Here is a 288,358-nt window from a genome sequence, read left to right on the forward strand (position 1 = left end):
GTTCCTGTTTGCATCCCCACCACCAGTCCCATGCTGGAAGCTGGGGATGCAAGGATATATAAGACAAGTACTTACTATAGAATTCCATTCACGTGAAACTCTACAACAGGCAAACCTAATCTATTGTGACAGCATTATCTGTGGCTGTCCTGGACCTACTCTATTCTCATGCCTATTGAATAGACGAGAATGTTGAAGCAGGACAGAGGGGTTAAATAGCTTGTCCAAGGTCACACAGCCATGAAGTAGAAAAACAGAGATTTGAGTTTTAGATGTGTCAGCTCCAGGACCCACACTCCTATCAACTCTACTCTGCCTATGACAGAATCTAGTCTTTCTCCATAGAATACAGTATGAGCATTAAATGGACTTTTTCAATTTGTCCTGAACATTCTAAATAATCACACGATAAAAAGGTTTCCACATCACTAACGTCTCCAGAAACAGATTTGGAGACGTACATGAAGCAAAATTCTGGGCGTGAATGTTTTCGCAGATTCAGGCTCCAAAGAACAGAAAAGCAGAAAAAACAAACAATGGTGTTTTTAAACAATGAATGTTGTTTTCCTCTAACCATAAGGGAGTTTTAAAACTTGACAAATCCATTCAGCTTTCAAAGCATTCCATATTCCCCACCCACAAGCAAATGCCAGAAGGTGCCAGTTTGAGCCAACTCTGAGCTCAGGAGTGATTTTCTAAATAATGGATCAGATTTCTTAAATATCCATACTCCACAGATAAATACTTACCACTGTCCTAATTGGTCTGATGAAAACTGCTTAGCCATTTATCAAGCTATTAATTCAAAAAGAACATTTCAGCAAGAGAGGAGATAGCGAGGCGCAAATGCAGCAACAGCAAATGATAGGATATTACTTCTTTGAAAAGACTGAACATTCTTAAGGTCTTTGAAATTTTAGAGCTACATTGTGCATGGGCTCAATTTTAATGTTTTTTTTTTAACATTTATTTTTGAGAGAGAGAGAGAGAGAGAAAGAGAGTGTGAGCGGGGGGAGGAGCAGAGAGAGAGGGAGACACAGAATCCAAAACAGGTTACAGGCTCTGAGCCGTCAGCACAGAGCCCCAACACTGGGCTCGAACTCATGAACCGTGAGATTATGACCTGAGCCAAAGTCGGGTGCTTAACTGACTGAGCCACCCAGGTGCCCCAGCATAGGTTCAATTTTAACGAAGGTCTTTCTGGGGAGGAAAAATGTTTCTGATTATATAAAGAGCAGTTTCCTTAATTTGCAGGGACAGATTCTTTTGGAGAAGACAAAGAAAATCAATCATATTTAATATACTCATATTTATTTAGCTAACGTTTTTTGGGAAGCATGCCCTGTGCCTGATACCATGCTATGCATTGAGATACAAAAATGAAAAGATAGGTTTTGTTCTCTAGCCTAGCCATGGAAACAGAGAAGCAAAGGAATAGTGTAATAGATCCAACAAAAGAGAATGCATTAGCAAGTGAGAAGCGAGGTTAGAGTTGAATAGAAAGTGTGCGGCAAAGATTTTGGATTTGATTTTGTAAATGATGCTGAGTTATTAAACAGAAATGACCATGAGATTGTACAAGGATCATGCTGTTGTCAGTGTGAAGAGTGGGTTGAGATGGGGAGACATTCAAGGCAGGATGAGTTCCACTTTTTTCTAGTTTACTAGATTTTGATAAATGTTTACACCTATGTAACCATCACCCCAATCAAGATACCAAACATTTTCATCACTCCCAAGAGATCCCTTGGGCCCTTTGCAGTAAATACTATCCATTCTTGGCCCATGTCACAACAGATTAGTTTTGTCTGTTGAGGTTTACAGTTATACAATAAGTACTCTCAGGCTGGGACTAGGGAGGTCCTAAGATGCAAACTGGAACAGACATTCACTCTCAGTTTCATGGTAGCATAGCCCCTACAACGCACCCTGTACCATGCTCTTTTGTATGTTTATGCTCAGTGTACTGTTTTTGAGATTTTGTTACGTATTTCAGTTCGTTCCTTTTTATTCCAGTGTATTTATTCCATGTTATAAATATATTATAATTTGTTTATCCATTTCTACATTGATGGTCATCTAGGCTGTTTCCATTTTGGTACTTTTATGAATATAGCTTCTATGAACAGTTGTGTGCAAATATTTCTGTGGACGTTTTTTCATTTCTCTTGGGGAAATATTTAGGAGTGAAATTGCTGGCTTATATGGCAATATGTATTGAACTTCACAAGACTGCTCAAAAATAGTCAAAAGTGGCTTTAATACTTTGTATGAGAATTTCAGTTGCTCCACAGCCTAATAATTATCAACCTTTAACTATGTTAGTTTTAATTTTCATTCCGTGACAATATTTGGCATGATTTTAGGTAATGATTGGCCATTTATGTATTAATGTGAAATACATGCTTGAATCTTTTGGGCATTAAAAACATTGGGTTGTCTTCTTAATATTGACAAGTAGTTTTGTTATATATGAAAAGTAGTTTTCATAATTTCAGAATTATGTTCTGGCTACAAGATCTATGTCAAATATGTGCATTGTATAGATCTTCTCCAGCATAGCTTGTCTGAGTTCCACTATTCATAAAAATCATTCCACAACATTCTGATACCTCCCTTTTTGCTTTCCAATCCATTTCCCCTTGTCCCCCAAACACACACAATTTAGAGATCATCTAATCTTGTATTACAAGTGCTAGTTTCCAAGTAGTAATTCCGTTGTGGTCAAAGAACAAACTTTGTATGACTTGAATCCTTTTAACTTATTGAGATTTGTTTAATGGCCCAGAATATGGTCTATCTTGGTGTTCCATGTGCTCCTGAAAATAATGTATAATCTACTGTTGTTGAGTACAGCTGTGTTCTATAAATGTCACATCAAGTTAGTTGATAGTCTTATTCAAGTCTTTATATCCTGATTTGGATATAGATTTTCTTCTTTAAAGTCTTTCATTAAAATGGAGTCTATGCACAATCTAGTTCTAAAATTTGTCTTCTTGTTCCATCAAACATTGTGAGTCTTTAAATCTCTAGCTATAATTATAGATTTGTTTACTTCTCCTTACAGTTCTTGCTTTGTGTATTTTGAAGCTGTTACTAGGTAAACAAGCACTAAGGGTTATTATGTCCTCTTGCTGAACTGACTCCTTTAGTATTACAAAATATTCTTTCTGGTAATATTCTTTGCTCTAAAATATGCTTTTGTGATACTAATTACAGTCACTCCTGCTTTCTTTTTATTAGTATTGGTATAGTGTATCTTTTTAAATCTTTTTATTTTTAATCTGTCCTTTATTTTTAAGATGTGTCTTGTTGGGGGGCACTTGGGTGGCTCAGTCAGTTGAGTGTCTGACTTCGGCTCAGGTCATGATCTTGGTCTGTGGGTTCAAGCCCCACATCAGGCTCTGTGCTGACAGCTTGGAGCCTGCTGCAGGTTCTGTCCCCCTCTCTTTCTGACCCTCCCCCACTCATGCTGTCTCTTTCTTTCTCAGAAATTAATAAACATTAAAAAAAAACATGGGTCTTGTTAGCATACAGTTGGATCTTGTTTTTTTTTTAATCCAATTTGACACTTTCTACCTTTTAACTTAGAATATTTACACTTAAATCTCTTTAAAAGATAATTAAGTAAAAAATTAACAATAAAGCATTGAGCTTATAGCATATGTAGAACTAAAATCTGAGGCCACAATAGCACCAAAGGTGGGAAGGGACAAATGGAATTATACTACTGAAAAGTTCTTAAACTATATGTTGGGTAGTACATTACTTGAATATAGACTGAGAAGTTAAAAATGTATGGAGGGAGGAGCCAAGATGGCAGAACAGCATGGAAGTTTTTTTGTGTGTCTCGTGTCCATGAAATAAAGCCAGACCAACACTAAATCATCCTGTACACCTAGAAAACTGGTTGGAGGATTAACACAACAATCTGCACAACCTGAACCACAGAATTCATCAGGTACGTGGCACAGAGAGGTGAACTCAGGGAGCAAGAAGGTGCGGGAAGGGAGGTGTTTTTGCAAGCGGAGAGAGGATGGAGACTGGGGGTGGGGGGAGAATACGGGAAAAGCACCCCTCCCCAAAAGCAGCTGCAGAGAAAGTGGAAAATTGGAAACAGCCGCAGGGACTGAACTAAAAAGGGAGAAAGGAAGGAGAAGGTTTAAATTCCATTAAGACTATAAACAGGGGAAGCACAGAGTCTCAAACTCTGCAGCCCAATACCTGGAGGTGCTCTGGTGGGAAGGGTGAATCCCCAGGAGCAGAGTGGGGTCCAAGAGGTTCTTGGTCCACACCAGGATAAGTGGTTCCACTGCTGGAAGGACATTTGGTAGAGGCTGTGAGGCCATGTGGTCCCAGCAGACCCCAGAGAACAACCAGATTCGCTGGTGCTGGAACAAGGTCGTTAAGGGTGAAGCCTGGTGCCAGATGTGTGTTGTGATTTTCCATAATCCCTGAAATGATGCTCCTACACTATCTTGCGAACTTTTTCTGGGGAGGGCTGGCAGCTGGCCGGTCTCTGGGCATCGGCAGCAGCATGGTCCTGCAAACGTTCCTGGATGTGGCCAGCACTCAGCCATTGCTTGGTGAGATCCTCCACAAAGGGGCGAAACGGGTCAAAGCTGCAGTCCCTCAGAAGTAATGTACCGGGAAAAACAGCCGCATCTGAGACAAAACTCGGGGGGGAGGTGCTGCATGGGGCTTGGTCATGGACTGTGTAAAAGTGGGGAGTGGATGGAAGCTGAAGACAAAGGACAGGTGTGCATTTGCTGACTGGGGAGAACAGAGTTCTGATACTAGAGACTGGGTAGCTGGGTGACACCACTTTCACCACTTCCACTTATGTGTATACCCACCTACAAGTGCCACAAAAATCCACCCCAGTAAGCTAAGCAGCGCCATCCAGTGGAGAACGGAGTCGTTACACTAAGCCCTGCCCAAATGGGCCAGCCTCACTCTTCAAGAATACAAGTCTCACAGCCTGCTTAGTTTCTGGACTATAAAGTGCTTCATGGTTTGACTTCTAGGGGAAAACGAAGTAATTTCAGTCGTATTTCAGTCTGTTAGCCAGTCCATCTATTCAATTTTCTTTCTTTTTTCTTTTTTGTTTTGTTTTTTTCTTGAATACAGAAAGAGGAAAAAGTCATTTTTATTTTCAATTTTTATTAAGAATATTTTTTCTTTTTTTCTACTATATTTTTTACTTTTGTGTAAATTTTTTCAAATTCTATTTTACTTCCATAATTTCATTTTAGTCTACTTCAGTGTATTCATTTTTTCAAATTTTTAAACGATTTCTTTTTTTCTTTTCCCTTTTTCTCTCATCTGTCAAGCCACTTTCAACACCCAGACCAAAACACACCTAGGATATAGCATCATTTATTCGATTATCTTTTGTGTGTATGTTTGTTTTTAATTTTTTAATTTTAATATTTACAAAATTTTAATTTTATTTAATTTTAATTTTTTTACCTCATTAATTCTTTTTCTCCCTTCAAAATGACAAAACAAAGGAATTCACCTGAAAGGAAAGAGCAGGAAGAAACAATAGCCAGGGACTTACCAACACAGATAGAAGCATGATGTCTGAACCAGAATTTAGAATTATGATAATAAGAATACTAGGTAGAGTTGAAAATAGGTTAGAATCCCTTTCTGCAGAGATAAAAGAAGTAAAAAATAGAAAAATTAAAAATGTAACTGAGCTGCAATCTTGGATGGATGCAGCAGCGGCAAGGGTGGATGAGGCAGAACAGCAAATCAGTGATATAGAGGACAAACTTATAGAGAATAATGAAGCAGAAAAAAAGAGGGAGATTAAGGCAAAAGAGCATGATTTAAGAAGAAATCAGTGACTCATTAAAAAGGAACAACATCAGAATCACAGGGGTCCCAGAAGAGGAAGAGAGAGAAATAGGGATAGAAAGGTTATGTGAGCAAATCAAGCAGAAAACTTTCCTAACCTGGGGAGAGACACAGACATCAAAATCCAGGAAGCACAGTGGACTCCCATTAGATTCAAGAAAAACCGAGCATCAACAAGGCATATTATAGTCAAATTCACAAAATACACAGGCAAGGAGAGAATCATGAAAGCAGCAAGGGAAAAAAAGTCCTTAACCTACACAGGAAGACAGATAGGTTTGCAGCAGACCTATTCACAGAAACTTGGCAGGTCAGAAAGGAGTGGCAGGATATATTCAATGTGCTGAATCAGAAAAATATGCAGCCAAGAATTTTTATCCAGCAAGGCTGTCATTCAAAATAGGAAAAATAAAAAGTTTCCCAGACAAACAAAAATTAAAGGAGTTTGTGACCATGAAACCAGCCCTGCAAGAAATTTTAAGGGGGACTTTCTGAGGGGAGAAAAGATGAAAATATATGGATAAAAATAAATAAATACCAAAAGCAACAAAGATTAGAAAGGATCAGAGAACACCACCCAAAACTCCAACTCTATAAGCATCATAATGGCATTAAATTCATATCTTTCAGTACTCACTCTAAACGTCAATGGACTCAATGCTCCAATCAAAAGACATAGGGTAGGAGAATGGATAAGAAAACAAGATCCATCTATATGCTGTTTACAAGAGACCCACTTTAGACCTAAAGACACTTTCAGATTGAAAATAAGGGGATGGAGAACATCTATCATGCTAATGGTCAACAAAAGAAAGCGGGAGTAGCCATACTTATATCAGACAATCTAGACTTTAAAATAAAGACTGTATCAAGGGATGCAGATGGGCATTATATCATAATCAAGGGATCTATCTACCAAGAAGACCTAACAATTATAAACATTTATGTGCCAAATGTGGTAGCACCCAAATACATAAATCAATTAATCACAAACATAAAGAAACTCATCGATAGTAATACCATAATAGTAGGAGACTTCAACACCCCACTCACAACAATGGACAGATCATCTAATCAAAAAATCAACAAGGAAACAATGGCTTTGAATGACACACTGGACCTGATGGACTTAACAGATATATTCAGAACATTTCATCGTAAATTAGCAGATTACACATTCTTCTCCAGTACACATGGAACGTTCTCCAGAATAGACCATATACCGGGACACAAATTAATCCTAAGTAAGTACAAAAAGATCGAGATCATACCGTGTATATTTTCAGACCACAACACTATGAAACTCGAAATCAACCACAAGAAAAAATTTGGAAAGGTAACAAATACTTGGAGACTGAAGAACATCCTACTAAAGAATGAATGGGCTAACCAAGAAGTTAAAGAGGAAATTAAAAAGTATAGGGAAGTCAATGAAAATGGTAACACCACAACCCAAAACCTCTGGGACGCAGCAAAGGCAATCATAAGAGGAAAGTATATAGCAATCCAAGCCTTCCTAAAGAAGGAAGAAAGATCTCAGATACACAACCTAACCTTATGCCTTAGGGAGCTGGGAAAGAACAGCAAATAAAACCCAAAACCAGCAAAAGACAGGAAATAATAAAGAGTAGAGCAGAAATTAAGGCTGTCAAAACCAAAAAAACAGTAGATCAATGAAATCAGGAGCTGGTTCTTTGAAAGAATTAACCAAATTGATAAACCAGTAGCCAGTTTGATGAAAAAGAAAAAGGAAAGGACCCAAATAAATAAAATCAAGAATGAAAGAGGAGAGATCACAACCAACACAGCAGAAATAAGAACAATAATAAGAGAATATTATGAGCAATTATATGCCAATAAAATGAGCAATCTGTAAGAAATGGACAAATTCCTAGAAACATATATACTACCAAAACTGAAACAGGAAGAAATAGAAAATTTGAACAGGCCCATAACCAGTAAGGAAATTGAATTAGTAATCAAAAATCCGCCAAAAAACAAGACTCAGGGCCAGATGGCTTTCCAGGGGAATTCTACCAAACATTTAAGGAAAAGTTAACACCTCTTCTCTTGAAGGTGTTCCAAAAAATAGAAATGGAAGGAAAACTTCCAGACTCTTTCTATGAAGTCAGCATTACCTTAATTCCAAAACCAGACAGAGAACCCACTAAGAAGGAGAACTATAGACCAATTTCCCTGATGAACATGGATACAAAAATCCTCAACAGGATATTAGCCAACAGGATACAACAATACATTAAAAAAATCATTCACCACGACCAAATGGGATTTATACCTGGGATGCAGGGATGGTTCAATATCCACAAAACAATTAACGTGATTCATCTCATCAATAAAAGAAAGGATAAGAACCATATGGTCCTTTCAATAGATGTAGAGAAAGCATTTGACAAAATATAACATCCTTTCCTGATAAAAACCCTCAAGAAAGTAGGGATAGAAGGAGCATACTTAGAGATCATAAAAGCCATATATGAATGACCCAACTCTAATATCATCCTCAATGGGGAAAAACTGAGAGCTTTCCCCCAATGTCAGGAACAACACAGGGATGTCTACTCTTGCCACTGTTATTCAACATAGTATTGGAAGTCTTAGCCTCTGCAATCAGACAACACAAAGAAATAAAAGGCATCCAAATCGGCCAGGAGGAGGTCAAACTTTCACTCTTTGCAGATGACATGATACTCTCTATCTAAAACCCAAAAGATTCCACCAAAAAACTGCTAGAATTGATTCATGAATTCAGCAAAGTTGCAGGATATAAAATCAATGCACAGAAATTGGTTGCATTCCTATACGCCAACAATGAAGTGACAGAAAGAGAAATCACAGATTCAATCCCATTTACAGTTGCACAAAAAAAAAAAAAAAACATAAAATACCTAGGAATAAATCTAACCAAAGAGGTGAAAAATCTATACACTGAAAACTATAGAAAGCTTATGAAAGAAATTGAAGAAGACACAAAGAAATGGAAAAAGATTCCATGCTCCTGGATAGGAAGAACAAATATTGTTAAAATGTCGATACTACCCAAAGCAATCTACATACTCAATGCAATCCCTATCAAAATAACACTAGCATTCCCCACAGAGGTAGAACAAATAATCCTAAAATTTGTATGGAACCAGAAAAGACCCCGAATAGCCAAAGCGATCTTGAAAAAGAAAACCAAAGCAGGAGGCATCACAATCACAGACTTCAAGCTACACTACAAAGCTGTAATCATCAAGACAGTATGGTACTGGCACAAGTACAGACACTCAGATCAATGGAACAGAATAGAGAACCCAGAATTGGACCCACAAATGTACGGCCAACTAATCTTTGACAAAGCAGGAAAGAATATCCAATGGAATAAAGACAGTCTCCTCAGCAAGTGGTGCTGGGAAAACTGGACAGCGACATGCAGAAGAATGAACTTGGACCACTTTCTTACAACATACACAAAAATAAACTCAAAATGGTTGAAAGACCTCAATGTAAGACAGGAAGCCATCAAAATCCTCGAGGAGAAGGCAGGCAAAAACGTCTCTGATCTTGGCTGCAGCAATTTCTTACTCAACACGTCTCCGGAGGCAAGGGAAACAAAAGCAAAAATGAACTACTGGGACCTCATCAAAATAAAAAGCTTTTGCACAGCAAAGGTAACAATCAGCAAAACTAAAAGGCAACCAACAGAATGGGAGACGATATTTGTAAATGACATTATCAGATAAAGGGTTAGTATCCAAAATCTATAAAGAACTTATCAAACTCAACACCCAAAAAACAAATAATCCACTGAAGAAATGGGCAAAAGACATGAATAGACACTTCTCCAAAGACATCCAGATGGTCAACTGACACATGAGAAAATGCTCAACATCACTCATCAGGGAAATACAAATCAAAACCACAATGAGATACCACCTTACACCTGTCAGAATGGCTAACATCAACAACTCAGGCAACAAAAGATGCTGGCAAGGATGTGGGAAAAGAGGATCTCTTTTGCATTGATGTGGGAATGCAAGCTGGTGCAGCCACTCTGGAAAACAGTATGGAGCTTCCTCAAAAAACTAAAAATAGAGAACTACCCTATGACCCAGCAATTGCACTACTAAGTATTTATCCAAGGGATATTGGTGTGCTGTTTCGAAGGGACACATGCACCCCCATGTTTATAGCAGCACTATCAACAATAGCCAAAGTATGGAAAGAGCCCAAATGTCCATCTATGGATGAATGGATAAAGAAGATATGGTATATATATATATACAATGGAGTATTACTCGGCAATCAAAAAGAATGACATCTTGCCATTTGCAACTATGTGGATGGAACTGGAGGGTATTATGCTAAGTGAAATTAGTCAGAGAAAGAGAAAAACCCTATGACTTCACTCACATGAGGAGTTTAAGAGACAAAACAGATGAACATAAGGGAAGGGAAACAAAAATAATATAAAAACAGGGAGGGGACAAAACATAAGAGACTCATAAATACAGAATACAAACTGAGGGTTACTAGAGGGGTTGTGGGAGGGGGATGGGCTAAATGGGTAAAGGGCACTAAGGAATCTACTCCTGAAATCATTGTTGTACTATATGCTAATTTGGATGTAAATTTTAAATAATAAAAAAAAATAAAAAAAAGAAGTTAAAAATGTATGTATAGTATAGTATAGACCTTTATATTCATCCATATATATGTGTATATATAGGTTAGTATACTACACTAGCAATCACTTAAAAGCAGAGTTACAATAAGCCAAGAAGAGATAAAAAGGAATCATAAAAAATAACACAAAACAGAAAAAAAAAGACAAAGAACAAATGGATCAAAATTAAAAAAATAAACAAAGATGATAGATTTAACCTAAACTATATCAAAATCATGTTAAATGTAAATGTTCTAAAACATGATTAATTAGGTAATTAAAAGGTAGAGATTTTCAGATTAGATAAGAAAGCACTGGAGCTCTGGTCAGGTAGTGACCTAAGCACCTTAGATAATCTCATTAAATCCTCTTGCAACAATCATGAGGTATCAATCATGCCTTCAATTTCAAATATTTTTAAAAAATGATCCTCAGAGAAGTTATGTAACTTCGCCAAGCAACCCAGCAGGTAATCACTGTTGGGCACTGCGGAGGGCTGGGACGCCCATAGTACTTGCTTCCTTTCCTTCCCTTCCCTTCAATGCAGAGGAACTGCATTAGGTGCTGTGCTGCATGGCAATATGTACTGTTTAGGATGAAATCCAACTTAACTAGCTGATGACCATGGGCTGCATATATTTCTTTAAGATATGCTTCCTCATTTGTAAAGTAGAAATAATAATAGCTACCTTAGAGTGTTGTGACGATACACTGAGAAAGTCCAGTGGGCAGTGTGTATTAACTGGGGGTGGTCCTGGTACTTTAGGCCATCCCCTGCAGATCACAGGAGAAACATCAATTGAACAATTCCACTTCAAAACCAAAACAGTGCTTGCTAAGAGTAACCATCACTACCCTCCTGCTCAACCTGCAGCATTACAGAAATAGAGCATAGGAGTTACTGTCTCATTTTTACTTTACAGCATTATATGAACTTGACGATTTTTCTTTGAGAATCTTAGCGTGCAATGAATCAGCCTTCTTTTAAAGGAAACTTCCAATTCAACTATTATGTTTATCAAATCCTTTTTTTTCCTTCCCCCCCCCCCCCCCGGGAGTAAAACTGTCAATCTCACTTTTTATCCAGATTACAAAATTTAGATTCCTTGTGTTTTCATTTTGGACACCTAGAAGAAATAACTTCATCTTAGAAAAGGATTAGAAAAATTACTCAAGCATTACCTTACATTTGAAATATTAATACATGACTTTAAAAATCAAAATGCAATCCTGGGAGTTAAGCAGAAAGTTAAAAAAGTAATAAAAACAACATAAGATTCCAGCATTATATAGAACCTTCAAATTCATTTTCTTTCAAAAGAGACAACAATTAAAAAAACAATTTAGATACAACACAGACTGTCAGCTAAACAGGAAACCAATCAGTCTTCATTGTCATAATACTGCTTTTCTGAACAAATAAATGTTGGACACAAAATTTCAAAGACAGTTTATTCAAAATTCTCCACCTAGGAGAAAAGATATATAACAATGTTTACACATGCTTTAATAACTTACTTCACTGTACAACTTGCATTCCATGTAACAGTACAATAAACCAGCAAAAGAAAATAATCGGTCAGCACTCTTTAATAATCAATCACATAAGAAGCACTGAGTAAGGGGTACAATAAGGTGGTATCTGTAAATTCTTTCATGAGTGCACCACAGAGCACCAGTCATCTCATTCGGTTTGTGTCTAAAAATCAAGATGTCTACACCCTTCTTATTAGTGATGTGAAAGGTAATTAGGACCTTTCAGAACATAACATGTTAGTTTTGGTTCCATTTGGTGAGCAATGGCAGAGGGGCTCTGTCACTTTTATCCCTTTCTTATAAATACTTTTCCCTTTTGTGTAACTTCCACAGTTTTAAATAAAAATAATTTTTATGCTTGTATATACTATTATGTCAAAACGGTTCTAGCAAAGAATTATATTAATCAGTTTACAGCTAGCACAATGGTCCAAAGACATTAAGGAAACAAAAGAAATTGACCACTTAGTTCTGCCAAAGTAGCACCTAGTAAAATAGCACATCAATAAAGTTTCTCCTGTTTTCCTCACATGATGCAGAGGCAAATAGACCTGGCAATAACCTCAAAAGTAAGGGCAGAAATTTGAGAAGGAAAAGGACAAGATATTGTTCTCTGTTCCTGTAAAAGGATCTTACTAGTTAGTATATTCTCCATTGCATTTCATAATCTTGGAGTTACAACTGTCAAATGAGGGTAAGACTATGCAGGAGGAAAACAAGATAAAAATGACTGACTAGTGTAATCTGAACTTCTTCCAAGTAATTATATTTTCCAAGAAAAAAAAAAGGCACAGGAGGTACACATTTCAATTTGGCTCAAAAATAATAAAAATTAATTTAAATAGTTTGCAATAACTACTAAAACATAAAATCCAATTTCCTCTATTGTCTTTGACAGAGCTCCACACACACACACACACACACACACACACACACACACACACACAGAAACACACAAATACCCTGACTGGTTTGCCATAATCCGGACTACACATACTGTGTGATGTTTCTACACAGACTGAACCCTAAGGACTACCCAGTCTACAAAGGAGGATCTAATAATTAATTTGAATTAAACATCTGCTTGATCAATACATTCTTTCTAATACTTAACCTATGTTCCAACTAAGTTCCTTTTGTGGAACTGAAATGATTCAGATGCTCTAATTTTCAGCTGATTATAAAAGTATTACAGTAATCTTACATACCAAGGAATACCAAGAGATGAAAAGTCAACTAATATTATATCTGTGAAAAGTAACTCAGATTTCACTTTGATACATGTAAACCATGAATTGTAAGTTTCAAAAACAGTAGTTGTGGTCAAGTTCATATCTTATTATTATATCTTTAAAAGAAAGCAGGAACATTTACTCTAACTGTAAACATAAGTCTGTATCTCAAGACAGCACACCTAGGAAAAGATGCATCCATTGTAACAATGCACCGGACGTCCCCTGACAGACTTGTGACAAGTGTAGTGTAACTAACTTTAACTGCATTGCCAAGTAGGAGTCTGGGACATGACCCAAGGGAATGATGTTTCCCACACCACTGAGCTACTTCAGCAGCAATCATCATGGTGACAAAATATATTTAATAAGTTACACATTTAAAAAGTCATTAGAACATCTCGTTCTTGTACACTAGTATAGAAAGGTCTTCCAAAGATAAATGAGTGGAGGCCTGGTTTAATTTTCTCAGCTAGAGCCATTATTATGTTAAGGTCGCCCTCTGCTGTTAAATCAAGGTCTATCTTCAGGTTCCGAAGAGACTTAAAGGGCTTTTTCCCCTTCTGCCTATAAATAATGAAGAAAAATCCTTTTTACATATAAATACATAAATACATAAAAATATATAGAAAACATCCAAAAGGAACAAAACAAAGCACAATACACAAAGGTTTTTATTCCATATAGCTTTACTTACGTATCATCTTCTATATACTTTATTAGTGTCAAGGCTTTTCTGTGAAGGACGAGTAGAAACTGTGCCAGGAAAGTACTCCTGAGAGATAAACCAGGCTTCAAATGAAAGACCTACAGGAAAATCAAACATTTTAATAAATAATTTGCTCCAAATCTTCTTATACAGCATATTTCTATCACAGTGTTGACAATGTCTGGCAGCTAACACACATTAGAGCAGCTTTCCACAACCATTCCTACTGATGCCCCTAACAGACAGGAAGTACTGAATTTAGAGGCGATCATGTTTTTCTGAAGTTTTCTATTTTATCTTTGAAAATGGACTCTAATTTTGCATTCTACCTCAAATATATATCCCTATTTACTTTATTAAGAATCATGATGTAATTTGCATCCTGATGTGTACTTGACTTTTTCTGCCCATATCTCCAAATAAAATCCAAGCTCTCAGAAGTTGAGCCACGCTTATAGGCTAGGGTTTTGAGGTCTTCTCTCTCTCTACTCTTGGGGTGTTGAGGGTACATGTGTAATGATAGAATGATTTTATTCAGCTTGAGAAGCATGGAATTCATTGCATGGTTGTGAATTATCTCTGAACTTTGCAATATGTCACAGACCACACAGATCTGGTTCCAAAATTTTGAGTTAACTTAAGGACCTCATTATTTCAAAGCTACTTCTATGACCCTGTTCCTGGCCTGATCCCCAGAATGATATTATGACACAGCTCTGTTATATTAAGAAATAAGTCCCATGTAATCTATAATTTTCTTCAAATGTTAATTAAGCAGATTATTTTTGAAAAGAATAAGACAATAAAGATGTTATTATTTCAGTAGAAGTATACAAGTTTTAAAGATATTTTGGCCCAATTAAGGCAAATAAAAACCATTCTCCCCTCCCCAAAAGAAAACACCTGGAGTTATGTGTTAGTGGTTGGAATTAAAACATTTATTATTTTAACTGGGGAATACTGCATCTTTAATTGTTAATATACAGCCCATGGCCATTAACAATTCAAAAGAAAAATCACGTAGACACTTTGGAAAGACATGAGACACTACGAAAAGATAGTAACTTAATTCTATGATGATATATATAGAGAGAGCGAGAGAGAGCGCATGCGCACAGGCAATGTAGTATGTATTAAAAAAGATAATATGTCATACTATTCATTTTGACAATCTTAGGTTTAACATTTACCTGATCCAGGAAGGCTTTTACTAGAGTGTCTCTGTGTAAGACATCTTGAAAAATATTCCTACAAAGAAAACAGTCCAAATGTTGAAATGTCTATACAACGCTACTTTCCCAAATCCCTCACTCCAGTCAAATTAATTCTTAGAAATGGAATATTACATATAAACATATCTATAAAAATTAGATGTATATATCTGGAGATATAGAATACATATTCATTTTAACTCAAGGATACACTTGCATATTACTGGAGTTTGTCAAGACAGTATGTAATTATTTTTCTCTTAAAGATATAAGCAGTCCCAAGGGCATGTAAGTACCTATCAATCTATTTTTGTACCCTCACCTTATAAAAAAAATTTGAGAGCCTCAGAGAATTAATAAATATGATTACTAATTCCTGCCATGTCAAAAAAATAAAAGCAACAAAAATAAACACATATTACTACCATCAAAACCCAAAATAAAATAAAAGGTTAACCTTATAATAACTTGTAATAAGCTGTTCAGGAAGAAAAAGGTAAAAGGGTGAACACTAAGAAACATTCAAATGGGATTAATGAACATCTTGACCACTGAGTTGCATCAACAAACCTATCATCAGGCAAGTAACAAGAACGAATTACTTAGGAAAGTATAAGCTACTTGGTAATGATCGGAGTAAGAAACTAAGACGTTAACTCACACTTGAGATAATGTGCACACTTCAGATAGTGTATATCTAACATACCATAAGGTAAGCAATTTTTAACTGAAAATAGTAGGGATCATCATCGAACTGACAAGACTGGCAAAGAGGTGTGTATGCATAAATAAATAGGAAAGTACCTAAAATTTCCTAGTTAAGGAGATGGGTATACCAAATTACAGAAGAAGGAAATTCAGAAGGAAAAAAAATTCAGCCTTTCGTGATCACTGGCTGTCCAACTGGTGTCCAATTTGGTAGTAACAGTACCCCTTTTCTGGCTTTGGAGAGAGAATAAGGCTAAATTATTTAAGTCCAGTGTTCTGAATATACTGTTTCACTGATTGTCTCAGTAATAAGTAAATCAGATGAAGCAAGTGTTAAAAAAGAATATTTCTAGTGACTGATTTTTCATGTAGTGGCAGTGAGTGTAACTATTTTTAAGAGTGTATTTTTTTTTAATTTTTTTTTTTAATGTTTATTTATTTTTGAGACAGAGAGAGACAGAGCATGAACAGGGGAGGGTCAGAGAGAGGGAGACACAGAATCTGAAACAGGCTCCAGGCTCTGAGCTGTCAGCACAAAGCCCGACGCAGGGCTCGAACTCACGGACCACGAGATCATGACCCGAGCCGAAGTCGGCTGCTTAACCGACTGAGCCACCCAGGCGCCCCAAGAGTGTAACTATTTTTAATAGGGGCGCCTGGGTGGCTCAGTCGGTTGAGCTCCAACTTCGGCTCAGGTCATGATCTCATGGTCTGAGTTCGAGACCCGCGTCGGGCTTGTGCCGACAGCTCGGAGCTTGTCTCAAAAAAATAAATAAACGTTGAAAAAAAAAAGAGTTAAAATTAAAAATATCTTAAAATTAAATAATATTGTTTAAAGGAAACTAAAAAATACAGTATATGTAACATATAAAAGTTAATACACAATCTAATGGTAGAAAATATCATTTTGGGCCCATTTGATGCTCAGAAAATTTACTTAGAGTTGTAAACAAATTTTAAAAATTCATGACATTATGGTTTTTTATTTTATCACCAACAAAAATAAGACTAGATGGCTAATCAACATCTGTCAAATCAGTGAAGCATTCAAACATAACTGGCTAAAATGAGTAAGAAATGTTAAAAGCATACATACACTTTCTCTAAAAAAATAAAAATAAAAATATAGGTGGTAAATCCATCCTAAAGTTCACTAAATTCCCCAAAAAGGATATCTGAAGAAACAAAAAAAACAAACAAACAAACAAAAAAAAAAAACAAAGCAGAAAAAATATTAAACACTTTAGTTAAGAAGAAAATGCTTGAAAGCACAGATTAATTTTGAGAATTACTACACATGTACCAAAATTACCAATACTTGAAAACATAGTCATCACCTGGAATTCCGATTTTGACCAATTCATTTTCTTTCTTTTTTCTTTTGAAAGTTTATTTTATTTATTTTGAAAGAGACAGAGTAAATGAGCAGAGCTGGGGCACAAAGAGAGGGAGAGAGAGAATCCCAAGCAGGCTCTGTGCTGTCAGTGCAGAGCCGGATGTGGGGTTCCATCTCACAAACCGTGAGATCATGACCCGGGTCAAAACCAAAAGTTGGACGCTTGACGGATGGAGTCACCCACGTGCCCCTTGACCAATTCATTTTCTAAACCAATTCTCTTAAAACTTTCTAAGGAACCAACAAGATCGGTGCATGCACAGCTGAGAAAAGATGGGTCCTAATGATGCCATCTTTTAGAGACACGTGAGGCTGGGGATCCCTTGGACATGGGTGTTCCTTTTCTCTGCTTTTGGTCACCATCTTCTGTGTCACTACTGGTGCTCCACATGTCCCCTGTCTCAGCTCAAAATCTTTCTTAGAAACACAGGACAGAGTTGCATGCTCCAATTTTACTGCTGCTTTGTACACTCAGAACTGGATTATCACAGTTAACATACATTGAGCATATTATATATGCCAGGTACTTTACACTGATTAAAGAGAACCATTATACTATACTCCATTTCTTTTCCTGATGTAGAACTTAAGTATTTTCTTGGGGTTTATAATACAAATTTATAATTTTTTGTCCTCTCATTAGGTCCACTTTCAACATTTTATCACTACTTTTCCTCTTTTTTTATTTAGTGATCACACTTTATGGTAAAAAATGAGTAACACAATATGAAATGCAAATAAAAGAATGCTCTGTAAATGTATTTTTGTAGTTCTACTGTATTTTATATTCACATATCAAGAAAAAAAGACTTAGAATTATTTCTTTAGTTAAGTTAAAATGCCTTCTAATGAGTCTTATACACTAGACTAATAAGCAATGCCAAGGGTTGGGGCTATCTGGTTGGTCACTATTTTTTTTAAATATTTATTATGAGAGAGAAAGAGAGAGTGTGAGCAGGATGAAGCAGAGAGAGAGAATCCCAAGTAGGCTCTGTGCTGTCAGTGCATAACGCAACAGGGCTCAATCCCATGAACTGTGAGATCATGACCTGAGCCAAAATCAAGAATCGGATGCTTAACTGACTGAGCCACAAAGGTGCCCCCAGTTGGTCACTACCAACCTTAGCACCTATTACGGTGCCTAGGGCCTCAATATATATTTGTTAAATAAATACTTAAATATTTACTTAAAAAATTTTTTTGTTTATTTTTGAGAGAGACAGACTATGAGAGGGGGAGGGGCAGAGAGAGAGGGAGGCACAGAATCTGAAGCAGGCTCCAGGCTCCGAGCTGTCAGCACAGATCATGACCTGAGCTGTCAGCACAGATCATGACCCGGCACTTAACCCACTGAGCCACCCAGGTGCCCCTTAAATATTTACTTTTAAGGACTAATCTAATCTCTCTATGCAAAACATAATTACATTAAGAAAAACAGACATTTAAGAAAAAAGGCATGACTAACCAAATTTTTCTTCAAGCATAATTCTCTTAGTAATAGTTCATTCCTTTCAAATACACACTTGATTTTACTCATAAAAGATACAACTGCACAATACCGTTTAACAATAACATTATTACGTACAAATCAGGAGTGAAGCTTTCATCTGTATAGATGATTGTATCCTGAGCCATGTCTTCTTCTGAAGTGGCTCTCCAGAATGCTGTCAGCTCAGATCTCATGTACCTGCGCTGATTGTAAATATGCTCGTGACATGGTGGCATCTGCTTGACAGTGTTGACGTCCACATCTATGTGTGTGGTGGGATAGGGAGCATACATGACTTGCCGGAATGGGAGCACAAAGCTTCCGGTTGAATCCTGTCATAATGAAAAGAAAATTCATTGTCTTATATGTCAAAAGACACGAAGAATTATTTTTTAACCAGAAAAACTGGCTTTAACAGATCCCTTGTATACAGTTTTAGTGATATGTGCACTAAAGCACTGGCTGAAATAGTGAACACTAGAAAACAAGTAAGCATCCAAAAAGAGAACTGATTAAACAAAAAATGGCTTATTATTTAGCTACTAAAAATGAATCTGCAGAACAACTGAAGTTATCAATTGGTGTTGATACAGAAAGATATTCATAACGTATTATGGAAAGAGGAGGTTAAAATATGCAGGGATAGGGACAGGGAACTATATAAAGATACATACAGAGGAAAAAAAGACCAGAAAGATAGATGCCAAATATTAACGGTGGTTATACATTGGATTATGTGAGTATGGGTAACTTTTTATTTTCTTCTTGATTATCCCTTATGTTCTTTTAAATCTCAATGAATCTATAATTTTTGTAAGTAAAAAAATGTACTTCTTTCCAAGTATTGTCAGTTGGGTAGTCAACTGCCATGTAACAAATATCTGTGTATGAAACACTGGTATATGTTATGAATACAATATAGAGGCTACTTTCAATTTTTCACTCTTATAATGCTATAATAAACACTTTCATAAGTAAATCTTTCTTCTTATATAACTGCTTCCCTAAGATTTCCAGAAATATAGATAGTAAGCTAAGTCTTTGAACATTTTTATTTTTTATTTTAGAGAGCAAGAGAGAGGGAGAGTGCCTGCACACGTGCATGCACTTGAGTGGGGGAGGGGGGAGAGGGAGGAGGAGAGAGAGAGAGACAGAGAGAGAATCTTAAGCAGGATCCATGCTCAGTGTGGAACTGGATGCAGGGCTTAATCCCACAACCCTCAGATCATGATCTGAGCTGAAATCAAGAGTCAGACACTCAACTGACTAAGCCATCCAGGCACCCCAATTTTTGAACATCTTTAAGGCTCTTGACAAAGAATGTTAAAATATTTCTGAAAGGCTTAACAATTTATACTTATATGGAAAACTCTTAACAAATATTTTTCATTAGATTATAGTTTCAAGTTTTCCTCTATGCATCTGGTATAGGTCCCTTTTAGAGATAAAATTACATAACTAAATGAGAGGGTACTGAGAAAATAAAAGTACTAAGTACCTTATCATGCTTTTGATAAAAAGAAGTTCTAATTTTCAGACTTGTAAAATTCAAATCGGAAATAGTTACATCCCTTAAGTAGTTTCTGTATTATTCTGAGCTCAAAGCATGCACACTGTTAAAAATGCAAAAGCTGAATATAATTTTTATTTGCCACAACTTTTAATATGTTTTGTTTCATTTTGCTATGCATAGATCCTCAAGAAAGCATTCGCTATGAGAATCACATAACCATTAGGAAATCTACCTTCTCCCATCTTTTGACTGTAATTGAAACATCAATGATAGTTTCAATAAAATGAATAAACTGTCTTCCCTGTAATTATTGAAAACAATTTCTAATTTACATTTATCTGCCTTGCTCCTTGAAAAGCAGATTCAAGCAGTCAGAGAAAGACAAGTACCATATGATTTCACCCATCTGAGGAATTTAAGAAACAAAACAAATGAACAAAAACTATAGAGAACAAACTTATGGTTATTAGAAGGGGATGGGAGGATGGGTAAAATAGGTGATGGGGATTAAGAGTACACCTATCACGATGAACACTGAATGTACAGAATTACTGGAACACTGTATTATACACCTGAAACGAATATAACGCTGTATGTTAACCATACTGGAATTAAAAAGAAAAAGAAAATAAATAAAAGAAAAGTGTAAAATAATTTAAAGCTACCTACATGTGAAAATATTTGAATATATTGTTCAAATCCTATACACAATTTTGAAGACAGGAAGCAGCTTTAAATTTTTTTTCAATAAATGAATACAGTACATAAAAAATGCTAACACAAAAATTCAAATCCTTTTCAGAAAAAAAAGTAACTATTTTAGATGTGCAATCTGATTCAACCACATATATATTTTTTAATGTTTTATTTATTTTTGAGAGAGAGAAGGAGCGCAAGCGGGGAAGGAGCAGAGAGAGAGGGAGACACAGAATCCGAAGCAGCCTCCAGGCTCTGAGCTGTCAGCACAGAGCCCGACGCGCGGGGCTCGAATGCACGAACCACGAGAACAGGACCTGAGCTGAAGTCAGATGCTTATCCGACTGAGCCACCCAGGCGCCCCAGATTCAACCACATATTAAAAAACAAATAATCCTGGAGCCAGACAGGCAGCTATAGGAAACCAAACAGACACACACACAAAAAGATACTCTAAGCTGTTTCACTCATACTAATTATAAATCTGTAAGATATATACTCTGTGCTCAGACTTGTGCATAACAGTCAGCTCCTTGGCATACAAACATGAGATGCACCACATGCTAATATTCACAGTGTATTTATACAGAATGTCAAAAATGATTTTAAAAAATTGCTTTCACATGTGACAAATGGAAACTATACCTTTAGCAGGCCTTGTACAAAGAGCCCTGACTCGTATTTAAATGATGATTCTGCTTCACATAATCTGGAACATTTTCTCTCTGCTGGAGTCAGAAAAAGGCATAATGTTCTCACTATCTGAAAAAGAAAATATTTTAGCATTAAAATAGGAAATTAAAAGGCCACTGGTCTGCTTATGAAAGAAATCTGAAAAGAAACTTCAACCATATTGTCGATAAAATACATCCTGAGAAAAAAGTTTTCCTTAGTCACCTAGAGTAGTCCATGGGACATAACAGTTGTTGCCTAAAATAGGAATTCTGTGGTCAAGTAAGTTTGGCAAATGGTGGTAAATGTATGGTATCTCAAAACCTTTAGCATTGGAATATATATTGACTTTCCAGGTGATTGATATAATATGCATACTTTATCCAACTCTTTGACCATGGAACTTTTATATTTCAGTAAGAACTAATGACTTAATATAATTATTAATTCTATTTCCACCCAGCAGCAAGTATTTTTCAAATGAAAATAAACAATTTTGGATAAGAAAACTAAATGCAGTTGAATTAGGCAGAATTATGGCTTCGGTTGAACAGTTCGACATATGAAATCTCATTATAATGAATATCAGGAGTGTCCAAATCCTTCAACAGAATGAGAATTAATTCTATCAAATTTGATTTAAAATAAGCAAGCCTTTGGTTGGGGTTTAGAAATCTAGGATTCTAACAGGATTTGATCTATAGCTCTATTAGGAAAAGTAAAAAGCCATGTAAGTATGTTGGAATTCAGACTATATTCAGAGTTTTTAGATTAAAGTACTAGCTTTCAATATAGAGTGATGGCATCCGTTTTCTCAAATTAAAAAGATAAAAGAGAAGTGATCATGCCAGAAGAGGATGTGGAATGAAAAAAATGTTTTAAAATACACAGGGCCCCAACCACAGAGCCTCTCTCCTTCCAGAAAGCTACTGGGAAGTCCTTCTGTGACCCTGAAGGGTCTGGGTGACACAGAGGGAAAGTTACCTTCTTGGGGTAACAGATGTAATAATAAATCACTAGACCAGCATAACAACAGAGATGCATTAACCTTTCACAAATGGATGTATGGAAATATATAATTTTGGTAAATTAAGGGTCATGCAAGCATACAGGGTAGGTAACTTGAGAAAAAAATTACAAATATATTTGTCAAGGAAATAATTATTGCTAACATATTTCCTATATAAAACATAAAAAGAGAAGTCAGGTTTGCTTAAACTGATAGATATGTGCAATTTCTCTCTTTCTAGTTAACAGTCAGTGAAGCAAAGTACAAAATCCCTTAGTTTAGTGCCTAACGCTTGGAAAAGTAAGTTAACTTCATTAATTCTTTAGTAACTCATAGAGCACTGAAGGAAGTGGTCACAGACGTTACTGAGTAAAACATAACTTCCACTGACCACTGAACAGTGATAGGTCCCTAAAAGAAACAGATTTAGGAGGAAAATAATATAAGAAATCAAAATGAATAATTAGATAACATTTCTTTGGAATTAGTATCACAAGTACATGGTTATCTTCATACTTAAGTGACATCAGAAAATAGAAGACAAATTTTTTTTAAAAATACCTTATTTTAATGAAATTCTCAAAACCATTTATACAATACTGTGAACTGTATCATATTTATGAATATTATTAATGAATTATCAACATGAAACTGATAAATGATTTCCTATTTAAGCAGTTTACTTCGACTTACTTCTGCACAGGGTGTCACAGTAATTTTGCTTGACTACAACCTAACTTTTAAATCACAATCCATGATATGTTAGCAGTATTAAGAAGTGAGATTATTTGCTGGATTATAAGATAAATTACCTTATTTACTTTTTCTGCACTGCTACCTACTACGACTGAACAGCCACAGGTCTGCAGGTGTGAGCTAATGGCACTGCAAGGTGGAGAAAAAAGATGAAAAACACTGGCTGTAAAGCAATTTCACAAACTAAACAAAAAAAGGGCATGCGAACTTCAAGTAACAGACTAGCTTTACATGATGAATGACAAACTGTAAGTAAAATGCCACCTTTTATTTCCACGGTACTTTACCTTTTTTCCACAGGCCTTTCACACAGATCCTCCCATTTGAACTTAAAACCCAGTTAGTAAAATATCACCATTTTATATTGAAAGAAATTGAGGTGTTGAGAGGTTAAGTGATTTACTTAAAGTCAAATGGGATTAAAAACAAGGATATGAATGGCTGACAGTGAGTGGAAGGGGTACTAAAGTCCTTCTGATTCATACTACGTAAAGCTTCCAGGTTCAAAACACTCACACCTCTGAGTTTCCATCATGAACCTAAAGGAAAAGACTATGGACATAAAAGCAAATACTTTATCCTGTCACTTCTCATCAAAAACAAAACTTCACGATAATCTGCAATCATAAAGAATCATTGAGGTAGAAGATGAGATTCTAAGTGCAGAGAGTGCACTTATTAGAGGGATAAATGTTGGCTGATATTACTGTCATTAACAGTCATTAACATTTTCCTTAGAAGAGACAGAAGTAGAAAATGTTAGCTATTAGCTGTTACGTGCTTATACGTTCCGGGTGCTGTTTTAAGGGCTTGGTATGATTTATCTCACTCAATTCTTACAACAATCCTATTAAGTAGGTACTACTATTATTCCCATTTTACAGATGAGGAGATGGGGGCACAGAGGCTTCAGGTATCTTGCCCCAGTTTACACACAGCAATAACCCAGGAAGTCTGGTTTTAGAGCCCACACTCTTAAGTACTAAAATCTACTGTAAGATGGAAAGGATAAGTAAAAATAACAAATAATTTTCTTTTCTAGGCCTAAATAACTTAAGTGCATCCACAATGCAATTCAATTTGTAAGGGTTCTGTGATACTGTGATTTTAAGAAATACGCATTTGTTTTTTATCCACATTTCCTGGCTCACAGCTCCCATAACACTTAGAATTTCCTAAGTGCAGGAAAAGATAAAGATGCCTTTTGTTATGTTAATGGAGCGACTTTTGGAAAACATCTAAGGATGGGGGCTGATTGCCAATGGAGCCAACCACTAAAGATTAGAACTTTCAGTCCCTCCCGCTGACTTCTGGGTAGGGGAGAGGGGATGGAAGTTATCACCAACGGCCAATGATTTGATCAACCATGCCTATGTAACAAAGCCTCCATGAAAACCCAAAAGGAAGGGATTTGGAGAGCTTCTGGGTTGGTGAACACGTGGAGATCTGGGGAGAGATGTGTGCTCAGAGATGGTATGGAAGCTCTTCACCCTTTCCCCAAACCTTATCCTATGCATTTCTTCCATATAGATGTTCATCTGTATGTTATATTCTATCCTTTACAATAAACCAGTAATCCAGTAAATAAAATGTTTCTCTGAGTTCTGTGAGCTGCTCCAGTAAATTAATGGAACACAAGGAGGGAGTCATAGGATCTAAAGCCAGTTGGTGAGAAGAACAGGTAACATCCTGGACTTGTTACTGATGTCTGAAGTCCAAGGATGGGTGGTTGGGATCTCTAATATCTAGCCAGTCAGAAGCACAGGTGAAAACTTGGGCTTGTGACTAGTGTCTGGAGGGTAGGTGGGACACAGTCTTGTGGGATTGAAACCTTAATATGGGGAATCTGACATTATCTCTAGGCAGAAAGTGCCAGAAATGAATTAAATCGTAGGACCCTCTTGGTATCTAAAGCATTGTTTGTTGGTGTGAGGAACCCCACCAACATTAGAAATGGGTCTAAGAACCCCTTTTGTTCTTAGTTTCAGATTTAATGAGAAGTAAAACAAGAAACCAGAACCAACAAGATTTTCTGTCTGGGCACTATGGAAACTTGGCTTCTTTCAGTATTAAAAAGAGTAACATCAAATATATCACAGACATGTAACAAATGAAAAAATAACACAAAGCTAAGTAATAGTTCAAATATGAAACAATGTTCCTAGAATAGTTTGGGTAGCTATTCTATTACTTTCTTCCTTCCAAATCATGTCATTGGTGAGCATAAGATTTCTATGTGCTTTATCCACCTTTTATGAAGGAAACAAAATTCTTACTTGAGAAGGAAGCCTTCATGACAACTGTCACCAATGTCATCATCATTGAGAACTGTATCAGCTATCTAAAATGTACCACAAAAAAAAGAAGTTATTCTGATTATAATACAGCAGTGAAATAACACTCTCAAGTCTCGGTTCAACAGAACACATTGCCCTCATTTCTAAGCATCAAGAATCCTAATAAAGCCATCTCTGTGCTTCTATAAACTTTCAGGAGAACAAATGTGAAAACTTGTCAGGCAGGTTAAACAACAATTTTTATGAGAACAACTTCCTATTCTTTGCTGTCAGAATCAGGAGACGAATCTTAATGATACAGAAAGAAACCGGAACAGTTTCCTAAAGATTTCTCTATGTACTCTTACCGTGTGATTCAAAATGTCAACATGTGATTAAGAAACTAGATTATGGAATATAAGTAAACTTGTGTTTATCACCACTGACTTGTACACTGCTTTGTTACCAAAAGTACTGCATTAAATACTGACTGCTTCTTTAAGGTCTGGAATTCTCCTACTTCTAAACTAAATAGGTGTAATTCTGTCACAACTGTCACTGACCAAAAAAGCCTCTTTTTGGCCATAAAACTCAGTATTTTATGTGTGTGTTATTAAAGTGGTTAATACTTCATAGGAATAACATGTATGACAAAAAATGCACATTAGTAAAATTAGAATGCTACTAATATACATAATAGTAATAGAACTCAAGGGAATTGATAAGAAGTGGTACCATTGTTCTTATTTAATAATACAAGTCATGGCTTACATCTATTTCTTCAGGAACACTGTGTGATTTCATAGATGAAAGCAGCTCCATTACAGGAATTACTTCGCCAGTAAGCATTGGAATAATACTCTGACCCTGTACAAAAAAAGCAAAATGAAGCAGAAAAAAAAAAAAAAATTACACAATGAAGGTATCCCCTGCTTTTCCAAAGTTCGAGTTACACCACTTTGCTTTTATCAAAGACCTTCATTAGTACCTGTTTTCAGTAACCAAAAGGAATCCAAAGAGGATTTTTGCTTTCACCAAAAAAAAGGTGAAAAGCTAAAAGGGGTTGAGCACCTGTTTTGCAATGAACCCCTCTAAGAGGCAGCACATAGCCTGAGCGCAGGAGAGGCCCTGCCAAGCTCCTTCCCCAGGAACTATCCCAGGCATCTCAGCATCAAGCCGCCTTAGCTGTGGATGGTGGTGAGCATCTGTGCTTTGTCTCGATTTATTTTGTGCATTCCTTAGCAGGGTGTGTTCTAAGGTATCTGAGATGTGTAAGACGGGTTATGTTTTGGGTCTGGGAATGCTCAAGAACTTTTCCATGTAAATTAATGGTAATTGCTTCCTCACTTTATGGCCATTTCAGTGTATGAAATGTTCTATAGGAACACTCTACTTTTGGATAGCAGGGAAAACCTGTATAGGACCAACAGGACAATAAAATATTAAGAACCGAAACCAAGAATGACACCCTTTGATAGAAACACTCAACAGCTTGTTAGAACACAGCCCCAAACATGTCTACTATTTCAAAGCATTTCTAAAAGATGTACGTACTATTTTAAAACTGATTTTCATCACTCACCATCGGGAAAATGCAAATCACAGTTACTGAGATATCACCTCATACCTGTTAGGATGGCCAATATAAAACAAAAACAAAAAGAAAACCCAGAAAATAACAAGTATTGGTGACGATATGGAGAAATTGGATCCCTGTGCACTGTTGGAAGAAATATAAAATGGTGCAGCGACTATCCAAAACACTCTGGCGGTTCTTCAAAAAATTAAAAATAGAACTAGCATATAATCTAGAAATCCTACTTCTGTATATTTATCCAAAAGAATTGGAGACAGGCTCTCAAAGAGATATTTGTACTTCCGTGTTCAATGCAGCATTATTCATAATACCCAAGGTATGGAAACAACCTAAATGTCCATCTATGGGAGCACGCATGAAGAAAATTTGGTGTATACATACAACGGACCTTAAAAAGAAGGAAATGCTGTCATACGCAACATGGATAAATCTTGAGGACACTATGCTAAATGAAATATGCCAGTCACAGAAGGACAAATAGTGCATTATTCCATTTATATGAGGTATCTAAGTAGTCAAACCCACAGAAATCAAAAGAAGAACGGTGGTTGCTAGAGGCTGGAGGGAAGGAAAAATGGAAGGTTACTGTTCAATGGGTATATGGTTTCAGTCATACAAGATGAAGAAGCTGTAGAGATCTGCTGTATGATAATGTACATGTAGTTAGCAATATTACACAATACACTTCAAGTTTTGTTGAGGATAAATTTCATGTTAAGTGTCCTTTTCCGCAATTTATTTGTTTAAACTTTTTTTAATGTTTATTTATTTTTGAGAGAGAGACAGAGACAGAGACAGAACATGAGCAGGGGAGGGTCAGATAGAGAGGAAGACAGAGAATCCAAAGCAGGCTCCAGGCTCTGAGCTGTCGGCACAGAGCCCAACGTGGGGCTCAAATGCACAGACCAAGAAATCATGACCTGAGCCAAAGTCGGATGCTTAACTGACTGAGTCACCCAGGCACCCACCCCCCCCACTTTTTTTTAAACTTTTTTTTTTAAGGTTTATTTATTTTTGAGAGAGAGACAGAGCATTAGCAGGGGAGGGTCCTTTACCACAATTTAAAAAATAAAAGTAGTTTATAAGAAATTGATAAATTAATAAAAGATTTGCTTGATAGGAAAAAATAAATAAACTCATTTTCATTCTTCTGGGAATGACTTTCTTTAGTCAGAGTGGAATCATTGGCTTATCATTTACTGTTACATGCTATAATTAAATTGCCATGCCAAATTTAGAAAGGATTTCCTTTGATATTTATTTGAGATATAAAAATTCTTGTTAATTAAAGGTCATTGATGCATTTTATATTTAAAAATGAGGAAAAACTTGGAGCCTGGGTGGCTCAGTTGGTTAAGCATCTGACTTCGGCTCAGGTCATGATCTCACAGTTTGTGGATTTGAGCCCCGCGTCGGGCTCTGTGCTGACATCTCAGAGCCTGGATCCTGTTTCAGATTCTGTGTCTCCCTCTCTATCTCTGCCCCTCCCCTGCTCATGCTCTGTCTCTGTCTCAAAAATAAATAAATATTAAAAAAAATGAGGAAAAACAAGCACAAAAAGGCTTAGAAATATAGCAAATACCTCAACACTCAACGTCTACATTCACAATAAGGTTTAGTATTCAAATGCAAACTGGAATCATCACATATATGTTAACAATCAATAAAACAGACAAGTTTCCTTTAGAATTCAAGATAAAATTTGAATTATGTATCAAAAATGCAATTTTGAAATCTGTAGTTTCTAGAGTGAAATTCCAAGTTCAATATAGAACATCACAAACGCAGAGTGTCTCAAATGGATGATCTCTCATTTATTCATTACCATCACCCCTGCCCCCAAATTTCTGGACCATCCTGAATATGTAAACTTTTAGAAAGGTAGATAAATTGTCACATGTCCGTTAAATTTTAGCTAAATATGTTTTCAAAACACATAAATAAGATCAATCTAACAGCTTTTTCCTCACTCACATCTCATGAAACTATCTTACTCAAACTTTTCAAATGTGTCTTTAAATCTCAGTCATTCCAAGAGTCATTTTTTGAGTGACTATACCCAGTTTTTCAGAAACTTGGGCTTTAAGTGTGATGCTGTCTGTGGGAACTTTATGCTAAGTCCTAAGCCTCCTTGCAAGATATAGGTTTTATTTAAAAAAAAAAAAAAAGAATTCATCCTGTAGTAGCCTCCAAACATAACCACTCACTGTTTCTGTTTTTTAAAAGAATTTTTAAAATTCTTGTTTACAATTACAATCAACACAGGCAATTCAACAAGAATAATGACAAGCTATAAAGGGATTTCCTCATAAAGTGATTTTTATCAGATGATAGCTGTAAGTATCCAAAACTTGCACTGAATGAAGTCAGTGATTGATTCCAGACTCATGTGTCATCCCCAAATAGTATTTATTTGTTCAAAATAAAGTCATTTTAAGCACATGATGGGAGATTCACAGGGATTCAGTTATCAAGCAGCTTCTTTTCAGAAAGGAAAACTGTAGGAAAATACTTTCCCTTCGGTGTAGGCATATATATAGTGCCATAAACCGTATCTCAGATATTTATCCTAAGTGAATGGATATCTTCATCAAAGCTTAACAAAAAAAATTCTACGAGCCTGAACACAGAAGAGACTCTAAAGTAAATCCCTCAAGTTTCTTTTCCTCCTTTGACTTCTCTAACTTGAACTTCTCAGCAGAAGAATGTTTCCCCTTTAAAAACCTTCTGTTGGTCCAAATACACAGAAGGGACACAATAACATTTTCAAGAAGAGCCCTTAAGAGAGAAATAAAACTGGGGCACCTGGGTGACTTGGTTGACTTCAACTCAGATCCGACTTGGATCTCAGCTCAGGTCATGATCTTGGTGCATGGGATCAAGCCCCCCATAGGGCTCTGTGCTGACACTGTGGAGCCTGCTTGGGATTCTTTCTCTCTCCATCTCTGCCCCTCCCCTACTTGTGTTTGCATGTAACAAAAGTGCAAATAAATAAACAAATTTATAAACAAATAAACTTAAAAAAAAAAAGAAACAAAACTTAAAAATTAACAGTGGTAAATTTCTTAAGTATAGGTTTCTAGTTTGAAAAAAAAATCCCAGGAAAAGTAGAATTTTACTGGGTCCTAAATATCTTTATCTTGAGGAAACCCTACTAACTACTCCATAACTAGCAGGTACATCTACAGGTTGGTAAAAGTCCCCCCAGTACTTGGCACCCTGCTCATTACCAGTAAGTAAAGGCCAGGCTTTTCTGGGTAAACGGAAACATCTTCTAAGTGTCAGATCTTTCCCCAGGATTACCTCTCCTCTGGCCTGGGAAGCTATTTACAAAAGTACAGACATAACAATTTTGTAAAGTAGGTCATTCTACAGGGTTTTGTATTTTCCTGGTTTAAGTCCCTACATATTCAAATTTTTAGAAAAGTTACTGTTCAAAGTACTATTATGTCTTAGGTATGCTAAGGAAAACCACAGTAAGGACAACCCAGCCACAGACTGGAGTTCAAACAGAAGGAACACTGAGGGTAGCCAGCCAGCAGCAATGGGAGTAAAAGCAAAGAACCCTTTCTCCATTAGAGATTCCCCTTCAGAACATCTCTGCCCTGCACTAAAATGGTTTGCATTTAATTTCCATAAGGGAAAGCGTACCCTCGCAATCAAATATCTCAAATACTGGTGCCTGTGCCCTAAGGACATTAAAAGCCATGGGATAAACATGGCATGCTTCCCTAGAGACTTATTACCAGAAGAAGGTGAGGAATATCACTGGCAGACTGTAATATTAAATAGATATAAAATATAAACTGCATGACTTTTAAAAATACAATGTGAGGGGCGCCTGGGTGGCGCAGTCGGTTAAGCGTCCGACATCAGCCAGGTCACGATCTCGCGGTCCGTGAGTTCGAGCCCCGCGTCGGGCTCTGGGCTGATGGCTCGGAGCCTGGAGCCTGTTTCCGATTCTGTGTCTCCCTCTCTCTCTGCCCCTCCCCCGTTCATGCTCTGTCTCTCTCTGTCCCAAAAATAAATAAAAAACGTTGAAAAAAAAATTTTTTAAAAATACAATGTGAGACTTCAAATAAATATTATGCTTAGAACTGTGCCTGTACCCCCAGATATCTTAGGAGTATACTCACTTCCCTCCTGTTATAACTTCTGTGGAAATGTCTGAGAAGCAACGCCTTAAAGAAAATCTCATATAAAACTTAAAATTTTTAGTATGAACAAGTTATTCAAAACTTACTCTATACAAACAGAAAAAAGGTAGCAAAATTGCTATTATTCTCCACTTATTTAACTCTTCAGATCTAAGATACGGAAATTTTCATTTAGTTTATTCCATATATTTCCACAAAGGCTCTGTTCATTTTCAGATTCACTCTGTCAAAATAGTATGGCTTCAAGGCCTTAAGAAAAGTAGCCCTCAGGGGTGCCTGGGTGGCTCAGTCAGTTAAGTGTCTGACTTCAGCTTAGGTCATGATCCTGTGGTTCATGAGTTCAAGGCTGCATCTATGCTGACAGCTCAAAGCCTGGAGCCTGCTTCGGATTCTGGGTCTCCCACTCTCTCTGCCCCTCCTCTGCTCACATTCTCTCTCTTTCTCAAAAATTTATAAACATTGAAAAAAAAATTAAAAAAAAAGAAAAAAGAAAAGTAGCCCTCAGCCTTATATAGATATATGTCATGAGGTTGTACTTTTTGATAGCAAGCATTCTGTATCTTACCTGATCTTCCATTCTTTCTGTGCCTTCTAAGACTATTTTCTGGACATTTTCTTGCCTTTCCTAAGCAAGAGAAAATTTATTAAAGTTAAAATTAAAAAAAACATCTTGATACTTGTTTAGTTTTCACTATACAGTTAAATGGTAGACATGCTGTTGTGTAATTTAGTTCATGGAAAAAAAACTTTCCACATTAGGGCAGGAAAAAAACGGAGGGGGCAGGAAATTAATCCAACAAATTCCTTCTCTTATAAACAATACAAAATAAAATAAAAACACCCTTTTTTCTGTAGTTAAAAAAAGATAAGTTGTCAGAAAACAGTCAATGTAACATCTGCATAGTTTCACAAAGGAAACTAATGATTTGTACTTTTCAAATTAAATAAGATCAAGTTGAATCTGGGGCTTCCTGATTTTAAATGATTTTCATAAACATTTAAAATAAGAAAACATGTATGCAAACATAGTAAAACACTATTCTTTTGAAAGACGCTATTTCTCTTCACTATTTGGTAAAAGCCTTGGAAGATTAATAATGCTTTAACAGACTTCCACATTAGTATCAAAACCGTAGAGCAGAAGAGAGTTAAACTTGTTCTTCGGATCTGCCAAAAATACACGAAAATATAAATACCACTAAATATTAAACTGCAGGATTTAGGGGATGACAGTAATTTCCTCTGGCTCAATCTGCAAAATTAAAAGGAGCATCTCCTAGAAACCATTTCGTCCAATCTCATTTTACAAATTTCAGAACTTGGTAAAGTTAAAGAGACCAAAGGCTACATGGCGGGCTGCTTATGAAACACTTGTTTTGAACTGCTTGTACCTACACACAGTACTAAGTGAAAAACAGGGTCATGCAACGCAAAAAGAAAAAAAGGTTTTATGGTTAAAGGTTCCCAAGACAAACCCATACTCTAAAACTTATTACAATATTCTTAATTTCTCTGTTTTAGCTTTTTACTTAAAACAGAGAGCTATCATCCCCTGCCTTTAAGGGTTATTATGAAGATCACTGACATCAGACTACTAGACCTATCTATCTAACAGGGCAGATGCAGGGGCACCTGGGTGGCTCAGTGAGTTAAGCATCGGACTTCAGCTCATGTTATGATCTCATGGCTTGTGGGTTCAAGCCCCGAGTCGAGCTCTGTGCTGATGGCTCAGAGCCTTGAGCCTGCTTTAGATTCTGTATCTCCATCTCTCTCTGCCCCTCCTCTGTTCATGCTCTGTCTTTTTCTCTCTCTCAAAAATAAACAAACATTAAAAAAATATTTAATAGGGCAGATGCAAATAATAGCTACTGCTTGAAATTAATTGCATAGAATTTCTAAAAATTAGATATAAATGTATCAGAAGATAAACATTCAATGGCTAGATTAGCATGATTAATACGCTCAAAAATCACTCACCTTGTGCATCCATATCCTTCCTTTTCTGATAATATGTGTTAGTCTATCAACACACACTCTGTGAAGCGGGAGGTAGAAGCTAAGTTCGGTCTGTGGAAGTATAATTGATAGACCATATGTGCTCCTATCTCCATTCCAATTTCCATCAAAGATCAATGAAACAATAATGACTCCTTTTTCAGAAAGGACAAAAAACTTCACATCTATAGCCCCACTCTCTGCGTTTCGGAGGATTTCTCCATTTAAGGTGTGGTTGGCAAGAAAAGTTATTTCTCCATCGCTGAGAAGTAGCTGTTCTGTCTTAGGAGCCCAAATGTGTCTTACTCTAGGACCAAGAATATTGTCCCAGTAAGCAAAGGTAGCTGCTAATAGAGGTGATTCACCACTTAGAGCAATCTCTGTCTTGGCAACAGCTGGAGATGGTGGTGGACAGAGATTCGACATCACTGCATCCCAACTATCACATTATCCAAATGCTCCAGGGATATCTAAACAATGACATACAAAATCAATAATTAGGTTCAGCAATTTTAAAGTCATAGCTCAGAAACTCAAATGATAAATGATAAAAATGCCTATGTGGTTTTCTCCTCTTCAGTCAAAAAGGATTTGAAAACATGTCCCACCAGCTAGCATGGCAAGTGCACATTAAATGCTTGTGAATATGATAACCTTGATACATAGGAAATTGTCACCTATATTCAGAGAATATACTTAGATATCCAAAATAATAATGACCTAAAAAAAAGGGCCTTTGAACATTAATATGAAATACTATACACTACAGCTCATGGAATAGACTCTCACTGTTCCTAAATATCTAGTCTATGTGCAATTCTATTATCACTGGATATTTGCTCCTTAAACCACAGCAACCAAAGAGGAACAAATTGGGCAGGGGAGGGTTCTGCTACAGACCACCACATTTGTGGGTTGAACCATGTCTGCCACAAAATATATGTTCAAGTCCTACCCCTCTGTATTTGTGAGTGTGACCTTATTTGAAAATAAGTGTAATCAAATTAAGATGGGGTCATATTGGATGAGGGTGGATCCTAGTCCAATGATTGGTGTCCTTAGAGAGAAAGATTTAGAGACACACAGACAAAGAGGAAATGGGGTTGTGTAAAGACAGATGTAGGAATTGGAGTGATATGGCTACAAGCCAAGGAAAGCCAAACATGGCTGGTAACTGCTATGAGCTAAGGGGCAAGGAAGGATACTTCCCTACAGCCTTCAGAGGAGCATGTCCCTACAGACACCTTATTTTGGGCTTCCAGCTTCCAAAACTGTGAGAATAAACTGTTGTTGTTTTATATTACCCAGTTTGTGGTACTTTGTTATGGCAGTCTTAGAAACAAGTAAAGACACCTGTCAATAAAAACATCCTAAAGCTGTTGGAGGTGGGGGCGGGGGGGGGGGGGGGGGGACAGGGAAGAAGGGAGGAAGGAAAGCAAACAAGAAACAAAAACACAACAATCTGGGACCATAACAAAAATGAGCAAAAAGTCCTGTTATTCTCAACAAGTTCTCAGGGTACTAAAGCCCAATTCAGTGTTTAACATGACACTGAAACATCAAGAGGAAGATAAATACATTTAATATGCTACTTAAATTTAAGGAAGCAGCGTAGCATTGCACTGAGTTCATTACAAAGAGAGTTCTATGCTAAATGGCTAAAATAAAAAAAAAAAACAAACTTTAGTTATTTAGAACATGTAAAGAGCACAGTGACTGGATGGGATACTGGCCAAGCCTTTCAAACCACTGAGATAATACACACAGAGACAAAAGCAAACTGCCCAAGGTCACAGAGTCAGGCAAGAATCGAGGTCTCATACATTTTAACCCACTGAAATATAACACTCTTAAGGCATATACTCTATGTGATATTAGTGTAAAATGAATAATTCTTTGCCTAATATTAAAACTGAGGGGCACCTGGCTGGCTCAGTTGGTGGAGCATGTGACTTTTGATCTTGAGGTTGTGGGTCTGAATCCCAGGTAAAGAAATTACTTAAAAACAAAATCTTTTTTTTTTTTTAACATTTATTTCTTATTGAGAGACAGAGAGACACAGAGCGTGAGCAGGGGAGTGGTAGAGAGAGGGGGAGGCACAGAATGCGAAGTAGGCTCCAGGCTCTGAGCTGTCAGCACAGAGACCGATGTGGGGCTCGAACTCACGATCTGTGAGATCATAACCTGAGCCGACGGTCAGTTGCCCAACCAACTGGGCCACCCAGGCGCCCCTAAAAACAAAATCTTTAAAAACAATTGAATGCATATATTTAAAGACCCAAAATGAAAAGAACCATAAGAAACCATTTAAACCAAAAGAACCATTTAACCAAGTCTAAAATTGTGGAATGTGTTCATCATAATGATAAAGGATAGCAATTAATAGGTTAGTTATGATATACCTATCTTTGATTGCAGGACTGCTTTGGGAGGTACATTTGATCTGTAACTACAATTCATTTACTTAAAGAATTTTATCTGCATCTTGTCAAGAGTTCAGACACTGTTGAAAAGCAGTAGCTTCTATTTTTAGAGTATTAGACGAGCATTTTTATCATGCATGTCAAGGATAGGTATACGGATCTTTGCAAAAACACTTTATTGTATGCATGTGTAGAAATGATTTAACAAATAGGCAGTTTATGTATGTATCTTTTAGTTCCGTAATTCATTTAGGCAATGTTTACTTTTTAATGTGTCATATCAACTTAATAGTCTCAAAAGACTATACTGGACATACACTGTCTAGTTTATTTACAATATCTACTGTTTTGGATACAATTTCAACAGTTTACAATGACAGAATACAGGAATGTAATTTGAATTAAAACTGTAATGATGTTATTTGTCATCATTAGTAACAACAAACTGGAGGCCAAGGAGATGGATTAACACATAGCCACAAAATTGTATTGTAACATTTTTCTTTTGTTCTTCTGTTTTGAATAAAAAAGGTGAATATTTGGGGCATGTGAACCCCGGGCTCAGTCCGTTAAGCATCTGACTTCGGCTCAGGTCATGATCTCACATTTCGTGGGTTTGAGCCCCACATTGGGCTCTGTGCTGACAGCTCAGAGCCTGGAGCCTGCTTCAGATTCTGTGTCTTCCCCCCTCCTCTCTCTGCTCCTCCCCCTCTTACACTCTCCCCAAAATAAATAAACGTTAAAAAAAATTTTTTTTAAAAAGATGAATTATCATAAGAACAAACCTTTACCTCAAACATTTCATCATTACGTTGAAAATAGAAGCATTTCCTAAAACCTAACTGAGCCCTAGAGCAAAATCTGGTTGGATTATGGGGATGGGGAGATTTTTACCAGATTGTGAAAATTCAACTATCGCAGACGATTAATTACATTTAGTCTCACTGCTAGTCTCATTAGAAAGAAAAGAAAGGACAAGGTCCATGCTGAATTGTTTAGCTTAAAATCCTGTCAAAATTAATAATTTTGAGAAATGAAATGTTACAGAGAAGAAAAGTTAGGAGAGCTGTAAAAATACTTTTACTAACACTTAAAGTCATCATCCTTGGTAAGGAAAATCCATATATATAAAGGTGGCTGCAAAAAATCAGGCCAAAACCAATAGTCTTTTATCTATATATCTATATGTAGTTGGCTACTCCAGAAGGTAATCAAGCAATAGCCATAAGAGTCTTTTGAGGGAAGCCAGGATCCAAATTGGGTGACACGGTGGCTTGCCACTCCTGTAAACAAAGAATAGGGTTCATGAGGATGTACCAATATAGTTACTGAAAATCATCCAACATATGCAGGCATATTCTGGCAGAGTAGTAGGTTTGAAGCTTTGCTTTTTCTTAAACTTTTGCTAAAAATCAGCCGTCTCTTCTCTCACTGGTATTTACAAAGTTGGCTGGCCCACTGCTGTTGTAAATCAGAATTGTGCCATCATAAGGCTCACATTTCTTGTGACCATGCTTTCAGTTTATTTTCTCCCAGACCGAAAAGAAGCAGGATCTTTAACCAGCCCACTTCCTAAAACAGATGATGCTCAGGCCAGCTTTAATGACAGAGAACTGTTTGTTAACACCAGACTGTGGGCAACACTTTCTAAATTTTTATCAGGCGAGACTCGGAAATGAAGTTTAGGATATCACTATCAGGCTATCTCTGACAGATCCAAGTTTCTCACATAATAGGAAGCCTAACCCACACAGCTCCTTAGAACTACTTAATTACCATAGGGCCCTAGGGCAGGCTTGAAAGACAGGAGTCTTCATTGTTTTTTTTTGTTTTTTTTTTTTAACTTCTTTCCCTCCCAAAGCAAATTTTGGACTGCTAACAGAGCCAAATAAAGAGACTATTTTATCAACTTTATAAAGAGGGAAAAAAAAAAATCTTTAGCTCCAATGCACTGTTTCCTGGAGCAGGTTAGTGCTGGCTTAGTGCACCATCAGCAACGTTGTCTAGAATTTCTCTCATTTTTGTTTTGGATGTATAAAAAGCAGACATCACCAGGTGATTTTCCAACTAATTGAGGGCTTTCGCAAAGCAGCAGGGTTTGGGGAAGGTGCTGGCCAAAGGTATCTGCATCACATAACACCATCGTATTCCAAGTATTCTGACTCTGTATTATTAAGCTTTCATATAATATACTCTAGCTTCTGTGAGATTTCTTCCCATTATGTTAAAAGTTTCCTTAAGCCTGAGAAAGATGGTATCAGTATTTTTCAAGTTAAAAGTACAAATTAAAAGTAATGCCATACGTGTTGTGTCCCCTTGCTTTGCATCACAGGTGAGGGATGGGAACAGTCGGAATCGAAAATTATCCACTGGCCACAACCAGGCTGTTACTTTGCTAGAGCCCAGCTAGCAATCTCCAGTGTTTCTCAAAGGGCCATCTCTCTTGGGCAAGTTCATGACCTCCCTCTGCTGAATACAGAAGACTGGTAAGTTCACGGGGTGACTCAGACCCCGTGTGGGCACAGTAGTCATGTAATCAGGGCACTTCTTTCTGCAAAAGATACCATCAGCCAAGTGATGCTCAAGTCAAAGGTCACTTCCTTTAAGTAAGTCTGTGTAACCTCGGAGCTGTGAAGCAAGTCATGACCCGTCATGACCCATACAGTGGGAGCATAGCCCAGTCTAGAATCGCTCCCCAAATTTACAAGGCATCAGCAATCTCTAGAAACTTCGATTCGAATTGGGTAGGGTATATATAACCCGGGCCACCATCCCACCCCGCAGTTATCTCCTCTCGAACCCCCACTCGGGGTTCACCGCGCACCACCCGCCCCTGGCCTTCCCCAGGACCAGGCCTCTCAGTGCCGGAGGCGCCTTTCCCTCGAACCCGCGGTGCAGGTGGTGCGGCGGGCCCCTCTGGGTCTCACATAGGATTCCGGAAAGGGGCCGGCTCGGGAGCTGCGGGCGGGAAAGCCGGCTAGAGGCCCGGTCTGCAGCCCTGGTCTCCCTGCCGCCGCTGCCGGGAAGGCGGGGGCCCGGATGGAGGCAACTCCACTAGTCACCAGCTGGAAAACCTGATGCCTGGTTTCGGAAGGGAGGACCAACCTAGCCCGGAGGATAGGTGCCGCCGCGACCGCCCCCGCGCGGTCCCAGGACCCCGACCCCAAACAATCGCCGGCCTGCCGGCTTCTCACTCACCCACTCGCCACCACCAGCGACTCAGCCGCCGCGGGCGCAGGGACCGCAACCGCAGCCCGGCCTCCGCCCCGCCCCGCCCCCGGCCCCGCCCCAGGGCCCGGCCCCTCGCTCGCGTTCCGGCCCCGAAAACCCCTTCACGCCGCAGTTGTTTCCCGCCTGGTGCTCCTCTGAGTAGATTTTACGCAATCTTTCGCTCGTCATCTTCAGCGAATATTGTGAAAGTCAGCGGAGGGGAGAAAGGATGAGGAAAACAAAAGCACACACCTCCGAAGCACACACCTCCTGATCTCTCTGGACCCCGCCCCCGAAGGGAAGAAACCGGGCAGCGGGGACGGTTGACGCTTCAAACGCCATCTTTTACGTGGGCGGAAAAAGTCGCTGCTTAATTTCGTTTTCCTCGTGGGACACCGTAGGTGCGTCTTGAAGTTTTCGATTTGCATTTACGTGAAGGCGGGAGGCATGTGGAAGAGGGCGGGCTCCATTTGTTCCATACCTTTGTTCGATGACGCGTTCGGTGAAAATGGGGGGTAAGGTGTTAGCCGAGATAGTTTCCTCATTAGTGAGGAAAGCTGCTTAGACCCGAGAAAGCAGAGTTGGTAGTTGTGAATGGTTTGTGCTTTGACAGGTAGTGGGCGCTCAATAAGTGTGTTGAATTAATGGATTTATTTTCTCCTTATGACACTATTAAGTGTGCTGTAACTTCACTTCAAGTCTGATTAGGTAATTTCCTTTTTCCGCAAAACCTAGTCACCACAGTTTTGTCTTCCTTACGTACAAGCATTTTCTTAAGCTTGATTTTCACACTTTTAAACGTCATTTTTGCTAGTTGCGCAACGTGGAGAAGTTGGGGTTTTTTAGCCTTCGATAATGTACTTCATTCTATTTGATGTGCCGTATGATTTGTTTCTAAACCTCTAGTTGATTAGCCTTTGGTATGCAGGTGTATATATCCATGGTACAGAGGAACAGCACTTAACATTTTTCATCTTTAAAAAGCATACAGCACAGAGGCGCCTGGGGTGGCCCAGTCGGTTGAGCGTCCGACTTGGGCTGAGGTTATGATCTCACGGCCTGTGAGTTTGAGCCCCACGTCGGACTCTGTGCTGACAGCTCAGAGCCTGGAGCCTGCTTTGGATTCTGTGCCCCACTCGTGCTCGCGCTCTCTCTCTCTCTCTCTCTCTGTCAAAAATAAATAAATATTAAAAAAAATTTTTAAAAGCATACAGCACATCTGTATCATTGAGGAAGAAAAGAAGGAATAAATACACAAATGACTCCCTCAAACTTAACACCCTTTGCAGAATTAGATCCCTTACCCAGTCAGTGCTGTATGCTTATATCATAGCACCAAATAAGTACCATTCATTTAGTTCCTATTGTGTGTTCGGTACTGTGCTCCTTAGTCAATGTCTTTCAGTGGATTAGAGCAAAAAACTCAAGAGGGAGAAGGTAGTTGTGACTTAGTACTGTGATCCACAGTACTTGTATGGTGTAAAATTTTACATTGGAAGGTGTAAAATAGGAGGACAGATATCCTAGCGTCCATCCCTTCTTCAGGGAACCAAAGAGAAAATGATACTAAATACATAGTAATGTGATCCATATTAGCAGAACCAAAGGATGGCTTGGGAATCTGGCTTTAACCCTTATTTCCTCCAGACTCTGTCAATCAGCCCAAATAAACCACCCCAAATAACTCAGCCATCTAGTGAAAATACGTTTTGTTATTGAAATGTTTCTTCAAGTAAGAGACTTAGTCCTCCATTTCCAATTCGACTAATATTCCAAGATCCTGTTTAGAAATTTTGAGCTATCCTCCTATCCACGTGTAATTAATTAGCAATCATACAAAAAGGCTCAACTAGGAGAGCAGTGAAGCAGATGGTTAAGAGGTTGGGCTCGAGAATCAGATCTGGTATAAATTCTGTCTTTGCCTTTGATCAGTTGTGAGACTGGGCAGCATGTAACTTCTCCCTCTCTCTCTTTCTTTTGTTTGTTTGTTTTTTGAGGTATGTACCTTCTCTTACCTCAGTTTCCTTAGCTACAAAATGGCAAGCAGAATAATTTCTCACCAGGTTGTTGTGAGGCTCACCTGAGATCAAGTAAGCTAAGAATTTAGAATAGCACATTCAAACAAGGGTGGCTTCAATTTTGGTTTTAGTAATCATGCAAGGATAACAGAAGAAATAAGAAATGACTTGTAAATCTCTTAAACTGTGTACATATTTATAATTCCAATAAATAGAGTATCAGAACCCAGGGAATATTATTGGTACATAACAAATGTCAGTTATTGGCAGGAAGCCTCCCCATCCTCTCTTTACTAATGTATTTCAGAAATGTCTTATGTGCTGCTTTGGAGCCGGAGCTGAGGATTTGTTGATTACCTCCCATTTACCAGGATTACAGCAAATTAGATTTAACTGTGACTGGCATGGGAACTATCTGATGTCGACATGGATGAGGAATATTGCTATATAAACCACAGTGAGTTTAATTTCTTTTAAGTAATGAGATTTTATGTGGTTGCCTTATTCATTGCAGACTTATCAATATGTACTTTATGGTGCATTGCCTTTTGGTTGCAATATAAATGAGCCAGCACCCAGCCGAGGTACTTCCAGTTACGATCTATTAAGTTAGTTCTGTGATCTAGTGTGGTATAAATGGTTTAGAAAGCTCTAATGGGTCCACAACGGCTCTAATGATGCACATTGTAGGCAGCACCCGTGTGAGAGAACATTAGGATCCCATGTGTATTTTCATGTCCTTCTGGGATTCACCATTGTATAAATGATAAACTTCTCATTGAGAAGAATCACATCCTCCACGAGGTACTAACCTCTGTTCCTTCCATGCTGGTGCTCTGCACCTCACAAGCAACAGTTGTGAAAGATCTAAGGCCCAAAATAGAGTCCCCAGGGAGAAGAAATTCCTAGTAATTGCAGCATCATAGAACCCATAACAAGAAAGAGAACAAGTTGGAAGACAAGCCTACTGATTTCTTAAATCTTAGATAAGGTGCCCCCGGGTGGCTCAGTTGATTAAGCATCTGACTCTTGCTCAGGTCATGATCTCACAGTTGGTGGGTTTGAGCCCCATGTAGGGTTCTGTGCCCACAGCTCAGAGCCTGGAGCCTGCTTCAGATTCTGTGTCTCCCTCTCTGCCCCCCCCCCCCCACTTGCACTTTCTCTCTCAAAAATAAACATTTAAAAAAATCTTAGACAAGATCATTAGCCAATTTCTTGTAGAGGAAGACAGATTTTGAAGTTATATCTTGGTAAGTTGGTCATAATTTGACAGAATTTAGATGCAGTGGATAGTGCAGGGGGATAGTTTTGGTGCTGTCCTGTAATGCCTGAGTCACAGTGGAGTAGTGGCAGATAAGTGGCAGTGACTCTCTCTATAGCCACACCCTTCCCAGGCCCATTTCAGAATGTCTCCCTGAGTCCATCTGCCTGTTGGAACCCCCACTTGCAGCTCTCAGCATTTTTTTCATTTATGCTTGTACTTCACTACGCTTACTCATATGTTGCTTTTAAGTAAGTTCTTTAGTTGTTTCATGTGTGGCTTCTGCCTCTCAACTTTGTCACAGGCTATATGACCCAGGCCCATAGGTGGGCTTACAATTTCATCTTATGACTCCTTTGTTTTTGGTACATATCAGATATAAATGCCAGCTGGCTAACTGAAACTTGATTCCTACTACTTAGAATTGTTATCCTTAGGCCAGGCTCCTGTCAGGCAAGGGCTTCTTTTGAAAATGGCCTTTGTCCTTATTCAAGGGCCAGAGTGATAGTGTTTCAGGTTCAGGATCACTTTGATTTGAAGTGGGTGAGGAGCTCATGTCGTTTTTTTGTTCTTAATTTTTTTTAACATTTACTCATTTTTTGAGAGAGAGAGAGAGACACAGAGCATGAGTAGGGGAGGAACAGAGACAAAATCTGAAGCAGGCTCCAGGCTCTGAGCTGTCAGCACAGAGCCCGATGCATGTCTCAGACCCACGAACCACAAGATCATGACCTGAGTCAAAGTCAGATGCTTAACCTACAGAGCCACCCAGGCGCTCCAGAGTTCATGTCTTTTTTGTCATCAATGTCATCTTTCCTACCTCCTTTCCCACACAATTTTGTTAGCACAAAAAAGAAACAAAACAATAACTGTCCTTGGGAGCAATCTCAGGTCACTTAGTTTTAAAATGTTTTGACATCTTTTTTTTTTTTTTTAATTGAAGTCCAGTTGGCATACAATGCTATATTAGTTTTAGGAGTACAACATAGTGATTGGACAATTGTATGTATTACTCATTGCTGACCACGATAAATGCAGTCACCATCTGTCGCTTTACAGAGTTATTACAATATTGTTGACCATGTTCCCTCCACTGTACTTTTCATCTCCGTGACTTATTTGTTTTATAAGTGGAAATTTGTACCTCTTAATCAGACATCTGTGAAGTTTTAACATCTACCCTTTTTCTTCTTCAAAATTTTCTTGACAAACTTGACCCTTTGTTTTCCATATGACTGTAATGACTGGCCCCTAACCTTCCACAAATAACCTTTGTGAGGTTTTCATTGGAGTTGCACTGAACTTATAGGTCAATTTATTGTCCTTACATTTATAAGCATGGCGTATCGCTCTACTTACAACTCCTCATATATTCTTTAATGAGGTTATATAAGTTTCATGGAAAAGATGCTTCACATATTTTTTGACATTTTCCCCAAGTTATATTTTGTGTTGCTATTAAAATTTTTTCTTCTGGAAATGACATTTTACTTTTTTATTTACTTTTTTTTTAGAGAGAGAGTGAGCGAGTGGGGGAAGAGGAGAGGGAGAGACAGAGAGAGAGAGAGAGAAAGAGATGCCCAGCACAGAGCCCAATCTTGCCACTGTGAGATCATGGCCTGAGCCAAAATCAAGAGTTGGATACTTAACTGACTGAGCCACCCAGGTGCCCCTGAAAATGACATTTTAAATACTTTGTTGCTAGTGTTTAGTATCACTAGTTTTGGATGTTCATTTTGTGTTTGGCAGTTTTGCTAACTGTTCTTATTGGGTGTAAATATTTGAAAACAACAAACCAAAGAAATAAACTCAAAACAAAAAGGTATCAGTCATTTCACTCTCATGCACAACTTTCAGTTGCTCCCTATTTCCCATAGTGTTCAGGGTCCTTAGCATGACTAAAGGCTCTCCACAGTCTGTCTCTAGCTGAATTTTCAAGGCCTCATTCTTACTGCCCTTTCTACTAGTTGCTTGCAGATCCATGAGCATTTACAGCTTTGTGACCACTCACATAATACACTGGCCTGGAATGCCCTTACTGCTCCAGTTCATTCTGTGTGTGTGTGTGAGAGGAAATTGCAGCCACATGTTGCCTCCTCCAGGAAGTCTCCTTGGATTTCCTTGGTTGGAATCAATGTGACATTCAGTTATGCACCCTCAACCTCCACTCCTCTTGCTATTAATATTAAAATCAAACTCTTTGTATTTACATTTTACAATTTTAGGGCAAATAATGATCATATAATATTGAAATTAGACACTATTTGCACATTTATCATGATGAGTACTGAGTAATGTATAGAATTGTTGAATCACTATATTGCACAACTGAAACTGAAACGTAACACTGTATGTTAACTACAGTGAAATTAAAATAAAAAAGTTAACAGTAAAGAAATTAGAAACCATTAAAGATAGTGGCAAAAACACAATATACTGTTTAAAGGCATCATCAGCTTTGAAGTCAGGCTAGCCTAGGTTTGAATCCTGGCTTAGCTACTTTGTATCTTTGGGCAAGTCACTTAACATCTTTGAGCCTCAATTTCCTCCCCTTGAAAACTGGGATTGCTTTGAAGATTAAATGAGATAATACACATAAAATGTTTACCCTGCAACCTGCCCCATGGTAATTGCTCATTAGGGTTAGCCACTATTATCCCATGGTAGATGCTCAGTTGGTGTTTCTAGAATAAATCTAAGCCTGATCCCTAGTTTATAGATGAAGAGATTGAGAAGGCAAGAACAAGAAGGCCTTTCTCAAGGTCATACCTTTAGTTTGGGGCAGATCTATAACTAACAATGTAAAATGAATATAATCTATGTTCTCACCAGATTGAAATCTTCCTGAGGGCGGGGACCTTTTCTTATTCACCTTTGTCTTCCCCTTGTTTCTAGGCATAGTGCCTTGATTGTATTAGATTCTCAGTAAATATTGAGTGCAATTTAAGAAAGTTCCCATCAGAATCAAGAATAAATTAAGAAAATTCTTTTAATCTATACATAGATTTGACTTTGCAGAATTTTGCTAAGCTCCAAATATGGCACAAGATCAAGGGATCCTGATAAGGAAAAGCTTAATTTGAACATTATTGTGTTTGTAGGTGACAAAAATAACAGACCACTTTAGCGTCAAGATTTCTAGATAAACATTTCATGAACTTCCAAAGGAAGAGGTTAAGAAATTCAGACATTATTTTTAACCTACAGTTTTATCCATGGCACTAATTATGAGTTTAAATGTGATTATGCAAGATAAAAAATACTGCCTTTATAGAAGCAATGGAATTTGATGAGTTGTTAATCATGAAGGTTAATTAGTTCCCTTTGTGAGAGCAAGGAACGGAGTCACAGGTAGTGAGTCTGTTTTCAAAAACGGAAGAAGGGATGGATTAGTATGTCATTATTTTTCATCTGAAAATACATAGAGAGATATTCATCTTTTTAGTAGCTTGCCTGGGAAATTAAAGAATGTCTTTTCTGTCAAAATTAAGATTTTGCAATTTTTCACATACATTATAAACCTGTAGACACGTGTAATTTAGTATAGAACAGTAAGCTAGATGGATAGATGAGAGGTAAGTTATTACTATCAAATCATAGTGTTAGTTCTCTCAAAATTAATATCCTCTTCAGAAACGACTCCTTATTTGCTTGCCAGTATCCCACGTGCAGGGGTATAAACGAGAAATAGTGCTGGAACATTGATGATCACATCTCAAGACTATCACTTGCTTTTACCAAATAGTGCTTCAGGAAAGAATGAAAATACTGCATGGGAAATGACATAAAGATCTCATTCTAAAGCACTTTTTTCACCAATGAACTATAAGTTATAAGTCAGGAGATGTGCGCTTTTTTTTCCTTCTTTTCTGAACACAGGGGGAAAAAGAAAAGAAAAACGAATGGTCTCTTTGATGAGTAGCAAATACCTAATGCCCTTCTGGTGTTGCTGCACCATGATCCAATTATCTCCCACATTTCTTAACAGTGTTTACAAACTGTTTGTGCATTTAAGTTGAATTAAATGGATGACAAATCCAAATGAAGAAAAAAAAGAAAGAACAAAATAAAGTTGAAGTCCTGATCATTTTCATGCCTAAATATTGTCATTGTGGAAAAAAAAAAAACACCGTAAAAAGTAGAGTTCAAATTCCTACTCGCTCTAGGGCAGGCAGCCTGTGTACTGTCCAGCTCTGTGTGCCAAGTGCTTGTTAAAATTAATTATCATTCAGCAGCTTTCTCTCTCTAAGTAGAACTCCCAGAAAATATGCTTGGAGTAGAGAAATGCAAATTGGGTTATGAGGTAATTTTGTACTCTAGGGACAGATTTTATTTTATTTTTTTCATTTCATATTACTTCATGTCGGAAAAGGTTCATTATTATTTATATAGCAGAACAAGCCCCGAAGCCAATCCATTTCCAACCTCCTTGTCACTTTCTGCATTCCAAACACCACTAAATTCCCAAATGAGTAGGCTAATTCTTTCCTTAGAGAGCCATAAAACTTGCTTGGGGTATTACTAACTTAGCTGATAGCACTTTATTCAAAATAAGTCTTCTTCTCCAGGAATGTGTTCAAAGACCTCATTTCTATGTGGCCGTTACCTTGGTGGAAGAGAAGGTGGCTTGTCTGTTGATTATCACTTCTGAATTGTTTCCTTGAGTACCTTGGACCTAAACTAACGGGGGACTACTGAAATATTTGGGAGTGTGTGCTCGGAAGACATTTATTTTACTTATTTTACATGTTTAAGATACACTTCTGAAAACATTATTTTTCAAGTGAATTTGGTCAACTAGATGACTAGTACATTCAAAATACCCTATTTTGCAATTAATCAAAATATTGTTACCTAATTAACTTAAATGCATACCTGATACAGGTTTGTTTAGAACCATACAGGAACAACAGCAACAAGACATTATTATTATTATTTTTTTAATTAAAAAAATTTTTTTGAACATTTATTTATTTTTGAGAGACAGAGACAGAGTACAAGCAGGAGAGGGGCAGAGAGAGAGAGGGAGACACAGAATCCGAAGCACGCTTCAGGCTCTGAGCTGTCAGCACAGACAGGGTCTTGAACCCACGAACAGTGAAATCATGACCTGAGCTAAAGTCAGATGCTTAACCGACTGAGCCACCCAGGTTCCCCTTTTAAAAATTCTTTAATGTTTAGTTATTATTAGAGAGAGGGACAGCATGCAAGTAGGGGATGGCAGAGAGACACAGACTCTGAACCAAGTTTCAGGTTCTGAGCTGTCAGCACAGAACCCCATGCGGGGCTTGGACTCACGAACCATGAGATTATGACCTGAGCTAAAGTCGGATGCTTAACCGACTGAGCCACCCAGGTGCCCCTACAACAAGACATTATTTACTGCCCTTCCCTATGCCACCTCAATACGCTGACTCCAGGCTAATGTAAGAGGGGTGATTCTTCTGGCGTGCCTAGTTTAACTCCTGTGAGATGAATCTGTCTTGTCTGTAGGGTTCTGGGGCTAGCAGTGGAACCAGCCGGTTGAAGAAAGGAGAGTTTTTCCATCTCAGCATAAGAACTTCCTGACAGAGTTGCATCAAGATGACATTGGTAGAGAGTTCCTCCCCTGGGAGGCATTCAGGGGTGAGCTAAGCTGTGCCAAAGAGGCCATTCAGGTAACAGATTGACAGTATGATCCTGAGAGTCTTGACAAATGACTCCTTCAAGATGGCATTCCCTCTTTTAATTGCTGCAGCTTGAAGAGTATTTACAAAGTAAAACCACTTTGTAGGTGTAGGACAGGAATGGAAACTTAAGATTCCTCTCTTGATTCTGGCCAACCCATTCAGAGACAATGTCTGTGAAAGCTGTCAAGGAGAAAAGCTTCCCTGAGATGATGGAAACTTTTAAATTGGAAAGGAGTAAAATGAAGAAGTGAGGTTTTTAAAATTGTGACTTGCAATCCAACTCTCATTTCCGTGTACTAATTTCGTTTTGAGGAAGGACTAACATGACCAGGAAAAGCTAATTTTGCAATGTTACTCACTTTTTTGAGAACTGAGTGGAAATGATGGGGCATGTGCTTCCTATCTCCTTGCTCCTCTCTCACCTGCTTCAGGAAAATCAACATAATCAGAACGGTTCTGAAAAAAAAATTTTCTACTGAAGAACTTTTGTGAGAAAGATTTAATTTATATGATACACAAGGCCCACTTCAAGTTTTTCTTCCTCTGAAGCCTTTCTGGACCAGTTCGGCCACTGGGACTTTTCCCTCTTCTGGTCTAGAACATTTTTCCTTTGGTATTTGTTTAGCACTGTTCCGTACTGTTGATAGTTATCCTTATATATGTTTTGTGTCACCTCAGATGATATCCATGGTAGGCCCTGAGGAAAAGCAGTACAAAGTCAAGGATGGGACCTTTACTCGCATGTAATTTATAAACCATGAGTTCTCTTCCTCCCCAACCTCCCATGAGTGTGTCATGTCTAGCACATAGATGCTTACAAATATTCATGCTAGCTGGTTTGAAAGTGTGACTATAGTGCCACTCACCAGGCTTTCTATGTAGCAGGTAATCAGTCAATAAATCAAGATTAATCTTATGAATAGATAACATATTCACATGTTAAAAAATCCAAATGATGTTAAAATTAATACACTGGCAAATCTTGCTCCACCCTAGTCCTTATCTGCTCTGTTCCTCCTGCCCTTTGTAGGAAACCACTTTCTTCTATTCACTTTTTTGTGTTCATCTGTTATCTCATTATGAAAATGCAGGAAAATATACATATGTATCCATATCACCTTCCTTTCTTAGACAAAATTCTCATACTCTGTGGCCAGTTTTGTATTTTTTCATTCAACCATCTGTTTTTCTTCCATGTCAGTATACAGAGGTCTTCCTCATGTAAGAGCTGCAGAATGTTCCATTCTGTGGCTGAATGATAGTTATATAACCAGTCACCTTTAGATGGCTGTATGAATTGCTTCCAGGTCATGCTTTTACAATTTTACTACAAAGTGAATAATGTACATGATTTTCTAAGTGCACAGGTATATCCTTAAGATAAATCCCCAGAAGTAGGGTTGCTAGAATAAATGCAATTAAATTTTTAAATAGATTCCCAATTTTCCCTCTGTAGGTGTTGTATTATTTCACTCCCCCTGATAGTGAATGAAGAGTCCCTATTTCCCACAAATTCGCCAGTCAGATGTTTAACTGAGCTTGGATATTTGAGGATGTGATAGGTAAAATATTGTAACTTGGTGTGCTATATTGTTGCTTTGTTTTTATTTGCATTGCCTTTTATTGTGATTACAACTGAAATCTTTTAATATGTTTCCCCAGGATCATTTGTATTTCCTTGTTCCCCCTGATTTATATTTTGCCCAGTTTTTTCTACTGGATTATTGGTCTGTGGGGTTTTTTTTTTTTATTTCTAGCAATTTATTACAACTATGGAGATTAGCCCTTTGGAGAATGAGTTGCAATTAATTTTCTAGTATTATATTTGTCTTTTGATTTTGCCACATGGTTTTTGTTTTTGTTTTTGCTTTGGTATTTTTTTTGTAGTTGTTTGGTTGATCTTTTTTTGTTTTATGACACCTTCATTGTGAGTCATAGTTGGAAAGGCCTTCTCTACTCTAAGTTTATAAAAAATTCTCCATATTTCTTGTAGTTCTTTCTTGTTTCATTATAAGTGTTTGATCCATTTGGAGTTTATCCTGGTGTATGTGTGAACTGGGGATCCAGCTGCCATCTTTTTTTTCCCTAGAAAGTTATCTAGTAGTAATCCATTGAAGGGGAGCAGGTATTGCCACCCCCAAATCCACCACTTTCATATGAGGATTATCTTGAACTGAAGTCCATCAAGACTGAGCAGACTTAAGAAAAACCTTTACTTCTCCCTTAACTACCTAAAAGAATTTAGATAGGGGGTCTGGCCTAGAAAGAGCTATTACCAGAGATAGCTTTTTATCTGAATGACCTCTCGAGATGGCAAGGCAAACATCAGTTACCAAACACCTGCCCTTCTTGCTGTTCTGTGAATACCCTTCTCCCTTTCAAAGTCCCAGGCCCCTACCTGATTTCCCAGCTTAGGATGGCATATAAGCCTCCTCAACGGCCTGACTTGCCCTTGGGTCTCATATCTTTGTGGCTCCAGTACATATGAAATTAAATTTGTTTTTCCCCTGGTAATCTGTCCTATGTCAATTTAATTATTAGGTCAGCCACAGAACCTAGAGGGAAGAAAGGAAATTTTTTCCATCGCGATACTGTAAATATGGATTAATTGTAAATGGCTGTGATTCACGTTAATAGCCAAACCAGTAGATTGATTTCACTAATTTAGAGAAACAACTGATCAAATCAGCCACAACAGGAACAAACCAATGAACACGCACAAAAGCAACAAAAACCAAATTAACAGATTCTTTGCATTTATCCTTAACCTTTATTTGATCTTCATGAAATGGTGTCAAAAAAGTTGTGTTAAACCTTGGTCATGATATGATATGCCTGACACTGTGCTACATGCTTCAGCTAGGTTACCACTAATGTGGTCAGTCCGTGTCAGGTGGCTTTTATTAACCTCATTATACCTGTGAGACATCAAGCCTCAGAGAAGTAAAGCAATTTGCTCAGGGCCCATTCCTAAAGAGTGTTGGAGCAGAGTTTTGATTCAGGTGTAAGATTATAAAGTCAGAGGTCTTCATAGTTTCTGAAGACAGTGAACTACATTGTCTGAGATCTATGTAAGGGAAATAAGGACACTTGGGAGAAAAATGATGGATTTGTTAGACACTTATAAAACCACATCAGCCCTGCTTTTGCTTACCAACGCCGTTGCGTTCATGTAGTTCAACTGCAAAACCAAAAATGCCGATATACAGAGTGCACCGTAGTCTCTTATAAAAATTACTTACCTTATGCAGAAAAGTAAAGAGCGAAAGCATTTAAGCTTGTCACACATCTTTCTGGCTTTCTGAGTTTTAGGTCAGATTACTGGACCATGAAGCCTTCATTAAAAACCGAAGATCTTTTCTATACAAAAGTGAAATAATTTTTCCACCCCTGGGAGTGGGTCATCCAAGTCACACATGGACTTGAGGATGAATATGCAAAAGTAAAGTGTTTATGATCAGATAACTTGCTAGTTTCTTGCCATAAAAAGGGCTCAAACACTCAGCTTTGTGTCTCAGCGTCAGTGTTTGATTCGATTTTTTTCTTTGATAGTTTAATTGTTCAGGTATTTCCATAATGCATAAAGCCAATCTTAACCTAAACCTAAAATAAAAATGCATATTTTCAACATCATCTGTTAATCACTGAAGTTTCTGAGGCCCACCCATTGGGATCTGGTAGGGGCATGTGTGGCAATGAACACACAGGCAGGAGGATCCCAGGGCTAGGTATTGAATCTATGATAAGTTGTCTATGACAGTGTTGCCCAGGAGGTGAAGCCGTAACTGGAAAGACTGAGGTCTTAGCCAGGCTAAATGGGAGGGGCATCCAGTGAGCGATCTGACCAAGTAGGCAAGGGAACAAAAATAGGACCTTGAATGTGCGGTACAGACACTGCTCATCAAGAAGCAGGCAGATTGTTTCAAATGTTTTAGAAAGTTAAGTCTAAGGAAAGTTCACTCTGGTAAGTGTCTAGTCTGTAGGTGTGGGGACAGTCACTTCTTCTCAAAGTTACCTTTTGTGTTTGTGTGCCTTTAACATTTACATTAGTGGTATTTTGCAACTTGCTGTTTTCCAGGCAACATTGTGTTTTTGAGATGTATCAGGATGATACTACATATCGGTTGGGGGTAAGTAGAAGGAAAGTAAAAGTAGAGAAATAATGCTTGACCCAGATGCACACCAACTTTGGAAGGTGGAAGGGATAGGGATACAGACAGTGGGAGAAGAGCTCCAAGTCTGGGTAGGTGGTTGTATTATTATCTAATTGAAATATTTTATATCTCTTTTAATTTTTATTTGTGGTAAAATACTCATAACAAAATTTACCACTGTTAAGTGTACAATTCAGTATCATTGAGTATATTCATATTGCTGTGCAACCAATCTCCAGAATCTTTTCATCTTGTGCAACTGAAACTCTGTACACATCAAACCACAGCTCCCCACTTGCCATTCTTCCCAGCCCTAACAACCATCATTCTACCTTCTGTTTCTATTAATTACTCTAGATACCTCATGTAAGTGGAATCATACCGTATTTGTCTTTTTATGACTGGCTTATTTCATTTACACTTAGTCACTTCTCAAGGTTCATGTATGTTGTAGCATGTAGAATTTGTTTCCTTTTGAAGGCTGAATAGTACTCCATTGTATGTGTAAACCATACATTGTTTATCCATTCATTCATTGATGGACATTGTGCTGCCTCCTCCTTTGGGCTGTTGTGAACAATGCTGCTGTGAACATGGCTTAAAGATCTCTTTGAGACCTTGTTTTCAATTCTCCTGGGTATATCCCCCGAAAATTGCTGGATCATATGGTAATTCTATTTTCAAATTTTTTTTATTTTTGTATTCTGCTGTGTCTGCATCATTGTACATTCCCACCAATAGTGGACAAGGGTTCCAGTTTCTCTGTATTTTTGCCAATGCTTGTTATTTTCTGGGTTTTTTTTTTTTTTTTTTGGATAGTAGCTATTCTGATGTATGTAAAGTGATATCTCATTGTTTGCATTTGTATTTACCTGCTGCTTCTGTATCTTTTTGAAAAGGTTTTATGCTGTGAACTAGGGTAAGGGAGATGAGTGGGACTCAGGCAGTGTTGAGGAGGGGATGGGAAAGGCATGGGCCCAGTCAAGCAGGGAGAGAGGAGAGATACAGGCTTAACCTTTCCAGGTACCTAGCAGATGCAGAAGTTTCTATGAGTGATAAGGACCAGAATGAGCTGAGTGAACAGAGAAACAGGGAAGAGCCTGCAGGTGTTGCCTGAGATAAGTGAGTAAGAACGATGCAGATGCCGAAAGCACCTAATTCCTGATAATTAATTATTTTTTTCAGTAAAACTGAGTTGAAAGACATTACTTGGTAACTGCCAGTAATAGCTAGGCTCCTTTCACCAGCCAGAAAACAGTTATCATCTACTCTTGGGTATTTGAATTGATCAGACTTGCATAATGATTCATCCAGTGAAATAGTTTAGACATAAAAAAGTGCAAGCGTGCACTCACACCCTGTCCATCAGAGGCATCCATGCACAAGGAGAGCGGGGGCGGTGACTTGTCCCTGGTACACCCTGTCTCTTGGGTTCCTCTGGGAAGATATTCTACCACTTGCCACCCAGAGAAACACTAAATGCCTGCAAGTTACCAAAGGATGAGTATTTTTCATTCAGAAGGGAATTGTGTGCTTCTTGACGAGCAGCGTCTCTAGGTGCGTATTTGGGTTAGTTTTCTAGGGATGCCATAACAAAGTACCACAACCTGGATGACTTAAAGTATCAGAACGCTATTTCCTCATAGTTCTGGAGGGCAGAAGCCCAGAATGCAGGGCTCTATTCCCTCCGAAGGCTCAAGGGGAGAGGCCTTTCTTGTCTTTCCCAGCTTCAGGTGGCTGGGTGCATTCCTTGCCTTCCTTGGCTTCCTTGGCTCCCGGCCATGTCACTACAACCTCTGCCACACCAGTCTCACCTTTCCTTCTCTTCTTCTGTCTCTTATAAGGACATTTGTCGTTGAATTTAGGGTCCACTTCCATAATCCAGGATAATCTCCTCTCAAGATCCTTAATTACATCTGCAAAGACCCTTTTTTCAAATAGAGTGACTTTCGTAGCTTCTAGAGATTTGGACATGGATGCACCTTTTGCGGGGGCATTATTCAACAGGAGTGCAAAACCTTCAGGGGAAATTCCAACCCTTTCCCTCTAACATGAGTCAGGCTGGGAGTGGGAAGAGACACTGGGCCCTCAATGTCTTTGCTCTGTAACAGACACCACCCAAAGTCAGTGATGGAGCCAGCAAATTTGGCATGTGAATCAATTTAATGTCCCATACATATTGTTGGTGGTTAGAATAGACACATGTTTTTGGTGCTCCCAGTTTTGGTTCCCAGGGACATAAGACCTCTTGTGCTCCATCCTTTTGTCATTACCCCTGTCCAGAGCCGCACCCATTCATGGAATCATTCCTGTTTTGTGCTGGGGGCAGGAAGAGTTAGTACTTACTGAGCCACTCTCAGTCTTCAGTAACCTGGGTAACCTGAGATAGAGGAATCTAGCATCCACACCCCAAAACGATCCTGTTGGAACCTGCTTATTGAAAGAAGTCATTTTCACTTGTGAGTGTCTCCTGAACAGTGCAATTCCAGGACCAGTTATGTGTGTTAGAACAGCAAGTGTACAATTTTACAGAAATGATTTCACTTCAATAGAAACATCTTTATACCAACACAAGATCAATATTTCTGATTTCCATGCTTAGTGTTACTCTTTGAGATTTACCAGAAATTGTTATTTCTATAGAGATATATTTTATTCTGATAATGCTAGGGAACAGATAATGACTTGGGAGAACATCAAGATTAATGTCCTTAGTGTCAACATTTACACTGTAGTCAATGTAATATTAAAGCCCCTAGTTCAGTTTACCTGAAGGCAGAATAAATCCTCTCCCCCTTTTTTTTGGTCAACAAATAATATATTATAGGAAATCCTGTATCTGTTGCATTTATTTTGTAAACTTCTTTTTCATTTGAAGAATATGGCACATATATGGAAGAAGGCACAGCTCAGTGAATTATCAAAAGGAAACACACCTGTGTAATCACCATCCAGGTCAAGAAAAAGTACATTGCCAGTCTCCCTGTGCCTAGAAGAAATCTTCAGGCCCCTTCTCTATCACAATCCCCTCCCTTCCCACCAAAAGTAGCCTTTGTTTTGACTGTTTTTTTTTTTGACAGTTTTTTGCCTACATTGAAATTTTATGTTGCATATATTCTGTAAGCTTTTTTTTTTTTTTTATAAAAGCATCTGGAAAGCATTCCTTTAATGATATCCCATCTCAGAGGCAGAATAATTTTTTCTTTGTAGGTATCTCTTTGTCGGGAAGATAAATAGCTAACCCCATACATCATTATCATAAAAACTTATTTGTAGTTTACATGAGAAGCCAGGATGAAGAGTAACACATGACCTTGTGATCTAACACATGAACACAAATGGAATTATTAAAAATAAAGATAAATGAGTACTGGAAATTTTAATTTGTGAATTATGTGGTTCTCCTTGCTCTAGACTTTCTTGATAGTAAGGTGACTCTAACCTTTGGGACATAGTGGCATTCTTTTGATTATGTAATTTTTTCTTTCTTTCTACCAGCTTGGTCTCTTGTTCAAATGCATTTTCCCTAACAACGTGTTTTAGTGTTTAATGGTTTAAAAAAGAAATGACTTCAAAGCCAATAATATGTAGAGAGGCTTATATTTGTCTATAATTTGTTTAGACATACTTCTAAAATTATGACTGAGCCTAATTCCCACTAACACATTATATTTACTCAATGCCAAGGGGAAAATGAAGTGGGAGATGTGATGAGGAAGGAAAAAGAAAGACCACACTGAATGTATAGTCACTCAGGTGTAAGGTATAATCTAATTTCAGAAATGTTGAAATGTGGGGGGGAATTAGAATTGAGGAGTCATATTAGTGCTATTTGCTGATATCAGTGGATGATATTGGCCAGAGGTGGTTTGATGTTAAGAGTTTTCTCTCAAAATAAACAAAATGGAAAAAAAATTAGGAAGTCACTATGGAAATTTATATTGACAAACATCAGCTGTTACTGGAGTTATGAATGGGTTACCCTTTGGAGGTAATGAGGACATTTGTACATCATGTTATCTCAGGAGTTCTACAGAAACTCTACTTGTCCTCAAAACATTTGCCCTATTGTCGGCACTTCCTTCCTGACACTTTAAGAAATCACCTTTGGGGGTCAGTCTTTGAGTACTGTTTATGTAAGATGTCTGGAGAAGGAAACTAGCTCCTGGGTTCCTCCCCTTGCTTTCCCTTCATTCACTTGCATGGCTTAATTATATATGTTAGCTAATTGTCACTATTAAAAGCACAGATCCTGACCTTAAGGGAATAAAGTGCAAAATAGATACCTCTTAATTTCCTGATGGCAGCTTCAGTTTACTGAGAATAGAAACTCCTTCCCAGGCTGTGAGTGCTTGATTAACATAGGAGTTTCCCAAGAGTGTAGAAGAGGAAGCCCAGTAGGCCAGCAAGCTATTTGTTCACCCCGTGTATCCAGGTTTGAGTACTCTTTTGTGTGAGCTTTAAGGAGTGATCAGTAAAAATCACTATTTCAAGCCATTTTACTTTGACTTCCTAGTAAATGGATGTATTAACATAGTGCCTTTTGCCATATCCTTGTAAATATCTGAGATAACTTTCTTATATTTTTCTTTAAATCAGCATTGGTTTTTGAAATGTAATTCATTTTATTTTGTTATTTAATTTTTTAAAAAATTTACTTACTAATTTTGAGATAGAGCATGAGCAGAGTAGGGGTAGAGAGAGGGGAGAGGGAGAATTCCAAGCAGGCTCTGCACTGTCAGTGCTGAGCCCGGTGCAGGACTCGAACTCACGAACTGTGAGATCATGACCTGAGACAAAATCAAGAGTCACACACTTAACTGACTGAGCCACCCAGGTGCCCCATAAATATAACGTATTTTAAAGGAAGATTTTATATCACTTCTATAAATAGACATCTACTATCACTTCCTATATATAAAAGATAAATGTTACATAAGTTCATAACTCTAAAACCACTTCCCACTTTGTGAAATGGCTTAGAATAGTAAATTTGGGACTTGGGATCAGAGGATCAGAGTTCTCATCTCAGCTCTGCTACTTATGAGTGCTCTGGTTTGGGGAAGGTCCCTTCTCCAAGTCCCAGTCTCCTCCACAGAAAGGAGGGGTTGGTGGGAATGATAATAATGCCCCCTGAAAAGAGTTATCATGGGGATTAGAAATGACACTTAGAATACCTGGCATGTTTTAAGTGTGGGGACTCAGAAGTTGACAATTTTTTTTTTAATAATTATGTCTTTGGTATTAGTATATCAACTTATCTTTGCTCTGCTCTGAAGCTTTGCCTGCCTGCCTTTCTCCAAGTGACATGGGATAAATCAAGTTGCAAAGGAAAATGGTGTTTCCTTTCACTTTTAAGCCTAAAGTCCAAACAGTATGGTAAATGGAGTTCACCTCAAGTGCAAATGCCCATTTATCAGTAGTTCGTGCCTGGATCCCTTTATTGACAAGGGTTGTGATAGCAGTGCTGTGATTGAGTAATGCTGGCTGTATGCCCTAAACATGGGAGGGCAGAAGACTGGTACTCCCTATTTGACAACATTAACTCCTGCCTCCTTTTTGCCAAGTCTTCTTAGCTTTCCAGAATCTGCATTTTGCAAGGTGTCCCCAGTTCAGCATGGACTTCTTCAGAAGAGAGCTTCAAAGTCACTTCAAGGACATTATACTTATTTTCCTTCCTGAAATAGTCTAAAATGATGGCCCTCTCAGGCCCTTCTGATTCTGTCACGTCTTTCTCACTCCCCTAGAATAGCCCACCTTTCAGTCCAACTAATTCTTCTTGTTTAGAGAGAAAAAGAGCTGTCTGTGCCATTGGGGCTGTTCTATCACTTTCCTCGCTCTCTTATATATCATAAAGGATTAGCAGGTACACACCCCAAGAAGATTGGGAGAAGGTGAAATGTGTGCAGCCTGTGCTCTGGTTAGCGATCAGGTCCCCATAGCAGCTCGCCGGATGCTTATTTGTCCAGCTCTGCAAATAGTTTTGGCAATGGGAAGTGCTACCAATGTGACATCGTGGAAAATCCTGGTACATAAAAGACTTTATGACACTTCCCTTTTTTCCAGCTCACACTCTGGAGTGAACCAGTAAACAAATCATTAAAACAGGAGGAAAATTATTCTTCTGGGGTTTAAGGCTCTGTCCTAGTAAGAAAAGAACACTGTAGAAAGAAACATGATAAACAATACTTAGGAGAACTTAACTTTTAAATGACATTTTGAAGCCAACAGATTCTAAATGCTGACATCAACATTTTTAATATTTGTCCATTACTGTTTAATACAATAGGTTAAGTGTTGCTTCGGGGAGCTCGGAATTGTTCACTTCCAAGGAGTGAGAAGGATGCTCATTATTTCTCTTATTACCTGTCCTTAGAATTTGTATTGCTCTTATCGTCCACAGACTGCTCCTTGGTAATTTTTATTACTAACAAACCCATAACCTGATGGGCTTCTCTGGAAATAGAGGGTATTGTGAAGGCACTCAGGATATAGATATGGTGCTGATGGGATCAATTAAAATGAATCGTAGCCCAGGGAAAGGTGTTTTGTGGAGCATCACAATGTGACAAAGATGAGTTTAAAAATAATCGTGTATTTTATGACCACATTTCACAATCTTGTTCACCCAGATAGTTGTGACAGTCACATTCTGGACCAACATAAAGAGTGAGATAGGGGAAGACAGACTGGCAAACATTATGATTTAAAGGGAATTGATGTTTATCGATGAGCACTTCATCATTTCCAAGGGCTTTCAGGAAAAGACAGCTTCTTTTATAGACAATGAAAGAAGGGACTGTTAATTCAGGTGCATCATCTGAAAGTGTTTCCAGGCCTCCTATTTACTTTCCATTCTCTTATTGCCCTCCCTGTTAGAGATACAGCACCTGTGTGTGATAGCCTTTGAAAATCTCTCTCTCTCTTTCTCTCTCACTTACACACACACACACACACACACACACACACCACCAAACTTTGAAGGGCAAGGTTAATTGGACATGTGAGAATGTGTTGTTATTTCATATTGAATCGGGTGGCTGAGCTTTTGTGGTATTAGTTTTGTGTTATTATTTGGGGATCTGAATTTAATAATGATATAAGAACCTTCTAATAGGATGAGAGTTTAAATAACTCCCTGCTAGAGTTTTGTTTTTTAATTTCAGCTTTCATCCAAAAATTCCCTTACTCAAACCCTTTCAAGGGGTGCCTTACTTCTGAGGTACTCTAAGCCTCTGGCTGGCCTTAAAGACTCCGTCTCTTTGCCCTCCCTCTATCTTGTTCTTCTTCCATCCTCATCAGGGTGTTCTCTGTAATCCCCACCCCTGCCCCCAAACTGGGTCTTCTCTCTCTGTTCTTTTCTTACCTTCTCTTTTATCCCATCACCCATTTCCCAGATCTGACACACCTTTTATTCCCTCTGCTCTCTCCAAGTTCAGCAAAACCTATTCAAGGGCCATTTCTTCTAGGGGACCCAGATTATTCCCTTCTCTACTAAGCTCTCATTCCTTTGAAATACAGTTTTTTAAGCCATGCTCTCTAACAAACAAAATACAGGCATATATGTAATTTTACATTTTCTAGAAACAGGTAAAATGAATTTTAATGATATATTTTATTTCATCTGTTATTTTAAAAATATTTTCATTTCTACATGGAATCATGTTGAGATTATTCATGAGATGTTGTTATTTCATTCTAAGCTTCAGAAATCTGGTTTATATTTTATACTTACAGCATATCCCAATTTGGATTAACCACATTTCAAGTGCTCAATGTGGCATATGACTACTGAATCTGTACCACATTCCCCAGCTCTCAAATATGTACTTTTGTGTTTCTTATCTTTTTACCTGGACCTAATTGCAAACAACTCTTTGAAGTTGGAGCCCATGTTGATACTTCTGTTTTCACACTTCATTCCTGAGTGTATAGTAAGCTGTAAGTAATTGTCTATTGATGGATTGGTAATATTCTTATCTGTGACCCCTGTTTAAGTAACTAAAATAATATTTACTTAAGCACACTTATTCCCACTACAGCTTCCTTATGCTTGGAATTTCCCTTTTCTTCTCCATACTTACGTTATGATTCAGCTACCATATTACCTCTGTTTTGTCCGATTTGAACCTTTTGGGATATGTTGGATGGGATTATAAGAAATAGATGTACATTATTTGCAGTTCTGTTGCACTAGAGAGCAGCATTTTCACATAATACTCATCATTCGTACAACTCGGGCAAAATAGGATTTATAGCTGAAATCAATAGGATAATTGCTTCCATTGTTCTTTTTTACTTTCTTAACAGAGACTGGACAAAGACTCACAAGAGTCTGCGGATCACAAGACCCACCTGTGAAGCAGAGGCTCTCTGGTTTGATTGCATTATGGAAAAGACACAGTTTTACAAGCTGAAACCAAATCACGAGGATAGAGATAGCTTGCAAAATTGCAGGGAGGGAAAGTGGTGGGGTAGGGAAGGAGACCCTAGAGAGAATGGGGACAAACAGACAACGTGAAGTAGAGGATAAGATGAGGAGGCTTCCAAACTGTGTCAAGGGCACCAAAATGGGGGGGAAGCAGGAGGGAATGCAAATTGTCAACTATTCCACAATTTAATGAACAGTGTACTAATATGTGTACTATTTCTACTCTGTCACCAACTTAATTCAAGGCCAAGGTCTCAGAGACAGAATGCTGGAATATAATTCTAGAACTGTGCCAATAAACAATAAATCAAAGTCCATAGTTTTTCTCATCACGTAAAATTGTCATATTAAAGTTACAAACATTCTCTCCATACAGTCTAATGTTTAATGCATTCTATAGTCTTTATTAAGAATCTGTCAGTTGGTCCCTAAATGACCCATTTATTTAATTTTAAAATATTGTTTCTGTTTCTTGTTGGTATTATCAATCTCAGTTCCCTGTTAACTTTCTCCCCATATGATAGCAAATATGTCCCCTACTGAACAAAATTACTTCACTTAGCTTAATTTTACATTTAAAAAATTTCCACATTTTAAAAGTTTGGTACCTTCACATGTTAGTAGAATTTTGACAACAGGATATTAATATCACAGCTGGCTCAATGAAAGCAAAGGTACAAGTCAGGACCCACATTGCTTCGAATGAGGAGCTTGGGAGTTCACCATAGCCAAAGTGTGAAAATTCTGTTAAGATTTTGCTGCTGATCTGTTTTCTCTCAGGACCTATGCTTGCTTCCCATGCCCCAGCCAACTCCCTAATCCTGAGCACAGGCCTAGATGTCTTTATCCTGACTTCTGAAGGGCCTGGGAAACACCTCTGTCTCAATACCCCTATCCCAAACCAGTAGCTAGCCAATGGCTGGCTTTCTAAAATAAAGGCAGTGTACATATTTTGTCAGTGGAAATGGAAATGTCCACAAGTAGAAGATTTTGCTTTTTAATAATTTGTGTGGGGCGCCTGGGTGGCTCAGTCGGTTAAGCGGCCGACTTCGGCTCAGGTCACAATCTCGCGGTCCGTGAGTTCGAGCCCCGCGTCGGGCTCTGTGCTGACAGCTCAGAGCCTGGAGCCCGTTTCGGATTCTGTGTCTCCCTCTCTCTGACCCTCCCCCATTCATGCTCTGTCTCTCTCTGTCTCAAAAATAAATAAACATTAAAAAAAAAATAATTTGTAGTGTTCAGTAAAGTTTAGTCTTTAGACTGGGCCAGTCCATGATACTTATTTTCTCCTGTGTTATATTTGCTTTGATTTTATATTTTGAAATGTAATTTTAAGTATCTTGAAGCCAATAATAAAAAAAATTAGGACTTGTACTTTGTATATCTTTGATTTTTAAATTTTATTTTCTCATAATTTGTTTCTATTGCATTTTATGAACGTATTAGCTTCAGTGGGCCCCTTTTCATAGATAGTTGAGCAACACCAATGTTATTATTTAGTGTATAAAGTAGTGAAGGAATCCGCTCCCTCCCCCCGACCTGATAGAGTGGATTTTGATAGGAGATAGGAGAAAGGAAACACAGAGCTCTAGACACCTGTAGAATAAAAGAAAAAGAAAAATTGTTTCAGTGTAAATCATTGTTGCCTTCATTATTTTGCCAGAGTTAGCCCCTGCATCTGTTAACAAATCTACTACAAGCTTGTATTGAATGTAGAATGTATTCTGTGGTAAAGCCATTGTCCTTGGTGCTGAAAGACATGGTGTATGTCCTTATTTTCCTCTTGTAAAGCTGTAGTCTAGGCTTTCCAAACTTGGCTGCTGTACCTCAGAATCACATGGGATTCTCTATATGACAAGTATAGATTTCTGGGCTCCATCTGAAAACCTACTGATTCAATATGTCTGTGTGTGGTATCTCTGAAGCTGTATTTTAGAAGGTTTGGGATGATTTTGATGTTTGGTTTGTGTTGGGTAGACTACTTTAGGCCTTGGTCACCTTGTGAAATGAATTAAAGTGGAATTAGCAAGCATTAGAATATGAAAAATGTCATAAATTCAATAAGCATTTATTTAGTACTCTACCTGGTGGATACAAGCAAGTTGTTCTAGTCAGGATAATTAATGCTAGACACTATAACCAGAACATTGACATCTCATGGCTCATAAAATAGAACTTCAGTTTTTGCTCTCATAGAATGCAGTGCAGATAGATGTTCTTGGTCAGGCTGTTCTCCTTGTGAGCTCTTTTCAAAAACAGTGAATCAGAAATCTGGGCTCTTTTAACTTGGCACCCAACCATCCTTACCACATTCCTTCTAGACATTACCTGTCTAGAAGTACTCACAGCACTTTGATTAGATGAAAGAGGGAAGGTAAATTAGATCTTTCTGAGTATCCAGGAAGGAAAAGAAATGTTTTGTTGAATACACAGTATTATCTCTGCCACAGAAGTGTATAGTTTCTGTTAATGTTTTAAGCAGTTTTATTTCTTCCAAGGTAGTAGGAACCAAGACTTCTAAAGAGACAAAGTTTAAGCAAATACAAGCTTATTTCAGTAGATTCTGTGAAGAAATTTACAAAGGGTGTTCTGCCCTTAATTTGCTATTCCAAGGAGTAATTGTAATAGAGACCATTTGATTTTTTGTGGCATAAACCCTATCATCAATACCTCTAACAATAGAGGTAATAATAAGACCCTGCTTTCTATAGGGTCTCCAAATGCTTCTGTGGCCATTCCACATTCTATATATTTTGAGGTCAAGTTCTCTTCTGATCTACCTTATATTGTCTTTAATAGAGAAAGATTTCTTAAAATACAAAAGACAGAGATCTTGTTAGAGAAATCAGAGAATCTGTCTAAAATCTGACTAAAATATAATGATATAAAAACAAAAATCTCCAAAATCGAACTCACGAATTTTGCAGTATCTTTGGGAAATAAGTCATCACTCATACTTGAAATATTAAGAGTGTAGTATTATATATGATGAAATAGTAGTATAAAAGATGGAATAACTTAGGATCCAGGATAACATAGAAGAGACAGAGATCTGTCTGGCTTGAAGAATCTTTGAAGATTTTATGATGCCTCGTGACAAAGCAGGAGTAAGCTAAATCTTAAATCTGAGCAAAAGTAATGTATAAAGAGCTTTTCTAGATGATATCTCACATTATCTTTCCCAATCTTCTCAAATATCCATCCTTTCTCATTACTGTTATATTTTTATCTCCCCAAACAGTCTTCAAGAAAGTTTGGCTGGGGGATGTTAGGAATCTTTGTCTTTATATTATATTTGATGATATATAGTACTGCCAGTATATTCACTTGGATTTGAATATCTACAACTATTCTAGTTTTCCAGGTGTTCCATATTGAATTTTGAGGCCCAGGAATCAAACAGTAGGAAGAACCAGTGTGCCTTGGTGGCTCAGTTGGTTGAGTGTCCAACTCTCGATTTCAGCTCAGGTCATGATCCCAGGGTTGTGGAACCAAGCCACGCATCAGGCTCCATGCTCAGTGTGGAGCCTGCTTGAGATTCTCTCTCTCTCTCTCTCTCTCTCTCTCTCTCTCTCTCTCTCTCTTCTCTCTCTCTTTCTCTGTATCCCTCTCTCCCCCTTTTTCCCCCACCCCTCTCTCTCCCTCTTCCCCTCTCTGCTGCTTATATGGGCTCTCTCCCTCTCTTTCTCTTTCAAAAATGGAAAAAAAAATAGGAAGAAGGGAGAGGACAGAACCAGAGAGTTTTATTTGATAGAATGCCCTTGTATTGGGTATAAATATTAGTTTTCTGTAAAGCTTCTTTAATATGAATTTTCCCTAGACTTATATTAATTCTCACAAATATGCTCTCATTTTTGTCCTTAATTATTCCTGTGAATTGTTACTTACTTTTGGACCCAAAATCTGAAGGCTTCTTGCTGAGTCCGTTTGCTTCCAGACATGATGAAGTCCAGTAGATTTGCCCCTGCCAAAGCCATTGTCGTTTTACAGATTTTGACTGCTAATTGATTCCTTATTTGAGCAGACACCAGGTAATTGGCTATTTTGGTAAGGTTCTTTCAGTAAACATTTTTCCATTAATACTCTTATCCAGCACCAGATGGTTCTGATCTTTTAGTGGCACTTTTAGTGGTACTTCTTCCATCAGTTGATCAAGGCTGGCCTCTGGTCACTGCATACATGAGAACGCTTGAAGGAAGGTTGACCTTCTAGACATAATAATAATGGGCTTTGCATGAATTCACTTTTCCAGGGTGGTTGATTGATATCTAAGTCTTAAGAGCTGGAACACACAATCCAGTCCTGTCCAATACAAAGAAGTGAAAGCTCAGTGAAATTAGGTGATCTCAACAGTCATTTAACTAGTTAAAAACAGGATCTATAAAAGTTAGGTGAAGATAAAACCAAATGGTCTCTAAATACAAACTTCTTATTGGGTTAACTTAAAATTGTTTCCTCTTATTCGGATTATGTGCTGACTAATTTCCCTTCTGAATAATGACCTTTTTAAGTAAACAGTAAAACAGATTCGCTAGGAAAAGGAGGAGCTAAGGGAAGCAATATGAGGTAAAGTGTAAAATCTGTCATTTCTGTGAAGCTTGAAATATGGACAAATGAAAGGCAAGAGAGGCAGGAGGAGTTGAAGTCTGACCTATTCATCAACTTTAATGCCCTAGATTGTTGGAGACCTCACAAGGAAATAAAAAAAAGAGATGGTTTTGAAATTGTTCCTCCATGGACACTTGTCTATACAAGGTTGCAGTTTCATTGAGAGCTCTTCGTAAACTTGGGAGCATTTCAGTTATAAATATATTCAGATGATATTTGAAATTCCTCAACAAGGTGCAATTTATCTTTCAAAATAATAGCCCTTTCTGCAACGCACATGCTGCACATACAATTACTAAGTATTTGAATTTTAACAGTTTTTAGAACTGCTTTCTGCCCTTGAATTGGGTTTTGGTTAAAAGGGTCTGCATGTGTCTCCTCTAATAGCAAAGCAGAGGATGAGCGTACACCAAGGATTCATTATTTTGCCACTGAACAATTGTAAAGATAGTATTTATGAAGCTCCTGGGAACGTGTGTTAAGAACAAAACAAGTTACTCAAAGATGTCTGGGTTTTGTAAGAAGCATACCTTGACTTTGGAAGTGGACTGTCAAGGTTGTTGTATGGACCCAAGAAGCCAAAGGAGGCTTGAAGAATTGTATTTTCCATCACTTGCTTTCATGCAGGACTTCAGCTAACCTTTCCTAGAAAAATAAGGCACTGATTTTTAATGACATCCAGGAGGGCATATCATAATCGTATTGAGGAATGGCTTTGTGCATGGACAATAAGTAGGTCTGCATATCAGTGTTACCGCATTTGAAAAAGCATTACTTAAGGTGTTGAAAAACCTCAAGGATTAAAAAATGCCTATGCTTGGCAGTGGCTGTGAGGTGGCAGTTTGGTTTTCAGGATTTCCATGGTTTATGTGCCAAGAAGCAAAACGGACACACACTGTAAATTGTGCACAGTGATACACACATGCATGCTTATTATTTTTTATTAATAAAAATTATGAAACTACAACTTTCTACACAGGCCTCCATAATTAACCAGAGTTTTATTATATCAAATAATGTGCTAAGTAACTTCATAAGAGTTGTAACATCTTAGAAAATTCAATAATCTGGGGGAACCTGGGGGGCACCTGGGGGCACCTGGGTCTGACTTTGGCTGGGGTCATGATCTCATGGTTTGTGAGTTTGAGCCCAGCATCAGGCTCTCTCCTGTCAGCACATGCTTCGGATCATCTGTCCCCCTCTTTCTCTGCCTCTCCCCTGCTCATTCTCTGTCACTCTCTCAAAATAAATAAATGAAAACTTAAAAAAATTATATATAAAAAGAAAATCCAGTAATCTCATTCATCTGTTTATTTAATAAATATTTATTGAGTATTATTATGTGAAAAGTGTTATCTTAGGTGCTTTAAAGTTTATATTCATTCACACACAAAAAGGTCCTAACAAATTTTGACGGCCAGAAGGAGACACAACACAAATCAAGGAAATGTATAATAGAGAAGGATCCTTTGCTGCCGAAGCTATTAAAGACCTTGAACTGGGCCTTAGAGGTCACATGTTCTCCTGGTAAGTACATTCATTGTCTCAATAAATATTTATTCAGTGACCGTGCTCTAGGCACTGTGTTGGTAATGAGTATACAGTGGTGAAGACAGATTTAATTCAGTTCTCTTCAAACTAACAATCTGATGGAGAGCTAGGCATGAAATGATAATCACCAAGTAAAGCTAAAATAAAATGATCTCAGGAAGGCTCAGCTGACTCTGAGGGTGAGAACCTCACTTACTGTTGCCATTAGAGCAGGGCTGAATCAACTGTTTGCTATGAAGGATGGCAACGATGTAGGTCTTTGTGAAATAAATTTACTTGGAAAATGATACCTTACGAAAACTTAGTAAGCACCAGCTTTCTGCCAAAAGTTGCTAGTTAGACTCTTGCACTGCAGAAAAGAGGGAGGAAAATCCTTCAAGATTCACCTTTACCGTTACTGCACTTGGATCATTTTACTATGAGAACCTATCCTTTGTTTGACATTGTGGCTGATTATATAAGTAAGTCTGGAAAACATTCAATAACTCGGTTGCTCTAGTTTATGATGCCGTGCATTATTGACCTCTTTCATGAATAATAGGACGTGAAAGTCTATGTCATTACCTATAGTATCTCATTCAGTCCCATTATCTATAGCATCTCATTCTTACTATAGAATCATTTCCTACTCCCGGATACTAATTTATAGATGCACAGCAATGAAATTGTATTTAAAAATAACCATCAAAGCCAGGAGCATTACAGTTAAATACCTAACCTCTCAGCATACCTGAGGCTCTTCCCTTTCAAGATGCTTCATTAGAGTATCTTTATTATTCCCAATTACACTGTGCTCAGCGTTTATGTAGTAGTTCTTGATCCAAGTAGTGTGCAGCACAAGTTTATCTCATAAAAGAATTTGAGAATATTCCCTCCATAAACTTATATAGTTAACTCTGTATTGCCTATATTTATGAGTGATGGTATAGTGTAAGTCAAATTCAGAGATAATACATAGAATCGTAGCTCTGAATTGGTGATTCTCAGACTCTGTATTAGCCTTGGAAACCAATCATTAATGTTGTGCAGTGGGCTGATGAAAATAGAGCTTCTGTTGTTAAAACGAGGGCTGGAAGGCGGAGACGACTCTTATCTAGGCTGCAAGGCTCCCCAAGGAGTTTCAGGGCTTCTCAGAGCAGTCCTGAAGCTTCCAGCTCAGCCCAGCAGTCCTCCTAGCATGAGGTCTTCTTCCTGGCGGGCTGTGAAACAATCATTTTATAAGAAAATAATACAAAACTCTGTAGATTTTAATTTTCCCTGTGTGTCATTGAAAGCGACTTCATCATGATCGATTTTTGTGTTGTAGACACAAAAATTTGGTACTGTCTTCATTATTTTTGTCTTGCTCTTCTTACAATTTAATTTAATTTTTTAAAGCACTGAGTTCTTTCTCTGCTGAAAAGTAGAAGCTCAAATTATAGGTGGGTCTTTGATCTTTATGTTTACCTAAATGGGCCACATGGAAAAAAAAGTTTGGAATTTTTTCTCATAAAAATACTTTCAATACTTTCAATTTCTACCCTGTCCAGGCTTGGCAACAGGTAGACAAATGAGCATGTTTTTATTCTAATATTTTGTTTCCTCTTGCCGTCTTCTGATGGAGGTGTGAAAAGCCAAAATGTGGACAGCTGGAAGGGAAAGTAGAAATAGCAAAGAGCTGCATTAATGGAACTAGCAATATGTGAAAGGGCTTCAAGGTGCTCAGAACACAGATAATGCGTAGCTCTTCATGTGCAGATTCCAAAGCATTAGATGTCACTGCTCAGTCCCTGCCTATCTTGGAGCCTGTTGTCCTACCCTTCCCATAGCCTTAAGGCTCCTGTACAGGATCAGCCTTACCCCATTGTAGGAAGCCATCCCAAATGCCACCAGGAGGGACGTAAGTAGCTGTCTCACATTCTGATGTCTGCATTACATTACTCTTCACATTCTTATCCCATTTTGCCACTGAAATGTGAGGCTTCTCGGTGCCTAGTTGACATAGGCCTCCTAGAACTCTGCTACTCAGAGCATGGTTCAGGGACCAATAGTGTCAGCATCATCTGTGATCTTGTTGGGAAATGTAGAATCTAACATCCTGCCTCAGACCCACTGAACCCAAATCTGCATTTTGACCAGACTCCCATGTGACTCATCTACCTACTGATGTTTGAGAAGCATTGGTAGAGAACCCAGTTCCTGCTCTTTCCCCCCTAGTGACCTTGAACCCCTCCCTGGGGAACACATCTCCCTGATGAAGGTCGCCAGTCCACCTGCTTATCTGTCTTGTCAGTACTGCCTGCTCCCAGATTGGCCATCACTGTATTGGGCTTAGCTCTTTCAGTACTTTGTTATCGTTCTCTCAGGTGGCCCAAAGCTGGTGTTGCCTTCAGTTGTCTGCCTTGATCATTTTCAGGAACTATGTACGTAGCCAACTGGAATGTCTTCCAGTACCTGTACCACCATCCACCCAGTGCCTGCCCACCCAGTCTACTGCTCCTGATGTTAACTAGTCCATACTCTCACCCAAGAAACATTTTCAAGCCAGTTACTAGTGTGAAGAATTCCTTTTAAATGATTTTTTGAAATTCTCCAATGATTGATTATCACCTATTATCCTATAAAGGACTAGACAAAGTTTCAGAGTTCTTTTTTTAATGTGTTTCTCAGGGAATGAAAATGAAACATACGTGTGTCTACAGTTTGGCTTTAAGGACCTTAAAGTAACAGGTATGATTAAGATGTGCATAATTAGAGAGTAAAGCAACATTATGATAAAAATTAAAATATCTATAAGATGAAAGATACCAAAAACAAAGATAAAAAGACAAGCATTTTGTCTGGGAGAAAATATTTGCCACACATATAAAAGACAAATGATTAACATTCTGAATAAATATAGAGCTCGTATAAATGAAAAGGAAAAAAAAAAAACCTAACAGTATAAAACGAAGGGATATGAACAGTCAATTCACAGAAGAAAAGCCAGTGATCCATAAAACAAAAGAATGTTCAACTTCACTAGAAATTGGGAAAATGCAGATTAAAACAACAATGTAATAGTATCTTGCATCCCTCAGATTGGCATTAATTAAAAGTATTGGCTATAACCAGTGAGGGTAATAAAGCAGTGAAATAGACACGTTCTTACACTGTTGATATGGATGTAAACCATTACAGATTTTTGGTAGATCATTAAGATGTAACTGTACTTCTCAAAATAAAAATATTAAAACTCTTTGATCTCTTGGCCATTGCCTTTCTGGAAGCCCGTACTAAGGAAGTGTACACGTTGCACAAAGATGCACAAAGATATATGTGTGTTAATTGTAGTATAGTTTTTAATTATGAAAAGTTAGGGAAAAAATCTAAATGCTTATAAATAGGAAAATAAGTAGAATAAATTATGACCCATGCATATTTTAGAATATTCTACAATTTTATAAAGAATGGATTATATGTATATATAGAGAAAGGAAAGTGTACTAGAGGTTATAGACAAGTTCTTCCCTGGGCCTCATTTTATATAAATGTGTGTGTGTATGAGTGTGTACGTATATATATATGTATGTGTACACACACACACACACACACACACATATATATATCTCAGACATGTAACTTGGTTGAAAAAGTAGGTCATAGAAGAATATTTATAGTGCAGTTCCATTTATGTTGCAAAAATCACATCTGTCTTTCTGTATATACATGCATGCACATATGTAAAAACATTGAAAAAGAGCTAGAACATTTATCAAACTAAAATAATGAATTATTTTCATGAGGAAACAGAAGTTGGCCAGGGAAGGATGAAGAGGAACCTTAATAATTTATTCTATTATCTTTATGTTGTTTAAATCTTTACAGTGAGAATATGTATAATAATTGTGCAATAAGAAAACCAATGAAGAGAGAAAAATATCCACACCAGACAGATGATAGTAAGGAGTGTGATTATGGTATGTTCAGGGTAATAATTGCTGTGGAAGATACAGACAGGTTTTTCCTTGAGGCACATATTCCTCATCTGAAAGTTCCTCAGGGTGGAGAGATGGGAGAGGGGGTGAAATACATTTATTTTCTAAGATTTTTCCAGCTCAAAATTCCATGTCTTTACAGCTGCTTCCAAAGTGTTTTCCAAAGTGGTTGTGCCGTTTTGTATTTCTACTATCACTATATGAGAATTTCAGTTGCTTTTCATCCCTGTCAGTACTTGTTATGGTCAGGGTTTTTTCCCCTTAAATTTAGGCTTTCTAATATGTGTAAAGTGGTATTTCCTTGTGATTTTAATATGCATTTTCCCTAATGACTAATGATTTTAAACATCTTTTTTTTTGTGCTTATTTGCAATCTGAAATGAATCAGTGACCTAAAATCAAAACCTAAAACTATAAATCTTCTAGAAGAAAATGTATAAACTAATCTTTTTGATTAGTGTACTTAGCCTGAAGTAAGCAAAGATTTCTTAGGACAAAAATAAATCCCACAAACCTATGAAAGAAAAAAAAAACTCTTATAAATTGGGCTTCATAAAAATTACAAACTGGTCTTTGAAAGACACTATCAAGAACATGAAAAGATAGAGGCGCCTGGGTGGCTCAGTTGGTTGAGCATCCGACTTCAGCTCAGGTCATGATCTCAGTTTGTGAATTCAAGCCCTGCATTGGGCTCTGTGCTGACAGCTCGGAGCCTGGAGCCTGCTTTGGATTCTGTGTCTCCCTCTCTCTCTGCCCCTAACCCACTCGCATTCTGTCTCTGTCTCTCTCAAAAATAATAAACATTAAAAAAATTAAAGAAGATGAAAAGATAAACCACAGACTGAGAGAAGATGTTTGCAAAATATCTGATATTTGCATATCTGATAAAGGTTTTGTATCCAGAATATATAAAAAGCTTTTATAACTCAACAAAAAGAAAACAAGTCAATAGCAAATGATCTAGAGATGTGAACAGGCACTTCTGCTGCTTCTTTTAATGAAGCCTAGAATAAAAGATGAACTATCCTTCTCTGAGCATTGATTGAGTTAATAGCTGGTGATTAGAGTCCTATCCAGATGTAGTTATTTTTGCTGTAATAAATGTTCTTTTATGATTCTTACCTGGAATTTTTAATAACAAGTGATTAACCTTAGAATGGCCCATTTTCCACTACAAGTGAATAATTAACTGATTTTGTACACACACACACACACACACACACACACACACACACACACACACGGAGATTAGATACATAGATATATAGATACATAGACTTTTTAAAAGTAAGTTTCATGCCTAGTGTGGAGTCCAATGCAGCATGCAGCCCAGCTCCAACCCTGAGATCAAGACCTGAGCTGATATCAAGAGTGGAATGCTTAACTGACTGAGCCACCCAGGAGCCCCCATAACACTTATATTTTAAAGTGTAACTAACTAAACACATCCTACAAAAAGTGAGGTAGCTTTGTCATTTACTCCTTGAGAAGGAATTAGCAAACATTCTGTGGACAAGGATAATTAGATAAAAGTCTCCTCTTCTCTTGGCTTAGTTTTCCACTTCCCCATGTTTAATAAGGTGGGAAATTTACACTATAAACCCATCACTTCTCCCTTTGTTTTGGAGCAGGGGATGGTACAATCTAAAAATGGCAAACACACACACACACACCACACACACCACACACACAAAAACAAAACAAAACAAAACCACCCCAGAAACAAAAAACACCCCCAAAATGGCATTACCATTCACTGGTCGAACACCTACATGGAATCACGTAGAATATTCTAGAAGAACTTTTGACAGGTGATATTTCTTAACAGAACAGCATTGATTAGCTGTGGCTTCTCTTTGGCTCTTCAGTTTGTTCTCCATTCCCTGTGTCCACCCTTCCAAGAGCAGAGTTATCTCCAACACCTTCTTGCTTGCATCCTCTCTGCTACCCCTGCCAGCTCATTTTTCATCTATTTGCTCCCTTCTCTAAGTTTTGTCCTTCTTTGAGTCCAGTTCTGATGCTGGAGAGGGTGTGGAGGAGAGGAGAGGGCTGGCCTTAGGGTGAAGCTGACCTACCTCCAATATTTTCAGATTCCCAGCAGGAGTGCACATGGATAGTCTCACATAGTCTCTGATGTGGATTGAAAGTCTTCCTTTAGTTAAGAATGTGAAGTTGGAATTTTGACCTTTTCATGTTATGGATTTGATAAGAATAATTCTATTGCCTGTTGGTATAGTTTCGATCAGTAATTAAATATCCATTATATAAGAATTTGTAATGTGTGTCATACTCAAGAGATGTCTATTCACTCCCATTGTTTTCAATTGTTAAAAATTTAAGCAGGCTGTCTCTTTAAAGTTTACAATAATTTTTTATTTCACTTTTCTTTTTTGAGCTTCATGTTCATATATTCTATTGCTATTACAATCTTGACTTGTGCTCATTCTCAATTATTTTGGTAGGTAGAATAATTGCCCCCTAAAGATCTCCATGTCTAAACCTTGGATCCTTTTGCCATGCATAGGACATTGCTGATGTGATTACGGTTAAGGATGTAGTATCCAGGTGGGTTCATCTAATCCTATGAGTCCTTAAGGGGAATCTTCCCCAGCTGCAGTCAGAGAGGAAGATAAAGCCATAGAACAACAGTCAGTAAGATAGGAGGTGAGGAATTAACTTGCGGTTGCTGGTTTTGAAGATGGAGGAAGGAAGCCATGGGCCAAGGAATGTGGGTAGACTCTAGAAGCTGGAAAAGGCAAGGAATGGATTCTTCCCTGGAGCCTCCAGAAAGGAATGCAGTTCTTGAACTTAGCTGTGTTGGACATCTGGCCTATGGAATGGCAAGATAATAAATTTATATTGTTTTAAGCCACTGAGCTGTGGTAATTTGTTACAGTAACAATGGAAAGCTAATACTAAAGGATCAAACCATCAAATGCAATTACATTTAATGTGCATAAAATTTAGACATTTTCATCTAAAAATTAAATATAAAAATTTTAAGCTAAAATAATTTTTCATGTAGCCTTTCCAAAAACCTCATATACTTATTAAATGTTGGATGACAAACTTATCCAACATAATTAAAAGAAAACGTACAAATCATAATAAATCTAATCATTTAAAATAAAATTATTTAAATAAAGTTTTGAATTATTTTAGTTTAGTATTTATATATTTAATAAAGTCTTAAGTATTTTCATGATGATAAAGTTTTTGGGCTTTTCATGTTCAATGTCCATCTAATTGCCAATACTTCAATCACATTACGCCTAAGCCTACATATACACAAATTTATGAAACACTCAGTATTGTAAAGGTTCTTAAACCACCATGTTTCATTTTCAAAAGCTGATCTAATTCATAAATACCTCCAGACCTATGAATCGGAACGTGAAGAGAAGAAAACAGGTTCGTGGTACTCCTGGGGAAACTGTATTTCATTATTCAGGAACCTATTGTATTTGGATTATCCGAGAGGAAGGATTTGACAAGTTAATTAGTCTTTTTTCTTATTTGAGCACTTCTGCCACTCAGACGCTCCCTACCTAAGTCAGTATTTGTCTCTGATTTCAACAACCCACAAACCTTCACAGAATTCGGGTACATTTGCCTTTTGATCTGAAGTCATAGGGTTAAGATATGTGAGAAGCATTTCTTGGGGGCCTCGAATGGTGAGTCATGGAAGCAGGTGTTTGTGGTTGTGGATCCTGCTATGCTGGTGCTGAGCATTGGATCTCCAGTGACAGAGCCACCTGTGTGTTCCCTGGAGAATTTGTTTAAGTCTGTGATATGCCAGGTGCTCTAAAGCACAAGGCGCATAAGAGTGGCGCCTCGTTCCTGGGCTTCAGGGAAGTATTGAAATATCTAACACATGCACTCAGACCTTTTAGACCATGAGGTGTAATCTCCAGCTTATTGTGCTAACAGAGTGTTTTCTTCAGGGTTGAGTTATATGACAAATGGCTCCCATTTAATTGTTTTAATACTGGAGATGCCAGGCTCCAGAAAGAGGGAGGGGAAATATTTAAGAAAACCCATTCTTTCATTCCAGTAAGTATGGCTCCCTTTACTGATCATCTCCAGTATTCCATGGCTGGGGCTTGGCCCTGTTGGATCCAAATTCTTATGATCGAATTTTGTTTCTCACCAGACTTTGCATCATATTCTGTTCCCCTCCCTTCCCAATATCTTTCTCCTGCCCACATGCTCTCCTGTGGCTGCACATTGGGCATTTGCAGGGGTCTGTGTCTCTACTGCCCTGGCTTAGGTCTCCCCGGGACTTCTCCCTGAGCCCTGACTGCCCTCACCCTTTGTCAGCTGGTTCTCACTTTTATTGAGTTGAAAAGGACTCAAAGACCTTTGAGATCTAAGTTTTCATTCTAGAATTCTTTCCCAGTGGTGGGATGAAAGTGGATGTTAAATATTTCTGTAGCAGAAGAGAAAGTGTTGTCCCTACGCGAGAGTCCACCTGAGAGTGTTAGTGTAAATGGGCCAAGCCAGGTGTGATCACTAACCCTTACCCCTTGAAGACCAGCGAGCCTCTTACCAATCACTCATTATGAAGTCCTACTTTATTATCCAGCATTTATTTCAACAGGACTTGGTGACATAAAAATAAAATATGAGGATTGCTCAAATATTGTAGAATAGAGAGCAGTGTGGCTGGAGCTCAGCCATTAGCAAGCATCACTAATTTTAAATGCCCTCTTGCTGCTACCTGTCTGGGCACTAAATTTGCATACTCTGGCCACATGTCCCTTTTGCACAGTAAAAGGGACGTTTTATGCCTTGGAGAATGTTTCTGGGAACATCAGTGTAAGTAAGCAAAGTAAACCCTTTCTCTAGACTACCTCCAGGTTATCTCTCTCAGGAGAGCCCTACAGAAGCCAAGGCTTGCCTTCCTTGAAACTCCAGAGCTGGGCAGCAAGCTGACCTTGAACTTTCTACTGTCCCCTCTGTGTAGGATTTAGGAAAGGCAGGCATGGTACGGTCTTCAAATATTTGAGGAGCACCACAAAGTTCCTCTTAGTAACTACTAAAGTTCCCAAGCAGTAACTGGAAATCTCGTAAGATAAATGGTAACAGACTTTTTTTTTTTTTTTAAGGAAAAGGAACCAGTGAATGAAAACTTCCCCCTTTTTTATTTAACAAATGAGTTTAAAAAATCAGAGGTCTGCAATTTCTCATTTTTTTCTGTTCCTTTTCCTTTTTTGCAGCCTTATTAATATAACCATAGCCTAGAATTCTAAGATTGTTTTTTAAAAAATGGAGTTAAAACATGTTAAACTAGGGTAAGTGAATGGGATCTCCCAAGCACAGGCTTTGCCAAGCCTAGTCTCCTTGACTCTTCAACAGCTGAGGCCATTTGATTCATATCTGTGGACTCAGTCCTGAGTCCTGTTCCCAGTTTTCTAAGAGTAATCGTATTGAAGTATTGAGTATTGAATACACATATACACATTTTTTTTTTTTAAATAAGTCTAGAGCAATGGTCCTCAACGCTAGCTGTGTAGGAACAACAGGTAAGGAACTTCTACAACATATCAGTGCTTAAGCTCACTACTACACCAATTAAGACAGACTTTTTGTGGGTAGAGAATCTTTTTATTTTTTATTTATTTAGACAGAGCACAAATGGGGAAGTGGGACAAGGGGAGAGAGAGAAAGAGAGAGGAAGAATCTTTTTTTTAAAATTTTTTTAAACGTTTATTTATTTTTGAGACAGAGCATGAGTCAGGGAGGGTCAGAGAGAGAGGGAGACACAGAATCTGAAACAGGCTCCAGGCTCTGCACTGTCAGCACAGAGCCCAACGCGGGGCTCGAACTCACGGACCATGGAGATCATGACCTGAACCGAAGTCGTATGCTTAACTGACTGAGCCACCCAGGCGCCCCTTGAGAGAGGAAGAATCTTAAGCAGGCTCCATGCTCAGTGTGGAGCCTTACACAGGGATGGATCCCATGACCCTGGGATCATGACTTGAGCCAAAATCAAGGGTCAGATGCTCAACTGTTCAACTGACTGAACCACCCAGGTGTCCCCTGGGGAATCTTTTTAAAAGACCCCAGGTTCTTCTAATTTTCCACCAGGGTTAAATACCATTCTTCTAGAGTATTGGCTCCCTACTAGGGGTGATTTTTGCCTTCCAGGGAACATTTGTCCATGTCTAGAGACCTTTTTGGTTGCCACAGCAGGGATGGTGCTACTGGCATCTAGTGAGGCCTGGACTGACTGCTGAGCTCCTGTGATACCTAGGACAGTCTCCACAGCGAAGAGTCACCTGGCTCACAATGTCCGAAGTGCCAAGGTTTAGAAACTCTGATCTAGGCGGACCCCAAGGCTCTGTGTCAAGTTCCTCTCCAGCTGATGCTGTTGAGATTCTAGTAGCATATTTCAGGTGTGATATCTGGATTCTTGCCCAATTCACAAAGCCTCCATTCCTACAACTCCCTATCCCAAACCTTAATGTTTATTAGAAGAATGAAAGATCTTCAGAAGGCTGTCTGCCTTCTTGCTCGCCTGGACAGCTGAAGAATGATTGCTCCCAATGTCCATTACTGTGCTCTGCTCTGTGCAAATGGTACCATCTTTCAGACTTCATACTGCTAACTGTTTTCCTCTTTGCAAGAGTTTTTAATATTGGAGTTTTCATTCTAGCGTTTTGGTTTTTTTCTTTCTGTGGTTACATGAGTAATTAATGGCAGAAAAAAACCACAAAAAACCTCAGGGGCATTTATAGATAAGGGGTCATCCAGGATTCAGGGAAGAATTGGCCAGCATTTGCAAAAAAAATTCTTCTGCAACATGATTGTCAATAATGAGAATGCATGCTAGCAGGAAATTTGTAAGTAAGACAAGCAGGCCTTTGCCCCAGGAGACCTTTTATGAGCAGACTACTTCTAGAATCAGAATATGTCTGATTGAGAGAAGATTCAGCAATGGCAAGAATGAATGAATAGAGATAGATGGGCAAACATGAACCCAGAAAGACATATAAACTTCAGTGTTCTACCTTTTCCTGGGAGGGTCTAGCCCTCTGTCATGGTGAAGGCAGCAGAGCGAGCCATCAAAGCAGTGGAACTTTAAATTGCTCCGAACTCCTTATTTAGGCCCTAGAAAAGTCAAAATCTACCCTTTCTTACTTCTGGGTCCCTGATGTGGAGCTGGGTTCCCAGATTTAGAAAATACAAATACAGGGCCCTGGTTAGATTTGAATATCAGATAAACAACAAGTATTTTTTAGTATAAGTATGTCCCAAATATTGTATGGGATGTATTTATGCTGTACAAAACTTTGTTGCCTATCTGAAATTCAGATTTAATTTGGTATCCTGTCTTTTACCTGGCAACTCTCACCTGGAGTTTCCTTCCAAGCAGAGACAATGAGGAGTAGACCAGTTAGGATAACATGGAGCTGCAAGGCCAGGACTTACTACCTACCACTGACTTAAACAAAGTTGGTAGAAGAAACAGTGGTGGGTGGTACCCAGAAGCTCTCCCATATGCTCATGCCCAATGTACTCCTTTTATGATCTTAATATCCTTTCTCCTTATGACCTCATTCTTTGCAGCTTACACACCTCCCAAATATTTCTATGCAGACAGTCCTCATTTTCTTTTCTTTTTTTTTTTTATAAAAAAATTTTTAATGTTTATTTCTTTTTTTTTTTAATTTTTTTTTTCAACGTTTATTTATTTTTGGGACAGAGAGAGACAGAGCATGAACGGGGGAGGGGCAGAGAGAGAGGGAGACACAGAATCGGAAACAGGCTCCAGGCTCCAAGCCATCAGCCCAGAGCCTGACGCGGGGCCCGAACTCACGGACCGTGAGATCGTGACCTGGCTGAAGTCGGACGCTTAACCGACTGCGCCACCCAGGCGCCCCTAATGTTTATTTCTTTTTGAGAGAGAGAGAGAGAGTCAGTGAGTGAGCAGGGGAGGGGCAGAGAGAGCCGGATACACAGAACCGGAAGCAGGCTCCAGGCTCTGAGCTGTCAGCACAGAGCCTGATGCGGGGCTTGAACTCATGAACCATGAGATCATGACCTGAGCTGAAGTTGGACGCTTAACTGACTCAGCTACCCAGGTGCCCCCAGACAGCCCTCATTTTCTGAATGCAAAGTTAACCAGACCTAGAATGGCTGTCCTCTGATTACTATTTCCTTCATTCATATGAAGTTTTTCCTTCTTCATTGTAATGTGATTTCCATAAGACAGGGAACCGTTTCCAGTGTAACTGCAAATGGAATATGTGCAGAAGAGTTTGACAAAGATTTTTAACTCCACGTAGTTAAGACTCCTGTGTCGTTGGCCACACTTTGTCTGGTAGTCAAAAGAATGCAGATAATTCTGTAGTCCTATTTTCTCTCTTTGTTGTTGTTTTTTTTCTCTTCCCATTGTGTTTGACTTGTCCTCAAGTTTTACATCTCTTTAATTTGTTAATTTTATGATGCCTTTTCTCTTCCTGTTTCATGGATCTGCTTTTTATCCAGGACTTTCTATTCAACAAATAATAGTTAATGGACACATAAAACAGGCATGACGAACGTGCTGCAGAATGCATCACTCACTGTCAAGGCGGTGGCATTCTCCAGGATAAAGAAAGGTAAAGTTTAAAGAGCCCTTATAATTTAAGGGTTTTGGTTTTGCCTAACTTGTGCAACCCTAGTGTTCCTGCAGAAGTAGTAGTTTATTTTTCTGAGATAGGAACTTCAACTGCAAGTACTGTGAGGCTTGTGGGCAAAAGTCTGTAACTGGAGAGTAAGCCTCGCTGACTGTTTAGCATCTGATCTGTGTTCATTCATTCATCAGATTGTATTCTAATCCTGGAGATTCAGAAAGTAATAAACCTTGCCCTCATCAAGGAGACAGATAATAAACAAGTAAATAAAAAAATAAATAATTTAATCTCAGGTAGTGGTAAGTACCATAAAGAAAAATTAAGTGGAATGAGGGATAAATACACATTAGGATGGAAAGGAGGGTGTATTTTTATTATGATGGTCAGAGAAGAGTTCCCTAAGGAGGTGGTGGCATTTGACAAAAACAAGACTGATGGGAGGGAGTAAGCCATGTCACTATCTGGGGGAACCTAGACAGGAGGAACAGAAAATGCAAAAGCTTGAGTTCAAAAGTAGCCAGAGGCTGTAACTGAAGGGTAATGATCATGGAGAGTGGTGGGAGGTAAGTCAGAGAGATAAGTGGGGGCCAGATCACAGGGGAAGCTGGTAGTCCACAGAAAAGAATGCCCAGGGCAGCTATTGGACATTTTAAGCAGGGGCAAGACAGGATCTGAACGAAAATTTAATAAATCACTTTTTTTTTTAATTTTTTTTTAACATTTATTCATTTTTGAGACAGAGAGAGACAGAGCATGAATGGGGGAAGGTCAGAGAGAGAGAGAGGGAGACACAGAATGTGAAACAGGCTCCAGGCTCCGAGCCGTCAGCACAGAGCCCGACGCGGGGCTCGAACTCACGGACCGCGAGATCGTGACCTGAGCCGAAGTCGGACGCCCAACCGACTGAGCCACCCAGGCGCCCCTAATAAATCACTTTGATTACGATGTAGAGAATTGACTGGGGGAGGGAGAGTTGTAAAGCAAGAGTGATGAGGGAGACCAGTTAGGAGTATTGAAGTAGAACAGGCAGAAGAAGATGTTGGCTTAGGTAATAATAGTGGAGGTGGTGATAATTACTTAGAGCATATGGCAAATGATGTGATTCGTGGCAGGAAATAGAGGAATCAAAGATGATGTTTAGGCTTTTGACCCAGGCAACTGGGAAAATAGAGATGTCATTTCTTGAGATGAAGAAGACTACATAGAAACAGTTTTTGTTGTTGTCTTTGAAATATTTAAAAAAATGTTTTTAATGTTTATTTATTGTTGAGAGACAGAGAGAGACAGAGCATGAGCACGGGAGGGGAAGTGAGAGGGAGAGACAGAATCTAAAGCAGGATCCAGGCTCTGAGCTGTCAGCACAGGGCCCAGTGCAGAGCTTGAACTCACAAACTGTGAGATCATGACCTGAGCTGAAGTCGGACACTCAACCAACTGAGCCACCCAGGCGCCCCATGTTTGAAATATTTTTTTGTAAATATATTTACAAAATACCCATGAATGTAGTACAAGTAACTTTTTTTCCTGAACTATTTGTAAGTTGCCCACTTACAAATAGTTCAGGAACTTTTTCTTTTGTTCTTACAACTAGATGCCCCACCACTGTTGAATATGCTAGTCGTCTGTACTTCTGTATGCAAAGCATTTACTGACTATTCAATCTGTTTATATTCAAAGTATTTATTAGGGTTTAGTTTCTATTCTTACTAACAAGGATAGTCTCCTGTACAACTGTAAAACACCAAGCTGAGGAAGCTAACGTTGATTTTCTTCTACCATCTAATTCTCAGACCACGTTCATGTTTTCCAGTTGTTCCAACAATGTCTAAAAATATCCAGTTCAGGGGTGCCTGGGTGGCTCTGTCGGTTATGTGCCCGACTTAAGCTCAGGTCATGATCTCACAGTTGGTGAGTTCAAGCTCTGCACTGGGCTCTGTGCTGACAGCTCAGAGCCTGAAGCCTGCTTCGGATTCTGCATCTCCCTCTCTCTGCTCCTCCCCCACTCATGCTCTGTCTCTCTCTCTCTCTCCTTCAAAAATAAAAAACAAACGCATTAATTTTTTTTTTTTAAATATCCAGTGCAGAGTCATGCAGCGCTTGGTTGTCCTATTTCTTTTGTCTTGTTTAGTCTGGAAGAGTTTCTCAGTCTTTCATTAGCTTTTTTTTTTACGTTTATTTTTGAGAGAGAGAGACACACAGAGTGTGAGTGGGGGAGGGGCAGAGAGAGAGAGGGAGACACAGAATCTGAAGCAGGGTCCACCCTCTGAGCTGTCAGCACAGAGCCCGACGTAGGGCTCGAACCCACGAACCGTGAGATCATGACCTGAACTGAAGTCAGATGCTTAACCAACAGAACCACCCAGGCGCCCCTTTCATCAGTTTTAATGACTGTTTTAGTTTTCTGTGTTGCATAAGAAATATCACAGGTTTAGCAGCTTGAAGCAACATATGTTTATTATCTCAGTTTTTGGAGGTCAGGAGTCTAGACATGGCTAGGTTGGATCCTCTGCCTCCTGGTCCTGTCAGGCTGTAATCCACATGTCAGCCAGTGCTATGGTCCCATTAGAGGTTTGACTGGGGAAATATCTGCTTCTTAACTCCCTCACATTGTTGGCAGAATTAATTTCCTTGCTGCTGCAGCATCAAGGCTTCAGTTTATTGCTGGAGATCACCCTGAGCTCTTGCAGTTCCTTGCCACGTGGTTTTCTCCAGGGTGACCACTTACTCCATGCTGGCTTTCTTCTTCCAGGACAGTGAAGTTACCAGCACCTCTGCTAGCAAGATGGTCTTATACATATTTTAATGCAGTTGGGGAAGTGACACCCCATCACCTTTGCTATATCCCATTGGTTCTGCCCAAACTCAAGGGCATAAACACCAAGGGACAGTTGGTGTTCAGTTTAAAGTCTGTCTGCCACAATGACTTTGATGCTTTCAGAGATAACTGTATAGAAGTTCCTCAATTAGTGTTTGATAGCTCTTCATGATTAGAATAAGCAAGTTAAAAAAATCTTCTTACTGAATATTACAGGTATGATTTTGAATTATTCTCATTGTATTGTATCTGGTGGCTCATAATTTCAGTTTGCCCCATTACTTATGTTAACTTTGATTATTTGAATTCAGTGATGTCTACTAGGGCTTCTCCACTGTAAAGTTGCTTTTTCCTTTTATAAAGTATAAGTGTTTGGTGTAGAGGTACTTTAAGACCATATAAATGGCCCATTCCTCATTGTCCTTTTAATAAGTCACTCAATCATTTATTCAGAATGGATTTACAATTTCCTATTTAATTCAATGGGTTATAGCCCATTACTATAATTACTTTGATCCTTAAGTTATTCCAGATTTTTCCTTCAGAAGTCCCTTCAAAATGCCTTCTGTGTTCTTTTGACATATCTCTATCATTCTTTGAGCACTTCCTTTCAGGAGCAATAAAGTACTCTAGGCTCATGTACTTTCCTTGCCCCGGTGCTGAAATCACTCATTACTTCATGGAGCCCTGGACAAGCCAAGATCTGGAGGTTAGTTAATCTCATTGGTATTGGGGTCTTGATCTGAGGCCCTCTTAGTGGCCAGAGTTAGGGAATATTTGTCTATTTGTCTGTCTATCCTCACATTTACATCTGTAATTCCCTATCTCTATTAAAAGTAATGAGTTCACACCAGTACTTCTAATTTCAGTCCAAAGTCTATTCTGTTGTTTTCCCTATCCATATTTGTAATTCCCTTCTCTGACGGTGAGAAAGCTGGCTGTCATTAGCTTTATTATATTATTTGATCAGTTGCTCTGTATATGACCCATCTTCCATTGCTGCTGCAGTATCCCGTGAGGATACCCTTCTTACCCAAGACTCTGACATCCCTAGCTGGGCTGCCATTATCCTGCAACACACCTTCCTCCCCCCAGCCAAGAGTGCCCTTGTCAACTCCCCTATGCTTCAACAATCAATCTGAGCCACACCCCTGTGCCAGTCTTCCTCCTGTTGCTTAGGCTCTGACACCTCAAATCATGAGTTTGTTTGTTTTTTTAATCATCTTTTATCCTTACTAATTGTTGAAATTCTCTAACACAAAGTGACAGATATTATGTGTTTGTGTGAAAACGGCCACCAGTTATATCAAATAATAAGGATTAGCTACATTTATTTGTTGATTAATGGCATAAATAAGATGAATGAAGCCAGAAAACTCATGTTAGACAACTATCCCATGACTTGAGTGAGTAATGCATTCCATGGAGCAGATTTAGTTCTTGATGTCATGATGCTAATCACTCTTGAAAGTCTCTAGAGAAGAGGGGCGCTTTGGTGTCTCAGTCGGTTAAGCATCCGACTTCAGCTCAGGTCATGATCTTGTGGTTCGTGTGTTTGAGCCCCACGTCGGGCTCTGCGCTGACAGCTCAGAGCCTGGAGCCTGCTTTGGATTCTGTGTCTCTCTCTCTCTCTGCTCTGTCTCTCTGTCTCAAAAATAAATAAAACATTAAAAAAAGAAAATATCTAGAGAAGAAAACAAAAATTACACAAGATAACAGGAGTCCCTTCCTTATAGCAACTGCCTTCCAGAAAGAAAGGATGCAGGAAACAATACATTGTCATAAAGTTTATGGATTAAATTCTGTGTGAAATGGTAATATACTTTTTACTAGAAAACACTGAAGCTCTTTAAGAAAATTAGTAATTGGGGATCTTCAAGTATCTGGAAATGTGAGGAGTGTGATACTTAATGGTGTTGAATCCTGCAGAACTCCTTGTGGGTTATAAAACCAATTTCTTCAAGAGACACTGCTGCTGAATGCCTTTTTACCAAATAGCCTTGGGGGAAAACAGATTTGAGATTCAAGGTGCATCATTTGTTGAAAAGTACAAAAGAAAGCAAAAATAAAGTTAGGAAACAAGACAAATTTTATTGTTAGCCATTTTATGATTTCACTAATCTTTTGCTGTAGCCATGTTTCAAAGGCAGAAATGTAAGTCAAACTCTGCATTTGATCGGATTACAAAGCCAGGTGTCAATTTAAGACTTGGTTTTGGAAAGGAATTTTAGCTGTTACAAGATCACTTTTCTGTTTTTCTCCAATATTTCGAACTTGCGCAAACTATACTTTTGAAATCAGAATCCTTACCCCTTCTTATGAAAAACAAACAGACAAAAACAATTGCAGAACCTGGACGGCCTTGGAGTATTAGTTCCAGGATGCATCTGGTATTATGCCCTTGATCTACCTCCTGTAACTTTGGGACAAGACTACAGGATCAGCCACAGCTGAGGAAATGAAATTAGTGAGACCAACAGTTCTAACATTGTGTGTCAGCATCACTTGGGAACTTAGAAATGTCCATTCTGTAGACTCACTGCAGACTTATAGAATCAGGAACTTGGGGTGTCAGCAGTTATGCTTTATCAAGTTTTATAAGGTTGGAGAACTCCTGAGTTTGATTAAGCTACTATTGGCAAATATTGGATTCAGTGAATTATCTTTTTTATTCCTTCCTCATTTGCTCATCAGGACATGAATGGTTTCTCTAGCTCCTGGCCCGATCAGGGCTACTACGTTCTGAAAACATAATTTTTCTTGTGTATTGAAAAAAAATACTTTTTACAGGTTATTCTCTTCTTAGACATGGCCTATATGCTACTTAAATATTAGCGTGTGGTAGCTACTCGGTAAATACAAGTTCCTTTCTCTTGTCCCTCAGGTATTTGCTTGCTATTCATTACTGAAAGGGATGGAGATAAGATGCTGGCATCCCTAAATCATCTAATGATAAATTCAGTGAGTACATTGTTAATTATTCTTTATGCAGACTGTACTTCTAAATTTTAACATACTGAATATGATAATTCTAAGAGCAAAGTGAATTAAACATAACATATTCTTTATCTTCCTGTTAAACAGACCATCTATGTTTACATCAATAGAGTGATTAAAAAATATCTTGTGGCACCTAGGTGGCTTAGTCGGTTGAGCATCCAACTTTGGCTCACATCATGATTTCATGGTTCATGAGTTTGAGACCTGCATTGGGCTCTCTGCTGACAGTGTAGAGCCCACTTTGGAGTCTCTGTTTCCCTCTCTTTCTTCCCCTCCACCTCTCTCTCATATATATATATATATATATATATATATATATATATATATGTAATTTTTTCCTGCCGTTTTATTATTTTTCCCTTAAAAGCAAAAATTAAATACCCAGTGTCCTCATCATCATTTAAAAATTTCAAAACTTATACTTCTTTTGTGAGAAATACCCCTGTGAAGTCTGTGGATATCTAAAGCATAGCCTTCATGGTCTCTATTGTTTTAGGGTCTGAATCCTCAGATGACCCCCATTTCAGCAAAATGTCAATAATACTGATTTGGTTGCATTCTCTTTACTAAGGAAGAACCTCCAGGGTACAGGGACCTCCACAATCCCATATTTCACCTGTCTTGGCCAATTTAAATAGTACCAGTGTTTATCTCAGATTACCTAGCAATGGTTCTCAGGCCCAGATCTGTGCAAAAATCTTCTCATGATCTTGTTAAGAAAATTCAGAATCTGTTCACCTCTCTAGTTTGTTGACGTAGTATTTGAGGAGTGGAATACAGAGGAAGAATGTGTATTGTCAACAAGCATCCCAGTGTTCTTAGGTCTTCAGGGGACCACACACACTGAAAAAAACAAACTAGGTTTGTCCCTTGATTGTGTTCATGTGTATAAGAGTCAGTGTAGCAAGGCTTGTCATTAGTGCAGATGCCCTTGTTCCTACCATCATTCAGACAACAACCCGTGTGGTATTGGGTGGAGGAGTTAAGACAATCATGTGGATGGATGGCACATTTCCAGGGCCAGGTTCCTTAAACTGGTTTTGGAACACCATGAAGGAAGGAGGTAATGTCAGGAGCTCACGTTGTGAGATTCTTAGTGCAGTGAGCCCCACAGAGCTCAGTGACAAAGCATGTCTTGTCCTCTGCATTCTGGCTGCCTTTAATTGGAAACTCTGGGAGTGCCCAGAGACATCCTTTGTGTGAGCAGTGCTGTTCTTAGGATGGCTAACGTGGGTACTGAGATTTTCTTAGCTGACTGTGGAAAGGTGATATGGGTAATCGGACTGGATCAGGACCAGGAGGAGAGTCTGAGCTCTGAGTGGGGACTGTCCCTATTTGGAGAATATTTGAAGGACTTCCTAGGAGACTCTTAAAGATAATAATGGGACAGCCCGAGGGGAAGGTTAAGTTCTTCTAATTATACCAGCTAGGCCTATTAAAGCTGGAGATATTTGGGCCTCATATTCTATGAACACAGGTATTTCTTTTTTATCTATTTTAGGAGATGTCATTGTACTAGACATTGTTAGACATTCACTTAGGACAATTAAAAATTGTCAGGTACTGTATAAAGTGTGGGTGATGTTATTTCACTGCAAGAGGATTTACCACACCTGGATTCTTGAGGAGGTGCATCAGTGACTTACATTTTAACCACTAGTCCCGGGTGACTTCAACCAATCGGAAGCCTCTAGTGTCATGGCTGCAGGTGGCACACAGGAGCTCTTTACACCAGTCACCAAAATTCAATAATTAAGCTCTGTCCTGAAGCATTTGATTAACATTATAGATCAATTGAGACAATGAATTACCTGGAAGTAATGACAAATAATATATTCAAAATATAGAAAAAAAAATCCTTGTGCTATGAGAGATCATAAGAAGAGCAGAAAATTTGTAAGTCTCCAAGTTTTGACTTTGGAAGAATGCAACTTATTTGATACACATCTTCCTCCTCCCTGCCCCCCACCCCAGCCTTTTTCACTAGAGACACCTTGGATCATTTTGTTTTAGTGGCTTCACTAATGGATTAGGTGGCATGGAGGGGTGTGGTTGGGCATCTATAGATGCCTGTTACCCTTAAGTGATAACCATACCAATTTATTATAGTCATTGAACCATTACAGTTTTCTTGAAGGTTTCCTAGAGGCCAAGAAAAGATTCCCGTGGTGGATTATGGCTTTGCTTCTACTGTTATGTATATCAGTGATTTATGTCTGATAGAGAGAATGGGCTAATATGGCCCCCAGGACATTCTTTACTTTTAAAAAATGACTCTTTGGCTTTCAAAGTAGGGATAACTACACTAAGCACCAAGGGAGGCCCAGTCATAAACAAAAAAATATATTCTAAATTATATGTACACATACAAAATGCTTAGTAGTTTCAGTTAGGGGAGAAAAATGGAAGTTGTACCTTTTATTCTGTCTCCTCAAAGTCTCTCAGACTTTTATCACTCTTACTCAAAAACTGTATAATTAAGAATGATCAACCTTTTTAAAATTTTTTTTTAACATTTATTTATTATTGAGAGACAGAGAGACAAAGAGCGTGAGCAGGGGAGGGGTAGAGAGAGGGGGAGACACAGAATCCAAAGTAGGCTCCAGGCTCCAAGCTGTCAGCACAGAGCCCGATGTGGGGCTCGAACTCTAACTGTGAGATCATGACCTGAGCCGAAGTCGGACGCTCAACCGACTGAGCCACCCAGGTGCCCCAAACCTTTTCTTTTATAAAGATGAAAATAGTAAATGTTTTTCTGCTACAGCTATGCCATAAGAACATATTGAATAACTAGATTCCATTAAATGGTGACTAAGTGAATTTAGGTAGCTGTATGAAGAATCTCTGTTGAAGTATGTTAAATAAAAAATAGTTTGAGCATTTGTATATATAATGGCTTCACATAAGGTCACTTATGTTTCGGTAAAGGTTGGGGATGGGGTCCAGCTTTATGGTAAAGTTTTTGTTTTAAAATCAGCATTATTGGGGCGCCTGGGTGGCGCAGTCGGTTAAGCGTCCGACTTCAGCCAGGTCACGATCTTGCGGTCCGTGAGTTCGAGCCCCGCGTCAGGCTCTGGGCTGATGGCTCAGAGCCTGGAGCCTGTTTCCGATTCTGTGTCTCCCTCTCTCTCTGCCCCTCCCCCGTTCATGCTCTGTCTCTCTCTGTCCCAAAAATAAATAAACGTTGAAAAAAAAAATTAAAAAAAAAAATAAAATCAGCATTATTGCTGTCTAATTAATATGCAGTAAAATGCACTCATTTAAAAAGTGTTCAGTTCAGGGACACCCCAGTGGCTCAGTCGGTTGAACATTCAACTCTTGATTTCGGCTCAGATCATGATCTCGCGGCTCACAAGACGGAGCCCTGCCTCAGGCTCCGCGCTGAGAGTGCAGAGCCTGCCTGGGTGTCTCTCTCACCCTCTCTCTTTGCCCCTCCCCTGCTCCCCCCTCTCTCAAAATAAAAATAAATGAATGAATAAAAAGTGTTCAGTTCAGTGATCTTTTGCAAATGTATATGAGTGTGTGACCACCACCATCATCAAGACCTTCCCATTTTCCCAAGGAGCTACCTCATGCTTCTTTGTAGTCTACACCCTCCTACCACCACCATCTCTGGCCTCAAACACTGGTCTGCTTTCTGTTACTATAGCTTAGTTTTGCTTTCTGGAGAATTTCATATAAGTTGAATCATACAGTATATATGCTTTTGTGTCTAATTTCTTTCTTTCACCGTAATATTATTGGTATTCATCTGTTGTTGCATAAATCATAACTTCATTTCTACTTCTGAGTATTATCCATTGTGTCGATATCCACAATTTGTTTTTGTATTCTGTTACTGATGGACTTTGGCACTGTTTCCATTTTGGAGCTATTATGAATAACGCTTTCATGAAGATTCTTGTACAAGTCTTTGTATGGGCCTGCGTTTTTATTTCTTTGGGATAAACGTGTAGAAGTGGAATTGCTGGTTAAAGATTTTTCTTTTAAAATTTCTTTGTTGTATTTGTTTTAAAGCGCTTGTTTGTTTGGTGATTTGTTCTGTTTTCGCCTCAAATAAATACCTCCCCATTTGTAAAACAACCATTTGATCAAAGTTCTTCTGGTAGAAAGGAGCCATTGTCTCATTTTCTTTTTATCTGGTTGATTTTTAAATTGTTAGACTCTGGCAGTAGTCCAGATTCACTGCCGTTTCTTTTGTAGTGTTGCCTATATTTCTGGAAACTGGAAACTTGTCTCAGTTTATAAAGGGATAAGAGGAAATACTCTCTCTGGTAACATTTAGCAAAAAAAGAACTGGAGACAGAAGGACAATTAAGAGTCAGGATCATCAGCATATGAATTGGGTGGAAAGACACAGTTAGGCTAAAGGAGTCAGATGGACAGAGAGGAAGGAGGCTTAAAATTTCTTGAATAAACACCAAAGTATAAATGCTGAGCACAGAACAAGCTTCGAAACCAACCATCTTCAAGACTTTCCAACTTTTAAAAGACAAACATGTCACTTATTCTGAGTTCTTTAAAAACGTTCAGAGGTAAAAACGTTTAGGTATGTAGTACTTTCTCATGAAGAGAAAGCAGACATGGGTGTTTGTTTTTTAATAGTGCAGTATGTTGGGTGTTAGGTCAGAGAATCCTTTCATATCAGGATGCTCAGAAATTGTTCCCTTTTCTACCAAACACATTTTTGTTTTCTTTGCTTCTCTTAAATCCAGATATAAGCTAGTTGATCTGCCACCGTATCTTGAAAAAACATCCTTTAAATGTGGTGTTTTAATCAGTTTGTTGTCTCAAAAAGAACAGTTATTCAAATCAGTTCAAGTTAAAAAGAGGTACATGGAGATGATAGAAGGCTACATCACTAAATTGAGGTAAGAAATATGGCCAAGCTTCATGGGAACTGAACCAGGAGATAGAAAGCCAGTGGGAACTCAGGAGTTCTCTGTCTCTGATTTTGCCTCTCTGGATCTCGCGCTGTTTTTATTTCTCCTTTGTCCTGTCTCTGCAGTACAGTATGTTTTTTCCACTCTGTCATTCCCTGCAAGTCTCCTTCATTCTCTTCTCTCCTGGATAATTTAACCTGCTGATTCATAGCCTCTGCTTCTTACTAACATGGCTTTCCTTGACACCTACTCTGATCTCATCCCTCCATGACCTTTCAGCTTTTCTCGACCACAATCTGTATGAATAGGAGTTTAAATTCTCCAGAGAGGTAGAATCTAACTGGTAACAGGCCAGTAGGTTTACAGGCCTAGAGAAAGCTGTCCATTTTTTGTCCAGTACTAGTGTCACAGTGTTCTTTGGCCATCAAGCTCTTCCCCTTTAAATAGGGACCACGAGTGAGGCAGTTGAAGGGAGATTTGGGCAAAGCAGGCACATTGAATGAGATGTCCACTGTGAGTGGACTTGTACTTACTGGAAGTGCTAGAAAACCTGTCCTATTAGGCAGCAATCATGTAATGCTGAGTCCAGCAGATGGACAGGCAGGCAGGCCAGGAGACCAGAGCTATCACACTAGGCAGTCAGACTTCAAACTTCTCCGGCATTTTCAAAGAACGTTCTTTCCTCGAGTCTAATTAAAATTGGTTAGATTGCCAATGCCTGCTAACTGACTTGACTTAAAATGACTACTATTAATGAGCATTGGATGAAACATAAAGAATAAGCAAAGAAGTGAGTCAATTTAAGGGGTAGTGTCTCACGAAGTGCAATAATAATAAAGAAAATATCTGAATTTGGCTGTGTCTGCTGAGCTGCCCTCATCGTCTCCGACAGTTTAGGATCCAAGCCGTGGAGCTGAAACCTGTATTTGTACTAGTGTAATGTTTCATAATACGTGAATTTAATGGAAGCCAGCTATCATCTTTGAGTTACTTTGTCTTTAACTCATCAGGGTGTAAATGGGTTTCAAGGTAATTTTTAATCTATATGTAAATTAGCAATTTCTGTAACAGCCATAGTATGAATTTGAGTGTGTGCAGAAAAGAAGGATTGGATGCAAACAATATTTTGAAAATAATGTCAAGAAAGAGGCTATACAAGTGATACATGACATTCAGTGAATTTGAATATAGGTTATATTAGGACACTTTCAATGAAATTATTGTCATTGAAAATTTTCTGAGGCTGATAATACATGAAGTAATATGTAGAACAGAGAATGAAAATAAGATTTTATTGTTGGGTTAAACTGTGTTAAAGGTCACACAGTTTTTCATTAGATATCTTCCATTTTTATGGAATCTTCCTGATTTTATGTGAAAGTTGATTGTATTCTTACGGAATTTGTTTTTTACTAAGATAGTAAAGTGACTTAAAGTTGGAGTGATTAAAACTCTTCTTTTGTTTTCTGATACAAAATAATATGCTTTATCTACTATTTAAATCTATGTTTATAAGTAAATATGCTTTCTTGTATTTGTATCTGTCGTGTAACATGCTAAAAATTACAAAAACCCTAATTTTTCCTAATTTTAGTCAGAATGAAAGCTGCATAAATATTTTATATCCTAAATCATCTAATTAATTATTTCTTTTTAAAGGAAGAGTGTAGCACAGGGTAATGTTCTGAAGGATATTAATAAAAATACAAGCATTCAAAGTTCATTCTAAAGTTCGGGGAGTATTAGCCTCCAAAGAGCAGTTGTCAATTACATGGAAAGAATAGAAAGCATGAAAAGATACAGAATGGGTTATTATGGCTACCATTTTCTAGTCTCTAATAGTTAAAAGAAGGGTGGGAGATTGTACTGGAGGTGGTATCTGTACCAAAATTAAGTGGTAACTTCAAAACAAAACATGGGCCACACCACTTCAACTCTGTTAGTTGCAACTGGCTTTAATTCAGTTTGCTCTGGATTTATTTCCATTTGTTGATGAGTTGAATCATTGTCATTAGGATTGATCTCAACCTAAAATAGAAATCATTGCCTTTCTGGGGCACCTGGGTGACTCAGTTGGTTAAGTGTCTGACTCTCGATCTTGGCTCAGGTCATGATCTCACGGTTTGTGAGTTCGAGCCCCACATCAGACTCTGTGCTGATAACACAGAGCCTACTTAGAATTCTCTCTCCCTCTCTTTCTGACCCTATCTGACTTGTGCTCACTCTCTCTCTCATAATAAATAAATAAATAAATAAATAAATAAATAAATAAATAAACATAAAAAAATTTTTAAATGCAAATCACTGCCTTTCAGGTCAATGTTAAATCCCCTAAGTAATAAAGAACTTCTATACTTAACCAAGTTACCATTTTGATTGGTCAGGGATGTTAAGTACCCTGGTTCTTTAAATATTAACTCAAAGAATTTTTAAAATTCTGACTTTATTTGTATTTATATAACCCCCTGGAGTTTAACTACTGTTCTGGATAGTTCTCACTGTGAAGTGACTCTCATGCAATTGTATTCTTGCTGGGAAATGATTTTATTGCATAAGAAAATGAATGAGCAGAGACCAGTGAGCTGTGTCTGCTGATGGACTCTAATTTGCCAACTGTGATGTCAAAGCAGATTTGAGATTTGTGACAACAGTTTGTGATTGCACTGCACTGCAATTCTGTGGCAGCAATGAACCATGCCATGCACAATCTCATTCCACGTTTTGCACTTATATAAGTTTAGTTTACATAGTCCTATGTGGAAAACTTTCAGGGGCACAGGGAAGATTGGTTGGGATTATTGTGTTGGTACTACATGTTTCATTATAGTACTGATGGCATTGAAATCTATTTCTCCATTGTCCAGAAGGAATGGTTGTGTCCCATTCTATCAAAGAACCGATAGAAAGGGAATATTCACATTGTATTAGAGGCTACGTAATATCTGGCACAAATCATAGCTTTTGTTATTACTAAACCTACCAATCTAGGTTTTCTGCTAGCATTGCCTTAAAAATAAGACCCATGTGTTTTCTGCTAACTTGTACGCTACTTTTAAGTACTCTGTCTTTCATAGCTCAAAACAGTTTGGTGTGAACCAAGTGGATTTGGTTGCTTTCTGAAGAAAGAGGCACTTCTGCATAGGGTTCTCCTCACACTCATAAAATTTCAAAGACAGCCTGGTGGTTTTGGCATCCACATTCTTTTTTTTTTTTTCCTCAAAATTTTATTTAAATTCTAGTTAATTAACATATGGTGTAATACTGGTTTCAGGTGTAGAATTTTGTGATTCATCACTTACGTACAATACCCAGTGCTCTTTGCAACAAGTGCCCTCCTAAATACTCATCGCCATTTAGCCCATCCCCCATTCTGTTATAGAGTATTTGTGAGCCAGGTCTCCTAGGAAAAAATCATGCTGATGGTAGGCAGAATTTTGATTCCCATAAACTTTGCCTCCTGATGGCATGCTGTGGTTATGTTACATGGCAAAAGGGACTTTGGAGATATAATTGCAGTAAAGACTTTGACATAGGGAGGTTAGGAGTGCCTGGATGGCTCTGTCGGTTGGGTGTCCAAATTCGGCTCAGGTCATGATCTCACGGTTCCTGAGTTTGAGCCCCATGTCGGGCTCTGTGCCAACAGCTCAGAGCCTGGAGCCTGCTTCGGATTCTGCATCTCCCTCTCTCTTTGCCCCTCCCCCATTCTCTCTCTCAAAAATAAATAAACATTTAAAAAAAAATTATTAACACAGGGAGGTTATCCAATCTGGAGGTACCAAACAGAGCATGAGAAAGAGTATGGGCAGCTGTTAGGAGCAATAACCATCTCCCCACATGTCCCAGACGTATCCAGCAAAGTGGGAGCCTCAGTCCTACCACTGCAAGGAACTGAATTTGGTCAACAATCTAAATGAGCTTGGGAGCAGATTCTTCCCCAGCACCTTGAGCAAGGAATGCAGCCCTATCAAAACTTTGATTTTGGTATTGTGAGACCCTAAGGAGAGGACCCAGCCCAACCCAAATAGACTTTTGACCTTTAGAGACTGTGAGATAATACAGTAGTATTGTTTTAAGCCACTAAGTTTGTGATGATTTGTTAGAGCCTCAACAGGAAACAAATAATGTTCATTCTTGAGATATCCTAAGATGTAGTTCAGGTATTTCCACTGGTCAGATTCTGTCTACTTCCCTGGGCTTCTATTCCTCACCATTTAAATTCTCCTAACTCCTGGCCCATCCAATGACTCCTATAGCATCCTATAACATATTATGACATCTTTTAGCATCCTGTAACTTTGATAATAAATATAAGATCCCTATAACATCCTGTAATAACCTATACCTTCTATGATATACACAAAATGAGTCTACAAAGGTAGGGAACATGGCTGGGGAAGTTACTCATCTGATCCAAGTAACCTATTTCTCTGGAAGATGACTGAATTATATCAGTATGTTTTAAAAATACACTATCTCCTTCACACCTTCATACTTTCTGCTGACAGTCTCTTCCCTCCAAGCAATTGATTTTTAGTAGTCTGAAATTTAGATTTAGTAGACTGAGATTTATCATATGAGACTGTAATGTTAGGCTACTTTAAGGTTGTCATTAACAAACTCCAGCACTACTTGCTCAATAGAGAATTGCCTCTCCTTGGTCCACATTAGCTCAGAGAGCAAATTAACTCATTTGTTTACTCAGAAATTTGCTCCTGGAGTTAGATGGGAAGGATATGAGTTTATCGCTGAGTTAACTATGGCTGTGAGAGCCCTTTCCATTAATTGCTGGCTATTGCAAGAAGCATGTGATGTCCATTATTTCTATTTCCTTTGCCAATTTGTGGAAACACCTGGAGGTTTAATGAGTGAATGTGCCTTTGCATCCTGAAATAAATAAGCAAGACAGCCAATTAAGGATACATGCATATAAATCAGAATTATTTTTCCACATTTGTGCTTGTGAAAAAAAAAAGACTTAAATGGCATTTGTAAAATTTCCCCCCAAATTGTGTTGGGAGTGTTGGGAGTGTTGGGAGGTTCACTAGAATTAGAAATGGCTACCCATTTCCTCAGCTTTGGAGTCACAGAGCTGTGTGTGAATCCCAATTCCATCACTTACTGGTGTGTGATATTTATTGAGTTACCTAGCCTCTTTAGCCTCTTTGCCATGGCAATAGTGACTTATCTCTTTAATCTGTAAAGTATGTGGCACAGTTCTACCAAATACCATTAATGGTGGTGATTTTACCAAGACAGTCCATGGTCAACACCTTTTCTTTGATAGTTCTCCACACATAGCACATTCTATGTAAAACATTAAGTGAATAAGAATCTCAGATCACTTCTCCCCCAAGTATGGTTAAAGGTTTTCTGTATGTCTCTAAAACAATCAGAATAATGAAATGGGCAAGAGAGAGGGAGCATGGGGAAGGAAAATGAGATGAGGGCTAGATGTATATGGAAGCTATCCTATATAGGCTCTTGGAACAAGTAATGTAGAAATGTCACTGACAGTTGTCCCCTAGAGCCAAATCATTTTGAGAATTCTTTAAATATAATTTTAAAATGTTTTGGTTTTCAGGCACTATCAATGATGTGCTAATATCCTGTCTTTCAAGTCAAATCTCAGACTTGAATCTGAAGTTATTTCTTGAGCATCTGAGAATAGAAATTGAACTTCCATATGCTGTGTTTCTGATGGTAGCAGGGCATGTCAAGACAGGTCTGAACATAAGGAGAATCTGAGGATCTCAGAGAGAGAGCTATCTTCTTAAATAGAGTACTAATATTTTTCCTTTGCTAGAAACTTAAACTGCAGAAAAACACTCCGTTACAACCTACCTTCATTGTCTGCTTAGATAGATATCTGTCCTGCCAGAGGCAATTTGGAAACACGTTCTTTATCTCAGTAGAGGACATTATGCTGATCACTTTAGGTAAAAAGTTTCATTGTCTTCCAAACAATAGTTTGTCAGGAAAAAAAAGCATATTTTCTTTTAAAAATAACTTAAAATACGAATAATCTTAGGTGAGTTTGTCTTAGCTGGAAGAGAAGACATGTTAAACTGTTTGCAACAAATAAAATACTTTTTTTTTTAATAGAAGGAATGGAAGCTCACCATCTCAAAAGTACTGAATTTAGACTCAAAAGTCATAAAAACCCAGAGTTCACCCTAAGTCCCCTCACTCCAAACACTCATGTCTAAGTTTTGCACCTCCCTCGTCTTTCCTTTCTGTTTGATCTTCTCTTCTGCGCACACTTGTGGTCTTACCTCCATTTCCTCTTGCCCTAGACCTTGCAAGCCTTCTAAAATCCCTTTTTCCATTGTTGCCTCCACCCCCCATTCATCTCTACAGTTCTGTTGATATGATCTATCTGAAACAAATTCCATCAGGTTGCTCCCTTACTTGAAAATGCACTGGCTTCCATTGCTTAGAGAATGAAGTTAGAACTTCTTTCTTTGCCACGCCAGGGATCTGGTCTTTGGCCATTTCTATTTTTTCAGTCCTACTATTGAGTGCCCCCCCTCACTCCATGCCAGAAGTAGCTTGCTATTTCCAGCATCTACCAGGCTGTTTAATTCTCTGTATCTTTGCTCAACCTGCTTTGATGATCCCCCACCCCCCATTTTCCTTATAAATATTCATCTTCTAGGCTGAGCTCAATGCCAACTCTCTGTCTCTCTCTGCCTAACCCACATAGAACTGATTTCTTCCCTCTTCAAGTATCCTCTATATTTTGTGGAGACTTCTGGACATAGAGACTGTAATATTTTATTGCATTTGTTCACAAGGCCATTTCCCACTTCCAGACTTAATCTAAATGAGATTAAAACTATACCTTATCTAGCCAGTAGTAATGTGCATGTAGCATGCAGTGGACACCCATCTGGAGAGAAGAAAGGAATGGAAAGTCCTGGGATGGAACCATATGCATGCTAAGAATTCAGACAAGACACGTAATTTCTCTGAGCTTAGTTTTACTCACCTGTAAAATAACCATAGTATTGCCAGCTCTTTCCATTGTGTTTGGAAGAAAACCATTAGAAAAAGCCTCTAAGCACCAGCCCTAGATGCCACATACTCTTTGCTTTCCTCTGGGACTTCATTTCAGGCCTCTATCCCTCTTGTTCCCTGTTTTCCAGAGGAATTTACCTTCTGGTAGTTTACAGAATGTGCCAAACTGTTTTCTCACCCTTCCCAGCCCTCCCTTGCACATGCTGATTCCTCTGAATGAGAGGCACCCCCCTCCCCCGCCAAACTTTGCAGGGCTGCCTGCTTCTCATCAAACATCACCTTCTCAGAGATGCCTTGACTAATCTCTCTGACGTAGGTCTCTCCATGTTATGCCTGGGTATTTTTTTATAGTATTCTTTGTTTTTTTTTTTTTTTTAGATAACTCCATAGTTTATACTTCTTTTAAGTATATGTTTAGGTTTTTTTTTGTTTGTTTTGGTTTTTTTGCTTGAATTCCTCACTGTAATGTCAACTCCAGGAGAGTGGGCAAAGATGACATTGTTCCTGGTGACTGTTTCATTCCTAGGGCCTGACACATAGCAAGCACTTAATAAATATTTGTTGATGATATATGAACTAATCTCTAAGGTTGATTTTGAAGACCAGGTACAGTTGGTGAGTGAAGTTTATAAACCAAGAGCACTATACAAATAATGTGAAGCATAGTTACTATCATAACCGGAACAAGCACAGAGAAACAGGGAAAATATGTGCCAACTTCCATTTTCTCAGGAAATGAATATACAGCTGGACAACAAGTAATTATTCATTTCCAAGGGTGAAATCTCAGTCTGAGTGACTAGTCCAGCAAGAGAGAGAGGACTTTTTCATGCCTAGAGGAGGTATTATTTCTTAACATGTTTTCTGCCATAAGCTGACTAGAGTCCTGGGGCTAGAGAAAGTATGCTCATACTTTTGGTGAAGGAGGAAGGTGGTGTGGGCTCTGGGACTCAGGGTCCAGCCAGAGGAAATGTCTCCCCATGTATGGCTCTTTCATATAGATCTACTTGATCTGTTTTTAGTGTGAAAAGACTTCAGTCTGGGCAATTAGTTAAAATAGGGTATATCTCAGTTAGGCAGGTAAAACACCAGCCAGTGCAGGATTGGTAAATAGATGACCAGAAAAGAAGAGATGGGCCATGGTTTTCTCCATGGTTTTCCCAGAAACATACCTTTTCTTTATCTGATTTCCCCTCTCTATACCCATTGCCTATCTGTAGAAAGGGGATAATAATATTTACTTGATAGGGCTATTGTGAGAGATGAATCAGATATGTAAAGAGTTTGGAATGTTCTAGCATGTAGTAAGCTCTTAAAAAGTGCTATTTTTATTGTCAACATCCCATCATTTCTTATAAACATGAATCAGGACTCAATTTTTCCCACCTACGGAGAGTAGGAATAACACAGTAGGTTCTCAGATGTCACCTAACTGCCAAACACATTAGCCCCAGAATATAACCAGGGACCAGGGACCCTAAAAAAGGGTGCTCCTATTTATCAGGTCAAAACCATCTTTCTCTGGTCTTTCTCCCTCATGGCTGTTGTATCAGAAGCAGGAAGATGATACATTTTTGGATTATTTTCCCTAAGGCTCAGAGAGCTCTAATGATAATGAACTCACTATTTCATAGGACATAGAAGTATAGTTTAATAAATCATAATATTCTTCTGATTAGATTATTTTATCAGTTTAAAGTTATTTTTAATTTTTAATTTTATGCTTCAGAAAAGTTGTAAAAATAGTACTGATATTTCTTATGTACTTTTCACCCAGCTTCCTCTACAGTTAGTCTTATTATCACAGTACGATGGTCAAAATGGAGAATGTAACCTTCGCACAATAATATTAACCCAAGTACAAATTTTATTTTGATATTAGCAGGTTCTCCACTAATGTCCTTTTTCTGTTCTAGGATTCTGTCTCAGGTCTCACTGCATTTGGTTGTCATGTCTGCTTGGTTTCCTCCACTCTACAACTGTTTTTCTCTTTCCCTGTCTTTCATGAACTTGATACTTCTGAAAAGTTCTGGTCAGCTGTTATTGTGAAGACTTAACCCTCAATTTGGTTTTATCTGGTGTTTTTCCCTTGACTAGATTGAGGGTATGCATTACCAAGAAGAATAACACAGTGATGAGCCCTTCTCAGAGCCAGATGTCTTATCACTGGTGGTGTGAACTTTGGTTACTTGGTTCAGGTGGCAGCTGCCAGGTGTCTCAAGTGTTATTATTTTCCCCTTTGTAATCAATCGATATCTTGGGCAGAGATACTTTATACTATGAAAATGACTTGTTTCTTCTCCAACTTTCATCCACCATTTTAGCATTCATCTGTGGATCTTGCCTGCAACAAGTTGTAGTGTTTTAAGAGTGATTTTCTATTCCCTCATTTCCCACGCCCTCACATTTATTAATTAGAATTCATTTGAAGAGAGAGCTATCTTTTTTCCATTTACTTATTTATTCAATTAGTTATATCAGTATAGATGCATGTGTATTAACTTGCTTTATTCTATGAGATATAATACGATGCTATCATTTTTTGTTTGTTTGTTTTTGTTGCTCACGTTGTTCTACTTTTGGTCATCATAAGCTCTTTCAGGTTGGCTCCTGTGGCCTTTCCACATCCTCCCATCCTTATTTTTTTTAAGTTTATGTATGTATGTATGTATGTATGAATGTATGTGATCTCTACACCCAATGTGGGGCTTGAATTCATGACCCTGAGATCAAGAATCGCATGCTCTACTGACTGAGCCAGCTAGGTGCTCCTCTCCCATCCTTTTTTTGAGCATTTCTTTACTTTTTAGAATTTTAAGATGCTCCAGACTCATCTTGTATTTTCCTAGCCTCAGGCTTGGAATTAACCACTTCTTCCAAGAAACCCTTTGGTTCTTTTTTTTTTTTTTTTTTGGAGAATGGCTTTTAGAAACTAAGATCTGAGCAGTAGGTGTGTTCATTGCTGCTAGGGTGTCATTGTTCTTCCTTCTTTCCTTATTTGTGACTTCTTTCCTGAGCATGAGAAACTTGGTCCTTGTTATCTACAATATATTTACTTACTTTGTTTAACCCCTAGTAAAAGAGAAAGTGGTTCCAGAATTGCTGTCCCAGTCTCCAGAGAAACAAATTTGCTGTGAACTCATAGTTCACACAATTTTTTTAAATTCATAATATAATTCTGTGCTAAATCATACTCCCTACGTGCATGGTGATCATTATGATTTTTGGCTTCTGTTGTTTCCAAGAGAAGAAAACCTTTGCAAGAAGTACTCTCATACACAAACTAGAAGGTGCTTTACCTACTTCATTCCATTTCCTAAAAACTTCAAAAAATATTATTTGTATCTAGTAGGTATTGTTTGCAAGTTAAGATCCAAAACCTTGCATTTAATGCATAGTTTATTTATATTTCCATGCTTCACTGTTTGGATAAGTATATAGTTCTAATTAAAAAGTAAGAGATGACACATAATTTCCTTATTTTTTTTTTTAAGTCAGGAACAGTAATATTGTTCCCGGAATATGAAGATACAAGTCTGCTCTGGGGTCATGACAGCTGTACTTGAGATTCAGGTGCTCACATGAACAGACTAAGTAAGTAACAGTTCTTACAGAATGATATGTGAATGAAGGCAATCCCCATTTGTGGCATGTGCATGTATGAATGCATGCACACGTATGTACAGGCACACACAGGTGCATGTACACGTATATGTGGGTACACATATAGTCCAGGCTGAGGGCTCATTTTCCAAATCAGTTTTCTCATCTAGTGAATGGAAGAAATATGTTCTTGATATTTGCTTTCTATTTTAACCCTTTGGAATTCTCTTTTGCAGTTGTGTTCAAAAACAGCTTACACATTACTCAAGATGATAAGTTACTTTACCTTATAGTCACATCTTATATGATGATACTATTGATATTATCCAGTTTGATCTTTTTATTTATCACTCTTGGCTCTGAATAACTTTTGGCTATTTCAAATATGCTTCTTAAGGGTAAAAAATGTTCAGCCCTTAAAGAATGAAATTTTGAAGATGTTAAGAATGTGTCCCAAGGATGATAGTGACCCCAAAGAGGACTCCCCCCAGCCTAGACTGCTTCTCTCCTCTAACACAAGATGTGAAGAAATTGTAGGATTGTTAAAATAACTAGTCATCTCAAAAAGGTGCAGAATACTTAATATCCTTGATAACATTTTTGTGAGTTGATTAAAAATCCTGTACTCTTGGGGCACCTGGGTGGCTCAGTTGGTTGAACATCCGACTCTAGATTGCAGCCCAGGTCGTGATCCCAGGGTCATGGGATCGAGCCCTGTATCAGGCTCCTCACTGAGCAAGGAGTCTGCTCAAGATTCTACCCCACCCCCACTCTCTCTAAAATAATAATAATAATAAAGATCCCATACTCTTGTTTCAGTTTCACGTTTAGAGAAATGGGAGTCCCAAAAGAATAAAAGCATATACCTCTAACAGCAAGCCAGTGACATACCATTCTGTATTACCAACGAGTCTGTCACTCCTTTGCTCCTTCCATCCCTGATCCACAATCCCTCAAAGACTTGATGACAAGGCAACGATAGGAGGTTGTGATTCGGTGGGATGCATACTAGACTGGAATCAGAAGACATGGTTAGGCATCCAGGTGTCAATCAGATGAGGCAGTAGCTTTGAAATCATTTGAATGATACCAAGCACCCACAGGTTGATTGTGAATCTGAAATTGAGAAGCTAAAGCTTCAAAAGTCAAGGCTTACTATATTTTATATGAACTATTTAATAATGGGATAAAAAATATGCTAAAAGAGGTCAGGCTTTTAATAACCCAATATAGTGGATCTCTTAATTCTTAATAAAAAAGTATAAAAAGATGAAATAATCTAGCCTGTAATCATTCTGCCAAGTCATGAGGTGTAAGCAGGTAATTTTAGAATGTTCTATAACTGTACTTTAAACCACAGATTGCATTAGAAGTCAGGGTAGTAATTTTTCAGGTCTCCTACGGCAGGATTTATTTTCTTAATATAGAAATGTTCAATTCATCATGCAAGACTTTTTATATAGGTTAGACCTCTTCTCCATGCCCTCAAATTTCTTTACTTCCATCTACCCATGCTTGTCCACAGCATATATACACTGTACTTATGTGTGCATGTTCACTTACACACACACACACACACACACACACACACACACACACACTCCTCAGTACAGGCAAATTAAAGCTAAGTGGGCATAATTGGCCACCTCTTGCCTTATAATTTAGATTTCAGAAAAAAAAAACACCTCTCTCCTGTTTTTCTCCTTTTGAGCAAACTATGGAGAAATGTATTAGCATCCTTACATTTCTTGGCCTCATGCACTCCCTTTCTTCCCTTGCATGTGAACCTCATGGTCTTGCCAAGGTTTTCTAATATTGGCATGTCAAATGTAGATTACAAGCCTCCACAGGCTGGGTTCACACTGGCCTCTTGGCTTTTTACAGAACCTTACATAGCCTTGTCGCTAGCTTGATGTTAAAGCAAATAATGCTAGCATCCTTAGTAAGGCCTTTGCACTGAACACCATGGAAATTCGACCACAATAAACATGCTGAGAATAAAATCAGGCCCTGCTGTAATTATTAGGTCAGAGGCAGGTAAGTGCAATTATTTCTTTACTGAACAAAGGCAGGTGGGGAGTAACTGGTTCTGCAATGAGAGGGCAAGGTGTGCGAGGGCTGGGGATGTTCAATCTGTAAGCCCACATGCGTTCAACACCCACATAGTGCTTCCTATATATTTTTCCTCTCTATGCTATTCTTTTTCTTTGTTTTTAAAAGCAGTTCTAAATTGCATAGCATTTTTTTTCCCCTTCTCACACTTCTTTCTGTGCTTACAGGCAAGGACAGTAAATTAAGCATATCTAAGGATTTAATGCTCAGAATCACCTTGGATAATTGGCTTAAGGGGTTGAAGCACGCTTTTCCCTGTGTCTCCTTGTCTTAATGCTACTTCTCCTCCGAGGGTACATCTGTCAATAATTGATGGAGCTTTCTTGGGTAAATGAGCTGTTGCTTGGGACATTATAAATCATATTTGGAATCAAGTTTGTTTTCAAGCTGCTTTTAAAGTCTCAGTGCTGTGCTAACTGAATAGAAAATGCTAAATGTTTGCGGGAGTAGTACAAGCCCTCGAGTGTTAAAGGCACGAGCTGGATTTAAGAGAACAAATGGAATTTATACCCTCTAAGGGAACCAGAACACATCTATTTTATCAGAAAAATGTGGAGATTTGGCAAGGTACTTCTAGAAGGACACTGCCTGAGTACCTGCTGTGTGCTGGGCACTGCGATCTGTGAGTCACTTTGGGTACGTGAGTTAATCCTCAAAAGACTCACCTGGCAGGTATTTCAAGGACTCTTCTAGAGATGAAGCAACAGAGGCTCAGGAAGGTTGATTACCTCCTCAGTGCATGCAGGGAGCATGTGGTGGACTTGTAATTGGAATCAGTCAGACTGTGAAGTCCTTGCTGTCCTCACTCCATGCTCTGTGACATGGTCTTCAGTCTTTGTTTGGTAGTATCCTGGTGTTTTTCATGTGTTTGGTGTTGAAACAGGCCAATGGCCCCTGTCACCAAACCTCTTGCAAGTCTCCCAGCTGTTCCAACCAGTGCCTTTTATCTTCACTTTTATCTGTTTGGTATTAGAGGGCTTCGGCATGAAATTTTGATAAAAAGGTCCTTCTGGTAGAAGAAATTTGAAAACTACAGCTGCATGAGAACAGTAAAAGTCTATCTCATACAGTGAAGACATTAGTATAGGTAAGAGCATGTCTGATAGGTAAGAAGTTGGGCAATATTTTGCTCCCCTCTCTGCCTCAACCTACACATCCAGACAACATCCTAGAACATCCCTACTGTAAGCCTGGCTTCAGGATGAGAGCTAAGCTCAGACTCAAGAGTCCTGGGTTTTCATCTTGCTCAGTCTGCTGTGTGCTGTGATTTTCCCGTCTGTTTCCACATCTATGGCTAGAGACAATACTCCTTGTTCCACCAACCTCAGAGCCTCGTTGTGATGATTGAAGGTGAAGGAAGACTGATAGCTAGAATGTAAGGTATTGTTACTATTGCATTTTTTGTTTTTTAGTTATCCATCTGTATCTTTAGTTAAGCTTTCAAAGGCAGTATGCTAAAAGTTGAGGGTGTTTTAGCATGAGACAGATGGAGATGTAAAAGGGATACAATTTTTTAAAAGCTCATTCAGAACAATTATTTTAGAGACAATGGTTTATTAAGTTCATAATATCTGCCTTTGAGTTTAGTTATTTGCAATTTTGGCTGCTGTTAATTTTCAGACTTTCTAGTGAAAAGATACGATAATGAATCACTTTGCTTTTTTTCTCTTTCCGAACTGTCAGGGCAAGTAGACACTAGATTTGAAGGATGAGATGGCTGGTATGAGACCCAAATTACTATCTGACTCATGCTGATTGAGATAAGGAGGAGCTGTTTCCTGAAAGTCTCTGTCTTTCATTCTTTCTTCCTCCCCCCCCCTCCTTTTCTTCCCTACTTTCCAGCAAACCCTTATTAGATACCAACTGTCTGCATATGTGAATAGAGTATAGTCTCTGTTCCAAAGATACTCAGGCCAACATCTAAATAAATACACACTTCACTGTGATCAGATACCAAGTCTGCCTTCCCCTTACAGGACACCATTGCAAACACTGCTGGGAGCCCTGAGGCCCAGATGCCCTGTGGGCTTGGGGAGGTCTGACAAGGTCTCTTGGTGAGTGGTTAGCTATTAACAGCATGGATGATTTCATCTCCACATTTCTTTGGCTTCTTTGTTTCTAGCCTACTTGAAACCTGATTATTCTCTTGGCTTTGTAATACACAAGGATGCTCCTCTGCTAGAATCCTGGGAACTTTATATATTTTATGCTCTCTTTCTTGGTTATCTTAGCTACCCCTGGTTTTGACCTAAGATCTGAAATGTGTAGTACTTCCATGATTCTCCTTCTTCCCCTTTTCCCTTCCAAGACACTCCTTCTCTCCCTTGTCTCCTGCTTTTATCTCTTTCTCCTTCTTTCCTTCTACCACCCCTTGCTTTGGGAGATTAGAGGTAAGAAAGTTAGATTAGTTATGGGAGACCTGAGGAGAATGTATGGAGACAATTGCGAAGAAAACAGAACTGAGAACCAGTAGTTTAATATTTTAATCTTTTTTTCCACTCTTCACTGAATCCTCTTCAGATTTTCTGGAACTTTCTTGAATTTGATTTTCAGTTATTTTGGCTCAGCAAAGGAGGAAATAGTTTCTAAGTAGTGCCTGTGGGGGCAAGCTTTTCTTTTTACAGACAAGACTCCAATTGATAGTGCTGGGCTATGCAATTAATGTCACTTGGCACAACTGAACCTATTTCTTAAGGATTCTGTGTTTTGAAGGCATTCAGTGTCTGCCATTTTAGGACAGTGGCTCCAACAGGCACTTCTCCCTGTAGCAGAGGCCAGATTTGGAGTGCACGAAGATGGAAAGGTTTGTTTGCTATGCATTAAGATGAGAATTAAATTACAGAGAAGGAGCCTCTTCTCTGTCCAGCCACATACCTAACTATGCTCACTTTTCCCTGCAGAACTATTTTTCTTTCTTGAATGCAGCTAGTGAGGCCCATGCTGTCGTAGCAGGTCTGGCTCAGGAGGAACATGTCCGAGGGTCTCAGATGGGTCTGCTGCAGTCTGTCAACTGCCACAATCAGAAGCTCACAATCTTTGGGGCCAGACTGCCCTGGTTCAATCCTGGTTCTGTCATTGATTGTGAGCTTGGACAAGTGACTAATCTCTCTAAACTGTTTTTTTGTTTTCTTTTTTAATCTGTAAAATGGGACAAATAAAAATGATTTTTGTCTCCTGGAATGTGTGAGGAGTAACTGAGATAAGGATAGCTTTATCTAATCCATGATAATGATAATACCTGGCAATTATTATAGTACTTAAATTCCAACAGAAATCAGTGATGAGAGTTAGGACCCCGAATGAAGATAAACTTTTTCTAATTCACCTAAGGTTAAGTGTTTGTCCAGGTGAATTTGTGTAGCTCTTTTAGTGTTTGCTTATCTTAGAATATTGCTAGATGCTCACACAAGCTGACATTGAGTCAGACACTTACATGACTGTTTTAACTTCAGTATCTCATTTAATCTTCCTCGAAACTCTGCAAGGTAGATGAAAGTATCCCTGTAGCAAAGATGAGACTAGTGAGTCTTGGAAATGTTAGATAATTTGTCTGAGGGTTTCATACCTGGTTCTGTCTGTGCTAAAGCCCGTGCTCACCTACCACACCATGGCTTTTGCTCCACTGGTTTTTCTCACCAGGTAGCTTGTTTTTCTGAAATTGTCCACCATTTCCACACTAGACTTTGAAATGTCCCCTTTTCTTCCCCATGGAGCACATACTCAAAATTCTGTGTTTTACTCACTCCTGTGTCTTCTGAATATTCAAGGATCACATCCTCCTGGCTCTTCTTTGCCCATGGAACATGACTTTTGCAGATCTAGACCTATCCTTTCTCTAAGGTTGGACTCAGAACCTATCTTCTCTAAGAAACATCCATCCTGTGGTTAAGATGCATACTCAACCTAGTGCCACATTGATCTCCCCTTTTGTGAATTCTTCTCTGTGTGTTTTAAACAGTATAATATTGTATAGCATTTAGTAATTCTTACTTGAAATGGTAATCATCATCATCACTACATTTATTGAACACTAGTTGGTGCTAAACTCTTTACAAGCATTATCTCACTTAATCTCTCGAGAACCTTACTAGTTAGGTTCATCTATTTTTTCCTCACTTTGTGGATGAGGAAGTTGAGATTTTGAGAAGTTAAGTGACAGGCTTAAGGCACAGGCTTAAAGTGCTGATGGAACCAGTAGTCAAATATTCCCACCCTGGAGCCCAATCTCTTATTTACTATGTTTGCCATCCACTATATTATTATTATTTTTAGTGTATTTATTTAGTTTGAGAGAGAGAGAGAGAAAGTGAGCATGAACAGGGGAGGGGCAGAGGGAGAGGGAAAGACAGAATACCAGGTGGGTACTTCACTCTCAGCATGGAGCCCGATGTGGATCTTGATCCCACAAACCATGAGATCATGACCTGAGCTGAAACCAAGAGTCGGACACTTAACCAACTGAGCCACCCAGGTGCCCCTGCCATACACTTTAGTCCTGTGGTTCTCAAATGCAATGTGAGCTATAGCCCCTAGAGTTAATCCTGTAGTGCCAAGGCACTTAACAAAGGGAGTTTTACAGATTGATTCGTTCAGTGGAAATTTTTAATGCGTATACTGTGCTTGTCATTGAAGATGGTACAAAAGGCCAATTCTAATCCTCACCTGACTGTCTTCACAGGGCATATCAAACCACTCAGTCCACAGAAAGTACTTCAACATGCCTCTGATCTATAGAATGAGGGACGGGGAGCTATTGACCTATAATCAAAAGCAGGTCACAGATCAATGTGTGGGTGTCCAATATCTTGAATTGATGATATTCGGTTCCACTACTCCATTTCTGGCAGCCAGTTGGATCCATTGATCACATTTACCTTAATTACTTTTGAGAGGAAGCCTTTCAGTTTCTTCCATGTCTGAAGAGAAATGCATGCAACTATTTTCTTGAAAAGATGAAGTGTGCAAGAAAAAGAAGATTGTTAACAATGACAATAAGGAGATCAAGGAAATTGCAGTGTAACCTGATTTTCTGCAAGTAAAATTCACACCATCATAGCAATGGCTGCATTGTTTACCATATGTCAGGCACTGCTCTCAACACCTTGTATTTAGCTTATTTAATCCTGGTAGCAACCCTATGAGGTAGAAATAGTATCTTCACATTATCACAGATTTATAAATAGTCTTAGATTAAAGAGTGTGTCCAGGTTCACAAAGGGCCATGAGTCATCACTTGGTCAGTCTGACACCAGCGGCCAAATTCTAACCACTTTATTGTACTTTCTACCAAAGTACCAGGCTGGAGAAGATGGGGGAGGGGTAACTTTTTCTTACAGTTCTTGCTGAGGAAGGGGACAAGAAAGGTAACAGAAAGAGAAAGAAGCCACTTAACATTTGTTGAACTCCAAGCACTGTAGAGGCACTTTATATAATGAAAACTCTGTAAGATCAGAATTCTCTCTTCATTGTAGAGATAAGAAAACTGAGCTTCAGAGGTTAAATGACTTTCTCAATGTCATTCTCTCTTTTTTTTTTAAGTAGGCTCCACCCCCAGTGTGGAGCCCATCATGGGGCTTGAACTCACAACCCCAAGATCAAGACCTGAGCTAAGATCAAGAGTTGGTTGTTTACCCAACTGAGCTGCCCAGGTACCCCTCTCAATGTCATTCTCTTGGCAAGTATAGAGTTCAGTTTTGAATCAGCCTGAGCTCTTTCTGTCACCCTGAAGGTAAATTTAAATAGAAGACCCTTCTTGTTCTATAACATATCTGTGATCCATGGAAACATCTAAATTCTAAACTATTTTCCTTTAGACAAACAGCTTGTGTTTTGGAACTCTATTTTTGTAGTCCTAATTAAGAAATCATCTTTGCTACAAAGCAGATTTAGTGAAAATTTGAGTGACATGGTAGAATAAAAGGTCACTTACTAGATCAGGGTTGAAAGATGGAGCTTTTCAGGGTTTTGTGTCCTGTTCTTAACTCTTTCATCAACTAATTATACAGAGAAGTGAAAAAAACGTTTTATCTTCCTCGGGTTTAGTTTCTCCAGTAGAAAAGCTGGGTAAGATGGTTTCAATGTCCTTTACGACCATAGAATTCTGTGATTGTTTGAAGACCAAACTGCAGAGAGTTCAAGCTTTGGAAATGCCCATGAGGGGATCACTTCTATTTCTCAGTCCCTCCACACCTTTGAATACTTGATGAAGGCCCTTGTATCTCTTGGATTATTACCACAGTCTCTTAGTTGGTTTTTAGGTTTGCTGTCTTGCTCCAGCACCCAAAACAAATATCCTATTTGAAACATTCTCATTTTATATAAGATGAAATAACCCATTGAAAAAATGTTGAACTATCATGAAGCTCTTTGCCTACTCAATCAATGAGGATTGAGATACAGGACAAGATACAGGGAGATACAGGACAAATACTGGAATCTGTACTAGCTCTCACCTCAAACATTTTACTAATTATATGCCCACATTTAAAGCACAGATTTGACCAGGTCATTTCCCTGCTTAAAATCCTTTAATGGCTCCATCCGTATGATTGTATCTAAGTTCTCTCCCTCTCCTCTTTGTCTTGTCCTTCTTGCCCAGCACTCCTTGGATACACTGTGCTGTTTCTCACCTCTTTGCCTGTGTACTTTGTGTGGCATGCCTGGCCACCCAGCCGGTTCTTCTTCATCCATTATGTCTCATCTCTAATGCCATTTCCCTTAGACTAGGTGGGTGCCATGCCTTGATCTATAGGTGATACAGTTGCCTCTGTTTATGTTGAAAATATCTGTTATCTGTTTCTCTTAACAAACTGGGAGCCTTTTAAAGGAACTAGGTCTGTATTTTACTTACCTTTGAATTCCTGGTGCCGTCGTAGTCTCTGGCATACAGTAGGTGCTCAATAAATGTTTACTAAGTAAATGAATATGTTGACCCCTCAGTGATAAAGAAATACCAGTTTGTAATTGCTAAGATATTCTTTATATGCAACTGAAATTTCCTTCTCCAGTGGCCCAAATTTTGACCCCTGGAGTTATTCAGAACAATTCCCTTTCTTTCACCACAATACAACCTTTTAAGTATTTTAATTTGGTTAAATCTTCTGTTCTCTAGACTGAATATCCTTAGTTCTTCCATGTGTCTTCTTATGTTGAGATTGTACACTCCCTCACCATCCTTCCTGGCCTTCCTTGCTTGTGTTTCAGTTGTGCCTCTTAAACTGATATGCCCAGATCAGAACTCAAGGTTCTAGTAATTATTTCAAATAGCAAGCAGCCCCAGGAGGATAATCCTCTCTTCTGCCCTCTTTACTAAACTTTAAAGTTACCTATAAGTTGTATAAGGTACCAAATGACTTTAGTAATATAATACGTATAATAAAATATGCATATAACAAAGTATATTAGTGTATTTAAAATATAATAAAAATATATAACAAAAAATCCAAAAGCACTTTGTGCTTTATTTTAGGAATCTCTTACAATAACACTGCAGGGGAGAGGAGGACTGGGTACCACTGTTATTCTGTTCCTTTTACAGATGAGGAAACTCAGAGTGGAGAGAGGGTTATGTTATTTTTTGGAAGGCATAATAAGAAAGTGAGTGTGGAGACATGACTGGACCCTGGACTGACTTGTTTAGAGCAAGTCCCATGTTCTAAACCATCAACTATACACCAATGCCCCATATGCCCTCTGTGAACTTTCCAAGTGTAGAATATACTTGTGTCTAAGGTGAAGATGATACTAATTTTTATCATGCTCTCAAAGGAGTCCTTGTCTCCAAAGAGGTTCTTAAATCTCTGCATTAAAGGCAGACTGACCTTGAGCTTGTAGCCATTTTAAACACCAAGTTTGTTTTCCTGTATACCGTTCTTAAATATCTTCCCTCAGCTAGTGTACCTGGTTTCCTGGATTTACCTTTAGCACGGTAGAACACTTATCCCTGCAGAATTTCGTCTTGGTAGTTCCGTCTGTTTCAAGGTCATTTCTCTCCATTATTGTACCTCTGTTAACGTACTTGCTATGTCCTTAAATAATCTGATGAGCATTCTTTCTTGATCATTATCTAAGTCATTGCTGGTAATGAAGGCTGGCCCAGGAGAGGGTAATAGCTATGAAAATGGATTTCTTTTTTTTTTTTTTTAATTTTTTTTTTCAACGTTCATTTATTTTTGGGACAGAGAGAGACAGAGCATGAACGGGGGAGGCGCAGAGAGAGAGGGAGACACAGAATCGGAAGCAGGCTCCAGGCTCTGAGCCATCAGCCCAGAGCCCGACGCGGGGCTCGAACTCACGGACCGCGAGATCGTGACCTGGCTGAAGTCGGACACTTAACCGACTGCGCCACCCAGGCGCCCCGAAAATGGATTTCAAAGCCTGTGTCTCTCTGTATATATTTATCTCTTGACGTTGTTTCTCTGGAGTGAGAATATTGATGTTTAGATAAGCTGTTGCTCTCAACCACTGACAGCCTTGCTGTGTCCCTGATTCAGGATTTCTGAGAGGCTTAATTTCACAGTAGAGGTGAGGCTTAGTTTCACAGTATGGCATTTCCTCTCCACCTTCTTTAGTACTCTTGTATTCTATGGGCTTTCCAATTACCTGGGACTTGTTTTCTTCTTATACCACTTTTGAAGCACATCCCATATTCCACCTAACCAACCCCCTACCCCCCACTTCGTAGTTTCTGAGAAGTCAAGCCCCTGTCAGGTAACAGGTAGCAGGAGTAAGGTCAACCCCAATTTCTTTTCCCCAAATTTTCAAGTCATTTTAAAGAAAAACAGAACTCTGATATTAAGGGTGGGACAGCTGCAAGTCTTCCTGTTTATTTTCCAACAAATTTGTCATATGGGCTACATCTAGAGACAGTAAAGAATTCTTTCAAGAATACATATTTTCAATTTCTGAGGAAAAATTATCCATGGCTTTAGATTTTCCTGCAAACTTTAGACTGACTCATCTTCTCTGTGATTGGTAATAATCTACATTTTGGGCTAGTTTTAATCTTTTAGGTCACCTACCTACATTTGGTCATTTGGTTTTTCTCCTTGGTAACAAGCGTTATTTGATTCCATATTCATGATTTATACCTTTGATTCTACCTCATTTTTCAAAGCGATCTTTTCCCATTAAAGGCTCTACCTGCTGATTGATTCTGGTTCCCCCACTAAATCCCTGCCCCCGACCTTCTCTAATAGCATTTTCAGCCATTTTTTCCCAGTTTCCTATGAATCATGTTATGTTTTGTCATTACTTAGGAAATATGTAAGCTTTGGCTCATGATTCCCTTTAACTTTTAATAGCCTTCAGTGTCAACTCCAACTTCACAAGCAAGGATGTGCTGAAGTGACTCCATAGCAACCACCAATTTGCGTATCCTTTTCTAAGTTGGATGACACTTGGCACTTTGGCCTTTATGCTGGAGATTTATAAGGAAGGTGTTTTAAGTGTTACTGTTTCAAACCTTATTTTTCAAAAGTTTTCATTGTTGAGTGGAAAAAGAGAACCAGGCTTGGGTTTGCGTTTCAGCCAGATCACTTACTAATATTTGTTACCTTGGGCACCTCCCTGTACTTCTGCAATCCTTAATATGCTCCCATTTCAAATGGGGAAGCAATGCCCACCTGTCACTGTGCAGGGACTGCTGCTTAGAATGATTGGATGAGCTTTTAAAACCCTGAAAATTACACAGCAGTCTGTGAAACAGAAGGTACTATGCACACAGATAAAGCAGAGCTAAGAATGACATACTCTGGCTATTCTCAGTTCTTCCTAATTCTTCCTTTAATTTCTGTACCTGAAGGTTTTTGAATTCCTATTTCTGCTCAGTTTCATATCCCATTTCCATTACTCTGCCTCCCTGCCCGAGTACCCGGCAGTTGGCCCCTACTTTAAGTTGCAGTCTGCACCTGGGTAGTGCCCAGGCCAGTCAGTGACTTCAGCCCTGCCCAGGCATTCTCAGTGAACAGAGCCTTGGTGTGGTAAATAGCATGGCATGGCTTGGATTCTTCACCTCTCCTTGCCTCCATTCTTTGCCGTGACTCCAGGTTTATTCTTGTGACTTGCTTTGGCCCATGGGTTACCAGCAGATGTGATGGAAGCAAAACTGTGTTTGGGACTGGCTTGCGCTCTCACTCTTGTGCCTTTGTTAATGCCCTGTGAACATACCACGTTAGACTGCTGGTCCAAGGAAGAGGAAAGGGGCATGTGGACTAGAGTGGAACATTCCATCTTCCCATTTGAGGCCAGTCCATTTCAGCCACTGGCCAGCTGACCCCAGATATATACGCAACGCCTGCCTAGATTAGTAGAGCCACCCAGTGGACACCCAGCTGGCTCTCAAGACTGTGAACACAGTTATTGTGGTGTGGCTCTGAAGTTTTGTGGTTTTTTGTTAGACATTTTATTTCTAGCAATGGGAAATGGATACAATAGAGGTCATAACCATCTGACTTTAAACCTGGCTTAAAGAACAGTAGTCTCAGAGCTTCTGATCCTGAAAAGTAACCTGATAGGAAAAAAAAGTTTCATAATCAAGAGAGGACTAGGGAAGTAATGAGTAAAGTGCTATTAAATATATTTAAATGAACAGATTCTTCAGCAAGAAAAGTCTCCTTTGGTGGGTAACCCATCTCTTGAGTCACCTTCAGTGGTTAAGGAGAAATGACCATGGCATTGTGATTTGCTGAGGCAGAGCCTCATACAAGTGTTAAGCTATTCAGAAGGCATTACTTTTAAAAGTTTTGTGCAGAGCTTCTTAGTCTGAAATTGAATGTATTTTTACTTCCATTTTCCTTCCTTTCATTTTCACCAAGTGCCAGCAAAATGCTTGTGCAACTTCTGACCTCTTCACACATTATCATACTACTTAAGGACACATTTTTCCAGATCTGTTCTCTTAACTTATTGATAAGTTAAGGTTATTTGATTTCTCTGTCCAGCCTCCATAGACCCCCTCGTGTTGTCTACTAAAGGGGAAAGCAATACATGGTTGATGGTGGGAAGGCAATATATGAAGTATTAATTGCTACTCACTTACCTCTGCTGACTTTTTTTAAGTTTATTTATTTATTTTGAGGGAGAGAGAGAGAGAGACAGAGAAAGAGAGAGAGCAAGAGGGGAAGGGGCAGAGAGAGGGAGAGACAGAATCCCAAGCAGGCTCCACGCTGAGCCCAGTGGGGCTGGAACCCATTAACTGTGAAATCATGACTTGAACCAAGATCAAAGTCGGACATTTAACTGACTGTGCCACCCAGGCTCAGGGGCACTCAGGCGCCCCTCTACTCACTTTTAATCCCATGACTTTGCTCCCTTTCATTTGATGTGTGGCTGACATCCTACTTGGAGAGTGCAGTCAGGGAATCCATAAGACAGCAGAGGTTGTCAAGAGGACTGAGAAACAGGTGTCAGATTCCTGACTTTTAAAGTTAAAAGTCTTAGGTCATCTTTCCATATTTTTCCTTGATCTCTCCTTTTTGTAACCCCTCCCTTACTAGATAAAGATGCTTACAACTGGAGAGAGGGAAGAAAGTTAAAATATAATAAAGAGAGATAGACACTGGTTTTAGAACTAAGTCTCTATTTTGGGTCAAGTCCCAAGTAATGAATCAAATAATAGACTAGGAACCTATAAGACCCCAGATAAGTGTTAGGATAGAGGGAACCAGTGCTGTAGAAGACATTGCTATAATTCACCGGTATTGTGCCCTGCTCTTCTTTGGGCATATGGAGCATTGTACTATCCCTGTCCCTTGAAGATAAGCATGACCCTGTGACTTGCTTTGGCCAACAAATTGTTAATGGAAGTGATATAGATCATTTTATCATTGAAGCACCTAATTGCTGGTGCAAGACTTTCCAGCCTGCTTTTTTTCGTGATAATCTGGAACCCTGAGCCAACACGTGAAAGACAGATGCCATGAAGAGTATTCTGGACTTTTGATGGATTTTATATGAGTTAGGAATGAAATTTTGTTGATCTTTTGGGTGTAATTTATTACTACAGCATGACTTACCGTATCAAATAGGATAACTCTTCTTTTTCCCATCTGGATGGCTGGAAGGAAGAGATATTACAAAGATTATCATGCAGTTCAGCATGGGAAGGCTTGATGACGATCCTAACTGTACCATTGTCCCAGGGGAGATGTGAGGGAGCAATCGAACCTTTCTTATGTCCCAAGCAAGGATACATATCTTAGCAAGAGAGAAATCTAAATACCCAAAGGGTTCTCAAGCTCATAACAAGGGAGGCAACTGTAAGCAGCGGCTTGGATTATTCAGTCTGAGACCAGATGAGTAGAATCCCATTTTGGAGGGTGACAGCACTAAGGACCAGATATTTATGATTGTATATATCAGTGGATGTCAACTCTGAACATCCACAGAGATGCTTTCTTATAGATACTCCGTTACTATGTAAACACTTGAGTTAGAATCAACTGTTGAGAGAAGAGACAAATCCATAATTTGCTCATTATTATTTTTTAAATGTTTATGTATTTTGAGAGAGAGAGGGGGAGAGCACGTGCTTGCAAGCAGGGGAGGAGGAGAGAGAGAAGGAGGGAGAGTGAGAGAGGGAGAGGGAGAATCCCAAGCAGGCTCCTCACTGTCAGTGCAGAACCCTCTGGGGGGCTCCATCTCAAGAACCATAAGATCATGACCCGAGCTGAAATCAAGAGTCAAACGCTTAACTGAGTGAGCCACCCAGGTGCCCCTTGAGTATTATAATGAAATACCAAGAAATTATTGAAGTTGTTGAATTTACTTAGAAGTGATCAGATTCAATTTATCAGGAAACATGAAGGGCTTATAATAGAAATTATTTCAGTTATAAAGGGGCGCCTGGGTGGCTCAGTTGGTTAAGCATCCGACTTCAGCTCAGTTCATCATCTTACAGTTCATAAGCTTGAGCCCCGCATAGGGCTCCATGCTGACAGCTCAGAACTCGGAGCCCATTTTGAGTTCTGTGTACTCCCTCTCTTGCCCCTCCCCCACTCACATTATGTCTGTCTGTCTGACTGTCTCTCTCAAAAATAAACATTTTTAAAAAAAGAAATTATTTTAGTTATAAAGAAAAAGTTCTGTATTTGCAGATCTGAGCTTGTGGCTACCAAAATCACACCCACCTCCTATGTTTGTAAGAGGATGGAACTGAAAAGAATTTTCAAAGAATGGGATTAATGATTTTATAGAAAAACACAAAGGCACGTTATTTCACAACTTGGTTATTGTTGTTGGTGGTGAGGAATTATTGTATTCCCTCACCTAATTAGAACCCTCCTGGGCCTCTTGAGAACTAGACCTGACCATTACTGTTGGACATTGGGCTGTCCCTACCCAGCTGGCCTGTAAGATCAGCCTCTTGACTCAGGCACTTGAGTGCTGGCTAACTGTGTCAGGTGGGTCTCAAGCAAGGTGCTGGCTGCCTCAGGGACAAAGCTGAGTAATCAGGCCACTTTGCCAAATGATCAGCCTGCACAATGACTCTTGGTGATTAGTGGCCCATAAAAGTGGGCACTAATGTTAGATGCATTGGATATTCTTTTGTTGGTTAGCAATTCCTCATTGATGTAGACACCTTGCAAACACACACACACACACACACACACACACACACACACTCCAAAAAACTATTTAAAATATATACATGAGATAAAGATACCCACAAAGGTACAGGATAATGCCATCATTCATATCATGCTACACGTTTGCTGAGTACTCATTAGAAAAATAAAGTTGCAAATATTTTAGAATAACTGGTTAAACTAATCTTTCAAATGCTAAGAATGTGGCAAAAAAGAAAAACAGCATCACTCAGAGTGATGTAAAAATCTCAAAGGGAATTGAGAGGCACCTGGGTGGCTCAGTTTGTTGAGCGGCCGACTCTTGATTTCTGGTCAGGTCATGGTCTCGCGGTTGGTGAGTTCGAGCCCTGTGTCATGCTCTGTGCTGACAGTGTGGAGCCTGCTTGGATTCTCTCTCTTTCTCCTTTCTCTGCCCCTCCCTCTCTGTCTCTCTCTCTCTCTCAAAATAAATAAACTTAAAAAAAAATTTTAAAAATCTCAAAGGGAGTTGAACCATGAGCAAACTCTTTTGTAAGCATATGAATATAGGGCTTTCACTAAATCTACTTAACAACTTCATGCGGAAGATATATGTACACTAATAGATGAGAAAACTGAGATGCAGACAATAACTTCTGCACTGTTATGTAGCCAGTGGAATAATACAGTCCTTTTTTGTTTTGTATTGTTTTTGGCCATCAAGTGTAGGCTCTCTTTTAGCACCTCTCTGTATTGACTTCATACTACCTTGTTTGAACTCCTTCCACATTCTTATTGGTGTTTCTGATAGGTGAGCTGTTTTAGATAGACTTAGGTGAATGTTACCAAAAGTTTCATTTATTTTTTTCTTGGATAGACTATCGTTTGGGGAGGCAGGTTTGGATCCTGAATTATGGGAACAAAGTCCCCATTTAGGTTTGCTTAAGTCAGTAGCTCTCAGCCTTGGCTGTACATTAGAACCACCCGGGAAGCTTTCAGCTCTTACCAGTGCTTGGAGTCCACATCAGTCCAGTTAAATTATAATCCCTGGGTGGAGCCTGGACATTTAGAAAAGATCCCAGGTGATTCTAATGTGTAGCCAGGGCTGAGAACCACTGGCTTAACATTTTAACACATTGAAAATCAGAGTCTAACAGAAGAAAACAATTAGTGCAGGTGCTAAGCCAATGTGCCGAACAATCTGTGATATCAAAACAAGTAATCATCAGTAGGAGGTAGAGAAAAGAACTCTAATCAGTTATTAGGAAGGCCCACTGGGATCTCTACCTCAGGATGTTATTCCAGAACTTGAGAAATGAATGAGCTCTTAGTTTCAGTATTGGCACTGAAATCTCTTATTATTTCAAGTTTTAAAAGAGAGATGAGGGAAAATAAATGAGGAAACTCTTTGGGGACCAGTGCTTTGGAATTTTCCCATGGTTTCATATTTGTAAAGTAAAGTGTTTGATCAGGAATGGGATGTCTGCATATAAATAGAACACAGTCAAACGGAAGCTTCATTTACCAGGCACATGTTCTGTGCTGGGGTTGCGGGGGGTGGGGGGGCACAATGAAGCCAGTGCCTGTCCCAGGGGGTATTTACACTCTACCTGGAAAGACTGAACATATATCAGGAGTGATCTTACAATAACGTGGCTGAATCCACAAAATACATTTTAAACTTAACTCCTCATTTGAAGTCATATCTGGTGTTTAAAAGGGTGCTACAATTAATCATGGTAGGACATCCCAAATGCTAAGGCAGTGTTACCTCAAATAATATCCTATAACTTTGAAAAAAAGGTGTAGCTGAGTCATCATCTTCTGTCTGTTTCCCTTTTCTGAACCTACACTGAGTAGCAATGCATGTTCATTTTAGCTTTCCAAGGTTACTAAACTCATCCTCTTCTTTTTCTCTTGAGTGTCTTCAGATTAGGCATTTCTGTCCTGGCCTGCAGGAATAGTCTCGTGCCTGCTTGTAGCTCTTTTGAATTCTAGTCAGTTTCATCTAGAGAAGCCACAAGATGGCTCTCTGTTGTCTGCAAGAAAAGGTTCAAGATCCAAAGCATGACATTCAGGCTTACGACTCCAAGGATGATTCTCAGACCAGCAGCATTTACCTCACATGACAGCTTGTTAGAAATGTAGAATCTTAGAGGCTGCACTTCATACCTATTAAACTAGAAACCTGAATTTTAACAAGTTCCCTAGATTATTGGAGCATACAATAAAGTTTGGGAAGCACTTGTGTGTCATATGTCTTTTACGAGTTGGCTTCAGCCTTCTTTGCTTCCTTTCTTCTCCTGGCCATTGCATGTTCCAGAAATATCAAACATACCTCAGAGGGACTATCCTTCTCAACATGGTCCTCTTTGCAAATACCAGCTTGTTCTTTAAAGATCTCTCTCTGGAGCCATTTCCTTTGTGAAGCTTCCCCTGTCATTTCCTAGACAGTTAATGCTGTCCTCCTCTGACAGCTTGCGTTATGTATAGAAAACTCCAGTGTTGAAATTACTTCTTGACATGTTGCTTTTGCTCACCAGCCCATAGGTGCCTGAAAGGCAGACCTGTGTGCTTCTGATCTCAGTATCCCCGGATTGTAGTAGAGGGCAGGGCACATAGCAGTCAATTAGCATTTCAAATTTACTGTTCAGAATTTGGTCTGATAAAAGCCTTTACCTGCAGGTGTAATTCTGCTTCAGCTTCTGGGATGGTCATATATGAAGAAAAGGATTCTTAAGCTGTTCCAGTCCTTGTAAGTGTAGTATTAATTTTCTTCAATACAAACCACTGAGTATCCATATTTTTTCCTATGTAATAGCTTTTCCTCTTTGTCCACAATGCCTTCATTTTGGCCCAGCCTTCTGATTTGGGCTTCTCAGTTGTATCTTAGTTTTGTTTTTTCCTTTGTTTTAATTTTAGACAGAGAGAGCACAAGTGGGGGAGAGAGAGAGAGAGAGAGAGAGAGAGAATCTCAAGTAGGCTTTATGCTTAGTGTGATCCTACAACCCTGGAATCGTGACCTGTGCCATATCTAAATTCGGACGCTCAACTGACTGAGCCACCCAGGTGCCCCTGTATCTTAGTTTTATTTTAGAGTTATAGCATGGCTCTGATATCAACAGGAGATGAGAAGCAGCTGGCCCAGGGCCATCTGTCCTCATAGCTTTTGGGGCTGGCAGCCTTCTCCTTCTTTGGACATTGGAGTCTTTTTCTAGGCTGCTTATGGTTTCTTCTGCCTAGATATCCTCCCTCCTATGTCTTCTGAGATATTCTGCCTGTTGTGTGGATTTTCTTTCCTTTTACTTCCTTTGTAAACTATCCAAGTTTTCCCAAGGGTACAGTTGCCAGGTTTATCATATAAAAATAAAGGCTGCTTAGTTAAATTTGAATTTCAGACAAACAGCAAATCATTTTCTAGCATAAGTATATCCCATGCAAAATATGGAACATATTTATATTAAAAAATGTTTTGTCATTTATCAAAAATTCAAGTTAAACTGGGCATCTGGTGTTATATCTGCCAACTCCCCCAAGGCTTAATCTTTTAAAAGAACTCGCACCTTTTATCTTCTCTAAAGTGAGGAGGTAGAACAGTTACCAAATTGAAAGAGAAAGAGAAAAATCACATATTAAGGAGAAAACAGTCACATATTAAGATTTTGTGATATCCCATCAAAATAACCATGTTGAGTATACATATAAAACACTCATTTTCAAGCAAAATAAACATTTTTGGTGGTATATAGAAACTTTGGTAATCTTTCATAGGTAATTTGTATTTTCAGTGAAGTTGGTTTCAGTAAAGTTGGGACGTAGTAGAGGGTAGCACTCAAGAGTGCAAGTTACGGAGTCAACATTTCCTTTCTAATCCTGATGCCGTCACTAACTAATTGTGTGACATTGGGCCGCTCACTTCTGTTTCTGGGCCTCACCTTTCCTTATCTGCAAATGGAGATATTAACTGTATCTACAAAACAGGAGTTTTTATGAGGATTAAATCAGCTAATCATGTCTCTGTCAGATGGTAAGTACTCAGTGAGAGATTATCTACCAGTACTCCTGCTACTAAATGGTTTTCTTGAGTCGTGTGTTGAGTGTGTTTCCAGGAAGCCAGGAAGCAGTTTTTCATTTGATTATCAGTCCATTTTCAGAGAAATAGTGTGGTTGGAGCTAGATTTTAGACATAGGGGTAGTATGAACTTTGTCTTAGGTCATGGGGGTAACAATCCACTGGTATTCCCTAGCCCAATTGATTATTGCTGATTTGAGATGTATATAAAAACACAGTTGCAGAGAATAAGTCCTATTCTCCTGAGATCCAAGTGAATAGGACTCTTTCCACATGTATCCAGTGTCTTTATCAAAATGTAATGTTGTTTTTAAGTGGTAGTGTTTTTGCTTTTTAAGAAGTATGTGAGAACAGGGTGAGGAAATAAATGTCCCCAAGACTGTATGGTTGTGTTAACCTTATTTTCCAAATAAATGAAAAGAAAGAAAGATGCTCTGATAAAGGAGCATTTTATGAATTTTAAATGCATGCTAAATTAGTCTTTTGAACAATTTTAAAATTGAATTAACAAGTGCCTTTTATTTGTAATTTTAGTAATTTAAATGCATAAGTAATCCTTGATAGTTAATAGAAGAAAAGGCAGTGGAGATAAATGCAGTAGGAAAAGAATTAGATTATATGGAATAAACACTGTAAATATTTTGTTGTAGAAATGTCATGTTTCAATAGGAAGTATATTTGCATAACATATAACTAGTAACTGTAAATATGTATTTATACATAAATACATTTATATTTAAATATAATTATATTGTATATAATATACATATTATATGATATATAATGTACTATAAAATATATTATTGTAGAAAAATAAATACAATAAATACATATTAAAAATATACATATATAGCCAGTGACTTATCTTATGTAATTTTTTAACCTGACTTTTTTACAAGATTTAACTTGGTCTTGTAAGTTATTTTTTATATATAAGGGACATTAATACAAAAGAAAATACTTTTCCAAGACAGTCTGAAGAATTCTGAAATGCATAACTGTTATACAGGTGAATTTGATCATTATGTTCCAAATGATCTGCATATTATTTTAGCAGTAACAAAACCACTAAATTTTTTGTAAGATGGTATGCCAAATGGCCATAATTTTGTAATACTAAAGTAATAAGAGCAGTTATCATTACTTAATGTTTCTGTTAATGTTAATACCCTAACTCATTCCTTTTATTCAGTTATTCAATTATTCGATCAGCCATTTATGTATCATTGGGGACATTATGGGTAAACTTACCACTAATTCTAGCTGTGGTGTGGCAGAGCACTTTAAGGTGTATTTTTTTGTTGTTTTCACTGCTTATCCACTAGAGCCATTTCTAACAATTGAGGTTTTTGTAATGCCAGAGTAGCCTGGATTGATCCCTAGAGGTTAAAGTCAGCAGATGTCCATAATTAGCAGTGACAGCCTCCATTTAATTTTCCTTTCCCGTATTTATTTATTTAAGACACAACTCTGAAATGCATTTTAAAAAGATAGAGAGCTATTGGCTTTAGGACAAATTTTAGAATATTTGGAGCAATGGATACATAAATATGCTTTAGGATCTTTAGCAAACATGAATTTGGGTAGCTAAGCTTTTTGGAAGAGAGCAAGAGCAGAGTTCAAAGGTCATCAGTGCTATGAGCACCTTGGGTATAGTGATTACTATGTTCGGCAGATCCATGTGCTTGGACAACCAATGGGGCAGCAGATAGAGTTAAGATCCTGTAGAAATATGGCCACCATACACCCCAACAGGAATCTAAGGTATGCACTTGAATGGGTCCTCATATCCTATAGATTTAGTGGGCTTCAGACTATAGTCAGGACTAGAATCTTCTCAGAAAACTGTCCTATGTCTATTTTAACACAGAAGTTTGAAATCTCAGTGATTTGCTCTGTATTAGAACATGATCATAGTGTATTTATCTTAGATAATTTATAAAACAGGTATTTTTGACTTTCTACCATGATTATAAACAAAAAGAAAACCCAATCAACAACATGTCTGATTGAATAGTATATCTTGTTGAATCCCAAAGAAACACTAATTAACTATAAGCTACCATTAGCTGTAGACCATCTGAATCTTGGAGGGTATTTTTCCACCTGGAGAGGTCTTGGAAATGGTGGCTATGGATGCCATCAGAGGATTTTGCCCTCCTTTCTTGCTACAGTTAGTGAGATTGAGAAGGAACCATTAATACTCACGTCGGCTCCTATGGAGAAGTCACTGCTGTAGTAGTGCCATCCTGCTGTCTTAACTGAGGAATGTCCCAGCTGTTCACTAGCCATCAGGCCCACTGCATTGGTGTGTATGCAGCTGAGACCTTTTTCATCTTAACATTGAAATGGTGAACTAAATCTTTAGGGACTGGGAGTGTGTCTTAGAAACCTTCTAAACCTTGTTATTGAGGGCACGGGCCAGTGGTTTTTGTTTGTTTGTTTGTTTTTTTTTTTTTTTTTTTTTTTTTTTAACTAGAATTGGCCTTGAAAACTGAAAGACCATTTATTGATACAGCCTATAAAGCAATTTAAGATTACTTGGTAGAATTCACTGTGTGACAGTGATTATGGACCTAGAGATGTTGGGTGTTAAAAAAAGTAGCAAATTCCATCCCAGGTCACCTTTAAGTAGCTATTATAAATCTTTAAATACAAGTTACTTTTCTTCTTCGTGGGAGGCTGGTGAAGATTGCTAAGGTGACTCCCATTTATAAGGAACTAGTGTAAAAGGTCCTGGCAGCTATTGTTCTTAGTAATCAGCTCCTTCTCTACTATCCTGAAATTACTTTCAAAGTAGTTCATAAACAGGTTTACAGTTATTTTATGGCTTGCTGTTTAATAGTACCTCCCTGGTCTGAATTTTGCTCAAGATATTTTAGCTTACCAACAGGGCTTAATTTATTGGCTCTATTAGACACAGATACCAAGTTAGAGAAAGCATTGAAGTAGGTGTTTCCTTCCTGCATAAAGTATATCCACTGGGTTTTTAAGCTCACGTCTGTTACCTTGTATTTGGTGAGGGCCAATTCTATGTTTTTCTGAGGAAGAGTAAAATGTGACTTAATTCTAGTACCTAACCTAGTACCTAGTATATAGTAGGCACCTAATGAGCATTTGTTTATTGACAGTTTAAAAATGTATTGGTTGCTTACTCTGATCAGACACCATGTCTCATACATAAAGTCAGTATGGTCAAGTGCACTGTACTTCTATGGATGAATGAATGACTCTACTCAAGGTCATTATTATCACCTATACACAAATAGTGGTAGAACTGAGTGGAATAAAGTGAATGATGGATGGCTAACAACAAAGTTTAGTTAAAACACTCAGGAGGGAAAGATTAATTCTATCTTGCAGTGATAATGATACACTTCAGAGAGAAAATTATCTCTGTGTCCCTACAAAGTATATTACCGATGTTAGAGTGCTGTGCTTGAATGTAAATGACATCTGTCACCTCACTGTGACACCATGGCTCAAGGAAACATTTAATATTGGAGCTATCCATGTTTATTTCTCCAACATGATGAAAGGTTGAAGCGTTTTTGTTTTTAATCACAGAACTCCTTAGCCTTGAACCTGAGTTTCAACTACGCTGTCCCAGAGGCTCACAACAGTGGTTGCTTTCTCCACAGAATAATGGGAGTTGTTAAAAGAGAGGAGGGAGAGGAAAAAGGAAGAGGAAAGAGAGAGGGAGACAAAACCCTCTTTGTAATGACTTCTGGAGTTCTCTAAATGGACAATAGTGATGAAGTGTTTTGCACTTCAAATGATACAAACAAAGGTTATGTGAGAGCAAGGTCAATTACTTATCTAATGGTAAATGAAAATATAAATTATATGTATATATAAATATATATAAAATATGTAAATATAAATTATTTATTTTTTAGAAATATTTGTAAATGCATAAATATTATATATATATATATCATACGTGAAAAACTTTAACAACTGTGGAAAATCACATGCAACAAATGATCGTATTTTAACTGTGAAAACACAAACTCTTTTTTTTTTTTTTTAAGTAGAATCGACAGTTAAGAGAGAAGTCTTGGAAAGAAAGGAATCCCCTTCAAGACTGCTCCAAGGAGGCCATAAATTTATTTGCTTAGCATCATACAGTTTATCATAGATTATGGAGAAATGCTTTAGCTCATAATCATGCTGAATTGCTGCTTCCATTTGATGTGTGCTTATAACACCAAAGTGTTTTCTGAGAGTGTTCCGAAACTGTGCTAGTCTTAGCTGGTTCACGGTCACCAAGCTAAACCTTGGATCCATGTCCCATTGGCGGCAAGTTAAGAAGAAAACAGACAGAGCTGACTGCTCATGGACGCACCACATTGTTGAGGTACAGAGAGCTCAGTTGAGGCTGTGAGTGGCTAATGTGAATTGTGGAAAAAGGAGCTAGGGTCAAACTTCTCCAGCTAAAGTATTCAGTAGCCTCAGAAAGCTTCAGGGATATAAGGTTAACTAAAGTCAAATGTTAAAAAGATGCCATGTTGAAATGTATCACCTCTTGTCAGGATATGGCTGATCTGCACTGGGATAAAACAAACACAATGGCACTTAAGTTCTGTTTTCTAATATGTTTTCCAGAAGAATTTACTACCAGTTAAAACTTCTCATTAATAAGTTCAACCTATAACATATGGTAGATTTATAATAATACCAGATTTTACATAATACCAGTAAGTTATTTGAATAATAATGTGACAAGGGCCACACTAACTTCCTATGATAGAAATGGTATATTTCTAAAGCATTCTCTTTGTGCTTTCAGATCTAGATTGGCCCTTTTGTGTTGCACGGCACACACTCTAGAATCTCTTTTTCTTGCCAGAACAGATTCAAGGTTTCTTCTTTGGGTACGACTTTGACTCTTGTTTTGGATCCCTTTGGGACACACTTGAATGTGAGTTTTAATCATATTGGTACCAACAAGGCTGAACTCAGCACTCGACTCATAGTAAGACCCGAATAAAGGTTTGTTAAATGAAATAAACGAACCCCTGATTTCTTTCTTCCTGTCTTCCTAGTAGCAGCATATTGGACCCTTCCGTGGAGATTGTCTGAAGTGACTTTGTGGCTTTACCATCAGTGGGGTGACTGTTTAGGTTCCCTTCCTCTTTGGGGAGTATAGGCTTCACCTTTTGCTCACCCTCGTCATTCCTTTCCTTCCCTTCACACTGGCTTCCAGTTACTGTGTGGTCTTCAGATATGATGGTGTGGTATGTCTTTGTGGTCCAAGCACCTGCCCTCCTTCTTTCCTTGGAGGTAACTTTGGAGTGAGTGTCAGCACAATTTCCTTTTTGAAGCAACTCACATCTCAAATTCTGCCTTAAGTCACCTTAACCCAATTTAAAGCTTTCTTGTCCTCCCAGCTTTTATAGATAAGCAGCATATGTCTTGCCTAGCCATCAAATCTAATAAGAGCAGACAGTCTTGTCTCTCTGATGGTTCCCGTGTAATCATCCCACATCCATGTGTCATCTGATACAGAACCTTTTGTCAGGTTAGGAAAGTGAAATTCACGAGTTTAAAAATAGAGGACATCCTCGGTGGAGTTGCAGCCATGCCAGAGTCAGGCTTTCTTCAAAAGGGGGCTGCACAAAAGCTGTCTAGCTGCTGGCAGCAATTCAGTATACACTCTGGACTCCCTCGGGGGCCGATGGCTAAGACCACTGGTTCATCTGGTGCTGGCACTGAAGTTTTGGCCACCGATTAGCATACTTCCTGGGCTGAACATTGCCCTTTGCCTGAACTCTTTAAACCCTGGGCTTGTTGCTGTTGCTTTAGACACAAGAATGTCACATCAGCACTTTTTGTTGTTACTGCATTGGCTTCCTTTGGTTCAGATGTCACAGTGGTGTTCTGATAAGAGAAACATTAAGGAAGAATAAGCAAAACCAAATAATGGATAATAAATAAAATGGGATGGAAGTCACAGCATAACATAATTACCATTAGGATATTAACTCTCCAGGACTTCGAAAGAGGACTTTGCAAGTGGTAAAAAGATATAATGTTAGAATGTCCTATCGTCTCTTGCCAGTTTATGGCTGAGTCTGAATTAAGATAAAGCAAAAACAATAGGAGCTAGGCTGTTTTCTAGTGTGCCCTCTGGAAGAACATACCAGCGATTAAAACTTCTCATTAATAAGTTCAACTTGTAACACACCGTAGATTTATAATACAGGCTTGTTTGAATGATGATGATGATCATAGAGGCACCTAGGATGTTATAAGCTAAGTGTTTTACATGTAACTCCTTTAGTACCCTAAGGAGTCCTGTGAGGAAGGATTTACTGTCCCCACTTTACAGATGATAAAACTGAAGCTTAGAGAACTGACTTCTTTGAGGACACACTGCTAAAAACAGGTGGCCTAATTTGTAGACCCTTTATGTATCAGTTGTATTTTATCAGGGAAGCAAGAGTACCTTAACTACAAGTGATATGAAATAGATAATTTATTGTAGAGATTAGATCTTTGTCAATTGTGAGAGTTGGTGAAGTCTAAGAAAGGCTGTTGCCTCTGCATCTCTAATGATGGGCTTGAAGTCACTGTTGGTAACTGAAGGGCATTTATTACAATGATACAGACATGTCATATGGAACTTTGGGCCCCAACAAGTGCTTGGAATCAGCAGTCAGCAGGTCATCAGGGACCAACGTGTTGGTGCATTCTCTTGCTGTCTCTCTCTCTCTCTGTGTCTCTCTCCATCTCTTTCTCCCTTCTCTCTTCCCTTCCCATCTCTCCTTTTCTCTCTGAGCATGGTCTTTTGTCTCTGTTTCTCTGTGAGCATCTGTTACATCTTCTCTTTCCAAAGGATGACTTTTCTCTTTTGTCCCTTTAGTGGAAGATGAACACTTTTATAGCTACGAAATTTATAGATTTTATATTAAGTGTCCAGCAGAGAATGACTTGGGGCCATGAACCCTAACGCATGTTCCAGGGATACAGAATCTCATTGACCCAACTTGGATCAAGGGTCCAATCAACTATGACCAGAGAGGAGGGAGTACAATGGAAGACAGAGAGTCATGGGTGGCAGTCACCTCCAAAAGTCTGTTACAGCCAGGATTTTTCTGGCACTATATAAAGAATGAGCTGTAAGTAGTGATAATGGAAACATGGAAAATGATTAGAATACTATCCTATCTGCTCATTTCTGTAATTTGGGTCGGTACAATAGTGGTAGAGGTGGAAAGAAGTGGTAAGATTTTGGATATTTCTGAAAGCTGATTTGAGTTGCTTCTGTAGTGGGCTCCTGAAACTGGGTAAGAGTGCTAAGATTTTACTTTTAAAGCCAATGTATTCATTTCTAAGTGGATGTGAACACTGCCTTGGAAGGGTCACATTCTATCTGGACTTTCACGGTTTTCAAATAATTATAGAATGGCTGTAGAGATACAATTTGACTTCCACTTTCTGAATTCATGAAAGGAGAACTTAAGATCACAGAGATGAAGGGCTTATGAAATACCTTTTTTAAATTTAATTATGCTTTTAACCATAATCTCTCATCCAAACTGCACCGATTCTTTAGGAATGTATTTAGCAAAGAAACTCAGTGATCAGAACTCCGCTTAACAGATGGGGTTAATCTTCAGTTTTTCAAATGATTTGGGATTAAGCTAAATTATCCTCACTATAACTTAAAATAACTACTTTCTGTACCCAAAAGAACAAGCATTTAAGTTGACAGTCTCTTGGTTCTGATTCTGCAGATGTCTCTAGTTTGAGCATACGGTGATTGTGCTTACCACCTGTGCCGAAATTCTTGCAAACACTGGGGAATTGAGACCAAATGTCAGCTCCAAGTTTGATATTTATTGGCTTCAGTAACTCTTTCTCATAACCTTCTCTCAACCTTAAAATATTTTAAGATTATTGTATCTGTCTGAGTGTTAGTAAAAAAGTCATTACACTATGGTGGAGAAGGGTATTTGAGAAATTGTGATCACTTGTTTCAATTCTGGAATATTATACTTTTCTTTGTCATGTTGGGGCTTTCTAAGCCACTAGCTCCTCTCCTTAAGATATCGTAATTTTTTTTTGTATTTTGTTATTTTCATTTTTATAATTTCATCATCTTAGATGAGTTTAAAGTCATTTACAAAAAGGAAAAGAGTAAAAGATTCTCCTCAGGCTCCAACACATTTAACTTTTAGTACTGAAATACTTTTATGCTGTTCTTATTTTATTGCATCTATTAATATTTATGTACAGTTAAATTCCCTTATAATATTTTCCAAGAGACCAAGCTTTAATATTATAGGCAGAACAATGTGAAATGTATAATAATACAGTGGATGTTGAGGCAATTTACAATAGTTAGCCTGCAGGTAAGACACTTCTTAGCATAATACATCAGAAAAAATATATCTCATTTCATTCTATAGACTTGAAATGGCTACTGTAACAAGGCAGATTTGAAAAAAAAATGGTTGCTATATATATAAGCTTTAAAGAGAAGGTGGAATAGAATTAATAGTATCAGGGGCTAAAATGGAATACACTGATGTAATGTTTATGGTCTCAGTTTAGTGAGAGGTTAAAAATTTTTGTGTCTGATAAAAGTATAGATGGATACATTCCAATTAGTTGATTTTTTTGGTTCCTCTTTGCTAAACGTTGAACATGAGTTGGTGACATATTAAATACCTTGTTCAGAGTGACTTAGTAGTAAACCACTACAGGAACTAGTATTAAAAACAAAGTGATATGTCCTAATCCTTAACTTTGCCATTATGTACTTGTATCACTTTTGGCCAAGTGGCTTATGTGAATTTGGTACATACTAGGTACTCAGTAAACACTTGTTCATTGACTGAAACAAGAAGCCTCGATTTTTGCATCTCTAAAATTGGAATAATAAAATCTACCCATAGAGTGGGGAAATTTTATGATTTACATGAAGATTGTTGGAAAAATTTAATGACAGGGCAGATGAGTCATTTAGGGATTTAGAATTCTGGTTCTAGTGTTCACTTGCCGTGCTTTTTTATTTTATTTTTTAGATTTTTTAAGTGTTCATTTATTTTTGAGAGAGAGAGAGAGAGAGAGAGAGCGAGCACGAGCAGGGAAGGGGCAGAGAGAGAGGGAGACACAGAATCTGAAGCAGCTCCCGGCTCTGATCTGTCAGCACAGAGCCTGACTCAGGGCTTGAACCCACCCATGAACCATGAGATCATAGACCTGAGCTGAAGTTGGATGCTCAACTGACTGAGCCAGGCACCCGCCACCTCCCACCCCCAACACTTAAAAAAAAATTTTTTTTTAATATTCTTTTATTTTTGAGAGAGACGGAGAGAGGTAGAGAGTATGGGTAGGGAACGGGCATAGGGAGAGGGAGTTTGTTTTCAAACAGAATGTAAAGCAAGAGAGGATGCGTCCGCTTGTGGTTAGTCAATATATGGTTGTAAAAGAAGAACATTGAGGGGCACCTGGGTGGCTCAGTCGGTTGGGCATCTGACTTCAGCTCAGGTCATGATCTCTCAGTCCGTGAGTTCAAGCCCCATGTCGGGCTCTGTGCTGACAGCTCTGAGCCTGGAGCCTGCCTCGGATTCTGTCTCCCTCTCTCTTGCCCCTCCCCTGCTCGCTCACTCTCTCAAAAATAAAAAAATAAAAAAAAATTAAAAAATAAAAAAAAGAATATTGAAAGTGTCGCAAAAATTGTGGAAAGGAAGAAAGGCCATGCAGAAAACGAAGGAAGAGCAAAGGCTAACAAAACACAAGGCCACTGCCCTCTCTCTGCGTGGGAGTCAGGGGATAGCATCGCCCCTTTGCTTTTGAGTTCCGTGCTGCTCTGTTTTCGCTCCTGCCTTTCACTTGAACGTTCTTCTGAGACAGGCCCTCACGTCATCCCAGTGAGGTTGTGGGTTCACTGGTCGGTTAGAGGACTGGCTTCATATCTCATTGCCACATATGTTCTGTGGTGAATAACCCTTCCATTATTTGCACAGCTGTCGAGTAATATTACGTTAAAACATTACATGCACGATTATGTTCAATTATATAAAATGAATCTATTTTACCTAATGCTTATTCTCCAGGGTTTGCACATCTTTAGTTACAGGAAGTTTAGTACAGAGTAGCAGATGGTGCAACACAGTGTTTGTCAGCTAATAAATTTAAATGTCACGGCCTGCTACATTTTTTTAGCATATATATCTATATATTTTAGGCAAATGCCTCAGCTTGCTTGCGAAGCAGAGGAGTGACCATACTGAAAACTTCATGCGTTTTTATCTTTCCTTGGTGCGATGTTGTGATTATGGGGCACGAGGCAAGTGGCATTAAGCCGCAGCATATGCTTTGTCCTTTGGCCTCTCTGCCTTCCCCGAGGACACCACCTGTCAGAGGCACTCCTGTGACATTGCTCTCTGTCCTTTCTCTAATATTGCTTTTCCGGGTCCCCGTTCTTGCCAGATGATAGTGTCGCTGCTGTCACATCTCTCCCGAGCCCAGTTGCTATTCCAGCAAACCCTTCAGGGGTGCCCGAGTACCCTGCCTATTCGGTCCTCATCCTGTCACTTTTGAAATGTTCTTCCTGTTCTGTTGGCTCAGGTCTTGGTTGGGGGAGGCCGGTGTTTATATTCGACATCCAGACTACGGGGTGGTATAGATGGTACTGTTCTCGCTGAGATTGCAGAATGCCTTTCCTCCCATCCTTCCTGCCTGCCCTCTCCCCTGCATGGGAGTACTTCTCACTTCTAAGCTGCCTTTCTGGGAACTTGGGATTCTTAACACTTTTAAGGCCAGCCATCTGTTTTGAAACCGTCTGGTCAGTGGGACTCAGACTTCGTTTCTTTGAGACTAAGGGTTCACCTTTTACGTGGACCTTAAACTTCCATGAGAGGGTATGGTTTTGAAATCAGCTTGCTTCCGGCCTTCAGGTTTGGCAAATCCCTCTTCATCTCTGGCTACACGGACTACAGGCTTTCCAAGCTCCCATTGCCTTTGAACCAGAGGATCCCACAAGCTCAGGCTTATGCCTAATCAATAGCAACATGTCTGAACCCCAAGCTGTGCTATGTGGTCTGCCTGACTTGAAAGTCCATCTCTGTTCTCTCTCCCACCCCCGGGACCTTGTCAGAGCAACTTCATGTGGGAATCCCGGTCCATGGGGTAACACTCCCATCCCCACTCTCTGTTTTTTTTTTTTTTTTAATATTTATTTATTTTTGAGAGACAGAGAGAGAGAGAGAGAGCAGGGGAGACACAGAATCTGAAGCAGGCTTCAGACTCTGAGCTGTCAGCACAGAGCCCAACGGGAGGCTTGAACTCATGAACTGCAAGATCATGACCTGAGCTGAAGTGGGATGTTTAACCAACTGAGCTACCCAGGTGCCCCACCCCCACTCTCTTTTAAACAATATCTGTTCTGCTTTGTAGGTTGTAGGCAAAGCTCCATGGGGGTGGGACGGTGGGGAGGCAGGACAGTGGAATGATTAAGAGCCCAGACCTTGGTGGTGGAGGTCTGGGTTTGAAGAACGCTTCTGTCACAGTTTAGTTTTCTAACTTCAGTCAAGTTTTTCCTCTTTCTTAGCCCCAGTTTCCCCATTTTGAAAATGGGGATAATAAATTCTGCCTCAGAGAAATGTTGTGGAAATTAAATAAGATAAATAATTTAAAGCACTTACCGTAGTACCTGACACAGAGCACACAAAGAAATAAACAGCAGTTATTATTCTAATGAGGTGAAGTTAGTTGGGAATCAATTTCTTCATGTGCTAACTCAGTATATTAAGTTAATATTGATAGCCCAACATTTCCTGAGCATGTGCGTGTAGCCCCTGCTCTTGCGATGCTTTTGTTCCTCTGTGGAGTTTATGTGCTAGAATTTCCACGCTTACCTCACAGGTTGATGTCAGGGGACTTCCGGTATGTGAATCTCACCAAGTGGGTTGAGAGGAACACCAATCCCAAATTCAAAGGTGGCTTGGCCACGGATTCCTGCATGGCTTTAAATCTCACTTCTCCAACATTCTGGTTTTCTTATTTGCTAATGGTGAAACTGACACCTTCCTTTTAGTGAGACAATTAAACTGAAAATGGTGGAGAGTAATACTGCTCCCCTCATGCCCCACGGCCCATTCCTTCTTCCTTTACTTCCTCAGTTCCTTTTCTAACCAAACTCACTTCTAAATTTCTGAAATTCCTCAAATACTACTGTAAATTTCTAGGCTTGAAGTGGATCCCTTCAATTAAAGGGATCAGTGTCCATATAATGTCAGGGGGATCGAACTCATGCTCAGAGAGGGCAGAGATTTGACCTTGACCTGTGTTTTTGTCCAGTGAGTAGTGATTGTGAGATAAATGCTCAAGGATGGTAGTAAATGCCTAAATGGAGATTGCCTTTTTTTTTTTTTAATGAAGTCTGCATTTGCATCGTCTTAGTTTGCTCTTCAGTCCTAGCACATGCATTTCTGTAGTTATTTATTTATTTATTTTTTTTAACGTTTTATTTTTTATTTTTGGGACAGAGAGAGACAGAGCATGAACGGGGGAGGGGCAGAGAGAGAGGGAGACACAGAATCGGAAACAGGCTCCAGGCTCCGAGCCATCAGCCCAGAGCCCGACGCGGGGCTCGAACTCCCGGACCGCAAGACCGTGACCTGGCCGAAGTCGGACGCCTAACCGACTGCGCCACCCAGGCGCCCCTCTGTAGTTATTTTTAATATCGATAAATTGAAAAGTAAAAATAAACAGACCGATAATCATCAGGGTTTCTTTGTCTTTTCTTAATTGCCTGAATAGCTGCAGTCCAGAGGTTTGAAAGTTAGGTGATGTGTTGTCCATGACGTGGAATCATCTAGAAGCCTGTCTTGACTTTTGCCTCATCCTGAGTACTGCCTAAGCACTGACTTGTGTTTGGAGCTGACAGACATCTTCTCCCACATCTCCAAGCTTTTGATGTTGTGAGTGTCCCGCAGCTAGGATATAGTAGAATATCTGTGGAGAATCTCAATTCACATGACCTTGATGTTTTCAGCCAAATCTCCAGGGCTGTCAGTTTCCTGGGACTTCTGGCATCTGGCAAGCATCGCTGGTTAATGGTTGCCTCAGCTGCATGTGAACCTGCATTTATTAAATAGAAACCTAATATTCAAACATACCAGTTTTGCTGAAGGAAGGCAAGGCATTTCTTTTTCCCGGCTGGGGGCTTGGGAGGATATTAACCTCACTGTTACTGTTCCTCGCAGACCTTTCTTGCTTTCTGTTTTTAGTTAGAGTTTGAATAATACCTTCAGTCCCCTCCCCTGTTTCCTTTTGAAAAGATTCATTTTTCCCCCCTGGGTGTTAAGACTATGAATGAGTGGTGAGGGAGGAGGCATTGGGGCATGAAGCTAGGGAAGCGAGAAAGAGAGCAGGTTCCATTTCGGGACATCAGGAGCCTGGGGAGGTGATGGCATGGACGGGGCGGTGAGAAAGAGAAGCTCTGCTTGACCAAGAAGGAGAGGAATATACTAATGCTAGTGGAAGGGAGAACACTGGAAGCATGAGAAGTCTGGGCAGAAGAGACCCAGACCCAGAGAAGATTGCCTTCAGAGTGCCGGTCTTAGAGATGCAGCCGGTGAGGAGGGCAACTGGCCTCTGCCTTTCTAATGTTGGGTCATGAAGGGAAAGTGTAGAAATGACCCATGGGCTATAATGTTGAAAAGACATTACCTGGCATCAGGAAGGATAGGAAGAAGATGGAGGGACATTGTTTGAAAATGCCTTTGGTTATAGAGCTTAGGTTTGAATCTTTGGTTACTACTTTGGAGAAAGAAATCGTTCTTTCATCTGTTTTACAAGTTCACAGACATTCTCCCAGCAACATACTTATAAACTGCAGCAGGGAACAAGAACATCTCTTGATTGGAAGGGGATAGTACAAAATATTTTAAGAGCCATAAAATGTTTATGCTTTGACATGGGGATTTCCCTCCTGGGAATTGCTTTTAAAGAAATAATCCGATAAAGGGACAAAGCTTTATGCACAATCACATTCACTGTAGCATTGTCTGTTTTGGAGAAAATCTGAGAATTGCCTGAAAGTCCAATATTAGGAAAGCATGAAATAATCTCATGTAATCAGTGGACTGTCCTGTAACCCTAACGAGTTATAACTGAGGGCTTTGTAGCAATAGTGGAAAAAATATTTGTAACACACAGTGAAAGAAACCTACAAATACTGTATCAAAGTTGTGTCCAGCTGTGTTGCATTTATTTTTCTGTATAGCCAAGGATTAGAAAAACGAAAGTAGCAGCTTAGTGTGTGTTATGGGAATGTAGGTGATTTTCTGGTTTCTATCTTTAATGTCCTTTAATGGCTGTGCAACTATAATTTTTTTTTTTTTTGACCATGCTAAGGAGAAAGTAGGGGTTAGATATGTGAACAAAAGGTTTTAGTGATTCTCGTTCCTTGATCAGGGCAACCCAGTTGAGATTTTGTTTAGTCAGTAACTCCATGTTCTTTTAAAAGAGGCTGGGGCCAGTTATTGGGGGAATTCCAGGGAGTTAGAAACAAAACCTCTTGGAAAGTGAAGAAAACATTTGTGTTTAAATGCAGTTGCAGCAAAAAAGACACTGAATGTGGGTCAAGGAGCAATTTTCCAGAGGGAAAGTTTGTTCTTGTTCTTGGAGATGTCAATGAGAATACCATGGTCTGCTAGATGTCAGCTTTATCTGGGGACAGTATAATTGATAAGGTTGCAGTGTTTGACCTTGACTGTCCTTGCGAATGCACTGAGACTAAAGGCTACCTCTGGTTGATGTAAGTGGAGATTTCTCTGGAGATTTTACAAATCTTGTTATCCTAGTTAGTGGAGAGTCATGGCCAGATATATCTCTGAGCTAAAAGAATATACCAGCTCAGGGACAAGACTAGGCATTAAGGAACCTATCCAGGAAAGGTTGGTTCCCAGTCCAACCACGAGTTGTTGTCAACAATAGAAACAACTAGAAGGAGAGAAGGTGAGAGAAGCTTTCCTGGAACAATGGTCCCTGTCATTCAAGCAAGTGTAAGTGGGGATGGACAGAGTTGGTCCATGTTTAGGAAGAAGGATTTGGTAAGAACTCAGGCCCCTTGGTGTGGGGTGAAGCCACGCATGGGGGTGGGGTGGGTGTGGTGTAATTATTGTATTTCCTGAGGGCGTACAATGCATTCGAGGCAACACAGAACTGACGGAGAACCCAGGGCCTGACATCTGTGAGCTGCTCCTCCGGGGTCTCCCATATTACAAGTCCTCGCCTGTGCACAGCCTGCACATACATGAATGTACCTTTATTTAGATGGACCCCTTCCCCTTTGTGTGGTTTACTGGGTGTGCTCATTAGGGGAACCAAAAGGAGGGGATAATTAGAGATCGTCTAGTTTTAACAGCTTAACACCTTTGCTTCTTAAGAGAAACTGAACTTTTAGTCAAAGACAGAAAAAAAAAAAGAGAGAGAGAGAGAGAGAAGAAGCCCTTTCTCTTGCTGTGTTGGGTCCCGGGAAAGGAAATCCTCAACTCCTAGTTCAGTGACCGCTTGCCTCTGTCAGACTTCAGTGCCAGCCTGACAGCCACAAGTAAGGACTGGCATCTTTAGTTGTGTTTTTGGATTAAAAATGTGGTTTCAGGAAGACTGGCCAGAGGTCTAGTGTACTGGGATATGTTTGGGCCAGGGCTTGAGACAGAATGGGACATGGAGATCTGTGTTATCCCCGGATGAAGCAGGGTAGAGGTGTGGGAGGCAGCCGAGTGAGCTGGGGAGAAGGGGTAAGACAGGAGTTGGGTGTGGTGAGTGTGGGATGAGGGTGCAACAGAATCAGGGCCCTACTGCAAGTATAAAGGCTGAAATGCTGATGGCTCAGGTTTAGGGAAAGTGGGGTTCGAAATGATAAGCAAGCATCCCTATCAGTGGTACATCAAGATCAGCCCAGGTGGTCTGGCATATAATCCTGAAGATTCTCGCTGTTCATCTGACCTCCTAGGGTCTGGGGTTCCTCTGGGACCTGAGGTGGTGTGTACTGGTTTTCAGAAATAGGGCTTGGCCCCCTTTGACTCCTTTAAGGAAGACTCCTCTCCTCTCCCCTCCTCTCCTCTCCCCTTCTCTCCCCACCCTACACCACACTCCTCTTTCTTTTTTTCTTTCTTCTCTCCTCTTTTTTTATGCTTAGCCTTGCCCCCATTTGTTCTTCTGGTAGAAACAATCACAGATGGGACCAGGATCAACTGTGGGCAGGAGGCCAGCGTGAATGCAGGCAAGAGGAGCAGGCCTTCTGTTGGGAATGTGGAGCCAGGGAACAGGGGCCCTGGGTGGCTGGATTTCCATAGCCTGAGTTGGGCTGTGGGATGGCATTGTGCAAAGGTGAGCCGCAGACATGGTGAAAGCCCCAGAAGGCCTGGAGCGGTGAAAGGCGAGTCTTTGCTTGGTCAGGGCAGTACGGAGATGGCTATTGGCACAGTGGAGGGGCAGGTTCTGGGAAGCCAGTTTTGACAGCAGGAGAGAAAAAGCAGAATGGGCTCATGAAATGAGAACAGCTTCTGGTGCTTAGCACAAAGGGCCTTGTGCACCTTGAGGAAGCACTCAGACTTTATCGGGGAGTCAGTGTGGACCGCTGTGGCATCAGCCCACTGAACGGGATGAGCAGTGGGTCGGAGGCTGAAGACAGAGGCACAGGACAGCTAGAGGCAGATGGTACTGTTAGGAGCCATGGCAGAAAAGCAGGTGTGAAATACAAGGCCCTGACCTGAGACAGAGAGAGAGAGAGAGAGAGAGAGAGAGAGTGGCTAGAGAGACAGGTGTTGTCAAGAGGGAGGTGGGTTTGTTCCAGAATGAAGCAAGAGCGACTTGGAGATCACTCTCCTCTGGGGCGAACATTTCCTCCAAAATAATGTATTCATGAGAAACTTGAAGGTGCCGAATGAATAAATGTCTTCCCTCTTTCCAAAGTTCTAGACAGACAGACAGACAAATAGAAACAAGGGACCTTCTTTGGTTGCTTATGTTTCTTGGCCTTTTTGTATCTTGCCCCAAATTCAGGGTGAGGGCACAGAGTCTCAGGGAGTGGGTCACTTCAGGACAACCTGCCTGTGATGTTTCCCACTATCTCAGTGACTGCTCTCAGTTCCAGGAAACCATTTCTAGCATCACTTCTGACATTTGAGTGTTTAGCAGAAGCTTATGGACGAGGGATAAGTGGCTCAAGGTAAGCAGTGGGAATTCTGTTCATACCACTAGGGTACGCCATGATGTGACATCATCTATGAATAGGACACATAGGACAAAGGGGCTATGGATGTGGAACAGTTGGAGGAGGAACATTGCGGATTGGTTGTCCTGCTCCTGAGTGCGGCTGGGATCCTGGCTGTAGACAGAGGGAGTCTCTGTACCTGCCAGAAACTGGCAGGTACTGAGCTCTCCCAAGGCTATAAATCCAACACACCAGAGGGATGCTATTTATTTCCCTGTCTCATCAGCAAGGGAGCAGAAAGAACAGCTTTAAGTGCAGGTGGTTAGGACTCTGCTGGAAAGAAGAGACCAACAGAAAACCATACAAAGCAACACAGACCTTTGTTTTCCAGTCTAATCTGGACTTTGTGGACACTTGTGTAGTACTGACAACAATAATAGCTCCCAATAATGACTCTCTTAATGTGTGCAATGCTTTTTACATGTAGTATCTCATATAATTTTCACAATAACCAGATAAGGAAGGCGTTATCTCAACTTCACACTTGACTAATGGGGACTAGGGAGATTCTGGAAGTTGTTCAAGGTCACGCAGCTAGTAACTGACACAGTGGTTATTGGAACCCGGGTCAGTCTGAGTCCAGAGCCCTTGTTATCTAATCCAGTACACAGCCCTGCCTCTCTTAGCCATTTATGTCCCTGCCTCTCTTGGCACAAGGATGAAAGCTTAGTAGCAGCTCAGGGACAGCAGAAGCCCCTCTGTGCACTGGGATGACTTTGTACCCCACTTCCAGAGAATCATCTGCAGGCCTGGTCGCCATGTGTCGTATTTGCCCTGAAACACCACAGCCTGTCCCTAGTGTTATGGCCGAGATGGAAAAGAGCTCAGAAATAGTTCTTGGTAGGGAAAGAGGGAACCAGCAGATGGGTGTGGCCTGTGAGAACAGTCAAGAAGGACCCATGCAAACATTTGAAGGGAATTTCCATGGAGAATAGGGTTTGTCTAGACATTAGAAGTAGACTGGCATATGGGCAGACTTTGGTTTACTGCAGAAAGATAATTTCTAAGAACTGGGCTTGTCAACGGGGGAAGTGGGCTGCCTCTCTTCCAATGCCTGTCCAGCGTATTGGAAGGATGGTTTCTGATATAGGTAAGAATTCGAGCAGATGGCCTCCAAGGTCCTCCTTACATTAACAGTCTAGTATCCAAAGGTCTTGAAGGTGGATGTCATATTTTACGCCCCATCTAGCTAAGTGCTTGGCTAGAATGGTTGACTGAGTGAATGAATGAAGCTGGCCCCTGGGGCGCTCTGCAGTAACCTGGAGTAGGTGTGTGGAGAGCATTCTCCTCATCCTCTCCCCACATTCTGTGATCTCACGTTCAACAGACAAGGCTGAGACGCTATTGCTCAGTACAGCCCTATAGGGCAGAGGTGTTCTCAGGCATTTATGCAGACTATAAGGAGAGGATCAAAGCAACAGGGCCGGGAATGTCTCACAGCTCTGGTGGGATGCAGTTTCTGTAATGGAGGCAGGCATTCCTATTCTGGGGCGGAAGAGAGAAGCAGGGCCTCTGGGCAATACGGCTGGACTGGCCTAGAAGGAACAGGTGCACACAAAGCCATGTGCATGACAAGAGTGATAGAGGCTGGAAGGTGGGGTCAGGACCTTATTGTCCTTGGGGTAATGCCTTGAGGCTCTGGAAAGCTCTTTACAGAAATCTTCCTCTTCCCTGCTTTCCAGGAGCTCAAATTTTTTATGGGGAAGAAGCCTTCATTGTACACTGTACACCCAGGGCTTCAAGTGTTCAACGCAAATGACACTTTTTTTTTAATTCTTTTTTTAATGTGTATTTATTTTTGAGAGAGAGACAGAATGCCAGACAGAGAGAGAGGGAAACACAGAATTGGAAGCAGGCTCCAGGCACCAGGCTCCAGGCTCCAAGCGGTCAACACAGAGCCTGACGTGGGGCTTGAACCCACGAACTGGGAGATCATGACCTGAGCTGAAGTCAGACGCTTAACCGACTGAGTCACCCAGGTGCCCCTCAATGCAAATGACTCTGGAACGTCATCTAGGTTAAAGTGAAGGCACATCTCTCTGAGGTAGGTTACGAGGGAGGGAAATGGGGAAATGGAATATTCTTCAGCCCTGAAAGCGGGGGCATTGGAGGAGGGAATATGCTGCAAGGTGGCAGTTGCAATCAAGACTCCTGAGGACTAATTTTCCTCTCTCACAGTATTGTCTCAGCTATAAGGAGAGGATAGAGATGCTCCAGTCTGAAGAAGGTCCCATAGGAGTTAGTAAAGAAGGTAGAACTTTAAAAATGGTTCATGCTTTAGGATTTTCTCAAAATGTTTAGCTCTATAAGCTATGCCTGGGAGATTTTGGCCAATGCGCAAGGATCTCATAAAGGATTCTCGAGATTCTCGAGAGCCCTATACCCAGAGAGCCCCTTTGATGGTCTCAGCAGATAGTTCTCTCTGCTCCTGCCTGTCCTTACCTGAACCACTCTGAACGCCTACCAGAGGGACCAAGGAGCTCTGTATTGCCCACCAAGGCAAGTCTAAAAGCTTTTTCTGGTCAGAAACTTTCGCTTCCTTAGAAAATAGAAAGGTCTTCTAACAAATGTTTTTCCTAATTTTTTTTTTTTTTTTGCTTTTTACACAGAGTCACAGTTTTGATTTGCATAGATATGGAAACTCTGTACACAATACAAAGTATGACTATGTATTTAACCAAATGTTTTAAATAGTTGGAATTTTGATTTCCACCGTCAACCAGTTGGTTTCCAAATTCAAACCATTCATACCAAATCACTGAAACCATTCACATCAAAGCATTCACACAGTCTAAGCCTATTATTTCCGCTAATGAGCCTCTAAGGCTTTTGCAGTATTACGCCCTTAGTGCTCCGATGGCAGAGGCCTTACGTCCCCCCTCTCACCTGGCCGAGTCTGGACTCTCCATGTTACACTGATCCATGCTGGTTGGCCTTTTCCTTTATCAAGAGTACCATCCTTTCCCTTTTTCGCTATCCAAATTATGACAATAATTGGATTTGCATTTCACCTGTGGTCTCTCCCTGTTTCTCAGACACCTGCCCTGAGTTCTTACTGTCGCTTCCCCTGTGCTCCTTATTTTTTTTTAATTTTTTAAATTTTTTCCTAGCACACATTGGACATACTGATTAGTGTTCTTACCTTGGTGGAATAAGGGCACTTCTTACCTGGGGCTGTACTGAATAGCACTCCGTGGTGTTCTCTTCAAGTAGACAGAAATCAATTAGTCTAACTCCTGCCCACCCTTTATCTCCTTTATTCATAGAGATGTGGGAAGGGAGTGATTTATCTGATTGGTATATCTGGGAAGAACAAACAGGATACCAAGAGCCCAACTCCCCCTGCGCTTGCCCCCAGACCTCGCAAAGCCTGGCTGCAGAAACTATTAATTCTCCACTTTTTCTCCAGCGAAAAGTTTTGAGTTCTTTTTGGGAGGGGGTATGCCAATCTGTGTCATTCTGTGTTTCATTTTCCAGCATGTGTGGCTCTCTCACTAAGTTATATCCTCCAACTTAATTTTTATTGATAATAAAGGTAATGTTTTGAGCCTCAATCTGCCATTTTTTGGCTTAATTTTTAAATTTATTTTAATGCTCACATTAGGAAAGGAGGTGTCTCTAATAGAGACTTTAACACCAGGAAGTGATGCCCTTGGCATAGGTGAGCAGAGGCGGGGTCATCCTTCACTCAGAGTGCATGGTGATGTTCTCTGTGGCTGCCGTATCTCATATCATTTTGAACACAACTAAGCCTCAGGATAAGACCACTCAAGTTTGGACCCTCTGCTCCCAGATGGGGTCATCTCGTAAACAGGACTTTCAGCACCATCCATTTGGTTGCTGAGACATCCAGGCCAAAAGTGGCATCTGGGTTTTGGCACTGAGCACATTCAGCTCTTCTTTCTGATAAAAAGTGGCCAAGAGGTTCAGCTGCTTGGAGGGGCTGCTCCTGAAACTGGAAATGGGCCCAGATCACTGGGAGCTGCCAGCCTTATAGTTCACCATGGCCAAAGTCTGTCCCATCCGAACACTGGACCCCCATGGTCAATTCCAAGTTAGAAGCAGAGAGACCAGGATCAGGTGTTACATGATTAAGAATATAAATTTTAATTTTTTTTAATGTTTACTTTTTAGAGAGAGAAAGACAGAGCATGAGCAGGGGAGGGGCAGAGAGAGAGGGAGACATAGAATCCAAAGCAAGCTACAAGCTCTGAGCTGTCAGCACAGAGCCCAGCGTGGGGCTTGAACTCACAAACTGTGAGATCATGACCTGAGCCAAAGTCAAACGCTTAACTGACTGAGCCACCCAGGTGCCCCAAGAATATAAAATTTAGATTAAATATTTTCTCCATCAGCAGCCTTACCTATCTTTATTGTGCCCAGCATATGGGCTTAAGAAATGCCAGGAGAAGTCCAAGAGCCCTGTATCAGAGCTGAAATGTTGCCAGTAGGTTGGTAAGAGATTTAATGGGTTTAGGATTCGAGTCTGACAACAGTGCAACAACTCTCTGAAAAGTCTCAAGTTGTCCTCAGGAGGTTTAGGTGTTAAATGTTAAATAGCAATAGTGGCTAAATGAATGGTGAAACTTCAGATGCTCCAGTAGCTCAGCAGAGTATTAGGTTGAATGACCACAAGCCTGCAGATGACTAAGAAAACCTGGTATCCAGGTTTCAGGAGACTTTCCAGAAGACAGGTAGGTCTATAATCTAGAGTCTCAGGCATGGCTCCTTTAAGAGACTGTGTGGACAAACTATCTTAGGGTCCCTCCCAGGGATTGTGCCCAAGAAGTGAAATAAAGTGATGCTCAGAGAAAGCCATGTGCTCAGGATTCCACTTTGTATCTCTGTGTGTCTCCTGAGCTCCTACTGCGCACCCCCAGCCCTGTGTACCCATGCTAGAGTAACTGACTCATCCCGGTTTGCCCGTGGTTTTCCCGGGTTTAGTACCGAAAGTCCCCTATCCTGGGAAACCTCTTGGTCCTGGGCAAGCCAAGATGATTGGTCACTCTACGATGTGACAGATGAATGAGGGGTCATGAAGTGTTTATAGAGTGGTTGAGGGCATATAAGAAAGTGCCATGACACCACACGAGTATCATTCAGAGGGAGAAGCATAAGCTTTAGCCTGAGAAGGACCTGGTTTTGAATTCTCCCTACCCCCCAACTTACTAACCGTGTGACCTTTAAAAAATTATTGGTCCTCACTGACAGGTAATGCATATACAGCACCTGAGAAAATGCTTTAATATCAGATGCTCAGTAAATGGCAGCTATTCTGTGATTTGAGACATAAAAGTGATATTGTGGGAAGGTTATGTACAGTTACTCCTGATTCCAGAAAAGGTACACGGAGAGCTAAAAAGGTCTGTGATACCATTGGCCCTTTTGAGAGTTTTGATGTCTAGTGTAGTTTTATGATCTGAGTCTTTCTAGGCTGTGAAAATTTGGAGGTGTTTCTGTATTGCTCTTAATGCCACTGTGAAGACGTTTAGAAGAGGCAGAAAGTGAGTTTCCCTCTCTTCTTCTAAAAGCTCATCCTGGAGCGCCTGGGTGGCTCAGTCAATTGAGCATCTGGCTCTTGGTTTTGGCTCAAGTCATGATCTCACAGTTCATAAGTTAGAGCCTGTGTCTGGCTCTGAGCTGACAGTGTGGAGACTGCTTGGGATTCTCACTCTCCCTCTCCCTCTTTCCCTTTTGTACATCCTCTCTTTCTTTCTCTCTCTGAAAATAAATAAATAAACTTAAAAAAAAATAAAGGCCATCCTACATGGGTGCCTGTTTCTTGAGGGCTCAGAGAAGCTAATGGTGAGCTACCGTTTGGTGTGGTATGGATGGAAGGTGAGTGGCCCATGCTATGGAGGACATAGTTTCGTAGGCTTGGATCTATTGGAGATTGGAGGTATCTCAGAGTTTATCCAGTTCAACTCCTTCAGAGGAAATTGAAAGTATCTCAGAGTTTATCCAGTTCAACTCCTTCCTTTTCTATGTGAGTAAACTGGATGGGACCCAGAGAAGTAATACGATTTGTCCAATATCACACTGAATTAGTGAAGAGCCAGGATCAGAACCAAGGGCTCCTGATCACTACTGTGCATGCTTTCCTCTGTATGTATTGTCATTTTGTGCACCATGGCCATATCTCCTTTCATTTTTGTTCTTATTCATAGTATACTTTTAGATTGGAATTGGTCATTGTACTAGCTTTCTGTTTTTGTGTAACAAGTCCCTGGAAACTTAGTGGTTTAAAACAACACACATCTATTATCTCACGGTTTTTGTGGGTCAGGAGTGTTGACATGGTTTAGCTTTCTCTGCTCAGGTCTCCCAAGGCTGCAATCAAGATGTTGGGTGGGCTATGTTCCTTGCTGGAGCTCAGAGTCCTCTTTCAAGTTCACATGATTGTTGGTAGAGTTTCGTTTCTTGTCATTTGTAGGACTCAGGTCTGTTTTCTTGCTGGTTGTCAGCCAGGAGCTGCTCTCAGCTCCTGAAGACACATTTTCTTGTCCATGGCCCTCTCACAACATGGTAGCCTACTTCTTCAAGACCTGCAAGAGTATATCTCCCTTCAGGAAGGGTTTTTTTAAAGGATTTGCATCTGATTAAGCAAGTCCCACCCAAGATAATCTCTCTTTTGATTAATTCATAGGCATCTGATTTGGGGCCTTAATTACAGCTGCAAAATCCCTTCACTTTTGCAAGGTAACATAACCTAATCACAGGAGTAACATGCAGTCATATTCACGATCCATGCGTGTGTCTTGCCCACATTGAAGGGGAGGGGCTCTTTCAGGTTTAGGGAGGGAGCAGGGATTTTGGAGGCCAGCTTCGAATTCTGCTACTACTGAGTATAGATGGAGGAAGACTTCCCATGAAAGGCAATGCCTGAGCTCTGAGTTACTTGAGGACATATTATTCATGCTTGGTTTATTTAAGTCTCTAATGCATAACACAGTGTCTAGTACATCATTAAGTTCTAAGTTTTTGTTATAGAGTTAAATATACATACAAAAAAAAATCCACAAGCAGCTCTTAGAAATTTGATAAAGCTTTTTGAGCTGTGGGAACTACCACAGGGTCAGGTTCAGGAGAAAGCTAGAGAGAGATTATGAAGCCTCTCTGACAATTTGCTCTACATTATTGCCAATGGGTTCAGAGACTCTCATTTCCAGATCTGGTTATTGCTTCCCATAGTATTACTTTCTAAAGCATCCTGGATACAATCTTTGAGCATTCTTTTGATGGAAGACCCCAGGATTTCTCTTGCTGACCCAGGTGACTATTTGTTGCATCATCACTGGTTTATCTTGGCTCTCAGATGCCTCTGTATCCACTGATGTCCTGATATATCATGGATCATTACCCCAAGAATCCAGTGATACTGTTTTTATCATTTCTAGAATCCTTGAAGGAGAATTGGGATTACAGTTACTATTCTTTAAAAAGCTTAAAATGAGCTTCAATCAAGAGGAGGAATGAAAATTGCTTAAGTCAGACCCCACAGCTAAAGGTAAAAAATGCCTAGATCCTTTGAAAACTTTAGTTTGAAAGCATTTCTAGTGTTCAGCTCAGCTAAAGGGAAGGGTGCTTTGTTACAGAATACAATGACAGCTCTGGGAAAATAGCAGCCTCTGTGGCTTGCTGACACTGGGAACATAGATGTAGGAGGGGGAATAGTTTTATGAAAAGCTACCTTATTTGGAAAAAGTATTGCTTTAAGTAAAATAAAAAAAAGGGCCCTGAGCTTTGTAAGTTTGGAAATGAATAGAAACAGAGATTCCTCGGCAGACCTACCTAGCATGTGTGCATGGGGGCCAGGATAAGAGGACTGCATTACACGGTTTATTTCCTACACGGCACTATAGATATCTAATTCTGATAAATATTTAGTTTAACTGTTTATCCACTTTCTATTTTTTTCTGTGTCCTTTACTCCAAATTATCCCTTTTTGCTCTTTTCCAGTAACTTGTACAAAAATAACATTATAAATGTAGCATTTTATTAAAAATAGTAATGAAAACACACACACACACCTCCCCACACTGCCCCTACCCCCACCACCATCACCGCCACCATCATCGTTATTTAAAAAACTCCCCAAATGTAGCATCTTGGTTTCGTGTGTGCGCGCCTGCGCGTGCCGTGGAATGTTCTGAATTTCTGCTGCACCTCAAGCGGTTATCTGTTTTCCTGACCTCAGTCCTCTGGGTTCTGACTTCTTTGCGTGCTGCCCTGTCCTAGTCCACGTGGGAACCTCATGTCCTTAAATCGGTCTCATCCCCAAATCTATGCAAATGACAATGAGTTTTACTAGACTTTGAGGGATGATTTTGGTTGGTACAGCTTTCTGTACCTTTCTGTACCTCACGCTGAGTTGCTGTCTTCTCTCAGTCCATCTTTTCCTGCCTTTGCCTACCTCCTGAATCCGCCTAGAAGCTCCAGATTCCTCCTTCTGTCATAAAATTTTTCTTTTTCCTTTAAGCCTTGGGGCCAGCTAATCCTTAGTTCTTAGTCTGAATAGGGGAGTGTGGGGGCCACTTCCTACCTAAGCACTTAACAAAGTTTGCTTTTTTTGTTGTTTGATGTCCTTTCCTTAACATGCATTGTAGTGTTAGCTGTTAAAATTAAGACATTTTCTCCATGCTGATATGTATGATGATATATTATATGAATATGTATACATGTATATGTTCAGAATACGTATACATACATGAGGAAAATCCCAAATAGAAAAACAGAAAATATTCTCTCTCTCTCTCTCTGTCACACACATGTACATTCATATGCACATACACACACAGAGACACAAAGGCATTATGCCAGAATGCTACCAGTGGTCATGTCTGGGTAGTGGGATTATGGGTGATTTCTGTTTGTCCGCATCCTTTACTGCATGCTATTTTAATGTTTACGCATGTATTACTTTGCGATATAAAAAGCAATGAAAAATATATCTAAAATGTAACAGAAAGAGTACAATGAGATACCCATAAAGCATTCCTGCTGTCACAGAGAGTGCACTGCCCCAGTAGGCAGGGAGGAGAGGCCTGGTTCTGGCCTAGTCCATCGTGAACTAGGAAGACCATTTCTCCGCTTTTTAGTTTGTGAGGACAGAAAACTGACCATTGATTTGACAAGTGGAGGTCCTGGTGGTCTTGAAAGAGCTATTTCAATGCTGTGGTAGGGAAAATCCTGATTTCTAAGTGGTTTTATAAATAGTGTCTACAAGAAAATAGTTGACTTATAGTCTCCCAGAAGCAATAAGTCCCTTTAAAACTTTGAGAATGTGAAACATCTCTTGTCTTTATTTTTCTGGATATGAAAATCATATAATATGGTCCACTGGAGAGGTAGGTATGGCCTCACTGTGGGTTTGAGGATGCATGGGAATTTTTTTTCCTCAGGGAAAGGCACATTATAACTTTCTTTCCTGCAGCTGATGCTTAATGTTTATTTTCCTGTCACAGATGAAGGTGATGGTATTGATAAGTTGGTAGAATAAAATGGGACAGCATGTGTACATTCAGGCACCTTGCATTCATAAGTATCAGTTTTCCAGAGGGTTACTGGAGGGGTTTTGGGAAGGGGGCATGGGCTAAAGGGACAAGGGGCATTAAGGAATCTACCCCTGAAATCATTTTTGCATTGTATGCTAACTAACTTGGATGTAAATTTAAAAAGAGAAAAGAAAAGAAAAAGAAAAAAAATAATAGATGTCAGTTTTCCCTCCCTAAGGAACAGAGCTTTTCTAAACTTGACCTTGGTGTTAGCTTCATGACCTTGGCCTCATGGGCAGCACCAGCCAGCTGGTCCAGTTGATCACTAAGTCATCCATAGTATCACATGCAATTCCTATTTTGAGGCATTTTTGTCATGATGTTGTATTTATTAGGCAGCTTTCCTGCAACTTATGGGAAAACAGGCTTTTCTGCATCAGGTAAAAATCACTTATTGAACCATTGTTTTTCCACTCTGAAACAGAGGCAGAGACTGACCATATGCCGTGGTGTCAGCTATGCAAATTGTTCCTTGGTCAGCCAACATCACACATACCAGGTTGAATAGGAACACCCACAGGAGTCTGGAGAAGATGCCATTGGGAATCGACATTTTGTTTATTTCCGATTTTGGCTTTCCCATTCCCTTCTCCATCTCAAAATTTAGGCCTTAAGATAAATCTTTTCATTAGGCAGGGGCTAATAAAAAAGGATATTAAAGATATTCCAGCTTTTGACCTGCATGTGGGTGACAGAGTCCCGGGGTGAGCATTCTCCCAGGGACTTCATTCTCTGATGCAAAAGCAGAAACCAAAACAGTGTTGCAAAAATGACCGAGGGAAGACCAGCAGGTGGCGCTGCCGCTCCACGTGTCTCTTCCGAGGCCCACAAACGTGCACAGAGAAGAAAGTTGCGTTTCAAATGGCGGAGCAGTGTTTTAAGGATGCCTGTGAAGGGGTCTGCCAAAAAGAGTAGCCCCTTATTGTGTCAGTCAGAAGTAAGCTCCTCTTGGAAGGGGTTTAGCTCATTTGACCTTGGAAACTGAAGGCTTAGCTCCACCAAAAAGAACAGAAATCAGAGGGAGATTTGCCAAGAGCCCCGCTTTCAATTCCCCCATAGAGAAATAAGGTTAGTGGTCTGGAGACAGCAGGCAAAAAACAGCACAACTAAAGACATTAGCCTTGGAGAGCCCTGAGGTTAATGTGGATGATAAGAGCTGCAAAACCCTACTACATGCTAATTTGGTTTGTTAACTTATTACATCCTTGAGAGAATATTTTTTTTCCTTTGGACTGGAGGAAGAATTCCCTTGAGCAACCGAGGTTTTTGTATCAGGAGATTAAGTAGCATAGAAAATTGCAGCCCTGAATTTGTGCTGTCTGAGTGAAGGTGGTTTCAGCATTCCTATTTTAAGCCATTATTTTCAAGGGTGTGAGTTTGCCTGGGACATACTGATTCAGCCCAAGCATCACCTCAGTGCCGGCCATGTGTGGTGTGGTAAGCTCCTGTAGACAAGCAGAATCACCTGCAGGGGAGATGGGTTTTGGGGGTTGGCTCGCTCTCAATCTTAAACAAAAAATACAACAGAAGTGAGTTAAAAATCCATAGCAGAAGTATGTAATGAGTTAGAAAAAATGTTGCAAGAAGATTTGTAGTGCAGAGACTTAGTGCTTATGCATGACAACAGAATTGACAAAAAACACACACTTCTTAGCTTTTAATGATTACTTGGGCCAGTGGTCTATGAACGGAGATAGAGCTCCTTGATACTATAATGGCCTTAGAGGGTGTCTGGGTAATAAATACATATTTTCGGGGCGCCTGGGTGGCTCAGTCGGTTACGTGTCTGACCCGCTCAGGTCATGATCTCGCGGTCCGTGAGTTCGAGCCCCGCGTCGGGCTCTGTGCTGACAGCTCAGAGCCTGGAGCCTGTTTCAGATTCTATGTCTCCCTCTCTCTCTGACACCCCCCCCCCGTTCGTGCTGTGTCTCTCTCTGTCTCAAAAATAAATAAACGTTAAAAAATTAAAAAAAAAATACATATTTTCAAAATTGGTTAGCACATGGCCAGGAGCAACACTGGGGAAGGCCCGTTGGCTCGGTTATATGATAACATAGCAATCATAAGGGAGGAAAGGTAATAAACACCCGCAGAGGTTTTATTATGGTTCAGATTCTGTTCTCTAATATTGGCTTACTCCCACAATGACTCCTACAATAATCCCTGTACAGTGGAATATATTATTCCCATTTTAGAGATGAAAAAACTGAGGCTGTATGAGGTGAAGCAGCTTTCCTTGGATAGTCAGTTGGCGAGTACCTGGGACTTAAACTCAGGATTATCTATCCTGAGGCTCATGATCCTTCCACAGTAAGGTGGATACCTCACGTATCTGCTCCTTAGAAGATATTTTATTCTCCTTCTGTTGGTAACTTGATTTTTACAAGGCTGCTTAATCTCATCTATAGAATGAGGATAATATTATCAACCTCTCAGGGTTGGTGTGGAAACCACTCACCACAGGGCCAAACACACAGCACTCCACATCTGCTCCCTACCATTATTGCTGTTATATTGAAGATGAAATGGAAAACAAGACCATGGTGACCAGTGTGCTTGGACTGTAACTAGATCTTTTAGCATTTATGGGAATTGTGCCACAGAAGTGTTAGTTTCCTCAATTTTCTCAAATTCATGAGGTGCAAGAGTAGAGTGCGTACATTGATTTTCCAGCCAATAAGTAGACAAAGACCAAGAAAGGAAAACAGGCATGGAAAATTGCATGTCGATACTCAGAGAAACAAGATGATTACAGTAATTGAGCAGAACCGAAGGAAGTCACATGTGTGATTATCGGTTGCCCTCAGGGTATCAGCCCTGCTCTTGTCTTCACGGTCTTTGAATGGACGAGGAGGGATCATGTAGATATACGTTCATCTCAGATCAGAAATGGAGCATTATACACAGGCAATGAAGTGGTTTCAGAGAAACAAAAATGCTACCAAGGGTTTGACAACAAGTCTATGTATATAACTGTGGCTCAGCCTTCCCCAGGGTCCACTGTTACGGCTGTTGTGATGTGGGAAGTGCTCCTGTGGATGTTACCAAGATGCCCCAGTCTCCAGATGGGGAGATTAGGTTGGCAGTTTGGAGGAAGAACCTTTTGTTAGGGTCAAGAGGGGAAGTAGAAGAACAGAGACCAGGAGGAGGAAAGGGCATGCAGGGTAAGAAGCACAGAAAAGCACGGAGGAATGTGGGCTCCAAAGTGGAGGTAGATAATGAAAAATGGCCCAAAAAAGAAGCTGCCCAGGTCTTATGTTTTCAGCCAGTTCTGAATGAGAATTTTCTGTACAGTGATTTCAAACTCACTTGGACTGTGTGCACACACACTTGGCCCATGAGCTTTAGCAAGAGACAGCTCAGAGAAAGGGACTACCTCCATGTGCTTGACCGCGTGCAAAGTGCTTCTGCACTCGTTAAATAATCCTACTACCATGCCTGTTCCCTTTTCCCATGTAAGGCATGAGGAAAGAGACCCTTAGCCTTAGGTCACATAGCTAGTAAGAAGCAGAACAATGGTTTAAGCCTAGTCCTAAACTTGTGTTCTTTCTAGCAAGGTCAATGACAGATAACCTCTCTGAGTTTTCATGGCGCTGCAAGATGTTGATAGCAGCACCTTTGTTGGTTATGAGGATGAAAATGGACAATATTGCATATGTATAATGCCTCTGTGGCAGGGAATTGTGCATAGTAAGTGCTCAAGAAATGTGAGTTTATCTTTGCTGCCTCATTAAGCAGTCAGAATGCATGTAGCCAAATCCCTCCTAGTCAATTACCAAGCTGGGCTTGATTCAAATCCTTGTACTTTGGGGGAGAAAGTTTTTTAGAGAAGAAACACTTTAATTTTATGAAATAGCCTCTAAGAGACCTGGGGAGGTTGCTGAGAATCAAGTTCTGTTTCATTATAAATAAAAACAATGGAAGCTGCTGGACAAGGCAGGGTAATCAATTACAGGTGACTGTCAGGAGTTGTATTTACTGGGAAGCAATCTAGAAGCACGGCAATATTGAAACACAGTGTGAATTGTGTGTTCCTTAATGGCTCTGGCCCTCTGGATACAGGCAGATGTGTAGGACATGGGCTTCCTTTAAACTACATTATTCCACCTCCTGAGGGATTTCAATTCATCTCTGCGAGCTCATCTACATACCATGCAGGTCGCCGCTGGTACAAAGTGTATCTTTGGAGCGGAAGGTGGTAAGATTCGGAATAAGGAATCAACTCCTGTTTAATGCAAAGGAAACACCAGAGCTAAGTAGAGAATGGCAAATTAACACCATCTGGGTTAATAAGGCCGATGTTGACACAGTTTAAAATTGCTTCCACAATTAAAGAAACCAAGGAAATCTATATGTTTTGCTCTCATTGAGGACACACCTACTAGTGATGAAGAATCTTTTTCTAAAAATTTTAAAAAAAAGTTTTACTTCACACATTTTTTTTTAATGTTTGCTTATTTTTGAGAGAGAGGGCAAATGGAGGAGGGGCCAAGAGAGTGGGGAACAGAGGATCCAAAGGGGGCTCTGCACTGACAGAAGGGAGCCCAATGTGGAGCTTGAACTTGTGAAATGCGAGATCCTGACCTGAACCAAAGTGGGACGCTCAACTGACTGAGCCCCCCAGGTGCCTCTGCTTCACACATTTTAAAGGCAAGGGAGTGGTGTGAATTTCCCTGAACCAGGTGGATACTTCCTCCAGCATCTCTAGCACAACCCGCTTACAGAGAGGCCAGGTAACACTGTGGCTCTCCCAGCACATTCAGCTAAGCCTTGGCATGGAGGAAGACAGCTCTTTTCTCTCCTGGGCTCAGTGCTTTGTGGATAATGAATAGATGGTGTTCTGGGGTGAGTGCGGCTGTGTGTTGCAGCGTTGGAAGTTAAGGCACGGAAAAATCCAGTCAAGGCCAGCGAGTGGCAGAGTTTGTAAGAGGATGTGCTTCACTGCTCCCCCTGCAGGGAAGGCGCACACAGGCTCTGAAGTTTGGACTCAGGCTCAGTGGCACCCTCTGTTCTCTGTTGACGAGTGACTCTTGCCTGGCAGCCATGACATCTGAGCGTCTTACCAGCGAGACAGCATGGACGTGGCTTGGGCGGGCCTAGACCCTTCTGTCCTAACGGTATCTTTTAACACAGATTTTATTTGAATGCACTTACTTAACTTTTGGAAATAAGCAACACGCACCTTCCTAAGGAAGCGGGCCCCCATGCCGCCACAGTGCTGGCCCGGCACGTCCTTCCTTCCCTCGTGACGTTGGACGGGTGCTGCTTCGAGTCCTCCTCCCCAGGCCTCACCGTTCACTGTGCCTGCACATCCTCACTCCTCATGCTTCACCATATGGGACCTGTCCTCAGAGGTGCTTACGTTCCTGGAAGTTTCTTGAAACCAGCAGTTCTTTTGTTCCTTTCTTTGTGAAGGGAAGAGCAAGAACTGCCCCTGGTTTCCTCTGTGTGATTCTGTGTGATGGTCTTTACCTTTCTTTGTCTTTTCTGTCTTATCCCACCCTCCCCCCTGACTCCCCGGCCTCATGTCAGGAGCTCTTAGGCTGGGGTCCTCCTGTGGGCTCCAAAGGGTCCATGAACCCTCAGGAATTGCACAGAAATTTGTATGTGTGCACTTTTAGATACTATGCACACGTGTTTCTGAAGAGTCTATGGTTTTCATCAGATTCTCAAAGAGGTCTTGTATCCCACCAAAAACGTGGGTTGCACGGCTCTGAATTTTCCTTGAGTGAGCAGATGATTTTTGATATTCTTTGGGTCTTTTCCTAATATTTTGTCTCCATTGTGTATTACATATCCCATTTGATTTTTAGATTTCTATAATATGGTGGAATAACAATGCCTATTTATTGCTGCCTACTTATTACTTTTGGATTCCCAAAAACGTGGGAAAGTTTTTGTGGAGAGTCACTGTGTTTTTATTATTTTCCTGAAATTGAAATTGCATACTGATTACCCATGGGCCAACTGTGATCTGTGAGCAATTTTTTTCGTTTTTTATTTATTTTTAATTTTTTAAAACAAATGCTTTTTAATTTGTTTTAATTTAAAATTTTTTTATTATTTTTTTTAAAGTTTATTTATTTTGAGAGAGAGTGACAGAGAGTGTGAGTGGTGGGGGGCAGAGAGAGAGAGAGAGTGAGAGAGAGAGAGAGAGAGAGAGAGAGAGAGAATCCCATGCAGGCTCTCAACTGTTAGGGCAGAGCCTGATGCAGGGTTCAAACCCATGAACTGATATCAAAGAATCAAATGCTTAACCAACTTAGCCACCCAGGCACCCCAGTTTTTTCATTTTTAAAATGATTATTATTTTATTTGAAGCCAACGGTAAGAAATTGATGAGCTTTTACAGTAAAATTGACATTACTGGTTTTTCTTAAACATTTGTAAGACCTACCAATCAAGATTCATATTCCTGCATGACAACACAGGTTACAGCTGAGTTTGTTCTTAAGCTAGCCAGTTTCTACCTCTTTTTACTCTCTCCCTGATGCCAAGATCACCTGAGTCTTATTTATTATTGCATTTGTTTATGTATCTTTTTTTCTTAAGGTAAAGAAGTATTTCTCTGTACCTACAATCATCTCATTCGTTCTCATTCCTCTTCCTGCAGGCATTTAAGTCTGGGGTCCCTGTTGTGAAGTGTAATGATCAGAATATGAGAAGGGGGAAAAGAGTGAGTTACTGTGGTTACAGCTGGGTGTCCAGCCAGGTCCCACTTTCCAGGCTGGCTCCCATCCCCCACCTGGCCTGAGTGTTGGCTGCTAACAGCTTAGGGATCCCGTCTCCTCTCTTCCAACTTGCTGGCAAAGTTACTGCCCTTTGAGACCCATGCCCCTCCCAACACACACCCCGCAGCCCACAGCTGATGACTGATTAACCCGGGATGCAGAGGTGAGAAGAGCTTTGCTGTGCAGTTTTTTCTTGCGCAGTTCCCGTGGGATGCGACTCAAGCGAGGCTCCAGCTGAGGTCTGGCTTAGCTCAGCTGCTTTCTCCACCCTACTCTGCATCCCTCCTCCCTGTCTCCTGAGGGCACCCTCCATCCATGCCTTGTATGAGAATTCCTGCCTTAGGCTTCTTCCAGAAATCCAGCCCTGTGAGGCAGTGGCTTCGAAAAGGAGCTCCTGGGGACGACAGATACATCCTATGGTCAACAAGCCCAGGCTCCCTGATGGGACAAGAGGGAACCAGAATTGAAATGGAATATTCTGAAATCTTTGAGCCCTCCCTTCTTTACCAGAATAATTCATATCCCAGGGATAGTAATTAATTCTACGTCTCATCCCCATACTGTTAGATTAGTATTCCTTAGAGTACTATGTTGGAAGTGACTCTGAGGTGCCATGACACAAATGATTGGTAGGACAGTTGGTCAGCATGTAAGGGGACTGCAGGCACACCCTTCCTATCCTATTCCTTTCGCAAGGCCCAGCAAGGGTGCTAATCTTTCAGGAAGCCTCCCCTGACCCCGGAGTGAAAATTAGATGCCCTCTCTCTGAGCCTCTGTAACAACCTGTAATTATCTAGGTTGTCACATTTCCCACATTGAGTTCTTTTTTTTTAACGTTTATTTATTTTTGAGACAGAGAGAGACAGCATGAACAAGGGAGGGTCAGAGAGAGAGGGAGACACAGAATCTGAAACAGGCTCCAGGCTCTGAGCTGTCAGCACAGAGCCTGACGCGGGGCTCGAACTCACGGACCGCGAGATCATGACCTGAGCCAAAGTTGGATGCTTACCCAACTGAGCCACCCAGGCGCCCCCCACATTGAGTTCTTAATACTTATTGAGATATAACAGAATACATATTTAATTTGTACCATCTGATAGTTTTTTTTACATATGAATAACCTGTAAAACCATCACCATAATTGTGAGAGCCAACATTTCCATCCCTTCCAAAAGTTTCCTTTGCCCCTTTGTGATCTCTCCTGACAGTCTGTCCCTGCCCCTCATCCATCCATGGACACCCCAAGCAATGACTGATCCACTTTCTGTCACCATAGACTAGTTTGAGTTTTAGAGAGTTCATTTATATGAATAGAACCATTCTCTATGTACTATTATTTTTTGTTTGGCTCCTAAGCATAATTATTAATAGCTTATTTTTATTGATGACTAGTATTCCATTTTATGGACATGTTACAATTTGTTTATCTACTCACCTGTTAATGAACCTTTATATTGTTTCTAGTTTTTGGTTATTATAAATCAAGCTGCTGTGAACATTCATGTACAGATTTGGAGAATGAAAAGGCAAGCCATAGATGAGAAAATAATTGCAAAACATATATTGAAAAGGACTTTTATCCAAAGTCTATAAAGAACCCTTAAAACAGAAATAGGAATACAACCCAATAAAGAAACGGGGAAATATTTGAAAAGACACATGACAAAATAAGATATAGAGATGAGAAGTGAGCCCATGTAAAGATTCTTAGAGTCACTGGTTATTAGGGAAAATTTAAATCAAAACAAGATATCACTGAATAGCTATTAGAAAACAGTTTGGAAGTTTCTTAAAAAGTTAAACATGTGACTTAGCCATTTTTTAAATAGATACTTATAACGAATTTTGATTTCTGATTATTTGGATGTTTCTTTCACTAGAGTGAGGTGTAAACACCTTAGGAACATTTTTTTAACATTTTATTTTATCCTGTCTTTTTATTTAATGTGTATATTCCTAGACTCAAGTAGCATGTGTGGAACCTGGTAGTTGTGTACCAAGTTTAATCCTATGATTGAAAGGTGGGTAGTGGAAAATATTCCTGGATTGGAGTGTCACTGGAGGAGGATTATCACTTTCAGAAACAAAGATGAGAACATAGAGGTGCACCCTTCAGGCTCTGCCATGATTTCCTTTGCATTTCTTCTTCTTCTTCTTCTTCTTCTTCTTCTTCTTCTTCTTCTTCTTCTTCCTCTTCTTCCTCTTCTTCCTCTTCTTCCTCTTCTTCCTCTTCTTCTTCTTCCTCTTCTCCTTCTCCTCCTTCTTCTTCTTCTTCTTCTTCTTCTTCTTCTTTTAAATTTTATATTTGAGAGAGAGAAATAGAGAGAGCAGGGAAAAGAGGCAGAGGGAGAGAGAGAGAGAGTCCCAAGCAGGGGCTCGATCCCATGACTCTGGGATCATGACCTAAGCCCAAGTCAAGAGTCTTCTGCTCAGCCAGCTGAGCCACCAGGCGCCCCTTCCTTTGCAGTTCTACCACGAGATTTTCGGGGGTCCCGTCCAGAATGGCTACTACCCATTGCCCATCTAGACACTTCCCAAATCATAGTTAACACCTGGAGGGTCTTTACCCCCCCTGGTGGCACTCATCTACTTAGTGTCATAGTTTTTATGTGTAAAAGTCTGTGAGTTATTTAAGGGTAGAATTCAGTTCTTATTTATTTTCTTTCCTCCCCACAGCTTTTGTTTAACAATTTGTACATATATTTGCTCAACTAAATAAGGTGATTGCATGAATTAAACACAGCTTTAAATCCTTGTCTTTTACCATCAGGAAATATGGGAGGAATAAAAGAAGTAGACATGTATACTGTCTGTATTCAATTTGTCAGAGAATTGGCTCTCTCTCTAAGACTGGACTCTGAAAAGTTTTAAGCAAAATCTAAAAGCTATTTTTCCCAGTAAAAATATTATTCATGCACATTATAGAACACATAGAAAATATGTAAAATACAGTGTTAGTGGAAAAGTATATAGATGTGGTGGAACACCTTTCTGGGGGACAATTTGGCAATCTACCAAAATTTAAAATCTATCTCCTTTTTTATCTAGTATTTGATTTCTATGAAATTATCCTACAGAAGAAGGTAAAAAAAGCCTTCCAGTCTTTCTCCCATGCACTTTTTAAAAGTTCTGATTATATAAAGAACATGATTTTGTAACCACTTCTTTTCATTTAACACAAGATTATTATAAAATAATCAATTCCTTGTGTTGTTTCAAAGTCTTTTGCCTATTTTCTTTTTTTTAACACACAGTGTTTTATTAGTTTCTGGTATACAATATAGTGATTCCACAATTCCATACATTACCTCAAGCTCATCACGAGAAGTGCACTCCTTAATCCCCATCACGTCTTTAACCAATCCCCCTTCACCACCTCCCCTCTGGTAACCATCAGTGTGTTCTCTATAGTTGAGTTTGTTTCTTGGTTTGTCTCTCTCTTTCTCTCTGTCTTTTTCCCTTTGTTCCTTTGTTTCGTTTCTTAAATTCCACATGTGAGTGAAATCCTACGGTATTTGTCTTTCTCTGACTGACTAATTTCACTTACCATTATACCCTCCACTTCCATCCATGTCCTTGCAAATGGCAAGATTTTATTCTTTTTTTATGGCTGAGTAATATTTCATTATATGTATATACCACCTCTTTATCCATTCATCAATCATTGGACACTTGGGCTGCTTCCATAATTTGGCTGTTGTAAATAATGCTGCTATAAACACAGGGGTATATGTATCCCTTTAATTTAGTGTTTCTGTATTCTTTGAATAAATACCCAGTAGTATAATTACTGGACTGTAGGGTAGTTCTATTTTTAACTTTTTGAGGAACCTCCATACTGTTTTCCACAGCGGCTGTGCCAGTTTGCATTCCCACCAACACTGTAAGAGGGTTCCCCTTTCTGCACATCCTCACCAATATCTGTTGTTATGTTTTTGATTTTGGCCATTTTGACAGGTGTGATGTGATATCTCATTGTAGTTTTTTATGTAAAAGGTTCTTATTTTTTTTTGAGAGAGAGACAGAGAGAGCAAGTGGAGGAGGGGTAGAGAGAGAGGGAGAGAAAGAATCCCAAGCAGGCTCCATGCTGCCAGCACAGAGCCCAATGCAGGGCTCAAACCCACGAACCACGAGATCATGACCAGCCAAAACCAAGAGTTACATGCTCAACTGACTGAGCCACTGAGACACCCCTCACTGTAGTTCTGATTTTTATTTCCCTGATGCTGAGTGATGTTGAGTATCTTTTCATGTGTCTGTTGGCCATCTGTGTATCTTCTTTAAAGAAATGTCCGGGGGGGGACTAGGAAGATGGCGGCGTAGGAGGACGCTGGGCTCACCGCGCGTCCTGCTGATCACTTAGATTCCACCTACACCTGCCTAAATAACCCAGAAAACCGCCAGAGGATTAGCAGAACAGAGTCACCGGACCCAAGTGCAGACGAGAGGCCCACGGAAGAGGGTAGGAAGGGCGGCGAGGCGGTGCGCGCTCCACGGACTGGCGGGAGGGAGCCGGGGCGGAGGGGCGGCTCGCCGGCCAAGCAGAGCCCCCGAGTCCGGCTTGCAAAAGCGGAGGGGCCTGACGGACTGTGTTCCGACAGCAAGCGCGACTTAGCGTCTGGGAGGTCATAAGTTAACAGCTCTGCTCAGAAAGCGGGAAGGCTGGAGGACAAAGGGAGGGTGAGCTGCGGAGCCCCCGGACGACAGAGCTCAGTTTGGCGGGGAACAAAGGCGCTCTCCAGCGCCATCTCCCCCGCCCATCCCCCAGCCAAAATCCCAAAGGGAACCGGCTCCGGCCAGGGAAATTGCTCGCTCCGCGCGAACACCCAACTCTGTGCTTCTGCGGAGCCAAACCACCGGCAGCGATCTGACTCCCTCCGGCTGCACAGGGCCCCTCCTGAAGTGGATCACCTAAGGAGAAGCGAGCTAAGCCTGCCCCCCCTGCCGCCGTGCACCTTGCCTTCCCACCCCAGCTAATACGCCAGATCCCCAGCATCACAAGCCTGGCAGTGTGCAAGTAGCCCAGACGGGCCACGCCACCCCACAGTGAATCCCGCCCCTAGGAGAGGGGAAGAGAAGGCACACACCAGTCTGACTGTGGCCCCAGCGGTGGGCTGGGGGCAGACATCAGGTCGGACTGCGGCCCCGCCCACCAACTCCAGTTATACACCACAGCACAGGGGAAGTGCCCTGCAGGCCCTCACCACACCAGGGACTATCCAAAATGACCAAGCGGAAGAATTCCCCCCAGAAGAATCTCCAGGAAATAACAACAGCTAATGAGCTGATCAAAAAGGATTTAAATAATATAACAGAAAGTGAATTTAGAATAATAGTCATAAAATTAATCGCTGGGCTGGAAAACAGCATACAGGACAGCAGAGAATCTCTTGCTACAGACATCAGGGGACTAATGAACAGGCACGAGGAGCTGAAAAACGCTTTAAAGGAAATGGAAAACAAAATGCAAACCGCCACAGCTCGGATGGAAGAGGCAGAGGAGAGAATAGGTGAACTAGAAGATAAAGTTATGGAAAAAGAGGAAGCTGAGAAAAAGAGAGATAAAAAAATCCAGGAGTATGAGGGGAAAATTAGAGAACTAAGTGATACACTAAAAAGAAATAATTTACGCATAATTGGTATCCCAGAGGAGGAAGAGAGAGGGAAAGGTGCTGAAGGGGTACTTGAAGAAATCATAGCTGAGAACTTCCCTGAACTGGGGAAGGAAGAAGGCATTGAAATCCAAGAGGCACAGAGAACTCCCTTCAGACGTAACTTGAATCGATCTTCTGCACGACATATCATAGTGAAACTGGCAAAATACAAGGATAAAGAGAAAATTCTGAAAGCAGCAAGGGGTAAACGTGCCCTCACATATAAAGGGAGACCTATAAGACTCGTGACTGATCTCTCTTTTGAAACTTGGCAGGCCAGAAAGAATTGGCACGAGATTTTCAGGGTGCTAGACAGCAAAAATATGCAGCCAAGAATCCTTTATCCAGCAAGTCTGTCATTTAGAATAGAAGGAGAGATAAAGGTCTTCCCAAACAAACAAAAACTGAAGGAATTTGTCACCACTAAACCAGCCCTACAAGAGATCCTAAGGGGGACCCTGTGAGACAAAGTACCAGAGACATCACTACAAGCATAAAACATACAGACATCACAATGACTCTAAACCCGTATCTTTCTATAATAACACTGAATGTAAATGGATTAAATGCGCCAACCAAAAGACATAGGGTATCAGAATGGATAAAAAAACAAGACCCATCTATTTGCTGTCTACAAGAGACTCATTTTAGACCTGAGGACACCTTTAGATTGAGAGTGAGGGGATGGAGAACTATTTATCATGCTACTGGAAGCCAGAAGAAAGCTGGAGTAGCCATACTTATATCAGACAAACTAGACTTTAAATTAAAGGCTGTAACAAGAGATGAAGAAGGACATTATATAATAGTTACAGGGTCTATCCATCAGGAAGAGCTAACAATTATAAATGTCTATGCGCCGAATACCGGAGCCCCCAAATATATAAAACAATTACTCATAAACAGAAGCAACCTTATTGATAAGAATGTGGTAATTGCTGGGGACTTTAACACCCCACTTACAGAAATGGATAGATCATCTAGACACACGGTCAATAAAGAAACAAGGGCCCTGAATGAGACACTGGATCAGATGGACTTGACAGATCTATTTAGAACTCTGCATCCCAAAGCAACAGAATATACTTTCTTCTCGAGTGCACATGGAACATTCTCCAAGATAGATCATATACTGGGTCACAAATCAGCCCTTCATAAGTTTACAAGAATTGAAATTATACCATGCATACTTTCAGACCACAATGCTATGAAGCTTGAAGTCAACCACAGGAAAAAGTCTGGAAAACCTCCAAAAGCATGGAGGTTAAAGAACACCCTACTCACGAATGAGTGGGTCAACCAGGCAATTAGAGAAGAAATCAAAAAATATATGGAAACAAACGAAAATGAAAATACAACAATCCAAACGCTTTGGGACGCAGCGAAGGCAGTCCTGAGAGGAAAATACATCGCAATCCAGGCCTATCTCAAGAAACAAGAAAAATCCCAAATACAAAATCTAACAGCACACCTAAAGGAAATAGAAGCAGAACAGCAAAGGCAGCCTAAACCCAGCAGAAGAAGAGAAATAATAAAGATCAGAGCAGAAATAAACAATATAGAATCTAAAAAAACTGTAGAGCAGATCAACGAAACCAAGAGTTGGTTTTTTGAAAAAATAAACAAAATTGACAAACCTCTAGCCAGGCTTCTCAAAAAGAAAAGGGAGATGACCCAAATAGATAAAATCATGAATGAAAATGGAATTATTACAACCAATCCCTCAGAGATACAAACAATTATCAGGGAATACTATGAAAAATTATATGCCAACAAATTGGACAACCTGGAAGAAATGGACAAATTCCTGAACACCCACACTCTTCCAAAACTCAATCAGGAGGAAATAGAAAGCTTGAACAGACCCATAACCAGCGAAGAAATTGAATCGGTTATCAAAAATCTCCCAACAAATAAGAGTCCAGGACCAGATGGCTTCCCAGGGGAGTTCTACCAGACGTTTAAAGCAGAGATAATACCTATCCTTCTCAAGCTATTCCAAGAAATAGAAAGGGAAGGAAAACTTCCAGACTCATTCTATGAAGCCAGTATTACTTTGATTCCTAAACCAGACAGAGACCCAGTAAAAAAAGAGAACTACAGGCCAATATCCCTGATGAATATGGATGCCAAAATTCTCAATAAGATACTAGCAAATCGAATTCAACAGCATATAAAAAGAATTATTCACCATGATCAAGTGGGATTCATTCCTGGGATGCAGGGCTGGTTCAACATTCGCAAATCAATCAACGTGATACATCACATTAACAAAAAAAAAGAGAAGAACCATATGATCCTGTCAATCGATGCAGAAAAGGCCTTTGATAAAATCCAGCACCCTTTCTTAATAAAAACCCTTGAGAAAGTCGGGATAGAAGGAACATACTTAAAGATCATAAAAGCCATTTATGAAAAGCCCACAGCTAACATCATCCTCAACGGGGAAAAACTGAGAGCTTTTTCCCTGAGATCAGGAACACGACAGGGATGCCCACTCTCACCGTTGTTATTTAACATAGTGCTGGAAGTGCTAGCATCAGCAATCAGACAACAAAAGGAAATCAAAGGCATCAAAATTGGCAAAGATGAAGTCAAGCTTTCGCTTTTTGCAGATGACATGATATTATACATGGAAAATCCGATAGACTCCACCAAAAGTCTGCTAGAACTGATACATGAATTCAGCAAAGTTGCAGGATACAAAATCAATGTACAGAAATCAGTTGCATTCTTATACACTAACAATGAAGCAACAGAAAGACAAATAAAGAAACTGATCCCATTCACAATTGCACCAAAAAGCATAAAATACCTAGGAATAAATCTAACCAAAGATGTAAAGGATCTGTATGCTGAAAATTATAGAAAGCTTATGAAGGTAATTGAAGAAGATTTAAAGAAATGGAAAGACATTCCCTGCTCATGGATTGGAAAAATAAATATTGTCAAAATGTCAATACTACCCAAAGCTATCTACACATTCAATGCAATCCCAATCAAAATTGCACCAGCATTCTTCTCGAAACTAGAACAAGCCATCCTAAAATTCATATGGAACCACAAAAGGCCCCGAATAGCCAAAGGAATTTTGAAGAAGAAGACCAAAGCAGGAGGCATCACAATCCCAGACTTCAGCCTCTACTACAAAGCTGTCATCATCAAGACAGCATGGTATTGGCACAAAAACAGACACACAGACCAATGGAATAGAATAGAAACCCCAGAACTAGACCCACAAACATATGGCCAACTCATCTTTGACAAAGCAGGAAAGAACATCCAATGGAAAAAAGACAGCCTCTTTAACAAATGGTGCTGGGAGAACTGGACAGCAACATGCAGAAGGTTGAAACTAGACCACTTTCTCACACCATTTACAAAAATAAACTCAAAATGGATAAAGGACCTAAATGTGAGACAGGAAACCATCAGAACCTTAGAGGAGAAAGCAGGAAAAGACCTCTCTGACCTCAGCCGTAGCAATCTCTTACTCGACACATCCCCAAAGGCAAGGGAATTAAAAGCAAAAGTGAATTACTGGGACCTTATGAAGATAAAAAGCTTCTGCACAGCAAAGGAAACAACCAACAAAACTAAAAGACAACCAACGGAATGGGAAAAGATATTTGCAAATGACATATCGGACAAAGGGCTAGTATCTAAAATCTATAAAGAGCTCACCAAACTCCACACCCGAAAAACAAATAACCCAGTGAAGAAATGGGCAGAAAACATGAATAGACACTTCTCTAAAGAAGACATCCAGATGGCCAACAGGCACATGAAAAGATGTTCAGCGTCGCTCCTTATCAGGGAAATACAAATCAAAACCACACTCAGGTATCACCTCACGCCAGTCAGAGTGGCCAAAATGAACAAATCAGGAGACTATAGATGCTGGAGAGGATGTGGAGAAACGGGAACCCTCTTGCACTGTTGGTGGGAATGCAAATTGGTGCAGCCGCTCTGGAAAACAGTGTGGAGGTTCCTCAGAAAATTAAAAATAGACCTACCCTATGACCCAGCAATAGCACTGCTAGGAATCTACCCAAGGGATACAGGAGTACTGATGCATAGGGGCACTTGTACCCCAATGTTCATAGCAGCACTCTCAACAATAGCCAAATTATGGAAAGAGCCTAAATGTCCATCAACTGATGAATGGATAAAGAAATTGTGGTTTATATACACAATGGAATACTACGTGGCAATGAGAAAAAATGAAATATGGCCTTTTGTAGCAACGTGGATGGAACTGGAGAGTGTGATGCTAAGTGAAATAAGCCATACAGAGAAAGACAGATACCATATGGTTTCACTCTTATGTGGATCCTGAGAAACTCAACAGGAACCCATGGGGGAGGGGAAGGGAGAAAAAAAAAAAAAAAGACGTTAGAGTGGGAGAGAGCCAAAGCATAAGAGACTGTTAAAAACTGAGAACAAACTGAGGGTTGATGGGGGGTGGGAGGGAGGGGCGGGTGGGTGATGGGTATTGAGGAGGGCACCTTTTGGGATGAGCACTGGGTGTTGTATGGAAACCAATTTGGCAATAAACTTCAAAAAAAAAAAAAAAATAAAAAAAAAATAAAAAAAAAAAAAAAAAAAAAAAAAAAAAAAAGAAATGTCCGTTCATGTTTTCTGCCCACTTTTTAATTGGGTTATTTGTTTTTTGGGTGTTGATTATATAAGTTCTTTATAGATTTTGGATATTAACCTTTTGTCAGATATGTCATTTGCAAATATCTTCTCAAATTCAGTAGGTTCTCTTTTAGTTGTTGATTGTTTCCTTTGCTGTGCAGAAGCTAAACTTTTTATGTTGATGTAGTGCTAATAGTTTATTTTTGCTTTTGTTTCCCTTGGCTCAAAAGACATATCTAGAAAAAGTTGCTACAGCTGATGTCAGATAAGTTACTACCTATGTTCTTTTCTAGGATTTTTATAGTTTCATACCTCACATTTGGGTCTTTAATCCATTTTGAATTTACTTTTGTGTATGATGTAAGAAAGTGGTCCAGTTTTATTCTTTTGCATGTTGCTGTTCAGTGTTCCCAACACCATTTGTTGAAGAAACTCTTTTCCCCATGGATATTCTTTCCTGTTTTGTTGGATGTTAATTGACCATATAATAGTGGGTTTATTTCTGGGTTTTCTATGATGTTCTGATCTATGTGTCTGATTTTGTGCCAGTACCATACTCTTTTGATTGCTACAGCTTTGTAATATAACTTCAAGTCCAGAATGGTGATGTCTCCAGCTTTGCTTCTCTTTTTCAAGATTGCTTTGGTCATTTGGTCCTTTGTGGTTCCATACAACTTTTAGCATTGTTTGCTCTAGTTCTGTGAAAAATGCTGTTTGTATTTTGATAGGGATTCCATTAATTGTGTAGACTGCTCAGGGTAGCATAGGCATTTTTAACAATATTTGCTCTTCCATCCATGAGCATGGAATGTCTTTCCATTTCTTTGTGTCCTCTTTAACTTCTTTTATCAATGTTTTATAGTTTTCAGAGTACAGGTCTTTTACTTTTTGGTTAGGTTTATTCCTAGGTATCTTATTATTTTTATTGCAATTGTAAGTGGGATTCTTAATTTCTCTTTCTGCTGCTTCATTATTGGTGGATAGAAATGCAACAGATTTCTATATATTGATTTTGTATCCTGGACTTTACTGAACTTATTTATCATTTGTCATACTGTTTTGGGGGGAGTCTTTAGGGTTTTCAATATATAGTATCATGTCATCTGCAAATAGTGAAAATTTTGCTTCTTCCTTACTGGTTTGAATGCTTTTATTTCTTTTTGTTGCCTGATTGCTGTGGCTAGGACTTCCAGTATTACGTTGAATAAAAGTGGTGAGAGTGGACATCCTTGTCTTTCTCCTCACCTTAGGGGAAAATCTCTCAATTTTTCCCCATTAAGGATGATGTTAGCTATGTTTTTTTTTTTTCATATTTGGCTTTTATTATGTTGAGGTGTGCTCCAAATAAACCTACTTTGTTGAGGGTTTTTATCATAAATAGATGTTGTACTTATCAAATGCTGTTTCTGTGTCTGGTGAAATGATCATATGGTTCTTGTCCTTTTTCTTATTAATGTGATGAATCACATTGATTGGTTTATGAATATTGAACCATGCTTGCAACCCAAGAATAAATTCCACTTGATGGTGGTGAGTGATTTTTTAAAATGTATTGTTGGATTTGGTTTGCTAGCATTGTGTTGAGTTTTGAATTTATGTTCATCAGGAATATTGCCTATAGTTCTCTTTTTTAGTGGTGTCTTTATCTGGTTTTGGTATCAGGGTAATGCTGGCCTCATACAATGAATTTGGAACTTTTCCTTCTTTTTCTGTTTTGGAATAGTTTGAGAAGAATGGGTCTTAACTGTTCTTTAAATGTTTGGTTCAATTCACCTGTGAAGCCATCTGGTCCTAGATGTTTGTTTGTTTGGATATTTTTGATTACTGATTCAATTTCTTTGCTGGTTATTGGTCTGTTCAAATTTTCTATTTATTCCTGTTTCAGTTTTGCTAGTTTATATGTTTCTAGGAATTTATCCATTTCTTCCAGGTTATCCAATTTGTTGGCATATAGTTTTTCATAATATTCTCTTATAATTATTTGTATTTCTGTGATGTTTGTTATTTCCCCTTTATCATTTGAAATTTAACTTATTTGAGTCTTTTCTCTTTTTTTCTTGATAAGTCTGGCTAGAAGGTTTATCGTTTTTATTGATTTTTCTTAAAGAACCAGCTCCTGGTTTCATTGATCTGTTCTATTGTTCTGTTTGTTTGAGTTTCTATATCATTTATTTGTGTTCTAATATTTAGTTTTTCCTTCCTTTTGCTGGTTTTAGGATTTGTCTGTTACTCTTTTTATAGCTTCTTTAGGTGTAAGGTTAGGTTGTTTATTTGAGATTTTTCTTGGTTCTTGAGGTATGCCTGTATTGCTATATACTTCCCTTTTAGTATCACCGATGCTGTATCCCAAAGGATTTGGACCATTGTGTTCTCATTATTATTTGTTTCTATGTAATTTTTAATTTCTTTTTTTTATTTTCTGGTTGATCCATTTATTGTTTAGTAGCATGTTATTTAACCTCCATGTATTTGTGGTCTTTCCAGATTTCTTTTCTTGTGGTTGACTTATAATTTCATAGCCTTGTTGTTAGAAAAGACTTTGGTCTTGAATTTTTTGAGGCTTGTTTTATGGGCTAATATGTAATTTATTCTGGAAACTGTTCCATGTGCACTTGAAAACTATGTATATTCTACTATTTTAGAATGGAATGTTTTTTTTTAACATTTTTATTTATTTTTGAGAGACAGAGAGACGAGCATGAGCGGGGGAGGGGAAGAGAGCGAGGGAGACACAGAATCTGTGCTGTCAGCACAGAGCCCGACATGGGGCTCGAACCTACCAACTGTGAGATCATGACTGGAGCTGAAGTCGGATGCTTAAACTGACTGAGCCACTCAGGCTCCCCTAGAATGGAATGTTTTAAATATGTCTGTTAAATCCATCTGTTCCAGTGTATCATTCAAAGGCATTGTTTCCTTGTTGATTTTCTGTTTACATAGTGTGTTCATTTATATAAGAGGGGTGTTAGGGTCCCCTATTATTATTGTATTATTGTGATTAGTTCCTTTATGTTTATTAACTGTGAATACATATTTACATTTTCTTTTTTTTAGATAGAGAGAGAGAGGGAGAGAGCACTAGCAGGGGAGAGGACAGAGGGAGAGAGAGAGAGAGAGAGAGAGAGAGAGAGAGAGAGAAAGAGAGACAATGATAAGCAGGCTCCACGCTCAGCACAAAGCCCAACACAAGGCTCAATCCTGTGACCCTAGGGTCATGACCTGAGCTGAAATCAAGAGTTGGATGCTTAACCAACTGAGCCACCCTGGGACCCCCATATTTATAATTATTATATCTTCTTGTTGTACTGTCCCCTTCATTATTATAAAGTGTTCTTCTTTATCTCTTGTTACAGTCTTTGTTTTAAGTCTATTTTGTCTGATGTTAGCATTGCTACTTTGGCTTTCTTTTGATATCCATTTGCATGATAGATGTTTCTGCATCCCCTCACTTTCAATCTACAAGCATTTTTAGGTCTAAAGTGAGTCTCTTGTAGGTGGCATATAGATGGGTCTTTTTTTTTCCTTTTTTTCTTTTTGTTAATTTTTAACATTTAATTTTTTTGAGAGACAGAGAGAGACAGAGTGTGAGCAGGGGAGGGTCAGAGAGAGGGAGGGAGACACAGATTCCAAAGCAGGCGCCAGGCTCTGAGCTGTCAGCACAGAACCCGATGCAGGGCTTAAACTCAAGAACCGTGAGATCATGACCTGAGACAAAGTTGGACGCTTAACCAACTGAGCCACCCAGGCGCCCCAGGTCTTGTTTTTTCAAATCTATTCTGTCATCCTTTGTCTTTTGATTGGAATGTGTAGTCCATTTACATTGAAAGTAATTATTGATAGATATGTATTTATTGACATTTCATTATTTTGTAGTTGTTTCTGAAGACTTTCTCTGAACCTTTCTTGTCTTTCCATCTTTCATGTTTTGCTAATTTTCTTTAGTTACAGATTTGGATTTCTTTGTCTTTATTCTTTGCGTATTTATTAGTGGTTTTTGATATATGGTTACCATTAGGTTTGTATATAACATCTTTTGCATATAGCAGGCTATATTAAGTTAAGGCTATATGGTCATTTAAGTGTGAACCCATTCTTTACTCCTCTCCTCCACATAGTTTAGGTATATGGTGCCATATTTGACATCTTTTTATTTTGTAAATCCCTTGAGTGATGTTACAGAAATATTTATTTGTAGTGCTTTTGTGTTTCTAAGCATCTTACTGTCACTTTTGGTATTTCCTTTCCACTCACAGTGTCCCCTTAAATATTTCTTGCAGGACTCATGTAATGGTCATGAACCCCTTTAGATTTTATTTGTCTGGGAAACTCTTTATCTCTCCTTGTATTCTGAATGAAATCCTTGTTGGACAGAGTATTCTTGACTACAGTTTTCCCATCTAGCACTTTAAATATATCATGCCACTACCCCCTGGCTTAGAAAGTTTCTGCTGAAAACTCCCTTGATAGCCTTATTGGGTTTCGGTTGTATGAAACTGCCTTCTTTTGTATTGTTGCTTAACGTTTTTTTCTTGATCACTGTATTTTGCCAACTTAAATGCAATATGTCTTGGTGTGGGTCTGTTTTTGTTAACTTTTTTTTTGGGGGGGGTGTCTGTGCATCCTGGATCAAGACATCTGTTTCCTCCTCCACAATAGGGAAGTTTTCAGCTATCATTTCTTTAAATATATTTTCCCCCTTTTCTCTCTTCTGGGATTCCTCTAATATGAATGTTATTATATTTGATGCACTCACTGAGTTCTCTAAGTCTATTTTGTTTTGCATAATTCTTTTTTCTTTCTTTTGTTCAGCTTAATTATTTTCCATTACTCTGTCTACTAGGTCATTAATTTGTTCCTCTGCTTCTTGCAGCCTGCTGTTGATTCCATCAAGCATATTTCTCATTCCATTTATTGAGCCCTTTATCTCTGCTATGTTATTCCTTATCTCTGTGTTAAGGGTCTTACTCATGTCTTCTGCTCTTTTCTCAAGTCCAGTGAGTATCCTTATGACTGTGGCTTTAAATTTTGTGTCAGGCATATTACTTATATCTATTTCTTTTAGATCTCTGGCCTAGGCCTTGTCCTGTTCTTTCATTTGAGCTAAATTTCTCTGTCTTCTCCTTTTGTCTAAGTCTCTGTTCTTGTTTCTGTGTTTTAGGAAAGTCAGCTATGTCTCCTATTCTTGAGGGTAATGGCTTTATGAAGAAGAGGTCCTGTAGTGGCATGTAGTGACTCCTTATTCCCAGGCACTGATGCTTCTGGGAGTGTCTCCAATATGTGCTGTGTGTACTCTGCTTTTGTGTCATGGCTGTTTTATCTTTCAAGCTAGTTGTCTGCAGAGTCTCTTTGTCTGTTGTGGGCAGTGTTTGGTCTCTGGCCTGAATGTGGTGCATTTTAACTAGGTGTGCCCTGGTCTGCTTGTGAAATGAGACCTGTCACTGCTGCCACTGGACCTGAGGCTCCATAAACCTCTCACGGTGGGAGATGACGTGAGCAGGCGTTTGGGCAGGTCTTCTGGGGGAGGAAGACCCCAGCTGTGCTGGGACTGAGACAAACATGACTGGGAAGGGCAATCAGTTCCACTGGAGTGTGGGGGTGAAAGGCAGGGCTTGGTGTAAGCAAGTTAGGTAGTGAGTGTCTGCACTATGCTGGTTCCCACAGGTGGCCCTGTGCTTATGCTGAGGGGCAGGGGAGGGAAAAGGTGCCCATAAATTCCTTTGTTCCCAGAGGGGTCTCTCCATGAATGCTGCCTCTCTGGGATACACTCGGAAATGAGCAAAGAATCTCCCCATTGTGAGCTCCAGGCTTCTTCAGATCTCTCTTTTCACACTGAATGTCTGAGGCCTGTGTGCCTACCTTCTCTTCAAGAGCGGTCCCAATGCCCTCCAGGGTCTATCCCAGCTAAGCTTGCTGACCTTTAAACTCCAGGCTTTAAGCCCTGCTCGTTGCCAGAAGTCAGGAAATTCAGCCTCTTTCCCTTTGTAAGCCAGTTGCTATGGGGATTCATCTTACTCAAGTGCACTCCCCTGTGTATTAGTCTGTCTTTCACTCTCTGCACAACTCTCTACCCACCACAGAAGCTATGGCCCATTTCTCTTCTAAACAGTGTCTCTGCACTTCCTACCTCCTTCAGTGTTGTGGAGTGTGGGGAATAAGCTTAGGAATTCCCTGGACTTGCACTGATGGGTTAACAAGGCATAAAGAAGTACAAAGCCATAGGATGCTCACGCCCAACTTTGGGTGATCAAGATTAGGTAAATAAGTATAGAGAAGGTAGGGCAGAAGCCCTAGTATAGAGAGAGCGGGACAAAGCCCCAATATAGAACATGGATTTATGAAATAACCAAAATTAGGTATTCGGGGGGAAGCACCCCCTAATTTAGTACTCCAGAAGAAAGCTGCTTTTTTTTTTTTTATATAAATTTTTTTTCAACGTTTATTTATTTTTGGAACAGAGAGAGACAGAGCATGAACAGGGGAGGGGCAGAGAGAGAGGGAGACACAGAATCAGAAACAGGCTCCAGGCTCTGAGCCATCAGCCCAGAGCCTGACGCGGGGCTCGAACTCACGGACGGCGAGATCGTGACCTGGCTGAAGTCGGACGCTCAACCGACTGTGCCACCCAGGCGCCCCAGAAGAAAGCTGCTTTTACAGGAGGGAAGGGCCAAGTTAGGTAAACAGGTGAATAGGGCTATAGAGTGCCATGCCGGTGAAGCAGCCCAGAGTGGAGATGATTAACAAAAGAAAGGTGCCTTGTTAACCCTGAGGTCACGTGTCCTACCTGCCCCATCCCCTAGGCTAGCTAAGATAAACAGAGGTGGTGTCTCATGTCCCCTGTAAACAACCTTTCAACCTACTGTCCTGCATCAGGTATCTGTTTTGTATTAACCCAACCCTCTAACCCCGAATATCTTCAAGACCCTCTTTCCCTCACGTCCATGTGTTAATAAGGTTCACAGATTTAGTGTCTCTTTGTGCACGTCCATCACCATGTTTGTAAGCCTACTGATCCTAATAAAAACTGGACAAGGACCATTATTTGGGGCTCTTGTCTTTTCCCAGACATTAGCCATCTCTTGCTTTCAATCCTGAGTTCTGCTCTCTTGCTAGACAAGAAAGAACTTTAGACTTAGATCTACGACAGTGGAGTTTGTTTTGCCAGTCTTCAGGTCAATTTCTGATGTATTTAGGTTGATTTGATAGTTATCTAGTTGTATTTGTGGGATGAGGTGAGTCTAGGGTCCTTCTATTCCACCACAGTCTTCTAACAACTATCTTCTTTTGCTTATTTTTAATGCCTGTATCAATGTCTACCATCAGACAGTACTACAGTTCCCCTATTGTTAGTTATTTGGTTTCTTTTGATGGGATGGGAGTAGCTTATAAATATTGCATGGCAGATTTTTTAGAATAAAGCTTTTTGAATATAGCAGATTATTTCCTTATTTATGCATATTGTTTAATTGTTCTTTAGAAAGGTTTCCAAAAGGGATGTGGCATTAATTGTACCCTCAGAAATGCATGAGTGTGTTTAAGCAAATTTAATCGCTCTCAGAAATTCACTGATTCTGAGTCAAGTACTTGATTGTATGAAAGGATAGGCTAGAATATATGGTTATTTATTCAGTCCCCGACACCAGCTAAAGAGCATCTTCCTGTTATGTGCATTTTATCTTCGCTGTTTGCTTATTAAATAAAGCAGAAGTTTAAATATAGAAGGAAACTAATGATTCTTCGCCACAGTTGATATTCCACAGAAGTTATGAGAACTGATCAAGGATCAAAAGAATCTTACAATTCTGTGCTCTAATTTTTGCATCAAAGCTTTCATTTGGCACTCAGACACCCCTAATTATATGAAAGTATGACAAGCAATATCCTGAATATTTTCTCTGGTTTCTACTTTCTCACTGTTTGAAACAGAGCTACCAGAATCTCCTGAAAAGTGGAATTAAAGGGATTTAATGTCCATCTTGCAGATCAACAAAGCCACCAAATTGCTAACCCAAGATTTGCTTTTGTCCAACTTACATAGTTTTTCAGATCCATGAAGAGAGGGTACAGCTCTAATAGAGATAGATGAGATGGCAGTCATCAATATGGTGTGGGTTTTAAACTGTATATAGAAAAAAAAGAAATAATAAGAAATGTAATAGGAGAAAGTGATGTCAAGCTTTCATCTTTTCTTTTGAACATACTATTGATTCTTACATTTGTGAAGGGATTTATATTTGTTTTTACTGGAGGTATTTATATCTACCTATCCATCCATCTATCTGTCACAGTGCTAGTTATCAAATGATTGCCTCTCAGCTTTGAATTTGTTACTCTTGCTGTGCTTTGTGAGTTGGGCCTGGACATTTATAGACACTTCACTTTGAGAGCTGGTGTAACATTAGGTTTTGGCAGTATAGGGGGCTAGGGAAACAGTGCAGGCATAGCAAAGAAAGGCTTTCCCTTTGTGCTTTTTCTCTTCCTACTTCAGCTGTCCAGGTGCCAGTGGTGAGTGGGTGGCCCAGTGGCCTTCAGTCTCCTGTGAGACTCTCCAGTGCCTCTGTAGAAGCCTTCCTATAGACCAACAACAATATATAGGCACCCCAGTGAGCAGCTTACATTAGAACAGCTTCATCCCGTGGCACCCACATGAACTTTACCAGAACCCTAACATGTGACCTTCTGCAGATCAGCTCTGGCCTACAACACCCAGTGGAATTTGTGCTCTTCAGCAGGTTGTAGCTGGACCCTTTCCAATGAGGTCTAAATCTCAGTGGTGAGTTGGTGCTCTTCCAAATGTTTAGTTCCCTCCTTATGTATTCTCTTTCACCTAGGGGTATAATTGCTCCCAACATTTGCTCTGAATCCTCTGTAGCTCACTTCATAATCATCTTTCACTAATTAACTATTTTTTAATATAAAAACTTTTCTGTTCACATTTCTGGTGTGTTTCAATTACAAGTAGTTACTGAGCTCCTATTATGTGTCAGACACGGTTCCTGACCTCAAAGACCCTATGGTTTCCATGTAATAAACAAGTGAGGTATCAGGAATAGCAGGGGAACTTCTTTTAGGATGAGAGTCATGGGTTAGGGTCAAAATGTTCTGCTTAAGGAAGTGACACTTCAACCCATACTGGAGATCAGTAGAAACTGGTCAGATTAAGAGATGGGAGAAGCATGTTCCAATGAAGAGAGCAGCTTGTCCAAGGACCAGTGTCAGAACTGAGTGGCAGGTTTGCAGACCTGCAGCTTGGGAACTGTACTGCTGAGTGTCTGGGAAAAGGAACCAATGTGGAAGCAGGGGCCAGATCTCAGAGGGCACTGGCAACAATGTTAGGGATTCTGGACTTTAAGCAGCTGTCATGAGGGTTGTTGATTCACCAAAAGGTTGTTAGTAAAGCAAGGACATTGTGTTCTCTTGTGTTCTCATAAATTAGAGTGGTGGTTCTAAATCCCAGCAGCACATTTGAAACACATAGAGTACTTAAAATCTGGGCCTGACCCACACCAAATAAAATAGTCTCTCCAGGTGTGAATACCAGGCCACAGTAGATTTTACATTTTTCTTGGTGATTCCAATGTATAGGCAAGGCTGAGAACCACTGTCTTGAGAAACAAAAAAATTACATGATGGTATGATGAGGTTAAATGACCAGTTTCAGGATAAAGCCTGTTTATTAGATGGTGAAAGTCTTCCAACTTAAAGATTACTTAAACTAATACTGCTTCATTATGTCAAAGTCATTTAGAATTCCAAAGGCACTGATTTGATATTTTTTCTAATTTAGGGAGTGGTTACAGGTGACAGATATTTTTGATGTAAATATCCTGAAATACTCACTCAAGGCAGGGGTGGTATCCTTGGGGAGTTAGGCAAATATCTAAAATTAATGCAACAGGGAAATTTCTAGTGAGTTTTGTTTTAGTTAAAAAACAAAAAGCTTCAGATAGTTAAACAAATATTTGCTAAGCAAGGAAATGAATAAATGACCTCGTTGTAATTAGATTCCAACTAAATAAAAAGAAAGGGAGCATATTTGCCACCTTTTATCTTGACTAAAATTAATTAAACATTAATTTATCATCTGAGGTTAACCTCAAGATAAACCAGGTCTTAGAGCTGTGTTTGACTAATTTATGAAAATCTATATTTGTTATAAGGGTGAGGAGTACCGTTATTTGATTTCATTTTTTTCTGGCACTAAACACTAAAGACAGTTTCAAAAGAATCTTAAGCACTTTCTTTGGCTGCACAGCTGTTTCTATTGCTTTCTGACATGCTGTGCTGACCTCCAAACCACACTGTTTACGTTACTTTAGAGACTGAATCAGATGCACCACCTCTGGAGACTATGCAGGTTAAAGAAAAAAAATCATTAGGTTTTGCATTATAGAGGCATTACAGGGAGCGAGGCTTGAAATCATAACGTAGCCACAGTAGACCAGCTAATCTCACTCAAATGGGACATGGTTCTTGTATGCTGCTTACATGGCGTGACAATTGATGCACATATGGATTGCAGGCAAGAGAGAATAAATGATTATCAGGAGTATTCTAGTCAATCTATAATGTGGCTGAAACAGGAAAATTAATGCTGAAATTCCCATTTATTGAATATTGAATCAACTTCCGTGGTACTTATTATTGATTCTACTTCTTTTGGCCTGATATTTTGGAAGGTACTGCCTTTTTCTCTAGCAGTTGGTTACATGCCTGCAAATTTCCATGGATGTAAAACCCCTTGAGATTACAGTACCAACCTCATTACGGAATGCTTTTCTTTTACTCACATGCCTGGTGGGGAACTAGGCTCAGAGCTGAGATTTGCAGTAAAGTGCTTTTTTCAATTACGTTGGAAAAAAGATGGGATTGATAGAACATTCCATAAAGAAAACATATGACTGAATCCATGGTGTCATAAAATATTACAATATGCGATAAAATAAAAGACCCCATTATTCCCTAGGGTTTCACTGTATCTTGTTTCACATTCACTTGACTTCCTCATACATATTTCATAGCTAAATTACCGTGATATAGAAAGCTATGTATAATGATATCTGAGTTAGAAAAAAAAGTAGCAATCAAATATGGCCTAAACATAATGTAATGTATTTGGGTAGTACCTAAAGTAAGGCTCAAGAACAATTGTCACTGGCACAAACATGTAATTGGAGGAGAGTGTTTTAACTAATGGCTGAGAGAATGAGGACATTTTCCAGTTGCTCAAATTAAGCTCACTAAGTCCCTCATAGGGTTCTGTGGGGAATTACAACTACTGACATATTACTGTCTGTACTGAACTCATTCCACTTCCAGGAATACAGTGCTTGGCTTTTCATCAGTCTTCCCATCAGTTACATCTGATATTTATAGTCCCACTCGAGAAGCAGGTAGAGGAAAGAGAAGTGGGAGATGGAGGTTCTAGTCTGAGCCACTGAGTAACTGGATGGCTTTTGGAGGATATGCAGAGTTGGAGGGGATTCTCGAAGTCATCTATTCTAACTTCTCTACCAACACAAAGCAATCTCTGCCATAAATCCACCTGGGGATTCAGCTTCATTTTAGGCACTTCTCTTAAGAGAGGCTAATTATATATAATATAGCCAATTCTTTTCCTGGACGTTTCCAAAGATTTGAAGGATTTTAATTATATTGAGCTGAGATCTTCTAATATGTAACATCCATATGTTACATCTAACATGTACCATCTCAAGTCCTTTGAGACACAGGGTTTAACACATAGGAAACACTATAAATGTTGGTCATCATTATCAAAACTGTCATTATAATTCTATGTTACATAATCACCTTGAAAAAATAATCATCCTTGAAAAGCCAATATCACAGGTAGAAAGAAACAATGTTTGGAGTAAGAAGATTCCAATGTGAATCCTACCTTCAGTAATTAATCTGTATTAATTCTGAGCCTCAGTTTTCTTATTTCTAATATGAGAATTTTTATCTCATAAGAACATTCTCTGTAAAATGCTACTATTGCCATCTGTTTTTTCCTTCATATTTTGGTTCTGTCACTCACTTTTAGTGACAATTTTCTCATTCCTTACAACTCCCTCCTTCAATTTAAAAATGCATAGGGGGGCCTGGGTGGCTCAGTCGGTTAAGTGTCCCAACTTTGGCTCAGGTCATGATCTCACAGCTCGTGAGTTCAAGTCCCACGTCGGGTTCTGTGCTGACAGCTCAGAGCCTGGAGTCTGCTTCAGATTCTGTGTCTCCCTCTTTCTCTGCCCCTCCCTTGCTCGTGCTGTGTGTGTGTGTGTGTCTCTCTCTCAAAAATAAATAAACATTAAAATTTTTTTTTTCAACGTTTATTTATTTTTGGGACAGAGAGAGACAGAGCATGAACAGGGGAGGGGCAGAGAGAGAGGGAGACACAGAATCGGAAACAGGCTCCAGGCTCTGAGCCATCAGCCCAGAGCCTGACGCGGGGCTCGAACTCACGGACCGCGAGATCGTGACCTGGCTGAAGTCGGACGCTTAACCGACTGCGCCACCCAGGCGCCCCTAAAATTTTTTTTAAAAAAATAAATAAAAACCTCTGCATAGGGGAAGGGAAGGAAAAATAAAAAGAGAGAGGGAGGCAAACCATAAGAGACTCTTAAATACAGAGAGCAAACTGAAGGTGGCTGGTGGGGTGTTGGGTGGGGGGATGAGCTAGATGTGTGATGGGTATTAAGGTCACTTGTTGGGATGAGCACTGGGTTGTTACAAGTAAGTGACGAATCACTAAATTCTATTCCTGAAATCATTATAACACTCAACGTTAACTAACTTGTATTTAAATAAATAAATAAATAAATAAATAAATAAATAAATAAAAATAAAAACCTATACCATGCTGAAATGGCAGTCTAATGCCATGCCCTTCTCTGCACCACACCCGTGTCCCTTCTACTAGCCATTAGGACACATGTTGATGTTTATAACTGACTGTGAGCTCCTTGAGAGATGACTTTCTATCACTGCTTCTCTGCATCAGACAAAATCGGTTTACCCATAATGGGGGATTAATGTGAAGATCAAATATTCTATTGCATGTGAAAAAATCATTTTGGAAAAATGCTGTGTTATGCAAAACTAAGTTTCAGTTGTTGCTATTGGTACCCCATTTAAGAAAAAGAACCAAACAGCTAAGGAAACCATGATGAGGCCGTGAGGAGCAGAGGCATGTTATTTTCAACTGTTCTAAGATGGCTTCATAAACTTTTGTGTCTCTGAACCTAATTTATGATCGACTTCAGACAACACACAGGGTTTCATCAGTTCTTTTCAGCCTTATAGAACATTTCTAAGAGACCCCCAGTTCTCTCTTCTAGAACCATGGAATTCTGGAATGTTTTCTCCTTCGATTCATTTACAGACAGACTATGGATCTCCTTTCAGTCTCTAAACAAATTATCATTCTTTTGTTGCCAAAGCAGGAACTTTCCTCTTATTTGATGAAATTCATAATACGAGCTCCTTCAGCCTGTGACAACACCGTTTCATCTTTTTCTCTTAGTTTCAGTACTAAGTGCTGCCTACGACAGACATTGTCCTGCAAGGGGCCAGACGATAAATATTTTTTAGGCTTTATGGGCCAGAAGGTCTCTACTGCAGCTACTCAGCCCTGCTGAGTAGTGGAAAGCAGCTGTAGACAATACGTAAACGATTGGGCTTGACCGTATTCCAGTCACACATCATTTATGAAGACAGGCAACTGGCCGTGTTCAGCCTACGGGTCGAGGTTGCCAACCCTGATCTAGTACATTGCTACTTAAAGTGTTGGTCTGTAGATCATGAGTGTCACCATCACGTGAGATCTTGCTAGAAATGCAGAATCGTGGGCTCTACCCCAGACCCACTGAGTATCTGCATTTTTTTTTTATTTAAAATTTTTTTTTTCAACGTTTATTTATTTTTGGGACAGAGAGAGACAGAGCGTGAACGGGGAAGGGGCAGAGAGAGAGGGAGACACAGAATTGGAAACAGGCTCCAGGCTCTGAGCCATCAGCCCAGAGCCCGACGCGGGGCTCGAACTCACGGACCGTGAGATCGTGACCTGGCTGAAGTCGGACGTTTAACCGACTGTGCCACCCAGGCGCCCCGAGTATCTGCATTTTTACAAGATCTCTAGGTGGTTCACATGCGTATGCAAGTTTGAGAACCACAGCGGCTGATGAATTACACAAAGGAGGGATCTGGGAGCATATTGTCTGTGCTTGTTGGGGTGGGCTGCCTTCTCAGAATGTAACTTGTGGGCCTTTTTCAGTCTCTCCTTCCTTTGCCAGTTTTCTTCCCTCGGTACGTTCTCACCCACGAACCGCATGGTCTGCTGCGGCTGTCAGCCTGCCTTGTCACCTCCTCAGCCTAGCAGCTGCTCATTCTCTGTGTTCTCTGTGTTCTGAGCAGGTTCTCTGTGTCCTCAGGGAGGGCACGGGGAGCTTGTCAGCTGGAAAGGGTTTGGCCTGCTTGAAACGTTTCCCCATGTCCGACTGTGACCTGTGTATTTACACTGTGCCCCTGTCTACCCACCCCCTTCTGTACCCACCTCTCCTTTCAGGTGCCGATATACATGGAAAAGGAAGCTCCAGGCAGTGAGGCAATGATTTTCCCTTTCATATTGTGATTTTGAAGAGCCTACAGCAGTGATTAACACTTTTCAGTAAAATAATAACAGCAACGATCAGAAAACATTCTGAGAGTGCCTGGGAGCAAAACAGTTGAATTGTCCCAGCATTTTCCTAACGGAACCCAGAAACCCTAATTATGATGGGTGTTTCTTCAGGTAAGACTTTCAAGCAATTTGGAATGGGCAGTTATGTAATTTCCCTGCTGTTCTCCCCACCCCCTTCTGTCTTATCCTTCTTTATTAATGTAGACACCTATCAGAATGAAGTGGCCCCCACACAACTTTGGGTTGATGCAAGTGGGTGCAGGTTGATTATTCAGTCTAGAAATCCGATTGAAACTCTCCTTACCCCAGAGTCACCCTAGGCTGCCTTAGCTTTGCTGGGGTGGAAGACACACTCTGTTGGCTTCTGCTTTCACCAGGCCCATCCTGTACCTAAACACATCTAGCAACAGACATCTTATCTACCTGGAGCCTAGTGGCTCGTACAATAGTAAGTCCTCAACGAGTATTTATTGAAGGCATGTCCTTTTTTCCAGGGCATTGCTTGATACTGGTAAGAAACACCTTCCTGTAATTTCTACCTATTAATTAATCCTTCTATCATGTTGTGAAACCCTAACATGAGTTTAAAAAAAAAAGACAAGTAAATAATAGTTATAATTTCCTATGTCTGGCTCTGTACATTCATTTTCTCATTTATTCTTCACCATAAGTAGTTGCTCTTATTATCCCTCTTTTAAAGATAAGGAATCTGGGACTTTTAGAGGGTAACTTATCTGAAGTCTTAGAGTTAGAAAGTGAAGTAACAGGGATTTGAATACAGGCAGTACACCTGGAAAGGAAATGCTCTTAACCGTTAACAATACCATAAGTCTCACGTTAGAAATTTAGGATGTATAGAGTTCTGTAATGACTAGCATTTTTAGAAACTTGCAAGTATCTGTTTTAAGACGAATCATGGATACTTGAGACCAATGCACAGGAAGCTATTATGCATGGGTCATCAGGAAAGGCAGTGAAAACTGATGCTGGCATCCTGCTAGTCCCACTAAAGTGCAGCAATGCAAAAATCCCTCCATTTGTCAAGGGCCCCATTACAATCAGAAGCATAGGTCTTGTAAACACATAAATAGTGGTGGCTCCACACAGAATTAGCTGGGAGAGTCCCAGTGATCACCTATCACTTTCTCGACAGTGCCATCTCCAGACTTCTCACCAAAGCCTCTAATGCAATCCCAGGATTGCTAGCTGTGCTCCTTGGTGTAAGCAATGCATTAATGGTGTGAAAAATTGCAGCTCACAAGCCCTTCCTTGAGCAACTGTGGTGACAGTAACAGGCTGCTTTTGTCGCCGTGGGGGCAGGTCTCCTGGCAGAACATACAATTCCTGAGAATTAGAGCAGCCTGGTTTACCTCGAATGCATGAAAATTGACATTCCATTTGGATTTCTGTGGTTACAAGCCTGAATATTTGCCTGGAGCCCTGCTGTTTCAGGCAGTTGCTAAGGCCAGTAGAGCTGGGAGAGAGAGAGGAGGCTGAACAGCATCTCAGCTCCTCTGCAAAATCAAACCTGAAGGGGAGGTGAAAAACAACACACTGTTTTTTCTCTTCCTCTGATTGATAATGACAACAAATCATGATTTATGGCTGGATGCCACAAAAGTTGCCTTTCTGGATGGTGAAATAAGAGACCTGGAGTCATCTATGAAGTTCAAATGTGATACAAATGCAAGGTGGATGCTATTGTGGTTATCTTGGACTGGTTTCTGGCAGAAGTGCAGGGTCTAGGCATAGAGGAAGAGGAAAGAAAACGGTGTTTTGGAGAGACCAGAATGTACATGTAAGCGGATAGCACATTCTGTTCTGTCTTGAATGTCATGTGTCAACATGGCATTAGAGTAGAGGAAGTCACTCATGTGAGTTAAATCCAACTCAAACTAGGCTACAATAACTTGCAGCACCCATCTCTCCCTGGGAGACATACCTGTCACTGAAATGGGTGTTTGTTTCAGTCTATTGACCCCCTCTTCGAACAGTATCTAACTAACCTGATTTCCCCACACTTCTATAGCTATCCAACCAGCTTTCTATTGATACCTTTTAATTCAGATTCATTCAATCACCCAATAGATGTTTATTGAACACCTACCACATGCCAGGCACTGGTCTACACATAGCTACACAGGCAAATAAGATGGGACCCAGGCCTCAACATCTAGTAGGATGAAAGAGACAAACCTCTGCAAGTAAAAAGGTGTTGCAGGTCCTTAAAGTTACTGTAAAGTTTGTATTTGGGGTACGAAGGAAGAAGGGGTCAGTTCCTTCTGAGTGGGAATGGAATGGAGGCAGGTCAGCAAAGTCTCCAAGCAAGTATCTATTTTGGTCCAGAGGTGGTTATGGCTCTGCAATGAACTTTTCATAATCTTGATCTGATCTATTATATCCAATCCAGAAGGCAATCTTATTTTTCTTATTTCCGCATACGTACTGCACATTTACTTTGCGTCAGGCACTATGCTAGCAAGTATGGATTTGGGAGTTTGTAGTTTAGTCTGGAGGCAGGCATATAATTAATTGGGTCTAGAGAAGAGAAGTGCCCTCCAGGGAAGAAGAATTATAAGGCTTTCACACATGTTATCACCTTGGTATATGGCTGGAATTCTTTTCCTCAGGCCTCTGACCTCCCTTCCTTCTTCATGGCCCAGAGTCATTACTTGTTGTCCAAGTCATTACTGAGCACCGGGGATGATTGCACTTCCTAGTTGAACGGGGCACATGATTAGTCTTGGCCAAAGAGAATTGAGCAGGGTGATATGTGTGACAGACCCTTAGAGTTATCTGTCTCTCTGGCTTAGCATTTGGTACCACTGGAGTTGATGGCTGTTCTCTCAGCCGGGGTTCCTGAGTAACCATGATCATCAGAGGTCCCTGGTAGACTACCATGGACACCTAGGGTTAGCAAGGAACTTTAAGTCCCTGAGACTTTGGGACACCCAGCATACCCCAGGGTGTCCTGGTGGTGCACCTTTTTGGCAATGCTGTCACATTCCACATTCGTAAATAGGTTAGGCTTGTGATCCATGTGTGTGTGTTGCTTCCTGCCCATACTCTTTCATTTAAAAAGCCACACTTTATTACATATTTAATTGGGTAGTTATAAAAAGAGAGGAATCATACTTTGTCTTATTTATTGCCATATTCTTATTGCACAATGATTGACACATTGAAAATAAATACTGTTGAAAGAAAGAGTGAATGAATAAAGGAACTGGGGATTGTTGCATGAAATCATGTAGTTTTGAAGGAACTCAACTCTTAATATAAATAGTATACTGCTTAAAGTCTTGGGAACATGTCAGTGAATTCAAAACATTTCTTCTACCCCTCCACCCCCAAGTGCTGTCCCTTGGTTTTAAACAAACTTAAGGTCAAAATAATCCTGATACCAATAGGACACGTTACAGTTTTGAAAGAAATCACTTTTGTGGGACCTATTAGGCGGGAACAAAGGGTTTCTCTGAATTGACCTGGAATTTGCTTCATCGCCTTCCCCTACGTTGGAGGAAGTACTGTTCCCAGCTAGCTGTTGTGCTTGGGCCTCCAGTTTGTAAGCCTATGATTGGACAGGTTCCCATAGACTCTAGACCACCACACGTCTCTCAAAAATCTTTCTTTGATGAAGGGACTCCCCTCCCTGCACAAATACAACAATTAACTAAAGCAGGTAAAAGTGTGTCTTGGGAAGATAATGAGGTTTACCTCCGTGCCTGTATAATTTTGCCTGTGTGTGTCTGGTATTCTAGCTTGGATCTCATCCAGCTCACCCCAGGGAAAACATAGCTGGTATACTCCATAGTGCTTTAATGAAGCGCCTGACTGTGTTAAGAAAACATCAAAGTTGCTTGAGCTTCAAAACAAGTTAAATTTTGGCAGCTGCAGTTTTGGGGGCTGTTTGGGGAACTCTCTTTTAGGTGAACTACTGACAGGAGAACAGGAACCACTGGTGTTGTGTGTCACATGTATTCCTGAGCCCTAGGTTTCAGCCCATCTGTTTTATATACAATCCCTTCCTTTAGTCTAGGACACAGGAGGCACAGGGGAGAGGCAAGCCAGAAAAGCCTTCCACACTGGCTTATGGTCAAGAGACCTTGTTCCTTGAGGAGGTTAGACAGGCCGGGATGTGATGCAGCCAATGCCAAGTAGACCCTGCCAATCATGTCCATCCTCCTCTCACCTGTTCTTCTGCTGGCCTCAAGTTGACTTGACAGTCTGTTTTGCCTCCGGCGTAAACTTATTTCCAGCTCTCCCTCTGAAGCCTGCTGAGCATTTATGCACAGAGGCACTGGCTGTGTGGCTGAAGCAATGGTCCGTGCTCACTGCCCCCTCTTTTTGTTACGCTTGCTTCCAGTACATTCATCTTGTTGCTAGTTTTTGTTTTCCTGACTATTTGTGATTGCCCGTGTTCTGCCACTGTATGACCACTCATCCTTATTTTCCAGTGACAAGGACAGTTTTCATTGGACAATTAGGGGCAAACAAATATAAATAGCATGATTTATAGACCAGAGTGCCCAGGGAGAAAAAAAAAAGGAGACCTCTATAAACTCCATAATGTTAATCTAGAGATACACTCACAAAGTCACAAAATGCAGAAGTTAAGTTGTCCATTTCAGAGCTGTTTGCCTACAACTTGGAAGAACAATTTTCTACGTTATATTGAAGAACATACAATAAAGCTGTGTCCACATGACAGCACATCCATTTGGGCATATCTGCGGTAGGTGTGCCCAGCTGGTGAAAGCATGATGCTAATGAGGGACATCAGTTCAAGCCCTATGCAGATCTGTGTGTTTCCACATATCCTATGGCCATGGACAGAAGACTTAATCCTGGGCTTTATTGCTCAGAAAAAGCCAGGGTGGAGTGGGTATAGGAAGAAATAAATCAACAGGGGTCTATTAAGACAGTGCTCACAACTGTGCTTGAGAAATTCAAGCCAATATCCTTTGGTTATATCTCAGATCAGTTTTTTGGATTCAGTTGGTTGGAGGCTTTTTCAGATTTTGTGTGTGGTTCTGAGCCTCATCCTGGTGAACCACTCAGTCAACAATTCAATCCAAAGAACATGTATTCAGTGTCCTCTGTAAGCCAGTGGAGAGCAAAGGACCAGCCTGTCTTACTTATCTTTTTCCCCTCAGTATTTAGAATGATGCTGGGCACACAGACGCTCTACAAATGTGTATTGAAAGTTCTGAACTACTGTATGGAGAAGGAAGACTAATACATGGTGAGCATCTGCTGGCTATCTGGCATGCTAGGTACTGATAATACAATGATGAATGGAACCATCTCTGCCCTTTGGAGTCCACATGTCTTGCCTCATGGATTGTGGATGAAGAAGGTTATTTGGAAAATTTATTACTGACCTTAGGTGCTCTGAGGTCAACTTTGAAATTGTCCGGGGTCATAATTAATGACTTGAAAGAGGTTTGCTGAACCTTTTTGACCATACTTTTGTGCATATGCTTAATCTGTTGGAAGAAAGGAAATTGTAAACCTCTATCGTGCATTTGGCTATGGCATGAAAACCTGAAACATAAATCTCATGTTTTTCCTTCTTTGGCTGATAGATAGCTTAAGCTGGGTCAGAACAAAAAAGTCATTGACAGAGCTGGTCCCTTTTAGAAAAGCACTGACTCTATGCACTGGGGTTGACTGCCAGGAGTGTCTCACAAACATACCTTGGGTTGTGTATGTAAACTAAGCTATTATTCAATAGCTATCCTGTCTAGCTCTTACCTTGCTGAAAACAGCTATAACAGAAGGCACGCTGGAAGCTCTGAATAGTCCCTCCTCATGCTCCCCACTGGCATCTGTACATTCCTTTCCCATAGAAGTTATCACTGAAGAGCAATAATTTGTTGCTGTGTCTTCTTTAGATGGATGTGAGCTCCTTAAGGATCCAGACTGCTATCTGTATAGGTGGCCCAAAATTACCTGCGTGGGAGCTCAGGGCCCTGAGGCTAAGGGATGAAGCTTTCACTGGGAGGAGTACAGCAGTTAAAATCTCTGACTTTCATGTTCTCTTTTTGGTTAGCTCCAAGCTTAAAGGACATCTCTATTTTGATTACATCTTCTGTGCTGCTAATTTGCTGTGATAGGCCCAGGAGTCCTCTCTACCCCATTCTTCAATCAATCAATCAATGAATCACTCAATCAATCAATCATTAAAAGCCAACCAGGAATCAGAGTGGGTCCTAGAAAAGTTGTGCACAAAGAGAGGTTCATGCGGGGCCACTCTTACAGTGTCGGGGTGTGCCATTCACATAGACTATGTGACTGGTGTGCCCTGAAACTGCTTCTGTGAACTTGCCTCCTCCCTTCTCAGAGGTCACTCCTGTGCACAGGGGGCAGGCGGTTCTCTAGGAGGAGAGGGAATGTGGGAATTTACAACCACAGCCTTAGCCGTGTTTGCACTTGCCCGTGGTACCTTTGAGCAGTTACTGTGCCTCAGGGCTCTGCAGTATGGACAGTCAACAGGAAGGACACAATTCTAGCTATACTTACCACTGGTTACAATCATGTCTTAATTCCTATTCATCTCAGTATCAGTTTCAGGCATCCAGCACATGTTAGATATTCAACAGATGGTACCTAGGACTCACTGGATGTCTTGCAGTTCCTCCTACATAATTTCTCTTACATAGTTAGGCACATTAAGAATCATAAACAAGATAAGAAGGATTAAGGCTTAAGAATATGTGGAGATATTTGCTGCTCACTTATGGACTGGGTTTGCTGCTTTTTGAACAGTTCAAAAAGAGCATAAGCTTTAGAGTCTTTTTTATATTTATTTTTCATTTTTTGAGAGAGAGAGAACATGTGAGCACTAGCGGGGAAGGGGTAGAGAGAGAATCTTAAGCAAATTCCATGCCCAGCATGAAGCCTGATGTGGGGCTTGATCCCACGACCCTGGGATCATGACCTGAGTTGAAATCAAGAGTTTCATGGTCAACTGACTGAGCCATCCATGCACCCCTTTAGAGTAATTTTTAAATTCTAACTTTCCTACTCGCTTCATGTATGACCTTGCACAAGTTCTGAGCCACCTTTTTCTTATCTGAGTAATGGGGACAATATTAACTAGCCTAAGTATTCAGTAGTTACTATTATGCTTGTTGTTATCTGTCTTCAAAACCTGGACCTCTGTCCTCCTTTGCACTCAATACTTACTTATCCTTTGCCACCATGTTTGACTTCTTTTCCACAGGCTTTTCGTATGATCATGGCATGACACGAAATTTCTATTTTTGTCCTAATACTCAGGATTGGTGTTGTCCAGTATGGTGGCCACAAACCAGAGGTATATGTTTAAGTTAGTTAAATCAAATTATAAGTTTATTGTGTCAGTAGCACCAGACATACTTTAATTGCTCAATAGCCATGTGTGGTTACTAGCTACCATATTGGACAGCACAGCTATGAAACATTTTCACCACCACAGAAAGTTCTGTCGGTCTATAATGTCCTAGATACTATTTATTTCTGAACATCTGGACTGTCACAAATTGAATCCCTGAGGAAACAGACTCTGAGGTAGAGATTTGCATTCAGGAAATTGAATGGGGAGTGGTTTTAGGAATAAATCTGGAAGGGAGTGAGGGAAGTAAGATTAGGCAAAGGGAGAGGTTGAATTGTGAAATAGTCACAAAAGGGGCCTCAGTATATCTCAGGGGGAGCTCTGAACCTGAACCTGGGATCGCTCTTTAGAAATATTTGGAATTGAGGAAAGAGAGTCAGGTCCCTATACCCCTTCCCCAATAGTCATTGGATGTTGGCTGTTCCACTGTCCTCTTGAAGCAGGGGCATACTTTGGGGGAAACAGCTCTCTTTCAGTAAGGGAGAACCCTGGGAAAGGGACCAAGTTGTAAGCTAGCAGTTACCAGTACTACTGGTAGCTGAGGAATACATGCCTCAGTCCTTACGGGGCATGTGTGGCACATCACAGGGTCCCCTGCATGGCCTCATTAGAGCTTTGATGTGCTTCCACCTCGCAGCCTGTTCATGCCTGAGGATCTTGTCTCTGGGCCTCTGCATCATCAACTCTTTTGTGCTGCTTTTCCTGTCCAGTGTAACACAACTAATGGGCTCTAAGTGAGAGAGTTTTGGGGACTCAAATTACTTCTGTCTTTCTCTAATAATGGGGCTCATTAAAGCCCAAAGCAAGTGCTATGGGCGCCATGTATATGTTATCCCTATGGGTCTTACCTTCTTACCTTTAATGTGAAGGGAAAATGTGGAGAGAATAGAACTAACTCTCCTGATGCTAGGCTAGGTCTGGTATTGTCCTTCAGTAGTCCAATGTGGAATGCTAATGACAAACACTTGTCTCTGGATGATTTTGATTGTAAGTAATAGACACCAACTCAGATTAATCTAAGCCTAAGCGAAATTTATGAGAAGGATCCTAGGTTATTTCATGGAATCTAAGAGCAGCCCAGTTGGAATATAGTCCATACTCTTAGTCCAACTATCTCATGTTCCCATGTGGAAAGACCTGTTAGTGTTGGACTCCTGGCTACGCTCCACCTTCTCACTCACTCCTCCTTGGGAAGGGGTAATTTACCTCATGGGTGAATTTGGAAGAATAAATTGGACATGTTAGGTTCAGCCTTTTCCTTTGTTTTGAGGTTATTTGCTTACAGAGGATATCCATTCTACTTGGCGCCTTCATCTGATTATGGTTAAAAACCCTGGAACATGCCTGCAGGGAAAAACTGGGGTATAGGCCTACCTAATCTGGGATTATGAACTAGGAAGGCAACTCTGTCACACCTAAAGCTGGGATCGCCAAATGGCTCACAAATGAAGGGGGTATTTTGATGTTAGCGTATATCCTGAGTCTCCCAATTGGATCAGAACTTGGGTAGAGAAGAGGGGTCTGCATATTGGGCTGTATCAAACTTTAACACATTTCTCTTCTCTCCACATTTACTTCAGTTCAGCTTTTTCTGCCTTTTCATCCACCTGACAGAAGACGACCACATGCACATCATTCATTTCTTTTTTTTTTTAAATTTTACTTTTAAGTAATTTCCACACCCATCCTGGGGCTCAAACTTACAACCCCAGATCAAGAGTTGCATGCCCCACCAACTGAGCCAGCCAGGTGCCCCTCACATCATTCATTTCTTTTTTTTTTTTTTTACCATTAACTACAGACTTTATTTAGATTTCCAGTTTTTCTGCTAGTGTCTCTTTTCTATTCCAAGATCGAATCCAGGGTACCTTATTGCATTTATTCTGTATCTCCTCAGTCTCCTTCAATCAGTGACAGTTAACTTTCAGTGCTTACTTTTCTACATTTATGTTTCTACTTTTTTTTTTTTATATGAAGTTTATTGACAAATTGGTTTCCATACAACACCCAGTGCTCATCCCAAAAGGTGCCCTCCTCAATACCCATCACCCACCCGCCCCTCCCTCCCACCCCCCATCAACCCTCAGTTTGTTCTCAGTTTTTAACAGTCTCTTATGCTTTGGCTCTCTCCCACTCTAACGTCCTTTTTTTTTTCCTTCCCCTCCCCCAAGGGTTCCTGTTAAGTTTCTCAGGATCCACATAAGAGTGAAACCATATGGTATCTGTCTTTCTCTGTATGGCTTATTTCACTTAGCATCACACTCTCCAGTTCCATCCACGTTGCTACAAAAGGCCATATTTCATTTTTTCTCATTGCCACGTAGTATTCCATTGTGTATATAAACCACAATTTCTTTATCCATTCATCAGTTGATGGACATTTAGGCTCTTTCCATAATTTGGCTATTGTTGAGAGTGCTGCTATGAACATTGGGGTACAAGTGCCCCTATGCATCAGTACTCCTGTATCCCTTGGGTAGATTCCTAGCAGTGCTATTGCTGGGTCATAGGGTAGGTCTATTTTTAATTTTCTGAGGAACCTCCACACTGCTTTCCAGAGCGGCTGCACCAATTTGCATTCCCACCAACAGTGCAAGAGGGTTCCCGTTTCTCCACATCCTCTCCAGCATCTATAGTCTCCTGATTTGTTCATTTTGGCCACTCTGACTGGCGTGAGGTGATACCTGAGTGTGGTTTTGATTTGTATTTCCCTGATAAGGAGCGACGCTGAACATCTTTTCATGTGCCTGTTGGCCATCTGGATGTCTTCTTTAGAGAAGTGTCTATTCATGTTTTCTGCCCATTTCTTCACTGGGTTATTTGTTTTTCGGGTGTGGAGTTTGGTGAGCTCTTTATAGATTTTAGATACTAGCCCTTTGTCCGATATGTCATTTGCAAATATCTTTTCCCATTCCGTTGGTTGCCTTTTAGTTTTGTTGGTTGTTTCCTTTGCTGTGCAGAAGCTTTTTATCTTCATAAGGTCCCAGTAATTCACTTTTGCTTTTAATTCCCTTGCCTTTGGGGATGTGTCGAGTAAGAGATTGCTACGGCTGAGGTCAGAGAGGTCTTTTCCTGCTTTCTCCTCTAAGGTTCTGATGGTTTCCTGTCTCACATTTAGGTCCTTTATCCATTTTGAGTTTATTTTTGTAAATGGTGTGAGAAAGTGGTCTAGTTTCAACCTTCTGCATGTTGCTGTCCAGTTCTCCCAGCACCATTTGTTAAAGAGGCTGTCTTTTTTCCATTGGATGTTCTTTCCTGCTTTGTCAAAGATGAGTTGGCCATATGTTTGTGGGTCTAGTTCTGGGGTTTCTATTCTATTCCATTGGTCTGTGTGTCTGTTTTTGTGCCAATACCATGCTGTCTTGATGATGACAGCTTTGTAGTAGAGGCTGAAGTCTGGGATTGTGATGCCTCCTGCTTTGGTCTTCTTCTTCAAAATTCCTTTGGCTATTCGGGGCCTTTTGTGGTTCCATATGAATTTTAGGATTGCTTGTTCTAGTTTCGAGAAGAATGCTGGTGCAATTTTGATTGGGATTGCATTGAATGTGTAGATAGCTTTGGGTAGTATTGACATTTTGACAATATTTATTTTTCCAATCCATGAGCAGGGAATGTCTTTCCATTTCTTTAAATCTTCTTCAATTACCTTCATAAGCTTTCTATAGTTTTCAGCATACAGATCCTTTACATCTTTGGTTAGATTTATTCCTAGGTATTTTATGCTTCTTGGTGCAATTGTGAATGGGATCAGTTTCTTTATTTGTCTTTCTGTTGCTTCATTGTTAGTGTATAAGAATGCAACTGATTTCTGTACATTGATTTTGTATCCTGCAACTTTGCTGAATTCATGTATCAGTTCTAGCAGACTTTTGGTGGAGTCTATCGGATTTTCCATGTATAATATCATGTCATCTGCAAAAAGCGAAAGCTTGACTTCATCTTTGCCAATTTTGATGCCTTTGATTTCCTTTTGTTGTCTGATTGCTGATGCTAGGACTTCCAGCACTATGTTAAACAACAACGGTGAGAGTGGGCATCCCTGTCGTGTTCCTGATCTCAGGGAAAAAGCTCTCAGTTTTTCCCCGTTGAGGATGATGTTAGCTGTGGGCTTTTCATAAATGGCTTTTATGATCTTTAAGTATGTTCCTTCTATCCCGACTTTCTCAAGGGTTTTTATTAAGAAAGGGTGCTGGATTTTGTCAAAGGCCTTTTCTGCATCGATTGACAGGATCATATGGTTCTTCTCTTTTTTTTTGTTAATGTGATATATCATGTTGATTAATTTGCGAATGTTGAACCAGCCCTGCATCCCAGGAATGAATCCCACTTGATCATGGTGAATAATTCTTTTTATATGCTGTTGAATTCGATTTGCTAGTATCTTATTGAGAATTTTGGCATCCATATTCATCAGGGATATTGGCCTGTAGTTCTCTTTTTTTTCCTGGGTCTCTGTCTGGTTTAGGAATCAAAGTAATACTGGCTTCATAGAATGAGTCTGGAAGTTTTCCTTCCCTTTCTATTTCTTGGAATAGCTTGAGAAGGATAGGTATTATCTCTGCTTTAAACGTCTGGTAGAACTCCCCTGGGAAGCCATCTGGTCCTGGACTCTTATTTGTTGGGAGATTTTTGATAACCGATTCAATTTCTTCGCTGGTTATGGGTCTGTTCAAGCTTTCTATTTCCTCCTGATTGAGTTTTGGAAGAGTGTGGGTGTTCAGGAATTTGTCCATTTCTTCCAGGTTGTCCAATTTGTTGGCATATAATTTTTCATAGTATTCCCTGATAATTGTTTGTATCTCTGAGGGATTGGTTGTAATAATTCCATTTTCATTCATGATTTTATCTATTTGGGTCATCTCCCTTTTCTTTTTGAGAAGCCTGGCTAGAGGTTTATCAATTTTGTTTATTTTTTCAAAAAACCAACTCTTGGTTTCGTTGATCTGCTCTACAGTTTTTTTAGATTCTATATTGTTTATTTCTGCTCTGATCTTTATTATTTCTCTTCTTCTGCTGGGTTTAGGCTGCCTTTGCTGTTCTGCTTCTAGTTCCTTTAGGTGTGCTGTTAGATTTTGTATTTGGGATTTTTCTTGTTTCTTGAGATAGGCCTGGATTGCAATGTATTTTCCTCTCAGGACTGCCTTCGCTGCGTCCCAAAGCGTTTGGATTGTTGTATTTTCATTTTCGTTTGTTTCCATATATTTTTTGATTTCTTCTCTAATTGCCTGGTTGACCCACTCATTCGTGAGTAGGGTGTTCTTTAACCTCCATGCTTTTGGAGGTTTTCCAGACTTTTTCCTGTGGTTGACTTCAAGCTTCATAGCATTGTGGTCTGAAAGTATGCATGGTATAATTTCAATTCTTGTAAACTTATGAAGGGCTGTTTTGTGACCCAGTATATGATCTATCTTGGAGAATGTTCCATGTGCACTCGAGAAGAAAGTATATTCTGTTGCTTTGGGATGCAGAGTTCTAAATAGATCTGTCAAGTCCATCTGATCCAGTGTCTCATTCAGGGCCCTTGTTTCTTTATTGACCGTGTGTCTAGATGATCTATCCATTTCTGTAAGTGGGGTGTTAAAGTCCCCAGCAATGACCACATTCTTATCAATAAGGTTGCTTCTGTTTATGAGTAATTGTTTTATATATTTGGGGGCTCCGGTATTCGGCGCATAGACATTTATAATTGTTAGCTCTTCCTGATGGATAGACCCTGTAACTATTATATAATGTCCTTCTTCATCTCTTGTTACAGCCTTTAATTTAAAGTCTAGTTTGTCTGATATAAGTATGGCTACTCCAGCTTTCTTCTGGCTTCCAGTAGCATGATAAATAGTTCTCCATCCCCTCACTCTGAATCTAAAGGTGTCCTCAGGTCTAAAATGAGTCTCTTGTAGACAGCAAATAGATGGGTCTTGTTTTTTTATCCATTCTGATACCCTATGTCTTTTGGTTGGCGCATTTAATCCATTTACATTCAGTGTTATTATAGAAAGATACGGGTTTAGAGTCATTGTGATGTCTGTATGTTTTATGCTTGTAGTGATGTCTCTGGTACTTTGTCTCACAGGGTCCCCCTTAGGATCTCTTGTAGGGCTGGTTTAGTGGTGTCACATCATTCATTTCTAAAGGCATTTGCAGCAACTGACTGATTGCCTTTTTTCCTAGTTGTCCTTCTGTCAAGAGAGAACCTCATTAACTTAACTTTGGACAGAAACCTATATTTGGTTGAAAAAATTGTGTAGCACTAGGGGAGGGCAAGATCACATATTATAGAAATGACCTTTCTGGGTGGGGAAGAAAGTGAGGTAGTTGTGAATGCCCAAAGTAGATTTTTACACAAACATGGTAGGGATTAGGTATTTTGGACCAATTAATTGCTTTCATTAAGTTGATGAAAAGGTGGCTGTTAAATCTATTCTGTCCTCATGTTTCTGTTGCTATGAATCTATACTTCCTATTAAAATGAACTTTCAACTCAGCTATTTAAATGCCTACCCGATTTAGCCCATTTGATGAAATCATCAGGATCATTTGATTAAATGTTCTGTTTAATCCATCTCCACCAAAGGTCATGTACTATTGAAAGTTTTGCTGGAAAATTATGTGTGAAAAGGAAAAGGAAAAGCGGGGGGGGGGGGAGGGGGGAAAGATATATCATGGGACATAGTTCAGGTCAACAGGAAGATTTTCCCATATTTAGAATCATCTATCAGCAAGTTTATACGTATGGTAGCTTTCAATAGCATTTCAGATCATTCAGATAATCTCTTACTTGGATTGTGATGCTCTGTAATAAAATGTATGGCCAAACCAGAGCATCCTCTATGCCTTTAGTTCAAAATAACTCATATTTTCTGGAAACCCGGAGCCAGCTCAAAATAGGTTCCTTTATTAATCATTAAGGTCACCTGACCCGTGTCACACAAAAGGCAAGATATTGATGATGAGGCACCCTGCTGAGAAATTAATCTTCAATCAACATGTGTATATGTGTCTTCTAGAAGTCACCATTGATATTTCATGGCTTCTTTTATTGTAGAACTGAGGGGCATGTTACATGTCAAGATGAAATCAATGTGAAATTGATGGGCTGAGAGGAATTTGGTCTTAAGGGCTTTGCAATGGTGTAACAATCAAGTTATTCTTACCCTTGCCTTACTGAACTATTTTATTTGCAATAGCAAATTCCCAACATAAAATTCTGTATATTATTTCAACTCCTTTTTTTCAAGCAATCTTTGTTGTTATATTTATTGTTCTTTTTATTGTAACATGAATGTATACAATTTTATAAAGCTGGAAAACAGAAAATAAGAAAGATGAAAAATTATTTATAATCCTATCACTATAACATTTTGGACTGTTTCCTATCTGTTTGCTTAGGCTTTCCAAAAAACAAAATTGAGTTTATTTTATATCTACAATTTTGTTTCTGCTTTTTTTTAACCACTATTTTTAGCAGACATTAACTGTGTTGTTATAATTGTCCTTTAACATAATTTTTAATGACTGCTTAACCATTCTCCTTTTGCTGGATATTTCATTTGGTTTCAGTTTTTCATATTTATAAAAGATTACATAATTTATAGAATTGTAATAATGATACTACAGTTTGTGTGTTAGATGTTAAAATTATGTCTATAATATAGTACATATGTATTATATATATTTTATATATATATATATATATATATTATTTTTTCTTTAGATTAGTTCCCAGACGTAGAATTATAGAGTGAATTTTTCTTTTTAATTTTTGCTTCTTTCTGATTCAGACCCCCAAAGATTTGCTGAATGCTTGAGAAAAATACACTCTCTTGGTCTGAGATTCCTCTGAACAAATAAAAGCATGTTCGCTTCATTTCACTGAAGATGATTAAGTCCCTTTTTGCCTTAGACTGTTTTGAGATGCTTTCATTCTCCCCATCCCTACCCCCAACACACACAAAAACGCACAGTATTCAATCATGGAAAATGGAAAGTTTCTGCTTATCTTGTCCTGGCTGAGAAAGAAATCTCCTGTCAATTTTGAACAATACAGTTGAAAGTAAAAAAAGTTCTAAGTGATTTTAAGATGTTTCTTTTTTTTCTTTCTCTTTTTCCTTAGTCAAGCCATACACATTTGCTACTGAAATCAACAACTTCAATGCCTGTGGTGTTATAAACACATGGTGGACCCTCCCTCATGGCATGGAGGAAAGTGCACTGGATTTGAAATCAGAACATCTGGCTTGGGGCCTGGCACTCTGCCCCCTCTGTGTCGTATTTCACATCAGGTGAGGTCCTTTATTTGGAATCCATGCCCTTGGTCAATCCTTGTGGTGATCCCCTGAGCTAGCTGTCACCACTCCCGTTGTTTAGGCAGGGAAGCCAGGGTTTTGCAGGTTAAAACAGTGCCACATGGCTGCTGAATGGGAGACATTAGGAAACACAGCGCTCCTGATCCCAACATTCATTTTTCTCATTGTCCCAGGGTATTTTTATTACCCATGTTTCATTGGACAAATACTTACTCTCTCTGAGTCTTAGTCCCTTTTAAACTGTAGATATTTATATTTGGGCTTTAGTGAAGATCAGATGAAATCATTGAAATTGAATGTGATGTTTAAAGTGAAATACAAGTGTTAGGAGTAAGGAGTATGCTAATGAGGAGGGTGACTTGGTACAGTGTTTACTTAACATGGCTCATATTGATTTCTGAAAAGTTTGAAATTATTTTTTTAGTTCCTATTTTACCAGTTTTTATTTTATCTGTTTTCCTTTTTTTTTAAAAAAAAATTCATTTACTAAATCCCAAGAAAATGAGATGCAGAAGTATTTAATAATGAAATGTTATGGTATTAGACTTAAGCAAAGCAAGAAGTTTGAGTTCTTTTAACATTAAGTTTCTCAGCCTCATCACTATTGACAATTTAGGTCGGGTAATTCTTTGTTGTGGGGGCCTGGCCTGTGTAGTGTGGGATGTTTATCCACATTCCTTCCCTCTACCCACTGGATGCCAGTTACACACCCCTCCCAATTGTGACAATGAAAAGTATCTTTAAATATTGCCAAATGTCCCCTTGGGGGTGGGGGTATGTACAAAATTGCTCCCATTTGAGAACCACTGTTTTAACAGACTGTCTTACAAGATGCAAATTTTATTCACCATGATCTTGGTGTGTTCTAATTTCTTATTATGTCAAAGTATAATGTAAGAAAATTAATTCTTCAAAGGGAACTATCTTCAACATTTATTTGTTGCCTTGGTCTATTCAAATTTTACAACCTTTTTACTAGATTGACATCATTGTTTTCCTGACTGCTCAAACAATTTTCACTGACTGTCAATACCAAGATCTGAACCCAAGATTATAAAAAACAAGAAATAAAGAAAAAATAAAAACCCACACAATTACAATCAGAAGCCTGTTCTGGGGATATCAGCTTCTGTAAAATTTCCCACTTTTATTACAATTTTGGTCTCAGGAATGGATTTGTGTTGTGCCATTTTCAGTTCTTGTTACCATCATTGTCATAACAGGGAATGAGCCAAATTGCAATGTGCCTCGGATAGTCTGTCACTTGCAATGGTGCGGGGCTCTGCTCTGACCTTCTGTTATTCCAGAGTGACGAGGACGCATAGTCGCTGCCCAGAGAAGATGAAGAACTCTGGAGAGATCAAAGGCCATTGAGGCCTGAGTGGCTGTACAATTTAGCACTGGGGGTTCTATTCAGCAGTCTAAATTGCAGGTAGTCCCTCTGTCCAAAGAGCAATATGGCACATGGTTATGTGACATCATCCAGTTTAGCAAAAAGCAGTTCTCAGCAAAGGAAAGAGGAAACTAGGATGAGATCAAGTATTTCTTAACACCTACTATGTGCTCCTAGGCTAAGAAATTTACATGTGTTTGTTCACACAATCTTCAGAGGAAATATGTGAGGTAAATATCATTATATCTGGTATTTTACTCCCAGAAGGCAAGTAACTTGCCTAAGGTCAGGTAGTGCTGAGAGATTCAGATCATGGCTTGAAAAGTCTCTGTTTTACTAAATCTGTGCACTTCTAGCCATTATAATCTAATAATAGATATTATTGTGTTATGCAATTGACTCAGATATCTAAAACTTAGTCCATTATTTTGAAAAGTGGCTTGCTAATTTTGAGGAGCATGGAGGGAGGCCCCTTACACCTCCAGACTAGTCAGTGAACAGAGGAAGAGCACTGGGGGGGTCATGGTAGTAATTAAGAACCTTTCTTTCTAAAATGTTAGAGGTTCTTTGAAAAGCAAACAAGTCTTAAATACTTAAATCTTTGTGATGTTGCCACGTAAGTCAGTTGGCTCTTTGTTCTTCATAAGACAAGGTTTATTTATTTTTAATTACTCTATCTAACGTTTATGAAACTTCGTTAGGTGAAGGGGACTGAGCTAGGTGCTAGGAATAGGTATGAAATTTAGTCCCTTCCCTTAAGGTGGCTTACTGTTTTGTGAAGGATGTAAGAAATGTTTATTAATTTCTATAAAACATAGGAGATCAGTGAAAGAGGTTAAGAAATGTTCAAAAAGGGGCACCTTGGTGTCTCAGTTGGTTAAGTGTTTGACTTCGGCTCAGGTCATGATCTCACAGTTTGTGGGTTTAAGCCCTGTTATTGGGCTCTCTGCTGTCAGCATAGACCCTGCTTCAGTTCCTCTGTCCCCCCCTCTCTCTGCCCCTCTTCAGCTTGCACTCTCTGTCTCTCAAAAATAAACATTATTAAAAAACTAAAAAAAAAAGAAATGTTCAAATGAAAGAAATGGCACAGTTTAGAGAAAAGATATACACTCTTTCGACAAGGTGGAGATCACAGCCCAGATTGTCAGAAAAGCTGCTGCTGAACAGGGAAGAGCAGACTTGTAAGATAAGCTTTAGGTCAAGGTGAAGGTCACTGATGAGTATCTGTTGATGACTCATCTCACCTTTCCAACCTCTCACCCCTGAGCTGAACATGGGCTTTCTTTCTCTAGTCACTGTGGGCTTCCTCACTGCCTACAAGCAAGCAGGTATATTTACACAAGCTGATGTTTCCTCCTGCAAGGCCCAGGCCACATTCCTCTTTGCTCATCTAAATCCGATTCTCCTTTGATTAAATCATTTTGGGCTCCATTGCTAATCACACACCTTTTTCTTGGGACTTGTTCTCTCATCCCATTTCTGCTGAAGGGATTGTCTTAGCCTCGTGAACCGTGGGATCCTCTCCCTGGCAGGTAATTGAAACAGAGGTTATGTCGGGCCAAAGGGAAACCGGTTGAGCCAAGCAGATTCTGTCAATAACCTGAACCAAGTGACACAGAGCCTCTGTAGTGGTGGTAGAGATGGATCTTGTCCGGGAGACTGACAGCCACGTTGGGCTGAGGGGGGAGAGTACAGCTGAGAAACAGAAGAAAAGCTAAGAGAAGCAGAGACAAGAGAGGAACTGCAGTCTCTGGGAAAACTACTGAAGTTGCTGACTTTCCAGGTGTACTTGTAGCTCACAGGCGACTCACTTGTTCTAATTTCCCTACTTTAGATTCCAAGAGATTTATGACCTCACACCAGTTGACTGGAGCTCATTAGAATGGCTTTCTTACCCTATCAACCCAGTGGGCTTAGACCGACACCTCTGGCTACGCTGATCTTCCCATTCTCTGACTTCCCATTCGCTTGTGCTGGGTTTCATTTTCTAGATCCATCAGATGCTACTTAGCATTTTTATTTGGCTGCTGCTGTAGTGTGTGCCCATTTTCAAGGACAGTAAGCTCTTTAAGTGTGCAGGCAGTACCTCATACGTGGGAGGCAGTGCAACATAGTGGTATAGAGCATGGACCTTGGAGATAAACCGCTTGGGTTCAAATGCCAGCGTCACCACTATTCAGCCAGAGTAGGCTGGAGCATACTGCACTAACAGACAACCCTCAAGTTTGCCCAGGCTTAACACAGCCAAGGTGTGTTTTTGTGCTCCTGTGAGATGTTCCACCTCGGCTGGCAGGAGGCCTGTGATCATCACAGTCACTCAGAAACCCAGGCTCCCTCCCAATACCTACGCCAGTGATAACCAAGCCAGAGCAAAGAGAACCTGGTGGGTCGAACAGTGGCTGTTAGCGATTTTACCTAAGTTCAATTCTATGGAAGTCTTAAGACTTCCATAATTTCTTGCTAGAGTATCACTTGGGGTATGTTGCTTTATGTCTTTGTGCCTCCATTTTCTTTCTTTTTTTTTTAAGTTTATTTATTTATTTTGAGAGAGAGAGAGAGCACAAACAGCAGAGGGGCAGAGAAAAGGAGAGACAGAATCCCATGCAGGCTCCACACCATCAGCGCAGAGCCCCAAGTGGGACTTGAACTCACGAAGCATGAGATCATGACCTGAGCCGAGATCAAGAGTTGGATGCTTAACCAACTGTGCCACCCAGGCGCCCTCATCAGTGTTCTTTTCTTTGAAGTGAAGACAATAATAGTACTTCCCTTTGGTGAGGAAGGATTAAATGGGGTGATATATGTAAAGTGCTTAAGACAGTGTCCAGCTCATTATGAATGCCATATAAGTGTTAGCTGGTGCTTCTTGTAAATACTTGAAGTCTGAGTTACTTGCTTGATTCTTTCACTTATTCACCTCCCTACTTGTGAATCAAAACTACTGAAGATACCGTAGTCGGCCTGCTTCAGGAATGACATCTTGATAGAATTACTTACCAATATTCTTTCATCACTTATTCATGTAGGGACAGAAGTTTCAACTAGTGGCCGTTTGTGCTGTTCTCTCACCTTATAGCTCAGCTTTCTTCTGAAAAATCAATTGTACTACAAATGCAAGGCCATCACTTTTTTATAGCCCCACTTACCCTGCCTTCTGCATAAAATGGCATTCTAAATAATTGTCAATAATCCAAAAGAAAGGAATACACACCTATTTATTAGCTCTTCATGGTGTCCATTATTGCCTTGAGAAAATAAACTTAATTACAAAGGCCACATTGAATATCTGCCAAGGTTTGACCTAAAATTTTTTATTCTTGTTGTCTTGGTAGACCGCTCTGAATAACTTATCACATCCCTAACACTACTGGGAAGGAGTTGTCTATTTGCTCAAATTGCTATGCTCAGCATTGCTTCAGGGGGAAAGCATAGGGTCACCAACTGTAGAGGCCTGACATTATTTTCAGAGTTTATATCAGAAAGTGTTCTTCTCAAACTGAGCCCTGGTTAGGAAAAAGAAAAAAAAAACTTTTTTAGAAAAGCTGCCTGGAATAAAAAATGGCCTCAATTCTAACAGAGAAGAAATGTGGTTTGGCATCAATAAAGGAGTAGATAAGATGCAGTGTAACCAGAAAAATGCTGCTTCCAGCCTCATCCTGTGATCAAAGCAAGAGTGTGTTCTTTTGAATAGTTCATCGTTTGGGTATTTGCTTTAGCACACCCGCCAGGGGGCCTCAGTGATTTTTTTTTCTCTCTGTGAAGGATGGTAAATAGCACTTTGATCCATCAGGAGCATGTATATTTACATGGTGTCTCCAGCTTTGTCTCTCTAAACACACAGTCTCCCTCCTTCTGTTTAGGACCCTGCCATGCCCAAGGGAAGCAGGCATTACACGTTGGTGGTTTGTGCCCCCCTGCCCTGCCCTGAACTCAACCTTACCCCCCATTCAGCAGGTGGTTTCTATGTTGTACTCTAACTCCTTGGGGATGCAGTGGCTCCTCTTTCTCTACTTCTTTTTTCAGTCATCTTTTTTTTAATTTTTTTTTAATGTTCATTTTCTGATAAAGAGAGAGACACAGAGTACAAGTCAGGGAGGGTCAGAGAGAGAGAGGGAGACACAGAATCTGAAGCAGGCTCCAGTCTCTGAGCTGTCAGCTCGAACCCACAAATTGTGAGAGATCATGACCTGAGCCAAAGTTGGGTGCTTAACTAACTGAGCCACCCAGGCGCCCCTGTTTTGGTCATCTTTTGTAACCTTTCCTCTCCTGCCATTTCGCGTGATCTCTGCTGGTCTTGCTTGGATCTCATATTTTGCTTGAGTGTCATTCAGCACAGTGGGCTGGGTGTTATTATGTTCTGTTTCTTGAGGGATGAAAAGAAGGTATAGGTGTCTCAGAGAAGCTATTATTGGTGACTCTCCCCTGAGTCCTATAACCATGTGGTGGATCTGGGGAAGATAGGACTAACTAGTTGGCAAGCTACCTATCAACTGAGGTTTGACAGTGTGCCAGCCTTGGTGCTACCTGGTTTACATACAGCATTTTAGTTAACAACCCAGCGGACCCAATGAAATGTGTACCATTATATCCTTACTTTACAGATGTGAAAAAGAAAACCTGGAGAAACTAAGAGACTTATCAAGGTCATACAGATATGAACCCAGAAAGTCTGATTTTGGAGCCTGCTAGAGACTGAATGTTTGCGTCCCCCACAAAATTCCCATGTTGAAACCTAACCCCTGTGTGAGGGTATTAGGAGGTGGAGCCTTGGCCAATGATTAGGTTGGGAGGGCGGAGGCTTAATGAATGGGAATAGTGCCCTTGTAAAATAGATCCAGGAGAGCTTCCTTGGCCTATCTCCCAAATGGGGACATAACAAAAAAGATGGGCTCCTACAAACCAGGAAGGGGTTCTTACCAGACACCAAATATGCAGGCACCTTGATCTTGGACTCTCAGCCCACAATGGGAGGAAAAAAGAAAGGAACGCAGTCACTGTGAAGAACTTAAAGGAAGCCCTCCTCTTTCCTCTTGGCCTGCAGCCCCTTGGTAACATTGCAGGAAAGGTTCTTGTGGCTTGGGAAAAATTAGAACAGACCTTAAACCCAGTGAGTTAATTGATGCAAATCACTTTCCTTCCAGTAAGATTTAGGTAATGGCATATCTTAAATGACAAACCCTGCTATTTGTCATTTTCACTAAGGAAAACCCTCAGCTGCTTTCCACCAGTAAATTCCGAAGAGAGGCTGATAGGTTTCCCTCATTTAAATATAGCATAGATGCATTTTTAAGAACCCATTCCTTCTGAAGGGAGTGGAATTGACAGATCTGGACCTTGAATGCTCATTTGATATACCGATGCTCTATGGAGCTTGGCAAGGCAGTTTTTCAACCCACCCTGGAGCATTTTCTGTTTCCTTCCTTGGTTCTATTTTAAACTCCTACTTTGCATACTACCTGCAACCAAGGCCAGCAATTGTCTTCCCCAGAGAAAAGTAAGAATATTTTTCTTCTGGAGAGTTGTGAGATCCTTCTCCCTTCCCAACCCCATATCTGGACCTAAACAATATCCCCATCTTGCCTGCAATATATATACATCTTTGCCTTCTACTCATCTTCCATGTTCCAACCATTGGGTCAACTTTTTCTTTATCCAAAATCCTTTTGGTGAATGAAGCTTTGCCAGTGGGTAGGCTGGGACCAGAGGTCTCTCTTTTGAGGTCAGGGTTTCACTTGTAAGTTTACCTTTTGAAGCAGTATCTTCACTTTCAGGAAACAGCCCCACTCAGCTTCCACCTCCCTTGCAATATCTCTTTACTTTCATCCTTCCCAATTTCTATTCTGTCCTTTTCATTAGCCTTTTTCTTTTCTTTCTCACTTTCCTATGACCCTCAATCAGCATTCACAAGGGGAAGAGGTAAGAAAAAGTTATGTTTCCCACTGCCCTCTGTGCCCAGAGAGAACTCATAGACAAGGCACTTGTACCAAAGATTTATTCCACAGATGCTCATCTGATCCCTCCATGGACTTGAGACTGAATGCTGGGAGGCATATCAAATGTGCTGGGTTAAAACATCAGTGATTTTTAAAAATTGAAGCATTTCTCGAATTAAATATGCTAATATGAATTGTGAAGACAAAAGATAACAAATATAAATTTCTCAAACATGTATGATTCCATCTCTCTCTTTTTTGTTGCAATGGAACATTTTACAGAGTTCTGTGCAACACATTTTGGGAAGTACCATTTTAGGATATTTCACTTGTCATATTCCAAATGCTCCTTGGAGTTCTATATCCTCGATATTTTAAAATTAAATCTCCTTGCTTTGGGATCAAACAGTGGATCTTTTTTTCTTTCTTTTCTTTTCTTTTCTTTTCTTTTCTTTTCTTTTCTTTTCTTTTCTACAGAAAGAGAGAAAGCTCAAGCAGTGTTAAGGGACAGAGGGGGAGGAGAGAGAGAGAGAGAAAGAGGGAGAGAATCCCAAGCAGGCTCCATGCTCAGAGCCAAACATGGTGCTCGATCCCATGACCCTGGGATCATGACCTGAGCTGAAATCAGGAGTCATATGCTCAACTGACTGAGCCACCCAAGTGCCTCAAACAGTGGATCTTCTAATGGCTGAAAAGATTTGAACTTACAAAAGGACAGGAAGCATAGCCTAAGTAGCACACTTTGTTGAAAATTATTTAAAAAAAATTTTTTAATGTTTATTTTTGAGAAAGCGTGTGAGTGGGTGAGGGGCAGAGAGAGGGAGACACAGAATCTGAAGTGGGCTCCAGGCTCTGAGCTGTCAGCCCAGAGCCCGACGCGGGGCTCAAACTTACGAACTGGTGAGATCATGACCTGAGCCGAAGTTAGCCATCCAACCGACTGAGCCGCCCAGGTGCCCCTTCTTGAAAATTATTAAACTCACAGTGTTACATATTACTGATGTAATAAATGAGATATACTCAGTGGGAATACATATATGAAAAAGCTTTTACTTCCTTGACTTTAAAATCATGACTTTAAAAAGGCAAGAGCAGTGCTGACTTGCCCACTTCTAAATATGTTTTATGTCTATATCATGTAGCTTTATAGGCACTTTCACTTAGAAAATTGTGTCACTTGTGGTAACTAAGACTGTACATACAATATATATTTTATAATATTAACATTAATAATATTTATATCATATGCATGTTATTTATACTTATTTATAATGATAATAATTAATAATTATATATTTTATGACCAGTCAGGCCAGTCTAAATGACAAGGTCAATCTCACATCAAATTCAACCTTCTCCTCTCTCTCCAGCTAGCTCAAGTGGTAGCTTGGAGACTTAAAATGGAGTATATGGCATGATATTCTTCCTTACTATCTCTTGTTTTTAAAATTTCTCTTGTGAATCTTTCTATATTTTATAGGTTTAGAGGAAGGAGAAAGACTAGAGAGAAAAGGGACAAAGGTCTTTTGCTTGTCCTTAGTGCTGCTTGCATATTTCTTGTAGCTACTGTATTTTTCATGATAGGTATATAAGTGCTGTCTTTTTGTCTGGTGCATTGATGGATTCTTTGGAGGCTGTACTGGACCGCCAATGCTGCTCCCAGTAAGGGCAGAGCACTCTCTAGCTAATTTCTGTCTTCTCCTATGCTCATGCTGGTAATGAACCCAAGATCTTGTACTGCTGGCCAGGGTACCTTCATGATGGCCTATTTATCTTCCAAGGCATCCACATGGTTCTCAAGAAATTCATGCATCCTTGCTGGGAAGTTTGTTTTTGCCTTGCTATCACATGCTGCTCTAGCCATAATCCTACTTTTAGAATTCTCCAGATGAGAGGCAATCCAGTGTCTTTGATTGTGTATGTGAAATTTCAATGGACACATCAAACTTGGGAGAATTCCTTTATCCTTCACTTGTGAGGCTGCCCTGGTTTAGGACTACAAGTGTATGCAGCTCAGCAAACATCTAGGCAAGGTGAGGGATGCCAGCCTCCCTTCCTACAGAGATATCACTCTGTGGACACTCTTCTGGATCCTTCTCAATTTGTGAGGGAGGGCACTCTCTCCTTCCCAAAGAGAAGAGGGGGGAAAAGCCATTGATTGCAGTCTTCATCTCAGAAAAATCTCTTGCCAATTCTCTTTTATCACCTTTTGGAACTCCTACTTTTCCCTTATTGAGGCTATTAGGTCAGTGATGGGGATTAATGATTATCAAGCTAATTCTCTTTTTCTTGGCATGGATGAAACTAGCATTCTTCTTTAGTGTTACTTACCATCTATTGAATTTCAGAAGACAACAGGAAAAGATTCATTTAACATCCTGTAGCACATGGAAATTAATTCCTAAGTACAAATATTCTTCATAATATTTTGTTTTGTTGGTAGTATGTAATTTCTAAAATGATTTCCATTGTTTGAAAATCTTTTGTTATTAGAGTTAATACTGATAGGAATATCTAACTCAAATCATATGTTATATTCTTGTGTCTGTTCCTAGGAATGACACATCTAGGCAAAAGAGAATTTTGAAATGTCCAACTCTTGCAATTTTATGGCTAAAGCCTGTAGTTAATGACTGCTAAGTGTTTAGAAATGAGTTTATGAAACTTTTGGATAATGCCAAAGCACATATGCACAGGAGTTCAAATAGTAAGCACTTAGTGGATTTTATATTTAATTTCAGTAATTACACAATTCTCAACTAATCATTTTTCATTTTAGCTGTTTAAAGCTGTATCCCCTTACCAATTCTGTGACCCAGCTGGGCTGGTTTCCAATACTTTCATTCTCTCTCTCTTTCTCTCTGTTCTCTCACTTTGTGGTTTGCTTAGTCGCAAGTCTCCAATAGTGTCATTTCCTGCTGAGTTCTCCAGCTGTGAGACACTCCCTCAAACCCCCCTCCCCTTCTCCAGCTGTCTCTATGGGCAACATCAAACTGCTGATTTTAACACATTTGGTTAGCATTTAGCAGGGGCCAGGGACTCCTGTTAACTTCTAAAATGTGTTTATGATGCAAAGACACATTTTGCTCCTAATTAAGCCTTTCACTAATGGGAAGAATAAAGGGGTGTAGAGGTTTGAGATTCTAAACAGCTGCCATCCCAGAAAAGGGCAAAAGCCAGTCAGATAAGTGATACAAGAGTTCAAAGGGACCTGAAGCCCACACTCTGTTTCTCATGAGTTGGGAGCTAACATTATCCTGCCTTCACTCGGGCTGGGCTGAGTGGCAGACATACTTGTTAGGCTCACAAACCCCTGAAGTGGACACACAAGAAACTCCTTTTATGAAGGCACCAATTTTCATGTGTTCCAGTATCCTGGAAGTATGTTGTCATTTTTGCAACATTCACAACATGCAATGGCAAGAAAGAGACCCTTTGTTACCTCCATTCAAGGAGGAAAATTGAGATGCAGCTGGGAGAAGCAGGAAGCATCTAGTCAGCAAGATAGCAAGGAGAATTTATATTACATGACAGCCTGTGAACATGTTTGCTTTAAGACAGGCACAGTGCTGCTATAAGCAAGGCAGGATGTAAATGATTTTTTAAAAACAAGTATTGGCCTGGATTTTGACTCAAGATGGTGCCCCCATGTATCTTGGTATTCATTAAAAGTATTCCGAATGAATGAGCAAGGCTCTAGCCTAAAGCTTGGTACAGAGTAAGCTGTCAATACATTTTTCCTAGCTTTCTTGCTATTATGTAGCATTCCTAACTTGGTGTACAAGAAGGGTAGTAATGTACATGGTCATAGAAAAGCTTTTGCATTGTCTTGATTGCAATACCATCTAAAGCAGGATTGAAGGAATATCCGCAGAGTTCCATTTCCCCTGTAAACCAGTTCATCCCTGATCACAGCATGTCTAAAGAGATCCAAGAGCTATGACGGTGTCCGGTAAAATCCAGCTCACGTTACCTCAGCTCCATAGCCTCTCCACCTCTCCCCAAGTGAGTCAGTTCATGTCCTCCTGGATGTGGGTGCTAAGACCAAGTTATAAGTGTGAGAGGCTTATTATGGGACATGCCTATGAAAGATAAAAGGGAAGAGGGCAGACATAGTCAAGGATAGCTTCACACCTGGCAGCAGTTTTGGCATCTGTCAAAAAAGAGGGGAAAACAAGGGGGGGTTGGATAGGAAGGGCCTCACACTATATAGGAGAGCCCTAAAAATGTCTTGACTAGGCCAACAGGGAGGCCCAAAGGCACAAAAAAGGAGTCCTGCTTTTGGCAGAATGACCTGTCTCGAGTACTTCTGCCTTGCCAGGTCTGGCTGGGAGTCACCCCAGATGATGGTGGCCTTGGTGTGAACACTGCAGTGGGTCACTAAGGTGAGGCAGCTGGAAGCTGTCAGCTAACCAGAACATTTTCTTTATCAGGGAGGTCTGAGCAGTGCACCCCCATGCTGCCATATCATGACACCATCAGCCCTTTACCATCAACTGTGAGACACCTTTGCTAGAATCAGCTTTATGATTCTCTCCCGAGAGAGACCATCAGACCTAATCTCATTATGCCTCATATTGATGTTTACTTCATGCACTATCAAAAGTTCATGTCTCTCAGGACATCTATTACTGTCCAAAATGTAACACCCATATAGTGTTCCACATCTTCTAATGGGACTGTCTTATGCCACTTCGAATCCATCCAAACCCTCCCACCTCCTTTTTTGAACTTTCGGAGTGTTCTGAATTAAATGTCCCGTATCTTCCAAGAATGTGCTCTTCACCTGGTTGTTCTAAATGAACCTGGCTCATCTCAAGGACACTGTTTCCCTCTTAAGTGGTAATCATCATCATCATCATCATCATCATCATTATTATTATTATCTCATATGAATAGATTGTGGATTTGGAGGGAAGTAGAATGTACTTAACCATCTGCTCGTTATTTCTTCTTCTGACACATTTCTCCTTCCTTGCTCCAAAAAGCATCTCCTTGGAAGAACTCATCAGAAAATACACCCCACTCACCTTCCTTGTTGTCCTCGTTTCTCAATCTCTTGGTCACTCTTCCTTCACTGAGGAATTAGCACTATTTTCCTCTTCACGATCACTTCCTTTATTATTGTTGGGAACTTTACCTTCATTGAGCTCATCTATCCAGTACTCAGACTACTCAGCTGGGTGACCTCTTGGTGCTAGCTGAGGCCAGCCTGCTCACTCAGCGTGGGCTCCTTCCCCCATCTACTCATGAGAGTGACTCTTGCAACAATCTCCTCTATTCTGCATTCAAAATGTGCCCACTTACCACTTGGATGTTTCCATTCTCCTATTATATTTATTACCTTAATTACATAAGTAGCTATGTAAAAATAAATATTATTCATCCTAAAGTCAAGTTCCTGTCTTGACTCACACTTTCTACAGCATCACCCTGTTTCTCTGCATACTGCCACCCCCCCCCCCATTGAAGTAAATGCCACATTTACGTCTTTATGTTCTTACTTCTCTGTATCTGTGTAGCTATTCCAGTCAGGCTTTCATCCCATCTACTTTACTAATCACTGATACTGATTTTTCTGAGGTTACTAGGAACCTCCATGTTGCCAGACTCCATGATGACTTCTCTTGCCTCATCTTGTTGACCTTCTGAGAAAAAAATTGACATAGTTTAGTACCCCCCTTTCTTTGCAATATTTCCTTCACTTAGGTACAGAATCACAATACTTACTGGCTCTTTCTGCTCATTTACCTTTGCTGGCCCCTTCTGCAGTTTTTTCCAGCTTTATTGAGATATTGACAATTAACATTGGGTAAGTTTAAGGTGATGGGTAAGTTTAAGGTGATGGGTTTAAGGTGATTGGGTAAGTTTAACATGATGATTTGATATATACATATATATGTATATAAAGTGATTACAGTAAGGTTAATTAACACATCCATCCCCTAGTGCAGCTGTTTGTACGTGTGTGTGTGTGTGTGTGTGTGTGTGTGTGTGTGGTTAGAGCATTTATGATCTACTGTCTTAGCAAATTTCAAATATACAATGCAGTATTGTTAACTTATAGTCACATTGCTGTATATCTCCAGAACATAGTCATCTTATAACTGAACGTTTTTGTTTCACAAACATCTCATTTCTCTCACCGTGCACCACCCTCCCCCTGAAACCACCAATCTACTGTTTCTGTGAGTTTGGCTTTTTTAGATTCCACATATAAAGGAGATCATGCAGTATTTGTCTTTCTCTGCTTATTTCATGTAGCACAGTGCCCTCAAGTTCCACCCATGTTGTTGCAAATGGCAGGATTTCCTTCTCTTTTATGGATGAATAATATTCTATTGTATTTATATCCTCCTTCCTTGTTTGGTCTATAAACGTTAGCATGCCCTGGGAATCAGTTCTTGGGCCTTGTATCTCTGTGTACACAGACTCCCTAGGTGATCTCACCTATTCTCTCCACTGATCTCTACAGTCTTACACACAACTGTCGAAGGACAGCTCCACAAGATGCATTTGAAACTTATCATAAGCAAACAGCATCTTTGGTTTTCCTCTATCTTAACATGTGCACATGTGCGTGCATGTATACACACACACACACACACACACACACACACACACACACATACTTGCACCTCCTGCATTCTTTCTTCCTGTAGGAAATGGCACCATATACCTTCAGTTCCCCAGGCCCAAAACCCAGGGGCATGTTTAATTCTGGTCTTTCCCTTACAAACCATATCATTATGCTTTTGGTTCTAGCCTCATGTTATATCCTGAACTTGACTTCTTTAGCCATCATTTTTCTCCTAGACCATGGAAACAGTCTCTTCACTGCTCTTCACTTTATCACTTTGCCCCTCACTACTATTGATTCTCTGCATCACAGATGGTGATTCTATAGAAATCAGAGCACTTTTTGCCCCTATGGGGATCGCTATAATCACTTCACTCCAAATAAGTATTTCAATCTAGTTGAAAGCAAAAAGTATGAAATTTAATAAAAGTTTACATTGATCTTTCCATCATTCCTTTCTTTCTATATGTCTTCACCTGTGCCCGTGCTGTCCCTGAAGCCTCGACAGATGTTCTTCACCCTGCCAGACCTACCCAGCCTTAATCTCTTCCATCCAGACCTTACCTTTCAGACTCCTGTGAAGAAATAACTCCTTTTCCAAGTTTAATAAGACTCTTTTGAGCCCAGTTAGTTGCTGGATCATTTATGCCTCACTGTGTGTGTGTGTGTGTGTGTGTGTGTGTGTGTGTGTATCGTTTTTACCTCTTTGTGGCATTTGCCATACTATTTTGCAAATTCTTTTTATGCAACTGTTTTCTTCCATTAGACTATTAACTCCTTATATCCTCATAGTTTAATGTAGTGCCTGGCACATGGTAGGATGCAATATGTGTTTGACGAGAAATTAAATAAACAATTTGGCATGCAAAGTTTCTGCTTCTGTTGTAGGAAGAATATAATCAGTTAGCAGGATATTGACTAATCTCCTAAAAACAAAAAACGAGTCTGTTTAGGACCAGTTACTAAGGGCACCAAAGATTGCCATCGCTTTATTAATGGAATCAGCAGAATAAAGAAGGAAGACACTCATGGCATCTAATCAACGGTAATGTGTACCTAATGAGAAAATCCCAAAGTCAATCATACACACTTTGGTTATAAAGAAATACTTACAATTTATTTCAACTTTTAAAGATAAAGGAAACAAATCTGTTTGCTGACTTTTAACAACTATTTTCTTATATTCTGTGGCTCCATTAATAACTTCTATCTTGGTTCAGGGTAAAAATAAACCAAAAAACCAGAAACCATATGTTCAAAATAACCTTTCATTTCAAAATTATTGCTAAACTATAGACTCATTTTCCATTCACTTTTTAAAAAACAATGTCTGCTATGTGTAGTAAATAGTATTTTAATCTTTTCTGCAGAAGTGTGAGTGGTGTGCACACTAAGGGGTAATTCTGTAGGAATAGACTTTTAAATTCAATTCAGCACTTTTATCGAGAATGGAGAAGCTTAAAAATTAAGCCAGCAGGCATCCAAAGCCTGAGAGAACACTACTGGATGCATTCTTAATTAGAGCCAATAAAGTGTGTTTTTAGGGAGAGCTTTCCTGCAGAAAGCTCAATGGTAAAACTCAGAAGAAGCAAATTAAATTCTCTATATTAACTGCTTGGCACACTGCTTCTCAAGGAGTTATTTAGCCCAACATGTGAGTTGACAAAATTTCACTTTCAAAACTCCAAATAACCTGGAGATAAAGTACCAACTACTTACATATTTTACCCAAATACAAAACAATCTATACTAATTTCAAGTACCACTAGGAAACTAGGAGAAAAGAGAACACTGGAACATTAACAATGAGTTGAATGATAGATGAAGGGTCACGAATCTTGGATTTTGTTTCCATCGCTACTTTTTTTTTTAACCATTAGGCATGTTTATGTTATGACTTGGAATATTTGTATGACGGTGTATGTGTTTGTGTAAGCATTAAAATAAGGTCAAGAAGAATGAAAGAATAGATTCCAAACTGTCAACAGTGAATGCATCTGGATAGTTGGATTGCAAATAGGGAGGAAATATTCCTTTAAAAAAATTTTATCCTTATTATTAGTTTTTGTGCTTGTATAGAATACTTTATAATTTAAAAATTAAAGTTAAAAAGTTACCAGTTAATTTCTGGAAAGTCCTATTCTGGAACTCATTGGTGCCAAGCACAGAAAGCAAATACATAGGCTTTGTTCACAGGACATTGGGCTTTTAGGTGGTGATGAGGACCGTATTTCAAATATGGTATAATAAGTAATATTTTAGTCTTTTTTGAAGATATATTAGTGGTGTACACAACTCTGTAAACTGCTCACCAAAATACTAAATCAGTATGAGCATTTTCTTTTTCTCAACTGTTCAATGGAAATATTTTCAAGTCATAAAATACAAATATGTCTAATGATTTCAATGTAAACTCATATAGACCATTGTGTGATAATTCAGAATATTTTAAAATATTTTAAGTTTATTTCTAGGTTGTATTTTTTTTAAATGTTCATGCAATTATAAATGGGATTGTTTTCTTAATTTCTCTTTTGGATGGTTTGTTATTAGTTTATAGAAATGAAACAAATTTCTACGTACTGATTTTGTATCCTCCAACTTTACTGAATATATTTATTAGTTCTAACAGTGTGTTTGGTGGAATCCTTAGAGTTTTCTCTATACGGTATCATACCATCTGCAAATAGTGACAGTTTTACTTCTTTATTTCCAATTTGGATGCCTTTTATTTCTTTTTCTTGTCTGATTGCTGTGGCTAGGACTTCCAATACTGTGTTGAATAAAAGTGGTGTGAGCATTCTTGCCTTGTTCCTGTTCTTAGAGGAAAAGCTTCCAGCTTTTCACTGTTGAGTATTATGTTAGCAGTGGGTTTGTCATATATAGTCTTTATTAGGTTCAGGTATGTTCCCTCCATACCCACCTTTTGAGAGTTTTTATCATAAATGGATATTGAATTTGTCAAGTGCTTTCTCTACATATATTGAGACGGTCATATGATTTTTATCCTTCATTTTGGTAATGTGGTGTATCATGTTGATTATTATTTCTGCTTTTTAAAAACTTTATTTATTTATTCATTTGTTTATTTTTCAAATATTTATTTTTTAGAGAGAGAATGAGAGAGAGAGAGAGCAGGGGCAGGGCAGAGAAGGGGGTGGGAGCAGAGGATCCAAAGTAGGCTCTGAGTTGACAGCAGAGAGTCCAATGCAGGGCTTGAACTCATGAGCCACAAGATCATGACCTGAGCTGATGTTGGATGCTCAACCAACCAGGAGCCCCAATGTTGATTTATTTTTAAGACAGAGAGATAGAGCATGTACAGGGATGGGGCAGAGAGAGAGGAGACAGAGCAGGCTTCACATTGACAGCCTGACATATGAAGCAGGCTTCACATTGACAGCAGAGAGCCTGATGCAGGGTTTGAACTAACGAATCATGAATTCATGACCTGAGCTGAAGTTGGATGCACAACCAACTGAGCCACCCAGGCACCCCTATTTTTCTTTTTGTGTGGTGTTCTTGTCTGGATTTTGATATCAGGGGAATATTGGCCTCATAAAATGAGTTTGGAAGTATTCCCTTTTTCTCAACTTTTTTTTTTTAACGTTTTTATTTATTTTTGGGACAGAGAGAGACAGAGCATGAACGGGGGAGGGGCAGAGAGAGAGGGAGACACAGAATCGGAACAGGCTCCAGGCTCTGAGCCATCAGCCCAGAGCCCGACGCGGGGCTCGAACTCACGGACCGCGAGATCATGACCTGGCTGAAGTCGGACGCCTAACCGACTGCGCCACCCAGGCGCCCCTCTTTTTCTCAACTTTTTGGAAAAGTTTGAGAAGGATGGGTATTAAATCTTCTTTGGATGTTTGCTAGAATTCCCTGGTGAAACCATCTGGTCCTGGACTTTTGTTTGTTGGGAGATTTTTCATTACTTATTCAAGCCACTTACTAATCTATTTAGATTTTCTTTTCATCATGATTCAGTCTTAGAAGCTCATATATTCCTATGAATTTATTCATTTATTCTGTGTTGTTCAATTTGTTGACATGTAATTATTCATAGTAGACTTTTTTGTCCTTAATATTTCTGTGGCATAAATTGTAACTTATCCTTCATTTTTTATTTTATTTATTTGAGCCTTCTTTTTTTTTCCCCTTGATGAGTCTAGCTAATGTTTGTTAATTTTGTTTATTTTTTCTGAAGAATCAGCTCTTAGTTTCATTGATTTTTTTAAATTGTTCTTCAGGCCTCTATTTTATTTACTTCTCCTTTGATCTTTATCACTTCCTTCCTTCTACTAACTTCAGGCTTCATTTTGTTCTTCTGATTCCTTTAGGTGTAAAGTTAGATTGCTTATTTGAGATTTTTCTTGTGTCTTGATGTAGGCCTGTATTGGTATGAAGTTTCCTCTTAGAACTGCTTTTACTGCTTTTTGATGATTTTGTATTGTTGTACTTCCATTTTTACTTGTCTCAAGGTCTTTTTTGAATTCCCATTTGATTTCTTCATTGATCCATTTGTTGTCCTGTAGCATGTGGTTTAATCCCCAGATATTTGTCATTTTTCCTGTTTTCTTTCCAAAATTGATTTCTAGTTTCATACCATTTTGGTCAGAGAAGATGCTAGATATGATGTCAGTCTTCTTAAATTTATTGAGACTTGTTTTGTGGCCTAATGTATTATCTATCCTGGAGAATGTTCCATAAGCACTTGAGAATGTGTATTCTGTTGGTTTTGGAGGGAATGTTCTGTATACATCTATTAGGTCCATCTGGTCTAAATGTATCATGTAAGATGTCATGGCTGATGTTTCCTTATTGATTTTCTGTCTGGTTGATCTAGCCACTGATGTAAGTGGGGTAGTAAAGCCCCATACTATTATTGTATTTATATCCATTTCTCCCTTTATATGTGTTATTATTTGCTTTATATATTTAGGTGCTTCTGTGTTGGATGTATAAACATTCACAAATGTTGTATCCTGTTGTTGGATTGACCCTCTTATCATTATACAGTGCCCTTCTTTGTGTTTTATTACACTCTTTGTGTTAAAGTCTCTTTTGTCTGCTATATAATATAACTACACCATCTTTCTTTTTGTTTCCATTTGCATGAAATATCTTTTTTCACACTTTTACTTTCAGTCTGTGTATCCTCAGTTTTGAAGCGAGAGTCTTGCAGGTAGCATGATGTAGATGAGTTGTTTTTTAATCCATTCAGCCACTGTGTCTTTTGATTGGAAAATTTAGTCCATTTACATTTGAAAGTAATTATTGATAGGTATGTGCTTATTGTTAATCACTTTGTTAATTGTGTTCTGGCCATTTTTGTATTTCCTCTTTGTTACTTTCTTCTTCTCTTGCTCTCTTCCCTTGTGGCTTGCTACTTTTCTTTAGTGTTAAGTTTAGATTCCTTTCTTATTTGTCTTTTGTGTATTTAGCATAGGTTTTTGCTTTGTGGTTACCATGAGGTTCACATATAATGGGCTATATATATAGCAGTCTATTTTATGTTGATAGCAACTTAATACATTCTAAAAACTCCATATATTTTGCTACCTCTCCATCCACATTTTATGTTTTGATGTCATATTTTACATCTTTTTATTTTATGTGTTCACTACTTTTGTCTTTTAACCTTTATGATAGATGTATAAGTTGTTAATCTACTACCTTTACTATATATTTGTCTTTATCAGTGAGATTTTTACTTTCATATGTTTTCTTGTTATTAGTTATTACTTTTTCTTTCACCTTAAAAAAGTCCCTTTAATATTTGTTGTAAGCCTGGTTTAGTGGTGTTGAACTCCTTTAGCTTTTGCTTATCTGGAAAACGGTCCTTCACTTCTGAATTACAGTGTTGCTGGGTACAGTGTTCTTGTTTGAAAGTTTTCTCCTTTCAGCACTTTGAATATATCTTGCCACTTTCTCTGGCGTGCAAAGTTTCTGCTGAGAGAATAGTTGACAGTCTTAAGCGGGTTCCCTTGTATTTGGGAGGAGGTGAGTTCAGTGTCTTCCTATGCCACCATCTTCGACTGCCTCTGAAAACATTTTAAGGGGGACTAATGTGTAAAAGCTCCAGGGAGATTTCAGTTTATGATGTAAGGATGTTTTAACTGTTTTATACTGCTTTATACTGTGAGTTTCTCCTCACTAAAAGAAACTAACAACAGTGAGATAATCTTTTGAACAAGCTGAGGAGAGCATTTCAGGATTAGATGTTTGATTGGAGTGGATGGCTTGGAAGGTCTTTTCTAACCCTGGAATTCTTTGGTGAAATAAAGGAAGAACATGTGATTCCCCCAATCCACTTGAGTATAAGCACTGGGTGCTTTAAAAGTATGTCTTCCCATAGCCTTTCTGGAAAGAATTTCTGTTCTCCTAAAGACTTGGATAAATACAAAACTAAGGAGAAATATATTACTTAGAAAAGGTACTAATTTCTCTTGATTTCTTACAATAAAACACTTTAAATCTGTCATGCTTTTAGATGACTCCCTATAACATTTCAGTTGGTACTACTCCAAAAAAATGTGTGTGTGGAGAGGGTGGAAAGTAGGGATGGTTTTAGGGGTTGGGAACTTCTTTAAGGGATAAACTTGGTAAAAGTGAATTTATTCTGATTTTTCCATTTCTGTAAATGAGTAATCATATAAGTCTAAGAGCTATTGCTTTATTTCCTCGATGAAAGTGTTTTCCAGATATGTCTCTTTAAGCTCATACATACTAAATGGGCAATAAAGAAAAATAATTAGCTTCTATGTGAATAAAGAACTCACAGTCTTTTCAGCATTTCAATGGAATGTTCTGAAGAATTTTGCATGAGTTTGGGGTTAACTATTAACCACCAGTCAACTCGTAATGTTTAAGCTATAATTAGTTTGCAAATGATTATAAGCAAAAACTGTTAAGTTTTTTTCCTTCTGAAAGGCAATGCTAAAGAGGAAATAACATTATTATTTATAACATTCTATTCAAGTTCAATTTCTATGTTAAATTGCCACTGAAGAATTTAAATCGACTGCATTTATGTTTATTGCACAGCATAAACCATGTAAACAGAATAATACCATGTGCCTTCAAAATAAGTACCTACTAATGTAATAAGTACCTGAAGTAAAACCTAATTATGTTTTATGAACTCATAATGGTACATGTGGTATTTCATTATTTTATTTTTTAAATAATCAATTATCCTTTCTCTCTGAAAATGAAAAGGAAGAGAAATTGATACAGTTTCAGTGGAGACCATTCAAAATTCTAACTAAATTATTGGTACAATGAGATCAATGAGTAAAATATCACAAAATTAGAGAGTTAAAAGTATATATAAAAGTCAATCGGGGGTTCTTCCAAAAGGAAGAAAAATTAAGAAAATTTATAGCAAAGACCGATGCAAAAGAAGAGAAAACACTCACATGAGGCCCTGTGGTTCTGAGTAACTATTACATTGCAGATAGTTTCAATAAATATACTGAGAACATTTGATAAAATCAATTGTAGTAATAAAAAATACATATGAAAAATACTGGACATTTTTGGGTTTTGGGGGGAGAGAGAGAGCAAGAGAGTGTACATGAGCCAGGGAGAGGCAGAGGGAGAGGGAGAGAGAGAATCTTAAGCAGGCTCCATGCCCAGCACAGACCTTGACACAGGGCTTAATCTCATTACCTGAGCTGAAATCAAGAGATTCTCAACTGACTGAGCCACCCAGCCACCCCTTTATGTCTTATTTTCATTAGATTAAACTACATATATAAAAAATAAAAACATATTTTTGTATTTGTAACAAATTAAAAAAAATTTTAATGTTTATTTATTTTGAGATTAGAAGAGAGAGAGAAAGCAAGCCGAGGGACAGAGAGAGAGAAAGATGGAGGGAGAGAATCCCAAGCAGGACCCATGCTGCCAGCACAGAGACTGACATGGGGCTCAAACTCACAAACTGTGAGATCATGACCTGAGCTGAAATCCAGTCAGATGCTCAACTGACTGAGTGACCCAGGCACCCCATAAAATTTTGATGAAAAAAACTCCACGAGAGATTTCTGTTTATAGTTATCATGGAGTAACTTGTTGTAGATCCGTGCTGTCACTGAGGACAATGAATAAAGATGAATTTTTAAAAAATCTGTTTAAAGACACAAGAGAGCTGTTAAAGTAATCAGGTCTTGAGGGGCCAAGATTGTATAGAAAGGGGAACTGGAGAGAGGTGAGCTGAACTTGTGTTGCAACATTTGTCCTGGGGGCATCTGCTGATTGCACATTCGGAGCAGAAGGCTGAGTATCTGTGGTTTTCTTAGGCAGAACAGCTGTGTTGAAAGACAAAGTGATCAAGAGAGGCTTGGGTGGCCTTATGGGGCTCATGTGATATAAGTGGAGACTTTGGAGGCCAAGATCCCAGTGAGAAGGGAGGTGTGGAGAACAGACTAGATAACTGCTTGTATCCCCTTCTGGGTATTTGTTGAATTCTGAAGCTACAAGGGGCAGGAGACCATAAAGCCAAGCATAAGGTCTCTGAGAAAACAAAGCAAGGTATTTTATGAGCCTCAAAGCACTAATGTGGATAGACACAGGATTCACCAGTACCCACTAGGTGGATGGTCCTGCACCAATCTCAAGTAAGAAACCCTGGGGACATACGCCCTAGTAGGAGGGATGAACTAGAGGTAAATGGAGCCTTACCAGAATTGCTGCCCAGTTCTGATTCATTTATGTTTCAGAGGAAAGGGTGAAACTTTTCTGAAGGAATGTAAAATATAGAGACTATGTATATTTTCTTAAAGATAGTACCTGACACTCAAAAAAATATTACTAGACATGCCAAGAATCAGGGCCATAGCCTGAAATATAAGATTATTTAAAAAGAGTTTCATAGGTGATTTGGATATTGGTGTTAGAAAGTGCAAGGACTCTAAGGTAACTGTAACTAATATGTCCCCAAATAGAGGGAAATAATGGGCAAAACAGATGAGGATATAGACGACCTCACCAAAGTCTTGGAATATATAAAAAAAGAATTAAATAGAAATTTTAGAATTGAAAAATATAATAATTAAAATTTTAATAATCAGTAATAGATGTTTTAAAGAAAAGCCTGCACATGAGAAGACAGGATTAGGGAAGGTACATCAATAGAAACCACACTGAAGCTCAGGAAGAAAAAGAGTGGAAAGTCAGGAAGAAAGTCAAAGACATGTTGACTTGGTGCAAAAGACTTCCAAACAGGAAATAAAAATCTCAGAAGGAGGAGACAGAGATAAAGAGTCAAGAGAATGTTTGAAGAGTTAAAGAACAGAAAGGAAGGAAAATTATAGCCTGATCTGTCTCTTAAAATTTATTAAGCTGAAGAGATTTGGTTTGCACACTTTTCTGTATGTTACCCTTAAATAAACAATTTTAAAAGCAAATGCATGTCTTACGGGGCAAAATTTGACATTTTGTTCTACTGATGTACTCATCTATGGCACTGAAATTCTTGCCATACTAGCATTTAACAGAACTGAAACAGAATAGCAAAGGTTTTTAGTTTTTTTTATCTTCTGACTGGAAAATTATTTGCTTAAAATTTTATGGTATAAAAAGTATAAAGTAGAGGGATGCCTGGATGGCTCAGTCGGTTAAGTGTCCAACTTCAGCTCAGATCATGATCTCACGGTTTGTGGGTTCGAGCCCCACATCAGGCTCTGTGCTGACAGCTCAGAGCCTGGAACCTACTTCGAATTCTGTGTCTCCCTCTGTCTCTGCTCCTCCTCCCATCTCTCTCAAACATAAATAAACATTAAAAAGTATAAAGTAGAAAATGAACAACTCCCTGTAAAATCCTATTGTGTGTGTCTGTGTGCATTTATAATTGTATCAAATTACATATGATGTCTAAATTACATATTTTTTATTATTAATTTATTTTTTTATTTTTTTTAGAGAGAGAGAGAGTGCACACACACACTTGCACTAATGTGGGAGGGGCAGAGAGGGAGGGAGAGAATCCTTAGCAGGCTCCATGCTCAGCATAGGGAACGACCTCTTGACTGACTGAGATCATGACCTGATCTTAAATCAAGAGTCAGACTGTCTTCACTGACTAAGGCACCCAGGCACCCCTAAATTACATATTTTGCATTAAAAACTTATCATGGATATCTAGTTACATACTTCATTTTAATTAATGGATACATAATATTCCATTATAGTTGGGGTTGAAAATATTTTTCCAAAAATATTTCTTCTTATGAAAAATATTGCTGTGTTCTCAAGGGAAATGAACAAGATCTCCATCTTATTGAATATTTGTACTTCCTCATGAATATAATTTGGGGGTAGGTTTTCCTTGGTGGCAATAGCACACTTAGTTTTTTCTCCATCTGAGTATATTTATTTGTTCCCTTGTATGTATCAGGCACAGTGCTAGATAATGAAAATAAGAGTAAATGAAACAGATGTATTTGCTGCCCTCATGGAATTTAGCATCAAATGGGAACACATCCCTTGGACAATGCTCTGCTGACGTATAGCAAGATCGAGTGTCAGGAGGGCTGATGTCTGGAAAGTGTTCCCTAAAGAAGACTCAGAGCTTAAGTTTCTGTGTGAATAGGGACAAGGTATGGGTATTTGTAGGCTGGGAAACTTGATTAGATTCAACAAAAGTGATTTCATATGATCTCAAAGCCTTATATAGTAAAATTTGAAAAAGAAACAATTTTCCTAGAAATTTAAGGCGCTGGTGTGCATATGTTGTTCTCCCATAGAAAGTTTACTGACTATATAAACTGGTAAATGATTTATATGTAGTATGGACATCAATTTCATTCAGATAAACATATTCTTTTTCTCCAAAGAATTTTGGAACATTTATTGATCAAAAGTCATAAGAATATGATGTCCTAAATCAAAAACTTATTTAAAAGTCTGATTTAAGACAGCCTGTTTTGAGAATAAAGTTTCCAAAGATCCCCTTATTTTAAAACGTACAATATTGTAGTGTGTGAGGAAAATGCAAGTGAGAACAGTACACCACTCATGAATAAAGAGGAGTGCTCCCCATCCTAGATTCTCGGGCACAGTTTGGGTGGTCGTGGCACCTGTCCAAGCTGTCTGGGCTCCCCTGTGAGTTCTGTCAGCGAGGCCTGGCAGTGCCAGCTTCCTGCGATCGGGAAGTGAGCTGCAGGAGAGCCCAAAGCAGCCAGTACTCCCAGGACAAAGACCTAGTATAAAGGCATGACAGCTCACCCCACAAAGCCAGGCAATCGCAAGCATTTTCTTATCGTGTCCCCAGAGGGAAATCTTGAATAGTGAAATGCTTGCATCTGAAGTGCCTTCACTTAGAGTTGGAGAGCCGCTGGTATTGTTCAGCTGAAGGTCAAACAAGCATGCAGAAGGGTACTCCAGAAAGTACTGAACAGTCCCATTCAGGAAGTGATCACAATAATAGAAATGCTCCATCACTTTCTGTTTCGGGGCAGGGAATGAGAAACAGCAATATGGAGAGGAAGCGAAACCAGAAATAAGAGAAAACTGCTAAGTAACAGATTTTGTCTATGAGACCTCTGAGATGCAATTTCTGATCATTTATTTATCCCCCAAAGTGAATGAGATTTTAAATAAACAGTTTAATGCCTGTTTGGCAGTGTGTTTGGTACTTCCTGTAAATTAGATGGTGGAGATCTCTATTGTAAGTTAATACTGGAGTTGTTGCCATTACTTTTTTTTTTTTTTTTGAAAGAGAGAGAGAGAGAAACAGAGAAAGAGAGAGAAAGAGGATCTTAAACAGCCTCCACGTCCAGAGCCTCCTGACACGAGGCTTGATCTCCTGAACCACGAGATCAAGATCTGAGCTGAAAGCAAGAGTCAGACGCTTAATTGACTGAGCCACCCAGGAGCCCATGTTGCCATTAATTTTAAAAAAGCTAACTAGCTTGGTTATGATTTGTTTTTTTCTTTAGTCTATTGAAATGGTGAATTATATTAAGTAATTTTCAAATGTTAAACTAACCTAGCATTCCCAGGGTAAATTCCACTGGGTCATGATTTTTGTTCTTTTTATATATTTCTGAATTTGTTTTGCTAAAATTGAATATTTTCACCCATTTTCGTGAGGTATATTGGTCTATGGTTTTCTTGTAACTGTGCTATCAGTATAATGCTGGTCTCATAAACTAATTGGGAAGTGTTTTCTCCTCTTATTTTCTGGAAGAGTTTATGTGGAGTTGGTATTATCCTCCTTTAAATATTTGACCTAGTTTATTAGTGAAGCCATTTGACTTGGGTTTTTTTTTTGTTGTTGCAAAGTTTTTAACAATGAATTCAATTTCTTTCATACAGGACTATTCAGATTATCTTTTTTTGTTTATTTGAGTGAACTTTAAATTATTTCTTTTTTTTTTTTTCAACATTTATTTATTTTGGGGACAGAGAGAGACAGAGCATGAACGGGGGAGGGGCAGAGAGAGAGGGAGACACAGAATCGGAAACAGGCTCCAGGCTCTGAGCCATCAGCCCAGAGCCCGACGCGGGGCTCGAACTCACGGACCGCGAGATCGTGACCTGAGCTGAAGTCGGACGCTTAACCGACTGCGCCACCCAGGCGCCCCTTGAGTGAACTTTAGTAGTTTGTGTCTTTCAAGGAATTTGCATGTTTCATCTAAATTAGTAAGTTTATGCACATAAAGCTATTTGTGCTATTTTCTTATCCTTCTAATGTCTGTGGGCGTCTTTGTGAGATCTCCTCTTTTGTTCTTTATGATAGTTATTTGTGTCTTTGTTTCTGGCTAGAGGTTTATCAATTTTATTGATTTTTTTTTCAAAAGCCATTTTTTGCTTTTATTTATAACTAAACTTTTCTCTTTCCAATTTCATTGATTTCTTCTCTGTTATTATTTCCTTCTGTCTTCTTGCTCTGAATTTAACTTATTGTCATTTTCTAATTTTTAAGGAGAAGTCATAGATAATTGGTTTGAGATCTTTTTTATGGAAGTATTTAATATTATAAATCATCCTTAAAATTTTTTTTAATGTTTATTTATTTTGAGACAGAGAGATAGAGCACAAGCAGGGGAGGTGCAGAGAGAAAGGGAGGCACAGAATCTGAAGCAGGCTCCAAACTCTGAGCTGTCAGCACAGAGCCTGATGGGGGGCTCAAACTCATGAACCATGAGGTCATGAACTGAGCCAAAGTCGGATACTTAACTGACTGAGCCACCCAGGTGCCACATATTATAAATCTTCCTTAAAGTACTGCTTTAATTGCATCCCACACAGTTTGATGTTGTATTTTACTTTTTATTCAACTCAAAATATTTCCAAATTTCCCTTGTAACTTTGTTTTTGACCCATGGGTTATTTAGAAATGGGTTGTTTAATTTTTTGATATTTGGGGATTTTCCAGCTACCTTTCTGTTATTGATTTCTAGTTTAATTCCATTGTAGTCAGAGGAGAACCTACTTGTGAGATTTCACTTGTTTTAAATATGTTGAAGTTTGCTTCATGGTTCAGAATATAGTCTGTTTTGGAGAATATTTCATGCGGACTTGACAATAATGTATATTCTGCTGTCGTTGGGAGTGTTCTATAAATGTCAGCTACATCAAATTAGTTGATAATCTTGTTCAGGTCTTGTATATTCTCATTGATTTTTCTGTCAACTTGTTCTGTTGATTTCCGAGAAGAGTGCTGAAGCCTCCAAATAAAACTGGATTTTTTTTTTCTGTTTCTCTTCCATCAGGTTTTGCTTCATGTATTTTGAAGCTCTACCAATAGGTCCATAGATACTTAGAGTTGTTTCTTATTCTTTTATCATTTGTAATGTATGTCTTTATCCCTAGTAATGTTCCTTGTTCTAGAGACTGTTGACTGTTTTTGTGGTTGTTGTTGTTTTAGCAAATTGTCAATCTGTTTATCATAGTTTTCTTTCATCTTCTGTGGGAGGTGCTTCTAATCTAGTTCTTTGCTCTGATGCTTTGGGCCTGTCCTGCACACGTGCCTCTCAGATGTTCTGTGATTTCAGTTGTGGTTGGAATCTTAGGTCCATTCTTTAAAAAAAATTTTTTAATGATCATTTATTTTGAGAGAGAAAAAGAGCACAAGCAGGGGAGGAGCAGAGAGAGAGAGAGGGAGAGAGAGAATCCCAAGCAGGCTCTGCGTTATTGGCACAGAGCCCAATGCAGGGTTCGAACTCATGAACCGTGAGATCATGACCTGAACTTAAATCAAGAACCAGAGGCTCATCCAACTGAGCTATCCAGGCTCCCTCTTAGCTCCATTCTTAAAGCCTATGCTTTGCTGTTTGAGTCTCCAGCACACATTAAGGCTCAGTGGTGAGCCTGAGAGTTATCTTCAGAATAAGGGTGTCTCCTGCTTTAGGTGTTGCCTTGCTCAAGTTGCAAACTCTCCATCCCCTCCTCTAACCTGCCAGGCTCTTTATCCCATTCCTCTGGCCATAAATATGATGTTTCTATTAAGTTTTAGCCATCTGAATTACTGTTCAACCACCATGTGTTTTTCTTTCTTCTTTAAATATATGTATATTTTTAAATGTTTTTACTTACTTATTGTTGAGAGAGAGCAAAAGTGTGAAGGGGGGGCAGGGAGAGAGGGGGACAGAGGATTTGAAGCAGGCTCCAGGCTCTGAGCTGACAGCAGAGAACCTGATGTGAGGCTCAAACTCACAAACCATGAGACCATGACCTGAGCCAAAGTCGGACGCTTAACCAACTGAGCCACCCAGGTGCCCCCCTGGGTGTTCTTCTTTTCCAACTTCTGACTTTCCAATCTACCACCTTCTTTGTACTTTTCAGAGTCCCCAGGTAGCTGCTTTCTGTACTTTGGTAGGTAGGTTTACCTGTAATCAGAGGATAAGATAGGCTGGAATGGAGTTTTCCTACCATGTTGGAGGAGAACCTCTACTTCCTCTTGAGAAGAATCTGGTGCAGGCTGAAAAATGCTTAATACTATGGATCAACAAGAAAATGGAGAAGCCTTCCAGATTTGGGGAGAATTGAGAAAAATCATGGTTATAGGAGGTGTGGAAAGCTACATGGGCAAGAAAAAAAAAAGAAGATTCCAGCACAGTTTGTCTTTAACTGCTTTTTCCTATCCCCTCCCCACCCCATTCCAAAGAAGTTTACTGGGTTTTTCCTGTAAAACTATTTGAAGAAACTGTGAACCCAGTACTTTTACAAAGGATATAAATCTATTCTTCTGAAAAGTCTGTTGCCCAAATTTGAAATTGTTCGTTCAATTGGCATATTGCCCCTGCAGGACTACTCTTTCCTTCTTAGGGTGGGAATTGATTTTTCTTCTCTTATTTTGTCATATGAGACTACTAAGTATATTATAACCTCAGAATTTTCACACATTATTTAAAAACCTGTTCACAATGTGAGAAGGTCTTGCATAGGCTTGCCTACATCAATGTGTAAAAACTTCCAGCTGCGTTTGAAATTGTGAAGACAAGCTATGTTCCTTATTAAATGTACAGATTAATGTCTGAAGAAAACAGGAGCTTTATACTAACTTCTTCCAAAATTTTGATTTTTTTAAAATTTAAAGTGACTTCACCCTAACCTCTAAGTTTATACATGCAAGTTAATGCAATTTTCTTTCTTCTTTAAATATATATGTATTTTAAATGCTTTTATTTACTTATTTTTGAGAGAGAGCAAGAGTGTGAATGGTGGGGGGCAGGGAGAGAGGGGGACAGAGGATCTGAAGCAGGCTCCAGGCTCTGAGCTGACAGCAGAGAACCTGATGTGAGGCTCAAACTCACAAACAATGAGACCATGACCTGAGCCAAAGTTGGACGCTTACAAATATTTGCTTACAAAAAATACACCTGGGCCTTTGTATTTTTAATTTATTTATTTTTAAAGTGTATTCATTTTGAGAGAGAGAGTGGGGGAGGGGCAGAGAGAGAGGGAGAGAGAAACCCAAGCAGGGTCCACAGGGCAGAGCCTGATGCGGGGCTCGAACTCACAAGCCATGAGATCACAACTTAAGCAGATATTAGACACTTAACCAATTGAGACACCCAGGTGCCCCAAATGATTATTTATTTATTTATTTATTTATTTATTTATTTATGTTTGAGAGAGACAGCATGCGAGAGGGAGGGGCAGAGACCGAGGGAGAGAGAGAATCCCAAGCATGTCTTGTGCTGTCAGTGCAGTGCCTGATGTAGGGCTCGAACTCATGAACCTGAACCAAAATCCAGAGTTGGACGCTTAATGAACTGAACCTCTAGGCCTTTAAAATTAGTGAGTTTACCTAGTTGAGGTTTTTGATTTATATAAATTAGTGCTTTAGAATAAGCAAATCTAAGTATTTATACTCAAAATACTTGTTTGCACACATCCCGCATTCGTAAAGTTAGATGACCTTTTAAAGACTGGTTTTGCAATTGAAACACTAACTGGTTGATCTCTACTTTCAGATTTAGCTTTGCCACATTTGGGTCTGTGTTCTATTCAGTCGTTTGCTCTGCCCCCTCAGCCCCCACTTCCTTTAATTGTCCACTCTCAGTACAGGTAGGCTATTCAAACTTTCCTTTTTCTGTTATTGAAATAAATTGAAATGTTAAAAAAGGAAAATAAAAAAATAAAGTATGATGACATTTTCATAGCATAACTCATGAACTGGGCTTGTCCAAACATGGTACCGACTAGAATCCACAGAAAGAAGGATTAGAAGATGCACTGATCTCACGTGCTCTCAAAAGGTTATATCTGGCCATATCCTGGGGATAGAATTTAGAAAGAGCCTCACCCTCCTTTGTTGTACATTTTTATAAAGCACACATGAGAGTTGTCTTGCCACCAGAGACATAGATTGAGAGACTGCCAAGTAGTCTGGGCTTTAGTGCCAGTTGCTTATAAGATTTTTTGGAGACCTTGCAGGTAGTTGAGGTCATGTCCAGGCTCTCCTTCTAGGGGAAAGGCAGCTCCCAAGTAACTCAGAGAGAGCTCTAAGGGGCTTTAGACATTCCTGCTTATTCTTCCATATCTATCTTGAATACACTAATTTTTGGATAATTCTTGATTTACAGAAAAGTTGCAAGGATAGTTGCTAGAGACTGAATAAATGTGACACCCCAGAATTCATAAGTTGAAACCTAATCCCCAATGTGATGATATTTGGAGGTGGGGTCTTTGGGAAGTGGTTAGGTGTATGGGATTATACCTTTATAAAAGAGAGTCTAAGGGTTTCCTCACCCCTTCCACCAGGTGAGGCTATCTATAATGAAAAAATGGTGGTCTACAAATGAGGAAGTTGGTCCTCACCAGATATCAAATCTGTGGCACCTTGACTTTGAACTTGCCAGCGTCCAAAACTGTGAGAAACATATGCCATTGTTTAAGCCACCCAGGGTAAGGTATTTTCGTTATAGCATCCTGAACAGACTAAGACAACAGTGCAGACAATTCCTAAGCATTCTCATTCAGTTTCCCCTGATATTGCATTCATGTGATAGATTTGTTGAAACTAAGAAATTAATTCCTGTTGACTCAACTTCAGACTTTAATCAGATTTTGTCAGTTTTTCCACTAATATTTTGTTTCCATTTCAGGATCCAATCCAGGATACTAGATTGCATTGAGTCATATCTATTTTTAAGGTGGAAGGATGAACACTATGGCTGTATGTCACTGAAAATTTTCTGATCATAACCTTTTTTGGATGTAGTCATAAGCAAAACCGTATGTAAAGGTGAAATGATTGGAAAATTCAGTCAGGAATATGCTGTGTTGACATTTCTCTTTACAGATTTATCCACTCCAGGTGCCAGGTCCTGATCAGAATTATTGGAGGTCAGAGAGTTTTCTTTCTACTACATCTATTCTACTTAGCACAGTGCCTTGTGCACTGGGGACATGCAGACCATGTTCTGAAGTTAATGAACAAATGAATGTCACTCCCTGAAGCTTACTCATCATAACCTAGCCTAATGTGTCAGCATATCAAAACTGCTTTATTTTTAGAATTCAGATGGTATTCTGATGAATCTTTAGTTTCACAACAATATGAATTCTTCCAGAAAAATAGAAAATATTCCATCCTTTTTTTTTTTTTAAAGCAAAACTGATCAACTATCACTTGAGCCATTATTGAGACACAGGCTAGATTCTGCTGGGCATTCCCATTCACCACTAGCACCTCCTCTTTTTATTTTATTTTTTTTTCTTCAACGTTTTTTTTTTATTTTATTTTTGGGACAGAGAGAGACAGAGCATGAACGGGGGAGGGGCAGAGAGAGAGGGAGACATAGAATCGGAAACAGGCTCCAGGCTCTGAGCCATCAGCCCAGAGCCCGACGCGGGGCTCGAACTCACGGACCGCGAGATCGTGACCTGGCTGAAGTCGGACGCTTAACCGACTGTGCCACCCAGGCGCCCCTTTTTATTTTATTTTTTAAAGAAACATTCATTTATCCAGGGAGACTTCCAAGAAAACGGATCTTCAAGGTTTTACATGACCTCTCCATGTAAACGAACGAGGTTTGCTTACAGATTTCCAGTGAGTTAAGGTCCGCATCTGAAGAGATGACAGGTGAAGTAAGTTAGGATAATCGAAAGTCGTGCTGGAAGATCTTTCTGATAATTAGGTGTGTATATTTGTAAATGGTGCTGCTGACACTGTCCATAGACACACACACACACACACACACACACACACACACACACACACCCTCTCCAAATGAACTGATCTGTCAACACACTTTGAATGAAGCTCCTATGACAAGAATAAAAACAAGGCAATGAGCCCATTAAAAAATGTGTTTCCAATAGAGAAGTCACTAGCCCCATATTAACTATTTAAATCAACTCAAATGACATATAAATAAAAATTTATACCCGTCACTGAGTAGCCATGTTTCAAGTACTCAGTAATCGTACGAGATGAGTAGCCACTATATTGGACCCCAAGAACATTTCCACTATCATAGAAAGTTCTATTGGCCAGGGCTGCATGTAATGCTACTTGTGAGGATTTGGCACCTTTTGAGGATGGAGTTTAAATGTTTCTGAAACCAGCAGATCTGGTTCATTTGGTTGAGCTTAAATGTTTTACTTTAATTCTGCTTAGGTTCAATCTGAGCAAATAGCTCTAAAAGATGTGAACCACTCTAACCAGTATTTTCAACTTAATTTGTGCCAACTTTTCCATTTACAAGGCTACCTGAAAATGGACAGATTTTTTATTATATATATACTGTTGTATAAATAAATTTCTGACTTTATGCTGTAGTCTAGTAAATACTGTTGCATTTTCAGGGTGTTTTTCTGGTTACATACTATGCTTTATTTAGTACTAGTTATAGCTCTACATTGTGGTTCTGTTCTTGGTCAACATAGATTATTTTTCAAGCCCAGTTATTTCTTTTGTATTTTGCCTTTTCATATTTTATCTATCATTGCTTTGTTTTTGGAAGAGTATAGTGCTAGTGGGCAGAAACATACATGAAAGTGTGAACTTACACCATTTGTACAGAAAAGAGTTAACAGCTTGCTCAAGACTGTTATCTTTAGAGAAGTCTGCCTACAAAGTGGCCGTTAGCTGGAAGCTGGGAACTTGGCTGTCAGGGCATTCCCAGAAGTCAACAAATAACTAATAAAATTGGTTCACTGTGCCTAGACAGTTCAAATGTGATTTATTCCAAATACTTGTATTCTTTCTAGGAGTTTAGAATTTTGGTTTGTGCTGGGCAGAGGGTGCCTATGTGACTAGCCTCCACTAAAAACCATGGGCACTGAGTCTCTTAATAGGCTTTGTTGGGCAAAAGCATGACACATGACATTTTTGTTGTAGGGGGAAGAATGTGCTCTGTATGACCCCTCATGGGAGGAAGAGAACATTAGAAAACATGTGTATGGATTTTCCCAGACTCTGCCTGCACATTTCCCCTTTATGATCCAGATGTTTATCCATACACTTCACTATAATAAATCTTAGCCATGAATACAACCATATCTGAATCCCATGAATCCTTCTAAGCGAATTTCCAAATATGGGGTAGTCTTGAGGACTAATGACACACTATATTTAGAATTCCTATTTTTATTTTCTATTGCTTTTAAATATTTATTTTTGAGAGAGAGAGAATGAGCGAGGGAGGGGAAGAGAGAAGGAGCCAGAAGATCTGAAGCAGGCTCTGCACTGACAGCAGAGAGTCCGACATGGGGCTCAAACTCACCAACTGTGAGATCAAGACCTGAGTCAAAGTCAGATGCTTAACCAACTGACCCACCCAGGCACCACCTGTTTTTTATTTTTTAAAGGAATGATAAAAAAGCTTTTGTAGGGGCGCCTGGGTGGCGCAGTCGGTTAAGCGTCCGACTTCAGCCAGGTCACGATCTCGCAGTCCGTGAGTTCGAGCCCCGCGTCAGGCTCTGGGCTGATGGCTCGGAGCCTGGAGCCTGTTTCCGATTCTGTGTCTCCCTCTCTCTCTGCCCCTCCCCCGTTCATGCTCTGTCTCTCTCTGTCCCAAAAATAAATAAAAAACGTTTGGAAAAAAAAAAAAAAAAGCTTTTGTTGTGGGCAGATAACAAGTCCTACAGCTCAAATTGAGACAGACTTAAATTCTACCCAGACTGCAAATGTTTTCCTGAGCAGGCTAGAGAAAATGAAATAATATTTAAAATATATATCAAGGTATGCAGCACATAGTAGGAATTCAAATAATATTACCTATATTTTTCTTTCTCTTATTTCTCCTACCTCAGCACCATTAGAATTTAATGTGGGCTAGACACATTTTACATGGGCAGACGTTATGAGACATTTGTGTTGCCCATTTTCTTTCTGCTTTTTCTTTGCTAGAAAGCACATGATATATTTAAAAGTCAGGGGTGCCTGGGTGGTTCAGTTGGTTAAGTGTCTGACTTCAGCTTGGGTCATGATCTCACTGTTCATGAATTCAAGCCCCGCGTCGGTCTCTGTGCTGACAGCTCAGAGCCTGGAGCCTGCTTCAGATTCTGTGTCTCCCTGTCTCTCTGCCCCTCCCCTGCTCATGCTCTATTTCTCTATTTCTCCCTCTCTCTCTGTCTCTCAAAAATAAACATTAAAAAAAATAAAAGATTATTATCCAGGTTTGTTCTTTTGGAATCTGGTATTTAAGGCAATTTTCAGTTTTCACTCCAAGTTTTTTGGTCATGTGTTCCTACCTATTGAATTTCACTTGTTCTTTTTAAAAGGAGAAATATGCAACACAGAGAGGAATCATTTTATGGTTTCCAATCTGGCCAGGTCAACCAGGAGAGCTTATAACTGAAATCTAAAATGTATGTTGTTTTATTCTTTGGAAGCCAAAAAGAAGAGAAGGGGCCATGACCCAAGCCGCTAGCACTTACTTCTGGTGATGGAGAATGGTAGACATTGAGGCAATTTACTACAACGTAAGTTTCAGGTCTGGGTTCTGGGGGAAAGGTCCATAGGCCTTAACCAGGAAATCAGTCATTCAAGAAATTTCCTTTTCCTGCTGCTGGGCCCAGTGACTTCAGTTTTTACTATGAAATATACAGAATAAATGGCCGTAAGTTGGGTCACTGACCAACTGGTGATCAAAATATTATAAGTGATAAGGTTAAATCACATGCAATGTGATGCTCAGCCTCTAGAATAGGGTTATCTGGCCCACAAATGCACAGTTGCCAGTGACCCATATCCATTTCCAGCCCTTCCCATTTGCACCAACCTGCCTGTCTTGTTCGAACTTGAGGCCATATCTTCAGTAGTGTCCCACTGAATACTGGTATTTCCACGTGACAGTCCTTAGGCATCTCAAATTTACTGTGTGCCGAGATGAACTCAGTTCAGAGAAAGTATCAGCCTTTAGAGAATACCTTTTATGCATCACTTGTTATGCTGAGGATGCCTGCATATATGACCTAGTCTCATATCTGAGATGTCCTGTCATGCCCCTGTAGAGGCAGTGGTCTTGGCAGTAAATGTCTATGGGGTGAGAAAAGCCTCAGTTACGCATCTTGAGGTGTTCCTTTAGTGGTCCCTGGCCTCCACAGAGGATTCATGGATAAAAGTGGTGATGACTGGCCATCTTCTACCTTTGTGAAGCAGTCCCGTGTAGGAAATGGGAGAACTTCATCTCCATCCCTGTGCTATCCCTGGACAAATTGTAAGTACCTTGCAGTCAGAGGGAAAATAACTCAATCTAGCTCTCCATTTTCAACCTGGCTTCTTTGATGAATGATACAATTATAAAAAGGGCCAGAAATACTCAAACGCAGTGCTGCAAACTCTGAGCCCAGCAAACACCCAGAGGCCATCTCTCAAGTCTGAGACTGTTCGATGCTTTTTGTTCCTTATCTGTTCCACCTGCTGTTGTTTCTTCTGGCTTCTTTCTTACCTGTTGATCACACATTGACCTTTCTGATGCTGGACACTTCTAAGCCCTGTAGCTAACTTCAGTTGTTATTTTCCCTTCTCTGACTACAAAGTTACTAAATGTTCTGCTTCAAAAAAACATTGGCCAGGAATACATCTGGTTATCTATCATTTACTCACACATGCAGCTTGTAGCACATTGATTCCCTCAATGGAGACTTTTATTTTCACACATTATGATCTCCTGGCTCAAATAAAAAAAGAGGGTAGATGCAGGTGCAGGAGAATTAAAAAAAAAAAACAAAAACAGAAAAGGATGGTTGCACGATTTGATGTAACCCTGAGCACATTTACTATGAAATTAAAATTGTACATCTATGGGAGCTGTAGAATTTTTACAAACCATGAAAGTTATGGAATTCCAGTATGCCACCCTATAGTCATCTTTGATGTGGTTGAGGTTAGATAGAGCTAGGAGGAGTGGCACAGCATTTGTTGAACATCTACCACGGCCTCATTAATTCTTAGACTGACCCTAAGGATGTGTGATTGGTGAGAGGGGTTATTCAATCTGAGACCATCACCTGAAACATCTGTGAAAACAGTTACCTAAGAATAGAAAATGATACCCTAGAGGTTAGAATGTCATTTGTTTTTTTTTAAACAAGTGTTGTACAAACATTTCTAAATCAATGGAATCTTTTTTCCTCAAATAGTAATAATTATACAATAAATATCACTGAGCATGTTTTGGACATCCTCAAAATAAAGACAGGGCTGGAGCCTTGTTTCTGTCCTCTCTTCTTGAGAGGGCCCTGAGATAATACCCCAGAGCCCTGGAGCCCCATGGAACACAGAGGACTGTATGTTCTGCTGGAAAGAGAACAACTCTCAAGTTAGACAGACACAGTTTGAATCCCAGTTCTGCCAATACTACCTCTCGATTTCAGCAATTTATTCAGTTTCTCTGAACATCACTGTTACCAACTTCAACAACATAGGGATAAATACTACATATATTTCAACAGATATTTATCAGAAGTGATAAATGCAGTGAAGTGGTAAGAATTGATAAGAAATGATATGTACCAATGTGGCACACAGTAGTTATTTAACAGATGTTAGTTTTCTTTCTCCATTTCTTTAGGTCCCTCCCTTTCTTAAGTCTCTCTTCCTTAGGTTAGAATTAAAGGAGGAGACATTGTTAAAATGTAGGGATGGTATTTGGGAAGGAGATTTTGAGCACTGCCTTGGACCTTCTTCCATTGATGAAGATTGGTTTAGATAGGCTTGGAGAGCTGGCCTGGAGAAGATAAGAGTGACGGCTTGTCACTAGGTGAGGAAGAAGAAAGCTTAGTGTCAGGGAGAGGCAGCTAATGGGAACTGACTGAACTTAAGTGTTGAGAGGGTCTCCTTGCATTAGGAGGTATGGAGGATGGTGAAAAGTGTCTGGACAAAAAAAGGAACATCACAAACTGATGTCCAAGGGAAGGGATCCTATTTAGATTGTAAATCATAGATTTCCAAGATAATTTTCACTACTTCATATTGGATACCAAAGGGATAGACCAATCACAGAATCATTGAACTTCTGAGCTGGTAGGGAATTTATCTTTCTTCTGGTCTACCTGCCTTGGTTTATAGATGAGGAAATGGAGGCTGAGAGGTTAAGTGGCTAGCACAGAGTTCCTCAGTGAGTTAATAATAGGGTTACAGCCTGGTAGGTTTCCTCTGTAATATATCGTCTGCTCCTCCACATTTTCTTCTTATTTCCAGGTCAAACTGCATAGAATTCCATAGTCTTCCTTAGCAACTGGTTATAATGTTCATGATCCAGAATATAATTCTCAAATAAGAAATTCTGTTTTACATATATTTAAATCTCAGCCACTAAACATATTTTCTGCTCTTTTCTAAAAGCCACTCTACCTACAATAACTTCACTACCTTAGGCAAAATTAGTGGTGTGTTAAATGCGGTAAACCCTTACACATGAAGAGCAAATTCACATAGATAAAAAGAAAGAGTTTTGATAAAGCATAAAAATCACATTTCCCTTTGCCAAAGAGGGGCCATAGTCTGATCAAGAGTAGGAACATTAAAATACTTCGCCAAATTTAGATATAATTAAGTTACAATCAAGGAATGTATTCTGGCCAAGGCATAAAAAGCACAGAGGCTTTAGGAAGAGTTGTAGAAGAGATATGAAAATTTTTAAAAAGTCGTGTGAAATAAAAACTGCTTTGGTATAAAAAACACAGAGATTTAAAAATCATGCCTGTTATAGTTTGAGGAAGCAAACAATAAAATGATCCCTGGAGGGATGGGAGGCTAGTAGTACATTGGTGTGATCACCACCTTCTAGGGGAAGTTATGAAGCTCTGGGGAATATATTCATATAATAACATTCGTAAACATTGAACACATAAATAAGATTTCACTTTTATTAATTTTTATTTTTTAATTTAATTTTTTTTTGAGAGAGAGAGCAAGTGCATGAGCGCATGCAAGAAGGGGAGGGGCAGAAAGAGAGAGAGAATCTTAAGCAGACTCCAAGCTCAGCACAGAGCCTTAGATGAGGCTCGATCCCTTGACTATGAGATCATGACCTGAGCCAAAATCAAGAATCAGATGTTCAACTGACGGAGCCACCCAGGCACCCCAACTTTATTTTTAATAAAAAAAATAATTGTCACAAGGACAAGAGAATTTAAGCTTATGAGACATAGGCATATTCTCAGCATGGATAGTCTATATGTCTAAAAAGCAAATAATAACTGGAAAGTGACTGGGGGAGTATACAGTCAGCACAATGAAAGTTATTGCAATAATCTTAATGGCAGTTTCATTAAGCTATGACATAAGCTATGTCATAAGCTGTGACAATCTGATGAATCCATCTCCCTCCTATAGGGTTAGTCTCAATTTTGACCTGATTTCTATAGTTTTAGGTAAGAGACACTTTTTCATGGATGGTTTGAGGAACACACTTTACCAATATAATTGTTGTGAACTCTAAAAAGGAGAACATTTCCTTTATGATTGATATATATTCTTTTCTCAGTCATTGATTCAAAAAGTATTTAATGTGGGGCACCTAGGTGGCTCAGTTGGTTAAGCATCCGACTTCAGCTCAGGTCGTTATCTCACGGTTCCTGAGTTCAAACCCGCATCAGTCTCGGTGCTGACAGCCCAGAGCTTGGAGTCTGCTTTGGATTCTGTGTCTCCCTCTCTCTCTGTCCCTCTCCCCGCTCCTGCTCTGTCTGTCTCCCTCTTTTTAAATAAACATTTAAAAAAAGCATTTATTTTTTTTTTTCAACGTTTATTTATTTTTGGGACAGAGAGAGACAGAGCATGAACGGGGGAGGCGCAGAGAGAGAGGGAGACACAGAATCGGAAGCAGGCTCCAGGCTCTGAGCCATCAGCCCAGAGCCCGACGCGGGGCTCGAACTCACGGACCGCGAGATCGTGACCTGGCTGAAGTCGGACGCTCAACCGACTGCGCCACCCAGGCGCCCCTAAAAAAAGCATTTAATGAATACCTACAATTTGTCAGGCATTGTGCTAATGTTGGGCATAAAAGAGGGAGCAAGACAGACACAGCCCTATGGAGATTTAAGTTGCCTGCCCCACAGAAATTAAGGTCTAGATCTTAATTGAGATTGAAGGTATACGACAAGTTGTGACCACAGAGTATAAATGATAGTAGAGGAAGTACAGGATGCTGCGGAAGCCAATAAGAGGGACATCTAAGATCAGGGAAGTCTTCCTATAGGAAGTGGTATCTTACTCAGGACTTGAAGGTTAAGCACCACTTAGCTAGGTAAGGGGCAGAATGTGTCCTAAGCAGGGGCCAGCATGAGTGAGGATCTAGAAAGAAAAGAAAGAATACGCTTAAGACAGACAAGAAAAGCACAGTTAGATATTCTTTCTTGACAAGTATGCAAAGTTTTTTTTTTTTAAAGAGCTAATATGCCTTGTTGATTAGTTTGTGGGTACATAGTCTCATACATTGCTGATAGGAGTATAAATTAGCATGAAATTTATAGAGGTAATTTGGTGATATTATGCCAAAAGTCTAAAGGGATATATATCTGTTTGACACTGTAATTTTCAATATTCTAAAGAAATAATTATAGATGTGTAAAAAGACATAAAACATCCTAGGTCTTGGTTTTATAAAGAGAAAAATTGGCATTAGAGAAATGGTATAATCTATCTAATGAAAGACATACTGTACAGCTAGTAAAAAATATTGTCAGAGCATCTAATGTCTAAGTCAGGAGTTAGCAAACCACAGCCAGATATGCCAATGGCCTACCATCTGCTTTTTTTTTTTTTTAACTTTTTATTTTGCAGTAACTATGGATTCATGGGAAGTTGCAGATAGTACAGAAAGGTCCTGTGTAGCCTTCACCTGATATCCTTCATGGGTCACAGTTTACACGTAGCGACAGTACAAAGTCAAAACTGGGAATTGACGTTATTAGTACAATGTGTGTGTACATTCTTATAATCATGACCACAATCGAGATCTAAAACTATGCCATCATCGTAAAGATCTCCCTTGTGCTAATCTTTTATAGTCATGCCCACCCCTTCTTCCTTACCATTTCCAAACCTTGCTCTCCGTCTCTGTAATTTTGTCATTTGGGGAATGTTACAAAAGTGAAATCATGCAGTATGTAACTTTTGAAATTGGCTTTTTTTTGGTCCACTCAGCATCATGTCCTTGGATGTATCTAAATTTTACCTGAAGTTCAGTTCTTTTTTAGTGCTGGATAATATCCTATGGTATGTATATATCACATTTTGTTTAACCACTCACTTATTGAAGGACATTATAGTTGTATCCTGATTTTGGCTGTTACAAATAAAACTGCTGTGATCATTTGTGTATAGGTTTTTGTATGAACATAAATTTTTATTTCACTGTGATAATTGCTTGTCAGTGTGACTGGTAGGTTGGATGGTAAGCGTATGGTTAGCCATTTACATAGCTGCGGAGTGGCTTTAAAAATAAAATAAAATAAAATAAAATAAAATAAAATAAAATAGGGGCACCTGGATGGCTCAGTCACTTCAGCATCCGACTCTTGATTTCTGCTCAGGTCATGATCTTATGGTCTTGATATCGAGCCCTGCGTCAGGCTCCGTGCTGAGCTTGGAGCCTGCTTGGTAGTCTCTGTCTCCCCCTCTCTCTTCCCCTTGCCTGCTCACATGTGCATGCATGTTCCTGCACACTCACTGTCTCAAAAATTAAAAAAAAACAAAAACTTCTAAGTGGCTATACCATTTTATAATCTCCTGAACAATGTATAAGAGATCCAGTTTCTCTGCATCCTTGCCAGCAGTTGGTATTGTTATTATTTTATTATTTTAGCTGTTCTGATAGGTCTGTAGTAATATCTAATTATGTGAGGTTTTTTTTTTTGTCAGATACATAGTTTGTACTACCACATGGTTTTGATTTTGGTAGCTAAAAAACATGTCTTGAAACTGGACAGAATGATTTCTCCCAGTATAGCCTTCTCTGAAAATTGTTTCAGCTCTTCTCATTCTTTGCCTCTTCATATACATTTCAGAATAATTTTGTCTATATCTCCAAAAAGAAATGTCAAGAATATGACGGGAGTTATGTTAAACTTATATATAAGCTTAAGGAGAATTGAGATTTTTACTAATTTGAGTCTTTCAGTCCATGAACACAACGTGTCTACTACCTGTTTTTGTATAATAAGGTTTTATGGGAACACTGTCATGCCTATTAATTTGCATGCCATCATTTACATATCATGCATATTTGCATATTTCTTTCTTGCTATAACACCAGAGTAGAGACTGTAATATTTACTCTCTGACTCTTTCAGAAAAATTTGCCAACCTCTGGATCAGATAAATATTTATGCTATACTGTTAAGTGAAAACAGCATATTATAAGACAGTATAAATGGTATGGTACCATTTTAATTTTAAATACTAAATTTTAACCACACGCATATATGCACATATACATACATATATACATACGTATGCATATATACAGTACATATGCATACGTATGTATATATACGCATATATACGTATATATATGCAAAGTAAGATGACTGAAAGAATATAAAACAAAACTTTAACCTTGGTTCTTTCAGGAAAGTAGTATTAATGGTGACTTTTAGAAATTTTCTTTGTGGTTGCTTGTGTCTTCCATTTTCTATCCTGGCTGGCTAAAAGGAATTTATCAGGTTAAGGAAGGATTCTCCTTTAAAATCCCTCTCACCAATCTTAAGAGACTTTTTCCTTTTTTAGGCTTAAAGAACCTTTAAAATTATAGAAGATATGATAATCAATTGTTAGAGATAGTGAACGATGTTTTTTTCAATATGCCTTTTCAAAGCATGGATTTAAGCATACCCTTAGCTGTTAAGCACAGATAAGAAAATGCCATAGACATTAAGAGTCTTAATTTTTGGTTTATTTTTGATAATAGCAATGGAGTGAGTTTAAACTCAGTAAATAAACACTTAAGGTTTATTTACCAGTTACTGCGTGCAAATGCAACGTGCTTAAGCCTGAACACCAAAATGAGCAAATTGGTTACTGATGAATGACCATTTCAAATTATGGATCCTGGGAAAGTGAACACTTGCAATTTTGCTGCTCTAACTCCCTGGTAACTATTACTGCAGAGCAACAGGTTTTTTCTAGTTACGGTGGTGGATTAACATAGGTATGGACAGATCCCATAGCACGTCACACCCTGGGAATAACCTGCTACTTGAGAAACTGAGTGTATGGCATAAAACACAGTGATTGTAGCTATGCTTTCATCTGCAAAGGGTTCTGGTAAGGTCATGAAAGACCAAAGAGGTGTTTGGAAGGGACACCAGTCCCTGACGGGTTAATAACCTACTTCACAAAGTCACGTTGCACCTCAGGTGACATCTTTCTGTTCCTGCAGTGATTATTTCTTAAACCCTAATCTTTATTCTCAGCTCTCTTCTACATCGACTCGCAAAGGATTCATTTATATGGTGTGAATTAAAATCAATTGGCACTACTTTAATAACTCTAGGAATTATACATTAATAGTTCCCTCATCATAACCACTGAAGAAAGTTTGTACAAGAAAAGATAAGCAATTCTAAAAGGCTCGGATCTTACTCAGAAAAAGGCACAATTTTTCTTAAATGAAAACACACTTATTACATAAAGGCTGCAGATGCTCGGAACAGCCTGTCATCCCTTTACTTTTAGGTGATGTCCAATACTGACAACAACAGAGATCTGGCAATTTTATAATTAAATGTGATCACTATTGACAACCAAACGGCATCATTCTGGCCCTGGAGTAGATTTCTGGGTCACAATTACCTTATTTATCTGTCTACGTTGCTCAGAGTAACTGGATAAATTGGCTTATCAAATCTCCACTTCTGTAATACCAGCCTGAAGGAGAGAGGTTTAGGGATTTGCACAACAGTAGAGAATGAATAAAAGGTGTTCACTGGTTCATCCATTCTTTTAACAAAGGTTGATGGCTGCTCACTTCTACTGTTCATGGTATACGGAGATTACAATAATGAGTAAGGCATGGGTCCTTCTCCACCGGAAACTTAGAAATTGTGATAAAAAATAGGATGCATAATCACGAAGGTATGCACTAAGGCAGATATGTCATCAGAAGTCTATAAATGCACTGCTGTAGGAATTTATAAGATGAAGACATTATTTCTGTCTGGGGGGATTAGAAAGAGGTTTCTGGAGAAAGTTACCTTGAGCAGGGACTTGAAGGCAGAGTGTAGGTAAGGCAAAAGCACAGATAGATGTGCATAATAATTAAGTAGAATAAGCTTCAGGGAGGGGGAAATTATTGTAAGGATTCAGGGAAACTCAAAGGCACACGGATCCAGCCCTCAGGAAGGATTGGCGTCAGGGCCGGGAAGCAACCAAGAACCCAGAGTTCTCTTTTCACTTGTGCTTCATTATTTTTCTCTCTGTAGACTTGTTTTCTTCGCTTCTCCATTCACATGGTGGACTCTGGCCACTCCCAACTCCTGAATTAAAAGACAGCAAAATAATCTTCTTGCCCTACTTATGTTAGTTTCATGAACTGCACCAAGGAGAGTGAAGTCTCAAACATAGCTTCCAGGGGAAGATCTGGAAATTCCTAGCTAAGGAGAGGTAACTTGCATGCTGGTCACGTAGTCCCTAAGGGACATCTACTGTAGGTACAACGTGTGGGGGATTGTAGAGCAGTGTGATTGGAATACAGGTTTGGAAGGTCAGTTGAGGGAAAACGATGAAAGACTTTGGAGGAATCACTGAAAAGAGTGGTAATAGAAAATGAATGCTCTGGATAAATTAATCTGACAGCACTGAGCATGCTAAAATGAAGTATAGATTTCCTCTTGTCTTATTTTTGTGTTCATTGTTCTCGCTGCATTATGTGCACCTTTGTAAGCCACTTTAACTCCTTTGAAAGATGATACAGTAATTGTCAATTAAAAAAAAAGAATACGGGTGATAGGTAATAAAAATTCAACTTAGAATTTGTGTTATCCACTAATTGGTTCTGTGATCATTCATTGTCACTAAACCACTGTGGGTTCCATTCTTCCTATTTTTTTAAAAAATCTGAGATTCAACTAGAAAAATGGCTCTGGGTGTCCTTCATTCTACTCACCCGATCCAGACACTATTAAAGTTCTTGGCTCTTTCCCTCTGAGCTTAGACTAAGCATCAGAATCTTTCTCCATTCTCCAGGCAGCTCATAAAAACCAATCTACTGCAGGTGTCACTGGAGGCCAAAATACTTGCCATCTCTTGACTACGATTCCAAATGCTAGGTTTTCATAATACCACAGGATGCTGATGGGACTGTTTTGCCAACGCCTTTGTTTTACAGGTGAGAAAACTGAGATACAGAAAGAGTAAAATGGCATAACATCACACAAGCTAGTAAGTTAGATCCTGAAATCAGACTCTTATTTTAGTAATTTTAACAAAAAAATTATCTTTGCCATTGTAATCCTTCCTCTATGTGATCAATGAACTTTGATTTGGAATTGTTCTTCTAAATGATGCAATTGAGTTTCTGAGGTTGTTTTGAATTTTATATTTTCTAACAAACTGATGAGACATAACTGCTTGAATTCACATTTTCTGGTTACTGAAATGTGATTTTTAGTGGACCACCACCGACATTCTAGAATTTGGCAGTTTGGCTAAAGTGATTTTTTTACTATTGTGAAATTGGGACTTTAACCTGCTTATGAATTAATGGATGCTTTCTATTTTGGTGTTGTTAAAAAAAAAAAAAGAAAGAAAAAGAAAGAAAAAAAGAAAGACATTACCCCTTAGTGATTATTATTACCTGTTCTGCTTAGCAAATCTGAGTACATACTGTTCTTGGGGTTCTGTTACTCTTTTATTCCTCTTTCTGCCTGTGTGCTGTGATTTCTCAGCTGCTGTGGGAGTGAAAAATTAGAATCCTAGAGATGCAAGATTTTTCAAGGGGTCACCTGATCTGGACTTTGGAGTTCAGGGAGATGAACTTCTTCGTCAACCCAGACAGAAAACTACCAAACTTATGAACTCAGTAGAGACAGACCATATCAGGATTTTGTATCCTCCTTTGGTAGAGACATTTGTTTCATTTATAAACGCCTTTCAGGTGATATCCATTGCATTTTGTTGCCATTACCTGTTGACCTGTTGAATCTTCCCTATGAGGCCTCTGAGGACAGGGATGCAGATCTGTCATCACTTAAGAGTATCCAATACATAGTAGGACCTAATAAACGCCCATTGTTCATTGAACAATGTCCCTGCTGATTGAATTCTTTTTGTTATAAAACATAGTGGAAACTGTTTTTTATTTGTTTGTTGTTTTATCCCTTCAGAGGGCCCGCATGCCCAGTGTGCCAGCACAGGGACTAATACAAAATGACCAGTCAGGAGGTATTTGTTGAATGGAGAGATGAATAAAAGATGACTGTGCATCTCTTGAAAGCCTCCTCACACGTTCATTATTGTGTTATCCCTATGTTCCCAATTTGTATTGATGTATTTATTTTTTTCCCATATAAACCTGTTCATGCCCTGTTAAACTTCAAAATATTAGTCAAACTAGAAGACATAAAAGGCAGAGAATCCCAATTATATCATAGCTTCTCATCCTGGGGCCTTTTTTTATATTGCCAATTAAATTTAACAAGCAATGTTGAACATCTCTATGTATAAGGCACAGCAGATGGGGCAGATCGGTAAGGAATTCTAGCTGAGGTATGACGCGACCAAACACTCACCCTTTTGGCCCTTCAATACGACCCATCCTTGCTAACTGCTTGACAGTCAGCATGTTGCCTCCCATGTCTTGTCTTCCTCTCATGCTGTTCCTCTCCCTAGGCATGCTGGCTTTTGGGTCAAACATCCTGAGTTTGATTCCTGACTACTACTGCAATGACTGCCTAGTTGTGTGACCTTGGCCAAGTTATTTAATCTCTTTGTGCCTCGGTCTCCTCTTCTACAAAATGGGCATACTTACACTTTGGAGGTTTGTTGGCAGGAGTGTATGAAATCATGCACATGAAGTGCTTGCCACAGTGCCTGGCACACAATGAATGCCCATCGTTTCCATTATTAGTATAAAAATTCTTTCACTCTGCATTTCCTCATTCCCTAGTCTGTTGTCAAGGCCCAGCTCAAATGTTGCTAGCACCAGGAAGATTTCCTCTGATGCCAGCCAACCTGATCTTTCCCTTTTCAGAAGTCTTTTGTATTTACTCACTCTACTTCAGAATCACTCCCTTGTGACACGGCAGCGAGCATTGTTTCCTGGTTTTCCAATGGCCTGTGGCACACAGCTCCGCGCTCGGATATAAAGATATTCTGTAGCTTACTGCCTTGTTCATGAGATAATTATTCCCTACCTTTGTCTTCCTTTCCAATGTGGTTTAAGCAACGCTTGAGGTGAAGCAACAGGGTTGTGTGAGGTAAAACACAGAATCTTAGGAAAATACTTTCTGACTTAACAACTGAAGGGGCCAGACAACACCCTAGCTTTCTCTCTCTCCAATTTTTGTCTCTTGTTAACTCCTGATTTCAGTTGGCTTTCTGATTTACATGAGCCCATTTTTTCTTTTAAAAGGCTGCTGCACTCAATTTCTGGGCCTAAAACACTGTGACAATCACTGGTTTGTGAAAGTTTTTGGTGCCAAATTCCCCCGTTTCCTCAAATGGTCAGCATTCTGCACAGCTGTATGGAATTGGCATTTCTATATTAACCACATCAAATAAGCTTGGGAAATAGCCACATCCAGGTCTTTATTCATTAATTCAAACAGTGGTGGGAAATAGTCCCAAGGACTTGTCAGCCAGTTGTGGGCTAGGCAGCAGAGAATTGTCTTTTACCAAGTTAGTGGGGGCTCATAATGTTAGGGGTCAGCAGGTCTCCCCTGCTTCACACATTTTCCTGGACCCCAGATAACAATAGCCCACCAAATTGTGAAGGGAATGACACCCACAAATTCCAGTTAAGTGTTTTGGGTTGGGGGTTGAGAAACAGAAGGGAGATGGGAAGGGAAAGTAACAGAGGACTTTCAAATACAATGCTAACATTCTCTGAATTGTTAGTGGTTGCTTGCTTGTGGGTTGTGTTGGGGTTTTTTTATACTCTACAGTATAACAATTTTGTATGTGCCTAATATATAATTATTTTTAAAGTAGAAAAACTGGGAAATATAAGCCAGTGAATATTTTTCCTTTGCCATCTTAGTCCTACATCCAAAATGCAGTCATCCAAGACTTTGATGACTTCCAGCCACATTTGATTCTGTTTGTATGTTAAGAATCTGGGTAAGAAATGATAAAACAAACAAACAAAACAAAAACAAAAACAAAAACTGGGAAGGAGAGCAGTATAGATATTTTCTGGGTTTTGAGGGCTATCAAATGAAATTAGACTGCAGGTTGCTTGAGGCAGACCAAGTTTATGCCTTTCTGCCTGATGTCCCAGGGAAATTACTAATAGCACCTCCTTCCACATCCCAGTTTGGATGAGAAGTTGTAAGGTCATCCTAGTTATAAAGAATACTTTTCTAACAACTTTATCTAAGATTGCAAAGGACTAGTTCCCAAAGCTGAAGCAAGGAGTAAAAAAAACAAAGAGGACCAATTAGGGAGCTTTCTTGACCAGTTTTTTCAAACTTTTTTTTTTTAAGCAGAATTTTTCCTTTATTTTTAAACCATTTTTTTTTTCCGGAGGCAGATTCAGATAGGTTCAGATTCCTGACCCTGTTGGTCACTGTGCTCTTGATGTGTTTCAATTTTTTTCATCCTGAAATCTTCAAAAATAACAATGATATTTTAAATGTCATCTATTCAGAGTGGATTAAGAGGCTCTCAGGATATAGAATGTTTGTATTAAAAGGAAAGAAAAGATCATCTCCAATAGGATGGATATGGGGAACTCTGCTGTCAGCCACTTACATAAGAATCACTAGGGAAATTTGTGATGCATGTACATTTCCAGACTTGCTCTAGAGATTCTTTTTCTTTTGTCTTTTCTTTCTTTCTTTCTTTCTTTCTTTCTTTCTTTCTTTCTTTCTTTCTTTCTTTCTTTCTTGTTCTTGGAGATTCTCATTAGGTTGCTCTGGAATAGAACCTACAATGGGAAGCTGAATTTTAATGGTCTCCAGTGGATCTATTGCCTGGCCATTTTGGGGGAATCCCCAGGGATCCCACTGGTTCCCAATTTGTGGGATGTTCAGTGAAGAAAAGAGTTTTATGGTTGAATAGGAATGGGAAAGGTGGAGTACTCCTATATGAGAGCTGCCCCCCCATACCTTTGGAAAATCACAGTCCATAGTCACAAATTAATGTCTATGAACAATCTTGCAGACAGATATACACTTTCTTTGGTCTGATCTAGCTTTTCCAAAATTTATTCAAGCATTGGACCCTTTCATCACTGATTCCTACTTAAACTCCATGGACTATGCTTTGGGAAATGCTGAACCAACAGTATATAGCAGCATCTGTCTTATGGCATTTCAAAATTTATATTTCATATTGGATTAGTATTTACTTTCCCACAACTGAATGATGGCCCCCTTTGCACCATTTGAATTGCAGATGGAGAAAGACTGACATATTCTGAGATCAATGACTGACCCAGCCCTTCAGGCTTCAGTGGCCAGCCCTGCCTGTCTTCTAGGATTCCTTTTCCTCTTCCCTTGGATCTCTTAGCTGGCATAAAAGAATGTTCTTTTTAATATGAGAAACAATTTTTACATGAAAGAACTACCAGATCGTACTTCGGTTTTCTTTACTCAAATATACATGACTAGAATGGGCGGTAGAGAATGGGCAGATGTGAATGAGGATAAAGAAGTAGGGCTAGAAGGAAATAGGGTAATAGAGGACCGTGACAATCAGGTAGAGGAATTTAAATGTGAAGATGTTAAGAAACAGGAAATGGAACAGCTGCCCTCTTTCTTTTGTTCTTGAGCAGCTCCTTCAAGAGAAAGAAGTAATGCCTGTATTGAAATAGCTCATTTATAATGCACTTGTTTCTTTTTCTTAGATAATGACATGGCTTTAAGCTTGAGCAACACCTAATGTGACCCAGTTGGCTCATGTAAGCCTGTTTCTGCTGTCGATTCGTGCATTGGTAATCCTTGACTTCTTTACCTTTTTCCCATGTGGGGCTTCTGTGCTGGATTCGTTGCAACTGTGCCATTTGGTACTCAGCCTTGGCTCCCTTGGCAATAGTCATGAATTTCCTCGTTGAACAGGGTGATATCCTTGGAGAATCAAACAGGCCCAAAAAGAACAATAAGGTTACTAGTATTTTTTTTTTCCATTGGTGCCCAATGGAATTATATCATTGCTTTGAATTTCTCTCCATGAGACTTCTTGTCTGGGGAATATCTATTCCACAATTGATTAAATCCATACCTGCAGGGAATAGAAATACTTTACCAACCATCATTGCTCTGAATACGTTTACCTGTCCCAAGAGTCCGTGAAAGAAATGTGGGAACATTTTAATGCTGCCTCTTCCATTGCCTCTGTTAACCCATGTCTTCTTTGGAGAAGAGGTTGCTGTCATGAATGCCCTACAGCTTACCTCTTCAGCCAGGCTGGCTACTTGATGCTTGCCAAACATTTAGTCTTCAGCCCACCCACAACCTAATTCTAATTTCCAAAGCTTCTCCAGTTAAGTCTCTTTTTTTCCTGTGTGTACCTGATCTTGCGATATAGGTCTCAGTGTACTCACCTTTTTATGGGACTTCCAGGAATTTGCTCTCCCACTCAAACCTGAAAGCAGGCTTGTTAAGAAAACCGATTCTTTACAAGCGGCCAGCTAATTTGGAGAGTCAATGTTGGAACCTTCTTAATCTTTTTGTTCCCTTGCACCTTGGCTGTTTCTAGGAGCTTCCTGTGGAACTTGGATGGAAAATGTGGTTGGAATTTCTAAAGGATTCTATTACAGACTGTTGAGTGTGGTACTCCCCAGTGATGAGCTGAGCTGAGTACACAGGTACACCCCACCCACAGGCACACAGGTGTTTTGAGTAGGCTTTAATCATTTCCACGTTTTTGCTGTTTGCTTTATTATCCTTGGTCCTATATTAACAGCTGGCCTTCCCATTCACAGTTTATCTGCAGGCAGAGAGGGGGCTCAGTCAGACGCGTTTATTCCTGGTAAGAGCTCAAGGCCGCTTTCAATTTATTCGGCTTCTTGTGTATCTTCTTGATGCTTGAATTTCTGACCTTTGTGATTTGGTGCTTATGATTTCTTTTGGGATCTGTGGCTTTTGACCATTTGGAACTTTTTCCTGCTTATAAACTGTTTTCTATCTGAACCTCTTGTCGGGTATACTTTCTGACTTCCACACTCCTTAAAATTTCAAATGAATGATGTTCATATAAGTTTTGACCCGTGTGAACCCCTATCAGCTGGGCTGGGCCACTTAACCTAGGGAGAAGGGAGTTTTGGAATTTTATTTAGAACCAAAAGTCGTTTCTTCGCTTAACAGATAACACAGAAGGGGCTCCTTGCTGACAGCAACAAGCCAGATATGGGGCTCGAGCTTACAAACCATGAGATCATGACCTGAGTTGAAGTTGGACGCTCAATCGACTGAGCCACCCAGGTGCCCCTGGAGGTCATCTTTTGATGGATGGATGGTGGGCAACAGGGAGGACACATTCAAGTGATAGCCTTGGTGCTAAGGTAACTGAAGCACTTGGGTCCATCTGGAGTCGTTTAAATCACTAATTGGCAGATAATGTATATCACATGATAGGGAACCCAGGAGAAGATTTGAAAATATGAGAAGACCCTCATTTAGAAACCTCAAATATTCCTCTGATTTTCCTTATAGGTTCTTTAAATTACAGCATAATGAGAGAAGTTAGAGAAGTTAAATTGGGAGTGGATTACAGAAGACCTTTTCCCCCTCCATATCAAAGTTTTTGCTTGAGATAATAGTAAATTTACACGCAAGTATAAGGCAGTAGTACAGAGACATCCCTTGTAAGCTTTTCCTAGTATTCCCTGATGGAAACATTTTGCAGAATTACAGTATAGCATCACGACCAAGGTACTGACATTGATACAATCCATGGTATCCCGTGCAGCCATTTGTGTGTTTGTATCTTTGTGTGTGTTACATTCTGTACAATTGATTCATCTATGCAGGTTCATGTATCCACCACAGTCAAGATCCCAAACAACTCCAACGCTGTTAAGTATCCTTAGTGTCGCCTTCTAAAGCCATACTGACTTCTACCTGTCCCTATTCTTTACTTCTTCTTGCCCCAGACCTTTTGCAACTACCAATCTGTCCTCCCTTTCTAAAAATTGGTCACTTGAAAACTGTCACACAAATGGATCACACAGTATGTAACCTTTTGGATAAACTTTTTTGTGTCTAATTCCCTGGATATTCAGTCAAGTTTTTGTGTGTATCAAGAGTGAATTCTTGGGGCGCCTGGGTGGCGCAGTCGGTTAAGCGTCCGACTTCAGCCAGGTCACGATCTCGCAGTCTGTGAGTTCGAGCCCCGCGTCGGGCTCTGGGCTGATGGCTCAGAGCCTGGAGCCTGTTTCCGATTCTGTGTCTCCCTCTCTCTCTGCCCCTCCCCCGTTCATGCTCTGTCTCTCTCTGTCCCAAAAATAAAATAAAATGTTGAAAAAAAAAAATTAAAAAAAAAAAAAAGAGTGAATTCTTTTTCTTGCTGAGTAGTATTCCACAGTTTATGTAACTCTTCATCCCTTGAAGGACATCTGGGCTGATTTCAGTTTTTGGCTATTACAAATAAAATGGCTATGAACATTCATGTGCAATCTTTTTGTATGAAAATAAGTTTTTATTTCTCTGATAGATGCTTACAAGTGCCTTTGTTGGTTTGTATAGTAGTTGTGTCTTAAGCTTTAAGCAAACTGCCAGACATTTTTCTTTTTTTTTCAGAATGACTGTATCATTTACTTTTCTGACATTTGGTATTGTCACTATTTTTTATTGTAGCCATTCTGACAGGTGTGTAGTAATACCTCATTGTGGTTTTAGTTTGCATTTAAAAAGTGACTAGCAAAGCTGAATATCTTTTCACATGATTTTTTGCCATCTGCATATCTTCGTCCGTATACTGTCTCTTCATGTCTTTTGCACATTTTTTAATTAGATTTTTTTTACCGTTGAGTTATGAGGATTCTCTATATACTCAGAAGTCCTTTGTCACAAATGTGGTTTGCAGATAGCTTCTCCCCATCTGTAACATGTCATTTCATGCTCTTTATATGGGCTTTGACAGAACAAAAAAAATAAATTTTCAATTTTGATGAGGTTCAATTATTTTTCCTTTTATAGATTATAATTTTAGTGTCAAGTCTAGGAACTCTGCATAGCCCTAGATTCCAAAGACATGCCTCCCTTTTATTTTGGTTTTATAGTTTCAGATGGTAACAAGTGTATGATCCATTAGGAGTTAATTTTTATATAAGGTGTAAGGTTTAAGTTGAGATTTTATCCCCCTTGGGGATATCTAGTTGCTCCAGCACTATTGGCTAAAAAAAGATGATTCAATATAAAACTGGCCTAAATTAGCATCAGCAAAATGTTGTTCTTCAATTTGGGCTTGCAATTCTGTTACTCTGCTCATAGGTGCTCCTGTTGATTGTGAAGGTTTTAAAGGTCCTGTTGATTGTGAAGATCCTGTAAAGGAAACTTGTGATTGACTCCCACATTTCATGGAAGACCTTCCTGGTAAAGGTTCCCAGTGACTGGAAGGTCAGGTCTGGGGTGGCCTGGTAGCCATTGACTGTAAAACATTACCCTTTCATCACAAGATTGAGTGTAATAAGATGAGTCCCTGGTTCTAATTCCAGAAGGCCAGAAAGACCTTAGAGGTGACTACATGATCAATAGTGTTTACGAATAGACTTCCCACCTCAGGCCCTGTGGGAGGCCAGTCCTCCTCCCAAGTATTCTCCATGCAGCCTTGATGTCTCAGAAGCCACAGGACAATTGGGTTTTCTAGGATTTCAGTCAATGGACATAACCTCATAAGAATTATCCTGGCTCCTTTTACTTCCAGTTCAAAGGTCTTTCCTCTCAGTTGTCAAAATAAAGGGTGGCAGAAAGGTATTTTTGCAATTCTAATGCTAAAAAGATTTCAGGAGCAGTCAAACCAAACACACACCATTACTGACCAGAGTCAAGAATTACCTTTTCTTGGAAGGGTCTCAAGTTAATTACCCTTTGGACCATTGCCATCCAGCTCAGGTACCAGGGGAGCAGTGAGCTGCATGGGAAGCACTACTAAATTACAGCTCCCAGGGCCAGAATCATTGACTGGGGGACCTGAGGTAAAGCCTCTGATGTCTTTGCACTTCAGTTTCCCTTTCCTCACAATGGCAGTAAGACCTGTCTTAGCTTCTTCATGGTGCCACTGTGGGGTTCAAATTAGATACTAAAAGGGACAGTTCTCTGAAAACCTGATAGTTGTCCAGATTAAGAAGGCCTGTGATGTACACACACACACACACACACACACACACACACACACACACACACACAGCAGGCTTCCCTGCCTATTTGGTCCCTACCCCCACACTGCCGCAGTGTGTAATTAAAAATTTCCTCTGCCTGCCCCGTCCCGCTGCCACACACAAAAAAAGTCTCCTGAAATTAGGCTTATCAATAAAGACCTGAACAGTGTCTGGTAGCAAAGTGCTCAATAAATTATAGCTGTCATAATTACCCTGTGACATTTCATTATACCTTGCCACTCACTAGATGACAGCTTGGTTGGGGGCAATGGTGGGGGTGGCCGACTGTCTACTAGATAGCTGTGTTCCCCTTCTGGAGCGCACAGTCCTGACTGAGAAGGGCTGCCCATACCCATCCTAGACTACATTTCTAAAACCCTTGAAGTTAGATGTGGCCATATGGCTGGATTTAGCCAAAGGAATGTGAAACATAGTCATGGGTGGTACTTAAGACAGTGGACCTGATGGCTCTCCTCATGCTCTTGCCTCCCAGCTGGATAGCTGAAATGGTGGTGTTGACCAAAGAGACTAGAAGGAATACAAAGAAAAGAGCAGAGTGTCTGTCAGCCTCCCTGACATCCCACAATGTCTACACAGGGTAGCACTGCTCTGTCAAGCTTTCTATTTTCTTTGATTAGTTGTATAGTTTGATTTCATTATTTTTTTTTAACAGAAGTTGCCCTATCCTAAGTCGTGACTCACTTTGTCACTTCATTTTTTATGTGAACATGTGAATGTGTTAGCACACTTCAGACATGTGACATGTTGTACTTTTATTTTTCCCTTGTGACATGAAAATCAAATTACACAGAAAAGTAGGGTATGAAGATCTCGGGTTCAAATAAATCTTTGAGAAATAACTTCTGAAAGTACAGTTCTTTCAAGACTGCATTTTTCAAGAGTTGCCTTGATTAGGTAAAATGAGTGTCACCTACAAATATTAGCCAGACCAATTTTTGAGGTAAGTTTGACAGAAAGCATTTTCTCTCTGAAAGGAGCCTTATCTCATCAGATTTTCTTAATGTCGCCTACATCTGGTGCAGTCACAGAGACTATGAACTCCTCCAATCTTTACTTTTCATTCCCCCTGGGTTTTGTGCAGCCACTGGCCCTTGAGATATCCTAAGTATTTGAACAAACAAAACCCCAGGACTGGGAAATCATAACACATCACGTGGGCAGTTGAGTGACTGTCGCCTCAGCCTCTGAAACCAAAGGGATCCAGGTTTTAGCTCCAGTTTAACCATCTGATCAGTCATGGATCCAGTAAAAACTGACCCAGGACTTTGTTCCCTCAACCAAAAGCAGTCTAATAATAGTAGCCACTTGTGTGGAGTCCATGGGGTAATGCATGCAGATGGTACAGATGCTCAAAATGCACCCAATAAAGTCAGCTATTCTGTTCACAAGTACTTTTGGTAAATAACTGCGCTAAAAGCAATTTGAAACTATTTTGCTGCAAGTATAGTTAGACTACCAGCCTAAAACAAATACAATTTCTACTAGGGAGAGTCCTACTTGGTTAGTGATCACTGGGATATATAACTGTGCACATGAGACAGAGAGATAGACAGAGAGAGACAGAGGAAGTGAGACTAAGGGAGGAGGAGGGAGAGTGAGGGGGAGAGTGAGATACAGAGCAATGGAGACAGGGAGAATGACAGAGCTACAGAGATAGTGATAGAGACAAAGAGAGGTGAGGGACAAAGACAGTGTAAGAGACAGGGAGACACAGAGGGGGACAAAAAGGAGGGGCATGGAGAGAGAAGAGCATGCAAATACAAATCAAAGTCAATAGAACAACCTCTCTGAAGTACTGAAAGGAAAGCTAAAACAACTTTCAATGCAAATTCTATACCCAACTGAGTACTTACCATTAGAAAAGAATTCCATTTATAACTCTCTTAATTTTTGTGCAGATGCAAGTTTTGGCTTGGTATGGTATTACTGCTGCTTGAAGAATTGGACATTTCTTACAGTGTAGGTCTTCTGTTGCTGAATTTTCTCTGTGTTTTGTTAGTCTGCAAAAGTCTGTACTTGGCTTGATTATTGCTCAGTGTGGCCACAGCAAGCACTCTACCTTTTGCAGTAGGAAGAGGTCTCATCACTGCCTCAGGGGTGAAAATTGCTTCAAGACATGCGGCTACATACTTTACTTGTAACTCTTCTTATCCCCTAGAATGTCAGTCCCTTGAGAGCAGATTTCCCAGCATTTAGTTCAGGACCTCACCCCAGCTGCCCTTTCCTGGGCAGCTACCATCTTGGCCACCTCCTTCTTGGTGGCAGCCTCATTGTGGCCCTCTGCTGGCCCCTCTGCTGCCCCCACCAGCACCTCAGGGGCCTTTGCTGTCTGTCACTGCCACCCACCCCTACTAGAGTCATTTTGGTGGACGGTTGAAGTGACAAGGCTCTACTGTCCTATCTGCCCGGAACACAGCAAAGCCACCAGCTCTGAGGAGTCAACTGGTGGTGTGGAGGTAGAGAAGGAAGAAGTGATAGGGCAATAACAGGACAGAGGTGGCCCAGGGGAGGACCACATCAGGTATGGGCAGGGGCTGAGGACACCTGTGACTGTGGAGGCAGAAATGGGCATTCAGAGGAGGAAGTATTGCTGAGGGAGATGATGGTGATGAGGTTAGAACCTCACAGAGAGGGATGAGTGGGGACAAAGGTGCATGTGTATTTAAATTTAGTGGAATTTATGGTTAGCTGATTGGGAAGACTTTAAAAACAGGAGTTATTTAGGGGTACCTGGGTGGCTCATTTGGTTAAGTGTCCTACTCCTTATTGCAGCTCAGGTCATGATCTCACAGTTCATGGACGTGAGCCCCGCATCGGACTGTGCACTGACTGTGCAGAGCTTGGGATTCTCTCCCTCTCTCTCTCTGCCCCTCCCTCTCTGTCTCTGCCTGGCCCTGTTTCTCTCTGTCTCTCCCTCTCTTTGTCTCAAAAAAAATAAACAAACATTAAAAAAATAAAAATAAAAATAGGTATTTAATAAGCAAAGTAATGAAATAATTATTATAATTATTTTCATTAAATAAAATAGCATGTACAGTGCCCTAGTGTTACATCTAGCATGTTGGAGCTACACAGTGAATGCTGTTATTATTAAACCACATGAACTTGAAAATTAAAAGACTTTTGTCAAAATAGGATTTACCTGACTTTCTAATTTGAATAAAGAAGTCTACATATTCATGACTTCGTTGGCTCTTCTAGGGTTTATCTATTCTTTGCGAATTCCATGACATGATTCCTTGGATTTTAAGTTGTAATTTGCATGCTAGCGAGACAGACAAATGCATGTATAGAAAAGGCTTGAATAGTTTTCCAGATATTCTAATTATTCATCTTGGTGATTTTGTTTCAGGAAAAATTCCTCGAAGAATTGAGTATCATCACCACTTGTCAAAATTAAGTAAATTCAGAATGTTTGGTCGGCTATTTGCTCGTATAAATGAAACTACTGTTACAGAAATAACAGAAAGAATAATTGAGCTCATATTAAGTTGCCTCCCTGCTTCGCATTTTCCTCCTCTCACAGTCAGCTTTTCTGCCTTACCAGATTTGTATTTCTCTAGAGAACACAGATGTGAGCCTATCTCCTCCCCAACCCACAGCCTCCAGGGCTTCCCATTGTCAAATGGCTTGGTCTGACATGCCTGGCCCTTTCTAGCCTCAATACTTACAGTGCCCCTCAGAGACTCTTATGTCCTAGAGAAGCTGAGATACATTTTATGCCATATCCTATGCTTTTTCAGTGGCAGTCTTTAAATTCTACCCATGTTTGAAGACACAGTTGAAATGGCAGTTCTTTTTGAAGCTTTATCTATCTAATTCCCATGCCTAAATCCAGGCTGATAATTATTGTCTGTAAACTATCACAACACTTTATTTTACCTGTGTTGGGGGCACCTGAGTGACTCAGTCAGTTAATTGTCCGACTCTTGATCACAGCCCAGGTCTTGATCCCGCAGTACATGGGGTTTAAGCCCTGCATGGGGCTCTGTGCTGACTGTGCAGGGCCTACTTGGGATTCTGTCTCTCCCTCTCTCTCTCTGCCCTTTGTGCACTCAGGCTTGCTCACTCTCTCTCTCTCAAAATAAATAAATAAACTTATTTTTTAATTTTACCTGTGTTGTACCAGATTGTGCCCACCTATTTGTTTTCCTTCCTTCCTTCCTTTCACATTTTGTGCACATGCTAGGTCACATGCTGTGTTACATGCTGAGCATGCAGCAAGGAATAAATCAAGAGACATCCATGCTCTTCGGGATATAATGCACTGGGGGAAAGAGCCACTAAATAATCAAAAAGTACCTTTGGGGTCCGTTGGTGGCTCAGTAGCAGACTTTGGCTCAGGTCGTGATCTCACAGTCCCTGAATTCGAGCCCCGAGTTGGACTCTGTGCTTACAGCTCAGAGCCTGGAGCCTGCTTCGGATTCTGTGTCTCCCTCTCTGTCTGCCCCTCCCCTGTGGGTGCTGTGTCTCTGTCTCTCTGTCTCTGTGTGTCTGTCTCTCTCTCTCTCTCAAAAATATTAACATTTTTTAACAACTATGTTTATAATTAAAAAACGAATGCTACCAAGGGAACAGCACCGTAAACTGGCACAGCAGAGGACTGCATTTAGATTTTGAAATACAAAAGGAATTTTGGTCAGGGAGGTGGCGCAGAACTGGTACTGGCAAAGCACGCCCAGAGTCCTACTTTCAGAGGTTCTAGCCGGCAGCCTACAGCCACACAGTCGGGCTCTCCTGGAGAGTCCATAAAAACCTTTCTCTTGCGTGTGCATCCATTTGCCTAAGTGCAGAATGCCTTGATGAGCCTCTCCTAGCTAACTATTGATTGATCCAAGTTTCACTCAAAATGTCTGTGGTTTTCCACCCCCGCCCCCACTTCTTTCCTTCTTACAAATCCTGATTTTGCTTTTGGTAAATGGGATCAATTAATTACTAATTTATTATTGGTTCCTTCCCCACATAAATAAATAACATGCAAATAAAATAAACATCTGCTCGTTAGTTCATTTTTGGGAAAAGTTACCATTTACTGAGCTTTCATGAGTGCCAGGCATGGTATGTGAGTTTTAAATACATTATCTCCTTTGATTTTCACCTTGAAACTCTAAACTCAATGATGACTTTTTTGTCCTCACAATGGAAACTAAAGCACAGAAATGGAAAGTAAGAGGACCAATACTTGAATCTAGTTCAAGTTGACTCCAAAGCCTGTGTTTGTAATCACGCATTACCAGACCATGACCAATTGGACAAGTTCTTTAAAGGGAGGGAAAATACTTCATCACTAGTGATTCCTCTTGTGAAATGGAAAGTCAGGTAGAAAAACATACTTGATACCATTATATTTCAGAAATAAAGGGACTTTAGCTAATGTTCTAAAAGTTTGTCTCTCAATTTTAAGAATCAATTAAAATTCTAATACCAGTTTTCCATAATAACTAAAATGAATCTAGTTTATAAACGATAATTCGATGTGATTTTTCAAAGAACTATTAGATAATATTGTAAATATGTTTTTCCTCTGTTGTCTCTCAGCACATTTTTACCAAATAGACTTTAATCTATTTTTCTGTCTTTCCAAGTGTCTGCCTGCCTTATTTCCCTTTTTCTCTTTGCTTCTTTATTTTGGGCTGTCTCTATTTTCCTTGTTCTTTTTTTACTTTTTCCCTCTTTCCTTCATGCCTTCATTTCTATCCATCTGTCATCTGTCCATGCATCCTCTTTGCTCATTCAATACATAAATCAAGAATCTGCAAAATAGTTGAAATTCCCAGAAATTCTCAACATCATTGCCTCCAACAAAAATGGTTTCCATGCATTAACATTGCCAGCTATGGCTGAATTAATTAGTTGTCATATGAGTTAACTTCTCTGAATAGTTGAAGCATCTCCTGTTGAGGGTGATTCCTAACTTTATTAGGAAAGAATTTTTTTTTCTGAAAACAATTGAGAAGTACTGCTTGTTCTCTACCTGAGGGAATTTCTAAAACCTTCAGAAAGCACTCCACCATGAATGAAAAATGAGACCATCTGATAAATAGGTAGACCTTGAAACCTTGAACATTGAGATGCTTATTGGATCCTAAACTATGCTTCAGTAGAATAACCTGATTAGCTTCCAAGGTTTGACACTTCCTGTTCCAATCAAGCCAGGATATCTCTAAGGAATAGTCACTGAGCTGTCATGTTGGTGCTGTCCTTCAAAAACTCAAAATGTTACAGAAAGAACTTTGAAAAATTTGGTAATGTGCACTTGTGGGTGTATATTCAGGCATACACATACAGGATTAAATTTAGACATGAAGGCATTATGAGCAGCTTGATGAGGTGACATCTCCTTAAAGCAATATTTTTAAAATAATTATATGCATATATTTAGTAATATAGAGAAGTGTCTAATTTTCTGTTAATACTGTATTCCTCTCTTTGCATTCAGAATAATAAACTTGTTAAATGTATTAGGTAAAATAATACTTGTAATTTCATTCCATGTTTTTTAGTGATGCATAATTTAGTGTTTCTTGGGGTGCCTGGCTGACTCAGTCAGTGGAGTATGCGACTCTTGATCTCCGGTCATAAGTTCAAGCCCTACATTATACATGGAGCCTACTTAAAAAAATCATCTGAATGACCATAACTTAATGTTTCTTTTTTTTAATAACAGATCTTATTTTATTTATCTTCACAACAGATTTTATTTTTAGCCTTTGATCTACACTTTATTTTTTTAATTTTCATTCCTGTTAACATACAGTGCAACGTTAGTTTCAGATGTACAGTGTAGAGATTTAACACGTCTGTACAACACCTGGTGCTCACCCCCCTCCCCATCAGTTCTCTATAGTTAAGAGCCTAACCCATTTAACCCATCCCCCCATCAGATCTCTATAGTTAAGGGTCTGTTTCTTGGTATGCCTCTCTTTTTTTCCTCCCTTTCTCATTTGTTTTGTTGCTTAAATTCCACATATGAGTGAAATGATACGGTATTTGTCTGACCATATTTCTCTTAGCATAATACTCTCTAGCACCATCTACTCATTGCAAATGGCAAAATTTCATTCGTTTTTATGTCTGAACATTATTCCATTATATATACACCACATCTTCTTTATCCATTCATCAGTCGATGGACTTTTGGGCTCTTTCCATAATTTGACTATTGTTGATAATACTGCTATAAACATTGAGGTGTATGTACCCCTTCACATTTGTATTTTTGCATCCTTTGGATAAATATCTAGTAGTGTAATTGTTGGGTCATAGGGTAGTTCTATTTTTAACTTTCTGAGGAACCTCCATACTGTTTTCCAGAGTGACTGCACCAGTTTGCATTCCCACCAGGATTGGAAGAGGGCTCCTTTTTCTCCACATCCTCACCAACACTTGTTTCTTGTGTTGTTGATTTTAATAACTCTGATAGGTATGAGGTGGTATCTTTTGTAGTTTTGATTTGCATTCCCCTAATTATCAGTGATGTTGAGCATCTTTTCATGTGTCTATTGGCTGTCTGTAGGTCTTTGGAGAAATGTCTGTTCATGTGTTCTGCCCATTTTTAATTAGATTATTTGTTTTTTGGGGTGTTGTATGAGTTATTTATATATTTTGGATATTAACCCTTTGATTTGGTATGTCATTGGTAAATACCTTCTCCCATTCAGTAGGTTGCCTTTTAGTTTTGTTGATTGTTTGCTGTGCAGAAGCTTTTTATTTTGAGGTAGTCCTAATAGTTTATTTTTGCTTTTATTTCCCATGCCTCAGGGGACATGTTAGAAGGAAGTTATTATGGCCCGTGTCAAAAAGGTTACTGCCTGTGTTCTCCTCCAGGATTTTGATGGTTTCCTGTCTCACATTTAGGTCTTTAATCCCTTTTGAATTTATTTTTGTGTTTGGTGTAAGAAGGTGGTCTAGTTTTATTTTTTTTACATGAGGCTGTCCAGTTCCCAACACCGTTTGTAGAAGAGACTGTCTTTTTTTCCCATTGGGTATGCTTTCCTGCTTTGCTAAGTAATTGACCAAATAGTGGTGGGTTTATTGGTGAGTTTTCTATTCTGTTCTATTGATCTAGGTGTCTATTTTTGTACCAGTACCATACTCTTTTGATCACTAAAACTTTGTAATATAACTTGAAGTCTGGAATTGTGATGACTCCAAAAAAATCCAGTGATCTAGAACCTCTGTGATGCAGCAAAAGTGGTCTTAAGAGGGAAGTATATAGGAATATAGGCCTACAGCAAGAAGCAAGAAAAATGTCAAATAAAGAATTTAACCTTATACCTAAAGGAGCTAGAAAAAGAACAACCAGTGAAGGCTAAAGCCAGCAGAAGGAAGGGAGTAATAAAGGTTAGAGCAGAAATAAATGATAGAGAAACTAAAAAAACAGGGGAAGAAATCAGTGAGACTAGGAGCTGGATCTTTGAAAAAATTAATAAAATTGATAAACCTCTAGCTAGATTTACTAAGAAAAAAATAGGACTCAAAATTATTAATTAGAAAGGAGTAATAACAACCAATAACTACAGAAATGCAAACAATTAAAAGAGAATATTATGAAAAACCATATGCCAACAAATTGGAAAAACTGGAAGAAATGGGTAAATTCCTGGAAACATACAGACTACCAAAACTAAAACAAGAAGAAATAGAAAACTTGAACAGACTGATAAATTGCATCAGTAATCAGAAATTACTTAACAAACAAAGTCCAGGACCAGATGGCTTCCCAGGAGAATTCTACCAAACATTTAAAGAAGAATTAAGACCTATTCTTCTCAAACTATTCCAAAACAGAGAAAAGGAAGGAAACTGCCAAATTCATTCTGGTAAGGCCAGCATTGCCCTTATACCAAAACTGGTAAAAACTCTACAGAAAACTACAGGCCAATATCTTTGAACATGGATGCAAAAATTCTCCATAAAATACTAGCAAACTGAATCCAACAAAACATTAAAAAAATAATTCACCATAATCAAGTGAGATTTATTTCTGGGTTGCAAGGTGGTCCAGTAGTTGCAAATTGATCAATTTCTTATACCACATTAATAAATCTTATGGATAAGAACCATAAGATTATTTCAATAGATGGGCAAATGAATTTGCCAAAGTACAGCATCTGTTCATGGTAAAAACACTCAACAGTAGGTTAGAGGGAAAATACCGCAACATAATAAAGGCCATATATGAAAAACCCATGGCTGACATCCTCCTCAATGGGGAAAAACTGAGAGTTTCTTCTACAGTCAGGAATATGAAAGGGATGTCCACTCGCACTACTGTTACCTGGCACCGTATTGCAAGTCCTAGCCACAGCAATTAAAAACAAAAAGAAATAAAAGGCATCCAAATTGGCAAGGAAGAAATTAAACTTTCACTATTTGCAGATGGCTTGATACTCTATATAGAAAACCCAAAAGACTCCACCAAAAAAATTACTAGAACTGATAAACAAATTCGGTAAAGTTGCAGGACACAAAATCAATGTACAGTAATCTGTTGTGTTTCCATACACCATGAATTAAGCAGCAGGAAGAGAAACTTATGAATCAATTCCATTTGTAATTGTACCAAAAATAATAAGATACCAAGGCATAAACCTAAACAAAGGGGTGAAAGACCTAACTCTGAAAACTTTAAAACACTACTGAAAGAAATTGAAGATGATACAAAGAAATGTAAAGACATTCCATGTTCATAGACTGGAATAAACAATATTGTTAAAATGTCTATACTATCCAAAACAATCTACACATTTAATGTAATCCCTATCAAAATACTACCAACATTTTTTTTTTTTTTACAGAGCTACAACAAACAACCTAAAAATGCTTATGGAACCACTAACGACCCTAAATAGCCATAATAACCTTGAATAATTTAATAATTCTTACCTACATTCACTAAAGATAGAAGTAATTCACATGAATATGGCTACAGGTTTGTTTAAAAGTACTGAATTTAAAGTGTTGTTTTTTTTTTCTTTCTGGTTTCTTTTTGGCTCAATATTTCCAATTTTACTGTGGTTCTAATTTTGCATTGTTGTTAAACTGGAAAACCTATTGGAAAGCACTGAAATTTTTAAAATTTAGCTAAATAACATTTCATTACAGCATGCACTGAATTGTACTTTTTTATATTTCAGGTTTTTCTTTGTTTTCATTTTATATTCAACAGATTGCTCTCAATATTGGTGGCTTGGTTTCAAGTGCGTGGAATAGAAGATTGCTATACCTGTAGATTTACAGCAAAAAAATGGATGATGTGTTCTTCAGATATGTGAGTTTTTGCACTAATTTGAATTAATTTGAGATTGCTTTGCCAGAAATGAGAGAAATTTTCACATTTTTCTCATTCACATCGCAAAGAAATTTTTAGGCCTATGATTTCTAGAAAGAAAGGTAAATCTGACTGGATCCTCAGAGATTGTATGATGAGGCTCTTTTGTGTTTCAGAGAAAAAGGAACTCAAACTCAGACAGGTGAAGGGAGGCTTCCCAAGCCTGCTGAAAGAAGTTGCCTTTTTTTATATGCAGGAGGACAATGGTTGTTTTGTGGTCCTTTTGGGTTTCTTTAGTTTTCATGCTTCAGTGGTAGTCAAGGGAGTTTTTGAAGCATCAAGAGTCTTTTGAATGTCTATTCCTTGTCTTATTTTCATGGAGCACCTACTTTGCGGTCTGAGAACAAGATGTAGGAAGAGATACACATTAAACAGAGTTATTCAAGAATTATTTAAATACTTTGGTAAAAACTATGAAGGGGAAGTAGAGTACTAGGCGTATGTATATTAAAAAAGAGGGATCTGACCTTGTCAGGTGGATTAGGGAATGTCTTCAAGAGGAAAGCAAATCTAAACTGAGACCTGAAGGATAATTTGGAATTGTACAATGGAGGAAGACAATTCCATTAATAACAGTATCATGAGAAACATTGAATAGTACTGGGAATGTAGGATTTGAGACGTTGGGTTGTGATAATGACTGCCTGAGTGAAAATCTCTCTTTGAACAAGTCTGTTTCTATAAGTAAGACATTGAGGTTCTCTGTTCCTCACCAGTGTTTTTCTGTAAAATGAGGATTATAATGCTGTTAGCATGTTACACTGTTAACATATTATTATGAAAATCCCATGAGAAACAGTGCATGTAAAGTGCCTTAATGCATGCCCAGCACGTAGTAAACAACGACAAACAGCTGTTATTATTCTAGCATTTTGTAGATTACAAAACACTTTTATGGGCATCATGTATCATTTGGTCAGCAATGCTTCCCTATAGTACTCAGTCCTCGGGGCATACTGGTACTGCCCTCTGCTACTGGTACTGTGATTCTTTTTGGAGAAAATAAATGGACACTGTGAACCCCTCTTTAGCTCTGTCAAGGGCCAGGAGTATGCCAGAGAGAAAACACAGACATAGCCTAGGTCTCAGAGTCCCAAATAATATTCAAGAATCCTTTTTTCTAGACTGGAAGTTGGTTAGTACTTAAAATGCTGATAGTAGTTCAAGAAGAAAGGAAACACATATTTAAAGGGCTAGGTTATACTAAAGATTTTGACAACATGACATTTATGATTTAAGTGCCCCTCAGGAATCATATCCTTGAACTGTTCAATAATGATGTAAGATGGGTGAGCAAACAATTTAAGTGTTACTCTGAAATAATCTCAGCAGGAGCACTGTATTGTCAACAGTCATCTCCACATCTCTGTTCTGTGAAGTAGCTGTTCATTGTTGTCCATTTATTCCTTTACAGCTATAAGTCTTTGACCAAGTCACTTAGCATCTTCTAACAGTTCTTAAAAGATATTCTAAAGAAATCAAATGTAAGATGGTGTGACTATTAAACTAACTGTAAAATAAAGGGTGTCATTTCTATTGTAAAGAGAATCTCTTTCACTGAATACTTCTATCCTTCTTTTATCTGGTATTGTGACTCTTCTGAGGGTTTGGATGGTGGCATTTATTGTCACAACTCTAGAGCGTTTAACCTTGGTGGATTTTTTTGACATATGCAAAATATTTTACCCATCTTATCATATAGTCTTGCCCAACTTTTAGTTAGTGAAATAGAGAATAGGAGATGTTCAACAAGTTGTCCAAGTTCATATACTTGGTTAGTGGCAGAGCCACGACTTGACCCAAATGTTTGTCTCCAAATAGAATGCTCTGGCCACGAAGCTGTGATTTTTTTACCTTGTTTTCAAAGCTTTTACATAAAGACGAAAGCAAGCATTTTATTTTTATTTATTATTATTTTTAATATTTTAGAGTTGTAAGATTAGTAAAACACAGAAGACTGTCTTTCAGCAGTATTACACTGATGACACCACTCAATGTAGATTCAATTCCAAGGAAGTATTAGGGCTTTAGAGGCCAGGCAAGAGGATGTCACTGCTGAGCAGGATAGACTGGATGCAGCCAATGCTGTAACCAACTGACCCCCTGGGAGAGGATTGTTGTATAGACTTAGATTTGGCCACCCTGAGGATCCACATCTGAAATTCCCTAGAGGCCATAAGGCGAAGGTCTTCCTGAAGCCTTTGGAAGATTTCCAGCCCTATTTGAAAAAGACAACCTCCAACCATTTCTCATTTAAGGCAGCCACTGATGAGCTGTTAATGATTCCCCTAGGGTCTCTCACTTCAGGCACTTTAAGAATTGTTTCAGTTGAACTTGAATCAGGGCATTTTTGACAGAAGATCCAGTTTGCTTTTTACCATCCTCCTTTGGGATTAAGTTAAAGAAACCAAAGCCATTATCTGCTTGTGGCTTTGCTGAATCAATGAATTTTACTCACTATAAACCCACATGAAGTAATTCTTTTTCATGAAAAGATGGCCTAGGCAGTTTTGAGCCTTGAATTTTGAAGAATACACAGAAGGCTCTCTCACACTGGTAATTAGAGCTGGCATCAAGGCAGTGCACACAAGCAGTGAAGGGGCTTTTCCATGTTCAGCACATGGAGAGACAGAGGTACAGAGGGACAGATTGTGTTGAAAGTGAAGTAACAAACATATGAAAGAGGGATTCATAATCTTTGGGAGCACAAAAATGGTTTTTCCCTTAATGTTCTACATTGTACTTCCCTTCAGTTGCTTGAGATACCTGTTGTTCGAAGTGTATACAAATTCAATAATACTGCTTTTCTGGGGCAAACATCGTGGACTGCATACATGGTTTGGGCATATCTGCCATACTTTGTTACATCTATGACTTCACTGAGTCTAAGATGTACCATAGCATGTTAATGTATCACTGAGCAGCTGTTCATACCAGTCTCTTTTGGCTTTGACACATATCTTGCCTTTCTTGATGGTATTTTTAGTGTCTCCTGCCTTTATTCTATTGCTTGCACTTGAGTACCAATAACAAATAGCACAGCTATTCTGATGTATAAAATGTACATCTTTGTTGTAGCTTCATCTAAAGAACTTGTTTGCCTTGAAAGAAAATAGGAAGTTTTGATCATTATTTGGACAATAAGTATTTACTTCATGAATAATAAATTTATATACAATGACTCATTTTAACCAAATGACTCTGTTTCATCAATAAATGACAGTGTAGTCTTTTGGAGACTGACTAGTAATGCCATTTTATATGTCCCACTCCTGCTGGCCAACAGTAATAGTAAGACACCATCGACTATAAAACACATCCCCAATTTGAAAAATTTAGCATGTGAAAAAAAATGTGTGATTAAAAACTGATGAACTATGATAGTTCATCAGCCTAAATCGTCAAGAGATGAGGAAAACATCCAGCCAGAGGAATTTAAGTTCCAACGACAAGAAAGAACTAAAGCAGTAAGCTAGTGGACAATGTCTTAAGGTTCCCCTCAGGTTGACTAAACTTTAAACATTGATTGTAGGCCTCTGACATCCCTTTTATTGGTGCATTTACTTTAGAAAACTTGAAATTATAAATTCTTTCTCTCCCCCTTTTAAGATGTAAATTTTCTACAAGCCCAATTTGTTTTTTCAAGGAACATCCCTTTAAAATGTAATCATCAAAGGAGATAGTCCCCTAACCTCCCAGTCTCACCAGTTAGCAAACACAGATGGCCTAATCACAGTGACCAACCCTTCCTGCCAAAGTCCTTTTGTAGTTTTCCACTAGCTTACCCAGTTCTTAAAAGTTCCCTACCTTTTGTTTGGGTTGACTTGAGTTTGATCTCTCTCCCTTATTACAGTAGGGTTGCATAAAGTCTTCCTTGCCTGTTTAAGTGATCCAGTGAAATTGTTGTTGTATGCTAGTAACCTAGTTCTAGAGAAATGACCAGCATTAAAATGATCCTTTATATGTTCTTAACACATCCTATTTTGAATTTTTTTTTTCGCACATGCTTTTGTCTCCCACATAGCAATATTTTCTGAGAGTAAAATCCCTGTAATGTATTTTCCTCTGTAGTATTTCCATGTTGTAAATGCTGAGTGTAAGGTGTTGAGAATTATAATTCATGGTTAGAACTGGTCATTTTTATTGCTTCAAACCATAGGAGTTGAGAGGTGAAAAATTCTTTATAATTAATATACCTAATTTTTCAGCCTAATATTTTGTGGCCCAGAGATTGATGCTTTTCTCAGGATCACATAACTAGCATATGGTTGACCAAGAACAATCTTGTGTTGTTTCCACTAGATTAATGATAACTAATATTGAGCCATGTATTTGACACCTGTGGAGCTTAAAAAATGCTGATGCACATTTACTATCACTATCAGTTTATTCATAGTCTCTGGTTATGGGCCTAGGCATTTGTGGTTTGTAAAAGCTCACTAAGGTGGTTTTTTGTTGGTGTTTCTAAAGTTCATCTAAAGTATAGCCAGAACCATCAGAATATGCTGTCTCCCTATACATAATACACTAAAACCTAGCAAGAAACTAATTACTAGTGGACATCAGGCACAGAAGAGCAGAAGGCAAAATTTTGAATGCTTTTTAGCTTTTATGTACTTACCAATTGCCATTTTTAAAGCACCTGACACTGAGTTATTACTTCCATTGCTTTCTTGCCCTAGAAGTGTATACAGTTGCATATGGTACTACTATTTGACTGGTTATGGTAGCTCACAGAACCTGGGAAGGTGACCTTTGTACCAAAGCAAATAGCACTTGATGTATCTTTGTAACTGACCTATTTGCAGATGCGGCTGTTGGGCCCAGAGGAAAAGAGTTTTCTGTGAACGTGTCCGTAATGTTACCCATCTACTAGATTGCTATACAGGCAATGGGATATTTTTTGTGGGTGAGATATGCTTCATGAGAATGTGAGCTCCTAGGAAGAAAGGAATTGTATAAATGCAAATGATTATTTTATTATGCAAATAAATGAACCTAATACAGTAATAATTGCAATTAAAAAGAAAGCTAAGTTCCTATGCCCTGGAGAGCAGTATCTTTGTAAGGAAATTTAACAAAGCCTTTTATAACTATTATTACAGGCCTTAAGTGCAAGGTTTTGAGTGAGAAACAAACTTTTAAGTGGGTGTTTTTTTTTAATCCATTAGACATAAATTAAACCAAACCAGTAGATTGAAGTGTCTCCTCCCTCTTCCTCCCACACCACTGTGGGCCTCACCTTAATTTGCTGATCTTGGCAGTATTTGTAGAAGCTCTGCTATCTTCTGGAGCAAAAGCAATACCAGTGTGATGATTCAGGGAAAGGATTAGAAACTATATATATTTTTAAAGTATTTCTTTTATGAGCAATTTAAATTGGCAGGAAAAACACAATTAAGCAATTTCAAAGGTGTAATTTTATGGAGATTTAAACACTACATCTCTAAACAGTGCTTAAAAAAAGAAATTTGTAATTAAGTTTTTCTATTATTTATAGTTCTAATCTTTGTGAGACAGTGGTGAGGAAAATTGCCAAGAATGTGATTTTTTTTTTTTTACCAAGTACACTTTGAAAGCTCCAAGCCTAAAATGTTGAAACAGAAAAAAGGGAGAGAGACTCGGGATTTCAGATGTGGAAATGAGAAGAGCTGGCCCGTTGGCACCACTCGTGAGATCATTAACTAAGGAAGTCCTACGGACTCCATCCCTCAGCAGCTCATAGAAAAAAATGTCTTACCTGTAAGTTGGAGAGGTATTGCCATAGATAGTGCAGAAGGTACAGGAAATTACCAGGTGTCTTTAACCCTTCTTTTTTCACACCTTATCTTTGTAACCCTCCAATACAAGGTTTCGTTTTAAAATTCTCTCTGCATCAAAATCGGCTTCAATTCCCTAGAGTGCAGGGAAGCCCTAGTTTTTGAGAGAATCAGTTCCATGGTGCAGCTTTGCTGATGGTAAAATACTTCAGTATAGCAATAAAAATCTGTTTCCATTTTTCTTTTTCCTAAAGTTTCCCCCTTCATAACCTGCCTTCAGTGACATTAGGTTGGAGGTTGAAATTGGCCATTGTGAGAATGTTTAATCAGGGAACTCTGAGAACACTGCTACTCATCAGGGAATCCTTGGAAAGCCCGTTGTTCAGTGTTGGCCAGAATACCACAGCCTCTGGAGCTAAGCAGAGGAAGTCTGCTTCCTGTCAGACACTTGAAAGGTTTCTCCTCCCATCCCTCAGAAATCCAAGCCATGTGCGATAGGAAGGACCTTAGCAGGGTCTCTTCCTGCGTCTCTCTAATCCTAGAAGGGTATATGTGTGTTTCTTTGTATGTGTGTCCTCCTCTAAGATACACTGCTTGTCTTACTAAATTCTTACAGGAATGAAACAGAATCATGTCTGCAAAATGCTTAGCACTGAGACTTGTACATATTAAGATCTTGGGTTCTGTTAACTGTTACTACTTTTAGTATAAGGGTTTATTGTACTGGAACAGCCTTTGCTTACTCTCCTCTCCTAGCTAATGAGGTTAATAAAAAGTTCATCTTAAATAGAGCTTTTGCTTTTTTCCAGATGGTTTCATCTGACTAAAATGTGTAGGGTTCTGATTAGACACTAAGGCTAGGAATACATTTATTTCCAACTTCAAATTAAATACAATGTCCTGTTCGGATACTTGGTGGATTGTTGGGGATCTCCATCCTTGGGGTCTCTCCCTATTCTCTTGCAAAGAGAACTCCAATCTATTAGGAAATATATGTTCCAATACAATCTCTCATAATAAGAGTGTTATCTCTGGTCTGAGGAGAGACTGCAGCATGTGTAGTAATTTCCCATACTATCTTTTCTGGTCTGTTTTTCTGTCTCTCAAAGCCTATAACCCTCTTGGTCCTTTGTCCATGATGACCTACCTTTCTAAGGTCCTTAAGACTCAAGCCATTCTCAACACCGAAAGAGTAACTCACCTGTGGTTGGTGACATGCTAAATGGCCTTCAAGTTTTCTTTGCCTGGGACACATTTCCTGTATAATCCTCTCCCTTGGAGTATGGGTGTGAATATAGTTGTAATGGGATAGCATCCCCATGATTAGGTTCTGTTATGTGGCACAGTTGAATTTAAGACAGGGAGATTATGCTTTGTGGACCTGGCCTAATCAGGTGAATTCTTAAAAGGGCTGGACTCTTTGTGAAATCTGAGATTTGAAGTATGAGATAGATTTCATGTGATGGAGAGTGACTGTTGCTGGCTTTGCATATGGTAGAAGCCAATTTTCAAGGGTCCAGGAACAGTCTGTGAGCTGAGTGACCTCCAGCCAACAGCCAGCCAGAAGACATGACCACTGGTATACAGCATCAAAGAAATGAATTCTCTCAATACCCTGAAGGAGCTTGGAAATTCTTCCCTGGAGCCTCCAAAAGAGGATTTGACTGGCTTGACATCTTGAGTTTGAGACTCTGATTAAACAACCCAACTTAGCCAGAATGGACTTCTGACCTCTAAAACTTTGTGATAATAAATGTTTATTGCTTTAAGCTGCTAAATTGGTGGGACTTGGTTACACAGCTGTAGGAAACTAATGCGGCAGATGTCATGTATCTTTATAGTATTATCTTCAGTCTAAACAGCTTCAATTTGGTCACCATGTTGCCAGGTTCTCTCCTGAACCATGCGTGTTTCCTTCTGGGTTTTTCTTCCTTCCCCAGTGTTACCACTCATATGCTGTGTAGAATGACGGCATTAAGTCTGCATTTCATCTAGCTCTAGCTCGGTGATAATGCTGTGCACAGGTAGGACATGGACTAAAATGATCCCAGAGTTAGTCCCAAATGAGGTAAATATAGTAAATAAGATAAGAAAGACAAAATTCTGAAGTGGCATGCACAAGTTAAATCAACATGAAAAAGTGTAAATCTTTTCTGAAACAAGGCAGAATAGGGATAATTGAATAAAAAAGCCTCTGGCTACAAGTTAGACACATCTCTCTACTGGGGCATTCTTGGCATGGCCATGTGATTATTTTCATGTTGGTCTATTCTATGAACTCCTTGCACGTGAGGGACTGCATTCTGTTCATCTCTAATCTGCAAGGACAGTACTCAGTATATCATAGGTGCCCACTAAATGCCTTCTACATTTGCCTGAAACAGAAGCATTTACAAATGATGGGATTTACAGCTTGCTGAGATTAATTGAAGTTTTTTCTCCACACTTGAAAAGGAACAAAGAGAACTATATGTTCAGAAAAGATGTGAAGGGCTGAGGAATGTACTAGAGAGTAAATATTTTTTTCAGAAAGCAGTTTTTATGAAGCAGGAGGTGTTGGCGAGTTCTTTCCAGGTGGGAGATGAAGAATTGAACAAAAATAAAAACGAGACACCTCAGAATTTGCCATAGAACAAACAAGACAGAAGGTAATAACAGTGGTAGTTGAGAGCTGCTCTCAAAGCAGTTTTTCTCTGGTTGGGGAAGGGCACCGTCTATCAGCTAAGAGAGACTGGGTTATACACACAGACATAGCCAGGGGGATTTGTCCACAGTAAAATAGCCAAACTAATACTAGGAGAAGAAAATCCACTCACAGCTGAAAGATAAATGGAACAAAGGGAAAGAAGCTGAAATGCTTCAGGCAAGTCTAGGCTCCCCTACAGGGAACCCAATTAGTACTTTCCTGACTTGGGCTAGCAGTTTCTCAGAGCACAATCTGGGGAGCATCTGAAGGAAGCAGGCGATTGAGGAATAACAACCAAAACCACAACTGATGTGAATTGCGGTGTATATACTGCATGCTAACGTGTAATATCACGACAGTGGTACGATTCCTTCATTGGGGAAACCGAGGCTCAGAAGGTACATGACCTGCGAAGGGTTGTGGAGCCCATAACTGATAGGGAGGGATGTGACCTAGTACAAGATTCTGATGTCAATCTCTGTGTTCTTCAGAACATCCAATTGTCTCTCCAGGGAGGAACAGAGAATAGAAGAATACTTCTGTATTTTGACATTAACACCCCACCTCATCAGGTCTGCTGTGAGAATCAGGTGAAAGTGTTGTGTTCTTGGAAAGACTCTACTGGATTTTTTTTTCCCAGAGAAATTAATCTATTAAATTCTGACAATCTCTGACTGCTTGATACCTATAATTGGAATACCTAAGATAAATAAGGTGCCAGGACTGGGATATTACAGCAAATAGAGAAAACCTGAGACTCTTTGTGCCTCTATATTCATTTATTTGAGACATCTATTAAAAATACACTTTTCCAGGCAGATACTAGGGAATGTCCCACAATATTCTGGGACCATTTCCTTTATCGACCAATTAGGCAAAGGTTTTTTATTGAAAATTGGCTTCTAGATTCCCACTTTCTCTGATACCAGGCCTACAAAAATCATGTCCCTACCAACAGATGTTACCTGTTGCCCAAATTTCCTTCTAAAAACAATTGCTTTCTCATTCACTGTTGAAATGTCACATTTAACTTGAAAGTAAAGATTATGATTGTGTTTGTTTTCCATAGCTGCTGGGTAATGAACCACTGACCACCACTTTTTATTACAGAAAATATGCCTCACTTTGAGATACTGGTTTATTTTATAATTTTTGGAAAATGAAAAATGTATAATTCACTTTTGAGGTCTATTACTGAAAAAATTTTTGCCAGGTAATTAATGGTGAATACCCTTGTGGTACAAAAAGTTGTTTTGATGACTTACTATCTCTTTACAAAGTATTCTGTTGTTTCCTTTGCCAAGTACTCTATCATTTGAGATACTGTAGTCTACAAATTCCTTTAATGAGCCAGACTCAAAATGTGAATCAAGTAAGTATGCCAAAAGTGAACCCACGAGGACGCTACTCACCGTCGCCCCCCCTCCCTCTGGTGGAAGTCAGGATAGACGGCTTGCTGTAAGTGATACGTATTTCTCTAACTTGACAGGAAATCATACAGAGAAGTTGTAATATTTTCTCTCCTTATTCTGATGGATCAGTTTGCTCCATCTTCTACCACTATGCTCATCACTGCCTCCCTGCCATCAGACTCCCTCGTCCCAGGTGACAGCAGCTCATTTGGGAGAGCACCATTTAAATAATGCATGCTGATTGCAGAAAAACTTAACACAGATATGTGTAAGGGAGAAATTAAACATAACCCATAATCCACCACCTCAAAATAAACATAATTAACATAGCTGAAAATTTTTGTGCTTGTGGTGGTTACTGGGTGTGTGTGTATATGTGTGTATGTATATAGCCTTAAAATTTTTTTTTTTTATCTCCTGTGTATGTATACAGCCTTAAGTTTTCTTTATCTCAACACCTTTAACTGTTTTCTTCCCATTTCTATTGGGTTATTGGTATAAATAGAAGCTATTTTTAATTACTTTGTATTTATTTAATTTACATTTTATCTAGCATCTTACTAAGCTCTCATGTTACTTCTTGGTGTATGTGTGTATGTGTGCACACATGCGTGCATGCGTTTAACTGAAGCTTCTTGAATTTCCTGGCATACAGTAAAATAATCAGCAAAAAAAATATACATTCAATATTTAAACTGATTGATTCATTTTCTAGCCGTATAGCATTTTCTAGAGCCTCCGAGATAAAATGGAATGAAATAAATATATTTAACAATTACAGTACAATTATATTACTAACCTGCCATCATCCTTTGGATTTAGTGCCATGAACTTCTAGGTTCATGGCTTACCACTGATCCTTCTATATTTCATCTTCCCCTATCTTTAGAGAAGCCCTCCATTCAGTAGATAACTCTTAATGTGCATGAACTAAATCTGGTCCTTGGCTCAGTCTAGTTTTACCTGTTGGTTAACGCCAGGATCCTTGTATGTCTGTACTGACAGTTCTAGTAGCACCTACTCCCGAGTCTTCCATGTCTTTCCTGATAAACTCACTACGTTCATTCAGACCATTGGCCGGTGGTTTTAGTCACAGGGTTGAAAAGTCACTTGTGTCACTTCGCCCACCACTGACCCTTTGCTTTTCTATCATTGATAGGATTCTTGGTGTTTTCTGTCATGTCTATATGCATCCTAGAAGTCCAGATATGGTGCTTTAGCTGTGATAGCACTGTTTCTATATGAAAGTACCTGAAATATTCAAAAGACAAAAATGAAGCAACTGACATACAGTGTCTGTATTTGCTTCGACACAGTTGTCAAACTAAAGCTGTCAGTTTCTCTGTCTCCATGTATATAAATGAAAAAAGCAAAACTAGGTTTTTTTGATTCTCAAAAGAGCCTTGCTAATAGTCTCTTCGTATTTGTAGCACTTTCTGTATCTATGACTAGATCTCTGTGTCTCTCTGTCTCTGTGCTGACCTTTGGAAAACTGGTTGGTCCTAATACTTGATTTGTGTGCACTTCAGGGTTATCTTATTCAGACAGATCCATCATTCAGCCATTCATTCATTCACTCATTCATTATTATTATTTTAAAGTAAGCTCTAGGCCCAACGTGGAGCTTGAACTCATGACCCCAAGATTAAGAGACGCATGCTCTACCAACTGAGACAGTCAGGTGCCCCCAGACCTACCATTTTTAAAGAGAAGGGAATTTAATTCTAAATGGTAATGAGTTTTGCTTGTTTTGTTTTTTTTTTAACAATGCTTATATAAAAAAGCATGAGTATGTATGGAAAGGAAAATGCACATTGAATGGGAATTACTGCTTTTGGTTTATCTTGAGTTTCATGTTCCCTCATTAAGAACTGAAAAAATCTGAAGTATTCTGAGTGCGTGGCCTTTTCTCCTCTCTCTTGAAATAAACAGAACAATTCTATAGAAATTTATAAACGAACTAAATCAAGATGTGAGGAAAACCTTTGAGTGGCTTGAGCAAAGTATAAACAGACCTTAGAGTTAAGCCCTTATCTTAACATGCAATCCAGTTGGACAAATGTTAAAGAAAACGGCTTCTTCTCTGAAGAAGAAATAGCCTCTAAACAATGAACTCCTTATATTGGAGTTAGGAAATTCTGTTCCCAGGCTAAGATACCTATCCGAGAATTAACACCAGAAAAAAATGACTCTGTGCTATGGAGAATATCTGCCTTCAAATTTCCCTGCCTTGATCAAGCTACTGAGAATATTGCTTCACTGTGTATTACATGGTTTTCTAAGCAAATAGGTTGAAATGCATGTATGTATTTTGGAGGAGATGAATAAATTATATTATAAAGCCTCTTTAAAAAGTTCTTATTCAGATTGATTTATAGGATATATTTATTACTTCTGTCTGCCACTTACTGTCTGTCTGTCCTTATCTCCAGTATAAGAAAATTCAAGAGTTTCTAGACCTAGGAAATTTAACTCCTATGCTTTAAATGCCCTGGCTTGTTAAGAAAGCTCTAGACCCTCAGTGAAGCCGTAAATCAGGGAGAAAAAAACTGTGAGTTAAATTAGTGGATGTTGTTAGGTTATAGTAGGTGATACCCATCTTGTGAAACACACACACACACACAATGCCAAGAGTTTTAGTATTAAGACTTAATTGAAGAATTGTCTTTTTCCTGATTTTGAGTGAAAAATGAATATTCTTGTCCATATAAGACTTGGGACCACTTAACAATACTTTTCTCTCCACTTGTCTTCCAAATTCCTCCATTTAAATTCTTCAAACTGGGGTGCCTGGTTGGCTCAGTCAGTTCAGCAACTGACTATTTTGGCTCAGGTCATGATCTCATGAGTTCGTGAGTTCCAGCCCCATGGCAGGCTGTGCACTGATAGCACAGAGCCTGCTTGGAATTCTCTCTTCCTCTCTCTCTCTCTCTGCCTCTCTGCCCCCTCAAAATAAATAAATAAACTTTAAAAAAAATCTTCAAACTCCCTAACTGTACCATTTTCAAGCAATTTCAATGGTTGACAGTTGTCTTTTCAGCTCTTGGGTTTGACATCTGGCTCCAGACTCCTCTGGTGAGGTTCTTACCAAACATGTACAGCTATGTTTCCTTTTGTAGTCAATACAGAAACATAACCGTAACAAGTAACTGCTATCAATAATATCTTACAGAGCCTCAAAGAAATTAAAAGGAAAGGGATAAATATGAACATGGAATTATGGTATAATTATTCCTCATAAAGGTACACAGGAATTATTACAAGATCTGTTCAATTTCGCCAATTTGTTTGTCCTTGACCATAGTCAAACCCATTAAGACCAGAGAGTAATGGATATCAACTGTTTATCATAAATAGCACATTTGCAGGTTTTCAAAATGCAAATCTCAGGGTGATGTGTATGTGTGTTCAGGTGGTCTTCCTGTGCTTACCACATCAAAACATGACCTATACTTTTGATAGGGCCATTTGCATTCCCTTGTACTAAAAAGCACACCTCCCCCCCTGCAGTTAGTACTGATTTATTTAGTGCCTGACAATAATTTAAATGTGAGACACTGGATGTCATTTGTAAATGAGAGGACTAATACCCAATTTCTAACTTCCCATGCTAGAATATCTGATCCAAAACTTAAGGCTGCTCAGATAGCAAATAAAGCAGCTCAAGCTTTAGAGACCCAACTGACTAGCAGAAACCGTTCTGGATAATAAATTTTCTCTTGACTATTTATCGGCCAATCACAGCAAAGTTTACAAATGACTAAAACACCTTCTTATGTCTGGGTAAAGCTTTAGGAAAAAAAAAATGAAGCTATCATTAACTTAGAGTAAAGGTCACTTAGTTATGTAAAGTTAGCTGCCATTATCCATTTGATTTGGTTAGGTCTAGGCTACATACAAATCAGGTTCCAAGTTTTTTAAAGAATTTTTGATCATCATTCTACTTCTGGATATCCACCTTTATCTGATATGTGGTTGCTTATATGTTACTATGGAGCCAGTATCTCAAATGGATTCTCAGTTAATTAATTATCAGTTAATTCTCAGCAGAACCAAAGAGTAAAGTCCCCCTGGTCAATTTAGCTCAAATGGGATCTGAGTTAGAAATAAAGTGGAATGGAGAACTAACGAAGAGATGCTGGATACTTAACTGAAATGCCAATGATAGGTTACCAGCAGCCATAACTCGGAGACAGACACATTATACCTCTGAAATAGCAGTGTTTCTTAGAAACTTCTCAAATAATTGGGGCGCCAGGGTGGCTCAGTCAGTAGAGTGTGTCTGACTCTTGATTTTGGCTCAGGCCATGATCGAGCCCTACATCAGGCCCTATGCTCAGTGTGGAGCCTGTCCAAGATTATCTTTCTTTCTTCCCTCTCTCTCTTTTTCCCTCCCCCTGCCCCTCCCTTGCTTGTGCTCTTTCTCTCTCTCTCAAATGAACAAACCAACCCTCCTCAAATAATGGAAATTGCCTCCCTCAACAACTCCATCTCTACTGCTCTAGGGCAAACTGTTTTCCTTGATAGGTTTTTTCTCTTCTCTTCTCTTCTCTTCTCTTCTCTTCTCTTCTCTTCTCTTCTCTTTTCTTCTCTTCTCTTCTCTTCTCTTTTCTTAATGGCCAAGTAACATTCCATTGTGTGTGTGTGTGTGTGTGTGTGTGTGTGTGTGTGTGTGCATGTTGTGTATACAACTTCTTTATCCACATACCCATCAGTAGACATTTAGGTGGTTTCCATGTCTTGGCTACTGTAAATAATGCTACAGTGAATATGGGGGTGCAGATATCTTTTTAACATAGTGTGTTCATCTCCTTGGATATAGTTCCAGAAGTGGAATTGCTGGATCATGTGGTAGTTATATATTTAATTTTTTGAGGAATTTCTGTGCTATTTTCCATAGTGACTATACCAATTTACAATCCCACAAACAGTGCACAAGGGTTTTCTTTTCTCTACATCCTCACCAACATTTGTTATTCCATGTATTTTTGATGATAGCTGTTCAAACAGGCATGAGGTGATATCCCATCATGGTTTTGATTTGCATTTCCCTGATGATAAGTGATTTTGAACACCTTTCATGTTTCTTTTGGCCATTCATATATCATCTTTGGAAAAATGTCTATTCAGGTCTTTTGCCCATTTTTATTTGAATAATTTTTTTGTTTTTTTTTTTGCTATTGAGTTGTATGAGTTTTTCAAATGTATGTGTATATATATATAATTTTAAATATAAAATGTTTTTAATATTTATGTATAGGATATTAAATCCTTATCGCATATATGGTTTGCAAATATTTTTTCCTTTTGTAGTTTCCCTTTTCATTTTGTTGATGATTTATTTGCTGTATAGAAACTTTTTAGTTTGATGTAGTCTCACTTGTTTATTTTTTATCTTGGTGCTTGTGTTTTAGGTGTAATATGCAAAAAATGCTTGCCAAAATCTATATTTAGGAGCTTTTTCTCCTATGTTTTCTTCTGAAAGTTTTAGGGTTTCCAGTCTTAGGTTTAAATCTTTAATCTAATTTTAATTAAGTTTTTATAAATGGTTTAAAATAGGGTCTAGTTTCTTTCTTTTTCTAGTATTTTCTAAGCCTATTTACCAAAGAGACTGTCTCTGTCTTTTCTCCATTCAGTATTCCTAGCTTCCTTGTCAAATATTCGTTGACTGTATATGCATGATTTATTTCTGGGCTCTTGATTCTGTTCCATTAGTCTATGTATCTGTTTTTATGCCAATACCATACTGTTTTGATTATAATAATTTTATACATTAGCTTGAAATGAGAAATTGTGATGCCTCCTGCTTTGTAGTTATTGTTCAAGATTGCTTTTTAAATTTGAGGTCTTTTGTGGTTCCAAATGAATTTTAAAATTGTTTTTTCTACCTCTATAAAAAACACTATTGAAGTCTTGATAAGGATTGCGTTGAACCCATAGGTAGCTTTGGCTAGTATGCACATTTTCACAATATTAATTTTTTTAATATGAAATTTATTGTCAAATTGGTTTCCATACAACAGCCATTGCTCATCCCAACAGGTGCCCTCCTCAATGCCCATCACCCACTTTCCCATCCCTCCCACCCCCCCCCCCACCAACCCTAAGTTTATTCTCAGTTTTTTAAGAGTCTCTTATGGTTTGCTTCCATCCCTCTCTAACTTTTTTCTTCCCCTTCCCCCCACCCCATGGTCTTCTGTTAAGTTTCTCAGGATCCACATAGGAGTGAAAACATATGGTAGCTGTCTTTCTCTGTATGACTTATTGCACTTAGCATAACACTCTCCAGTTCCATCCACGTTGCTACAAAAGGCCATATTTCATTCTTTCTCATTGCCAAGTAGTATTCCATTGTATATATAAACCACAATTTCTTTATCCATTCATCAGCTGATGGACATTTAGGCTTTTTCCATAATTTAGCTATTGTTGAAAGTGCTGCTATAAACATTGGGGTACAAGTGCCCCTACGCATCAGCACTCCTATATCCCTTGGGTAAATTCCTAGCAATGCTATTGCTGGCTCATAGGGTAGATTTATTTTTAATTTTTTGAGGAACCTCCACACTGTTTTCCAGAGTGGCTGCACCAGTTTGCATTCCCACCAACAGTACAAGAAGGTTCCCGTTTTTCCACATCCTCTCCAGCATGTATAGTCTCCCTGATTTGTTCATTTCAGCCACTCTGACTGGTGTGAGGTGATATCTGAGTGTGGTTTTGATTTGTATTTCCCTGATGAGGAGCGATGTTGAGCATCTTTTCATGTGCCTGTTGGCCATCCGGATGTCTTCTTTAGAGAAGTGTCTATTCATGTTTTCTGCCCATTTCTTCACTGGATTATTTGTTTTTCGGGTGTGGAGTTTGGTGAACTCTTTATAGATTTTGAATACTAGCCCTTTGTCTGGTATGTCATTTGCAAATATCTTTTCCCATTCCATTGGTTGCCTTTTTGTTTTGTTGATTGTTTCTTTTGCAGTGCAGAAGCTTTTTATCTTGATGAGGTCCCAATAGTTCATTTTTGCTTTTAATTCCCTTGCCTTTGGAGATGTGTCAAGTAAGAAATTGCTGTGGCTGAGGTCAGAGAGGTTTTTTTCCTCCTTTTTCCTCTAGGGTTTTGATAGCTTCCTGTCTCACATTCAGGTCCTTTATCCATTTTGAGTTTATTTTTGTGAATGGTATAAGAAAGTGGTCTAGTTTCATTCTTCTGCATGTTGCTGTCCAGTTCTCCCAGCACCATTTGTTAAAGAGTCTGTCTTTTTTCCATTGGATATTCTTTCCTGCTTTGTCAAAGATTGGTTGGCCATACTTTTGTGGGTCGAGTTCTGGAGTCTCTATTCTATTCCATTGGTCTATGTGTCTGTTTTTGTGCCAATACCATGCTGTCTTGATGATTACAGCTTTGTAGTAGAAGCTAAAGTCTGGTATTGTGATGCCTCCCGCTTTTGTCTTCTTCTTCAATATTACTTTGGGTATTCGGGGTCTTTTGTGGTTCCATACAAATTTTAGGATTGCTTGTTCTAGCTTCAAGAATGCTGGTGCAATTTTGATTGGGATTGCATTGAATGTGTAGATTGCTTTGGGTAGAATTGACATTTTAACATATTTATTCTTCCAATCCATGAGCACAGAACGTTTTCCATTTTTTTGTATCTTCTTCAGTTTCCTTCATAAGCTTTCTATAGTTTTCAGCATAGTTTCAGATATTTTGCATCTTTGGTTAGGTTTATTCCTAGGTATTTTATGATTCTTGGTGCAGTTGTGAATGGGATCTGTTGCTTTATCTGTCTTTCTGTTGGTTCATTATTAGTGTATAAGAATTCAACTGATTTCTGTACATTGATATTGTATCCTGCGACTTTGCTGAATTCGTGTATCAGTTCTAGCAGACTTTTGGTGGTGTCTATTGGGTTTTCCATGTATAGTATCATGTCATCTGCAAAAAGCGAAAGCTTGACTTCATCTTTGCCAATTTTGATGCCTTTGATTTCCTTTTGTTGTCTGATTGCTGATGCTAGAACTTCCAACACTATGTTAAACAATAGCAGTGAGAGTGGACATCCCTGTCGTGTTCCTGATCTCAGGGGGAAAGATCTCATTTTTTCCCCATTAAGGATGATATTAGCTGTGGGCTTTTCATAAATGGCTTTTGTGATGTTTAAGTATGTTCCTTCTATCCTGACTTTCTTGAGGGTTTTTATTAAGAAAGGATGCTGAATTTTGTCAAATGCTTTTTCTGTATCTATTGACCAGATCATATGGTTCTTATCTCTTCTTTTATTAATGTGATGTATCACATTGATTGATTTGCGAATGTTGAACCAGCCCTGCAGCCCAGGAATGAATCCCACTTGATCATGGTGAATAATTGTTTTTATATGCTGTTGAATTCGATTTGCTAGTATCTTGTTGAGAATTTTGGCATCCATATTCATCAGGGATATTGGCCTGTAGTTGTCTTTTTTTGCTGGGTCTCTGTCTGGTTTGGGAATCAAAGTAATGCTGGCTTCATAGAATGAGTCTGGAAGTTTTCCTTCCCTTTCTATTTTTTAGAACAGCTTGAGAAGGATAGGTATTATCTCTGCTTTAAACATCTGGTAGAACTCCCCTGGGAAGCCATCTGGTCCTGGACTCTTATTTGTTGGGAGATTTTTGATAACTGATTCAATTTCTTCACTGATTATGGGTCTGTTCTGTTCAAGCTTTCTATTTCCTCCTGATTGAGTTTTGGAAGTGTGTGGATGTTTAGGAATTTGTCCATTTCTTCCAGGTTGTCCAATTTGTTGGCATATAATTTTTCATAGTATTCCCTGATAGTTGCTTGTATTTCTGAGGGATTGGGTGTAATAATTCCATTTTCATTCACGATTTTATCTCTTTGGGTCATCTCCCTTTTCTTTTTGAGAAGCCTGGCTAGAGGTTTATCAATTTTGTTTATTTTTTCAAAAAACCAACTCTTGGTTTCGTTGATCTGCTCTACAGTTTTTTTAGATTCTATATTGTTGATTCCTGCTCTGATCTTTATTATTTCTCTTCTGCTGGTTTTGGGGTGTTTTTGCTGCTCTGCTTCTATTTCCTTTAGGTGTGCTGTTAGATTTTGTATTTGGGATTTTTCTTGTTTCTTGAGATAGGCCTGGATTGCAATGTATTTTCCTCGCAGGACTGCCTTTGCTGCATCCCAAAGGGTTTGGATTGTTGAATTTTCATTTTCATTTGTTTCCATATATTTTTAAATTTCTTCTCTAATTGCCTGGTTGACCCATTCATTCTTTAGTAGGGTGTTCTTTAACCTCCATGCTTTTGGAGGTTTTCCAGAGTTTTTCCTGTGGTTTATTTCAAGTTTCATAGCATTGTGATCTGAAAGTGTGCATGGTATGATCTCAATTCTTTTATACTTACGAAGGGCTGTTTTGTGACCCAGTATGTGATCTATCTTGGAGAATGTTCCATGTGCATTCGAGAAGAAAGTATATTCTGTTTTTTTGGGAGTTCTAAATATATCTATCAAGTCCATCTGATCCAATATATCATTCAGGGCCCTTGCTTCTTTATTGATCCTGTGTCTAGATGATCTATCCATTGTTGTAAGTGGAGTAGTAAAGTCTCCTGCAACTACCACATTCTTATCAATAAGGTTGCTTATGTTTGTGATTAACTGTTTTACATATTTGGGGGCTTCCGTGTTCGGTGCATAGACAGTTAAAATTGTTAGCTCTTCCTGATGGATAGACCCTGCAATAATTATATAATGCCCTTCTTCATCTCTCTTTACAGCCTTTAGTATAAAGTCTAGTTTGTCTGATATAAGTATTGTTACTCCAGCTTTCTTTTGACTTCCAGTAGCATGATAGATAGTTCTCCATCCCCTCACTTTCAATCTGAAGTTGTTCTCAGGTCTAAAATGAATCTCTTGTAGACAGCAAATAGATCCATTCTATTTTTTGGATTTCTATTAATGGATTTTTTAATCCATTCTGATACCCTATGTCTTTTGGTTGGAGCATTTAGTCCATTTACATTCAGCGTTATTATTGAAAGGTATGGGTTTAAAGTCATTGTGATGTCTGTAGGTTTCATGCTTGTAGCTATGTCTCTCTTACGTTGTCTCACAGGATCCCCCTTAGGATCTCTTGTAGGGCTGGTTTAATGGTGACGAATTCCTTCAGTTTTTGTTTGGGAAGACCTTTATCTCCCCTTCTATTCTAAATGACAGATTTGCAGGATAAAGATTCTCGGCTGCATATTTTTTCTGTTCATCACATTGAAGATTTCCTGCCATTCCTTTCTGGCTGTCCAAGTTTCAGTAGATAGGTGTGCTACTACTCTTATATGTCTACCTTTGTAAGTTAGAGCCTGTTTATCCCTAGCTCCTTTCAGAATTTCCTCTTTATCCTTGTATTTTGCCAGTTTCACTATGATATGTCATGCAGAAGATCGATTCAAGTTATGTCTGAAGGGAGTTCTCCATGCCTCTTGGGTTTCAATGCCTTTTACCTTCCCCAGATCAGGGAAGTTCTCAGCTATGATTTGTTCAAGTACACCTTCAGCCCCTTTCTCTTCTTCTTCTGGAATTCCTATGATACAGATATTGTTCTGTTTGATTGCATCACTTAGTTCTCTAATTCTCCCCTCATACTCCTGGATTTTTTAATCTCTTCTTTTTCTCAGCTTCTTCTTTTTCCATAATTTTATCTTCTAATTCACCTATTCTCTCCTCTGCCTCTTCATTCCATGCTATGGTCGCCTCCATTTTATTTTGCACCTCATTTATAGCATCTTTTAGTTCCTCATTATGATTTCTTAGTCCCTTGATCTCCGTAGCAATAGATTCTCTCCTGTCCTCTATACTTTTTTCAAGCCCAGCGATTAATTTTATGAATGTTATTCTTTTTTTTTTAATTTTTTTTTCAACGTTTATTTATTTTTGGGACAGAGAGAGACAGAGCATGAACAGGGGAGGGGCAGAGAGAGAGGGAGACACAGAATCGGAAACAGGCTCCAGGCTCTGAGCCATCAGCCCAGAGCCTGACGCGGGGTTCGAACTCACGGACCGTGAGATCGTGACCTGGCTGAAGTCAGACACTTAACTGACTGCGCCACCCAGGCACCCCATGAATGTTATTCTAAATTCTTGTTCTGTTATATTGCCTAAATAGGTTTTGATCAATTCGTTAGCTGTCACTACTTCCTGGAGTTTCTTTTGAGGAGAATTCTTCTGTTTTGTAATTTTGGGTAGTCCCTGTGGTAGCTCCAAACTGCAGGGCACTTCCTCTGTGTTGTCTGGAGTAACTTGTGTTGGTGGGCAGGGTTGTAGTCAGACCTGATGTCTTCCCCCAGCCCACCACTGGGGCCACAGTCAGACTGGTGTGTACCTTATCTTCCCCTCTCCCAGGGGCAGGACTCCCTGTGGAGTAGTGTGGCCCCTGTCTGTGCTGCTTGCACACTTCCAGGCTTGTGATGCTGCTTTGATGGGATTTGGCCAAGGGCGTATTAGCTGGGGTGGATCTGCAAGGTGGGGGCAGGCTTAGCTAGCTTTGCCATAGGTGGTCCCCTGCAGGAGAGGCCCTTTAGCACAGGCATGGAGGCACGCCCTTCAGCGGGATGGATCCACAGAAGCACAGCATTGCAAGAAAGTTAGGTGATGGGAACTGGTTCCCTTTGGAATTTCGGCTGGGGGGTGGGAGAGGTAAATGGCACTTGCCTTTGTTCCCCCGCTGAGCTGAGCTCTGTCTTCTGGGGCTCAACAACCCTCCCTCCTGGTGTCCTCTCCTTCGCAGTATTAATTCTTGAAATTCATTAGCATAGAATACCTTTCCATTTATTTAAATCTTCAATTTGTTTGATCAGTTTCTTACAGTTTTTAGTTGCATTCTTTGACATCCTGGCCTCTATTCCTAAGTATTTTATTGTTTTTAGTGCTATTGTAAATACAGTTATATTTCTTTTTCAGATTATTTGTGGTTAGTGTATAGAAATGCTACTGAGTTTTGTATATTAATTTTGTATCCTGCAACTTTCCTCAATCCATTGTTTATATATGACGGTTTTTTAATAAATAATTTTTTTGATGTTTATTTATTATTGAGAGACAGAGAGACACAGAGTGTGAGCAGGGGAGGAGGAGAGAGAAGGGGAGACAGAGAATCTGAAGCAGGCTCCAGGGTCTGAGCTGTCTGCACAGAGCCCTATGTGGGGCTCTGACTCACAAATCACGAGATCATGACCTGAGCCAAAGTTGGATGCTTAACCAACTGAGCCACCCAGGCGCCCCAGGTGTGACAATTTTTTGATGGAGTCTTTAGCATTTTCTCTATATAAAATCATGCCATCTGAAAATAGAGGAAAATTTTAATTCTTTAATTCTGAAGCCTTGTATTTCTGTGTCTTGCTGATTGCTTTGGCTAGGACTTCCAATACTGTCTTGCATAGGGGTGGTGAGAGTGGGCACCTTTTTCTTGTATCTGATCTCAGAGGAAAACTTGCCGTTTCTCACCCTCACCATTGAATATATTAGCTATGGGCTTGCCACAAATGGCCTTTATTCTTAGGAGGTATGTTCTTTTTATACTTAATTTGTTAAATTTTTATCCATGAACAGATGTTGACTTTTGCCAAATAATGTTTTGTGCATCTATTGAGATGATCATAAAATTTCTTTTATTGCATTAATGTGATGTATTGGATTTATTGATTAGTGTGCTCTGAATGACTGTTGTATTCTAAGGATAAATCCCACTTGATAATGGTGAGTGATCCTTTTAATGTGCTGCTGAATTTGTTTTACTAGTATTTTGTTGATAAAATACTTGTTTTATTTATTTATTTTTATTTTATTTATTTATCTTTTGTGGTGCCTTTTTCTGGTTTTGGTGTCAGATAATGTTAGCCTCATAAAATGAGTTTTTAGAAGAGTTTGGGAAAGAATGGCATTAAGTCTTCTCTGTAAATGTTTGAAAGTCTACCAGTGAAGTCATCTGGTACTGGTCTTCTTTTCATTGGGAGATTTTGGTTACTGATTAAATCTCCTTACTAGTAATGGTCTGTTCATATTTTCTATTTCTTCCTGATTCAGTCTTAGTAGGTTGTATATTTCTAAGAATTGTTTCTATTATTTTGGGTTGTCTAATTTTTTGGTATATAGTTGTGTTATAATACTGTCTTGTGATTCTTTGTATTTCTGTGTCATTATTTGTAAAGTCTTTTTTTTATTTACAATTTTGATTTGTATTCTCTTTTTTCCTTAGTTTAGCTAAAGGCTTGTCAATTTTGTTTACCTTTTCAAAAAAAATACTCTTAGTTTTACTAATCTTTTCTATTTGCCTGTTCTCTATTTTATTCTGCTCTAATCTTTATTATTGTCTTCCTTCTGCAAACTTTGGGCTCAGTTTATTCTTTTTTTGAGCTGCAGAATTCGATAGAGATCTTTGTTTCTTAATGTAGGCATTTACTGCTATGAACTGTCCTCTTAGAACTGCTTATGCTGCATCCCATAATTTCTGTTATGTTTCCATTTTCATTTGTCTCAAGATCCTTATTTCCCCTTTTAATTTTTTCTTTGACCCATTGGTTGTTCAGAAGAGTGTTAAATTTCCATATACTTTGTGGATTTCCAGTTTTTCTCTTGTTATTGATACCTAGCTTTATCCTTTGTAGCGAGAAAAGATATGTGGTATGATTGTATTCTTTTTGAATTTTCTAAGGCTTGTTTCTGGACTACCATATTATCTACCCTAGAAAATCTTTCATGTGTGCTTGAGAAAAATGTTGTATTCTGTTGCTGGATAGAACATTTTATATATATGTCTGTTAGGTTTGTTTGGTTTATAGTGTGTTCAGATCCACTGTTTCCCTATTGATTCTCTGTCTGGATGATCTGGGTGATTCATTGAACAACTATTATTGTATTGCTGTTTATTTCTTCTCTTAGCTCTGGTAGTTTTTGCTTTATGTATTTTGGTGTTCTCATACAGGGTGCATAAATATTTATAGTTGTTATATCTTATGGATGGATCAGCCCCTTTATTAATATAATCACTTTGTCTCTTGTAACCATTTTTAGTTTTTATTTGTCTGATATATATATATATATATATATATATATATGTGTGTGTGTGTGTGTGTGTGTATGTGTGTGTATACATGTGTGTGTATATGTGTGTGTGTATGTATGTATATATGTATATATAGCTACCCCTGCTTTTTTGTTGTTGATGTTACCATTTGCTTGAAGTATCTTCTCCCATCCCTTCACTCTAAATCTATGTGTGTCTTTAAGACTAAAGTGAGTCTCTTATAGGCTGTGAATTTTCTCTCCTGCCTGGTCAGAATGGGAGGACAATTTCAAGTAGCCTCCCAGGTATGCCTGCTTAGTCTTTCTGGCTCAGAGAGATCAAGAGCTATATTCATCTGTAGATGGAGCTAAGGATTAGCTCTCCCACTTTGGACTAGCTCCAAGCATCCTTCCAGGTGTATTGGGTCAGGATTTCTGGTAGGTAGTATGGGAGCTATACTCATTATTAGGCTGTAGCCTGAAAAGGTTCTTTTTGTGGACTTTACTAAAGCTGACCTGTTCCCTAAGTTCCCTGGCTGAACAGTGCCACTGGCTTTGTTATTCAGACAATCATCTCTTTCTGCCATATTCTTCACTTGAGCATTGCTGAGCTAAGCCACTTTCAGGTGTTCTGGTTAGCATTTTTGGTCAGGTGGAGCCAGGAGCTACACTTAACAGTGAGCTGTGACTCAGTTCTTCTGTTTGGGCGGGGACAAATATGGCTCTAGGGCTGGCAAAGTTCTTTGTTTGAGGTTCCAAATCAAGCAGACCTGCACTCTGCCTGGTTCCCTGGTCAGACTGTGCCACTGCCTTGGCTCTGCAGATGAGCAAAACTGCTGGTTGGGACTGCTTAGTTGGGTGTTGCAGATGGGAACATGATCTACTAAGATCCACATGCTGGTTGTTGCAAGGCTCTCTCCACTTCTCCATCACAATCAGATTCCCAGTGGTCAAACCCCGCAGATTCTTCTGAAACCATGAACTGAATGAAAGCAGAATAGGGGCTCCCAAGAAGTGACCCATATACTGGGGAAGCTGAATATTCACCCTGGTCTCTCTTTTTTCACTGGAGGACCCTAGGCTGAGGAGAGACCTCTTTGTGTGGTGCTGACCAGCCTGAGGGAAGGCCAATGTGGTCAGTGTGAAGCTACTCCTATTACCCTCCTAATGGTTTTTGTCTTGGTCTCTGAGGTGAAGTGGACCAAAGTCAGGAAGGTGGCAAATATCATCTTTGTTATTTACAGATACCAAAATTTGGTTTTCTTCTAGTGTTTTGTGTTGTGCAATACTGTTCTTCTTTTGATTTATTATTAATCATTTAAAAATGTAAAAAAAAAAAAAAAGAGAAATTTTGAGTTCATGGACTGTATAAAAGCAGGAAAAGGCTGAATTTGGCCCACGGGCTGTAGTCTGGTAAGTAATGCTTCAACTGAGTATTTCTGCGTTGTTCTTTGACAAGGTGTGATGTGTAGAAAAATATAGGGAAACAAGAGGAATTTAAGGGGAAAAATCTTGAAATGAGCTGATTGTGTGAGAAGAGGGAGTGCCTGCTGGGAAATGTTAGCCCTGAGGACATTCTTGGTTTAAGAAAGAAAGAAAGAAAGAAAGAAAGAAAGAAAGAAAGAAAGAAAGGAAGGAAGGAAGGAAGGAAGGGGAAATAAATGAACTGCAAGATGAGTTAGATATATTTCTCATTTCTCCTTTTATTATTTTTTCTATTTGATGGATTTCAAGCTTCACAATGGAAACTGCTATCACCTGCTTATCTCATAAATAGCCTGCAAAAGAAGGATTAGAAATATTATTTGAAGTCATCCAACTCCTCTGGTATACACACACTGCAACATATTTATATCTTCCTGACGGGCTTTTCACCTCCCATGCTAATAGTGAATTAGATTTTTGTTTCAAAGAAGCAGAGCAGCGTAATCTTTTCTAGAAAAATTGAGACAAACAGTACTAGTGTCTTGTGAGTGATTTGGTCAGGGAGCTTGTAGGAAGAGGAAGAAATAAACGAACCTTACTGAGTAGTTATCATGAACCAGATATTGTGCTAATACGTGTCAGATGCTTAGTATAGTGTTTAGCACAGAGCCAGAACTCAATACACTAAATATAGTATTTATAATTATCATCTAGCCTCCTTGGTCTTAATAGCACTTCAGGCATATGTTGTTTTATTATGTCTGTTTTGCATTTAGAGAAAAACAATCCTTATGAAATCAAGTAATTTTTCTCATATTACCTAAGTAGTAAGTTGTGGCACTGGGTACATAGTAGCCTCTCCATAAATACTTGTTAACATTTTTTACTGTGGTAAGGATACTTAACATGAGATCTACCCTCTTAATAAAATTTTAAGTGTACAACACAGCATTGTTAACTATAGGTACAATGTTGTACAGCAGATCTATAGAAATGTCTTGCATGGCTGATACTCCTACCCATTGATTTGTAATTCTCAAATAGGGAGATTTTTCATTTTTAGAGGAGTGAATCTACTTGAATGTGAAGCTTTCTTCTAAATGGCACAGAGTATAGTCTATCCAGGTGACAATTTTAATGCTAAAGTAGCTCCTTGACGTGCTGCAGAGGTCATACCCAATGAATCCAAGAAAAGAAATTCATTAGCCACTACGGGAGAGTGAACTTCTTGACCCAGAATAAATGATGCTGTTAAGGGATTAGCAGTGCCATGCATAGAGTTATGATTAGCTAAATAATTGGTGACACTTAACATAGGGCTTTTGCCAAGAGGCGAAAAAAATAACACTATTTGTTGTTCATATAATTAGATTTTTCACCTCAAGTGAAAAAGTAAATTGAGCACAAGATGTGGGCAGACCTTGAAGTGGCTGCTCAAAGGTGATGTAGGTCTTTAATTATAGGACTCATCAGATGTAGGACTTCTGACACACCAGGTGGTGCTGATTTGAATTCACAAATGTTAAAACCTCTGAGACAACAGATAACTGGTCAGCTCTGCACCCACTCTGGCCGCCAGGAAATGCGAATCATTTATACTGACTGGCACTTCATAAGGATGTGCAATCAGATCCCACTTGAGGTGCCTTTAAATAATTCTGCTTTTGCCCTGGAAACTTCTGTCAATCAGTAATGGGGGCTGTGCTTCCTTCCCTCTCTGCTCTCCAGCTTGGCAGCAGCTAAACCTTTGTGGTCAGAGATTTGCTAATGCATGGGCTCACAGGCACACATTTCATGTTTCCTGTGCCCTCTCATTTCCTGTCTCTCAAGACACTACCTCTCTAAGGATCCATTTCAGTGTTTCTAATAATTGCCGTACTCCTGAGACAGTGACGAGACTGGCCTCTCATTTTCTAAAATATGATCTTCTATTGCCTTGTGTGAGTGTCCTGGAAAATCATATCTTTCCTTTGCAATACTAGGATCCAGACTAAGAGGAGTGGAAGATGAGGAGAGAGACAATTTTGTAGTTGGGGAATGAGGTGAGGGGAAGGAGGAGTGTTTTCTGAGTCTTTAAAATACAGTTTTAATCACAACCAATCATGGGCATCATTTCCTGTAGGCTTCTAAGTAGCTTCCTGTAGCTTCTCTGACCAATTTTATTCCAACAAATCACCTTTTCCAAATCTCCCAACCCACTAGAAACTGAAGAATAAATTCTTTTTGCCAACATAATGATATTCTTCTTTATACTGTTTGTGAATTTCTACTTTTTGTGTAGAATCCCTTTGTTGCCTGTATTTTCTGATATCTCTTAACTTTGTTTTAATTTATCTATTGAATATAAGCTCATATTTTAGCATGACCTACCTCAGACACTTTTTGGAAGTGGGACTCAAGAAGGCATATGCCTAAAGGGGCAAATCCCTCCGACTAAAAGGATAAGATCTAAAGATCAAAATAGATCTAAAAACCCCTTCTCTGGTTCTGCTTTATCCTATTTTTTATTGTGAGTGCTGACTGGTTTTTGAACAGTGGGCTTATATTTAACAGCAAACAGCTACATCATAATTTGGTTTATATAAGTTGAGTTTGAGGTTTGCTTTAAATGCTGCTATTTGTAGATGTGAACACAGAAGGAGTTTGGCCTGGCAGGATCCTTTCATCAGAGAAAACTTAGGAGAGGTTCATGAGCCATTGGCTGAAAAGTCTTGAGGACATTGCTGGAGATGCTGAGATAGAAGAGCGGCCAGCAGGTGGCCCTCTCCCCAGAGCTCTGTGAGGGACATCACCCGGACTAGGCCTGCTTTAGGAAGCATCCCTAAGGGAGAAGAAGTTCCTATGAGTAATATTGCTATAGCTATTTTATGGGAAAATTGACGTACACATGAGCCCCACTGGGAAGTGGTTTCTTAGGAGAGATTGGTGACACAAGTGGCAGATCTTATAAGGATAAGAAAAGATTTTCTCTCTTTAAATCTGGTACCCTGTGTTCCCCTTGACTGCAGTTTGGTTCATTCTGTCAGCCTTGTATTACATGTTGGTGTCATGTATTGAATGAGCATTCTTCCAGGTTTGCCTTGGAGAGGTGTAGTTGATTACTCTTGTCCTGTTATAATTTGAGTAGCATCCCCTTACATTTTCAAGGCATGATTGGCATACATCCACCAGTCAGTGAGGTGGTAGCTGTGCTGAGAAATGGGACTGGGGTTGGGCAGAGGAGGAACAGCCATGGTGCTGCAACGATCAGTCAACGTGTGCGTCCACGACAGTGCTGTCCTTTTCAGCAGTGCCCTTGTAGTGGAACGAAATTCTCCAGTGCCTCTGTGTCAATATTATAATTTATTATTTAAGTTTTAAAAAGAGAAGAGGAAGAATTGCCTTATGTGCCACAAATAAATCATATTCAGCACCTGCTGGTGTACCCCACCTTCTACCAACTCTTGTCACTGGTCGCCTCAACCCGACGGGAGTTAGGAGCACTGAGAGCTTGTAGCTGTTTCAGCTCAAGCAATCACCACTTAAAGCCTTGCTCCCTTGTCCCCTTCACTGCTTTACCAGTATTCTCCAGTGTTCTAGCAGAAAGAGAGACTGATCTCTCCTGGGTCCCACATACAGTGGGGGAGAGTAGCACACTGACTTAGTCTGTCACTCAAATATAATTTCATTTTTTAAGGGAGTCATAAAATGTGTATAAAGGCATTCCTCAGAAAAACATTTCTTATCATTATACTTATTAAAGCTCTACCCACTTGACTAACCTGTT

At 39.3% G+C, this 288,358-nt stretch overlaps 1 protein-coding gene and 1 long non-coding RNA gene across 7 annotated transcripts; one reads left to right on the forward strand and one right to left on the reverse strand.

Annotated features, from left to right (window-relative positions):
• Positions 1 to 11,771: 11,771 nt before the first annotated feature.
• Positions 11,772 to 39,060, reverse strand: C9orf72 (C9orf72-SMCR8 complex subunit). 5 transcript variants are annotated; one of them, XM_047065162.1, is made up of 12 exons: positions 38,210 to 39,053; positions 36,995 to 37,189; positions 33,466 to 33,953; positions 32,054 to 32,113; positions 26,506 to 26,601; positions 25,735 to 25,799; positions 23,515 to 23,587; positions 21,667 to 21,783; positions 18,909 to 19,144; positions 15,199 to 15,256; positions 13,997 to 14,106; positions 12,107 to 13,866 (listed from the first exon to the last, which is right to left on the reverse strand). In XM_047065162.1, exons 3-12 carry the CDS (start codon positions 33,907 to 33,909, stop codon positions 13,680 to 13,682), a joined length of 1,446 nt encoding a protein of 481 aa, XP_046921118.1. In that variant the 5' UTR covers positions 33,910 to 33,953; positions 36,995 to 37,189; positions 38,210 to 39,053; the 3' UTR covers positions 12,107 to 13,679. The 5 variants fall into 5 exon arrangements, with proteins under 5 accessions (XP_046921124.1, XP_046921118.1, XP_046921116.1 ...); XM_047065160.1 differs by lacking the exon at positions 36,995 to 37,189 and adding an exon at positions 37,236 to 37,367 and having other exon boundaries at positions 38,210 to 39,052; XM_047065168.1 differs by lacking the exons at positions 12,107 to 13,866; positions 36,995 to 37,189 and adding an exon at positions 11,772 to 12,000 and having other exon boundaries at positions 37,236 to 39,060.
• A 158-nt stretch (positions 39,061 to 39,218) lies between these two features.
• LOC124501199 (uncharacterized) lies at positions 39,219 to 220,308 on the forward strand. 2 transcript variants are annotated; one of them, XR_006959721.1, is made up of 8 exons: positions 39,219 to 39,517; positions 41,442 to 41,591; positions 79,258 to 79,370; positions 85,085 to 85,161; positions 100,595 to 100,694; positions 178,815 to 179,039; positions 194,417 to 194,585; positions 220,241 to 220,308. It is a non-coding gene; the product is annotated as an uncharacterized LOC124501199 (long non-coding RNA). The 2 variants fall into 2 exon arrangements; XR_006959719.1 differs by lacking the exons at positions 79,258 to 79,370; positions 85,085 to 85,161; positions 100,595 to 100,694; ... (1 more) ...; positions 194,417 to 194,585; positions 220,241 to 220,308 and adding an exon at positions 60,529 to 61,106 and having other exon boundaries at positions 39,232 to 39,517.
• The last annotated feature ends 68,050 nt before the right edge of the window (positions 220,309 to 288,358 follow it).

Source organism: Lynx rufus, unplaced genomic scaffold (assembly GCF_022079265.1).
Source record: "Lynx rufus isolate CCGP_SWC_20201006 ecotype Redwood Valley unplaced genomic scaffold, mLynRuf1.p SCAF_10, whole genome shotgun sequence".
NCBI lineage: Eukaryota > Metazoa > Chordata > Mammalia > Carnivora > Felidae > Lynx > Lynx rufus.

Excerpts from the sequence above, each read along its gene's own strand:
- C9orf72 (XM_047065165.1), bottom strand. The coding sequence starts at position 33,909 with ATGTCGAATCTCTGTCCACCACCATCTCCAGCTGTTGCCAAGACAGAG. Across the intron at positions 32,114-33,465 it reads GAAGGATATGGATGCACAAG|GAAAGGCAAGAAAATGTCCA; the intron begins GTGAGTGATTTT and ends TCTCTTGCTTAG. Across the intron at positions 26,602-32,053 it reads CAGAAAGAATGGAAGATCAG|GGTCAGAGTATTATTCCAAT; the intron begins GTAAGATACAGA and ends TTTTTTGTACAG.